This window comes from Besnoitia besnoiti, chromosome II (assembly GCF_002563875.1).
Source record: "Besnoitia besnoiti strain Bb-Ger1 chromosome II, whole genome shotgun sequence".
Lineage (NCBI taxonomy): Eukaryota > Apicomplexa > Conoidasida > Eucoccidiorida > Sarcocystidae > Besnoitia > Besnoitia besnoiti.
In genome coordinates, this window is record NC_042357.1 from 3,683 (window position 1) to 250,321 (window position 246,639).

Consider the following 246,639-nt stretch of genomic DNA (forward strand, 5'->3'; position numbering starts at 1 on the left):
ACTCAGAAAAGTCCCCTCGCTACGGAAGGCCACATGTGTGGTCGCCACGTAGGGCAAGCTTGAGTGTCATGAGGCGCGCCACAAAAGTTTCGGGAATATCGCGCGCTCGACGTCGTCGAGAGTGCAGGAAACAAGGAAAAAGGACTCGTCGGGCACGCGCACGTAGCGTATTTGCTGTTGCAGAATACGCAGTTGTGCTGTCATCGCCGGGCGCCTGCGATGTCAACAAGCTATTGAGACGTCCAGCAGCGCCGGCGTCCACTGCCTAACACTCAAGGTGGCATCTGGCTAAGGTCGCTTCTTGATTCCGTGCTGAACTGGTGCCATACTGCGTGTGGTTTGGCGATTGGACACAGGAAGTAGGGGACACCCCGAGAGAGACGTAGCCGTTAGTCGCGCTTGTCCCGCAGGCGCCGACAACACTGCTGTGCAAAAGGAGCGAAGTGAGCGGGAAGCGTCGTGAGATACTGAATTCGTGTGCAGCTGGGGGGAAGAGCGGAACAACGACACCGGGGTCCGATCGTGGAGCAGCACCCTACCGAGTATTAGGCCACCGGGGGGCAAGGGATCTTGCAGGGGGGTGTCGAGTTTTCTTTTCAAGTACTTCGCCTTCCTCACTCTCACCGTCTCCGGCCTCTTCCTTTCCGCTCGCGTCTTTGTTCCTGGAGTTGCTTACAATCTGAATTGAGGAGTGTCCTGGCGGCCGAAACGGCTCCGGCGTGATGCGCAACACCTACTACTGGCATATTGGCTGTACACTCCGGCGGGGGCACGCTTGCTCCACCCCCGGCAAGGGGGTTTCGCATGATTCATGGTTGTGCTGCATGGACGAGCGGTTGCTAGTCGGGTGCGAGTGAGCCACAGACGAGGACGGTGGGCTCATGCTTTGATGTGTCATATGTGTTCGGCGTGTTCAGGAGAAAGCGGTAAAGAGACAGGATTGGGGATGGGCAGCGGGGCGGACTCACGCCAGAGGCCAGATGCAGTGCAATGTGAGACAGAAGGTGCAGCTGCTTCGGACTGTACGGTGTAGATGTGCTTGACGCGGCCGGCCCACAGGTTTGGCGCTCTCTCCGGGCGCGACCTGCTGTCAGGCATCGTCGCACCCAAGACTCAAGGAGGCTCAGGACCTCGGTAGAAGCCACGTTGTCGCGCAGCTGAGTTCGGACACGTGTTGCGGTTCACCGTATCCTTTGTGAATCCCCAGCGAGAAAGGGTACGCAGGCATCAGGAAGCCGTGAAAAACCACATCCAGGACTTTGTCGTCGCATAGTGGCATGTGTGTGGTAGCCCTCTTGTCTTCGGCAGATTTTCATGGTCGCTCGTGTCTGTGCCGATGCTTATACTTGGAATCGAAGACAGTTCCGCGCTTGCAGAGGCGAGTCGGAACCGTGCCGGGCAGTGGCGTATCGTTGGGGCTGCGTCACGGACGGCGCACGAGCGCGCCGACGAAACGGAGGCGTCGAGGTGGTGTGCTAGGAGGCCAGCGCAGAGGCAGCATTCGTAAAGGCGAACGGCGCCTCTGCAGGTCCAGTGCTGGAGAGGGGTGCGCAGGCCAGGAGCTCAGCAGCTCGCCGCGTCGTAGACGGCTGTGATGCTGAGTTGTCGAAGTCGTCAAGTGGTGCTAACGTACGCCTCGCTTCTCTCTGGGCAGGCAACGCCGCACTGGCTCATGCATGTTTCCTGTCGTCAGCAGTTTCCACTACGGAGCAGTGAAGTCTGCCGGGAGTGAGTCCTTCGTGTGGCTAGAGGCGGAGTAGAACTAACATTTCTAATCGCTACGAAGTCTACTACCGGCCGTTCGCACCAGCACCGGACGGCATGCGAGATCGGGAACGCCTGGCAGCGTACAGCGGTTTAGACAGTGCTGCAGATGTTGGCACATGCCTGTGAGTGGGACATGAAGTTTAACTCGGCGTAGATGGTACGTGGCACGTAGAGGGCTCGTGCACTGGGTGACTGGATGGTGACGAGGCGGTGGAAGGAAGACACTCCTGCTTCATGGTTGTGTTGGCGCGGGCTGCGTCAGGATAAGGCGTGGGAGAGTGCGGCATCCAACCTCGTGGCGAGAGTTGATGTCTACATCTTTGCGTGCGTGGCGGAGCACGAAGTGGCAACACGGCACTTGTGGGACAGCTGGCGACGAGCGGCGCAGAAGGCGACCAAAAATTCCATGCACTCTGCTTGTGACGAATACGTGTTTTCACGTAGGGGGTTCACTGTTTTTGTAACTGACGAAAGGGTCGTCGTCGTGTTGATGAGTCAGACAACGTCGGTGGCAGACGAGTCGCATTGTGCAGAAGCACGGCCATGCTGCGCTGAAGACTGATGGTTGATAATTCTCAGTTTGTGGCGGCGGTTCCACGAGGGGAGCACTCGGAAGGCGGGGTCCTGGTGCAATGTCGTCGCCTCTCATCAGTCGCGCGTCGTTTGGCAAGCGAAGCGATACCGGCACTGGTTCCAGTCGGTGACGAAGAAGTCATCTCCTTGGAACGGCAGTTATTATTGGCTAGTCCCGGACACGAGGTGTGTGTTCGTGTGTGTCCGCGAGTCGATTGATTCATATATAAAATTGCACTGGAAACTGAGTGTGCGGCAGGGACTACTGCCGGGCGCTCCCCTAGTCCCTTTCGGCGCTCGCCGCTTGGCTTTGTCTGTTCGCACGGCTTGAGAGGCTGCAGCGCCGTGACCACGCAACGCCGGACCGGCGAAGCTTGTGTGGCTTTGTTTGCATTCCCACGTCATGGTGCGGTGGTTGACGCAATTCCTTAGCTGAGCAGAGTAAGCGGCAAGGCCACGTAGAACAGGGTGGAGGGCGGGGACAGGAGGGTGGTCGCTGGCGTGCACAGTTTACGGGTGGGGCATGTAGGGGCAGGTGTTGCAGTTCTGCATCCTCAGACTCTGATGGAAGCTTCAGCAAGACACGATCTGCCTCCGCCGTTCCAGTGTCTCACCATGGATTTCACGCGTCCTCTGTGTGTTTCCAAAGAGTGTCGCCAGCGAGGGGTGCTGCGGCACACCAGTCGCCGTGCCACTCCGTATACCTCCAGGCACCAGTGTGTTGCAATTTTGGTCATGCATAGTGCCTTCGGGGTGTGTTGGTTGGGAAGTCTGCCTGCTCCGTGCACCCGGCGCAACAATGAGACAGGAGGCAGATTCGCCTTGTGGGGAGTGTAGGAGTGTCTTCGGTTGCCTTGCCGCTGATCAGCATCAGTTTTTTGCGTTTGTCCGTGCCCAATCTCGTGAGCCTCGCGACCGCTCAGGAAGATGGGCAATTGGAGACTGCACGCAAAGATGGAGGCTTGACAGGTTTCGGTGGGGAGGCCGTAGCGTATGTGGCTACGGCTCACAGAAGGTGGCAGACGTTCTGTGCGTGCGAAGGAGTTCTAGGGAGGTCGAAGGCGGTCGCTACACGGTGGACGTGGTGAAGCGGAATCAAGTCCACGCGGAGTAGCTGCGTGGCATTTATGTGGCACAGCGGGAACCTGGCCATGGCTGGTAGCAAGTATGTCAGGTGTAGGAAGGGGCGGAAAAGGAGAGCGGAAAGGTTTAGGGTGCCGGATGGGCATGCGGGGGTCTGTTGAATGGCGCATCGGAGACCGTGGAGCTTCACGTGCGTGTGTGTGAGTTGTGTGTGTGAGTTGTGTGTGCCAGACGGGGGCGCGGTCCAGCGTGATCACCGCTGGGTGAGTGGTTGACATTGCTTTGTTTTGAATGAACGGTGCCCCACGGCTCGCGAGGTCGGCAACAGCCAGCAGCCCGCTAGAGCCCGCCGTGCCACCTGATGAGGTATTTGGTAGGATCATTTTGTCTATGTGGCAAGGGCAAATGTGTATGATGGGGAAGACTGTGGTGACTGTTGCACCCTCCCGACACTCCCAGCGGCACCATGCACAAATCTGATCATATCTGTAGCCGCGCGTATGTGTATCTGTCTTCTTGTGCTAGGGGCTGTTTGCTCCCGGCTTCACGTCCTGCTTCCTTCTGGTGAGACCGAGGCTAGCGGGATGTTCAACAGACGTGGCAGATATTGTCGCGCGTAACCAAGGTGTGCACCCGGTAACGTCCGGCAGGTGGGAGTATCGTTGACGTGATTGTGCTTAGAATGGGTCTTTGAAATGGTGCCCAGAGCAGGAACGCTGTTCTGTGATGGAACGCACAAGGGTGTGGCGACGACTATCAATGCATGCACGTCAGCACGCGGTGGCTTGTGTCGGTCGTGCGGTGCACGGTCTGAGTGAGTGTGTTGTGGGGCAAACGCTGGCAGCCTTTGAGCATGAGATGTCACAAGGAGGTGTAATGTCGCCGTTGTGGGTGCGCAGGAGAAAGAGGTAAGGAAGGCAGAAATCGCTGACTGAGACTGAAGAACGGGTGCTCCCTAGGGGCGTGGATCGGGCTGGACGTGGTGCGGGGGCATGATAGAACAGGAGCGACCCGGTTGCCAAAGTAGCGCCCATCGAATGGGGGTGTCATGCTGCGGGCCGATTAGGCTTGCAGACGTATCGAGGCCTGGATTTCTAGTCACGCCTCATACGAGTGAAGGTCTCCTCCGCAGGTTGCACATGCCAGTGGGCCCTGTGCGGAGGAGCACGAAGGCATACTGGTGTGGAAATGGCCAGCGAGAAGAGGTACGTCGAAGCCACGGCATCACCGCTACTCCGTCTTGGTTAGGCGGCCCCCGGGAAGTGAACGTATTCTCCCAACATGCTCGGGAAGATCCTGTGTGCGGCGTGCACCTTGCGGCTTATGCTGTGTACTACTTTCAGTGTCTTCTTTTGTGCGAGTGGAGAGGGAGAGAGAGCAAGCTTCTCTCTGGCATTTCGCGTCTCTGGAACCCTGTGCCGGTCACAAGAGGTGGTTGGAGCATGCGTCTGCCGCATGAGGAAGGAGAGAGTGTCCGGGGACCGTAGCGCAGTGCTGTGCCATGCCCAGCTGAACTGGCGGACGGCGCGCAGTTGACACCCAGAATTCGTTCTAGGGTGTCTGACAGAGTACCCTATGCGAGTTCGCTGTTTGGCGACAGCTCGTACGTCGGGTGTTAAAGTCGACTGGCATTGTCGCCGTTCACAGGTCCGGGAGTTGTTGAGGGTGCAAGCTGTACAACGCTTGAGGTATCGGGCAGCGAGTGGGTAGCTGTGGAATAATGGTGGCGAGGTCAGCTACATAGACGGAGGCACCGGTCACTACAGGGAAGATTCGTCTGCATTTCAGAGCACAGCATTGGATTTGTTTCTATGAGACTACGAGTGTGCTCGCGTATGTAGTTTCCAATGGCAACAACCGCTTCCAGTTCCAGTCATTACACCGGAACTCGTGTATCCTGATGGGCACACAGGAGCAAAGGGTACGATGACGTTCAGGAGGGCGCTTCATGAGACAGCGTGTACAACGCAGAGTCCGAACAGCGTGTCTCTTACTGATGGCGGCTACTCAGGATACGCCAGTCGGCGTGATGACGTACTTCGCGTGCCCCCGCGTCTTGTGCATGTGCTTCCTCGCGAGCACAGTACGCAGTCGAGATGGAAGGCGACGTCACAGCGGCCGAGAGACCGTCGAGAGGTGACACCACACGGCCGACTTTATTCAGTTGAAGGGAGTATGGCTGCTCACTGCTTCGCCACTTGAGGATGCCCAAGGATGGTGGGGTGTGCAGGATTCGCTCAGAGTCTCATCCACGCTGAGAGGCAGCCACGCTGCCGGAGCTCATACCTGCGGGTCGACCAAGAGTTTATGCCATCGTATCCGTACGAGTTCCGCAGAGGCCCGAGCAGGACCGACGTGGTCGCAAGGTGTTCCTGGACAGCGGCCATCCTACGCATAGGATATCCGCGTGGATCATTGGCAGTCGTGTCGATGCATCGATGGAGTAACTTCAACCTCGTGCTGTGTTTGTCTCGCCGGCGGAGGTGGCGCGGACTCTGACGAACAACAGCGATGGTAGCTACATATGACCCCAGAAAAAAGAGTATACTGCTGAATCCTAAGATGCAGTACCACTCGCGGCGTTCGCCCCCATGTGGGCTCACTACACACACTTTGGAGCACCTGTATCACGGCTGTCTCGCAGGGGCTGGTTTCCGTATGGTGCATTACCCCCGGAGCTCATACAATCTGTACGCCGTGGTTGATGTGTCGTTTTTCACCTTGTCACACTATCGAGAGTGGTCCGTGGGGGTGGCTGTGTTGCGCAGTCATGCCGAAGGTGGCAGCTGGCTTCAACATCGGCGCCCCGTTGTCATTGGCGCGCTGTGATGTTTCGAATGGAGGCTGTCTCAGGCTTGTGTGCATTAGGTCATCACTGTCATTCATTTGAAGAGTAGGCGAACGTGGTACTTGGATGGATGCGATAGATAATATGCGCGGCATCGTGGCTCCGAAAACTTCAGACCGGTCACACCGTCTGCATGAAGCTGTGAATTGGGAGTCGGGATGTTTGGTGGTGAAGGCATGGCTACGGAACCCGCCGGTTGATTCGTTGGGGGCTGGTTCCGGATGGACAGATATCACTGGTGACGTGTCCGTGTCTGAGGACGAGTGTGGACGGCCCTGCACGCACTCAGAAAAGTCCCCTCGCTACGGAAGGCCACATGTGTGGTCGCCACGTAGGGCAAGCTTGAGTGTCATGAGGCGCGCCACAAAAGTTTCGGGAATATCGCGCGCTCGACGTCGTCGAGAGTGCAGGAAACAAGGAAAAAGGACTCGTCGGGCACGCGCACGTAGCGTATTTGTTGTTGCAGAATACGCGGTTGTGCTGTCGTCGCCGGGCGCCTGCGATGTCAACAAGCTACTGAGACGTCCAGCAGCGCCGGCGTCCACTGCCTAACACTCAAGGTGGCATCTGGCTAAGGTCGCTTCTTGATTCCGTGCTGAACTGGTGCCATACTGCGTGTGGTTTGGCGATTGGACACAGGAAGTAGGGGACACCCCGAGAGAGACGTAGCCGTTAGTCGCGCTTGTCCCGCAGGCGCCGACAACACTGCTGTGCAAAAGGAGCGAAGTGAGCGGGAAGCGTCGTGAGATACTGCATTCGTGTGCAGCTGGGGGGAAGAGCGGAACAACGACACCGGGGTCCGATCGTGGAGCAGCACCCTACCGAGTATTAGGCCACCGGGGGGCAAGGGATCTTGCAGGGGGGTGTCGAGTTTTCTTTTGAAGTACTTCGCCTGCCTCACTCTCACCGTCTCCGGCCTCTTCCCCTCCGCTCGCGTCTTTGTTCCTGGAGTTGCTTACAATCTGAATTGAGGAGTGTCCTGGCGGCCGAAACGGCTCCGGCGTGATGCGCAACACCTACTACTGGCATATTGGCTGTACTCTCCGGCGGGGGGCACGCTTGCTCCACCCCCGGCAAGGGGGTTTCGCATGATTCATGGTTGTGCTGCATGGACGAGCGGTCGCTAGTCCGCGTGCGAGTGAGCCACAGACGAGGACGGTGGGCTCATGCTTTGATGTGTCATATGGGTTCGCCGTGTTCAGAGACTCACGGTAAGGAGACAGGATTGGGGATGGGCAGCGGGGCGGACTCTCACCAGAGGCCAGATGCAGTGCGATGTGAGACAGAAGGTGCAGCTCCTTCGGACTGTACGGTGTAGATGTGCTTGACGCGGCCGGCACACAGGTTCGGCGCTCTCTCCGGGCGCGACCTGCTGTCAGGCATCGTCGCACCCAAGACTCAAGGAGACTCAGGACCTCGGTAGAAGCCACGTTGTCGCGCAGCTGAGTTCGGACACGTGTTGCGGTTCGCCGTATCCTTTGTGAATCCCCAGCGAGAAAGGGTACGCAGGCACCAGGAAGCCGTGAAAAACCAAATCCAGGACTTTGTCGTCGCATAGTGGCGTGTGTGTGGTAGCCCTCTTGTCTTCGGCGGATTTTCATGGTCGCTCGTGTCTGTGCCGATGCTTATACTTGGAATCGAAGACAGTTCCGCGCCTGCAGAAGCAAGTCGGAACCGTGCCGGGCAGTGGCGTATCGTTGGGGCTGCGTCACGGACGGCGCACGAGCGCGCCGACGAAACGGAGGCGTCGAGGTGGTGTGCTAGGAGGCCAGCGCAGAGGCAGCATTCGTAAAGGCGAACGGCGCCTCTGCAGGTCCAGTGCTGGAGAGGGGTGCGCAGGCCAGGAGCTCAGCAGCTCGCCGCGTCGTAGACGGCTGTGATGCTGAGTTGTCGAAGTCGTCAAGTGTTGCTAACGTACGCCTCGCTTCTCTCTGGGCAGGCAGCGCCGCACTGGCTCATGCATGTTTCCTGTCGTCAGCAGTTTCCACTACGGAGCAGTGAAGTCTGCCGGGAGTGAGTCCTTCGTGTGGCTAGAGGCGGAGTAGAACTAACATTTCTAATCGCTACGAAGTCTACTACCGGCCGTTCGCACCAGCACCGGACGGCATGCGAGAGTGGGAACACCTTGCAGCGTACAGCCGTGTAGACAGTGCTGCAGATATTGGCACATGCCTGTGAGTGGGACATGAATTTTAACTCGGCATAGCTGGTACGTGGCACGTAGAGGGCTAGTGCACTGGGTGACTGGATGGTGACGAGGCGGTCGAAGGAAGACACTCCTGCTTCACGGTTGTGTTGGCGCGGGCTGCGTCAGGATAAGGCGTGGGAGAGTGCGGCATCCAACCTCGTGGCGAGAGTTTATGTCTACATCTTTGCGTGCGTGGCGGAGCACGAAGTGGCAACACAGCGCTTGTGGGACAGCTGGCGACGAGCGGCGCAGAAGGCGACCAAAAATTCCATGCACTCTGCTTGTGACGAATACGTGTTTTCACGTAGGGAGTTCACTGTTTTTGTAACTGACGAAAGGGTCGTCGTCGTGCTGATGAGTCAGACAACGTCGGTGGCAGACGAGTCGCATTGTGCAGAAGCACGGCCATGCTGCGCTGAAGACTGATGGTTGATAATTCTCAGTTTGTGGCGGCGGTTCCACGAGGGGAGCACTCGGAAGGCGGGGTCCTGGTGCAATGTCGTCGCCTCTCATCAGTCGCGCGTCGTTTGGCAAGCGAAGCGATACCGGCACTGCTTCCAGCCGGTGACGAAGAAGTCATCTCCTTGGAACGGCAGTTATTATTGGCTAGTCCCGGACACGAGGTGTGTGTTCGTGTGTGTCTGCGGGTTGATTGACTCATATAAAATTGCACTGGAAACTGAGTGTGCGGCAGGGACTACTGCCGGGCGCTCCCCTAGTCCCTTTCGGCGCTCGCCGCTTGGCTTTGTCTGTTCGCACGGCTTGAGAGGCTGCAGCGCCGCGACCACGCAACGCCGGACCGGTGAGGCTTGTGTGGCTCTGTTTGCATTCTCACGTCAAGGTGTGGTGGTGGACGGAATCTTTCAGCGTGAAAAAGTGAGCGGCCGGGCCACGTTGAACAGGGTGGAGGGGGAACGGGCGGCATCGGCAGGGGCTATGTCCGATGGGAGGTCGCTGGCGTGCACAGTTTACGGGTGGGGCATGTAGGGGCAGGTGTTGCAGTTCTGCATCCTCAGACTCTGATGGCAGCTTCAGCAAGACGCGGTCCGCCTCCGCCTTTCCAGTGTCTCACCATGGATTTCACGCGTCCTCTGTGTGTTTCCAAAGAGTGTCGCCAGCGAGGGGTGCTGCGGCACACCAGTCGCCGTGCCACTCCGTATACCTCCAGGCACCAGTGTGTTGCAATTTTGGTCATGCATAGTGCCTTCGGGGTGTGTTGGTTGGGAAGTCTGCCTGCTCCGTGCACCCGGCGCAACAATGAGACAGGAGGCAGATTCGCCTTGTGGGGAGTGTACGAGTGTCTTCGGTTGCCTTGCCGCTGATCAGCATCAGTTTTTTGCGTTTGTCCGTGCCCAATCTCGTGAGCCTCGCGACCGCTCAGGAAGATGGGCAATTGGAGACTGCACGCAAAGATGGAGGCTTGACAGGTTTCGGTGGGGAGGCCGTAGCGTATGTGGCTACGGCTCACAGAAGGTGGCAGACGTTCTGTGCGTGCGAAGGAGTTCTAGGGAGGTCGAAGGCGGTCGCTACACGGCGGACGTGGTGAAGCGGAATCAAGTCCACGCGGAGTAGCTGCGTGGCATTTATGTGGCACAGCGGGAACCTGGCCATGGCTGGCAGCAAGTATGTCAGGTGTAGGAAGGGGCGGAAAAGGAGAGCGGAAAGGTTTAGGGTGCCGGATGGGCATGCGGGGGTCTGTTGAATGGCGCATCGGAGACCGTGGAGCTTCACGTGCGTGTGTGTGAGTTGTGTGTGTGAGTTGTGTGTGCCAGACGGGGGCGCGGTCCAGCGTGATCACCGCTGGGTGAGTGGTTGACATTGCTTTGTTTTGAATGAACGGTGCCCCACGGCTCACAAGGTCGGCAACAGCCAGCAGCCCGCTAGAGTCCGCCGTGCCACCTGATGAGGTATTTGGTAGGATCATTTTGTCTATGTGGCAAGGGCAAATGTGTATGATGGGGAAGACTGTGGTGACTGTTGCACCCTCCCGACACTCCCAGCGGCACCATGCACAAATCTGATCATATCTGTAGCCGCGCGTATGTGTATCTGTCTTCTTGTGCTAGGGGCTGTTTGCTCCCGGCTTCACGTCCTGCTTCCTTCTGGTGAGACCGAGGCTAGCAAGATGTTCAACAGACGTGGCAGATATTGTCGCGCGTAACCAAGGTGTGCACCCGGTAACGTCCGGCAGGTGGGAGTATCGTTGACGTGATTGTGCTTAGAATGGGTCTTTGAAATGGTGCCCAGAGCAGGAACGCTGTTCTGTGATGGAACGCACAAGGGTGTGGCGACGACTATCAATGCATGCACGTCAGCACGCGGTGGCTTGTGTCGGTCGTGCGGTGCACGGTCTGAGTGAGTGTGTTGTGGGGCAAACGCTGGCAGCCTCTGAGAATGAGATGTCACAAGGAGATGTAATGTCGCCGTTGTGGGTGCGCAGGAGAAAGAGGTAAGGAAGGCAGAAATCGCTGAGTGAGACTGAAGGAGGAGTGCTCCCTAGGGGCGTGGATTGGGCTGGACGTGGTGCCGGGGCATGATAGAACAGAAGCGACCCGGTTGCCAAAGTAGCGCCCATCGAATGGGGGTGTCATGCTGCGGGCCGATTAGGCTTGCAGACGTATCGAGGCCTGGATTTCTAGTCACGCCTCATACGAGTGAAGGTTTCTTCCGCAGGCTGCACATGCCAGTGGGCCCTGTGCGGAAGAGCACGAAGGCATAATGGTGTGGAAATGGCCAGCGACAAGCGGTACGTCGACGCCACGGCATCACCGCTACTCCGTCTTGGTTAGGCGGCCCCCGGGAAGTGAACGTATTCTCCCAACATGCTCGGGAAGATCCTGTGTGCGGCGTGCACCTTGCGGCTTGTGATGTGTTCTACTTTCAGTGTCTTCTTTTGTGCGAGTGGAGAGGGAGAGAGAGCAAGCTTCTCTCTGGCATTTCGCGTCTCTGGAACCCTGTGCCGGTCGCAAAGGTAGTTGGAGCATGCGTCTGCCGCATGAGGAAGGAGAGAGTGTCCGGGGACCGTAGCGCAGTGCTGTGCCATGCCCAGCTGAACTGGCGGACGGCGCACCGTTGACACCCAGAATTCGTTCTAGGGTGCCTGACAGAGTACCCTATGCGAGTTCGCTGTTTGGCGACAGCTCGTACGTCGGGTGTTAAAGTCGACTGGCATTGTCGCCGTTCACAGGTCCGGGAGTTGTTGAGGGTGCAAGCTGTACAACGCTTGAGGTATCGTGCAGAGAGTGGGTAGCTGTGGAATAATGGTGGCGAGGTCAGCTAGATAGATGGAGGCACTGGTCACTATAGGGACGATTCGTCTGCATTTCAGAGCACAGCATTGGATTCGTTTCTGTGAGACTACGAGTGTGCCCACGTATGTAGTTTCCAATGGCAGCAACCACTGGGTGTAAAAACCGGAACTCGTGTATTCTGACGGGCACACAGGAGCAAAGGGTACGATGACGTTCAGGAGGGCGCTTGATGAGACAGGGTGTACAACGCAGAGTCCGAACAGCGTGTCTCTTACTGAAGGCCGCTACTCAGGATACACCATTCGGCGTGATGACGTACTTCGCGTGCCCCCGCGTCTTGTGCATGTGCTTCCTCGCGAGCACAGTACGCAGTCGAGATGGAAGGCGACGTCACAGCGGCCGAGAGACCGTCGAGAGGTGACACCACACGGCCGAGTTTATTCAGTTGATGAAAGTACGGCTGCTCACTGCTTCGCCACTTGAGGATGCCCAAGGATGGTGGGGTGTGCAGGACTTGCTCGGAGTCTCATCCACGCTGAGAGGCAGCCACGCTGCCGGAGCTCATACCTGCGGGTCGACCAAGAGTTTATGCCATCGTATCCGTACGAGTTCTGCAGAGGCCCGAGCGGGACCGACGTGGTCGCAAGGTGTTCCTGGACAGCGGCCATCCTACGCATAGGATATCCGCGTGGATCATTGGCAGTCGTGTCGATGCATCGATGGAGTAACTTCAACCTCGTGCTGTGTTTGTCTCGCCGGCGGAGGTGGCGCGGCCTCTGACGAACAACAGCGATGGTAGCTACATATGACCCCAGAAAAAAGAGTATACTGCTGAATCCTAAGATGCAGTACCACTCGCGGCGTTCGCCCCCATGTGGGCTCACTACACACACTTTGGAGCACCTGTATCACGGCTGTCTCCGCGGGGCTGGTTTCCGTATGGTGCATTACCCCCGGAGCTCATACAATCTGTACGCCGTGGTTGATGTGTCGTTTTTCACCTTGTCACACTATCGAGAGTGGTCCGTGGGGGTGGCTGTGTTGCGCAGTCATGCCGAAGGTGGCAGCTGGCTTCGACATCGGCGCCCCGTTGTCATTGGCGCGCTGTGATGTTTCGAATGGAGGCTGTCTCAAGCTTCTGTGCATTAGGTCATCACTGTCATTCATTTGAGGAGTAGGCGAACGTGGTACTTGGATGGGTTTGATAGATGGTACGCGCGGCATCGTGGCTCCGAAAACTTCAGACCGGTCACACCGTCTGCATGAAGCTGTGAATTGGGAGTCGGGATGTTTGGTGGTGAAGGCATGGCTACGGAACCCGCCGGTTGATTCGTTGGGGGCTGGTTCCGGATGGACAGATATCACTCGTGACGTGTCCGTGTCTGAGGACGAGTGTGGACTGCCCTGCACGCACTCAGAAAAGTCCCCTCGCTACGGAAGGCCACATGTGTGGTCGCCACGTAGGGCAAGCTTGAGTGTCATGGGGCGCCACAGATGTTGCCGGGATATCGCGCGCTCGACGTCGTCGAGAGTGCAGGAAACAAGGAAAAAGGACTCGTCGGGCACGCGCACGTAGCGTATTTGATGTTGCAGAATACGCGGTTGTGCTGTCGTCGCCGGGCGCCTGCGATGTCAACAAGCTATTGAGACGTCCAGCAGCGCCGGCGGCCACTGCCTAACACTCAAGGTGGCATCTGGCTAAGGTCGCTTCTTGATTCCGTGCTGAACTGGTGCCATACTGCGTGTGGTTTGGCGATTGGACACAGGAAGTAGGGGACACCCCGAGAGAGACGTAGCCGTTAGTCGCGCTTGTCCCGCAGGCGCCGACAACACTGCTGTGCAAAAGGAGCGAAGGGAGCGGGAAGCGTCGTGAGATACTGAATTCGTGTGCAGCTGGGGGGAAGAGCGGAACAACGACACCGGGGTCCGATCGTGGAGCAGCACCCCACCGAGTATTAGGCCACCGGGGGGCAAGGGATCTTGGAGGGGGGCGTCGAGTTTTCTTTTCAAGTACTTCGCCTGCCTCACTCTCACCGTCTCCGGCCTCTTCCCCTCCGCTCGCGTCTTTGTTCCTGGAGTTGCTTACAATCTGAATTGAGGAGTGTCCTGGCGGCCGAAACGGCTCCGGCGTGATGCGCAACACCTACTACTGGCATATTGGCTGTACACTACGGCCGGGGGCACGCTTGCTCCACCCCCGGCAAGGGGGTTTCGCATGATTCATGGTTGTGCTGCATGGACGAGCGGTCGCTAGTCCGCGTGCGAGTGAGCCACAGACGAGGACGGTGGGCTCATGCTTTGATGTGTCATATGTGTTCGGCGTGTTCAGGAGGAAGCGGTATAGAGACAGGATTGGGAATGGGCAGCGGGGCGGACTCACGCCAGAGGCCGGATGCAGTGCGATGTGAGACAGAAGGTGCAGCTTCTTCGGACTGTACGGTGTAGATGTGCTTGACGCGGCCGGCACACAGGTTTGGCGCTCTCTCCGGGCGCGACCTGCTGTCAGGCATCGTCGCACCCAAGACTCAAGGAGGCTCAGGACCTCGGTAGAAGCCACGTTGTCGCGCAGCTGAGTTCGGACACGTGTTGCGGTTCACCGTATCCTTTGTGAATCCCCAGCGAGAAAGGGTACGCAGGCATCAGGAAGCCGTGAAAAACCAAATCCAGGACTTTGTCGTCGCATAGTGGCGTGTGTGTGGTAGCCCTCTTGTCTTCGGCGGATTTTCATGGTCGCTCGTGTCTGTGCCGATGCTTATACTTGGAATCGAAGACAGTTCCGCGCTTGCAGAGGCAAGTCGGAACCGTGCCGGGCAGTGGCGTATCGTTGGGGCTGCGTCACGGACGGCGCACGAGCGCGCTGACGAAACGGAGGCGTCGAGGTGGTGTGCTAGGAGGCCAGCGCAGAGGCAGCATTCGTAAAGGCGAACGGCGCCTCTGCAGGTCCAGTGCTGGAGAGGGGTGCGCAGGCCAGGAGCTCAGCAGCTCGCCGCGTCGTAGACGGCTGTGATGCTGAGTTGCCGATGTCGTCAAGTGGTGCTAACGTACGCCTCGCTTCTCTCTGGGCAGGCAACGCCGCACTGGCTCATGCATGTTTCCTGTCGTCAGCAGTTTCCACTACGGAGCAGTGAAGTCTGCCGGGAGTGAGTCCTTCGTGTGGCTAGAGGCGGAGTAGAACTAACATTTCTAATCGCTACGAAGTCTACTACCGGCCGTTCGCACCAGCACCGGACGGCATGCGAGATCGGGAACGCCTGGCAGCGTACAGCGGTTTAGACAGTGCTGCAGATATTGGCACATGCCTGTGAGTGGGACATGAATTTTAACTCGGCATAGCTGGTACGTGGCACGTAGAGGGCTAGTGCACTGGGTGACTGGATGGTGACGAGGCGGTCGAAGGAAGACACTCCTGCTTCACGGTTGTGTTGGCGCGGGCTGCGTCAGGATAAGGCGTGGGAGAGTGCGGCATCCAACCTCGTGGCGAGAGTTTGTCTACATCTTTGCGTGCGTGGCGGAGCACGAAGTGGCAACACAGCGCTTGTGGGACAGCTGGCGACGAGCGGCGCAGAAGGCGACCAAAAATTCCATGCACTCTGCTTGCGACGAATACGTGTTTTCACGTAGGGGGTTCACTGTTTTTGTAACTGACGAAAGGGTCGTCGTCGTGTTGATGAGTCAGACGTCGTCGGTGGCAGACGAGTCGCATTGTGCAGAAGCACGGCCATGCTGCGCTGAAGGCTGATGGTTGATAATTCTCAGTTTGTGGCGGCGGTTCCACGAGGGGAGCACTCGGAAGGCGGGGTCCTGGTGCAATGTCGTCGCCTCTCATCAGTCGCGCGTCGTTTGGCAAGCGAAGCGATACCGGCACTGGTTCCAGTCGGTGACGAAGAAGTCATCTCCTTGGAACGGCAGTTATTATTGGCTAGTCCCGGACACGAGGTGTGTGTTCGTGTGTGTCCGCGAGTCGATTGATTCATATATAAAATTGCACTGGAAACTGAGTGTGCGGCAGGGACTACTGCCGGGCGCTCCCCTAGTCCCTTTCGGCGCTCGCCGCTTGGCTTTGTCTGTTCGCACGGCTTGAGAGGCTGCAGCGCCGTGACCACGCAACGCCGGACCGGCGAAGCTTGTGTGGCTTTGTTTGCATTCCCACGTCATGGTGCGGTGGTTGACGGAATCCCTTAGCTGAGCAGCGTAAGCGGCCGGGCCGCGTAGAACAGGGTGGAGGGCGGGGACACGGGGGTGGTCGCTGGCGTGCACAGTGTACGGGTGGGGCCTCTAGGGGCAGGTGTTGCAGTTCTGCATCCTCAGACTCTGATGGAAGCTTCAGCAAGACGCGGTCCGCCTCCGCCTTTCCAGTGTCTCACCGTGGATTTCACGTGTCCTCTGTGTGTTTCCAAAGAGTGTCGCCAGCGAGGGGTGCTGCGGCACACCAGTCGCCGTGCCACTCCGTATACCTCCAGGCGCCAGTGTGTTGCAATTTTGGTCATGCATAGTGCCTTCGGGGTGTGTTGGTTGGGAAGTCTGCCTGCTCCGTGCACCCGGCGCAACAATGAGACAGGAGGCAGATTCGCCTTGTGGGGAGTGTACGAGTGTCTTCGGTTGCCTTGCCGCTGATCCGCATCAGTTTTTTGCGTTTGTCTGTGCCCAATCTCGTGAGCCTCGCGACCGCTCAGGAAGATGGGCAATTGGAGACTGCACGCAGAGATGGAGGCTTGACAGGTTTCGGTGGGGAGGCCGTAGCGTATGTGGCTACGGCTCACAGAAAGCGGCAGACGTTCTGTGCGTGCGAAGGAGTTCTAGGGAGATCGAAGGCGGTCGCCACACGGTGGACGTGGTGAAGCGGAATCAAGTCCACGCGGAGTAGCTGCGTGGCATTTATGTGGCACAGCGGGAACCTGGCCATGGCTGGCAGCAAGTATGTCAGGTGTAGGGAGGGGCGAAAAAAGAGAGCGGAAAGGTTTAGGGTGCCGGATGGGCAGGCGGTGGTCTGTTGAATGGCGCATCGGAGACCGTGGAGCTTCACGTGCGTGTGTGTGAGTTGTGTGCGTGAGTTGTGTGTGCCAGTCGGGGGCGCGGTCCAGCGTGATCACCGCTGGGTGAGTGGTTGACATTGCTTTGTTTTGAATGAACGGTGCCCCACGGCTCACAAGGTCGGCAACAGCCAGCAGCCCGCTAGAGCCCGCCGTGCCACCTGATGAGGTATTTGGTAGGATCATTTTGTCTATGTGGCAAGGGCAAATGCGTATGATGGGGAAGACTGTGGTGACTGTTGCACCCTCCCGACACTCCCAGCGGCACCATGCACAAATCTGATCATATCTGTAGCCGCGCGTATGTGTATCTGTCTTCTTGTGCTAGGGGCTGTTTGCTCCCGGCTTCACGTCCTGCTTCCTTCTGGTGAGACCGAGGCTAGCGGGATGTTCAACAGACGTGGCAGATATTGTCGCGCGTAACCAAGGTGTGCACCCGGTAACGTCCGGCAGGTGGGAGTATCGTTGACGTGATTGTGCTTAGAATGGGTCTTTGAAATGGCGCCCAGAGCAGGAACACTGTTCTGTGATGGAACGCACAAGGGTGTGGCGACGACTATCAATGCATGCACGTCAGCACGCGGTGGCTTGTGTCGGTCGTGCGGTGCACGGTCTGAGTGAGTGTGTTGTGGGGCAAACGCTGGCAGCCTTTGAGCATGAGATGTCACAAGGAGATGTAATGTCGCCGTTGTGGGTGCGCAGGCGAAAGAGGTAAGGAAGGCAGAAATCGCTGAGTGAGACTGAAGAACGGGTGCTCCCTAGGGGCGTGGATCGGGCTGGGCGTGGTGCCGGGGCATGATAGAACAGAAGCGACCCCGTTGCCCGTAGCGCCCATCGAATGGGGAGGTCATGCTGCGGGCCGAGTAGGCTTGCAGACGTATCGAGGCCTGGATTTCTAGTCACGCCTCATACGAGTGAAGGTTTCTTCCGCAGGCTGCACATGCCAGTGGGCCCTGTGCGGAAGAGCACGAAGGCACAATGGTGTGGAAATGGCCAGCGACAAGCGGTACGTCGACGCCACGGCATCACCGCTACTCCGTCTTGGTTAGGCGGCCCCCGGGAAGTGAACGTATTCTCCCAACATGCTCGGGAAGATCCTGTGTGCGGCGTGCACCTTGCGGCTTGTGATGTGTTCTACTTTCAGTGTCTTCTTTTGTGCGAGTGGAGAGGGAGAGAGAGCAAGCTTCTCTCTGGCATTTCGCGTCTCTGGAACCCTGTGCCGGTCGCAAAGGTAGTTGGAGCATGCGTCTGCCGCATGAGGAAGGAGAGAGTGTCCGGGGACCGTAGCGCAGTGCTGTGCCATGCCCAGCTGAACTGGCGGACGGCGCACAGTTGACACCCAGAATTCGTTCTAGGGTGTCTGACAGAGTACCCTATGCGAGTTCGCTGTTTGGCGACAGCTCGTACGTCGGGTGTTAAAGTCGACTGGCATTGTCGCCGTTCACAGGTCCGGGAGTTGTTGAGGGTGCAAGCTGTACAACGCTTGAGGTATCGTGCAGAGAGTGGGTAGCTGTGGAATAATGGTGGCGAGGTCAGCTAGATAGACGGAGGCACTGGTCACTATAGGGACGATTCGTCTGCATTTCAGAGCACACCATTGGATTCGTTTCTGTGAGACTACGAGTGTGCCCACGTATGTAGTTTCCAATGGCAGCAACCACTGGGTGTAAAAACCGGAACTCGTGTATTCTGACGGGCACACAGGAGAAAAGCGTACGATGACGTTCAGGAGGGCGCTTCATGAGACAGAGTGTACAACGCAGAGTCCGAACAGCGTGTCTCTTACTGAAGGCGGCTACTCAGGATACACCAGTCGGCGTGATGACGTACTTCGCGTGCCCCCGCGTCTTGTGCATGTGCTTCCTCGCGAGCACAGTACGCAGTCGAGATGGAAGGCGACGTCACAGCGGCCGAGAGACCGTCGAGAGGTGACACCACACGGCCGAGTTTATTCAGTTGATGAAAGTACGGCTGCTCACTGCTTCGCCACTTGAGGATGCCCAAGGATGGTCGGGTGTGCAGGACTCGCTCGGAGTCTCATCCACGCTGAGAGGCAGCCACGCTGCCGGAGCTCATACCAGCGGGTCGACCAAGTGTTTATGCCATCGTATCCGTACGAGCTCCGCAGAGGCCCGAGCAGGACCGACGTGGTCGCAAGGTGTTCCTGGACAGCGGCCATCCTACGCATAGGATATCCGCGTGGATCATTGGCAACCGTGTCGATGCATCGATGGAGTAACTTCAACCTCGTGCTGTGTTTGTCTCGCCGGCGGAGGTGGCGCAGACTCTGACGAACAACAGCGATGGTAGCTACATGTGACCCCAGAAAAAAGAGTATACTGCTGAATCCTAAGATGCAGTACCACTCGCGGCGTTCGCCCCCATGTGGGCTCACTACACACACTTTGGAGCACCTGTATCACGGCTGTCTCGCAGGGGCTGGTTTCCGTATGGTGCATTACCCCCGGAGCTCATGCAATCTGTACGCCGTGGTTGATGTTTCGTTTTTCACCTTGTCACACTATCGAGAGTGGTCCGTGGGGGTGGCTGTGTTGCGCAGTCATGCCGAAGGTGGCAGCTGGCTTCGACATCGGCGCCCCGTTGTCATTGGCGCGCTGTGATGTTTCGAATGGAGGCTGTCTCAGGCTTGTGTGCATTAGGTCTTCACTGTCATTCATTTGAAGAGTAGGCGAACGTGGTACTTGGATGGGTGCGATATATGGTACGCGCGGCATCGTGGCTCCGAAAACTTCAGACCGGTCACACCGTCTGCATGAAGCTGTGAATTGGGAGTCGGGATGTTTGGTGGTGAAGACATGGCTACGGAACCCGCCGGTTGATTCGTTGTGGGCTGTGATCGGATGGCGAGGCATCATGTGTAGTGCTGTTCATTCCATGTTGTGTAGATCGCCTTAGGTGGGAGCGGTCGAGAGTACACGTCTGCATGCAGATGGGACTGTTTATTACTGACAGATGTGGCTTGCACTACAGTACCAGGCGGGAGGGGGGGGAGGTTTAGAGTGGGCGGGGGGGAGGGAAGGAGTCGGATGCTGAGGCGATGAGGATGGACTCGGCATTACGTTCCCGTGCTTGCAACCGTGCTTGAGGATGGTGCTTGGCTATATGGCTTCCGATGTGATATGCATGCAACAGTCCGAAGTATACCACGTAGTAGGCCTGGGGAAAAAGTATGCGAGGAAAAGTGGGGTCGTAGAAAGCACTTCACCTGCACTGTTGGTGGAGTCGAGTTCCACGTTTCTTGCATCGATTGCGGGGTCAGGGGGAGAGCGTAAGGATCCATCAGCAAACGGCTTCGTTACGTATGTTTCATCATTCACGCACTTGTGACTCGCAAGCAAGGCATGCTTGTTAGTGGGTGCAGTTGCTGTCTGGGCTGTTTCACGGGTGGCAAGCCGATGCCTGTGTCGCCGTATGGCGGTGAGGACGAAAGCATTTCCAACTAGCCAGTCGAGCTAGACAACAGCCATTGCAAAGCGTTGGCAAACAAGCGGAGACCCCAGCCCGCTGCATAATTGCTGCATTCGCGTTTGCGGCGTTTCTCAACAGGCATGTCAGAATCTCGGACCCAGCACAGGCGTGATCCCTGAGACAGGTGGCGGGTGCTGAGGTCACAGCGCGCGTTGACTTGTCTCTACAGCGTTAAAAGGAAGTGCGTTACGCATTATTGCATGGATTATTCATGTCCCGTTCGAATACCAGCAGATTAGACATGTTTCAGCCGACATAGTGTGTTTGTTCGCTACAGGGGACGCGAACCTAATTTTCCAAGTGGCATGGTCATGCCTGCTGAGGGTGCCCACGTCTAGGACCGTGTGCGGATCCGACGTGTGAGACTGGATATAGTATGCAGAACCATGTTTGGCACCTTTCCCGCTCTGCGTTAGGATGCCCTGATTAGCTTTTCCAAGGGAGGCTGAAGAACAATAATAGTTGATAAAGCGCGGGATCATCCACGGTCATTTTGTTATGTTTCGCACTGCATGGTCTGCCTGCTCCACACTATTTCGGAATGGGGCATCTCAAACGGCTATTACAGAAGGCCCAGTGTCCGCAAGATATCCATAACACATCAAAAATCTTCCATTACCGTGCAAACCTTCGCGGACATGCGGTGCCTCCGTGCGCTAGGCACGCAGTACAGGTGTATCCCCGCAACGGCCACACGGGCCGCGTGAAGTTGCGGGCAATAGCTCCAACAATAACATGGCTAAAATGTATACCAGTTAAGATGAAAAGTCCATTACCAAATGCATTATCATTAATAGAAAGAGATAGTCCTAAGTATTGCGTACAGACTAACATTAAGAAGGCGACTACCAAAGTGAATGTCATGATATTCGTACAGCTTGTATACAAATGTTGGTTTACCTTCTCTATATGAGCACCGTGCACACGACGAGCGACAAAGGGCAGTTCTCAAACTCGAGCCTTGCTTCCGGGGCAGTTTAGTATCACCGTTGCTTTGAGTTTAGAATGCCACAGTCCTGAGGCAGGCAGGACCTTTTGGAACAAGCATAGGGACCACGTCGCAACAGTCCGTGCGTACATGCATATTGAACATGCTGTTCCCAAATGCGTCAACAGAGGCAACAAAGTGAAGATATATGGTGCTCTTCATCGCGTCGCTGGTACTCAAAGGGTGCATGGATATCATTTTCTAAAGTATTTCCTGTCTTCACGAGAGTAAATGCATGATGTCCACGAAAGCAAATTTGCTTTATCTTTCCAGACGTCACGTGCAAATGGGTCACTAACTAATAGGAGACGTGGCCGTTGCGAATGAAGGCACCCGCCGGGTACGCCGGGCGAGGCACGGTCCATACCAGAGGGAGTGTGGTGACAGTAACAGAGCGGAGTCTAAAATGGAATCTGTCTGGAAGATGCACGACTGTCCCTGTTGAAAACCCCAATATTTGTATGCGCTCAGTTTTGCCTAGCTGCATTTCGTCTCATCCCGGTATCATCTGATGGAACGCACGCGTTTCTCTCATGAAGGCGGAAGGTAATTGCGTAAGCTTTGTCAGTCTTTGATTGTCTCGTCGTGCTGCGACCCGCTTTTCTGCAACGTGGAACCGCAGCACGGCGGAACAGCTGTGGCGTTGTGTGGTGGAGAGCGAGATGGCTGGCGCAGGTGACTCCAAAGAGGTGAAGGGTGGCCGAGTCGCCGTAGAACATTGCCTTCGCAATCTGACGGAGACAAATACTGACGTATTTGCTAGTTGTCGCTATGCGTACTCCTGTCAGGTGCAAGTAGGCATTTTTGCGTTGCCACTCACGGCCCTCCAAACGCCGGGAATGATTTGTCCAGTGGGCCAACGCATCCCTGCTGTGATACGAATTCAACACAAAATGGCCTCATGCTGTTGAGTGCTCATCGCCTTGGGGATGGCTTCAGCGCAAATGATTGAGGCAAGGCATACAAACGGATGAGTTCCTTTCATAGAGGCACCGAAGGCGAAGCCACGGGTTTGTAGGGTTCCCGGTGTACAAGCCCCGTATTCCACTCTTTTAGTGGGACACCCCGCGCGCCAAATGCACTATGAGATGTTCTGTCGGCTTCAGTCGTCGGACTGAGTACCAGAGGCAGTTCTGCTTACTTACACCTGTGCCCGCTTCAAAGGCTGGATGGATCCCAGTTCTTGTCCAGTGGATGTGTGTGCACTCCAGTGGCTGCTGCCCGACTAACGCTCCGCGATGGAATGTCCTGTTGAGGACTTTCGGTCGACAACAACTGTTGGACCCCGCAGAGAAACTGTTGCCATCTGCAGTGGTCAGCTTTCTGAATCAAACGTATGAGCGAGGAATTTGTAGGTAGCATGTGCAAAACCGGACACTTCAGTCAAGCCCGCCCGCGGAGGAGTAACAGGCCCGAAATTGAGAGTGCGGGATAGTTACCTCTTTGCTTTTCGCTGGTAGAGCAGATCTGCCATGCAGGCTTCTGAGTGTGTATAACGAGCTATGTAGCGGCACGAACTCATCTTCCGTGTTATGTATCCCTTAGGTCAATCGTGTATCCTTCGTGGCGGAACCACTCATGTGTCCACCGCTCCTGAGAGACAACTACACTGCTACCGGCATCACCCAGTGGTCTGTGCCGATGTACTTGTTGCCTGTGGAGTCAGCAGGTTTCAGGTACACACGATGAGACGAAGCCCAGTGTAAGGACCTCAGCGAGGGGTACGACGATTTAACGGATATCATTGACCATGGCACGAAAATGCAATAATCGTAGCGTAGAAACATCAAGGGCAGTTGCGAGGACCTCTGTGTCTCCAAACCTTACTGATGAGCATCGAGGGCTCCCTGTTGTGCAGCGGAGGGAAAAACCTGAATTCGTCAAAGTAATATCCACCAAACGTTTGAACACAGCGTCAAGTGTGTTACTTTCGGTCGCTAGATTTCGACATAAAACAGCGCAGCGGCAGCCCTTCATCCACCGTGCTTTGAGCAGGCCATCACTTACTAGCAGTCCAGCTTGTGTAGTCAACAGCCAGAAAAGCGGACAACTTCACATTAGCAATCGCAGTAGAAAACAGCAAAAGGGACGTACCAGAGGCCGCGTGTTGATGTTTCCAAAGCACATTGACACATCATGCGGCACCGTCGCACGGATTACAAGATGGCGAGATCCGGGAGAACACATATCTCGCCAGACAGATTGTTCGACCTACACGTGAAGACAAACATTATTAGAGGTATTGTCAAGTAGCTCATTAGCAGTTCTCCATCTAGGAGGGCAGACGGTGGACCAAATGCCAGCTGATGACACAAAACGGGGACGGACGTTATGAAAAATTATGGACATAGAGTGGAACTACGCAGGCACCTCCAAGTCCCAGAGGTCGCAGTCTTATGTGAAGCGAGCTGATGTGTGACAGAATTTTGCTGCCACATTTTCTACCCCTCCTGGCTTCATAAAATATCACGAGGTGGGTGTCAGGTGGGACTCAGTGTGGGTTCTACGATGGCCTCCTGACAATGGCCACAGCAGCGGCCGTGGGTCAGTGGCGTAAAACATCCATGTAGCTCCGGAAGCGAACAGTGTCGCTAGACGTTCAGTGATTTCCTCTAATATCTTTTCGCCTCCGGAGAAGTTTTTGACAACCTGCGAGTCGGTCAGGCTACAGGGCAGCGATGGCGTTTTGTTGCTTCGCCCGAAAAGTCTCCGGCGTGCTGCTTATGTGTCTCAGTAAACCTCCTATGTCGTTTTTTGCGGATCAGCCTGTATCTGAGGGTGTGTGTTATCCAGAACAAGCGTGAGCAAGTGTTGAGGAAAGAGAACAGTTGCTCACGCTTGTTCTAGCGTACCGTGTTAGCCCTCTTCAACAAAAGAGCGCGGGTCATGCGTGCGCAGATCGTCGGTCTCATGGTGCCCCCGTGTTTCCGCTAGTATGGTGATAAGTAATGCTTCAGCACTATTGACGGGATATTGTGCAGCTCGTTCGGTCAGGTCATGACCACTGCTCAGTTGACAGCGCCAGGCCGTCCCCCGACCACGCCTTCGGGCTGTGCGCAGACCCACTGCGTGTACCACACTTTGCATGCAACGACAGGGTGAAAGCAAAAGGATTATTGATATCAGAATATGAAGTGAACGGCACGGCGACGGAAAGAAGAGAGTAGGAGTGCGGGCTAGGGTGACAAGGGCGCGTGTAGAAGTAGGACTGAGCGCGAGCCATCTCGGACACCCCAGTGACATGCACGGCAGGGCGCAACATCGCCAAAGGCAAAAAGAAAGAAGTCAAAGAAAATAGACCCTAGTGTGTAATGGAGAAAAACGAAGACGGGCTGAAAAAGATGCAACCTCAGGCAGGAATGCGGGCGCACCCCAATGGCAACTATAATACGTACGAGGCGCATTAGTGTGCCGAGTATGTAAGGGGGGGCTGGGCGGGGTTGAGGGTTGTTTCCCTCGTGGTCTCTCAGTGTGGGGGGAGGCTAGAGAGAGGAGCCAAATGCGCTTTTTTAACCCCTGTGTAAGCCGTCTCCCAGTTTTCCTTAGCCATAGACCACCTGTGGACGCGGACATTCGGAGAGGAACTCTGGGTAACCAGAAGCAGCGACTGGCACGTTCCGCTCCAAGTGGAGACCGACTCCAATAAAAACACAATGCTAGCCCTTGTCACGAGGCATGCCGTGAAAATTAGGAAGCCCAAGAACCCTAATACGCTACGCACGCGAGGCGCATGTAGGGCAGATAAGAAGCCGCATGGTCTAGAAAATACGGGGGCCACTAAACGACCCTGCTTCGCTGCAAATGTACGAAACGCACAGCCATGCACTACATGTGGGAGGCTGCACGCGCTTCTTCCAGTTCTGAAACACCTTCTCTCACGTGATAGGACCTATAATGCAGGCTGGGATACGACCGAAACAAGATTATTTCGGGGCGGCGCCTGTCTTGCGTTCACACACACTTCATGGAATGGGGTACTCTCCTCACTCATCAAAAATGCTTTATGGGTTGCACGGAAAAATGGAAATGTGATTGGTGCCACGGCGCGCTAGTCCGTGAATACTTACATGTGGCGTCCTCATAACCGCGCTCTCATTCTACAGCATCTGTCTCCACAATGCACTCTACACAGCTGAAGAGTAGCCGTATTGCTGACAAGTGACAAGAAACGACGCGTCTGCTGCCAACAGCGATGCCACTAACGAGAGGTGAAGTTAGTGGCCCATCTCACGTCTTGCCACGCTGGAACCAGTGCTACTAACTCTCAGTCGGCATCAAGCTGTGCTTATTCTGACCAAGAGAATTTGATCTGGTTAAGAGCAGAATCAGTATCCTCCTCACAGGTCTGGCCAGGCTTTCACGAGAGACAGCCACACAGTGCAATAGAAATGTGGTGTGGTCAGCTGTTCTATTCCCCCTGTGGCATGTCTTCGGGCCAAACACTCATAATATCTTCCGCGTGCCGGAGCATCCGATGCAGAGCTACAGCTGCCCATCAGAAAACAAGTATGCAAGAGGTCCGAAGTTGAGCGCGATGCGTGCACAGCGGGGTGGCGGCGGACGTCGTGCCGAGCAGTGCGAGTACGCACCGAGTCTTTGCGCCAAAAGAGCCACAATTAGCGCAGAAACGCTGGGTTCCGAAAAACTGTCTACCACTCCCCATGAGCTCCCAAGCGAAACGTCGGCACAAAGACACACACGACGTCTGTTGCACGACCGCCCCCCCCCCCTCCTCCCCCGGCGCAGGGTGTTGAGCGAAGAAGATACGATAGTCTCTACGAAGAGGACGCAGATAAATATTGAAAATACTGTGTTTACATCAATGTCAGGGCTGGTGTAGGCCTTCTCCTATTGTAGTTTCCCAATTACTGTCACCGTGACAATCGTCTCAGCAGCCATTTCACAAAAGCCGTCTCCTGCGAATCGTCCCTAATTCGGACCTTACATGCCACCTTACCATCCCGTTTTTGTTTCTTCCGCGGTCCGGGATCGTCTACAGTGTTCGGGAGATGAAGGTGTTCCCGAGATTATTCGTAGCACCACGTGAAACCTGGCCACCCATATGTGTGGGAGGGTTCTTCATCCAAGGAGGATGCCCCACATGAGCACGCTGGGAACTGTGTCGAGGGGCGAATGGGGCGTTTCTTCTTAAATATTTTTTATTTTCCGCGTCGGACGCAGCGTTGCTGGCTTGGGTGTACGAACGAGGAAGGCTCCGATCCTGTAGGGAAGTGTTAAAACCCACAGTAATAGAATGAAACGTTGGGGTCCCATTTTGGGCGTTTCATGGGGGTGTCGTCGGGGCCTAGGGCTGAGCTCTCTTCAGCGTAACACGTTGCTCCGCCGGAGTCGACCCGAGGAATCGCCTCTCGGTGGCCTCCGAACGACACAAACTCTCCTCAGACGCAGCTCAACATGCCAGAGCGCTCCCCACTGATATCTCGTTGTGAGCGAAAATCTTCGACGCATCCAGAGGAAGGTTAGCGCAGTTGATGTGTTATCGACGGTCGCCGATGGCGTTAATTCGCCATTAAAGGCTCTTTCTCGACTTGCCACACCTCCCTGTACGTATCGTTTATTGGGGATCTGATGCCTCTCATCAGTGTTTTCCGCCTAGGGGAAACACGAGTCATCGTCTGCATTAAAGGCCAAGCTGTTTTGTTTTTGTGTAGCCGCCTTTGATGCCGCCCCACGTCTGTGCAGACGAAGAAGAGTGTGCTGCTCTTGATGTCTTTCCGGAAAAGAACGAGCTTACACACGTTCCCGCACACACTTTTGTTGGCCATGCTCTCGAAGGCCAGGTCAGCCACGATACCATTCAGCTTCTGTAAGGCGACGGCGCTCATACGGAGGCTCTGTTCCAGGCAAGCACCGGCTGTGTCTGAATACGGTTGAAAGTGGCCCCGTTATTTCAGCATTTTCCACTCGACTGCGCGAATCATCTAAGGTATTAGCTGGCTGTCTGCAACTCGTGTCCAATACCCACGCGGGAGGCTTTATCGAAACCTGGCAAGAAGTGCTTCCGCCAACCTCCATGCACACGACCAGCCGTCTGATGCACTTTGCCAGTTTGTTGCATGGAATCGGCCATCCACTCATGTGATGGACACCGTGTGGCTTCACGAAGATTTCTACCGGCCGTGGATTTCTTAGTGTGTGCCCCAATAGTGGTCCGTGTTTAAGTATCGCTCATCGAGCCGCTCCATGTGGTGCATGCAGGTATCCCGGGCTGGCGCGTTAACTTCACACCAAACGATGGTCACCTGTTGGCGGAGGTTTGAAGCACACCCCACTGTCGTCCACGCACCAGTCAAAGTTGTTTTGTGCATCGGTGTGCGTTTGAGGATCGCAGTTTGCTGCGCTGTCGGGAGCAAAGGAGTGTGAGATCCGGCTCTCTTAGAAAAAGCCATTCAGCATATCTCTATAAGTGTGTAAGTGCTAGAAGGTGCCGCACACAACAGGTGGCGACGAGGCGCTATTTCCGCCTCCAGGAACCGGAAATCTCGTGACGATTCCGCTTCTGCATCCCAGCTGCACGCCTACCGACGCGTCAGCAAGAACTGGGGAAACGGAAGCCATGCCAGTAGTCCCACCAAGTCTCTGTACTCCAGAGACTGTTTTCGCCGTCTAGTGCTACCGGAAGCGATTGACACGAGCTGACTCGCACAGTTCCCTTGTTTTTCGGATAGCATCAACGAGGGCGTGATTACCGTTTTCGTGTAGCATGGTTGGTATACAGCGTTGCGGTACGGTTCGAGAGATAGGTTGCGAAGGCATGACGAAGACGCTTCATAGAGCGTAGCAGACAGGGGAAGCCAACACAACAAACAACACTCCAACATACACCCGGTATCACAGGAAGTAATGTCGTTTGTCTCTGCTTCTTCCCTCAGCTTTTCACCTGACGGACTAGCCCGCTCGCTGTAGGTTCTCTCGAGGGCGCTTGATAGCTGTGTACGCGGTGTAGCCTGTCGCAGAAGTGCCGGCGTAGAGTTCGCGCATTCCTCGTCGTTACGGGAGGTGGAAGCTGTGCTTTACTCAGCCGGTACCAGGAGACGTACGTGTTTTCTGGCCGTCGGATGGTGTGCGGAACCGCCCCCTAGCTAGTGGCGCTCCTGTGTCACCGGCTCAACTAGGCCCAAGGATTCAGGAGTCTAAGGTGGGCAATATCTGGGCAAACTTCATTCCCGCCTGCCGCCCCGCTCCCCCCCTGATTCACTGTGTGAACCGGGATCTCTATGGTTCTGACGCCTGACGGCGTTCGAGTCCCCGAGCGGCGTCATTTTCGGGAGTGCCATGGACTTGAGCGGCTGTCGCGTCCTGAATTGCCCTTGAGTGTCAGCTTGCTGGTGTTGTTTTGAAGATCCAGTAGCTCCTCCTGTGACGCGCGACGTAGCTACCCGTCGCCCCAGGGTGATGTGAAGGCGATGGGTATGCCGCGTTACAATTCCATTCGACGCCTCCACGTGAGTCTTGTGTCGCCCTAGGACGCGGGGTGTGTACCATGGGTGCTGTGCTTGTGTGCGTGTGCGCGTGTAAACTGCAGGTAGGGGGACTGCCTCCACGTTCAGGTGCGCAGTTTACGTGAGCCATTCAGTCGTAGACGTGAATGATCGACGCTGAACAGATAGTGTTGGAAGTCAAGCACATGGCAATTTCCGATCTTCCGTGAAGCCTTTGTCGAGGCGGAGGCATACGATGTCTCTCTCTACCGTGGTTGTGCCGGTGTCAAGCTCGCACAGGATTGAACTGGACCTGTGGCAGGGCGGTGGTCTCTGTAGAAAGGCCAACAGCTGCGTTGCTGATCGGATGTCCGGTTGTTGGCAGAGCAGACCGCGGGGTGGGAGTGGCGTCACCGGTCCGTCAGCTCAGCTCAGCCATTTGCATAGCTGTGGGCGCGGTGCAGTTGCCGAAGTGCATTTGCAGCTGTGTCCGTATCACGCCGCACAGCGTTGTGCTTGGATGAGACCGGTCAGTTAGTAGGCCGCGTATGGCAGAGTATGGAGTGGGGCTGTGGACCAACAGGAATTTTGAGATTCGGGACAGTGGTGAAGGGCGGGATGCCGGGGGCAGGAAAGATGAGTGAGTATCGCACAAGTGTGGAGTCCGCGATGAGGTGAGGGGAACGCAGTGTTTTTGAAAAGGAGGGTAGCGAGTGTAGTGCGTCGCTGGCGCGCGCAGAGGAAACTGTTCGTGAGGGGTGGGAGTCGTCGCATCACGTTTTGGTAGAGAGGGATGGTATGGCCACGATATTGGCGCACATCCCGGGAGAGGACTTGTATGGGCTCGGCGACGGCAGTCTGCCGACGGACATTTATGCAGCGTGGGAGATGGCATGGTACGACTCTGGGTTCGTCACAATCAGAGCACAGGGTATCGTTTGTACCGCGAGTTGGGACGCCGACTGTTATGGGGGCATGGGGATCAATGTTCGCTCAGCTGTTCGTTTTACGAATGTAGGGTTGTGGTAGTGGCGGCTGTGGCGCGGATCCAGTGTGGAGCGGAGGAGTTGCAGGTGGGCTGGGCTATTTTCGAGCGAGAAGCCCGATAGGCGGCTTGCATGTTGAGCAGAAGGTTGCCTATCGTGATGTGGTACTAGGGGTGCTCGAACATGGGAACGCACACACTCACACCACCAGAAGCCATCCCAGTTGCCTATTTATTTGTTACTTTATGCTGCCTGAGCCATTGGTGAGGTGATAGTTCAGTTGAAAAAAGTAGGCATCGATAGCGGGTTTTGCCAGCACGAGGTTTCGGCCGGCCCAGTTTCCGGAGTGCCGGGCGCCGGCATGAACCGCTGCGTAGCGAAAATGGCCAGGCGGCGCTTTCTGCAGGGGGGACCAGGTCGTGCGCGCCAGCATTTCTAAGGTCGCCGTGGCTGGCTTGTCGGTCGTTGCCCCCTTTGCAAGGAAAGAGATGAGGAGCGTCCCAGGATATGTGATGACGGCCTATGTGGGCTTGCTGGTGTTGCAGGGGTCATGTGTGTGCTGCTTGGTCTCCTGGTTTTTTTTTCGTTGGCGTGCATCTCGATTTCCGTACTCCCGGGAGAAGACGTCGGTCTGGCTGGGAGCGGCTATCCGTGGGGCATTGGAAGGATGGAGGCGGGTCGGGGGGCTGGCATAGATTGGGTGTGGTGTGCGTAGAGAGGGATGTGCGTCGGTAGGAATCATTTCAGGTAACTTCTGGTGGTGGGGTATGGCGTATCACGATTTTCCGGACAGTGCCCTCTGTGACACACGTTGGCTGACTGAAGTCTCTTGCCACAGCCACGACGGATGTGCAGACTGCGTCTGCCTGAGGCTGTCCCGCCGGTTGCGCGGATGCATGGCACCGGACTGTCTTGTGCGGCGGCATTCCGGTGCCGTGTCCTCTGAAGAATGTTGAAGCAGTGACGGGGCTGTTAAGCTCGAAGTTGTACGTGCTAGCATCCCGCGTGTGTGCGGGATAGTTGGACAAGGTGGTAGTATCTGGTCGGCCGCTAGGCGCCATGTAAGGTCTCTTGATACGAGCGAAGACCCGGTAGAGGGCACGCTTTTCCCGCGATTGCAGGGTGCTAAGACCCAGACTGTGGTTCCGGAGAGCTGGGAGATATTAATTTGTCGAGTGCTGGTGCGGCTGGCTGCGGCGCAGAGGGTGAAGCCCACAGGCTTCTCACGCGGAGAGAAACGGTCTGCGGCTAGTGATGGGTAGGCGTAGAGTTGTGCAAGTGGAAGGTCACCAGCCTGAAGTCAAGTTGAAGACGCTGCTTAACCAGCTTGAGCGAGGTGCTGTCTATTTCTTTGTTCGTGTTGAAACTAAGACAGTGAATCTTGGTGCACTTTGCTAGCGTACTTTTCCTCCAAACCAGCCGAGGCGCGCTGCGTCGAGCCGGTGACACGAGTGCTGAATTTCGCGCGGAACCGCCATGATCATGTTTTATAATCCTGAGTCCTTGCGCGTCGCCGCCTGCAGCAGACGTACACGTTGCAAGCTCTTAGTCTGTTTCGATAGAGTTGTGGATCTTCAGCTTACTGGGTGAGAGTGCGCTCCCCGCCGGCCAATGCCGGGACGCGACTCGTGCAGCTCGGTTATCATTCCGATGTCGGCCGGTGTATGGAACACTCGCTGTCAAGATCCCGGAAAGCTATGCAAGCCACGACGCATCCGAACGCGCCCTGCACAACAAATTGGTCACCGCACACCTTCGGAGGTGGTGGAAGTGCGGCATATAGTTGCTTCCCACTGCGTGCGTCGGCCCCGTGATTGACGAGGGCATCGCGCGGCACAGTTGGCTGTCCTGCCGGCTGCGGTGGCGGCTCAGAATCAGTCTTTTCTCATCTAGGATCAATACATTTCAATGACGGTGGAGGCTCTCTCAACCGCGGAAGGCACGTCAACCCTCCTGGAGCAGTTTCCAAAGCATCCCCACTATTGTGAAAAGAGGCTGGCATTCCACGTTAGTTTTCCTGAAATGCAGGTAGCTAACATCTCGCAGCCAATCCGCCACCCGCTATTGAAAAGCGATTATCATGTTGCCGCCGCGAACCTGTCAGGGCACGCTCAAGAGGCAGAGCCACAATACAAGCATAACTAATTGAGTGCCATGTAAAAAACGCGTAACTAGCTGATGGCAATAAACTCGGCGAATGATCCCGAGAGGCTATGGGGCCACGCAACGAAACCGAGCATAAACCTGGAAGGGACCAAAGGACGCAATCGTATCTCTTAAATGAGTCTAGCACATTGACAGCACAACGCGCGCCAGACAGCCCGACCGCAGTCTGCAGTCAGAGACCCCCTGTAGCACGCACTCTCCTCAGATGTGTTGCTCCAGCATCCTCATTACTAATAACACCTTAACGCTGCCGCGAACGTGTTTGCAAATATTCACAAGGCTACCGACTGCTTGTATTCATAGATAACAGGTGTTCCCGTACTAATTTCAAGTACAGCGGTGCGTGGATATTCACAGGGAGGAATTTGCGTCTGTTGAGGACTAGTGGGGAAAGTAACAAGTCACTATACCTGTGAGGAATGTAGTGGTCATACCACGCTATTGAAAAGGTGTTGTTTGTTCTCTATTGCTTCCTATACATGATCCACTAGCGTCGCAGGCGTCTGCTCTCCTTTGCCTGTAACTGTTCGGCAATACGAAGTTTTCTCTGTAGTCTGCCTTGTATGCTCGGCTCGTTCTTCAATACAAAGAGGGAGGGAGGGCTTGAGGCGTATCCGAGTAGAGAGGAAATGGCTTTTGTGTCACAATGTCATCACGCCCATCTTGAAAGAACTCTTCACACTGTGGCAGTGTCTGCTGTAGTGGGAAAACTATATGGGAAAGTGGGAAGAACACAGAGCTTGGAAGGGAGAAGCCATCAGGGGCTTGCTGATGGGTCCAGCTGGCTTCCGGTGAGCTGGTTTCCCCTGACATTTATCGAAAGACATACGCTGTATTTTTTCTCTCTGCTACGTTTGTACTGCAAACAAGTGAGCTGCTTCACAACGGCGCAGTGTGCTGTCTCATCATGCCGCTTGTAGAATTCAGCTTAGGTGCACCCCCTTATGCTACTTTGCAATTGAATGTGCACTAGACGGGAGAGCTGCCGTTTCTACGAACTGTAGCCCCATATGTGGATGAAAAAAATCTAAGAAAAATATGGGGTTCGTCGGTAAGACGTGTAACCTGGTCCAACAAGGCGACTTAGGTGTTGGCGCTTCTAGTGTCGTCGGCGCTGCCAGCCTCCTACTTTAGTGATCGATTGCATCTAGCCGCCTTCCGCATTCGACCCAACTACAATATTCGTGTTGTGGGCTTTCTTAGTCGCTCTCGCGCGACACCTTGGCTCCACGGCCAGATGCGCAGGATTGTCGTGGCTGACATTAGGGTCTATCTTTCTGCACATCAGAGGCCTTCGACGTCGCCTTGATTCTGACTTCTACTGTACAAATAACCCAGAGCTAGAAAAGCTCTTGAGGGTGGACACGCATCTGCCGCCATCGACTCACAAGTTGATACGCGTGTACTTCCTAAGAATTGGCAGAACACGATCCTACGCCTTTATAACATGGCATTACATGTTCGCTCGAGGTTATGGGCTGCCATGGGAATCTGTTGACTGCTTCGCATGGCTGTTGTAAAAGGCGCAATGATAATCCCGTAACAACTCAGCTGCATCCATCAACAGGAGAACGCGCAGAGAAAAGTGTCTCCTCGCCCCACCAGAGCAGCCATGTCCCCCATCCAGTTGTCTCGGCGACACGGAGTCTCTGGAGTCCTTCCTCGAGGATGTTAAACTAGGTCCATGCCCAACAATATCTCCTCTCCCTCCTCGCTTGCATATCTGCCATCCGCTAAGTAGTCACCGACACGATGATGCATCCAGGAGTGAGCCAGCTGGTCAGTCGTTTTTCGCCCGTAGCTAGCCAGTTGTCGTTTAGCGCCAAGGCCAGGGGAATCTGCACGGAAGACGAATGCCAAATCACACATGTTACCGTGTCGCATGATGCAGCTTCCCTGAGCTGTTCGAACCGAGTGATGTCGTGTCACATGCGCAGCATCAACAGGGCTGTCGGGTTGGTGAGAGGAGCCCTTGCGGTATGAGCGCTGAGGTCCTGAGAAAGACAGCATGCTGCGGTTTAGTAAGCGTAGCTCATGCGGGCACGCTGGTCATCAGAGTGTGCTATGATTGCTATGATTTTCCTTACCACAGGCAGGATAAGGTGCTCAGTTGAAACATGACGGCTGTTCGGTTTATACCTACACGCCGACTCGGAATGCTGTGCCAGCGTTTTGGTGTTATTTTTTCTCCAACGTCATCATCGCTGCGTTTTCTTTCAGGTTCATGTGAGTTATGTAGCCTCTTTTTGGCGTGAGATGCGGGTGGCTTCACTCTGAAAGAGCTATGTATCATTTTGCGCTGGAATGGCCACGCCTACTAACAGACTGGTTGTACTAGTTCGCCAGGTGATGGTCTATGGGTTTTCTCCTTCAGTACGCGACAAAAATTGGTGTGCCTCGTGGAGCCTGTTTTTGCTGATGCATTCGTTCAGCGAGTGGCACTGGCAAGGCGAGCTCCTCGGCGCTTTGTGAGTTCCCGAATGTTCTCGAAACGGTGCTTCTCCGTATCACTTGTAGTTGCTGAGCACAAGAACGTTGACAACCAGGCAACCACCTCGAAGAAGAACGGGCCAGCTACGGTCATAACCACCTCCACACTCGCTGCCATCCAGGCGTCCTCTGCGTTCCTACAACCCGTAAGCTCTAGCAGCAAACGTCTGCTTCCTGGACAGTACTGCTCCTCGTTTCCCTGGGGTAAAATATTCAAGTTACACTCGAAACATTCTAGTTATGCTTTCGTAATGAAAAGGTACTCCCATATTCAGATGAAAGTAGATGACGGTCGTGGCCGGGACACAGACATCAAGCCCATGCCTGGTGTCACCGGCGTACTTTGATGTCTTGGTAGTGTTCTGCATTTGGTTGCTTGCGCCGGTGGAGGAGTTCGCTACCATTGGTGAACTGACGGGCAGCGACCGCGTAGCAGCCCTTGTCCGCGAGGCAACGGCACTAACAGGTTTTGCTTTCCTCCGTTGACTCCCCAGGTGGAGGTTCTTGTATGTGCAGAAGGATCCGCCGCCGACTCCCTCACTGACCAGCTGAGACAGCGACATGGTGTCGCTAAGGTGTTGCGGTGCTCTGGCAACTCTGCCCAGATTTGCCAAGCAGATGCTCTCGCCTTGCTGATAAGTCGGCTTCAGCGCGAACGGGATGTATCGGTCATTTGCGGTGCGGCCGGGAGCGTTTGCAGGGATGTCCTACCTCGGCTGGCAGCTCTCCTAGACGTCCAGCCGATTGCTGATGTGGTGGCAATCAAGACGAGTAGAAGCATGGTAGGCGCAGTCGAGTTGTGGCCGCCCCTCTCAAGAAAAGGGGCAATCTGTGGTCAATGATAGAAACAGAGAGCGGCCGGCTACTAGCAAGTTGGATGCAAGCAGGCGTTAGTGGAATGAAGAGAAAAAAGACTACTGGGCTCCTCAGGACTCCACGGGAACTCTTTCGATAAGCAGCGAAAAAGAAGGGACCCTTGAACGTTTTACGGCGACCCTTGTTGCCCCCTCCACCTGTGTATAAAAAGAGACAGTGGGTGCCACGTTGTGCACAGTTGCCCCACAGCGGACGGCACGAGAGTCGTCACAAGCCTGTTTCTCGTGTATCATGATGGTTCCTTGCAGGACGCGGTTACATTCGTGAGGCCGGTCTACGCAGGCAGCGCACTTTGCTCTTTTGCATCATCCGAAAAGATCAAAGTAAGGACACAACGGGCTGATGCTCCGGACGCGCCTTCCGCTAAATGCATCGTTAGCTTTAGCGGAAGCATTTATACAGCACCGCGTGAGGAATTCTGGCATCCAACAGGGCTTGCTTTACCGGTGTGCCGAAGAAATCACAGTAACAGCGAGTCGCCAACAGGGGCGATGCGCGCTTGCAGTCTGACCCCGTATAGCTCGCTATCGCAGCGGGGGATATTGTATGAGGAATGTGCTCGCACGCTTCTGCAAAGGCATGTTATGGAGTGTATCTCCTGCGCAGATTGTCACAGTTCGTACGGCGGCATTTACTCCTGGAGAGACTGCAGGCACGAGGGCAGCAGGCGACCGCGCCCCCGTTGAAGACTTGTGTGTTACCGCTGCATCCTCTGATCTGGTAAGCTCTAGAGTAGAGCAATATGTACTGCGTAAAAAAGGAAGTGAGGACAGATCGCCGCCGATCACCACCTGAAGCACGAGATACACCGAGGTATAGTGTGCGACTCGATGCAATCTATCCTGTTGTGCGTGGCGGTGTCAGTAACTCTTGCGAACCCGTGGCAAAACAATTATCTTTTTCGTTGATTAGGTAATAGCGTGCGGCGGGAAATCTTTTTTCACTTCACTTTCTCTTGTTAGCAAATTGACGTTCGTCAGTGTTTTGCTGTTCAGGCGTGGCTAACCGAAGACCTCACAGCGACCAATAAGCCGCAGCTTGACGCAGCTGAAGTGGTGCGCACGCGATCAATTTAATCTCGATTTCTGCGCGTGCTGGCAAACAGAGCGTCCGCCACGGAGCAAGGGAGATTTCGTTCTGTTTTCGCAGCATAGTCGTGCGCGAACTGGAATACACGAACGAACTACTTTTGTCAGGAGCGTCTGTCGCAACTAAACGGCAGACGCACCGGAGACGCGTCCGAATGTTTGGGCATGGCCGCGCATAACATTCAGTGTTACGTGTAGATCAAGAAGGATCATATTTTTAAACATTATCCAATCAAACAGAAAAACAATGTTATTAAAAAAATTGATAATTTACTATTTACATCATCCTTCTGCAGGCATTTGAGTGACGCCACAAAGACATAATGATCACCTCAAAAAACATGCTCTGCCCGAGCATAACATGTTCATTCGGTGCAGGTGGTAACTGGGGGCCGCGGCCTGAAGAGCGCATCCAATTTTTCCAATATCTTGGAGCCACTGAGGGCTAAGCTTCGAAACGCGGCAAGTAGGCAGTGACGCAATACGGCGCCAAGGTAGCTTCTGCTGTGTCGCCATCGGGTAGTTCTTTCGTGACTTGGTGTAGGAGCCGCTGTCGCAACAGACAGCGCAGTCAGCCGCTTCCGGTGTACGATGCACAGTTGGACGGACGGGGGGCAACCTTTCTTCTCTTCTAAAGAACCTCACATTGGATATATCTGGAACAGCAATGCGAATCGGACGGATGTGCGTACGTGTTGGCGCTCTCTCTGCCCTTTTTCCGCTCTTCCGGACGTGTCCGTAGCGTGTGGATGATCTGTCGCACAGTAGGAGCATCGCGGGCGGCCGTCGACGCCGGCTACGCTTCGAACGACCTACAGGTAACGCATACATCTTCCGGCGATACATCATTCTGTCGCGCGGCGGCGTGAGTTGTCCTATCTCACGTCATTGTATTGCTCATATAAATTCAGGATGCAGGTGTAGACGCTGGGCACACGTAAGAAGAGGCTTGTACCACGCTCCGCGCATGGAAGTGTATATGCAGCCTTGCATTTTCCCAACAGCCAGACACATTGGCTCAGAGTTCATAAGCAGGCACATATTCCTGAGTCCGAAAGGGAACGCGGCCTTCCTGTGCTTCAGCTCCACATGAACTGCTTGTTTCCAGGGACGTAGTATAGTTTCTCTGTGCCGTTTTTTCCCCAATTAACTTCACGAGCCACCCTTCTCGCTCAAGCCTGCACACAAGCTGTTTGATTCCCGTTTGTAGAAACTCGTGTCGCTGGTACACGTACCGGACGGGGAGGGGCAGTGGAGGCGGGATCCTCAGTTGGTTGATTCCTCCCAAATACTTCCTGGTTGTGCATAGAAATGGGATATGCCTATTTGTTAAGTTTCGTGTATCACTGTCTGAGTTGTACCGCTCAGATTGGGCAAACCGGGAAAGTGGTTGCACCTCGCTTGTACATCGCCGTGGGCGTCAGCGGGGCGAGCCAACATCTTGCAGGAATGAAAGATTCGAAAGTCGTAGTCGCAATCAACAACGATCCTTGTGCGCCTATTTTCCAGGTTAGTGTCTGCTATGACCGCTCTTCGAATACTCAAATGCCTGTCGATCACAAGCGCTTGAAGCTCTCGATGCGTCTCTGATGATCCAACTGGTACCAATCACGAGCCTCAACCAGCCAGCGCACTTCGTCGTACCGCTTCCCCCGTAAGGGGTTTCCTAGTTGCGCAGCCCCCCCTACTGGAGCCGCAGAACCCCGCCAATTACAACAGCACTTGCATTCTTCACTTGGCACGCCTCTCCACATAAAATTCTGTGTCCCCGCTTTTCGTAAGCGGAAAAATCTCGTGACCACCGTGAATGAACCTGGTGGCGGACCGTAGCCGGGATATGTGGAGGCGCTTGTTCGTGCATGCACATGTTGGCCGACGGAGAGGACCGAAATAGTTTTGTTTGGACTCTGACGTGTTTTCTGCCCTCCATATCGTGTGAATTCTCCTCCCATATCGTGTGAATTCTCCTCTCATGTTACGCCCTCAGTCGCTCGGCATAAAATTCGTCGGGCGTCGAAAGCGGGACGTCCTTTAAACCGCCTCACATGCCGTTATCTTTTGTCTGTGAATCGACATGCGCGGACAACAACAGCAAAGATCTTACGTGTAGCTTTCCAGTTTTTGCCGCCTTGCCCTCCACCGCAGCCACTCATTGACCTCTTTGGATCCACTGTGTAATGTGTGCAGGTCTCAGACTACTACTTGGAAGGTGATTTGTTTCAGGCCGTACCGGAACTGACTAGCAAATTACCTGAGCAATAGGGCGATCGACAGCAGACGTCTTGAGCACAGATATATTTCATGCTAGTGGCATGTGTTGAGTTTGTGAGGGGCTCGTGCATGCGAGTGCGAATCGTTTGGGAGGTAGGCAGGTGCGTGGGGTCTGAATGCTTCTTGAGGTCGTACTACATTTGCGCCTTCTGCTGGGAGACCACCTCTTAGTCATGACAGATGGGGGCAGAGGCGGAGAAATGCTCCACATCTAGTCGCACTAGCGTGCTGCGGGAAGCAGAACACGCCCCGTTCACGATAGCTCCAGACTTACAGTGACGAACTCTGGCGAGCGGACGCGTTCCAGCTGCACACCGTGCCTTGCTTTGCATTATAGAGGTCCGCGTCAGTTTGAACTTCGAGGGCTACGGATATGCATTTGGAATCCACACTGTAGTCACTGCTTTCCAACACGCAGAAGAAATAGCCAAAAACGGTTCGCTTCTGCCTGGGAGGACAGCAAAGCAGGGGGCGGGTGTTGTTGGATGTAGTTGCACCGACTTGCTCGGTCACGTGCGACGAAGTAAATAGCGGCAAGGCTCCATGGGATGTGGGAAAGCCGGAACTCTTTTCTGTTAAAATACCTGATTGTCCGTCGCCTGAAGGAGCGGAAACTGGTCCTCACCAACGCATGCTCGAAGCTACTCCGGTTGCATTTTTTTATAGCTATTTTACCGTTAAATCGCTGTTTCTCATTCGCCCTACGCTCCCGTCGGGGCGGTTTGCTTCTTGCCTAGTTCCACTGCTCATGAGAGCAGGTGTCTCTGTGTCCGGGCCGCCAGCCCGCTCGCAAGTTCGCGTTCAGTCCACAATACAGTTGCATAGCCGAAGAATAAGGTTGGGCGGTCTTTGATGATGACGGCCTCCGCACACGGAGCTGCCGCGTCCCCCAAACAAGACTGCAGGTGCCAAAGAAGAAAACCTACAGGCAACGCCGTTTCAGTGTATTTGCGCAACCCAAGGCCGGCCGCCGGAACTAAAGCTACCTGTGTACAGCTACCCATATGCCAGAATCACGGGGCCCTGCGTCGCAGGTTGAAGCTGAGCACGGCGGCTCTGACGTCCGACGCACTGCAGGAATATAGCCTTTCGAAGAGCACACCGCAGCCGTCGGTGAAAGAGGGTATTTGAAGAGCCAGTTTCGAAATACCATTCCTTCTAATAGATGAAACTCTGAACACACAGAGCCAGGAGAGTGAAAGCTCGTAAGCCTCTGGTAACGGGAGCACGGCACCATTCCTTAGTCTCTGCGGCTCTGTTCCTTTTCCCGCCCCGCCAGCTTTCGCTTCCAATATATCCCTGCAGTCTGAATGGAGACCGGTGCGAGACTCAGGCGGGTCCTGGTTCATTGCGCCGTGCCATCTAGCGGTGCTGGCGGTAGCATAATAATTCTGAGGGCCTCGAGCATCGCAGCAACCTGACCCATCTCTGTACGACCCATGCGAATGAACAAAGCCGTAAACGTTCTTTCTTCCAATGCGTACGCGGATTCCTCACACGCCTGCCACACATGCGTCGGCAAAAATCCGGATGCCAGTCCCCTGTCCATGTTTCTTCCTTTTCAGGTACTCGCTAATTCTGGCGAGTGCCTGAGACCCACACCCCGTTGACTCTGCCTCGATGCCACATCACGTAGAACCTTTCGGCACAACAAGCGACCAGGAAACACATGTGCCTGAGCTCCACTTGCACGCCGAACCGGACGCTTTATATGATCTGCAGAATAAACATTTCATAGCGTGTCGTTGAGAGTTCTCTGCCGAAAAAGGGCGTTCTGGAAACGATTGGGCTCCGGCCGCGCATGAACGCTGACCGAAACACATAGAGGCACGCTGCAGACAGCGGTCGTGCATGTTTGTCGTTCTGCGGGTGGACGCGGAAGCCTTCTGATTGAGATCCTCACAGAACCTGAGCTTGCAGCTCAGCAGTGGGCGGACGGATGCCCTTGAAGTCGCATAGACTCATCGGGTCGATCAGAGTGACTTCCTTGCCGTCATTGTGGTAAAAAAGCCGAAGGCGCCAAGCCTCGACACCAAGCCGTTCCGCCAGGAGCAACTTGACGTAGCCCACCTCGGTGCTGCTCTTTACCTGCGAATAAGCAGTGCGCGCACAGGCGGCGAATCGCTGCAGACAAAAAGGGGGACGGCCGCGACGCGGCACTGAGTCGTGCAGATTAACTGTGAATCTACGAGCATCCTCTCGAGATGACCCTGCATGAACGTCGAACAAGCAGATCCCCACCCCGCTGACGCAGGTCGCTGTGTCTGGCTTGGCACGACAGAGTTGTGCACTGTATCTTGACACTCATGCAGCTCTTGGGCGTGCGTCCTACGAAACTGTCACTGTGAAAAAGGAAGAGGTTCTACCCTCCCTCCCATCCTGCCTCCATCTTTTTTCCATTGGTACCTGTCACTGACCGCATGGCTACACAGGGTGGAAACTTCATATATTTGAGTTCGAAGGTATCCTCCGTACCTCAATTTGTACGGGCTCTCTATCGGCGAGCGTGACGGTGAGACGGAGGTCATCGCCCTGGAGTGCGGCGTCCTCTTTCTCCCGGAGTTCGCCGTTCTTCGGTGGTAACGAGAGACCACTGCTGCTATCTGTCGCCATCTTACACCTCTCTCCCTGGGTCCGAACAAGGCAGCGCGGCAACACAGTGCAAGCAACCTACGAGGTTTGATCAGTCGTCACCCAACACTAGCAGCTGTTGGCAATATGGTGCCTCTGCAGTGTTGAGAATTCAGTCCCTTTCAAAATGAACCAAAAAGAACTCTGCTTAACGTTTACTGGACCGTCACACTACTGCTCCGCAGGCAGCCCACGACTTCCCTAGAGGAGGCGCGACACGAGACACGCCGCCTGTCGAAGGCGAAACAAGCGCGAGGGGCGGTAGCGGTTGCGGAAGGACCAGGTCAAAGATTCGGTGCTGCTGCACGCTACAGGGAGCGAAGCCCTGCTTACTCACGAAGGTCAGTGAAAGAGTGCAGTACGCAGTAAGAACGTTACTTCGAGCGAATGTATCTCCATTCACCACTAAGAAACCGAATGTCTACACTTCGTCGGCTTAGAAGGCCGCCTCGCTGCCAGCAATTCGACCACACATCCACGCCAGAGCGTACTGAAAAACGCGCGAAAACTACAACAAGAAGAGAGGGGCGAAGATTTTTGGGTGACTACGCGAGCGAGAAGACGCCGAATTCAGTTGACAGCAGCATGCAAGAAGACACGCAGGAGCAGAAAATCCTCGCAAGGTCACCGATGTCTCAAGCTCGCACAGGCGCGGCCGCCCCTGCTTTGAGAGAGCGCAGCCGGTTGGTTCCTCAGCACGCGCACTCCCGAGAGCGGCCTGCAATCCAGGAGCGCAGGGAGGCGTGGAGTCATCGCGGCGAGCAGATTTGTGACTGTGAATCGCGAAGCGTGCGCTGGCGTGGATGCAGTACTCGGTTGCGCGCTGAAAGGTGTATTGCGAGGCCCCGGTACGTGAACATAACGCGAAGGAGGATTCGCAGAAGGCGAGGCGAAGGTTCAGGCCTTCTGCGAATCCTCCTCCGCATGACAGCTGCTAGCGCGTACGACGCTGTGACAGAGTTATTGCTATCCAAACTGGTGGTGCGCCCAGGGGTGCCAGCAGACGTCATCAGGAGGGCGAAGAGCAACGCACTAAAGGCATCACCGCAGTTGGGCTTGTAAGGTACTTTTAGGTTAGAATACTGAGGAGCTTCCTCCTATTACGGGTGCTGCGACCTGCGCAATACAAATCCAGTGCAGCTACCAAACAGTGCCTTGCGCAGTTTTTTTTCGTTGTTCTGTCTTGTCTTGTATTTCTCTCGCTTGACGAAAGATACCGGCTGAAGAGAAAAGTGGACGTAGCCTATAGGCAGTCGCACTCGCCCCAAGTAAAAAGATTATGGGCGCTTGTTAATGGGGGCGTGAGGCAGGGCGTTCGCGAGCCTGACCGTGGTTCCACCACACCCACCGGAGCTAGGAACGGCGCGGCGACATCATTTGGAAGGTCAAAACTCCCAGGACCACCCCGAGAAGATACTTTTCTTTTGTGGTCCCTGGCGCACTTGGAATTTCCTTGCGACCTGCACAGAAAACCCGCGGCCTGCGCGGCCCTACCCGTCCTATGAGTTACCTGCCCCCCCCCCGCCCTCCCCCATCCGGCCCCCCCGTCCTTCCCGGACACGCCACGTGCAGGACGGGAATTTAGGACGTTGCATGCAACAACTGCCTCCTTCGTCTTAATCCACATGCCTCGAGGTACCCTAAGGAAGTTTGTTTGTGCTCCAGCACCTTGCTCGATCCTAGCTGGCAGTGAACTAATGTCAGTTAGTCATGTATGTGTCTTCTACGCCTTTCACAACGCATCAACTACTGCTAAAAACGAGCATTGCGGCTTCTGGATAGCTGCCGGAAGGAGGGGGGGGGGGGGGGCGTGACAAGTACCCGATTCACTCGGTTACGGTTCCCCTTCCTCGTTGCCAACGATCCAGGCAGTCCAAATCCGTAGGTGCTCCCCACCTGGGTGTTTCTATCTATCTAAGGAGGGGGCCCTGCCGAACCCGTGCTATGGCGAGCAAAGGTCTGCTGCGCCGAGCCGCGTGCATTCGCCTTGCCGTGGAATGGCCTCGCGTGGATATTGGTTTCACCACCTGCTCAAAATGCATTATTACACTGTAACAGTCCGGGGGTGTGCCCAGTAGTTGTAGAAGTCAGCAATGTAGCTTCTCGACGTCCGTACGAGTTCGCGAAACGAGCTTGTGAGGAGAGAGACGGAGACTGCTTCTCATCTATGAAGACAGTTGCAGCTCCCGCCCTTCGCCTGAATCTCTGCGGCGTTGGCGCGTGAAGGGGTTTTTACGCTTTTCAAAATGCCTGGCGACTTCTCGGCGGGTCACATGCCCGCGAGACATTCCATCCTTGTTTCATCGTCTGGCTCGACGGCGAGGTTCTCACTCCCGAGCAGTCTCCTCGCAGAGGACGGACTGCAGTATGGGCCCCCCCCGGAAGTCCACTCTGGGTGTCTAGGGCGCGGCACTCGTCCGCGGGCAGCCTCAAGCGACTCGGAGGAAGTCGATTCCGATGAGGGCGAGGCAGCTCAGCGACGGCAGCCTCTTGCGGCTGGTCGGGCCTGCAGAACAAACGAGGAAGAGACTCCTCCTCTTGCAGCAGCTCCCCATCACCAACGTGCCTGGCGGGCAGATGCGGACGATCGAGTTTCAGAATATGTGCCTGGCGTGGAGGGCGCCGCAAAGTCGGAGGCTCAGCCTACGTCCTCAAGGAATCAAGGCAACTACGGCGGGCGGCACGAGCGCGGATACCTTTTACGGATGCCTGCTCAAACGGAAGGCGTGGCGACTGGATCTGGACGCATTTTCAGTGGAGACTCCTCAGGTCGGGGGCCCGTGGATCTCTTGAGGTTGGTGTCGCTGCGGAGACACGGGAAGTCCTGCTTCCGTCCGACAACGCTCGTCCGACAGTCGCAGTCAGGCGCCCCGAGACCGGATGAAGCAGGTGCGCTGCCAGTGCGACCAGCGCCGGTGGATGCGGAAACCGCTTCAACAGCGCCCTCCCCTCTCCCACCTAGTCGTAGCGGATCGAGGGCAGAGCAGGCGGGTGGCCACGACGAACTCGTTTCCGCTGCAGATGGTCTCCAGCGCAAAGACCTTCACACTAACGGACGCAGTGCAGTTCATACAGCAAGGCAAAAGGGTAATGAACCGGTGCCACCGCGCGGGTGCCCGCTAGTGGCGGCACGAGGAAGCTCGACGGCGACGCCACATCTTGTAGAAGGTAGCTTGCCGGAGGGGAGTTCCTCTGCGGGCATTCGCAGGCCGCGCGACTCCATCGCGTCTTCTCTTGATCGTTCGTCTACGGGAGGCTGGTAAGAACTGCGTGCAACTCATTCTTGTAGCCGCAGCCGAAGTTGACGGCGCTCGGCTCCCTAAGCTTTGCGTATCAAATGGAATTCTCTCGCCCCGCGCCTCGCCGGATTGCGTGTACTAAAAGAGGCGCTGAGCGCCTGCCGGTGTATCTGCTGAGAACTCGAATCCGTTTTTTCCTCCTAGGATTCGAGAGCTCTCTACACAACCGGTATCTGCACCAGCGTGCCCAGACAGAGTAACGGCCGTACGCGGGGCTGCAGTCCACACGCACCCTGCACGTCCTCCTGTCGCACGTGCTTCTGTCGTGCCTTTGCGCAGCCCCACCGCCGATTCAGGACTGCACGACTTCTTGTACGCTGCCGCCGCTTCACCGCATTTCGACGAAGGCGCTCCGAGGGGCGAATGGGGGGAGACAGACGAGCGCCAGGGGGAATCGCCAGTAGGCAGCTTTTTTTCTGCCGGAGCTACGGTTGCTGGACAAGGGTCGCCTCGTTCTTGCGCTGGCCTGGCGAACCGCGCAAGCGAGCACTACGCGCTGGGGCCGGGGACACGCTTTCCAGCGACCGCGTTTGAGGGCCTCACGGTGCCTCTCTCAGAGGCCACGACACGAGCAGCAGAAAGCAGCGGGCGGCTGCGAGAGGCTTCCCGCGGGCACGGGAGACTTGACAAACTCACAGTGAAGCGCGTGCGCGGTCCTGCAGGTGCCAGTAAAGAAACCGGCAAGACGATCCTACGGCGACGCACGCCTTCTGACGAGTCAGCGTGTCCCACCAGCTCCACAGACAGGCGTGAGCCGCTCCGCCCAAGCGGGAAGAGGAATCTCAATTCCAGCTGCTTCGCCCTCGCGGGCAGAGTCGATGGGCAGCGGTCCCTGCGGACCGAAGGCGCGACCGCGACCGAGAAACCGACCAGCAAGGATCGCGCGCGTCAAAAGTGCGCGCGGTATTTCCATCGGTGTGTGTCTGCCGCTCGAAGCGACGCGCTGCTGGAAGTGCGACAATTTCAACGGATGCTGCACGGGGCATGCGTTGCGGGCGAGCAGACACGAGGAGAATTCGACACAGCGCAGGATCGCGCCTGGTTTTGCTCAAATACTGAGCAGCTACCCTCGAAGGAAGCAACGCAATACCCGCTTAGAAACCGCGGTTTTCGACCATTCGGCGTCTCTGATCACGTAGGCAATCTGCCTGATGGCCTATCTGAAGGCCTACCTCTCGCGCTCTTTCGTCCGGCGGAATCCCCACCCGATTCCCGAGGGACTGCAGTCTGTGGAGAAGCGCACTCTCCTCCACGTGCAAGTGGAACTGGCGATGCCTCTGGGGAGGCGTCGTCTCCCGCTGGGTGCTTCGGCCCGGGCGCCTTGCAAAGACAGGAGCGCGAGGGCGCCTTGGCACGATGGTGCAGACGCCTGCTTCTCGTCCAGGTGCTGCGGGCGAAAGAAGCCTTCCGCGGTGGCGGCGTAGTCATCGTCGGACGTTTGGTCAAGGTTTCCCACATGGGTGTAACGCCGTGCACGTCGGGGGACGGCGGGGGAGTCAACGTACAATTTATTATCGAACCGCAGAGGTGGTGCAGCATCTGCAAGGTCGTAGCGGGCTCTTTGGACACGGCGACCGCAGTGGCGGGAGCCCCAGGCGAAGCTCGCCATCAAGAGGGGCAGTTAAAAGGCGCCACTGAACGCGGCATTTCTGAGAGTATGCGTGAAACCTGTTCAGGGACAGAGCCGAGGTGGATTCATCGGCCCCTGTTACTGGGACTCCTGAGACCGCGGATGCTGCGGGTGCAGAGGGGACAACCTGGATGGGGAGGCGTGAGTAGTGAGCCGCGAGGCCGAGCGACCAGCGCAGGGAAGCGCTGGCTGCTGCTTCACGCAGGTGTCATTCCTATAACTGCAGTTTCGTATTCACTGTAGGGCAAACCGTCAGCTTTGCTCTGCCCGAATCCGGCCTGCAGACTCGAAAAGCTTGAGCCCAACTCCTCCGTAGTGAGGCCGTCGACCCATTCTTTTTCACTTCGATCACGCAGGTGTGGCGAAGATCCGTCGCGTGATTCGTCAAAAACAGGCATGTAGCGAGCGTCGAGATGTCTGATTATTGCGCCAACCACCGTGTGGATGGTGCGAACTGGTGTATACAGAGCGTATGGGATCCTGTCTCCTTCCCAGGTTCCTGTCTCTTTACTCTACATAAGGGAAGACCATTGATAAATGGGAACTGGTGCGAACTGTCAGCCATCGTCAATCGGAAGCATCTGTACCGAAGTCACCTTGTGTTACCTACGAGGCTAGCGAGATACCCTCCCGCGTGGAATATTCGCAAGATAGATACTGCCTCTCCCTGGATGTTTTTTCGCGAGGGTTCTGGTGCCGGCTACCACATGTCCCACTTCTCCAGAAACTCCAGTTTAGAAAAGTTGCAAAGTGCTTCTGCGGCACTCTAGCCTCACTGCTGACAGCTGCGTGGTCGGCACAGACGGGACAGGAGCAGGCTGCAACCTCTACCAGTCTATCGCGATGCTGGACAACAGTCGCGCTGTCTCCATACAAGCCGAAGTACCCGAACCACATGCCAGTCAACAACCCGCGCCTTCCTGTCAACGAAGTGCTTACTGCGCGCGGCCACATGCGGTGGGCCGAGAAAATCTTGCTCCCCCGCTTCCTCATCCCCTACTCGACTCGCTCGCTGCGGCAAGTGCAGCTGACAATCTCGTGTCAAGTTGCCCACGGCCCTGTGTATGAACTCTACAGCTGCCTCGGGGCACTCCGGACGAGTCATACTCCGCCTACTGATACAATGCTGAGACTGTCGTGCTGCAATGTGTAGGCTTGCAGCAGATATGACCTTATGTTGGACCACAGCACCACACGGCGCTCCGATACCCGGCACATCCTTTCTTTCTTGTACCGCGAGGAGAGCGATCTAGTCAAGCGGGGGCTCGCATCTGTCAACATGTTATTCCGCGAGGTGTTCGAGCAGAGAGGTGCAATCAGTGGGCGATCATAACGTTGCTCCGTACCGCACGGCGCTGGGACTGCTCCTGTGTCACGATGGCAGATATAACCACATCTGTGGTAACCACGGCCAGTCATCACGCGTCGCGGTTAATCTGGGGTTCAACATCGCTCCAACACTACAAGACACTCCTGAATGCCGTGCTCCACTGGCGCATGCCCCATCACCTGGACGCGCCCAGCCTCTAATTTCTGGACCACACGAAAAAAGAGGGGTGCCCCCAACCAGTGCCAGTGCTCTCCGCTAGACTGCATCGGAGCTTCCCTCGCCCAACCACTCTCAAAGAAGTCACTCGGCACGCGACTCAAGTCGACGGCTTCTTCTTCATGTCTTTCAGCTTTTCTTCGCCTTTCTCATGATGGCAGAAGACCTTCTCCACCTTCCCTTTGAATTCTTCCCACGAACGAGGCTCTTTGTCATAATCTTTCCCCTCGTGATGCATCCATTTCTCCCAAGCACTGAGGGAAAAGTACGTCTTGGCTGAGTTGGCCCACTCCTTCTCCGGTACCTTCTTAATTCTCATGAAGTGCTCGAACGACGCAACCCACGAATGAACTTTCCCTCCGTCGAACTCCGGCGGATGCCGAAGGTGACTGTCCTTCACTGTCGCTTCACTCGAGGCTGCCATTGCATCCCCTGCTTCGGGACACCTTTGTAAGACGTCTGATTTGGAATCGGACCTTGAACACACAACGTTGCCTGCTGGAGTGGACAAGCGGCTGCAACTACAAGGTGCATTTCTAACTTTCGTCTCGACACCCCTGTGAGGACACTTCAACTGTTTTACACCTCACGCAGTACGCCGTAGAGAGCACGCCCGAAGCGGACGGTTTGAGGACAATACGGGAAACTCTCAACCCCTTTGCAGAATGGTCGGCTACTACTCGCGACGGTGGCAATTTGAGCATCTTTTCTTACGCCAACCTTTGTCGCAGCAATTCTCAGCACCACACACGGTCCGAGGAGGCACTCTGAAGTAGCTTTCTCGAGCGAGCCGGATGGAAAAAAACTAACGGCCAACGAAAGTACACCTTCGCATAGAGGGCAATACAATGAGCGGTCCCATCATCGTCGATCCCGTCGGCGTGTGCGGGTTTAGACATGAGGCAAAAGGCGTCGCCGCCAGTAGTTATGGGTGTGTCCGAGGAGTGTCTCGCCGCCTGCGTGACCAGGCCACGCTCGGCTACGTATGGCATGGAAGACGGAGCTCCTCGAGTCGCATTCCCGGTGACGACCCACGTTGGATGTTGCGGTGATCCACTGTCATATCCTCTCGAACTCATACGTGGAGGCAAAACCACCAGTCGTAGCGGGAAGCCCTACGGTATCTAGAAGGTGCTTCATTCATTGATTTACTGCAGCTTTGCGTTATGCACCGAATCCTGAACTCCACGGGGGGAGGGGCAACAGCACACAGCCGTCGGGCGGCTGCTCCAGCTGTCCGAGGAACGTTGGTTTGCGACCCACTGGGGGTACGCACTCACCGACACTTGCGACGTACGCTCAGACTGCTGCTGTTGAAGGCCGGTACACGATTCCATGACCGTGCTGCGCGACTGTGAGTCCGCGGCAAGGCTTTCCAAAAAGTCATTATATTAAACATGAGGAAGTACTGGCTGTCTGGGGCAGGTTCAAGTTGTGCAAACAAGGGGAGACACCGAGCCGGGACTCCTCGGGATAAGCAAGATCTGAGACTCGGGTTTCCGCATCCAACTATTAACCCCAGCGCAAAGGAGAGCTGGTCCGTTGTTTTTGAGATTGAAGTCGGGTGTCCTTCTAAGAGCTTTCGGGGGAGAGAGGCCGTGCTTTCGAGGACGGTTCTGTTTGACACAGCACACGTGCGCACGGGGCGTACGATCGTGAAAGGTGTTTTCTTCGTGAGCAGATACAATCAGCATGGCGGGTCTTCGTGCCGCGTGAGAGAGAGCCCTGCAGTGCAGCGGGAGAGGCTCTACCGGACTCTCCTACCGTGTTGAGCATTCGCAGGAGCGGAAGCTACACACAGAAGAGTATGCGCAAAGCCTGCATGGCCCGTACTACACCGTAGTGGAAGTGGAAGGCAAGGGCCTGCGAGGGCGGAGAGGTGGGGTACGAAGGGGAGTCGGTCGTCAGTCCGAGTGCACGCGGTGAATCTCTGCGGGCGGTCGATAGTCTGAGGCTTCGGTAAGCACGGTTGGACGACGCAGCGAACTAGCGGAGCGCAGTATTTGCGGCTTCGGTGCACCATGCAAACTCGCAGCCACATCCGCCTCTCGGGAGAAACCTCGGCTGGACGGAACTCATAGACACGAGGTTGTGTATACGCAGTAGACCGGCTCTTCCGGGAACCCTTACCAATGCGCTACTGCGCGCATTGCCCGACGATGCACAGAGGTGGGGGGGGGCCATAGTGTGTCCAGCACTCTGCCACAGTGACGCGGTGGGACCTTCCGGGCTTCTCGGAGCTGCACTGCTTCACTGGAGACACTAAGTTTGTGAAGTTGCCTGTTAGGCGGTGTTCCTCTTTCTTCCGGAGACCTGGTCGAACTTCACACTGCTGAAGACAAAGTGTACTAAACGAAAAGTGAACGTGGTCAATATGTAACTCCATGCATGGGCATTCAGTTTGCTTCCCGCAGCGGTATGACGTGGCTTCTATGTAGGACATGGTCGCCGCTGTGTGCGTGCCGTTGTCGCTCCTTCAGCAACCGAGTGCTCTGACAAACGCCTCGCCCCACCCCCGCCCCCCTGCCGGCGGTGTCTCCTTCTCTCACGCAAGCGTTACCGAATGAGGCGTGGACTTCTGTTCCACTGTATAGCACAGCTTTTGTAGGCGGTTCATTATCCCGAATTTAGGCATGTTGGAGATCAAGAAGAGGTTCACCGGCCCATAAGAGCCACACCTAGATAGCGGACGTAAACTCGCCAGAGCGAGCACGCCTACCCTGCGGGATCTCGTACGGAGTGACGAACCCGCACGAACTACGGCAGCTGGTATCCCTTTCGTGAACCCTTCACCAGACGACGGGGATGCCCTTCCGGAAAGTGACACGGACGGCTCAGGCACTGAGAAACCACTGTACAAGCCAATTCAAGGCTTCACGGCATCTTCTCTCGTACTGGAAGACGTGGACGCCGCTTTAGAGTGGCTCGGCAGACGAATAGAGAGACATGACGGACTCACCGCTGTGGAGTGTGTTCTGCTGTCATGACTGACACCAGCTGTGCTGCGAACTGGAAAGAGATGCTCCCATGGGTAGATATGTAGACGCTTGTTGAAGCAGCTGAGCCAATGGTGGCCGCCGTCCGTGACTTATAGGGCGTGAGACGAATCTTCTTGTTGCGCGACCGCCGGGGTCCTCCCTTTCCGCATGCTCGTCTGCTGCTGCAGTCTGCTGATGCACTGGCTTCTTTGTCTCGCACAGTCAGCAGAAGAATGCATGCAGCGAACGACTCGAGAGCAAGGTGGCCCCCGCTTAACAACAGCGAGGTCTCAGTTGTACGTCGCCGTACAACTGAGAAGTTTTATGGAGCGTGCTTTGCTGCTGAATAACGCTGCTGATTCAATTCCTATGGTGTTCGGCGTTACGCACTGACGGTTGCTGAAAAGGGCTTTTTACGGCCGCGCCTGGGGAAGCATGCGGCACGGTTGTTTGCAGCAACTTCGCGCCGCGTTAACAGAGCAGGTCTCCGGCCCTGAGGAGAGACACAGACCATGTCGAACACTCCCCTTTCTTTTCTGTTTCTCGTCTAACTGGAAACTTGAGGTCCTCACCAGCTTCGTCCGGGACCTCGAAGGGGCTGCGCAGGATCTGGGGTCCACAGCGGTCGACAGCAGTGGTGTGCGCTGGCAACGAGTGGGTGCCCACTGCGCATCTCGTCTGCAGTCTCATTTCGGTCCCTCGTGCGGCAGAGTGGAAGCGCAAGACACCCCCTGTGGCCCGTTTTTCCCAGCATGTACCCCGCGGCTCGGCTTTCCTTTCCACGGGGTGGGGCGAAGGCTCACCACTGGAGACCCGGTGGCGGCGGCTCGGAACTGACTCACGACTCCGTCTGTGCCGCGAGCCGCTTCCGCCCGCTGCTGCGCTTCCCACACACAGAGTCGAATCACTATTCGCCGTTTCCAGGAACACAGCGCCAGGCCGCCTCGACATCGGTTTCAGCCTCGGCAGGTCACCTGCCTGCGCAGACACACGATGAGTCCGCGCAACCCCTGTCAACCGGGGACCCTGGGCGGTGCCACCGTTGCCGCTGGCTTCGGGACTGGCTGCAGGACATGCCTCACCTTTCCGCGGCGAACCTCCGCGACGCGGTGAGTGCATCCCACCTACTCGTCGCGACCCCCCCTTCGCCGCGCTTCTTCGAAGCTGGACGCAGGCATCGCCACTTTTCTGCCCTCTCTTCTGCCGCGTCCGTCGCAACCGCTGAGGCCACCGCGTCGTCTCCTGCGCCAACCGGCCGCGCACACTCTCCGTCAGGCGCAGACTCGAGCACAGCCCCAGAGGGACGGACCCGTCTCTCCGTGTCTGCAGGTGGGAACGTGCTCGAGGCGGGCGGCGACCCGCATGCGGCGGGCAGGCCCGCCGAAGAAAGCTTGGGATCTCTTCGGGCGTCTCGACCCGGGTGCGCGGCGGTTGACCAGTTCCACGTTGATGATCCTGAGACGGCTAGAGACCGGGAGACCCTTCCTCGGGCTCGCGACGCCGCGGTGGTCGGGTTTCCCCCTGTGAGTACGGGCTGTGGCAGCAGAGGTTTTATCTCGGAGGCGAAGGCCGAAGAACTCTTGTTGGCGGAAGGTTCACATTTGGATAAGTGCGTTGGAGGCTTTGAAGGGGCCTGGGAGGTCTTGGAGCACGTCTCCAGGCAGCAGGGACCAGCGCACGCCCCGGGTTCGGTGGTCGCGTTGCGTGCTCCAGGGGCGCCCACGCAGACGCGGGCGAACTCTGATGGCAAGGCACAGACGACTCTCGCGGGCGGGCATGAGGGCGCACTGAGCGCCGCGCCAGCTGCGTCTTCCACGGGGGGGCTTCTAGAATCGGCTGTGGGAGAGGCTGTGCAGACCAAGCACCGGTGCTCGCTCGCGGATCGAGAGTTACGTGCCTGCCTCGAAGATATTGCTCAGCACGTGCTTGCTCTGTCTCCGTTTCTTCCTGCCCCCCCCCCGTCGCCGGCACAGAGGCAGGGCGCGAGCGGGTTCCTCAGTGTCCCCCGCAGAGTTTCAAAGACGCGGACGGCGTGGCGGGGCGGCGCGAAGACCCAGGCCCCTCCGGGGGCGCTCTGCGAGGCAAAGCAGGCCACACAGACGCCGACCAAGAGGCGCCGTCGTTTGGGGTCTCCGCGCTGCTTCTTAACTGCTCCCTGGGGCTGCCACGCGGAGAGGTTGTGTTTGATCTCCTCCCCGACGGCGAACCCCTCTGGAAACGACTCGCTAGACTCCCGGAAGGCATCGGCTCTGCCTCCGGCTGCGGGTCCTCCAAGGCAGCCTCCGCTTCACAAGGCTTCCACGCAGACTTTCAACGAGAGCTGGATCGAATTTCCGACACGCGAGGTCCGCCGGGCAACTACGAAAACTTGCTCATGCCGATCTTCTACAGGGGTGTGGCACACTCCAGGACTGCGGAGACTCGCCCGGCTGCTGAAAATGGAGCGAGCGCACACGCCGACGGTCGCTGGCTGGACAGCGACTGTCCTGAGAAGGGTCTCTCAGATACCATCTTGTTTTACCCTATTTTTTCGGCAGGGTCTTCTATCCGAGCGCTCCTCCCTTTCTTGGCGAGCGGCTGCGCTCGTCTCGGCTCCCGGTCAGCAAGACAGTGGCGAGGAGCCGCAGGGGACGCGTCCGCTGCACACTGTCCCTCTCTCAGGCCCCGTTCCGCGCCCCCGTCACCGGCACCGAGCTCATCTCCTTGCGCGAAAGACTTCCTGAGTCCTTTGCTGGGCCGACTAGCGTGTTTGGAGCCCACAGAAAACCTGTTCCTGTTGCTGGCCTTGTCGGCGATCCCGGCGCGCTTCAGCGGCTTGCCGCCGTCTCCGCGGTGGCAACCGAACAGGCGCACCGCGGCGGTGGCGGCACGTGTCGTAGGACAGAAAAGCCCCTGCACTTCAGAGCAGACGGAGAGCGCCGCCGACTCTGCGGGCGTAGAGCGGCTTGGAGACTTCTCCGACGCGTTTCGTCGTATTGTCCGGCGTGGGACGGACAGCCTCCCGAGCCTCCATCCTCACCTAATCCTCGACGTGCTTTCCGTCTGCTTGCGCGTCTCGCGGCTGAGCGGGGCGCTGCAGGTTATGCCCGCGACGGGCAGGCACACGGAGGAGCCGTGGCGCATGCGGCGCCCTGCTCGGTGGGAACAGCAGGTCTCCCCCTCTTCGGAATTCGCCCTCGTTCTGGAGGCGTTGTTTCCCAGAGTGGTGGCGCTCGCCGCGCCGCACCGCGAGGAGAGCGACGCAGAAGCGCCAGAGCTCTGGCGCGATGCAGGGGCCGAGGAACCTTCGACTCCGAGGCCAGACGGGCATCATGTGGGGCCGCAGTCTGCCGAAACAAATGTCTCTCCGTTGGAGTTGCCGATAAGATCTGTCGTGACTTTCATCGCAATTCTTAGGAGTATACGAGGCCACTCTCGTCTGCCAGAGCATTTGGGCGACGCCATGACCCGGCTGACAGACTACTGCTGTAAGCCCGGAGAGCTGCCTTTGCTCGAGCACAGTGCCTCAGCGATTCTAACATGTGCAACAAGCCGCGAGCGAGAGGGGCACCCGGTCCTGCTTTGCCCTCTGCGTGAATGAGGCGGCTGACCAGGCCTGCGCTCGTTCGCTTCTTGACCTGCACACACTCTCACCGCGCTATGCGCGCTCGCTACTGAACCTCTCTTTCTGGCATTTCTAGACTCCAAGCTGGGCTGTGTGAACTTGTGGCTGCAGGCGCGCGGATCCATCAGCTGTCTGCCGCCGACGTCACCAACCTCGTCTCCGCGCTGAGTCCGCGAAGCGAGGACAAACACGTTGCTGGTGGGTTCCGCTCGCTGCCCTCTTGCTTCTTATATAACTCAATATAATCCTATTCTTTTAAAACGAATATTAAAATATTTTTAATATTTTATTAACAGCTTTATTACATGGTAGTTTATTTAATAAATAAATTTAATTAAATAAAATTGTTTTATTATTCAAAAAAACTCCTTTCTGCCGCAGCTCTAGCTTCGGATCTACCGTCTGTATTCACTTGCGTTCCGGGCGCGAGGTCGCCACTGCCTGTCTCTTGAGCGGGCCGTTTTTTGTTTGCATGCGGAACCCGCAGGGGTGTGGAAACACACAGCCGCTGGACACAGATAAATGCTCGGGGACGTGGGTGACGCCACTTTTTATGGCGCCCCTGCGACAGCCGGTGTCAGGGTCACCTAGGAAGACGACAGCGCGTGTATGTCTACGCCGGTGTGCTGCAGCTTCGGATGAGTTCTCCCTGTTTCTGCTCGCAAAGTGCATTCAAGAACGGCCTGAACGGTTGAAGCCTGCTTGGGTGACACTGGTGATCGACGCCTACACTCGCGCAGGGCTGGAGGTAACGCGCACTTACTCCGTGCATGTCTTCGCTGGCACCTTGCGCGTTCCAGGGGGGGGGCAGGGCGGTGGGGACAGGAGTCGGACTGGCCGGCCAGTTGCGCTCTCACGGGTGGCATTCTGTGTGGCTGCTATGCTGGCGGTGGCAGGAGCTTTGGTTTTAGAAGCAAAACTAGGTGAAGGCTATTGTGCTTTCAGCTGCAGGAGTTGCAGTGGCCTCCACTGTGACCGAGCTGCGTTATATCTTTCACAGGATTCTCTGTTCTACGAGTCGCTCAGCGAGCAAGTAAAGTGCCAGTTCGCGGAGTTCACCAGCAACGAGCTGGTGACGATTCTCAGCGGTCTGCAGAGGGTGAGTGGGACTAGAGACTGTGCTACCGAGCAGGCCATCGCCTCTAGCCCTCGGCAGCTCATGGTGGCAGTAGGCTACACAGCTGAGCCTGGGGGCGATCCAGTGGTTCCTTCTGGGAGCAGATCACGCGTTTGAATCGAGTTTGTGACGCACGCCTCCAGGGTAAGTAACCTGGCACTGTGCATGCGCAGATCCGACTGAAGGTCTACCCGGGGACCGATTCATCGAGAACCGCGATCACTACGAGCCTCTCGTGAAAGGGGTTTCGAGCGTGTTTGGGCGGTGGTCCGCAGGTTCGATTCCGAGACGAGGAGCTGCTCACGAAGGTGTTCAGCCGTCTGGAGCGTGACGCGGCAGCGGAGCTGCAGGCGGTGCCAGTATGCTCGGATCTTTCTCGCTGGGCGGCGGCGTGCGGTGCGCCGGCGTGCGGATCGCCGCATCAGCAGTACATGTTCTTCTCTAGGGGTTCAGGCAGGGTGCCTCGACTGCCCTCACGAGCCGTTCTCCAGACAGCCATCAACACCGCAGGTAAAAAGCTGGGGAGTAAGGGGACCGGGGGCGGGGAAGGGGGGGGGGGGGTAGGGACAAGAGGGCGGGCCGGAGCGGCGGGTGTCAGCGTGTCTGTTGTATGGTGCAGGTGGCAGAGGCGCTCCGGGCGAGTGCCCTGAACGTCTCCCTTCTTTGAGCTCTACTCGCGCACAGGTCCCCTTTCTGTCTCGCTCGTCTGTTTTTCGTCGCTGCCGCCAAGACCCCCGGGGGGGGTGGGGGGGGGGCGGGGGGGATGTCACGGGTTCCATACGCCGCGGACCTCAAGAGCAGTAGTCGCGGACGGGGAGTGGAGACACGGCGCCCGCGCTTACGGCGGGTTGCCTGGTTGCTGCTCGTCTCTGACCCCACTGCTGCGAGGCGCCGTGTTGCGCTCGCTAGACCGTCGTAAATTCACCCAAGGCGATGTGTTCTCCCATGTTGGTGTTTCAGGCCTCCTGAACTTTACGCTCTTTCCCCTCCGCCACCTGTGGAGTCTGTACTTGAAGCATCTTCACGAGGAGGTGTCGGAGCTCGAGAGGTGCATCCAGGCGTCTGCTCTGAAGCGCAAGGCCCTTATGCACGATGTCTCCGCCCTGGTGCCGCAGGTCGTGCTCCAGCAACCACTTGAAGCGGCAAGGTTTATCGACCTCTGGCTGCGCTTGTGTGCCCCAGTCCTGGTGGGCGAAATGAAGCAGAGACTCGGCGCGCCTGCACAGTAAGACCTCTCAGGCCTCGCGGCTTCCACTGCGCCGGATATCGCCGTTTGTCTGCACATGTCTCACCTTTAATGGCGCACGTGCGCGGTTCGTCGTGCGGGTAGCGCAGCGCAGCTGTAGACACTCCGTGCTTCTAGACACACAGCGGCCTCGATTTCGGCAGCGTCGTAGATCCCGCCTTTCGGGTGCCTGGAAACGTGCATTTCAGGCGCCACCGACTTCTGTGCGAGGCGTATGCGGCTGGACTGTTGCCGCCGACAATCGACACTGCTGGACGAAGAGAGGGACTGGAGCGAGTTGATGAGGCGGTAAGCGCGTTGACTTGTAGACCTCGTGGTGGGTGGCAGCCTCTTGCTTGCCTGAATCATTTTGCCTTCTCGCGGTGGAAGCCACGTTTCGCCCTACAGTTCTTTCGATGAGCTGCATGGTGAGCAAGGCAGGCGTGAGCGGCTAGGGACCTGTGAGACACCTGTGAGATCTGCAGAGGAGCTGCGGCAGCATTGCGGTTTGCGGCAAGGCAGGTGCGTGCCCTGGCGATGTTTTGCGGCCCTGGCTGTTCGACGTGGACGAGCCGCGCATGGGGGGCATGCGTTCTGTTGGGGTGCCGTCGCAGGCTTTCCGGGTGACCTGGCTGGTTTCTGTCGACGCGGCTCCCGCTGAGAGGGGCTGCTGCAGCGGGCCGCCCTCGATCGTTCTTCTGATGTAGGAGCACCAGGTGCTGCGTTAGAGAGATTCTGGCGACCGCTTGGCTCTCAGCCCACGGTAAACACGGACCCAAAGGCGCCAGTGTACTTCCCGTGGGACGCGCCGCGCGACTAAGGTCAGGCCTGTTTGTTTGCTTCTGCTTTTGGCTGGGCAGCTGCAGCAGGCCACGGCGGGGCATGACCGAGATTCCTGGGCGCCAGAATCCTCGACGTTTCACGTTGACGTCGCCTCTGCGTTACTCTGCCTCAGTGTCCGGTACGAAGCCGAGGTTCGCGTCGCGAGGCTGTTCATCCTCGATCTCATCGTGACGCTTCCTCCGGAACTCGAGCGCGCATTTGCAGCCGAGAAACATGCTCGATACATCGAGGTGACAGGACTTGAAGCTGACTCTGGGCACGAGGCGGAGGCCGGGCGGAGCCACGACGTCACCAGCCTTGACAGCACAAGTTACCTTGATTGCGTAGAAATAAAGTACTCCACAAGCAGCCATGCGGCGGACTCCGAGGGACTTCGGGCGGCAATCGGCGCTCCGATTTATGCGACTGACTTCCCCGAAGTTGAGGGCTTCTCCGCGTCCGACCCCCGCGCCCCACACGAGCCTTTCGCCGACCACGGCCTGGGCTGTGTGCCGATCGATCTCCGCCACCTGGGCAGTAAACGAGGCCTGTCTCCTGGGCGTCAGCCGCCGGTCCGCGAGAAAGCTGCACGCGCCGCCGTCCCAGCGGAGCAAAAACCTTTCGAGGAGTACTGGATGCCACGCCGAGGGCCTGCGCGGCTGAAAACGCTCGTAGCACAGGGGTTGTCTACGCAGGCAGAGGAGCCTCGACAGTCTCTGGAAACGCTGAGTGAGCGTTTACGCATGCCAAGCTGCCCACCGGCTCCGCATGACGCGGCGGGCGCGTTCGCGGCGTGTCCAGGTGGGCGGGGATCTTGGATTCTCCAAGGCGACCACGCAGCCGCAGAAGTCACCAGCCCAAGGACCAGGCAGGACCTGGATGGCGCGCCAGTGCCTGAGCTCCACACGAGCCCGTCGGCGCGAGAGGCCGCACGCCACATCGAGGACCCGTGGAGTGTGAGGGAGAGAAAGAAAAAGGAGTTGCCTTTCGAAAGCCCCGCTGAGTGGTGAAGATACGCCGCAGCCAGTCAGCAGCGACTTACCGACCCCCATCGAGGGCTCGACGACTCTCTGGCTGGCAGCCTTTGCATTCAGAGAGGATCGCGCCCGGAACAGGAAGCAAGCCATGCCGTCTGTCGCGGCTGCGAGCGCGCGTGCTAAGAGGCGACGGGCACCTGGAGCTTCTGTGCGGCACTGACAGGCGGGTCTCTCGTCTGCCATTGGGAAGACATGGCTACCTGGATGTGGCGAGCCGTATGCCATGGACACGCAGCATGAGCCTCTAGCATCTCCCCTCCGCGTCGGTCGGCAGGGCTTGCGGCTCCGCCGTCCGGTACTACTACATGTGCGCAGGCGGCGATTGCCGTCGCCTCGCGTGAAGATGAGAGGCTCCCCACAGCGAACCACATGACCGGGCTTGTGGCGCTGCACAGGCGAGGAGCCGCGGGAGACGGCAAACCCCCACAAACCACAAAGCACCGATGCCGGGCGGCCCACCAGCTGCCTTGCTTGATTGTGTGATGTGCGCCTGGGGGACGGATTCGAGGTTGCGTCCTCTAGGCTTCCTCTATCTCGGTTCAGTGTCTGCTGTCGACTTCTGCTGCTTTTTTGTCGGTGCCGTAGGCGGCGAGGGGCTCTCACCGTGTGCACTTCACTCATGGTGCGCTTTTGTCAAGTTTTTTATATTTTCATGCCAGTCGTTAGCGACTGGCGTGGCCCAGCGTCAGTAATCGCACGTTTGAAACCAAGTGCGACGGTCGAATGCGCACATAATCAAAACTTTCCCAGAGTTTAGATTTTCGCTACAGCCGACGACCAGCGCTGTTCAGAGACACGCAGACACTCAGTCGATGTAGGGTAAAACCGAAGCAGCTCTTTGTCTGCATGTCCAGTAGCACCAGAGCGCCACGCGTCTGCTCCGAATGGAGAAGAACATGGTTCAGCGTGTAGAGTTGTAAGGTACAAGCACTACGGCAGTTCGCCCTCCGTTGTCGCCGCTACCTCACGCTCACAGGACAGTTGGGGAGCCCATTCGCTGCGAAGGCATCCCGCACGCATCTCCTTGAAGCCCATACCGCAACCGCCTCACGCGCAGCGTTCAAGTGCTCGCCTCGTCGCTGTTGCCAACCTCCAGGCCGCCGCTTCTCGCGAGCTCGTCGACGTATTGTTCGAGAAACCCTGCAACGCCGTGGCCTTTGCTTCCCAAAAGCGCTGCATAGGCTCCTCGTTCGCCGCCCAGCATCGCGCCTTGTGCGGCAGCCGCTGCCGCGGCATCGCTACCCGCGAAGCTCTCTGCACCGACGCCCCCAGCAGTCTCGGTCTGCCGAAGTGCGTCGCTTCTCCCGGCGTCATCTCCAGGCAAACTGTTCTGTGCCGAGCTCGCTGAAGAGGCCGCCGCAGCTGCCCGCGTAGCTGCGCGAGAAGCTGCCTGCAGACTGGCCCCCTCAGCCACAGCCGCAGCTGCAGCCCTTGCGGCTGCGGCTACCGCCTCTGTGCTCAGGGCGGCTGCGGGAGGCGGCGTTTCGCGTCGCTGCGCGTGCAGGCGCTGCTGGGTCTCGAGTAGCTCGTAGGCGTGCTGCCCCGTGCGGGGTAGGGCCGCCAGCAGCTCGTTCTCCGCATCCTCTGCGGAAGTCGCTGGATTCGGTGCCGCGTCGCCGCCCCGGAGCTTCAGCTCTTCGAGCAGCGCCTGCTGCTGCCTGCGCTCCTGAACCTCGGGAGGGTCGTCCAGGTGATGGTGACTCCCGCGACCCTGGAAGTAGGGCAGGAAAGCCTCCAACTGGTCCATCGGGGTGACCAGCGACGGGCCAGGCGTGTAGGTGCCGAATCGCGACACCGTCTCTCTGCCCCCGTCCTCGAAACGAGGAGCGTCCCGCGCGGCGTGCGCAGCAGGTTTCGCAGGAGAGCCCGGCGGAGTGTTGACGCCGCTGACGGGCGAGGAGACTTGCAACAGCCCTGCGGCGCCGCCTGGAGCCGCGCCGGTCCTCATGTCCTTGCTGAGCCAGTCGCTCTCGTCTGGGGGCGGCTGCGTTGCGCGCGGGTCAACAGTGCTCTGTCTCAACTGTTGATCTTCTTTCTTGCGCCGATCTGCCCGCGCCAACCACTCTTCCGTGCTGAAGGATACCTTTTCAGCCCGCCATGCGTGTGCTGGGGACTCCGGAGCAGACGCCGAATGCATGCCCTCCGACGGCGGAGCCTTCGCCTCCGACCCGGGCTCACTGGATTGGGGACCGTCAGACGCCCCTTTCTCCACCGAAACTCTGGCACCCTGTGACACAGTTGCAGCGCCCGTCCAAGGAGGCGTGCCCGCGCCGCCCTCGCTGCGCGCAGGGGCGCGTCTCGCCTCGTGTAGCTCTTGCGTCGCGCCTACCGCGTGCCGCCCCTCCTGCGACGCAGCACTCGAAAGTCTCCTTCCTTGCCCAGTGCTTCCAGGACTTGAAAGATGGTAACCCGCGGCATCGCTGGTGCGGCCGACAGCATTGCCTTCAGAACCGGTTCGTGGCTTCGGCGGCGTCGGGTCTGCAGCGTCTGCGTGCCCCGCTCGCCCGCTGTCGCCAGCGCGTTCTTGGTCCATCGCCCCGCCAAGGCCGCTGGTCGGCGCCTGTTCAGGACGTTGAGTAGCCGCGCGCGCGCTTCCGGCGCCTTCCTCTAGCGCCTGCTTTGTCGCCTTTTTGTCCCTCAGTTCCTGCAGAAAGCCTGCAAGTTCCTCCTCCGTGAAGAAAAGGCGCCCCACGCGCTCGAGCTCCGCTTCGTCGAACACCTCCGGCTCCTCGCCAGACTCCCCCAGACCTCCCATCGGGCCTGCCCTCGCTCCGCTGCGGCGGCCACTCGAAAGAGCGGCCTCCTCTGCGCCATCGCCCTCGCGGACAGACGGCAGCAGAGACGCACCCAGCAGTTTGCGTTCGTCCCCAGGCACTACGAGTTTCTGCGCCTCGCCCGAGCCCAGGCTAGCCGCGGTCGGCGGGGCGAAGGGGGCTGCGAGCTGGTCCGGGCGCGCGCCCTGCTCCTTCCTCGCTTGTACGGCTGCAGCAGCCATCGCCGCGAGCGCCTGTGGACTCGGAGGCGCCGCGCCCCTCAACGCAGCAGCAGCGGCCTTCGCCGCTGCTCGCGCGTCGCGCTCTCCCCTAGCGATGGCGGCGGTGGCTGCGGCGGCCGCGGCAGCTGCGGCTTGAGTTGGTGCGGCTGCACTCAGCGCCGCGGCAGGGTCGTTCGGGTCGGCGAGGGTGTAGGCGCCCCCCTCAGCCGCCTTCTGAAGGTGCGCCCGCGCGACAGCGGCGAAGCCCGCGGGGTCGGCGATGGCCGCAGCAGCGGCCGCCGAGCAGGCAGCCGCTGCGCGTGCGGGATCGTTCGGGAACGCCTCTCTGAAGGGTTCCGCGACAGCGTGCGCGTCTTCCTCCGCAGCCACGGCAGCCAGCGGATCGGCGTAGCCTGCCGCGACTGTGGATCCCGGCGGGTCCTCCGCGAGCGGCTCGCGAAGCGCCAGAGGCGGCACGAGCAGAGCGCCCGCGCCCTCTGCCCCCTCGCTGGGGCCGTCGGAGGCAGGGGCAACTCGCGCAAGCCTCTCGTTCCAACGAAACATCGCCAGTTGCTGGTCTCGATGCTCTTCGTGGACCAGGCGCTTCAGCTGCTGCTCGCGCGTGATCTGGCTCAGCAGCTCATGCGTGAACGTGCGCAGAAGCTGCTCCTCGTCGGGACTCGGCTCGCCGGCTTCCGGGGACGCGCCCGGTTTCTGAAGGCCTTTGCGGTGCTCCCTCCGCTCGCTCGCGGAGGCGGACGCGTGCAGCGTAGACAGGTCGTGGAACGGCCCGGTTTTCTGCGCGGGCGCTTCGCCCTGCTCATCAGCGGAAACGTCAACAATCCCCTGCGGCGGAGGAGGGAACGCCGTTTCGCTGGACGCACGGGGCGCCGCTTCGGGAGGAGCCAGCGCGCGAGAACTGATCGGAGACGCAGCCGTGGAGCCTGGGTTGACGCCGTCCGTGCGCGCCCTCGGCGGCGAAGACAGAACGTCGCCGCTCCTGCCACTGTGTGCAGGCGGAGGCGTGCGCGCACAGCCGTCTGCCCCCTGCGCAGATGCATCGACTGCTTTCCCTCTCACCAGCCGCGTGTCGAGAGACACTGAGTGGCGGGGCTGAAAGTTGGGGCCGGACTGTCGCAGCACGCGTTCAGAGAACTCTTCAGCCGAAGCCTCGTCACGGTGGCGCTTCCTGTCTGCCGGTGCAGACGCAGCGCCGCCACGCGGACTCTCCTGAAGCCGCTCAGAACTAGAACTTGCGACGTGCTGGCTGGCGTCTCTCCTGGCCTGTGCCGCTTCTACTCGGCTTCCCTCTGCTCGGCTTCCCTCTGTGCGCGGACGCGGCGTTGAGCTCTGCGGACGCGGGTCGGCGTCGCCTGAGTCCGCAAGGCGGTCGTGGCCTTCGAGACGCCAGCCGCGCTTGGCCTCCTGGTACACTTTCTCCGCAAGATCCAACTCGCCTTCGTCATTGGCGTCGCCCGCACGTTGTCCCTCTGCCACATTCACTCCAGTCGCGGCGGCCGCCCGGCCAAGGCGAGGAGGGCCGCTCGCCGCGCCCGCGTGGGCGGCGCCGTCTTCCAGATCGCCGGCGCGGCCGGTCTCTGTCTCGGACGAGGCAGTGGAGCCTGCTGCTCTGCGGGCCTTTCGCTGCGCCTTCAGCGCCTCCTCCTCCGCCGCGATCGCCGCGGCGGCTTCTTCCACGCCTCGGGCCGCAGCCGCTGCCGCCTGCGGATTTGGAGCAAAGAGGTGCACGAGTTCGCGCGGCGCGCCTCGCCAAGCCTTGATTTCCGCAATCAGATCCAACGCCCCAGGCTGCAAACCGGCAAACACGCCCAAGCACGCACCAGTAAGTTCCGCATAAGCGGTTCGAAAGCCGTGCTTCGTTGACAGGGGAGCGGGACCCGAGAAAAAAGCAGCAACCGAATGCACGACGCGAGTCCACCTCTGAAAAGTGCGCTGCCCCTTAGAAGACGACCTAAGAGACGCCGCGAACGCTGACAGACCGCTGCACCCGCGCGGTTCCGCTATCGTCGCCGAGTCGACCCAGTAGGCGGGACGAACGGACAGTCAGGCGTTTCCCCATGGCGAGACACCCTGCGCGAACTGCCCCCCGACAGATCCGCAGGATGCGCAGCGCGACTGTCCTCAGGTTCATGCTGGCCGCTCTCCAGCTCGCCGCGATCAAGGACCCCCAAATCCCTCTTTCTGGGTCCACACGAGCTGTTCTCGGCAGACGCCCACAGTTTCCGAGGGCGGCGACCCTCACCACCATCTGCTCAGGCGCAGAAGAAGCGATCCCCTACTTTCTAGCACCATTTCGCGAACTCTTTGGTCTGACCCTAAGCACACGCAGGCCTCTCCTGGGTGTCACCGGGCCGACGCGGCGAGGCGCGAGCGGAGCAGGCGACGCGCGTTCACTGAAGGCAGCGGACTCGCACGCAGACGGCCCTAAGGCTGGCGCGGGGTCCGCCAAGCTCGTGCAGGTGTCTTACTCGAGTCAGAGCCTGGCCCAGAACGACTCCATCGAATCCACTCTTTGCACACTTGGTGGCCTCCTCCGTGGAGAAGAGCCCGCCCGCGGCCAGCACGACGACCTCCGGCGAACAGGCGCTCCTTACGCGGAGCGCGTGCTCCGGGAACAGGCGCCCCGTGTAGCGGTCCCACTGATTAACCTGCACACAGACGACGGGCAGGAGACAGTTGACGAGCGCCCACGTGTCGGCTTCCCTTCCTCCACGTGCTGTGAATCTCGCACGGACTGATTCCGCGCCTTGCGCGCCAGAAAAAGCGGCACAGAAGCCCTCGCGAGCGCGCCCGCTCGCGCGCCACATGCAAAAAAAGCCCGCTAGAGAGCGGACCCGGCAACATGCGAAGGAAAGCAGTTGAAACACAGGAAAGCGCCACCGAGAGTGCATGCGCTGCATGTGGAGGAGGACGTGGCACTAGGAAAAGTACAAACCAGATGCTCAAATATGGAGAAGCGTCTGGAGGACGTGGCACTAGGAAAACTACAAACCAGATGCTCAAATATGGAGAAGCGTCTGGAGGACGTGGCACTAAGGAAACTACAAACCAGATGCTCAAATATGGAGAAGCGTCTCTGTACGACTGATCCGCGATCCAGAACTGTATAACTCAAATCGAATAAACAAAGACATTATAGTTCCTAGAATACTAGGTATGAGCAGGAGACACGCAGATGCCCGTCGGTATAGGGGAAGCAGCGAATTCTCGGAAGGCGTCCCCACCGCGACCACTCTCGCACGAGTGGGAAGTCCGTCCCCTACCGCAGGACGCAACCTGAGGGCTAGACGCAAAGCAGCACACTCAAGTGGTGTGGAAACGCGAGAGAGACGACCAGCGCACCGCGCGCGAGCGTCGCGTCTGCGGGACTGCCAAGACACAGTTGACCTGTCCCACTTCTATCGCCTGTTGTCAGTCGTCGTGACAGCGAGGGAAAACTATTATCAGACGCTAGTCTGATCAGGCTCTGTCTGCTCACTACCAGCAGCGTGGCGCCGGCATCTTCCGCTTGCTGCGCCTCAGCTTCGCTGTGCACCTCGACTAGCGCTTGGGTGCCCATCGTTGTGCATGCAAAAAGCAAGTCCTCCAGGTCCTTGCCCGCCACGCTGAAGTGGAGATACACGCCGTCGGCCCGCGCCTCGACAGCCTGTGCTATCTGAGAAGGAAGACAGAAAAGCAGTTTCGCCCGCCCGTTGCAGCTGTCTGGGCACAAGGCCGCGAGTCAGAAGGCGTGACCCGAGCTTCACGCCACCAGTATCGGCAGCGCGAGCCTGATGCTTGAGCACACAGTCCCGCCCTTGGTTGGCATCTTTCAAAAAGGGGGAATTTTCTCGAAAGGCGTATGGTATGAGACACCCCCGCAAGCGTAAAATGGTTTCTACAAAGCGCCTTTGCTGACCGCCCCCCCCCTCCGTTCTCGACGGGCTCGGCAACGCGGAGTGCGAACACAGCGACAAGTGAGATCACACTGATGCCAGTGATAGGTTCTACCGGATGCCTGTCTGAACGCGTGGCGTTGTCAGTGCAAACACGCCTGCTGCTGGCGCTCCGCGAGCATCTGCCCGCACAGATGAAGACTCCACCTTGGAATGCCACGAGCCCGCTGCTGGACAAGCAGGCATTCTTTCCTTCCTTTGGTGCTCAGGATACACTCAAATCGGATACACACAGACAGGGTCGTTCCTAGAGGCCTCAAGAGGCCCCGACAAGACGAGCGTCTCTGGTGCATCACCAGCAGACACGCCTCCTGTCCGTAACGAAAAACCGTCTCGAGCCCGCCTAAATTCTACTTCAGGCGTTGCCGTCGCCATCCTCTGAGACGCCCCGCTGCGCACCTGTATAGGGTGGATGATGATGTCTTTCATCACGACTGCAGGGCGCTCGGCCCAATTGTAGGCGCTGCGAAGAGCCTGAGTGGTCGCTTTCAGGTCCTCGTAGCTGCCGTCCCACCCTTCTTTGTTGGTATTCACCAAGATGATGTCTGCTCCTGCGGGACGCGTCCGGAAGGAAAGACACACAGAGAGAGTGCACGCGGTAGAAAGCCGAGCCGCGATGCGGCGGATAAAGCAAACTGGACCTCGTACGAGAAGACAGCACTTGGAGCAGCTGTGACACCGGCGACGCCGCGGACAGAGCGCACGACCGCAAAGACAACCATGGGACGGCTGGACGTGCAGCATCCTGTAGAGCTGGCGAGAAAGAAGCCTCCAGCAACTCACCCGCGCTTGCGCAGTCGACAGCGATGGCTCCTGGATCGCGGTACGTGAGGCGGCGCGGATCGGCGGCGAGGTTGGTGCAGCTTCGCCGCTTCAAATCGCACGCCACGCTCAGTCGGTGTGGAATTTCGGTCTCCTGAAGCACCTCGTGAACATCGTAGGTTGGCTTTTCGTCGGCCTTGAGACCTTTTCTCGGCGCGTCGTGCGCCTGCCCCACAGCCTCCCTCGCGAGCTCCCCGTGTGTGTATTGTCCCTTGGGCTGCCAGCGGGCAGCATGCATCGCGCGAATCTGCGCGTCGCGCTCCTGGAGGTTGCCGTGGATGCGCATGCGCTCCGTGAGCTTCGAGTTCAGTGTGTGGTGTACGTACGCCTGCCGAAGCGCGAGAGGATCGAGCAAGCTCCCGTGCCTCTCTATGAGCAACTTCACCTAAGCGCAGGTAGCGAACACGCCAGAGAGGCGCGGCACGATGGAGCCGCCCCCAGCAAAGAAAGCGTGGACGAGAACTCGAGAAACGCAGTCAAAATTCATCAGCTGCTCATTGTTCTACATCGCGTTCGGACGTGGCTGTGGCTCCAGGACCATCGTCGCGTCGCAAGCCTCGCCTCGACTGAGGAGACGCTGCTGGCTTGAGAGTCGCGGAAACAGAGTCCAAGTTCACTGCCGCTCGCCAGGAGGCGTCCACGACAGCTTTCCAGGGCTCTTTATTCGCATCCGATCCCCCCCCCCTTCCGTCGGCAAGCCCCTGCTAGATCCAAGGCCTGGCAAGTCAGTTCTGGCCTCAGGCAGGCGCAGAGCCGGGCGCATGCACAACGACGATCCACGGCTGGCGTACCTCGTACTGTTTCGCCTCCAAGAGGCGCTCGAGTTGGTCAAGCGCCCGTCCAGGAAGGCGGCGGTCCCTGACGGTCGCGCGGAGGGCCCGCAGACCCGCGCCGCGGACCGCGGCGAGCCCTCGTCTGTCGCTCGAGAACCCCGCCACCTGGCTGGCGCGCCTGGTGCGCAGAATCAGCGAAGAGGACGGAGCACACGGAGTGCGGGCTGGCGTCGCACGCGAAAAAAGGCGCGAGGGGACTTCCCTCAGCGCCGCTCGCGGATTCGGGGCCTCAGATCGCGCCCTACCACCGTCTCGCTTGGAGACGGACGAAGGCCATCGCGCAGAGGGGCTCACGGGTGACGGCGAAGGGAAAAATGCGGCCGCCGGTGCAGGCGGCGGACAGGAAAAGGATTTCTGGTGGCAGGGCTGCGGGGAACTTGAGAGGCAGAACGCGCTGGCGGGGTGCATGTAGAGAGGGTTGAGTTTCCTCTCGAGAGAGCAAGACAACGCACCCACAAGCAAGAAGAGAAGAGCAGACACCTTCCAGGGAGGCGGCGGGAAGACCAGCATCGTTGACACGCGGGCTTGTGTCGACAGCAGCGACCACCAGTTGCAGCGCAGACTCGCATGCGGGCGACCGAACTCAATCCGTCCGCCCCCGCCGCTTCATTGTTACGAAGACGCCAGCTAGGACAGGCCATACAGCATAGTGTGTGTTTCTCTTGACGAGAACCCAACTTTACAGTCAGCGCGTGGTGTCAGGGGAAACCCGTGCGCGGCCGCCGCGGGGTATATCGACGCGGCCTCGCCGGCCGCAAAGGTCTAACGCCACAGACGGCCCGCTGTGTACCCTTGCCAGGCACTGCATCAGCGAAGCTTATTCATTTGCTGATAAGGGCCGGACGCTGCGCTGCTTGGCGATCGCCATCATGGAGTGCAGACCGCCGAGCTACATAGCTCCGGCATCGGACAGACCCCGACACCAAAGGAGGAGTAGCAAAATCTGCAGAATCTCTACCGACTGGGTGGGATCTGTCACTGCGAGGCATGTACTTCCCGACTAGACACGTAAGCGACTTTGGAGAGGACCGAGTGGAGAAGCATGTGACAGAATCAAGCGCTTGTGTACGTTGTATTTGCAAGACAACCCGTCGACGCATGTGTTGCGGTCGCACAGGGACAGTTGCATGCCGTCGTCGCACACCGGGACAGCAGCGTCTACGTCGGGGCAGGAGCACACCAAACCCATCCAGAATTCCATTAGAGCTTCGCAATACCTGTACGGGGAGCATTGAACCGCGTGTCTCTTACGTTTCTCGCCACTGATCAAGTCGTGCGCAGCGACCGTGTACCTTGCCACGCGGCACGGAGACTCCCAACGACGGTGGGACGGCAAAGAACGGACGGACTTACGAAGGACAGGCGTGTAATCACATTCCATTCAGCATAATGGAAGGAAAGGGTGTGTATGAGAAGCAAAAGGCTGTGAGTTGTTTATCAGCGGCGCCATATGGCGGGGTCTGGGCGGCAAAACCCCGTGCTTTCGCGGGCAGGCAACCACGAGAAAGCTCCGAGGAGCCTTGCGTCGGGCTAGGCATTTCAGAAAAGAGACTGTCACTCGTGACGCAGATACGCTTCAAATCAGCCGTTTGCCAGGGTTAGTGTCCAGCCTTCTCGGAAAAATTCCAGACGCCCTTCTCTTCACAAATCTGCCCCGTATACATCTCGAACAGGAACTCTGCAGCAGCTACACCTGATGTAGGTTTTCCCCTACGTGGCACCCAGTGCACGGCGTTCCTCACCCAAGCAGCTCCTGCAAAGTCTCGAGTTTAAGAGACGCTCAAACGGAGTGCTGCAATTGCTTCACCTTTGAAAACAACTCCCATCAGAGAAACCGGCGCAAATCACCTCTCCCTTCAAATAATGCACGGGAAAACTCGTCGACTGGGGTCGAGGCCGCATCCGGCTAAGGCACTGTCAGCAAATCGGGCTATATCCAGGAGATGCGTGTGTGTGTGGCGTACAGACGGGTCATGTGACCCCGATTCCACACAAGCGGACACTGCTGCCTACAGAACGAGTTCTCTGTTATTACGGTAATTCTTCTTCGTGACTGCGACCCGGAATAGATGGTGGGAATTGAAATCGCGGCCTGGGTGGCACTGACATTTGCGTTTGTTGCTGGTCATGTGTTACGGGTTCTTAAGGCGTCGTTGGGCAACCCTGCCCAAAGTCAGATGATTGCATTTGGAAGCAGGCAGTGTAGGTTCGAGTAAAGGAAAGGTGAGTACACGCCGCAGTTTCGAGCAACAGAATAGACAAAACGTGGGCAGAAAGTCTTGCGCATTTCCATCAGGTGCTGCAAACAGAACGTGTACATCACTTCGGTTTTCGTCGTCTCAGGCTGTCTTCAGAGTAGCGTCCAGTTGGACGCTCAAGCGATTCATCTGACTTCCTCGCACAGCTTTCCCGAATTTTCAGGGCGACTGTAGGAACAGAATACGAGAGTACAAAACCGGACATGTGCTTCTGTTCGGGAGCCTAGGGCGGTACTGAGGAGAAGCCACCTCAGGGCCATGTCGAGACAATAAGCAGTCTCAAGAGCTCAAACCTCCTCGGGGACACTTCAGCACGCAACTGAGTTTATGCAAAGGCATTAACAATTCTCGAGAGCCGAAACAACTCGAAGATATCCCAAGTCGCCACTTTGTCCTGAAAGACGCATGACCTATTCTCGAGAGCCGAATAGCTCGAAGACCTCCGAACACAAAAACGTCTCCTCGATTTTCTGCAACGTGACAGAGGCAAACCTCGTGTGATCTGCTGTAGTCGCGCAACCCTCCAAAAGTCGACCCGCAACACCGGGATCGATTCTTGTCAGGCGTGAACTCCACGTCGAGGCGCCCTTTCGAAAAAACCCTGGAGCCATCGGCGGGGCCACTGGCCGTCTTACGCGCCTCCAGCAGGTCGCAGAGCCCTGAGACGTTCTCGCACCCTCGGGCAAAAGACGGACAGGAGGTTGTCGCAGTGGTGCCCGTATGCAAGCCTGCAGTAGGGAAAGATGACCGTTCGTTGATGACCATTTCGATTAGTCATCTGGCGTGTCGGCGTCCAGCAAATTATGCTTGCGGTTGCTTGCCGGGCGACGGCTTTCCGAACCAACCCGAAAACGCCTCGAAAAGAAGCCAGTTCCTTCACGTGTGGGTTTGCGTTGAACCTCACCTGTACCCACAGTCACTATTCCCCTCTCCTACGTCTCCTCCGCCTCCGCGTTGTGACCCGCCTCGCATTTTTAGAGACAAAACAGCCCTCCAAGGTGTGGCGTAGAAGAGGCTCCAGATTCGCCTGTCTCCGTGAAGGAGAGGCTCCGCCGCAGCGATCCGCTGAGCCGTTTTTAGTGACGGGGTCCGTCCCCCGTGACGAATCCTGAGACCTCGGGTCTCATTTGTCTCTTCAGTCGACTCAGTTCTCTGCTCCTCCAAAGGTGAAAGCCGCTGGTGGCTTGACGCTAGGCGAATCTTTCTAAAAGACGAAACGATCCGTGAAGCCAACGATGTGGGCCGCGGAGCCCCAAAAGTACTATCGTGAGTTAAAGGCGATTCAGGCCGCTCCAGCGCGAGTGACGCAGTTCATCCTAATCCTTTAGCTTCTTCCATCTGTGTTTCATGCGCCGATATGGTTTGCCGTTCGCTGACTCAAAGTCACTCCACGCCCACTCGGCCTGCAGCAAGTGTCCTTCCTTCTACAGTCTCCTGGCTTCTGGTAGCAGATCTTCCAGGGCATTGAGCTTTAGCCTCTCTTTCTCCCTGCCTGAATTCGCCAGCGCAATGCGAGGAACAAGGATCTCTGTTGGCGTTGAAGGCCGCCACTTGTGATCGGGCATATGTCCGTCAATATCGTCGACCGAAACCTCTTAATAGAGTCCACTGTGCGTGAATATAAGATAAGAAGTAAACGAAGTACGCACAGTGGCACTCCTTCCCCGATTAAGGCGGAAAGACTTCTCTGAAAGACGAGAAAGGGCTGACAAGCCCGCCAGTAGCAGAGTTCGCACTCACCAGCGTCATCTTTTCGACTCTTGAGCAAGTCTACGCAAGTCACTGCAGTAACACGCGACCCTGGGAGTCGCCTGTGTCTGTGGCAACGCATCTAGTCCCTCGGACGCTGCTGCTTGACCCGTATCCTCTCATACGTTCTCATAAATACGGGTCGCCACGTATCTTTTATCGTGAAGCTCTTTGTTCTTACAAAGTCTTTTTTGCCTGACCGGAGACCCTTGTATCCGCCCAGAAACTTGCATGTGTCGCCGTCGGCGGTGTCTGGCTGGGGTGACCACTGAGGCTCCCCTTATCGCCGGGGGACAGGCACACCCCACGTACGCGCCGCCCTGTCCGCTGAGTTTCTCGCCCAGGCAGCTCCTGCCAAACCTCAAGTTTAGGAGACGCTGAATCGGAGATCGCTTCGCTTTTGGAAAAAAATCCTAGTAGAGAATCAGGCGCAAGTCACCTCTCTCTTCAAATCATGCACGAACGGCTGCATCGCGGCAGAAGACTCGTCGGCCGGGGTCGCGGCCGCATCCAGCTAAACAGCTGCCGACGGAACATGCCATATCTTAGAACACGCGTGAGTGTGGCATACAAATGGGTAATGTGACCGCTGTTCCACACAAAGCCGGCACTGCTGCTTATAGAAACGAATACCCTCTACTACTGCAGGTACCCTAAACGCTAAACTGGAGGGAACTGAAATCGCGGCCTGGTAACACTGGCATTCGTGTCTGCTGCTGGGCATGCGTTACGGGTTCTTGACTGACGCCGTTGGGCGACACTGCCCAAGTCTGATGACGTCGTCTGGGGACAGTTCGCAGTGTAGGCTCGAGCGAAGGAGAGATTAGTGCACCGTCGCCTGACAGTGTCATCCTGCACAAAGTCCTAAAGTTCTATTGCCTTGCGTTACCCAACGACCAGTCGCGCTTTTGGCTTCCCCTTAGACCGGCGTGCAGCAATGGCAGCACTCGCAGTGTACGGAGTCTATCGTACGCAAAGGAACAGCTATACCGCGGTCGTACCGAACGCAGCTAAGCCCCCCCGGAAGGAGCCAGTTTCCTGGAATTCTGCTGTATGTTACTGAACAGCGAGACATGAAGCGCAGCTGGCAGCAGAAGCGTCGCTGATATCATGGAAATACCCACAGCCGAAAGCCGTGTGGCTTGACGTCGATGAGACTGAAAAGCCCTTGGTCGCCGCGTCACGAAGAAGCAAAGCTTTTGAAGTCTTGAAAATAAGACATTGAAGCGATCGAGCGATGTGCTCGATAGAGATAACACGCCATGTCTCGGAGTCGAGTGCCACACACCTGGCCATTCAAGGCACATGTGTCCTCTTTCAGGCACCCAGCAACGCTTTAATTCCTCATTAGCGCGCCAACGCGTCGAGCCAGGGTAGAAGACGCAAGACAGCTGAGAGCCAATGATGCCTCATTTGGATGGTCTACGCCTTGGAAACCTCCAGCCGTTCGCCTTATCTGTTCCTCCTGAAGTGTCTCGAGACCGAGCTGTTGACCACATGCGGCTAAACGTCGAAGCGAGCCAAGTTTAGGGTTGTAACGATGAGCTTGAAACTTCATATGTGGTATCGTGAACCAAAGGAGATTCCGGCGGCCGATTGTATCTCCGCGACCTCGAAAACATCCGTTTTCCCTGTTCCATGATCTCCACTCTTTCTACCATCCTGCGAAGTCGCATCCCTGCTAGCTTCTGAAAGTCATGCCATATATTTTCTGCCCGTTGCCATCGTCTTTGCTTTTCCAAATACTTGACCTCTTCTTCAAGGGTCACCACAGCCTTAATCTTCAACTTTTGTCTTTGCAGTGGCTTGCGTGCCAGGGCCAGTCGAGGAAGAAGGAACTGTGCCGTAGTCTGCGGCCGCACACGGGCGTTGCTCTCTGGGTGATCACCCCGTTTCCGCTGATGAGACCCAGCCGAAGCACCTTGGACCCACATGATGCACAGCGTGCCCTCAAAGTGGGTGGAAGTGAGTGCTAGAATAAAAAGGAGGCAAGCGTTAATCAACAGGCTTGTCTTGCGAAAATGCAAGAGGGGTTTCCAGTTATAGGTGACTGAATCGCCGACACTACAGCTCTGAAAGCCACAATCCAGACACATCCTGTTGATCTCAGACAAATGCCAAAGCCTGCTGCGGCTGCCGTTGCGCCAGATACGCGCAAGACGCTGCATGTTACTGCCCGACATCGCAAGTAATCTTATTCTGCATGTTGTCCTTTTTGTCCTCCCTGCAGCTTCGCGCTTGGCTTGCCCGTCGCAAAAGGGTACGGCCTAGCACGCCGACTATCGGCCTCGCCAGACTAAAGAACAGTCACGGCCGGAAACGTGCCGTGCCGTGACGCCTTGAGACAGTCAGACTGGAGACCAGATAATCGCTTAACGGCTACGGACCGTCTCCTGGTTCTTCAAGCTCTCAACTGTCGTCCGCCCGCACCTTACAATTCCACCAGCAGTGCAGGCAATTGTGGCCAAGCGTAATCAATCACGAGTGAAGAGGTTGGACGACGGTCCAGGCCCCGCTGAATTCAATAATTTTAGCGACTTGAAAGCGGGAGGATGAACATTGACCCTATCCCCATCTGCATCTTCCCCCGTAAACGTATCATCGAGGGCACTCCGCAGGGACGCGTTGGACTTGTCCCAGCGACGAGGTGGGCCTGAATAAGCGAGAGGAGCCGTTTTGCGGATCCCACGACAACACAACGAACAAGATATTCCTTCGAGCTAGTAGAAGTATCGTGAGCAAAATATAGTTTGGATGGACAAGAGGAACAAGTAGATTGTTCAGGTAGATGTGACCCGACCAACAAGTGCGACATGTCGCAGCAGCTGCAGCAGCTGCACGATGCACCGGATGCCTGCCCATTGTCAAGCGGCGAAACTGGCATCGAACGGTCGAGGAGGGTCCACGCCGTTTGCGCAGCGTTGGCAGCGAGTCTGATCTGTCGCGAGGTGTCCGGCCAAGTGGACATTTGAAAAACTAAAGGGCTTCTTCTTCACAGTCGCCAGTGATAAAAAAGAGCCACAAACTGTAGCAGCGACCGTCCGCTGTTCAGTACTGAGAGACTGTGGCATCGCTACACCAAAAGCAAGCACACGCTACATGGCAGACAAGGAGCTGGAATAAATGTTGTAGCAGCTTTCGTGAACTGAAAAAGTGACGTTTTTGACACCTCTGGAACCCAAGTCATCGCTATGCGCGTAGCCTCTCCATAGCGGAATCAACATATCGTCGCTTGCGTCGAGTAAGCACCAATGAAAAGCGGCATCGCGGTCGGGGTTGGTTGATTATCAGGGCTACGACACCGAGTAAGTGGCCCCGATCGGCAGGAACGTGAATGAGGTCGAGGTGCCCCTTAAGCTGTACACAGAACGGCGAGGTAAAGACGCATTAATGCTTCTCTCGCGCGAACCGTCAGCTGTTTGTGCAGGAGCAATCGCTAGAAGGCTGTCAGCTACAGTCAGCAGACGCCACCGTATATTCCATATTCGAGCATCTTCCCGCCACCAAGCGGCGAGACCGGATCTGCTTGCCATTGGAACTGCCGTCCCTTTGGAGTAGTCCCAACAAGCGACTACTCGGTTTGAGACGGAGATCTGAAAAAGAAGGCGCCAGCCTGCAAGAGGGGGCGAGTGCTAGTACTGAGCCGGAGCGACCTCTTTGCATCCTATCACTTGGGCCTGCTATCCACTGTACATGCGCTGAAGGCAGTTGATACAACTTCAGGACCATCGCCAGTTATGCCAACAGGGCAGGCGCAGCTCGCGTCTCGTCCCAGGCCACGCGGCCTATCGCCTAACCTGTGCGAGGACTGCACTACCACCAAGTTGTGCTATCTGTCCCTCGGAAACAATTCTAATCTCTCGGGAGCCTGTGTTGAGCGCAACCGCAGGATTCAGGCTGTGCGTGCACGCCGCGTGTCCAGTGGCGCCTCAGAAGATCCATCACCGCGGGGGAAGGGCAGGCCGCCGACCGCACATGCGTGAGGCGCCACACCAGCTCACGAAGTGGGCGCCCGCACCCGGCGGTCGGCTGACCCGCAGCTATTCTGGACTTCCTATTCTGTTTAATAGGCGCACCCTTACATACGGCGCCATTGCCAACAGGCTGGGAAGGAAGACGCAGGATTTACAGATGGAAGTTGCAAAAACTCGGAAAATGGGCAGGCCACGCGGTAGAACGTACCGAAGTTTTCACAACTGACTCCAGGAAGCGGGAAGTAAACAAGCCCTCATCATGAAACGTTTCACATCCGTTACTTGGGAAACGCATACGCGTGAAATCGTGTGGGAACTGCTTCAGAAGAATGCTTTCGAGAACATATACAAGGGCCCCACGGCCACGAAGGCCGCCGTCAGCGGGAAGAAGTAGTCAGCCCGCGGGTCAATCTGAAAACACCACAAACAATCAGCAAAGGCACAGCGAAATCCACTGACTCGAGATTCACATGAGTTCACTACGCTGCTGCCCTTGAAGGGCAATGCTCGACCCTCTGCTGCCGTGTATACGTTTCCAAACCGTCCACCACGCTCCCCCCCCTCCCCGCACACCCCGAGCGAAGCTCCACGGGCGTGTCAGCCCCTCTGTTTCGCGGGTTTGTCTGCTTGTGCGGCGCCTGCAAACGTTGCTTTCGGCAACCGGCAAAGCGCGAAGCTCTCAGCGGGAGGGGAACCTACGTATTTGCGGAAGCGCGTGCCCTCAGCTGGGAGGCGGATCGGCATGCGACCCTCCATGCCCGCCATCCTCGGCGTCGCGGGCTCTCGGGGCGCGCGGCGAATGCCTGGGATGTGAGGCGGCGGCAGGAGGGAGCCCTCGAGTTTGCCAGTTTCGGCCGGGAGCTTGCTGCCTTTGCCTAGGACCGCCTGCAGAGCCAACACACGACTCTCACGATGACACGATACACCGCAACGCCCAGCCAGACGCAGCTGCCGCGCGTTTATCCACGATTCCGTTCGAAAGCGTCAGCAGAAGAATTTCCTTCTACAGTTCGTCCCTCTCCGCTTCCGAGTGGAGCGCCACACGCCGCGTCGCCGCAGCATGAACTGCAGACAAAAAAGAGGTTCTGCTTTCGCCTCGCACGAACCTGCGACACTGGATCAGTAGCTAGCATTCATTTGGTTTCCACTGGAAGCTCTCTTCGCCATCCAGGATATAAAGGCAGACGCCAGACTCAACAGCACCACCCGGTTCGCCAAAAGAACGAGTGGACTGGGGACGCGTGAGGCTCACACACGCACGGCCTCGGGAGGCCTCACCGAGCGGAGGAAAAAAGCGTGCGGGTTCACCTGCTCTAATAAGAGCTCACGTCCACGAAAAACGGGAGTTCGTTCTGGGTCGCAACAGAACATTGCGCACTTCATACGCGTGTGTACTAGACACGCACGAATATTTCGAGGTCTGGTCCTGACACTCACCCTTGGGACAGTCTTGGCAACCTCGTCAACTGTGCGGCCGGGAGCAGGGCTCGCTGGAGTTGACGCCTTCGCGAAGAAACGGGACAGACTGCCGGTTTGCTGGCTCAAGGTTGCTGGGGAGCCTGTGAGAGCCTTAATCCCCAGAGCGGCCTGTCGAATGCAACTGCGAGCAGCCATTGTTTCTGAGAAAAAACCTGAACGGAAAAACTTGACCGAAGAATGACGCGGCGTTCGTCGAGATCCGTCGATATCTCTTTTCCTCACTACCGTAGACTGGGTCCCCTCCGCACGGTGCGCCTACCGCGCCGCCCACTCACCAGGTTTGATACGCAGGCTGCCTGGTCTGCAGTTCTTGGCTCTCCTGGGAAACAAACAAAATCGTTGTGCGGTAAAACGCCGAGAGAGGCAGAAAGAACGGGGTTTTTGGATGGTTGCTGACGAGGACGTAAGCCGCTTCATGCGCGCCGCCGCGGCGTCTGGCTCCGCGCAGGCAAGACGGGAAACTCAGGCTACGACGTCGAAACTGCCTGAAGAGCAGCCAAAACGGGGAAATATCAAGACGGATAGGATAAAAATTGCGAGGTAGTCCAGGGAAACCGCGACGGTGTACGTCCCTGCGGCGATGACGCCAACCCTGCGCAATTAACGCACATGCATGCACCAACCCCGGACCGTTTATGAACCGAAAATGCCGAAATCTCTCAGCGATCGTGGCGTTGCTGGTGTTCATGATCGTTCTTCCACGCGGTCGAGATGTACCCCCCAATCAGGAGAGCTGCCTCAAGCATAACGCTGGTAGTAGGGCAACAGACCGCATTCCAAAAGGCATCGGCGAAGCTTGGCAGTATCATCAGTCTGCTTCCTGACGGCTGCACAGATACACCCCGTCGTCGGCCCTTCCAGCTTCGCAGGTGGGGTGGAGACCGGCTCTGTGTGAGCGATGCTTCACCCGTTCTTCCGAGAATCCCTGATGTCTCCTGAAGCAACCCTCTGTGCTCCCAACTGAAGGCACTGATAGGGGGGGGGGGTCCTTTGGAACAGATCGCACTTTTTGCGCAGCTCGATAACGCTACGCATGTGCTCTGCACTTTGTCTGGTCAGATACAACCAGAAGACACCATTCACCAGGAATATCCAACGCTGCACCAGCGACAGCATGATCGTACATGACATGCTGATGCCGCTATATGACGGCAACGTTGGCCTCTGTCCTACCTGACACGCTTCTGGCGGATCCCGTCTTCACCCACGCGGGCAGGACAGCGTCCAGTGATATAGACCGACCGAGTCACAGGCGTAGTTTCTGGGCTTCTTGTCGTTTTGTTGCACCACGATCAGCAAGCAGATAGTGATGGCGTCTCACAAAAGCATATGGCTGCTATCCAGGGTTTGTTCACGCTTTCCTCACAAAAGGGGAGCCGTATACATGTGTTCCACGTCGGCATTCCGCTGGTGTTTGCCCACCTGCGGACAACCTCACATTCACAAAGGAATCATAGGACACTGAGATAGGTTGGCTGTTCCACCTTCTTACATTCTGTGAGATTCATTTGTTTTCGGTCCAAGCCTGAACGCCGCCACAGCCGTGCCAACACGAAAAGAGAGCTCCCGCGATGTTTCTCGAGGTTTCTGCTCCATGGATATGTTGCTGGCTGCCACGTAAAGCCACACCATTTTGTAGTTGCATTTATACGTTCCTGCGTAAGCTTGATTCCGAGACATCTGTTGTGGTGCGTGAGGTGCCGCACAGGCGTGCACCCTTCTCTCCCCCTCTCACGCACGGTTGCAGTCATCTGCCCAAAGAAGTTTTCCCAATTCCGGGAAGCGTCCCGACGACGGTACACCCGTCAAACCGACATCGCGTATAGCTGTTCCGCATGCTTAAAAATCTGCATCCGCGCTCTCGCTAACATCCAGAAGCACGCGCTGGACTTCAGTTCACGGTCAGAGTGATATTGACGTTATCTGAGACTTTTCCGGGCAAGTCTTGCATTCGACTTTGCTGCGTTGTCTTTTTCCGGTACAGTCGTCAAGCATGGACGGCGCCTGTCGCCACGAAACTCCAGGTTGCTACGCGTCTGCTGTGTGCTCATCATACCAGCTGCGGCCTCCCCCTGCCGATGCTTTTGGACTGCGGGGATAGGAGTGGGCCTAAGGGAGAAACTGAGACCAGAAAAGCAAACGTCGGCCTTGAAGCCTGAACCCCTCGCCCCCGCATCAAGACATGCGGTCAGCCAAATCCCGCACCGTGGGGTAGCGACCCTTGTGCTCCTGATGGGGAGCTGTGGGTTTCACTCTGCGCGAGAGCGTCGCGCGACCCGCGCCGCGATCCCCGGTATCGCGCCAAGCGCCACCCAAACTCTTTTCCCGGACCAATTATGGGTTCCCCGTTGTCAGCAGCTCGCATGGTGCTTGTGAGACGCGCCATGTTCGACTTTGGCGGATGTTTCCTCCCTGCACCTTGACGGCGCGACGTTGCTACAGACAGCTGCGGTGCCGCCGATTCACTGTCGCCGTAGGTACGCTCAGCTTCTGTCGGGGCGGTGCTTGGCGCTTTGCGTTTCATCTTTCGCCGTTGTTTCCGGGATCACGACCCGCTTGTTGCGCATTTCGGCCTTGGGAGACGGAAGCTCGGAGCTCGCTAGTCCAATGTGGCGGAGAGCTCCGAACCCCGAGAGGCAGATGAGCGGCTGCGCCTGTCTCGTCCGAGTCAGGCGATCCTTTCGCGCTCCACTAGCTTCCGCGGTTCCCTCGCGTGTATTTGACCTATTTTGCCTGGTTTTTTTCGTCGCCTCCACTGTGGTTTCATATTCCCCCGCGACAGTGTCAGGGTTTCGCAGCGCAACAGATGTCGCTACTTGCCGAGAAGGCAGCGGACCCCTGCTGCTGAGCATCAGGCACCCGGCAGCGACGGTTCAGTTCCGGTGTAGCGAAGGCACGGAACTGCTGCAACTATCGTTCAGAAAGAAGCCATGCGGGAATACGGCTTGCTCCAGGTCAGCTGGTGCTGCGCTGCAATCGGAGGTGTCTAAGGACGAGCACAAAATCGTGACTCTCCACACTGGGCTCTCCCTGCCGAAAAAGCCCACCACGGCGTACTACTTCTGCGGAAGAAACAATCCGGCCCCAGGCGCGAAACTACGACCTTTTCAAGAGGCGCAGAAAACGTGCACAGTCCAAGTCTCCGTCTGGGGGCAAAACCGTGAGACCGTTCCGGAAGGTCGTAAGTCTCGCCGTGCAAGGGACTCGAATTAACGCGAGATTCTTACCAGCAAGGGGACAGAGTATAGTGAAGAGGGGGCACTACCGATGATAGGCTCGCTACTGGAGTCTGCGTGCTAAAGGTGAAGAGGGTCCTGAGACCAAAAGTGAAGCGGCTTTCCTGTGTGGCGACGGTCTGGCCTCCGAGGTCAGACGGCTTGGGGCAGCCTAGAAATATGCAGCTTGTATATTTCTTCTATTTCTCTCTCGATGTGTTGCATTCTTGAGTGCAACGCTGGGCGAGGCTGTTTTGCGAGCTCTGGCGTTTAAGACGACACGGGGTGTTTGTCATGTCCAAGCTGAATGGAAAACTGGAAGGACGTGACGTGGCGCCTCGAACGCACCTAGATCGATACAGGTCGCTCAGTCGAGAGGTGCTCCCCTTGGCTGCATCCAGCGGATGTAGCGCGTCGAGTCTGAAAAGAGGCTGGCCTCAGCGCACCTGCTGACTGGATTTCTGGGGTCGTGCCGCGTGAACTTGTTTTCTCAGTCAAATGATCGGAGACTAGCTAGTGGCTGCCCTGTCCATGGATCGGCAAGCAAGCCGTTTGAGAAACATGCTTCCTCTTGCGAGTTCGTGGTGATTTGCAGACACGTGTGCAGAAGGCAAGATCATCGCTACAGTCATTGGCGCGTCGCGAAAAACGACGTTCCAGTGCGGCGCGAACCAGATCCTGAATCCAGTCCTCTTCGAGAATGTTTTCACTGAAAAGAGGAAAAGTGGGGATACAGTGGAGGAGAAGGAGGTGCCCCTGCCTGCTCTCGTCGAAAGCGCTACCCTTGTCGAGAACGGAACCGCGGGCGGGGCTGACGTTGCCTACACGCTCTCCGTCACCACGCTGCCTCTGTTTCCCCAGACCTTCTTCTACAGATGTGTCCCTAAGCCATCAAGAAAGAGAGCATTGCCGACCACAGGTGAAAGGAACTGCAAAGTCAGTATCTTTGTGGAGCATGCTGACCCTGCATCGGGGCCTCTGCTGAATATCGCGGAAACAGCTGTTCTGAGGGGCGGCAATGTCTGCTTCGTATTCATTGTTGTTGTGGTTACAGCTGCCATTGAGCGGCTTCGATGAAACGTACTGTACTTTGTGCGTCCCCACGACGGAGCTGACGGTAAAAAGCCCGGGAGAGGCACCAGCTGGCGTGTCGCCGGAGTACGTCGCTGACAATTTTTCACCAGCTGCCGTGTTGCTTGATTGTTTTGCTTTCGGCGAGTTCGTTTTGAGCAACACCGCCGCTGAATTCATGCCACCGTCAACTAGATGAGTGCCGGTTTTGTCGTTGCGTGCCGCATCCGTCAGGGATACCGCGCAGTCGCTTGTCAAGGCCCAAAGACAAAGTATTTCCGATTTCTTCCCGCCAAGTGTTTTATGCTGTTAAGGCCACCCCGCTTCCGGTCCAAGGTGCCGAATATCTTAAGTGCGTGCATGCCATTTGATGCGTTTGACCGTTTTGCCGTCAACAGGTACCTCGAGGAGCGCCAAACTGAACGTCCCTCGGTTATAGAAATGTTGCGAATCTTTTTCGAGTGTCTGCTTGCCTGCGGACAGCTTGGGTCGCGGGGTCTCTGCACCGCCCGGAAATGGGATTTTCCAGACAGCCGTAGATCATTCCCTGGAGCTGAGAGCTGTGAGAGTGATCCCGCAAAACCCTCATATCGTGCTGGTGAGCGGGAAGGGGCAGCCCAATCGGGGACTCAGTGTTAGCACATTTTTGATTGCCAAGTACACTTGTGGTTGCACCTTTCACCGAGAAAAAGCTAGTTGTCAGTGTTTTACCTAGTGTAGCCGCGCTCTCTCATGAAAGGGATCCGTTTTCGTTATGCTTGCGCTTCTACGGCTGAACCTTCTCGCGCGGTTCCTTGAGTGGACACTAAAATTCCGGTTGACACACGTGACCACTGCGCTACTGAGGCTCTGGCCTCTTCTGCGGCTTAGCCCGATTTCTCGTCGCTGCCGCATGCTCGTAGCGCTTACGCAGTACGAACAGCACAGCCCGGTACTGTGACCAGTCAGAGACGAAGCCACAGATGATCACCGCTGTTCCTCCTTCCTCGATCGATTACGTGCCTGACAGCCGAGTTCCAAGCAGCGTTTTTGCGTTGAGGAAATGGAATCTCTCCGAACAATCATACACATGACACCCAAGCCCGAACTACTACTATTTCACGAGGGACCGGGGCGGACCCTGACGCCACCGAAGCATACCTTTCTCTTTGAGTCCAAATGACTTCCCTAACCTCCGCGACCTCTGAACCAATATATTCATGCTGTCCGCACACATACTCGAAAAGTCTCTACAAATACACCCTTTGCAACCAGCTCCTCTCCTTGAGAACGGATCTACGTATACTTGACACATACATCGAAAGACCCCAAACAATACCGAAAGGACTCGGCAGAATACCAGCTTCTCGAAAGCCGAATCGGACCAACCAACTTAGAGAGCCTGAAGAATCCGCGGGATAAAGTTCCCACAAACGAAAACACGATAATCTAGGCTCCAGTTACAGTCTAGCAGCCCCCGAGAGGGCAGCCAGAAAACCGAAGGCAACCAAAGAGATCCGGCCAACTCTTTCTCCGCTGCTCGTCACAGAGATGGTGACCTTGCAGTCCTTCACAGCTTCCTGAGTCTGTGTCCTCGACTTCTCCTCTGCCTTGGACGCCACACATTTGTAGAAAAATGTCTGGGGAGCAGCGGGCAGGGTTGCAACGGAGAGGATATACGCGACATCCGTGGTATTTTCGTTGTTTCCTCCGCGAGTGCCGGTGGAAACAGCCACGCCATTTTCGTTGAGAACGGCGGACTCCACGAGACTCTGCAAGGCAACTTCCTTCTCGGTCTGCGATGCGTCCTTTTCCTTCGCATCGACTAACACATTTTCGTAGAGCACTGGCTGGAGGGTCTGCTTCTCACCGCACTGGAAACTCGCAGTGCTCGAGTCAGCGGTGATCTTCGCCGAGATGGGTTTGCCGTTGGTGCACTTGTCTGGGGCAAGCGCAACAGACAGGGGGGAGGGGGGGGGGGTAACATGGCGCTCAAACACTCTGGAAGGGGCCGCATCAGCAAAGAGCTCGACGCTGCCACGAGGCGCGTGTGCGACACAGCCATGTCAGTCACCCCCCCGGCCATTTTCCGGGAATCACCGGTCCCACGCTGACGAATCGACAGAAAGTTGAAGGTGAGTAAAGATCAGCAGATAGTGCTCGCGTTCGGAGGACTGGCATGTATGCTAAGCTGCTGCGTTCTACATGTAAGTTTCCGGCTTCGCGACCCGCCGCAAAACATCGCGCGTACCACGATACTTGCTGCAAAATGAGCATCCACGCTCAATTGTTGTCAAAGCCTGTGCCCTGAAATCTTTATCTACAGATTTGCGTGCGCATGTGACTTACGGTCTGCGGGGACAGTCGCACGGTCTGTGCCCCAGACAGAGACTTGAATTATGCAGGTTTTCTTTGCATCTTGCAGCTCCCTCAGAGTGCTGAAGCCGCGTTCCCCTGATTGCGGACCGCAGAACAAGTAGACAGTGGCGGGGTCCTTCGGGGCAGGACCTTTGACTTTGAGGGTGTAGTAGGGCACTTCTGAATTCCTGCCATTTTTTACTTCTTGCACCTCTAGCGACGAAAAAGTGGCTGGCTTAGTGCAGGCAGTGTTTCCGCAGGCCTGTTGTTTGATTTCTATCGGCAGCAGAACACTGTCGGCGTCACACTTGAACTTGAGAGTTGTGGCCGCATCTTTGAGACGAAGTGACAGATGTCCCGTCCCTTGTAGACATTTGGCGACTTCAGCCGAAGTCTCAGTATCTTGCCCAAAGGAGACAGGCATGTAGCTGCATTGCACAAGCGCAATAAGGAAAGAAAAAAACGTAAACGCTCGGGAGCCGAGTCCCCCCCGCCTGCCACGGCGAGAGCCTCGACACGACGACGTGGGCGCCATTTTTTCAGCGAAGAGTAAAGGGCAATCTTTTCTTTCTTGAACGCTGAAAAAACAACGAACAACAACGAAGACATATGGCAGTGATGCGACACTTCGGGGAGCCGCTGTGAGCAATCGTCCACGCCGCGGTGCGACGAACCAGCCACCGCCCGTGGTCTGGGCGGCGGCGAATCGGAGGGAGAGTGCGCGGCTTACCGAGGCTGCACCCACATTCGAGATTGTGGGACAGTCACGCGGGGGGACCCTGAGGAGCAGAGAATTATCGGGCTGCAGATCTCCACAGAGCCGGAGAAGCCTTCCTCAATGGAGTGGTGCAGCCCACAGGACCTAGTGAAGGCAATTTAAGATTCTCTGTCTTCAGCAGGAATTCCGCGCCTTCGCGTGGGTCGTTGCAGCGAGCGCAGGCATCAGATCCTGCGCCGTGGCGCGGAGACGAGAGACAGCTACGCGAGACAGGGGCCTCGGATCTTGGGGCCGTGACTCGTGCGCCCGCCAGCATGTCTCTTCCGTCCACAGCCACATGTATTTATCCCGCAAAACAGGCACAGAATACTGGTGACTAGTCGTGTTCAGCCCGCAATGTGGGCGGTGTTCCCCGCGTTTCGAACACCCAGAAACAACACGAAAGTCGAGCCGCCTCGCCACCGGGCGCCCCCCTCACGTCCCCCCCCACACAGGCTGTTGCCCGCACACAAAATCATGCATGGAAATATACGAATTCATCAAAGGTTCACTTCTTTCCTTCTGGTCGCTTTCTTCTCTGAGAGGACGGCCCTTCTTCTGCCAGCGGCTGCCGCATCTTTTATCGTGGAAAGCGCTATCTCCGCGACATCGTCCGATATTTGCTGCTTGCAGCGGGGAGTTCCACATATAGAGAGTCGTTGACAGTCACTCACTGAGGAAAGGTCGTGGACACAAGGACTCCGTGAGCTCCTGGGTCCTTGCACGCTTGTGCATGTCCAAGCTTTTGAAGAGGGAGGATAGTCTGCAGCGACTACACGCGAAAACCTGCATATCCTGACTTGCCGCTCGGAAACTGAGAAGCAGGACAGCGGGAGTCGCTTGGAAATCGTCTCTTTACACCACTGTAAAAGGTGAATCTCTAACACCGGAGAGTAGAGGATGTATATATTTTCTTGCGGACCGCACAGACTCGTCCGTGCCTCAATCCCCACAGTGTAGTTGTACGTACACGGCACCTTCGCCTGGGCAAGACCAGATCCCGCAGTCGCGTTTGTCAGGCCTCGGTTGAGATGTCGTTCTCGCTATGCTTTTCAACATTTTCCTGCCTGAACCCAGTTTTTTGTCCTTTCCGCCTTCGCTTGTATGAAGTCCTTTTCGCCTTCTACCCGCCACATTGCAGGAAACGGGCTAGCGGAGTGAAGAGCGAGACTCAGCCCCAGCCGTCTCAGACAGGAGTCCGCCATTCGTAGAACATGGTTTTCGCTTCAAACTGACTCGAATAAACGAAGACAGTATTGTTACTAGAATTGTTATGGTGAATCCGGTTATAGGCTACTTCTAGGGCAATGAGAAAATCGACCTCAGGTGTTTGTAAACTCTCTGACAGGGCTACGCCGAACAAACGTGTGCGTCTCCCACCGTAGCCGCAGCGACAACGTACTCAGAGCAGGCATGTAGGAAAACGTCACACCCGGCTCCATGTCCACCGCGTATCGTTAATACCATATGATAGGCAGCTGTTGTCTCTGTATAGCTCCGGGATCCGGAACTGTATAACTCAAATCGTTCGGGTGGCGACGGAGGCTTCGGGCTTGTGGAATAGCACTACCAATGATAGTCAGGAAGCTCATACTGTATACCCAAATAGCTACCCCCCACTGACTACATTTCGAGTCATAAAATGTTGTCGTATCACCATTCGGGTATTCAAAGCTCAAATTGCAGCTGTCGGAGTCCCTAGCTCACGCTTCGCGTTCTCTCCCATTCCGATCCTCTGGTTGTACACCCGTATGTCGACTCATTACGAATTGTTAGTGAACCACGAAAAAGATTTTGCGCCTGCTCATCTCGCGGCAAGGCCTTTCCGCTGCGTCCGTACATCTACCTCATCCCCTGTTTAGCTGCAGTGCAGCCTACCACTCGGCCGAGACAGGCCGTGGGTCTGTGAGGTCAAAGTGCTCTGCTGGTGAAACGTCCGCCGTCTAGGATTCGAAGACTGCTGCGTCTGTGGCCCTCCAAGGGCCGCTGCGGCTGAAAGCGGCGAGCTCTCTGAGTCGAGGCACCCAGGTTTGGAGCATTTCACTCGAACACGAAGCCAGTCTGTCTACACGCGTCTTGATACGAGTTGCGAAGACACTCTGGAACACCTTCATCGACACCGCAAACTGGTTGGTCACCAAACCCCCAAACGAGCCAAAAAATTGCACCAAGGCCCCGGACGGCGCCTGCGGCATCTGGGGGGCCCCAATACGTACCAAGTTCCCGTGAGGTGTAGACGGTCGCTGCCACTTATTTCTGTCACCAGGCGCGCGCAAAAAGTGGACGCATCTTTCGGCGGGGCCCTGCCGGCGCCTCCGTCGCCAGCCGCCCTCTACTGGAGCGTAGCGCCTCGGCCTGTCTCGGCCAGATCAGCCCGCAGGCGGCCTGGAGTTCGGAGCCTCATCAACGAAGCTGGAGGTGACCCCCTTGCTCTGACCCAGCCCTCCAGGCGTCGCCTTCGCGGAGGGCCCGAAACTCGCGGGCTGCGAACTCGCCGCTGTGGTAGTCATCGCACCACTCAGTCCGCCACTTCCCGCTCCACCTTTCAGCGTATGCCTCTGCAATTTGAAGGCCTTCCGACTCCCGTGTGCCCGGCCCTGATACAGCTTCCTCTGCGGCACTCTGTCTTCCGCGCTCGTCTCGTCGCGCCTCTCTCTCGCCTCGCTCTTCCTCTCTGCCACCTCGCCTTCGCTTCGCCTCTCCGCGATTCTGCAGCTTACGCCGCCGAAACCTCCACTAGCCTCGCCGGGTCTCCTCGGCACGGCTGCCGAGGCCACGACGACGTGCGAGGGCGCCACAGAAAAAGGAGACTGTGCCAGATCGCCATCTGAAGGAGAGGCAAGCCGCCCGTCCACCCTCTCGACCGCTGCGTCTCCTCGCCCCTCTTCTTCCAGCGCCACTGCATGCTTTGAAGAAAGCAGAGAGCCCCGACGACGGAGCGCCGCCGCACCGTTACCGCACGCAGCATCTGCCGTGGAGGCTCGAGCCGCATCGGGGGCGGCCTTTTCTCTTCCATCGAACGACGCGAGGGCAGACGGGAGTGCAGTCAACGTGTCGCCCCTCCACTTCCCAGCGTTCCTGATAGCCCCTGCATGCGGCGCAGCACCCGCCTCTCCCCTCGCTTGCGCACCCTGCGGCAGACTCGGTCCTCGGATCTCTCTCTGTCCGGCTCGCTGAAGGCCTCCAGCGCAAGCGAGCGCAAGCGACGACGACCCGCCACCAGCACTGCGCGACGCAGACGAGGAGCTCCTGACGGTGAACTCGGAGGCGAGACTCTCTGAAGAAGCCGGAAGACACTGCGAGAGATTCAGCGCCATCCGAGGGGCCCTCGCCGCCGCCGGCAGGGCTCGAAGCGCCGCCGTGTGCGGCAGCAGGGCGCCGTTTCTCCTCTCCTCCACTGGAGAAGACAGGCGGCGAGGCACAGCCGCAAGCCTATCCCTCTCTGCCTTGCGGAAGGCGGGCAGGAAAGAAGGAGGCGACGCCGGTAGGACAGGCGAGAGAAGCACGTCGACAGACCTTCTCCTCGGGTCGCCGTTTCGCTTTCTCGACCCTAAGCGCACGCCCTCGCGCTTCAGCGCTGACGACGCAAGCTCAAATCTCTCGTACGCCCCAGAGAGCTTCTCAGCCCCCGGGGTCGGCTGAATCTGCGCGACACAGAGCTCGCATGGCCCTGAAGGTGAGTCCCTCCGTGCCGCGTGCGAAGGAAGGCGCTCGTTTCCTGTCTCTTGGTCTTCTCCTTGCCGTCCTTTAGCAGCACCTCTGCCTCCAGTCCCCTCCGCGGCCGCTCTTCTCTGCGCCGCGACCAGTAAGCCCGTCCTCTTTCGGTCTGCGGCTGCAGCAGACTCCTCGGTGGCCTCCTCGCGCGTCTCCCCGCCAGCGCCAGACTTCCACGCCGCCTCTGCGGCGTTCGCCGTCCCCGCCGGGGTGTCCGCGACTGTCTGCAGCAGCCCAAGTCCCTCCCTGGGAGGAGGCATGCGAAGGAGACGGTCGAGCGATGACCGAAGCTCTTGACACTCGCGGACGGCGGCCGCGGCGCGAGCCGCCGCCTCGCGTGCCTTGCTAGAGAAGAAGCGCAAGATGAGAAGCCCGCACATCGTGTGGAGCAGGAGGACAAGCAGGAGGAGCGACAGCACTCGGGGCCCGTCCTCGGTCCAGAAACCCGAACTCGGAAACACGCCCCACACATGTCTCCAGATCGACCCCGCGTGCGGCACGCTCTGCGCCACCACGGCCGCGAGCCGCTGCTGGACTGCCGCGAGCAGCCCCAGGAGACCCGCCCCTAGCTCGGTCGTGCGGAGACAGAAGAGACGCCCGGGCGATGGAGTCGCCGCCGCAGAGTGCGGCGAAGGGAGCGCGGACGACGAGGCGGCGTCAACAAGAGGGGCGAGAAGAACGAAACACGTCTCTTGCGCCAGGAATCGAAGCGACGACCCCAGCGCCGTGAGGCCCCACGCGGCGAAACCGAAAAGGAACGCCCAGAGCGTAGCTTCGTCTTCCTCCGGAGCGAAGGGACTGCCACCGACGTCCACACACCCGCTCCCGTCGCCTCGTCCTGCATCTTTCTCGAGACTATGCAGTTCGTCCCACGACCTTTTGCCTGCTTGCCCATCTTTTCCTCTTCTGTGAACACCCCACACGCGCCTGCCGCCTTCTCTACCCACCCTGCTCCTGCGTCCCTTCGCGCCCCACGCATGCGCCCCGCCGCTCTGTCCCCGCTGCCTCTGACCCCCGCACGCCCCGCCGTCCTCGCCGCCGCGCCCCTGCAAAGACCCGCTCCCGCCGACGGAGACACGGTCGAAGAACCCGCCGTCGCCGGCGTCCGCCTCCTCTTCGCCCCAAAGAAGCGAACGCGCTGTGTCACGCGCGGGACATTTTTCCGCTTGAAAGAGGCCCAGACCGTCCCGAGCGCAGCTCCGCTCGTGGGCTCCGACCGCCGTCGCAGGCGAGGAGACGCGCTGGAGTGCGGCGCGCTTGGCCGCGAGAGCGGCGGCGGCCGCCGCGCCCGAGTCACAGAAGTCGACGAGGAAAGGCAGTCGCGGGACGATGACGTCGAATTTGCTGAGGCGGATGTAGAGAAAGGCGACGAGTTCCTGAATGAGTTGGAGAAGCACAGCTTGCTGCAGAATCTGCTGCTGATTCGAGTGGATTGACAGCGCTAGCTCACTTATTTTGGCTCGGATCTGCGCCCCTTGGCTCTCCGCAGCCTTCATGCGGTCGACGAGAGTCAACAGCACGTGACCGCTGCCCTTCGTCCCCGAGGCGGAGGGGACGCTCTCCTTCGCCGCAGACGGGGCGCCAGGCTTGTCTCCAGCGTGGGAAGCAGCGGACGCGAGGGCCGCTTTCACCGCGCCGCGCCCTGACCCAGCCGCCGACCCAGAACCGGTCGAAGCCGACTTGGGCGGAGGAGCCGACGGCGAGGCAGCGGGAGCAGAAGCGAGGTCTGCGACGGGACTCTCCGCGACGCCGCGAGCGAGAAGCGGCGCGCCTGCTGGGAACAGCTCTGAAGGCGACAAACGCAGAGCAGACAGCCAAGAGACACGAAGAAATAAGATGTCAAGAAATGCGCACACAGCCAACGGAAGAGGCGAAACGCCAGCCCCAGAGGTAATCGGAACGCTGAAGCGCCTCCAACGCGCTGAGGAGGCGGGGTCACGTGACGAGACGGCAAAACATACACACGCCAGACAACGAGCAGCAGGAGAGAGGAAATACTTTGAAACAGACTAACCTCCCTCGACAGATAGCTTCGGGGGAGCAGCTCCCCTACCCCGGAGGAGAAGCCACGAGCGGCCGAACGCGACGCAGCGAAACATAGAAGCGTAAGACAGTGACTGCCAACGAAGCACGTTCATCTCCTCCCAGACCTACTTGCGCTCGCAGCTGCCGCGGCGGCAGGCAGATTTTGCATGAGAAGGAGAAGAAGATCCTGCTGGCCGTGCTGCACCAGAATGTCGCCGCGGGCCGCCAGCGTGTTTGCCGCGCCGCCCTCGCCTCCGCGTGACCCCTGCGAGGCCTTGCTCCGCGCCACCGCAGAAGGCACGGCCTGCGTCAAAGCCTGCGCGCCTTCCCTCGCATCCTGCGCCGGCAGCCCTTCAGCTGTCTGCCTGCTCCCGCCCCGCCAGGGCAGCGAAGGCAGCGGCGGCGCGCTGTCTGCGCCGGAGGCTGGCGCCGCGTCGCCTTCTCCAGGCGAGAACGGGAGCTCGCGGCGCTCCCGGTCGGTCCAGGCAAGCAAGTCTTCGAAGATCGTGTTGTGAGGCAGAGACGAGGCCGCGAACGAGGCGAACTGCGCCGTCGGAGTGAAGGCGGCAGGCGAGCGGCGAAAAGCTGAAGGGACCCGCGCGTCGCTCGGCGGCCCCACATCGCTCACGGGCGACGCAGGCGCCGAGGGCGAGCCGTGCGAGCCCGCGTGAGCGAGTGAAGGCAAATGCCGCCGAAAGAGGCGCTCGAGGAAGTAGGAGAAGCGCCGCTCCGCTGGGGCGAGGCCGCCCTCGTCCCCCGCTCCCGCCGCTCCCGCCGACGTGGCGCGTGCGTGGAAGGAAGGAAGGAAACTCGGCCTGCGCGTGGAGGGAAGTGCCGACCCAGGCTCGCGCAGCTCACCGGCGGCCTCGCGTCCGCGCGCTTTCTCCTCAGGGCCCTCGCGCTCGACGTCATCTCTCCGTTCGTCCTCTCTCTTCCGCGGCGCATCCTTGAGGCTTCGCAGAGCGGACGCCTCCACAGGCGCAGCTCGCGCGGTGGCACCCTCTTGCCTGCCTGCTTCTCTGCGCAGCGCCTCGCCGGCCTCCTTCGCTGCATTTTCACTCTCTCGACCCTGGACGCCTTCGCCCAGCGCCGGCTCGAGGTCTTCCGTCCGCGCCTGCGACGGAAAGGGCGACGTGAAGACTGCGGGCGCCGGGAAAGCGAGCGCCGGCGGCCCGCGGGCCTCGAACGGGCCTCCGGAGGGGAACAGAAAATTGAAGACTGTGCGCAGGAGAGAGGCATGAGTTGGAACGCCGGGGGCGGCGGCCCCCAGGGACCCGGGCGTCGAGGGCGCAAAGAGGAGCGGAAGCCGCGCGATGTCCCGCCACTGATGCAGCTGCCGCAGCAGCCCTTGGTCGTCCTCGCGCTCGCCCTCGTCTTGCGCAGGCGCAGCTCCCCCGCCCTCCCAAGAGGGCGGCGAACACGACGCAGAGGAGGGCTTCGAGGCGCCCGCAGACGCGGCGGGGGAGGAGCCCTCATCGAGGCCCGGCGCCTCGGGCGCGGCGCGCGTCGCCCGCACGCGGCCGCCGATCTCCACTCCCTCTCCCCGAGACCGAGAGGTCGACGGAGCAGCAGCTGGCGAAACAGGAGCGTGCTGCTTTGCTTTCCCGTCTGGCAGCGGCGCGTAGGGGTCGATGCGGAATCGCGCAGGAGTGGGGCGTCCTTCTCCGTCCTCTCTCCCGGGCTTCTTCCGTTCCTCGCCCTTCTCGTCGTTCGCCTCTCCTGGAAATGTGCCTCCAGCGACAGCCCGCGTGCCAGAGTCCCCCGCCCTGTGCTGCGTGTGGGGATGCGCCGCACACGACGCCTCTGTCTCTTCGCTCTTCCGCCTTGCAGCCCCTCCTTCGACTCGCGCTTGACCCTGACGACCGTCATCTCTTCGGTCGCCTAGCGCCCGCTTCTCGATGGGCAGTGCATCTCCGCTCGCCGTTCGGAGCGCGCCAAGCGCGAGCGCCGGCGCTGCTGCCGCCTCAGCTCGTTCCGCAGTTCTGCCTGAGTCGGTGGCGACGCCTCGCGCCCCTGCGGAGGCCTCGCGCAACGAGGGCGGAAGCCTCGCCTCGCCGGGGGAGTCCTCCCGCGGCCTGCGAGTCTCCGCATGGGACAGCGTCGAGTCAGCGGGCCCGAGCCTCGTTCCTGTCTCAGCCTGTCTCTCCCGTCCTCGCTCCGTCTGCCTCCGCCCTGTCTCTGCGCTCGCGCCTTGATGCCCTTGGCCGTCTTCCTCTCGGCGCGACCCCGTGCCTCTGCATCCCGCTCCCTGCTCGTCGGGGGCCGCCCGCCGAGGCGCAGCGTCACGCGCGCCGAGGGCTCCCCCTCCGGCAGCACTCGAAGCCGCTCTCTCCACACACGCGTCTCCGCCCTCTGAATGGTCGTCGCTGCACACGGAGTGCGCGGCTCCCGTCTCCGGCGCGGCGCGCTCAGACTCTTTTCTGCCCTCAGCAGGATTCCACGCCGCGAGAGAGGGGGCCGCTGGAGCCGACGCATCGACTCGCACGCCCTCCTCGCCTTCCGCACTTGGAGAAGTCGAGCGACCCGCTTTCCCGCGGCTCTGCGGCAGCTGCCCGTCGCTGCCGCGAGACAACTTCTCTCCTCCGGGACCTGAGGAGGCCTCTGCTTCCCCCCCGCCGTCTGGTGTCTCCTGCCGCGCCTCGGGAGAGGAGGGAGGCACACCTCCGCCTCTGGCGCCAGCGGCAGCAGCCGCAGGGGACTGCCCCGGTTGCATGTCGGCTGCGTGCCAACCGGCCTCGCCTTCCCCGCTCTCTTCCCTGCCGTCCGCCTCCCTCGTCTCTTCGGCCTCGCTGTCTCCGCGACCCGCGCGGGCGCCTCCCTCCCCGCCCTGCGCGGCTCTTTCGCCAGATTGCCGCCCTTCGGGGTCTTCTCTGCGGCCCTCTTGCGCTTCCACCTGCTCGCCTTCATCTCCTCCGTCTCCTCCGCCTCCGCCTCCTCCGCCTCGTCGCCCTCCTTTCAGCGCGTTGGCAGTCTGCGCCGTGGAAGCCGGCGCGGCTGCCCGCAGTGCGCGCTCGCCAGCGACCCCCCTCGCCTCCGCGCCGTCCTCGCTGTCTTCCTCGCCTGCCTCTCCGGGTGCGTCGCCCTCCTCGGGGCGCGGCTTCTCGTCGTCGGGCCCCTCCTCGCTGTGGATGTGCGACTCGAGCATCTGGAAGCCGGTGGAGCCGAAGACGTGGAAGGAGGTCAGCGAGCAGTAGTAGTAGGGCGACTCGACGACGTGGTGCGAGAGCAGGCGGACTTTCAAGTACCTGGAAAAAGAAAAAACAAACGCGCTCCAGTCCCCTCAAGGCACAGCACCAGGGCCAGTCTGTCACGAGTAAGACCTCTCTCCCGACTTCACCAGATGACCACCCACCAACCCCCCCCCCCCCCCCCCCCCCGCCGCAGAGCGCGCCCACACGCACACAGTCCTCAGACAGACGACCAGACTCGCCTGGCTCCACAGAGGATCCTGCCGCGCAAAGACACCCCCCTCCGCCCCCGAGCGAGTTCGCGGCGCCTCGTTGCGAGAGGCTCCGCGCCTGGAAGCGTCTTTCTCGAAACGGAGACGACCGACGAGAGAGCCCTGTCACGCGGTGAAAGGGTCGCTTACTTCGCCCAGCAGGCTTGGCCGTCGTGGAGCGTTGCGCAGATTTTCTTCACGTCAAAAATCTCCTGCGCCTCCTCAGGGTTCGTCTCCAAGTTCGCCAGCAACTTCCACTGCTTGGTGGGATACGAGTCGGAGCTGAAAACACACGCAGTGGACGCACACGCCCCGCAGCCTCACGTGACTCGCCTTTCTGGGCTTTCGAGGGCACCCTCGCCTCCTGAGGCTGCGCGCGCGCAACCGAGGGCGCGGAGGAAGACGGAAAGGAGAGAATCCGGAACTTTGGAAAGACCGCCTGACTACACAGCGAGGTGCGGTGGCAAAGCGAAGAGGAGAGACACTCACGCCCGCGCGGAGAACAGGCCGAGAAAGAATGAGAGAGAAAACGGAGTCAGTGGTCGACAGACCGACGCGACAGTCAGAAAAGCTCATCGCCCTCCCCACTGCTTCGCTCGCTGGTCCCTCCTCGCCTCCCGCGGCTTCCTGCCGCCGCGGCCAGCGCGTCTCCCCGGGCGCCTCACTCGCGAGCGGCCCTTTCACTCGAGAAGCATAGCGCAGCAGCTTCTCCTTCTACACGCAAACAGGCAAGACTGTCCTGAAGATATCCGCAAATTCGCTTGCGCGTGAAGCGAGTCTGACCCTTCAGGCGGGGCTCCGCAGAAACTGCCCACGCCTCACCCCAGCAGCTGAATGTGGCGGAAGGCCGAGGCGTAGATCTCCATGCTGGCGAGTGCGACTTGCTCGACGTGGATAGGCTCCGTGAAGGACAGCACGAAGAACTTGGGATGCAGCGAACAGGGCACCAGCATGTAGGAATCCAAGTCGTTCCGCTGCACACACACTCCGCATTCGAGCGCCGACTAACCAAAACGCCCACAGAGTCCCTGCTTCACAGACAGACCTCAAACAGCCTCGCACAGACTCTACACATGAGGCAGAACGCTGCGAGGCCCGAACGCAAGTGGCTACTCACCCAAACGTCGCAGCGGTGTGCAGGCACACCGCGCCGCACACGACAGACAGGCAGGCAAGCAGACGCATGCACCTAGTTGTTTATTGCTTCGGCAGACATTGCAGACAGACGCCGGCCGATGCGCGGCCGAGTGAGCAGCTCCTCTCTTGCAAGAGGCGGCGCCCCCTCACCTGAACCGCCTTGATGTTCGCCACGCCGCGGCTGCTAGCGACGACGCGCGCGCCCGCGTCGAGCGACGCAAAGTCGAACTTGAGTTTCTGCGCCTCCGCCTCGTACGGGCGACCTCTGAGGAAAGGGCGGCCGTTCAGAAACGGCTCCTGGGGCTTCGCGGGCGCGGGGCGCCTCGAAGGCGCAGCGGCTCGCTCCGGTCCCGCAGGCGTTGACGGCGAAGCGGGGAGGCCGCCGGAGCCGCCTGCAGCCTCAGACGCAGCGTCGAGAGACTGGCTGTCTCCCACAGGAGCGCCCGCCGGAACTCCCTGTTCTCCGTCGCCGCCGCGGCTCACAGGCGGAGTCTCCTTTTCGGCGCGCTCGGAGCGCGCGAAAGAGGCGACTCCTCCAGCGTCGTCCGCGACGCCGTCCTCCGCGCCTTCGCTGTGCCTCCTGAGGGCCTCGTCCACACGCGACTGCGCAGCCCGCGGCTCGTCCACCTTCTCGCCCGCGACGGGACGGTCCCCGCCGCCGTCCCTTCGGGCGGCGCGGTCGGCGTCGCTTACTCGCCCACGACGAGAGAGAAAGGCACGTTGCAGCGAGACGGGCAGGAGGTAGCGGAGCGGAAGCGACGGCGTTAGAGTCTCATCACTCTCTCTTGCCCTCCTCACGTGGAGACGCAGTCGCGTCTCCGCTCCCGGCGGAGCCTCAGCTGCTTCCCCGCTCTCCCTCGCCACCTCCTCTCCCGCAAGCGGCGCCCCTTTGCTGACAGCGCTGCTCAGGCCTGCCTGCTGGCTGTGCGCCTCGGCCTCGCCTCCCAGCTGAACGCGCGGCTCCTCCGAAGTGCTGCTGGGGCCAGCGCAAGAGAGAGAAAAAGGGAGAAACAGATCTTCTTCTTCCGGCTGACGCCGAACAACGCACACCTCCTCCGTGTCCTCCGCGTCCGCAGGCTCTGTCTCCCCCGCCGCCCTCAGTCTGTGACCGGTGACGTCGCACTCGCAGGCGGGAGAAAAGAGGGACTGAAGAGTCGCGGCGGCGAAAGGCGACGCAGCACCCGAAGCGTCTCGAAAACGATTTGGACAGCCAGAAGAGAGAGGAGACACCCAGCGGGCCTGGTACCCTCCACGCCTCGACAGCGTGGGACGCGCGGGCGCCTCGCCCTGATGCATCGCTCGACTGCGACGGCCGATGCACCCCGAGGCCAACGCGCAACTGTCCGCGGCGGGCAGACGCTCGCGGACGTCCTCTTCTCCGCTCTGCAGAGAACACGGTCGTAGGGCGCAGCCAGACGGAGCGCCAGCCCCGCCCTCGCTGCCGCGCGAGAAAGCCGACGAAGTCGACAAGACCGCGGCAGACGGCGCGCCAGAGGCGGCGGAAGGCTCTCGAGGGGAAGGACCGCCGAGAGCTCGCGCCGCTGCTGCCCGCCGCGAGGCTGCCCCCGCCTGGCGGGCGCCGTCGGCAGGCGACGGAGGAAGTGGAGAGAGAGAAGCGCTGTGCGCACTCGAAAGAAGAGGAGCGAGCCTGCTGCGCGAAGACGCCCGCGATCGCGAAGGCGGAAGAGACGAGGCAGCGGTTGCGGCTCCAAGCTGCGATGCGCGAGCAGGCGAGGCGGATGCGCGCGGGCGCGCGGAAGGAAGCAGACTGCTCAGGGAGGCAATCAACCCGAACACCCTCGAGAAAAGTCTTCGTTCGCCCCCCGTCGCATCCTCGCGCGCTTCGCTGTCTCCCTCGCTGCCGCCCTCGTCGCCTGAAGCAGCCCGCCCGGGGCCCGCGCCGGCTCGCCCTGGGCGCTTCCGCGGCGCCGCGAGCGCCGCGAGCGAGCGCGCGACCAGTGAAGAGACTGAGCACTCGCTCTCGGCCTCCACAGCGCAGGCGACCCCCGGGGCGGGAGCAGACAAAGAAGAATCGGATTTAGGAGAAGTCGGCTGAGAAGGCCAGGGCGCAGGCGGCGAAAAAGCAGCACAAGGAGAGAGAACTTCGCGCCCGGCGCCTTCGGCTGCGCCGTCTGCGGCCGCCGGAGACGACGGAGGGCTACAAGACGACAGAGCGAGAGGAAACTGCACGGTAACGACAGAAGAAGAGGGAGGCGAGTCGTCAGGAGCCTCTTTCGACCGCCCCGGCGCACTGTTTTGGGAGAGTCCTTCATCGAGCATCTCGCGGCAGCCGGGCGCGCCGCGTTGCTTCTGCTGCCCTGCCGCCTCTCTCCCCCCCGCGTCGTCTGTCTGGCCGCTCGCGCGCACTTGAGCCTGAGGCTCGGCTGAACTGGATGCCGCAGAGCCAGGAGTGAGCGCCCCGCTGCTTTGAACGCGCAGTTCTTCCTGCGGCTTCACCGCCTCGTCGCCCTCGAGGCCCCGCGACGCGCTTCCTTCCATGACCAAGAACGCTCGCGCAGCGGCTGCCTCCGCCTCTCCACTCGCGCCTGCGGTCGAAGGCAGCTCCAGGGACGACGAAGCGTCCTTCCCGCGCTCTCTGCTCTCTGTCTCAGTTCCGCTGGCACTGGTGTTCACCTTCGCGCTCCCGGCGGCGCCGCCCGGTGCCTGCTTCGCGGACTTCTCCCCCCGTTGGCTTTTCTCTCTCTCTGGGCGCTCAGTTTCCCCCGTCTCTCTGCTGACTTCCCTCGGATCGCCTGTTCCGCCCTCCGCGTCTCGCTCCACATCCTCTGCCAGGCCTCCTTCAGTGGCGCCGGTGTCCGCGTCTCGAGCGACTCGCCCGTCCTGCGTGCCACCTTCCTTCTCTTTTCCCGCGCTTTCTTGACCGGAAGCCCGCGGGGCTGCGCCCGCGCCTTCGCCGCTATTGGCCTCCCGCGGCGCCTCCTTCGCGCCTCGCGCAGAGAGGTCTGCAGCCGGCTTGCCTGCATCTCCTTCCGCGCCAAGCTCCCCATTCTCGAGCCTTTCGCAGCTACCGGGAACCCCGGCCTCTTCCTGCGATCCTGTACCGCCTCCCGGTGCTTCGCTTGCGTGTCCCTTTGCCTTACGAGACGCTGCCTCCTCCTCCTCCTCTGTCTTGCTGTCTCCCCCGCCGTCCTCTGTCTGCGCAGGAGACGACTCCGGAGACAAGCTGCTGCCTGGCGCCGGCAGCGGCGCGGTTGGCCCAGAGGCATTCCTGTCTCCCGGCGGGCGCGCCATGCCCGTGGAGCCTCCCTCAGATTTCTGAATTCCCTCTCCGCCTTCCTCGGCACGCGGTCGATCTGCTCTATCGCGCCCCGTCTCGAGGTGTTGCTCTCTCGCGCGGGCAGACGGAGACGCTTCGCTCCGCTCGGCTGCGTCCAGTGGAGCCTCCACGAGGAGACGCGCCCGCGCTGCGGCTCCGGCTCCGCCGCCGGCGGTCTCTTCGACCGCGGTCGGAGGCCCCGGGCTCCTCGTGGCCGCCACCAGCGACAGAGCGTGCGCCGGCGAGCCGCCGGGCGGCGTGTAAACCAGATGCAGAGACGAGGGAAGGCAGAGAAGGGAGAGGAAGAGTAAGTAAATCAACGAAAGACGAGAAAGCAGTGAACGACCACGCGCCTCCGCCTTCGTGCCGAAGCGCCCGGTGAGCTCAGGACGAAAAAGAGAGAAAGAGAGAAAAGCAGAGAGCGGAAGAGGAGAACAAAACGGAGACGACCGAAGCCCGCGGGCGAAGAGACGTTTGCTCACGGCGACAGACGAGGGAGGCAGAGGCGGACGAGAAAGAGCAAGAGGAAGAAGCTGCTGTACCTGCGCAGCAGAGGCGTTCGTTCGAGCCAGGCCCAGGCTCCCGTCTTTCAACTTGAAGGCGGCAGTTGCTTCTTCTGCCTCCCTCCTCTTTGACTCGCTGCCCTCTTTTCTCTTCTTTCGCCTCTTCGCCTTTGGCGTCTCGGCTCCCAGCGCCCCCTGCGGCCGGATTCGGCGCAAACTGCGGGACGCGCAGCGCAGCGACCGACGATTAGCAGACGAGGCGCCCGCCGAAGCGCCTGCAGGCGCGCGAGAAAGACACAACGGCGAAGGCGCAGACGAAAACTCCGAGCGAGTAGACTCAAAAACTGACGACAATGACGAAGAGAGCGAGCGGCGCAGAGGAAGCGAAGAGAAGACCGCGCCCGAGTGGGGAGCAGGATACGACGAGGAACACAGCCGGAAACAACTGCGGCGCGAAGCAGCTGCTGCGTCCTCTTGAGGGGGACCGGCAGGCCTTCGCATCCTCCTGAAGGACTGCAGCCGCAGACGCGGGAGAGACGAAGCGACCGACAGAGGCGACGGTCCACATGCAGACGCCGAGCGCGGCCGCAGGAGTGCAGCCTGCGGAGGCGGCGAGACGAAACCGTCTCCAGAGCCTACGACCGCCGCGCCGGAGAAGACAGCACCAGACAGGCCCCGCCGCCCCCCTCGTCTTGGGCGACGCGCCAGCCGCCAGCGCCCTTCAAAAACGTTTGAAAGCTTCATCGAGCCCGGAGGTGAAAACGAGCCCGCGAGATCGACTGCGGCGCAGGGCGTCGAACAGCTGCGCAGAGCAGCCGTCCCCTTCGCAGAGGAGTGAGGCCGCCCGCGACGACGGAAAGCGGCAGAGGGCGACGAAGCAGAGGAGGAACAGGCAGAGAGAGACTGACGACAAACAGAAGACAGACGAGAGAGAAGGCAGACGGGATCCAACCGCGCGGAAACGAGAGCTGCAGCTTCATAGGAAGACTCGGGAGACACAGGAGGGTACGCCGACGGAGACGCCGCAAACCTCTGCTGCAGACTTCCTCCTCCAGACGGCTCCCTGAGAGAAGGCGAAGCCCCTGAGGGCCTCCACGCAAAGGGGCACCGCGAGCCGCGGAGCCTCATGGACGGCGACGAAGGCGAGAGACAATCTTGCGGCGAGTCCGCAGGCTTCGAGGCGACGGCACACGAGGCGAAGCCCGCGCCACGGTCCTTCTGCACAGAAATCTGGAAAAACGTGGCGGCGACAATGTGCCCACTTCGGCAAAGGGCGCTTGTTTTAACCTCTTCCAAGCGCCTGGTGTGCGCGGACTTCCACGCGGCGCCTTTGCGCGAGATGTGGCACCCGCCCTCCGACCCCGCCGCCCGCATCGCACTGTTTTTCCTCATCTTCACACTGCATCCTTGGCAGACCGATTAGAGTCGAGTAGAACGGTGGGGAGCGATGGAAAATCCCTACCTCTTTCGAAAAAGTGCCTCGCGTTGCCCCAGCCTTCCAGACACACGCCCCCGGGTCCCTCGTCCGTCGGCGCGAGCTCTCTTCTCTCTGATTCCTTCTCCCCTCTCTTCCAGGCTTCTACCCGAAAAGAGACTCCGTCTTCGCGACGGAGACATGCGAGCCGCCGCACGGACGCGGCAGAGCCAGGTCGCAGACCTCACAAAAAAGGAGGGACGCCAGACGACGTGAAAAGCTGCGAGGGATGTGACGACCGCCCCTCCGAGGTGCGGAGGCGGGCAGAGGAGACCTCAAGCGGCTCAAGGAAGACGATTTCCGAACCGAAAAAGGAGGGACGTCCCCGAGACACGCAAAATCTTGTTGAAACGAGGCGCTCAGAATCCCTCCGTGAGCGGCGCTAGTTCATGCTGGGAGAAAAGCGAGCATGCATCTTTCTCCGAGGTGGTGACGGAGAGAGCGAGAAATTCCACTCAGCCCGCCACAGAAAACGGTTTTAAAAAAGGGGAAAACCGGGGCAGTGTTCAGCGGAGAAATTGACGCTAGACAACGCACTCAGGTGACTCGATTTTTCTTCTTCGGCGACACGAGACCTCCAGCTGCCCCAGTTTTTCACTCATTGCACGGCTTTTTGTGAACCCGCGAGCCGACGGAGCCGTCACAGACGCGCCCGGAATTCCGTGGTATTTCTAGGAGAGAAATGTTGACGTGCATGCGCACCGCGAGAATAAAAGAATTTTCCAGAGAGAGCAGAACTGTTCGAGAGGCGTCGACGCTTTTCACGCGAGTTGCGTCTCTGCGTCGACGCAGAAGCGCTCCCGCGACTTCTCTCCCGCGAACGCTCTGCGCCGCCCGCCGTGCGCGGTCACGTGCTCAGTGGCGCGCAGCTGCAGGCGCTGGAGCTTGATTTCGAAGATGCCTCTGCATTCTTTTTTCATGGAAAAACCCGTTTTCGAGCAAAGACCCTGCTTCTCTCCCCGAAGCCAACACTCGCTGCAGCACGCAGCCTGTATGCCGGAAGCGGTTGAGGCCTCGCCGTACACTAGACTTCAAACGCCCGACTGCGGCTCCCGAAACATTACGTAGACTGAGAGTCAGCGTTTCTCATCACTTTGCGGCGGAGGCACTGCGCTCGCATTGCTGCTCGCTACAACGACAAACGCAGACTGTCAGGCATCCAAGCTGCCTTTTCTCGGCGCGCAAGAGGCGCTGGACGGCGACTGGCGCGTGTGCCCTCGGCGGTGGAGCGTCCGAGCTCCACGGAAATCCCAGAATCACAGGTACACCACAGTCTTTCAGAAAGTTTCTGCCAGACACCAGGGGGCTGGGTGCAGGCAGCTTGAGAGGAGCCGCGTGATCCGAGGTGCTTGACGCGACCGACTGATAGGCTCCGCGGGGGTGGCGAGGCGTCGGGGGGTCGGGGGCAACTGCCCGTTCCGCGAACCGTCCTGGGCACTCTCACGAACGAAGCTGAACTCGAGGGAAGCTCTGCCGGCTGGGTCCCGCAGGCTCTCTCCCTTTGGCTATTCAAGAAAGAGAGCTTTTTTATGGGTGTGGTGCAAACAGAAAACTTCCACTGGACCGGTCGCGAACGCCCGCTGCACTCGGCGTGTGACCCTTCGTCCGCGGTCCGCGCGACCCCGCGAGTGAGCTTAGAGCTGCGCGGAACCCATTTGGCAAGGCAGGGGCATTTTGGAGGGAATGCCACGCGCGCCGGCCACGACTTCCTTGCAGATATCCCCTGAGTGCGAAGAAGCCGCTGCGACGTTTCGTGTGCAGATGTAGAAGCAAACCTGAAGCGCGCCGCGTAGCGAGCGCAGAGACGGCTCTATTTGGAGACGCAGTAGGGGGGCGTGTGCAAGCGAGAGCAACTGCATCAAACGTGAGCACTGAGGAAGGACAGACGACGCAGCGAACGGACCTGTAAAAAGGCGACAAGAGCATTTTTCTTCTTCCTCGGCTAGGGCGCTCTTTTTCGGCGCCAGGGCGCTGCCACCGTGGATGGTCACCATCGTGTTTCAGGTGTAGATACGCCGAGTAAGCATGCGCGTTTCCCTGAATTTACGGGTTCAATCTGCCCATGTTTCGGGTTGCACGTGTGCTTCTACACTTTATTTCCAATAGGATCAACGGATATTCACGAACACACGTTTCTTCCTCACCTCTCCTATGGACACGAATTTCTCTAGCAAACCCCCCATCGTCGATGCCCACTTTCTGCAGTTGCTTTGCACACGTCGTATGGCGGGGACGGGACTGCGGGCAGCATCGGCCCATGTCGGTCGGTTTTACTGCGGAATTTGCCTATCCTTTTCTTGTCTTTCCATCCACCCTCAAACTGCGGGCGTGCCCCGACAGCAACCCCCTCGGATGCAGAGCAACCTGTCGTCGTATCTACGTCTTCTACCCATGACCGGCCCCCGGGGGTATTGCTGACGACGAGTTCCCCTTGGGCACATCCTGCAGGATTCCTGCCAACACAAGCCCATGGAAAGCTCGCGCAGCAGCAACTATGTGCAGCTCCACTGCTTCTTCCAGCATTGAAGAAGACATCCCCGTCTGTCTACAGTGCGACAGACGTGATCGCGCCCGGCTCCCGCAGCGCCCGCAACAGGGAAGGCAGCGGACGGCCGAGGTGGAACGAGAGACCAGCGAGCGAAAAGCGGAGGCCGTACTGAAGGGACGAAGAGAAAGTCGAAAAACACCAGTTCGTGTCCTCCCCGCCCTGTGGCAACGGCTTTTGGCCTTTTTTTTCTTTGAGGCGCGAGAAGCGCGACGCACGCGTAGAAAGTGAGCTCAAGGCGGAGGCCAGATTCCAGCGTTTAGCCGATGGTGCTTCCTTCTGCCTGATTCCGGGAAGACTTCTAGGACCTCGCCCGAAAGCCCTTCCCGCCCTCGCCACACGACGGAACGCGAACGTCAAGCAGGAAGAACGTAGTCGCATGCGCGCGCACGCATGCAGCGAGAGATGCTCGAAGCGAGGAGGGAGGCGCGGCTGCCCTTCAGGTGGTGAACACTGGGTCAGAATGGAGAGGCCATACAACGTCAGAGAGCGCGCGGACGGAGAGCGGAGGAGGCGGGGCGAGCGTCCTGAGTCGAGAGGACGCGGCGACAAAGAGCCTCGGCTAGATGCAGGCCGCAGGAGTGCCGCGTCCAGCAGCACAGACAGACAGAGAGGGAAGCAGGCGAAAACCGCTACGGAGGGGGAAGGACGGGGAGACACACAAGGCAGAACCACTCCACAGAATCAGGTGGAGAAAACCCACCGGAGGCCAACGGCGGACGCTGCGCCTCTCTCACTGGCCCCGCGGCACACGCGCGCCTCGCGACGCATCTCCGAGCGCCGCTTCCTGCACGGCCTGCAAGCGGCTCGATCGCCCTCCAGCCCTCTGGAGTTCCTTTCGCCTCGTTCCTCTCCCGAGGCCGAATTGAGTCTCCTCGCGCGGCAAACAGGTGCTCCGTCGTCGGTTTCCTCATCCGAAGGCCCGCTCGCCCGCAGACAGCGAAGTGGGGTCGCCTGCATACTGAGGGCGAGTCCCGCACGATCCGCCAGCGCAGCCGCTAAGGCGAGACAAGACGCCGAAGTTGCGCAGCTTGCGTCGGCGGCGTCAGGCGCCGCGCGGGGCTGCGGCTTGCGCGAGAGGGGAGGCTGTGGCGCACAACCGAGGCAGGGCCGCGTAGAGCCGCCCCGCCGACAAGAGGAAGTCGGCAGCCTGGCAGTGGCAGGAGGACAGGGGGGAGGCGGCGCGACCGGCGCTGGCGTGCGAGACGAGAAGGCCCTCACGGCGCGACGCAGCAGCACAGCTACGGGGAGACAGAAAACGCCTAATGGGGGGCTGGGGAGACGCGCGCCCGCGTGGCAAGAGGGTGAGTGCGGCCTGCGCGACCCGCGCCGGAGTCGGGAGCCCAAGACTGCGTCTGAGGAGCTCTGCGTGAAGGAGGAGCAAGCCGAGGCAGCGGTCAAGCGAGCGAAACGCCGCGCGGAAGGGGCGAGCCTGTGCGACGTCTCGACGCCCGCGGAGAGCGGCACCCTTCTGCGTCCTCCGCGCGCCAGCGGGTCGCCGACAAGAGGCGGCAGCGCACCTTCTGGGAGGACAGCGACCCACTCGCAGCGTCCCGCTGCCGGAGTCGATAGAGGAAAGGCGACTCTGCGCGCGACAGCCACGCGCAGCGCGCGGGCCTCCTCTGCGTCCCCTCTCTCGTCGTCTGCGCCTCTCTCGGGCGCCGCGGAGCCACTCAGCCTCAGCGCCGCTCGACGAGCCTGCACGAAGGCACCCGAGAAGGGCCGCGTGTCCGCGGCGGAAGCGGGCCCCACTGAGGTTGCAGGCGTTCCACTCGAAGCTTTCGAGCGCTTCCAGAAACCCTTCCGAAGAGTCGAACTTACGGAGCTCTCGGCGCCGAATCGCTGGAAGAAGTCGGCGACCTACGAGGTACGGCGGCGGAGGGGGGCGGCAGAGCGGGTGATGTGGAGGAGCCGTTCCGGGCTGTCTCCCCTTGCCACTCCCCTGCTCTGTCCTCTCTCTCTCTCAGACGTCGATCTGCGTCCGCAGTGATGGGGCTTTAGCGAGGAAATGAGAGATAGAACGTGATGTGGATGATCGTCTACATGGTTTCCACAAAGTGTAGAGATAAAACGGTGAAACTGTTCTGTCAATATCGCGCGTAATGTACCTTCATATATGCTCAACATGACTGTAGAGCGAGGCCCGTGCGTTTCGTCTCCTTTTGGCTCTCAGCCCGTGGTAATTCAGAGATGCCTGTTTTTGAAGAACTCCTCTGTATATGTGTGATGGTGAGCTGCCTGTCTGCGCCGCTCACAGGAGAAGATCCAGTCGCTTCTGCAGGAAGGAGTCGCGAGGTCGACCTGCTTCCGGCGTGAGGCTCCGTCGTCGCTGACCATTTGCAAGCAGTACGACTGGAAAAATCACCAGGTACTCCCGGCAAGAAAGGAACTTCTCTTTTGCTCTTCCTCGTTACGTGTATCCATGTATATACTTACGTACGTATCTATGTATATATTTACGAATGTATGTATTTGTCTGTGTGAATGGTATACATGCCCCTCGACACGCGAGTGTCAAGCGCCTCTCTGTGGGTGAAGGGGCGTGGGGAGCGCGAGCTCACCTTTGTAAATATATATATATATATATATTTGTATGTACGTATGCATGCATGCATTTGCTTGCATATATTTGTATACGTGTATTTGTATGTATGCGTATGCATATACATACATACATACATACATACATACATACATACATACATACATACATATCTGCTCAGGCCGGTGGCTGAGCGGGACTGCTTAGGGAGGCGCGCCCTTCGTGAGCTCATTCTCCGCGACGGGTGGCACACCGAGAGGTTTTTCTTCCCGTTTTCCTCTGTCCCGCGCCAGAGAGGGGTTAGGTCTATCTGTATCTATTTTTCCTTTCGGTGTGTCGACTGCAGGCGATGTTTGAAGACGAAGACCGCACGATGTACTATCGGAAGGCGATCTGCTGGCGGGGTTGGGAGCGCCACGAGGCGGCGCGCGCCAAGAGCGAGGGCCCTGCGGCTTCGCCTCTGCAGCGCCGCCGCCTGAGTGGAGACAGCGGAGCGATTTGCGCGAAACGAGACATCGGAAGTGAAGAGGAAACGGCCGAGACCGAGGCGAGCGGGAGCGCGCCGCGTTTGCATCTCGCGGCGCGCCCAGGAGCTAGGGGCACTCGCGCTGAGTCCTCGCCGGCAGGGACAGACGGGCTAGAGTCGCCGGTGGATGCCGCGGCCCAGACTGCCGGTTATCAGAGCGAGAAGTACGACGGCGACGGGGAGACAGGGGAGGAGGAAGCGATGCACGCAGCGCTGGGCGCGCCTCAGACAGAGGAGCCCGCCAGCGGGAAAGCCGCGCGGAAGAAAGAGGACCCGCGACGGCCTCGCGCTGCGGCTGCGCCGGCGAGCGCGGGGCCTGCAGAGGACCCCGAAGCGGAGTTCAGCGACGAAGCGAGGGAGGAAGTCGATGATGGCGTCGTTGACGTGAAGACCTACAGACTCCCTCGAGCCGAGCTGAGTGAAGACCAAGACGCAGGCGACGGAAAACGCCCGCGCAGATCCAACACTTACGTCCAGGGGAAGCGCATCTTGGAAATCGGCACCGGTCCGATTGCGCTTCTCGCCGTCCTCGCGGTCAAGGCGGGGGCGGACTACGTCGACGCGCTCGAGGTGAGGAGTCTGACGCAGAAGCGAAAGACGCGCCCTTCGAGAAACCCGTGCTGCGATACGCAGACGCCCATTCCGCCATCCGCATGCATGCGCATGAATGCCTACATGCGTGTGGGTTTTCCTGTTTCCTTTTTGTAAACCGCTTCGTGTAAACGCTCTGTTTTTTCCCTGCCCCGGTTGGTATGTTCGTAAAAGATGCGGGTATGCGTGCGCAGCGACCGAGGCGGCCTCTGGGGTCGCCGCGACGGCGTCTGCCTGACGATCTTTGAGGCAGCTCAAGCGCCGAGCGAGTCACTGCTCCTGGAGACGTCATCTGTAGAGCCGCACGAGTGCAGCAGCCTAGCTGCGATCTTCATGTTCCTAATACCTTTTTTAACGAAGGACATGGTAACTTCTTTTTCACCAATATATATATATATATATGATAGGGAGGTTTTAGGGAGTGAGGGCAGCCAGGCCGCGCTGGCGGTATGAAGACCGGGTTTAGCGCCTCCCCCTGCGCGGCCCTTTCGCTCAGGTCAGCAGGACGTCAGCGTCTCTTGCGACGGCCTTCATCCGGCAGTTCGGTCTCAACGCAAGCGCGAGCCGCTACCGCCGCTCGTCGCTCTCGCTCTCCTCTCTGGCGTGCAACGGAGAGCCGCAACGCGGCTATTACGCAGGATCGCGCCGCGGCGCGGCGGCCTCTGCGGCGTCGCTTGCGTCGCCTGCGTCGCCCGCCTCGTCGTCGCCCGTCTCCACAGCCGCGTCTGCGCCTTTCAGCGACGCGTCGCCGCCACCCACGCCCCCCCCGGCCGTGTCTGCGGCCTCGTCCCTTCCTTCTCCGTCGGAAGCTCTGCCGCCCGCGGTCTCTTGCGCAGCCTCTGCGCTGCCTCTGGAGCCGCTGCAGACGTCGGACTCGCCCGCTGCGGCCTCCATCTGCCCCTCGCGCTCGCTGCGCTCGTCGTTCGCGGCTCTCGCCGCAGGCTCCCGCGCGCTGCCGGGGCGAGGGTCTCCGTCTGGCGACGGGGGGTCGGCTGCCGCCAAGGCAGCGGCAGCCGACCCCCCGTCGCCTCTGTCGTCGCTCGACTGTGCCCGCGCGGGCGTGACGCCCCTGCCCTCTCCGCCGCTGCTGGAGTCCTTTTCGCCCCTGCCTTCGCCGGTCGTCCCCCTGTCGCCGTTGCCCTCCTCACTCGCCTCCGCTTCGCCCGGCGCGCTCCGCGCGGCCGCTGGCGCCTGCGAGGCTCCGCCGGTAGGCGTGGCGAGTCCTCAGCGCGGTTAGGGCGACGGCATGTGGGGAGAGCGAGGGACTGCTGCAGCGTCTCGGCGTCTCTTCGTTCTGCGATGCTCATTTCCTGTGTCTGGGTTCGGCTTTTCTGCGCGCAGCCTCCGCCTACCTCGGCCGCGGCACCGCGCAGCTGCTGCCTGCGGACCCGTCCGCGGTCGTCGACGTCCCGCCGCCGCCGCCGGTCGCCGTCGCCCGCGGCGTCGCGGGCGGCTCCCGCGGGGCCGCTAGTCATCCACAGCTGCTACAGCAAGCTTTTTCCCCTGCCGCCGCCGCACCTCGCCCCGAAGCCTTGGGGCGAGGCGGCGGCCTTCCCCCTCGCCTCCACGGCGCCCGCGCTGTCGCAGGGCGGCGCTCGGACCCCCCCCGCCGCGGGTGCAGCGCCGCGCCGCGCCGCGCGGCGGCTTGCGTCTCCGCCGTCGGCGCCTCTGTCCGCGACGCCTGCGCGTCCCCCGGCCTGTTACTACGAGATGATTATCCACGAGATTCTGGGCGACTTCGCCTCGCAGGAGGGCGCCGCGGACGTTTATCTGGACATCCAGCGCCGCCTCGGGTACTGCCCGCGCTCGATCCCCACCGCGGCGACGACCTGCGTTGCGCCGTGCACCTTTCCGACCCGCGAAAACGTCCCGTACCAGGTGAGAAAAAAAGAAAAGGTGCCGAGAAAAGGCCAGCAGCAGCAGCGGACACAAGGCTGGCAGCTGGCGAGCAAGAAGCGGAAAAGCGCGGGAGACCGCGGCAGCACAGGCAAGAGGCGGGACACGCGAGAGAGAATCCGAGGCAGGAGAAGGAGAGGCAGGAACATCAAGCGAACGCGCGAGAGGGAGGCACGTGCGCGTCCCCAGAGAGGACGGCGAGAGGCACTCTCTAGCGAGAAGGGCGGGCTGTGCAAGTGGCAGGCGACGGAGGCAAACAAGGCGGCCTAAACCGTAAAGCCCTGCCTGGAGACAAAAACCGTCTTTGTTCAGTGCGATGTGACTCGATTGAGCGCTCCGGAGTGACACAGGGGTGCGCCACACTCGCGTCGGTTTGCTTGTTCGGAGCCTTAGAAATCAGACACAAGAATGACCGGCCGCGAGCGCCGTTGCATCTGAGAGAGAGGGTTTAGGGTGTGTGGAAACTATTGCGAGGGCAGTCGCGGGATCCCCAGGGAACGAGACGAAGCAGCTCCGGCTTTCCCCGACTTTCGTATTCTGCGGTGTATGCCCCTGTGCCTCAGGCCAGCGAACATCCGGAGAGGACGATCTTCTCACCCAGAAGGAGACTTTTTCAGAGTGTGAGTTGAGCTGTCTTGCGTCTTCAAGTCTGCGCTCTCCTCTGCTTTCCGCGCGCTCGCGCTAAAGCTCTTTGTCCTGTTCCTATCTGCCGGGCGTGGCTGCTCCTCTGCTCCCTGCAGCTCTGCTGTCTTGCTTCGCACTCTGAGGCTTGCACTTATTCTCGCTTCGTTTCGTGTCCTTCTCGGTCGCCGCCTACTGTTTTGTTTCATAACGGAGTCTGTGGTGCGGGGATCTGGCTGTCGAGGCTGCTGTTTGTGTGCGAGGTGGCAGACGGTGACATTCGTTTTGCTGGGCGTGCATTTCGCAAGTTGATGGAGCTGCCTTTTTCCTCTGACTTCTCCGTCACGCGTGCGGGTCTGTCGGCCGCTCTCCGCTCAGGTCGGGCTTCAATTCTCTTCGCTTCTCCTGTGCGACGCACTTCTTCCCATGGAGCAGCTGCGCTTCGAAGAGCCGATGGAGCGCCAGATGCTTCAGGTGAGTCTCTCCCCCGCGCGCGTCTTTATATTCGCGAGCGCGTCTCACGCCCCTTCGCCGGCTTAGTTGAAGCACGTTTTTCACCTGCTTTAGACTGCTGCGCGTCTGCGTCCTGCTTCAGCTGGTGCGGGCATATCGGGAAGGGCCGCAGTCGTCAGACGCCGCAAGCACGATCTTGCATGCATACATGCGTGTGTCGACTCCAATCTGTCTGCAGTCGAGTACGTGCACGTATCACGCGTCTCAGCCATACCATACACGTCTCGACACATATCGCTGCGCCTGGAGTTCTCGTCGTCTGCCTACCCGCTTTCGTCTACCTATCTATCTACCTACCTATCTCCCCCTCTTTCTTTCCATCTGTCTATTCATATACGCCAGTTTGTCTGTCTACCTGTATCTCCTGTTCTATCTATCTGCGTTGCTAGCTATCACTATGTAAACGTGCGTGCGTGCCTGACGATTTCGAGCGGATAGAGTTGTCTTTTTGCGTCGTCTTTTTTGCAGCGGCGTCGACTGGAGTTCACGGTGACGCGCGCAGGGAAGTTTGCGGGTTTCGTCGCGGGCATTGACGTGGAAATTCGTCCGGTAGGTCTCACGCAGGTGGGAGGGGAAGGTTTTTGCTTTTCTTTATTTCGGCTGTCAAGCGTTTGAGGTTGTGCCTGTCTGCTGTCAATCGTGTCCCTGTATCCGAGCTTGTCTCATCACTTTTTGCCTGTGTTCCGACCCGACCTTCTCTGCGCACATCTCCGCTGCGGCTTGTCGCGGCATATGCGGCGTGGCTGCAGTTCGCGCGTAAGACTCCTGAGAGACTTCTATCATCAAGGCACACGCGTTCCGCCTCTTTCCGCGTGGATCGATCTCGTTAAATTTAATTGAAAGTTTTTTTTGTTTTTCATTTATTTTTGTTATTAACGCCTGCGAGGCTGTCATCATCGTGGCACACGCATTCGGCCTCTTTCCGCGTCGTTCCATATCGTTCTCCCCCTCATGCTCGCGCGCGCATTGTGATGCGAGACGCAGCGAACAGGTTGCATACGGCGCTGCGCAGCTCAGGCGCGCCGTCTCCGCGTTTCCTTCAACCTGACTCGCCCGACAAAACATTTCCCGAGGGGGCTGGTCGGTGGCACGTGGGTGCTTGCCTCGGGAGAGGCGCGCGGCTCTGTCTGAACGGCTGTCTTGTCCGCGCCGCGCGCGTGTCTCCTTCAGGGTCGGCACTTCGGCACCGTCTTCGAGCGGCAGTGCGACAGCTGGTACACGAACATCGTGCTCCTGGGGAAAGAAATCGACGTCCGCCGCCGAGATCGCATCACGCTCTTCACCGTCGCAGACCTGAAGAACTACCAACTAGACACCGTGTCGCATGGAGTCGTGAGTCACAGCGCGCGCGCAGAGACGCGCGCATGTGGGGAGGGAGGGGGGACAGCGGCGTGCGGCGCGCGATGTCTCAGGCGACGCATGCGCGCCTCGCGGCGCGGCGTGGCGACGGTGTGCGTGGGTCGTCCTGAGCCTTGCAAACGAGTTCAGAGTTTTGCGACTCGTCGGCATCGTCAGCGCGCGCCGTATGCCGCAGCCGCGGTCGGTCCGCGCGTCTGGTGCGCCTCCGTCCGCTGACTCAGACCCAATGTCCGCTGCTCGCGCGTGCGCGCATCTGCCTGCAGTGTGTGCGTCTGCTTTGTCTGCGTCGCGCCCAGAGTCGTCAGACGTGACTGGTGGTTCGCGAGTTCGGTGGAAATGCGTGTGCGCCTGTGCGGCAGGGCAAGAAGAAGCAGGCGGTGCAGCTCGAAGTCTCGCGGCCGACTTACACTTTCCAGGGCTTCGTGGAGCGGAAGGACGAGGGCGTCATCGCCGAGTTTGGCCCGGTCCTCATCGACTACGACGAACAGGCCTCCTGCGTCCGCGCCGAGTGAGCCGCTCGTCAGAGGAGCTGCAGCAGCCTGCGGCTCAGTCCGTGTGTCTCTCTCGGCTTCTCGCTCTCCCTGTTTCCATGTGTATGCCTACACATGCGCACGTGTGTAGATGGCCTCCCCTTTCAGGGGGGTGAACTTGGGCTGGCGGCAGCCGCCAGGGGCTTCTGGAGCTTCGCGCGCTGTGCGTAGCCGCAAACAGGACTTCGGCGCGGACTCGCGCGTGTGCGGAGAACGGGTCCGTGCCTGGCGGCCCCATTGTACCTGACGCAAGCATTTTCCTTCTCTAGCTACATACATATGTAAATCGATATGCTTAGACACATACGATCAGGTCTGCGTTGATTTGGATGCGTGTGTGACGTCGCCTTGGGCACTGCATGGACTCCTGCTGGCGCGCGCCCCAGCCTGAGTTTTGCGGGCACGCTGATTTCACGATTTCCCACGAACTGATTTTGTTCAGCGCCGATAGTGGCCTGGGATGCTTGATGGCGACCCTCAACCCCATGGGAGCATATCTATTTCACCGCGCCGCGCGGGCGACTGCAAAGGCCCGAAGGCCTGCGGGCTCTGAACCCTAAACCCTGCTCGATGTCTTCTGCTTCGCAGCCAGTCCGTAGAAACCTGAAGGCCGCTGCGCACCTGCCTGACCGTCTATTCAGCTGCCGCTCTCGCCCTTTACATGTGCACAGCTTTGAATATAAGCCTGCATCTGCATACGTGTGTAAATACATACATGTATAATATCGGAACCTATCTCAGAAGGATGCCGATCCGTCGACACGCGCCCGAATTTAGAGTGCACGATGTCTGCAGCAGCCTCGAAGCGCAATGCACAACTGAGAGGACGCGCCAGCGGGCGGGTTCGTAAGTTCGGAAATAAAACTGGAATTTATCACCGGAGTCCCAAGCAGTCTCCTGAACGGGGGAGGCCTCCACTCGCCCCAAAAAAGAAGGAAGCCACGGAGAGGAACCCGCCCGCGAAGAGAAACAGGCCGATACAGCCACGAGCACGCGACGCCAGAGAAGCGCGAGACGCCCTGCGGACTGAGGCAGCACAGAAGGAAGACGAGAAAGGAACCGACGGAGAAGGCGAGCGAAAACAAAGACGCGCGGACGCAGACAACCGAGAAGGGAAAGGCCGTAGGAGGCCAGGAACAGCCACTCCCGCGAGGTCACGAAGCAGAGACTTGCGATATTGACACACGCAACAGGGGGAGGCGTACGCGCATCTCTCCCTCCACGCACGTCCTCGTGAACTTATTTTTCTCACATGAAGCCCTCTCTTTTCTCCTCTTTTCTGTCGTCACCATTTCCTCTCCCCTTCCCATCCCCCGTCCCCCCCCCGTAGTTGGCCTGCTCAGGTAGGGAATATGAAACACACACGGTCTTTTTTCCCGCAAAAACACAGCTCGTTGCTCTCCCTCACGGAACAAATCGAAGCGCTGCTTCAGCCGCGGCGCGCTGCGCTCGCCCGCGCTGGGGAGTCGGGAAGACGGAGCGGAAAACACTTGAAAAGAATGCGGCTGAGCCAACCTCAGGCCGGTGAACCGACAATGCGAAGCGACAGGCACTCCGAGGCTACGCAGACCTGCATATGAATCTACACATTATAAATTAAAGGCGTATACAAACAGATGCACGAACAGGGAGAGGACTACGGGCTGCCGTTTTCGCAGCAGCCTCACGCCGCTGGCGGCCTTGACAGACATGAAGCATCCAAGACAAAAACTCAACATCGGCGCCTCTGCTCACCTAGCTGCCGGCTCAAAGGGCTGCGCACTCGCCGATGCCGAGCAACCGCACGCTCATACCTCAACGCCCCCATGAAGAAAGACACACACATACCTATGCATATATGTATACACATGCTTATATGTGCATAAATATATATGTAAATATATGCATACGCATATGCGAGTGCATATATACATGTACATATATATAGATACATATACGTATGTATATGCATTTGCGCTTATATGGGACGCTGATGCGATAGTTTGCTTCTCCGTGGCTTTCCAGCCTTGTCCACGAACCCAGTCGTATCGCGAGACATTATCTCTCCATTCTCCCATTTTCTAGCGCCCTCTTAGGGAGCATCACGTCTCTCTCTCAGCACCTTCCTTTCGCTTCACGCGGCCGCTTGCCTGTCGTTTCGCGTTTTCAGACGAAAAGGCGTCCTCCTTTCTTGGCTCTCCGTGCCGGGAGAGGCCTCTCGGTTTCGCTTTCGCTCTGCGTGTGCCTGCCGGCGGTGAGGCCTTCCCGGTTGTTTCGCCTTGTAGCATTTCCTTCGAAGGCGTCAGCGTCCGTCTTTCTCCAGGGCTCATCCGGGCTCTCGCGCTGCGGCCGCCTTCCCTATGCGGCCTTCTCGCGCGCGCCTCGCGCTTCGTCTACGTTGTTTTCTGCGATTCTTCAGATCGCGCCTCCCAGGTTTCGCAGCGCAGAGTTGAGGCCTAGTCGTCGTCCGGGCGCGGGCGCGGCAGAGCCTCGCGGGCGGCTGGCGGCGTCCGGTGGTAAGCGACGAAGCGCAGGTGCTCGCCATGGACCAACACGCCCGCGGAGCCCGCCTCTCTGAGACAGTCCACAATTCACAAAGGTCACAAGACCTTCAACACACACCTGACTCTCAACGCAGAACTCCCACGCCGTAAACAAATGGTCTCTCTCGGTAGACCGGATTAGCTGCAGGAGCCTACGCGGCCGAGGCGCATGCACGGGGCCCAGCAGCCGCGCGGAAGATCCGTCGATGCTCGGGAGCGATCGACTTGCGCATGCCGACGCGAAACTCTGAACAGAGGCCCCAAGGCGTCCAGCGCAGCCACGGGCGGGGAGGCCTGCACTCCTTTCTAGACCTGCGGAATCGGCGCGTTTTCGCGTCTTTGCAAACGCGATGCTCACTCCCAGAGCGCCGTTTAACTATTCCCTCTCACAAGGAAGGCCCCTCTTGACGCAAGTCTCTTGCCGGCCTCGTAGACAGAAAACACGATATCACGAGCGGCGGCGCGCAGCTTCCAACGACCTCCTGGCGAGGCTGGACGTCGCCGATTTGCTCTTCCTGCCACGTACTTGAGGCGTGCCTTGACGAGTTCGGGGTGCAGAAGAAGCAGATGGTGGCCCTGGACGTATCTGTAGAAACCCGCGACGCACAGAAAAAAATCAAAAAAGGGTTTCTCCTCGTTGAGGGACCTGCCTGTCTCTTGGCTCGCTGCCGTTTTCCCTTCCGCAGAGGAGACCTCCATCTTTCGCTTCGTCCGCCTGCTGCTCGCTTCTTTGCTCTCGATGCGGATATTTGGCAACACCCCCCTCCCACTCCCGCGCCTGCCTCACCTGAGGACGCCGATTTCCTCCAGTGTGCGCTGAATGTCTTCCTCGCGGACGGCCGTGCTCCGCACCAAGTCCTGCATATCGAGAGAAACGCGCAGACCAACGATTTCAGGGGAAGCTCCTGGCTCCGCGCTTCAAGCCGCAGCCGCGCCGCAGGCCCTCACAGGCCTCTCACTCTCCCTCGCATGCCTCCCGTTTGACAGGTACTGTGCGCGACATCCAAGTCGCAGGACGGAAGACACCGCGCGCCTGCGAGAGAGAGACATCGCGCTTTCGCTTCTCTGTCTCTCTCTCTGCACAGTCATGAGCGCCCCGCAGAGGCAGAGAGAGAGAGTGACACCGGCAGAGATAGGTCGCATGCATGCATGCGGCTGGCTGTTTCGTTTCGCGTGCGCGTCACAGCAGCGGCTGGTGCCGAGCGGCGGCCTGTTCCCTCTCGCTGCGGCGTGCCTCTCCAAAAAGCGCGCATTTCACAACTCTTCTCTTCTCTATTCCTTCGTCTCGCCGCGAGCTGGCGCACCTCGATGGAGATTTTCCGCTTTTTCTTCTGCGCGTCGCTCTCGAGGTGGGTGAGAAGACACCACGTCCACCAACCGAGGTAGCTGAGCCTGCCCAGGTCGCTCAGCGGCCGCTCTGGACCGCCCTTCTTCTTCTCGCGCAGCGAAAGCAGGTAGGAGAACGATATGAGAAAGCGCCCGTAGCCCTTCCGCTGGTGCTGCGGAAGCGTCAAGATGCATGCGAGGTTGTATGCCTGCAAAGAAATCTTCTCCTGAAGACAAAAGGACCTCAGCATTCACACCTTCAGTCTCGGGCGGGCGCGGGGGGGTGGGGATTGGGGCGCAAGCACATTCCAACTGCCTTTAGAGACTGTCTCCTCCGGGAGAGACGCGGACCAAGGCGCCAGGTGGCGCGACACGCATCAGACGGGAAACGTGCAGACAGCGAAAAGTGTTGGATTTCAGTATCACCATAATCACGTGTGCTTCGAAGCCGAAATTGACTCATGGACATTCGGTGCACTCCGGAAACCGTGCTGCGCAGTTGAGTGCGACCGAATTCTGAAATTCTTCGAAGACCAACGAAGAGACGCGAGCCCGACAAGCAGCCGAAATGCGAGGGACTACGCACCTTGGAAAAGTAGCCGATCAAATGACAGCCCGCCTCGTCAGCCTGCAGAAAGCGACGCCCACACGAGAAAGCTCATGCACGAGTCGCGTCGCACTGCGCGCCACCCTCAGCCCTAAATCCTAGACAGCGCGACTACACAGTAGTGACGAATACGCGTTTGTTCCCCCACATGGATCTCCGAGAGGCGAACGCCTCCGCGGGGCGGAGCCAAGAGCTGGACAAACAGATATATGCGTGTATAGTCAGATGTATATATTCTGATTTATGGATAAAGATATGTCTGTCCTTTTGAGGAGAAAAGATGAACCTGCGAGAGCTGCAGGCAGTCGCGCGCCCGCGGGTCGCACCTCGGTGAGGACGTAGAAGAGAAAGGGCTCGACGTCGTACTGCAGCGTCTTGTGATCAAGAAAGAGCTTCGCGAGGAAGCACAGGTTCTCGCTATACACGCGCGAGACGCTGCCGTCGACTTCGAACACGGAAAGCCTGAAAAACAAAAAAGAAAAACGCGCACAGGCGTGGTGCCGTCTGCCGCGGGGCACAGGCGTGCGACGGTGCGACCCCCTCACGCCCAGCACGAACTTGCAGCCTTTTGTGTCGCGGCCTCGTTAGGACAGTCCCCTTCCCCGTCGTAAAAGCACCGATACATGTAGCGCGGCGCGCGGGAGCGAAATGACTTGCCTTCCAGCGCGGTAGATTTCGTCTCCGGGCGGGTGCCTGAGGACGCAGCGGGTGGCGTGGGTCGCGAGCTCCGAGTCGTAGCGGAAGAAGGAAAGACAGAACTCGCAGACGTGGAGGACCTCCGCGTCCTGAACGTGAGCAGGGTACGGAGAGAAGTACCAAGTCTGCAGCAGGAATCGCCCAAAGTGAATCTGTCGAATGGTCTTGATCTTGGTTGCCTCCTCGTGCGCCTGCAGAGTCGCCAGGTCCATGCCTTCGTGCTCCTCCGCGGCTTCTTCGTCGTGCTGCGCGCAAGCAGAAAAGCGGCGGCCTCGCACCAACGTGGCAGTCGCCCGCCTGCAGGGCTCATTGACCTTCCTGGGAGATAGGGTTTAGGGCCGCATACGAGACAGTCCCCGCCCGCACGCGAGCGGCTCAGCACAAAATGAGGTTCCTAAACCCTTTAAAAAAAGAGCGAAAAACGCCTCGGCTTGGTAAGCGGCGAGTCCCTCTCCTCGCGAAGGCTGATGACGGCCTCGCGACAGAAGTCGCCGGAAAGGATTGCTGCACTGTAACGCCGTAAAACACACAACCCTGAAAGAAGGGACACGAAACCCGCTCCACGATCCCCACCTGCACACAAGCCTCGCGCCTGCCAAGAGGCCCCGGGCCGGCGAGACGGGCTAGTTGACCCCGGGGTTCTTGACTTACGTCTGAGAAGTGGACGGAGGGGTGGAACTTTGCGAGTTTTTCCATCTGCTCCTCCCAGGTGTCGCCTTCGTCCTCGGAACTTTCGTCTTCGTTTGACCACTCCTCTGCGGAGCTGCTCCCCGAGAAGAGCTCGCCCCACGAGTCGCTGTCTCTGCGCCGCTTCCTGCGGCGTCCGGCAGCGCCGCCCTCTCGGCTCTTCAGGCGCGCGCGCCTCTCGGCGTCGCCCTCCTCGAAGTCAAGGATTTCCCCGCTCTGCGTGACTGGTCGCAAATCGCTGAACCTCAACCAGATATCCAGGCGCCGGTTCGTGTGCCGGTAGTGGATGTAGTACTCATACTGGTCTGGCGCGTCGGTCTCCGGCACCAGGGTGACGTAGTTGCCTTTGTGCGAGGCCTTCTCCTTCTCTTCCTCGCGCGCCGGCCCCCGGCCCCTGCCCTGCGTCTTCTCCTTCTCGCGTTCGCCTGTCTCCCCCGGCGCCTCTGCTGTCCCCTGGGCTCCGACCGCGGTCGCGCCCCCGTCGGGCCCAGCGCCCTCGCCCAGCGACTTGCCCCGACCGCCCGGCCGCGCATCGAGAGACTCCGACCGCCGCGGCGCCGCCGCGCCCGCGGGGACCGAGCTCGTCGCCCCACAGTGCCGGCAGGTGAAGGACGAAGCCGTGGAGGAGTCGCGCGAGATGAACTTGGAGCAGGAGGGACAGGTTCGCCCGCCGCTCTGGTGCCGTCTCCGCAGCGCGGGCGAACTCGGCGTGTAGAACGAGGCCGCCGACGAGTGCAGGGCGCGAATGCTGATAATCTGCAGCAGACACGGGGCCGCGGGAAGGCTGCTTTGAGGGAAGGCGACGCGAAGAGACGCGCAAACGAGCCGTCAACGCAACCCGCCAACAAGAGACTCGCAGAGACACAGAGCGGCAGGTCAAAGCACAACAAAGAAAACCGCCCCGTCCCCTCCCCACAGAGGCCGAGGAACAAGCGCCGCGGGAGGCCCGAAGACGCGTCGGTCGCGCGCGAGACGCACCCGACAGCGCATCCCAGCCACAGAGGGAAGCGCAGACAGAGAGGAGTAGAAAGAGACGATACGCGTGCGCCGCGGGAGCAAATCCACATTCTGGTCTGCGGGGCCATGCAGAAGAAAGAAGGAAGCAAGCACACGAGAGAGAATGAAGGCGGGGTACGGAAAACAAGACTGAGGACGGGCGCCGAACGCGCGACCGCAAATGAGACAGCGGAAGACGGAGAGAACTGTAAACAGGCAAAGAAATAGAGGCCGGGGTAAGAGCCGAGGGCGGAGTGAGGGAGAGGGGACAAGCGAGGTAAATTCACAGCAGAAGACCTCAAACAAGGAATGAAGAGGAAGTACGAAGGCCTACCTTGCCGATGACAAACGCGCTGCCGAGCCGCGCCCCGATCCACTGGTTGACCGCCAGCGCCTTGGGCTCCTTCGACTCCACCGCGGAGAGAGCTGGGCGGCCGCGTTCGTCTTTCTCTTTCTCCGTCTTCCTCTTTTTCATTGTGACCGTGTCACTCGCGCTGCTGCTGGCCTCATCCCTCGTCGGTTCGCCTCGCGCCTCTTCCGCGGTACCTCCTGACGTCGCTCCTAGCGCCGGCTCGTCGATTTTCGCGTCACCTTTAAGTTCACCTTTGGCGTCGCCTTTCGCTTCTTCAGCGCCTTCCGCGGCGGGTGCCGCCGCTTCCTGCCCGCTTTCGCGCGCCGCGTCTCCGCCCGCGCTTCTTCTGTCGTCTTTTTCGTTCTCTCCCTCTCTGCGACGCCGGTCGCCTCGAGGCTCTTCGTCTCGTCGCCGGCTGTCCCGGTCCCCCTGCCGTTTCTTCTCTCGCTCCTCTTCCCGCCGTCGGCGCTCGCTGCGTTCGCTTGGCTCGCGGCGCCGCTTGCCGCCTTCCTCTCCTCTGCGTCCATCTTCGCACCGCTCAGCTGCCCACAGCGGGGCGTCGGCACGCGGCGGGGACTCCGCCTTCCTGCCTCTTTCGCGCTCCCGTCGCGACGCCGGGCTCCCCGCGGGCGACGCCTGCAAGACCGACCGCGAAGCGGACGCGGAACCCGCGGAGGCGGCAGGCGGCCGCTGCGACGAGGAGAAGCCCGGGGGGGCGGTGGAGGCCGCGTGGTGCAGACTCGCTCCCGAGGAAGAGGCGACAGGCTTCGCAGGCGACGAGGCCTGAGAGTCACGGCTCCCAGCCCGCAGGCCGCCCCCTGGCGACTGCGCCGGGGAGGGCGACAAGCCCCGCCGAACCGCAGGATGCGGCAGAGGCGACGCGCGAGAAGAGGCGAATCCCCCAGACCGAGACGCGGCGCCGCTGGAAGATGAGGAAGGAGAGGAGGAAGAAGAGGACGAAGAAGATGGAGAGGAAGAAGATGAAGAGGAGGAAGGTGGCCGCGATGAAAACGACGAACTCGACCGGGAAGAAGAGTGTGAAGACGAGTGGCGCGTGGAGGAGAAGGAAGACGTCCGCGAGAAGCTCCCCGACGGCGACGACCGGGAGGAACTCGACGAAGAAGAACCTGGGTAGGAGCTCGACGGCAGCCAGGGGTCGCGGTCGATGGCCGTTCCTGCCTTTCGGCCGCCTTCGCCCTTCTTCTCCCCGCCGCCCCCCCCCTCCTCGCGCCCTCCGCCACCAGAGGGAGCGGACAAAGTCCGTCCCTTTTCGCTGCGCCAGTGCATCGCCCTCACCGCAACTGGTGCGCCGAAGACCGCAAACACGCACAAAGTCCGGCGAACCCAGAGTCCGTGTCAGAGAAAAACGAAGGCAACCAAAGGTGAGAAGATCCAGAGAGCGAGTGGGGACTGCGAAACGAGACGAGAGGAGGAAAAAGAGAACGCATACGCGACGAAGAGACCAAGCAGACGGCGCCAGAGACGGAGACGCCTCGATCGGGAAAAGGCACACGGCACACTGAGCGAGGGCCCTTTCTACCGCGCGCCACGCCCAGCGATTCCTGGGACTCCAAACCGCTGAAACTGCCCTGCTACTCCGCTTCCGTAGCCGCCTGCTGATGCCGGCAGCGCGATGATTTCTGTGCTGCCGAAGAAAAGCAGCTGTATCCTGTCCCTCTATTCAGGCGCTGGAGGTGCACGTCTCCGCGGGCCTCCCCAGGCCTCGAAGCCCATACTCACCCCTCCCCAGGAAGGTCTCCCTCCCGCCCTGGCTGTCTCCTGTCTCCCCCGCCGAGGACCTGTCCTTTTTGGTCTGCCGTTATGGCGGAAGAAGCGAGGCAGCAACCGCGAGAAGCCCTGTGAAGACAATGCGAACGAACACCTGTCCCCGCCCCGCAGCGGGTGCCGAAACAGTCTGCAAGCCTGAGCCACACCCGACTCCCGTGTCTCTCTCTCGCCCCCTCGGGCCTGGTATCTCCTCGGGCTGACGGCGCAGCCCGGATTGAGCCCAAGGCGCCTGGGTCTCCTCAAGCGGGCAGCGGTTCTGCGGGACGGGCGCGCGACACGTCGCGGGGGACACTCCGCTACTCCAGTCCAAGGAAGTTTCCGTCTTTCAAAGCAGGTCCCGTGGAACCCTCCGCTCACTCAAACCTTGTTGGGCAGAGTGAGCGTCTGCAGCGTACACAGCATGCTGAAAAAAAGTCGCGACAGCCACCTGCGGAGAACATTGATTCGCTCCGCGCGTCCGTCACGCCTCCTGGCTTGAAAAAAAGGCCGCGTCGCTACGCGCAGCAGAGGCGCCTGCCTTCGACAATGAACTGGGAGCGAGGCGAAAGAGAAAATATTCCTCTCGTCATCCAGGCGCAGTTTAGGGAGAAAAACGAAAGGGCCGGGAGGGGCTCGACGGCCCTGGATGCGACACCCCCCAACCCCTGAGGAGGCCTTCCTGCTCACGAAAACTTTGACACCGACAACGAGGAGAAGGGGAAGACATGAAACGCAGCGAAGACCGGAAACAACGCGGAAGAATCAGCTCCAAATGGGCTCTCCTGTGTGCGGCGAAGAGAGAGGGAGGAAGGAAACGAGCGTGAGGCAGGGGAAGCAGGAAGATGCACGCAGAGAGAAGGAAAGTGAAGGGCGCGCAGATGAAGCCTCGGCCAGGACCGGCACAGTGCGGACCCAGAAAAAGACCAAAGGTGTTCATGAAGGATGCGCAGAGGCTGGGGACGAAACAAAAGACAGCCAAGGAACGCTGCGGAGAGCAAGACAGAGAGGCGGTCAGGGCAGCTACCCGCCGCCGCCATGCAGCTCGGGCGACGACGCGAAGAAGAAGTAGAACGAGAAACTGCCAACGAAAACCAAAGGCCAGAGGAAAGACGGTCGCGGAGTCAGTAGACGAGAAGAGAGGAGAAGGATCCGCGTCTACAATGTGTTCTTCCGACCCGAAGCCAAGACGAGAGCAGTTGAAGGAAAAGCCGCGCGAGCCCAGACACTGGGCTCCTTCACATTGAATAAGAAGAGGAAAAAGAGAGAAAAACGTATCTCTGTCTTGAAGTTAGCCCTTTTTTTTTTTTTCGGCAGCATCTTCGCCGCCTCTCATCGCTCAGAGCGTGCCGCCGACCCCCCTGCCGCCGCCCTCGCGGTGCATGCCGGCTGCGAGGCGCTTTTCTTTTTCTTTCACTGCCCTTTTCTCTGCCTTTCTCCGCGCCTCCTCCTTTCCGACCTCGTCAGCCGACCTGCGCTCTGCGGAGGTCTGTTGCGTCTTCGCTCTCAACCCTGCTTCCCGATGCATCTGCCGAGAAATTCACATCTATGCACTGCAGCCCAAAAGTAAAGACCGGAAGCGAGACTCGCTTTCTTTGCCGCGCATGCACCCGAGACTGGCGACTTCGCGAAGGCCGGCGTGTGCTGAACGCCAGTCGTGTCTCGCCTCGCGGAGGCCCTTTCAACCTGAATTTCTCTTTTTGCCTGTCTTCCGCGACATTGCGCTCACGAAGCGGTCTTCAACGGGCCTACGGCGGATTTTGCAAAGGCGACTGAAAGCAGACGCGCATGCAGCGCGGCCGACTGGCCAGGCCTCGGCTGGGCAGACAAAGCCGTTTCCTGGCGAATCTGCGGCCTCCCGCGCGCCTGCCTGTGCTGCACACTGACGGCGGAAAGAAGGAGACGCTCGAGACGCGCCTGGCGCAACCTCAACGAGAGCGAGGCTCGCGCCGCGGGCGCCTGCGGACAGCGGCGGTGAGTCGAAGGCCGCCTGGCGGGTTCAGAGGCAGAGGGCGCTTGGCTAGTGGATGTTCCGACATGACAGACATCCTACACGGAGACAGAGGATCGCATGGAGCAGACAGCCTACAGAGAAGACAGAAGAGCGACGACTTTCTGATGCGCGAGAGAGAGGGAGGCCAAAGATCGGAAGAGCCCCGGAGAGGCCACGGAAGCGAGAGGGGACGCGATAGCTAGAGGGAGAAGATGCGGGAATGAAAAACAGGAGAGAAGAAGAAGGAGAGGGGAACGTTTGACGGGTCGCGCGGCCAACATGCTGCCTTCTTCTCCTCTCTTGAGTCTCTCCTTTGCCGCGCTTCCTCCGGTCCCCTTCCTCGTTGCATGCGCATCTGCGGCACTGTTCCGCTCTGCGTTCGCCTCTTTGCCGCTTGATTTCTTGTTCTTCCGCCTGCCTTCTTCTGCGCACGCGCCGCCCCTGCAAGAGGAGGCTGGGCGACCGCGCGGCAGCGCTGCGGTTTCCACACTCGCTTCGTCTTTCGTGCTCTCCTTTGTCTTCATCTTCTCGCTCTGCTGCTGCCTGCGCCTCGCCCAGTGGATCTCTAGTAGGGTGACCCTCCAGAAGCGGGAAGCCCTGCCCGAAGGTCCGGCCTCGAGGCGCGGGGCCAGACGTCGAGAAGGCACTCGCCCCGAAGAAGAAGAGAAAGAAAAGGAAGGAAGGGAGGAGAGCGCCGCCGCGGACATCCCCCTGCGGGTTGTCGTCGTTCTCGGATCGGGTGAGGAGGCGAGACGGGGGGAAATCGATTTTCGAGAGAGCCGCTGTTTCCTTGCGGCGCCTCCAGGCTTGTGGCGCCGGCGGAGGCAGCGGAGCTTCTCCTACGTTTTCACGTGGGAACCCGCATGCTGACGGCGAAGTGGTTCGCACTCTTGAGGCTCTGCTGCTGCGTGGACCTAACCTGGGCCTTACGCGCGTCACAGACGCCACACCCCGGAAACAGCTCAGGCGGGGCCAAAAACACGCGTGGACGTGAAGGCTGATTCGCCTATATTTCGTTTGTATGTATAGCTATCCATTTATCTATGTGTCACTGTCTGTAGCTATATAAATAAACATATAGATAAATATACAGATGTGTATATTTCCTAGCCATATAAATATATATAGATAGGTAACTACATGTGTATATTTCTACGCATGCTGCGTGCCTCGCGTTGGAAAAACGTGCGCGCACCCGCGCATACGGTGTCGTTTCGTGGAGTCTTTATTCGCGCCCATCATATCTTCTCTATCTCGTCGCTGCAGGCGGACACACTGCGGAGATGCTGCATCTGGTTCGCGGCTTCAACCCTCGTTTTTTCAAACTCCATTTCCTCGTCGCGGACTCCGACACAAACAGTCTGCGGCAGCTGACCGCGACCCAGTGGGGTCTCCCCGAGGTGAGGGGCGAGCCGCATCGACTTTCGCAAAATCATCTCCGCGATCGACATCGAGTGAGTAACGTCAATCCCTCATCGCACGCAGATGCGAAACGCCTTCGAGCAAACCTGAAGGCCGACTTGAGCAAGACAGCGCTGCCGCAATGAGACAGCTAAGGTAGTAAGCGGCTCGCCGCGAGTCCTCCGTGTGCTGCTTTCTACGTTCCTACAGACAGAGGCGCGGAGCGAAGGGGAGAGAAGAAACGCTCCCGACACGAGCGGCGAGGGCAACGAGGCGAGGGCCCTGAAGGAGCTGATGGAGCAGCGCGGGTTTGGGGTGTTTCGGATTCCGAGGAGTCGCGACGTTGGTCAGCCCTTTTTCACTTCGATTTTCTCTTCGTTGCACGCCCTGGGCGTCTCCTTGCGCCTTGTGTGGACTCTAAACCCGCAGCTGGTAGGCCGGCTCGCCGTGGCGCTGCCCGGGAGAGACCTCGTGTCTCTCGCGTGTCTCTGCGGCTCTTCCCGCGTTTCGCGGTCCATTCGCGCGCTGCATCCTCTCTCTTTTGCGTCTGATCCGGAGGGAGCTGAGTGTATCTGGCAGCGCGTCTCTGTCTTCTCCTCAGTCTTGAGGTCGATATGTTTCTTTTCTCTGCCCTCCAGGTGCTGGTTAACGGTCCGGGCACGTGTGTCCCCGTGGCCTTCGCCGCCCTCGTCCGCGAGGTACTCGACGCAGAAGAGCTTCTGGCTGGCACTCTTGGGGAACTGCGGACCCTCTGCGCGACGGCGCTTCGCAGCAGGCTGCCAGGAGCTCTGCGCCGCTGGCGCCCAGCCTCCTCGCTGAGCCCGCGGAAGGGAGTTGCCGTCACCGTCTCCGCGTGTAGACGCTTCCAGGCAACTACACGCCTCCGCGGGAGGGGGAGGCAGGGGGGGAGGGGGGAGGGGGGGGTTGCGCGGGTTTTTCTCGCCGACTGATTTCTTGATGTGCGCGGGTCGTGTGTGTGGCTGGCTGTGCGCAGTTCGTCACGGGCACGCGGTTCTCGCTTATTTTCGTCGAGAGCGCCTGCCGCGTCGAGTCCCTCTCCCTCTCGGGGCGGCTCCTGTACCCCTTCGCCGACCGTGTCTTCGTGCAGTGGGAGTCGCTCGCCAAGAAGTTCCCCAAGAGCGAATTCCTCGGCTCGCCGCTGTACTGACGGTCTGTAGCAAGGTAGAATCTGGGAAGCGACAGAGTTCGCGCGTCGTGCCACTACGGAGCGCCTCTGCAGTCAGCGTCTTCAAATCGAGGGGAGGGGGGGGGGGCGTTGCGGGAGGGGGGGGAGTGGCAAGAGAGAAGCAAAGAACACGGAGGAAAGACCGTGAGGCGGTCGCTGCGCCTGCGCGTGCCCTTGGCGGACTCCGCGCAGGCTCCATCCGAGCGATGGTAAAAGGGAGTTTGCATGCTGCCTTGCATGTTGGGAAGGGGCGGAGAGGCACGGAGTTCCTCGAGGGGAAGAGGGGGGGAGCGCAGGCAAGGCGCAGCTCAGAGGGGTGGTCCTCATGAGCTCTGGACGCCAGTACGTGTGTATGGACAAACCAGAGATCACTGAAAAGCCAACTCACGGGAAAGGGTTCGGACAAGGCATGCGTTGTTTGCTGTATTGACTCAAACTCTTTCCACCCTCGTTGAGCGCATTTTGTTTTATCCTTGGCAGCCGTCTCAACGGAAGGAAATCTTGGATTTCTGGGTGATAGTAAATATGGTGTGAAATCCCATAGGGTGTCGCGACTGCATCTACTGGGCGTCAGCCTGCCTGCGGCACTGCAAGGACAAAGCGGAGACTTGTTGCAAGCGCGACTTCGTAAAACCGTGTTTCTCTTTGACTCAAAATAGACATTAGTCCATAGGTATGACGCTGTTCACACATATATCGCTGGGTGATGCCGTTCAGACTACCTTTTACTCGCTGTACCCCCAGTCTGGACAACGTTTCTTAGCGTCTCGCTGCACCTGATAGATATGGTATATCTACTATCTGCACCGATTTCTTTGGATACTCGCGAGTGTTTCCCTGCATATTCCTTCTTTTGTTGCGTTCGGAAACGTAGGGACGCGTACTTTATCTACGCTTTGCATCTAACCAGTCAGTTTGAGCCACATTTCACTGAGAAGATCGACTGCAGGCAGCCGGAGGAAGGCAGCCTCTCGTCTGTTCGCCTCGAGCAGCTGAAGTCGAGTGACAACCTTGCATCACTCAGATAGTGTGGAACCTCAGCTTTCCAGTGCTCGCGGGACAACCTCATTCTGAAAATAGAGTCAAGAGACCCTTTTTTCAGGGAGTTGGACGCCGGAAAAGACAGTGAGGGGTGCGTTAGTGCCTTCCAACACTTTGGGCTTCTGCGTCGCCAATGAAGACGCAGACTAAGAAGTATGCGTTTTCACTGTCAATCGAAAATTGCTCATCGTACGCATCTACGCATCTGAGTAGAGCGTACTCCGCTGCACCAGGTACTCTGAGACGCAGTTGTGGTATATGAAGCTATGAGCCCTGTGAATCTGTGATCCACGCGTTTCTGCTACACGTATGAGGCACCTCTGTATGTAGCAAAAACCGACGCGGGCAAGCACAATTATAAAGCTTCCTCGACTGCGGGCATCGCCACGCACTTCCGTCCGCGATGTGGGGGTGCAACGGAAACAGGAGTCACACACCATCACGTCGAGCTTGAGGACCCTAAGCCCCCCAGGGGACCTGAGTCAGGAGACGCCGAACGGAGAAAGTGTATGGCTCACACTCTAAAGCCTTGAAACGTGTCCGGAACACAGACACGTTGTAGCCAAAGACATTTAACGAAGCTGAGCAGAAAGTGTCGGTGCCTCGCGAGACGTTTCCAACGCGCTTCACACCTTGTTCGCCGGTCACACACCCAGCGTGTTGAAGCTAGGCGTGCGCCACGGGGCAGAGTTTCCTCTACGCTCTTATATACTGTCGCCTTTAAATGCGTGAATACTAGGCCTCTGTATACACGGCGAACAGACACGTGAGCCAAAGTTCCCCCGGAGACAAGCGTCTCGCGAGTGCAGCTTAGCAAACCCGTGTCTCTGCAAAGAAGGGAGGTTGCACGCTGAGTGCGACGTTGCGTCTCTTGTCCTCGCCAGCCTGCAAAGGCACCATACCTTTGCTAATTTCTGAGTTCTAAAACGAGATTTCTTTCAATCTACTTCCAGAGTGGAGCTCCGTGCCCGCGCAGTCGGCAGCTGGTTCACGCTGACTGATCAGACTGATAGCGCGGACTAAGACAGCGTTGTTCTGTGCGTTTCCCGAGGCTCGAAAACACGCCTCCTCGTTCCACTAGCATGGTGATTCTCGGGTGTACATACACTCGCGGCCGACCCGGAGTTAACCCCACGGGCTTTCACGGTCCGCTAAAGCTGTTTTCGGTTAGTTTTTCGGTTTTTTCGCCACAGAGGCTCGCGGGACGAGCCCACGATTTTTACTCTGCGCACTCTGGAGGTCAAAGCAAGCGGCCGTTTGCCCAGCTTGCACCGTCTCTATAGCGTCAGTCGACAACCGCACACCTGCTACGAGCGGCCGCCCCCCTTCCCCGTTCGGTGTGTTGCCGCCGTCTGCATCGCGACCCCCTAGTCTTGAGGCAGGCGCTATCGCGGGAAGACAGACACATCAGAATTGTTCCTGTGTGGTTCGGACCCCCCCCCAGCACACTTCTCTGCGGTTTCCTTCGGTTTTCCTGACGAATTCACTTCGCAACCGGCAAAGTCTCTCTCGTGTGGTGACTTTGCATTTTTTCGCCGAGTGTCCTGCAGTTGACGTCTTTCGCTCGACTCTCGTGACAGGTGGTGCTCCCTCCCGGCTCTCCTCGCCGGATCGACCGACACGTTCCCGTTGACTCGAGTTCCAGGTTTTTCGTCTGTCGCATCCTTTTTCTCGCGCTTCACTCCTCCCTGGCCCGTCCACCTTCTTTCGTGTCTTCGCGCCGCGCGCTCGCTTCCCAGCGTCTCAGCCCTACCTGACAGCACACCCGCATGCCAGTCAGGAAACATGGCGCCCACGAACCTCTCTCCGTGTCTTCTCAGCTCGCCCGAAGTGACGAGCCTCGGCTCTGCAGGCGACAAATCCACTGCCTGGCTGACCAGCCAGGAGGTACTAAATGCCGCGACCGACCCCAAGCTCCTCTCCACCATCGTGCAGAAGCACCGCACGCCTGAGCAGAAGCAGCTCAGCGAAGAAGTCAAGGAAGCGGAAAAAAGCGAACCCCTACTCACGCCGAACAAGCACCGCTGGGTGAGAACTCGAGGACGAACCATGTTCCGTCTATGCAGACGCGGCTGCGCCCTGCGACTCGCGAAGGCGAAAGACCGTGCACCGTGAAGAGACACGTCTACTGCCGCTTTCTAGAGACACACCTACGGCACATTTATCTATTTGCATTCAAATATACGTTCTGCACGCATGTGCGTCGCGCTCGTGCGGCACGATACGCAGATCCTTTCCATGTGCTTGGCACACCTAAATAGGTTTTTTCTCGCACATCTACACACCTATATAAATATATATGTGTACACCTATGTATATATGGATATATATATATATATATACATCTACATATGTTTATACATGTGTATGTACATATGTCTGTCATTTGTGTGGCTCGGTTTTTTTCTGGAGTGGAACCGCGTGTGCGCTGGGCTGTTTTCTGCAGGTCATGCTTCCGATTCACCACCACGCGATCTGGGAGATGTATAAGAAGCAAGAAGCTTCCTTCTGGACTGCCGAGGAGATCGACTTGGCGCAGGACATGACTCATTGGGAGTCGCTCAACAAGAACGAAAAGCACTTTATCAAATACGTGCTCGCTTTCTTCGCTGCCAGGTGCGCCAGACAGTCCGACGGGCACCAGCTGAGTGGAACGTGCTTGGCTCGCTGACTGCTGGTTCCTTCTCCGAACCGTTTATATATATATATATATATATATGTCTGTATATGCAAGTATTTGTCTACGTGTATATATATATATATATATATACATTTTGTTTACCTGTAGATATTCACATATCTTTGTAGAGGTGTTCCTGCCAAGGGTCAACTGCATATGTAAAACACCTAGGCAAATACGTATGTATGCATATATTTATGACGTACGTGGCGCATACACAGCCTGGCGGCTGTACGATGTAGACACCCAGGCACTGCTGTTGCCTGACGCAGCGAGAGCGCGTTTTTGCAATTTTCTTTTTCAGCGGATGACAAAAGGCGTGACCTGCAGTCTCCATGGAGTGGCCGCGTGCGCACGGGCCTTCTCGGCCTAGCTGGACTTCCGCGGCTTTTCTCTCTTTTTACGTCTCTCTGTTCTGTCTGATCTTGGGCGTCCAGCGACGGAATCGTCCTCGAGAACTTGGCAGAAAAGTTCATGGCGGAGGTTCAGATCCCGGAGGCGCGCGCCTTCTACGGCTTCCAGATCGCTATGGAAAACATCCACTCCGAGACCTACAGGTACGGAAAGAAACGTTCGAAGCACGCACAAAATATCTCCCTTTTCCCGTCAGACTCTCCTTCGTCGTTCGAGAATGACACTTGAATGCGCATCACGCGGATGTGGACTGCTGGTCTCAGTAAACGGTGTGTATACATCTACACATACGGAGAATATGCACATCTATCCTTCTACCTAGCTGTCTATCTAATCTACCTACATGTATATCTATATGTATTCATATGTATATCCATCCATGTTTGTTTATACGACTACGTGCAGGTGAGAGCGTGTGTGTCTACCGCATTCTCTCTCACCCCCACTAGGGCGAAGCGACTTCTGGGTTCCCCCTTTGAGGGCTGTCGTGGATGCCTCTGTCGTTTCGTTTTCTGCGCCGTTCGCCTTCGCTTCCGCTGCCCGCGCGGCTGGCGAGCAGAGGGGGAGAGAAGACTTGCGTTCGCTGTAAGGCGATTTTTACGCTGAGTTTTTGCGCGTGTGCTTGGCTTCAGCTTGCTGATTGATCAGTACATTCGCGACGAGAAGGAGAAGCTCCAGCTCTTCGACGCCATCCACAACGTGAAGGCCGTCGCAGTCAAGGCGGCCTGGGCGGCGATGTGGATCAACGACCGCAACAGCTTCGCCGAACGATTGGTACGCCGCGCGCGGCTTCCACGAACGCAAGAAAAAAGAAGCACTTTGCGAGGTTTTCGTATCTGTCTTTCAAGTTACGCCTACTAAATAACTAGATACATGTGTAGACGGAGGCAGATATGTGGATGAACTACATTTGGTGAAGACGCACAGGCGGCCGCGCAGGTGTTGAGGGGCTCGGCCTGGGGGTCGCTGCGTCGGCATGTGGCGGGGCGGAAATCCTCATAAAGAAAGCGTCTGCCTATCCAATATCTGTATGTCCGTATGTGTTCGAATACATGCGGATGCGCATTTGATGTATTTGTCGATGTGCGGAGTTTTGTTGGCGTCTCTGAGCTGTCGGAGCGACTCATGCGTGTATGAGGCTTGCCTGTTTTTGGTTTTTTCTTTCAGGTTGGCTTTGCGTGCGTGGAAGGCATTCTCTTTAGCGGCAGTTTTTGCGCGATTTTCTGGCTGAAGAAGCGCGGCCTGATGCCGGGTTTGACATTTTCGAACGAGTTGATTTCCCGTGACGAGGGTCTGCACGCAGACTTCGCCTGCCTGCTCTACTCGCAGCTGAAGCGGAAGCTACCCGACAAGGTCGTTCAGGACATGGTGCGCGAGGCCGTCACTGTCGAGCGCGCCTTCATCTGCGAAGCACTCCCCGTTGACCTCATCGGCATGAACAACCGTGAGCGAGCAGAGAGGCAAACAAGAGAAAAACGGACCGAAAAGGCAACAAAACGGCAGGGGGAGGGGGGAGGGGGGGGGGAAAGGAAGAGGGGGGGTCCTGGGGCGGTTGAGCGACCGCGGGAGGAAGGAGGGTCCGCGAGAGCTCCGTCCCTGCGGTTAGCGCCCGCGCACGGATGCTGGGAGCCCTTTGCTTTTTTGAGAGATTGTGCGGTGTATCGGCGTGTCGAGACGCGCACGTTTCGTGAACTGTCGCGTCTTCTCCTCGGTGTGGGCTTTGTCTACGCGCGTAGGCTCTATGGCGCAGTACATTGAGTTCGTGGCGGACCGGCTACTGACCTCTCTGGGCGTGCCGAAGATTTTCTTCGCGACGAACCCGTTCGACTGGATGGAGCTGATCTCGCTGCAAGGCAAGACGAACTTCTTCGAGAAGCGCGTGGGTGACTACCAGAAGGCCGGCGTCATGGCGGATAAGGAGCAGCAAAAGTTCGTCCTCGACGCGGACTTCTAAGCGCCTAACTCAGACGACTCAGAGAAAAGTCAGCGCCGCGCGTCCGAGGGCGAGGGGGAGGGGGAGGGGGGGGGGGGGGTTGGGGGATTCAGAAGGAGAGAAAAAAAGGTCTTGCGCGTCAAGAGGAGAGAGAGTGTAGGGTTTCTGTGCAGTCGCAGACCCGCGAGCAATTTTGTTGAACGTGCGATTAGGTTCAGCGAGATGGAGGTCGTCAAACTAATGCCTGCGTACCGGCGGACGTGTGGCGTGAATGTGCTGGGGAGGGCGGCGTTTTCTTTAGGCGAGGCGGCCGTGCCTCAGTTCGCGTTTTGAATCGCTTCGCGCGGAGTTGTCTTTAGTCGAAAAGTCCTTTCTCGCAAGGTCGCAGGGCCTCGAGCCGACAGTTTCCAGTCGGCGTGCATGTTCGCAGGCTTTGCCTAGATTTCTCACGCACAGGTGTGTTTTCACCATCAACCGATATTTGCGATTTTTAGGGAAATGTATCCTTTCCTGGAAAAAAAGGATTGTGTTTTTGGCCGTCTCCATGGATCTCGTGAACAAGTGAGGGGGAGAGAAAACAGCGAGAGATAAAAAAGAGAGGTGAAGGCGCATGAACGAACGGGCTACGCGCGTTGCAGGGTGTGTGCCGCCTCGGCATTTTTTTCTTTTTTTCTCCCCAACGAGGAACTGTCTTCTTGTCTTTGACCTGCCGCCGGTTTTTTCAACGCATAGTCCCCGTTCTTGCGGGGCGTGTACATGGATGCAGCTGCAGGCACGCTGCGCGCCAGCTGTCATCTGTGCGCCAGCTACGTGCGCGTTGTCTATTTCCGCGGGGTCTGCGCATAACGCGTGCGCGACACATCGTGTGAGATCATAGAGAACTTAGTTGTCTGTACATCGTGCTCTGGGGTCAAGCAGAACCTGCTTGGTCGACTTCGCGTGAGTGACCCTAACAAAATGCTTCTCGCCACCGAGAAATGAAAGCGCAAGCCGATCGCGCACCAACGCACACGCCACACAAGCTGCAAAGACGCTCTTGAATAGAAATATATATAGATAAAACTATGTAAAATAGAAATTTATATTTGTATTTCTCTTCATATGGATATACTACGTGTAGACGTTCGTAGGAGCCGATACAGAGTGGCATGTTCGCGTGCAGAGAGCGAGTCAAGCGCGGACGCATCCTGCCTCCGCATCTTGCGCCCGTGGACTGACGATTCGAGCCCCTGGAAAGGTTTCACCAAGTCGAGACCAAAGACGGCGAGGAACGCGTGGAATGAACAACTGCGACGGACAGACATTCGCTCACGCGTGCGCAGCGCAAGGCCTCACGCCGCGCCATAGTCCGCGTATCCCACGATCCAGACACGGGCATCACACGCGCTGCACACACGTCTGTGAACATATTCAAATGCATGCAAAGGTCGAGCCACTGCGCCTCTGCCCAGGCCTGGACGTGTCCGTGCTGGGCGCCCCAAAACGTGTGGCTCTACGCATTCACGCGCACATGCAGGTATGTGTATCGAACGTTTTGGAGGGCAGACAAAGACGGTGATTCGAAAAACAAAGACTCAGCCCGCACTCGACAGCTCTCTCGGCGAGCGACACGTTCGCCCCGGCCGCAGGGTTTGGCTCCCGCTCTCGGAGTCTCTCGAGGAGACCGCCGCGCGACCTCGACTCCGCTTGCCGCGTTTTTCGAGGCTTCCTGCCACGACTCGTTCTTTGTGCCCTGCACACGGCGTCTCCAGTCTGAAAGGCGCGCGCTCCCTCTCTCGCTTCGGAGGCCTTCGAGCGCCTTGCGCTCCAAAAAGCCCACGAAGCCTGCGAGTTCCACAGAGCCCGCCCGGCGCCAGGACGAGGAGGCACTCGGGCAGGCGTCCGCGCCTGCCACACGGGGTGAAAACTAAAACAAACCACGACATGCGCGTCTCTCGGCTTCTAGTCTTCGTCCCTGCCGGGTTTGTTTGCAGGCGCGTCTCCTTTTTCGGCCTCTCTCCAGGGCGAGGACGCACGCGGGTTAGCGGGCATGAGACGCGAGAACGAAGCGGTGAGTCTGCGTGCGGCCTCGACCTCCTCCTGAGGGAGAAGAGGCGACGTCAGCGAGGCGCCGTTTGCGTCGGCGTTGCCTGTCTCGGCGTTGCCTGTCTCGTCGTTGCCTCTCTCGCTGCTGCCGGGGTTCTCAGGCTCATGCCATCGCCCACCTCTCCGTAGTCTCCCTCTCGTCGCGTCTCCCGCGCCTCCGGTGCCCTCACCGTTCTCTCTCTGCCGCCGGCGCCCCAGGATCTCGTTGGCGAACGCCGAGAGAGAGAATCGCCCCCTGAACGAGGCAGCTGCGTCTGGGTCTGGCGCCGCGGGCGCCTGCGTCTCTCCGTCTTCCTCGTCGCTTTCGAATTTCTCTTGAAGTTTCGCCTCTTCACTTGGATCCTCTCGCGGAGCCGTCTCGTCCTTTGGCGACGGCGGTCGCGCGTCTGTGAGGGCGAGGGCGCGTCCCGGCGACGGCTGCGCCTGGGCACTCTCGTTCTCTTCGCTGTCTCCGAGTCCCCCGGGTTCTGCGAGCTCGTGCAGTTCGCAGAACGACCCCAGAGGCGACAGCGAGCTAGCCTGGGGGACACGAGCAGCGGGAGAGATGAAAAGGCGCTGTCGGGATCGGCTGAGATGCGTGCAGACGCGGAAGACGACCCTGTCGGATACGCCGCCCCCGGGCGCGAGGGCGCAGCGAGAAGCGGAGAGGAAGACGAGAGAGAAGGAGGCGAAGCGGATAGCGGAGACACGCCTTCCGCAGCAGCTTGACAAGAGTCCTGCTCCGCGTAAACCGTCAGGGGCAGAGAGGACGCGGGCGCAGGCTCGAGCGCCGGCACCCAAACAGACTCAGCGGAGTCTTCAGCGCCCGCAGACGCCGCGGACAAGGCCACAGGGAAAACGAAAACCTCCGCGGCTTGAGCCGAAATATCAGAGGAAACAGGCGCGGAGAGCGAGGCGCCTGGAGACGATGGAGACGAAGTCACGGGTAAGTTCGCTTGCGACGGCTCACTGGAGCAAGCGGGCGAATGCCGCGAAGCACGAGCGGAGGGGGGGACGTCTTCGTTCGCCGAGTTAAGTAGCGCGAGCACGCGTTCAAGGCTCTCCCTCTCTGTGAAAAAAATGTGGAGGAAAGATGAAAAAACCGATACAAAAGAGGGAAAAGCCACGCATCAAAATGCGGCGCACGCCGCCGAAGGGAATGGAAAGGTGAGAAAATATATCTCATAGAGGCAACGTAAAACTCAGCAAGCCCTGCCGGAAAGGCGGCTGCGAATGCACTCAGCGGAGGACTGGAGAGACAGTTGGCAGCGACACAGATGAAAGAAATAGTACCACCCAAGCTCACAAATAAACCCTAAACCGCTTTCTACTCAAGTGAAATGGAAAATTCTTCTCTTTTCGAAAGGCGCTCACCGATCCCCACGGTTGCGCCTCCTGCGCTGTCGCCTGCGGCTGCTAGTGCCTGTTGAAGCCGCTTGCGGAGCTCGTCTTTGTCTGCTTCAACGTTCGGGTTTTCACCCGTCTCGTCCCCGTTTTCGCCTTTCTCGCCTCCCGGCGCCTGTGGCTCGCTCGCTGGCGACGCGCCCTCCTGCGCGGGCTCTGCAGGCGCAGACGCGCCTTCCTCCGCCGCCGCCTTGCCGCCTCCGAGCCTGCGCGACGCACAAGGACGAACAGATGCAGAAACCGCGTAAGAGACGACGCACGCAAACACCAGGTAGACCGCAACACACGGGAGCCACTGTGAGACAAACCGACCCAAAAGGAACCGAGAAGGAATCGAGGACCCAAGTCATGCGGAACAGAAAAAGCCAGCGCACGGGGAGAGAAGCGGATAGACCGGCACGCGAGACGGCGCGCAGGGAAGCGAAACCGACAGGCTTGCACAGCGCCTGCTGCTTCGAAGGCGATCGGAGGATGATAAGAAGAACGAAGCAATCTGAGTTTAAAGCGGTGAATTCAAAGATACGTTAAATAAGAATTAGGATTTCTCCATATTGATTACGCTCGACTAGGATTGAGCGCTGAGACTCGCCGACGCAGAGACAGCGGAAAACGCGGCTGTGTCTCCGCACGTGCGGCGTGAGTCCGCGGCTCACCAGCGCGGCTGCATGAAGCCTTTGAGAACCTTCCAGAGGAAATCCGAGACAAAATTCTGGACCGTCGCGTCTCCCAGAACCTGCAGCAGATGCAGCCAAGACCGACGACGTACAGACGCTGCTTTCCACTGCCAACATACACTCGCACGCCAGGTCCTCGAGTAAGTTAGGGCGAAGTTGGATCGTACTCCAGCTTTACTTCTACTTTTTGATGTCAACCAAATAGACAGGGGCAAGAAACCGATTCACTGGCATGGAGAGTCAAGCGCCCGCGACCGCGAGGACTTTGCATGCGCGCGACCTCCCTGAAGTCCGCCTGTGCGTCTCAGAGGCTGGCGGCGGTCCAGTTTAGATCGCGCAGGAGGACGGCGAGAGAGAAAAAAGATCGATGACGCGAAGGCGCATCCCCAGGACGTCGCTCCGGAGACCGAGACGAGGAAACTACGCGGCGAATTCACCGATATGCGGCACGCGGGTAACAAAGAGAGGAAACGGCAGCGATACGTCGCGCGAGATGAAGAGGACGACCAAACGCAGACGAAAGAGACCAATGGATTTTCACGACCCAGTGCAGAGAGTGGAGCAGCCGCATACAGAGGACAGAGTCGTAGCAGAAGATTGAGTTTTTCGTTTGTTGACTTCCTCACTTGCAGAGCGTGGTCGCGCGTGGCGTCGACTGTGGTGGTGTCGTTGATGACGCGCGTACTGCACCACTGCGCCTAAAAAAAGGAAAAAAGAAAGCAGTCGGAAAAAATCAAAAACCCGAAGAACACCAGGGCTGTCCTAGGAAAAACAAACTGTGCAGCATCCTAGGGCCCGTACAGCATGCGACAAGCCACATTCGTGGTTCCAGCTACGGCGCCCATGAAGATAGAAAACCCTCACTGCTCATTGAGAGCATCCGTGGATGAGCACAGAATCGTCTGCACGCGACTGCAGCCGTGCAGCGGGAGGAAGAGCGGAGGCAGACTCGAGTCAGGCTGTGGAATACGGTCAAATGGAAGCCCGCGCTAGAGAGGACGCTTTGCGCTTCGAATATAACCTCCCACGACGAGGCGAGCGCCAGGGACTGCAGAAACTTACCAGCTCAGCCGCTTGAGCGCGGACACTCGGCTCACTAAGTATCGCGTCGTTCCTGGGACGGCGCAGCGGATGACAGAAACAGGCGAAATTCTTTCTCACAATCTAGAAAGACGGCTCTCGGCTGAAGCGCTGCCGTCGCGCGGAGCGGAGTTGCGTCGAGCGAACGTGGAGGGCATTCAGACGTATTCAGTGTGTACTGCGACGTGCTTCTCTGCAGTCAGCGTCTGGAGACGCTGCCTCACCCTTTGAATCTTGCATCTTCTGCGGACTTACACGAAGGTCTGTGCGGCTTGCTGAACGTCTGGGCGCTGCAAGAGGTCGCCGCACCAGGCGCCCGCGGTGTCGCGCGCGACCGGTCTGGATAGAAGGAGAATTAAAAAATAAAGCTGGAATATTCACGATGTAGCCCCGCAACCGAAGGACCATGCAGAGTGACAGAGCGCCAAGAGAACATGGGAGCAAAAACTAATAAGTGAAAATGAAGATCCAAAGCTTCCCCGACGACGCGCAAGACGAAGTAAGAAGAAGAGCCGCCACAGATCCCTATCGATGAAACGGGAATCAATCCAACGCAGAGCCAACATAGCCAAGACGAAGACAATAAGAAGGGACGGAAATAAACGCGCAGGGGGAAGTGAGGCAGAGACCTACAAGGTGATGGCGTAGCTGAGCAGTTCAGCGACCTGCTGCTGCACTCGGGGATTCTGACACAAGTACCTGAAAACCGACGAAAAGACGCGCACGGGATCGCTTCACAGATTAGCGAACGCATGGTGCTCACTGAAGGCAGTCGCACGATCGTTTGATCCTATGTCTGCCTTTTCTCTTGCTCGCGCGCGACAGAGTTGCTCTCCCATCCACCGACCCTCCACGGCGCAGCAGACAGAAATGACAGCTCTCTCGAACATGTTGCGCCCTCGCGCCGTCTCTGGAGCACGACGACAGACGTCTCACAGACTCCTCAAAACACAGTGCAACTTCCGCTTCTGTCGCTCTGGCACAATGCCTCGCGCGTGTGCGACCAGGCTGCCGCTGCCCGCTGACCGCCTGCGATGCCTCGCGCCACCCAAGCTCTCCACGTGCTTGTTGCGGTAAAGACGCGCTCGACTTCTAGCCTAAAGCCTTTTTCGGTTGCTCTCATTTTCTCACTGGATGAGGTCGTCGAGGAGGCGCTTGACGGCGCTCTGTACCGGCTCCGCGTTCAGCACGCGCACCGCGAGCGCCGCTGCCTCTTGGTCGCTGGCATTCAGCAACTCCTGCACCCAGCGCTGCGCGCCTGCCTGGAGCTGAAAAAGAAAAAACAAATCGTCGCGAGGCTGTGCAGATAACGCCCTAGCGAGCACGCGAGAAATCGACGAAGCGACGACTGATTCTCGCGAAAAACAGAAGGCAGACGTGCGCCCAGCGAGGAGGAGGAAGGCACAGAGACGAGGGAGGACAAGCGGAGACTGCCCTTGAAAATCGTCTTTTATGAGATGTAGATCCCACAGGCGAAGCAAGTGAAGAGGCGAGAGCGAGCCACGGCCGCAGCGGAAGCAGAAAAGCAGCTTATTCGTCATTTCCAAAAGACGAGAAGAAAACAAACTCCCAGTCGCCAGCGGCGGGAGGCAGGAGACTCACCCGCTGGTCCTGAAGCAAGTCGTCGATGAGCTGCTTGGAGAATTCGCGCGCTGCAGAAGAGACACGCAGAGGGTCCGAGAGACTGCAAGCCATCCACGCGCCCGGAGCGGAACTGACGAAGCAGAGAGAAAGAAAAAACCAAACTGCCTGCGAGGAGGCGCGCAGAAGACAGAGGAGCCACCGCACGACCCGCGCCGAGACGCGCGAGCAGACGAGATGCCACCCGCTTGGACAGAGCCCAAACAAAACGCACACAGGACGCGGAGAGCACTCTCATGCCTGCGTCAAGCCCTGAGAAAGTGCAGAACCTGTTTTGCGCTTACCTGTGAACTGCAGCTCCTGCGAACGCATGCCCTCGTGGAGCACTGCGGCGCCCTCGAGTCCCAGCCGCCGCCGCACGTCTTCCCAATTGTACGCAACCCAACACAGCCCGAAAACTGAGCAACAACAGAACACAGGTAGAGACAGGAGATGTGCGGAGGCCTCACCCGCATGTCTACGGGCGAGAGACGAACAACCGAGGAGACGAAGCGACGTGCAGCAAGCGGACGACGGCGCCACACCGCAGTCCGGCGCGAGATAGACAGAGACGCGCCGCGGAGACAGACATATGTGGAGAGGAGAGAGGACCTCCAAAGCGAGGATGCGTCAAAAGATAGACTGTGGCAGCAGAAACAAGCGCTTCGGAGTCAGCAGGCCGCAAGAGTGAGTGAGAAGAACGGCTCGACACGCCAACAGAGAGGCAAACACAAAACGCGTGCGTAGACCGACATCGACGGCACAGGCGTGAAAGCAGACGAACAACCGCCACAAAAGAGCAAATTCGTGGCGGAAAAGAGAGAAAGGGAGAGAGAGGAAAGGCACATCAAAGGGTCATTAGCCCGAGGCAGAGAGCGTGAGAGCGGAAACGAAAAGACTCTCGCCGCCCGCAGCTGCTGGCGGCAGAGCAAGAAGACTCCAGTCGCTGCTCCACTAGGCAGAAGAACAGCAACACGACAGAAAGCCGATCAACGAGATGCCGGCGCATCGGCTGCGCGCCTGGGCGCGGCAGGAGATGTGCGGAGGCCTCACCGCTCAGGGCGATGAGCGCGCGGACGCGCCTGCTTTGCTTGAGGATTCTGTCTTTCAGAAGCGCAAAGTCTTCGTACACGATGGAGAGCGACGACAGGAGAAGCGGGTAATGGAGGTGGTGCTGCGAAGAGATCTTCCCCCGTTGCCCTCCTCGTAGGCGTCTGCCCTTTCTGTCTCGCAAGACGCGCCCGCGAATGTCGCTGCGAGCTCGCTCGCTGCCGTCGGACTCCCGCCGGTCTGGCGTCTCCTCCGCGATGAGTGCCTCTGCGCGAGGTGTCTCCGGCTCGGGGGCCGCCGGATGGATTTCGCGCCGCAGCCGCCGGCTGGTGTCTCTGTCTCGCTTTCCCCTCCGCGCCTTCTCCATGCGCTCGCGAACGCGCCGGTGGAGTTCCTCGGGTACCGCGGAGGAGAGCGAGGCGAAGACAAAAGGAAAGCGCTCGAATTTGTTCCTGCGAATCGCCTCCAGTTTCTCGCGCGTCGGCTCTGCTCCCAAGTGAGACACCTGCGACACCGCGAGCGACGCGGCGTCGGTCGCCCGCACAGCCTCTACGGCGGAGGCGTCTGCCGCCTCCGTGGCGCGCCGCGCAGCCTCCTCCGCGAACGACAAGCTGCCTGGCGACGGGGAAAAGCGAGGATCCCGCGGAGCCGCAAAGACAGGCGACGAGGGAGCCGCGAGCGTCATATGCGCGGGAGAGTCCGCTGCGGGTGAGGCGGGCTCGGCGTTTGAAGAAGAAGGCGAGGCAGAGGCAGCCCCCGCGCCGGATGCAGAGGTCGCCTTCTTTCGAAAAAGCGAGAAGAACGAGCGACAAGAGAGGAAATGGCGAGGATGCGAGAAGGTATCAGAGTTCGCAACGAGGGGGTGCGGCGAAAGGCCATGCAGAGACGCGGACGGCGGAGACAGGAATGAAGAGCCCAACGAAAGAGGGACACAGGAGACAGATGGTGCGGCCGAGACGACGCTCAGGCAGGAAGCTGCACGCAGCGCAGAAGGCGCACTTGAAGAAAGAGAGCTCGAGCTGGAGAAGACTGCTCCGCGGTCAGGAGACCGGCGCCGAGAGACTCGCGCGCCGTCGGCGCCCCGGGGTTCGAACCCGCGCGAGCCGGCGGCGGCCGGCGTGGGGATAGGCGCCTGTGTGTGCCGACGGACTCCAGCGAAACGAGAGGAGGAAGACGCGCAGGAGAGACGCAAGGAGTTGAGAAGAGAAGGTGGAGACTGGAAGGCAATTTGCGGGGAAAAAGGGGGCTCCGAGACGAGTTGCAACTGACGAGAACGACGAGATGCGCCAGCAGACTGCCGGCGCTCCGCGCTTCCCGGCTGCGGCGACAAGACACCCCGCCGGGAGGCGAGGAGGGCTCGGCCTGCGTGTAGGTTCGCCGGCGTCGCAGGCGTCATTTTTTGGAGAGAAGGAGGAGGTAGTTTCCAGCGGACTGCGGGAAGAGCCCGGACTGGACTGCGCCCGCGCACCTTCCAATCGTTCAGCCTCGATCTCTTTCTCCTTTTCGCGGCGTAAAGGAGAAGCAGGGCGAGCGACAGCGCCTACAAACGTCGGCGAAAAACTTGCGCTGCCACGTCCTCCATGGCGTTGCCCTTCAGCGCGCGGACGTGCGGGCACCCCTGGAGCAGAAGAGAAATGCGGCGCTGGCTCAGTGGAGCGAGGTGGCGGACAGACGCGAGTATGACTGCAAAAAAACCACAGGATGAAGGATAAAACGAGGAAAGACGAGGAAATAGGCACGCGGGAATTGCCGCGGCGCAGTCTGTCGGTTTTCCTTCTCTAGCCTCTACGCAGATACGCAGATGCTTAGTCGGCGTCGATGACAGTCTCCCGCGGGTTTTTCACCTTTTTCCCGAGAGCGACACAATCGACCACGTGACACGGGCCGCGGCGGGGTCTCCTTCATCGCTGAAAATTTGCGAAACTTAGAAAAATCAACTATCTCCGCGAGTCGTGGAAGGCGAGACGAGACAAGTGCGCATGCGAGTCGCGCCAGATGCAAGCGGAAGGCACTCTTTGCCGCGGGCGCGCTGCGCCGTTTCTCGTGCGTTTTTCAGGTTCACTCCCCCGTTCTCTCTCTCTCCCTCTTTGCCATTCTTCGGCGCCTGTCTCCTTCTCTCTCTTCTTTCTCAGAGATCATCCTGACGTGGAGCTGAGACAGGCTTTTTTCGATCCGGTCGCCTGGAGTCCCTCCTCCCCAGGCCGCGGGGCGTCGTCTCTGCGCACGCTGTAGTGTCACATGCTTGACGTCTTGGCATGATTCAACTCCTCCCGGCTTTTCACCGTTTGCCGTTTGTTTTTTCAGTTTTGGAGGAGTCCACTGAAGCGCGTTTTGTCCCGCCTTCTTGCACACAGAGACTCTACATTTTGGCGTACGGGTTCCGAGCCTGTCTGCGGATCTCCGCATGTGCTGACCGCTGCCTCTGGCGCGTCGTTTACAGTCTCTCGCTTCTTTGCGTTACCTCGTTTTCCTCTTCTTCGTCTCCGTCCGTCGCCTGAGTCACTCCATGCTGCGAGGTTGCAGCGTCGCTTCTAAACCTTTCAACAACTTCTCTCGCTTTTCTCTTTTCGCGCCTTGTTCCACCGCCATTTGCTCCATGCCACCATGTGCCCTCGCCAACTCGCATGAGATGCGACGATTGGAGCTTGTCTGATTCACCTACTCCTCAGCAGCTTTCAACATCGTATACCAGTCTGTGCTTATATATGCATTTATATGTATATGTGAATGTACGTGCGTATGCATGAGCACCTGTATGCACATTTGCACGAAAAGCTGTAGCGTACTTCTCTGCGCGGCTGCGGCACTTAGACGTGGGATATGAATGCAAGAGGAGGATGGTAGGAGAGCGCGTTTTCGCTTGTCCGTCCTTGTTGCTTCGCTCGCATTTTTTCGCTCTCACGATCAAGGAAGGCACTGCATAAGTGGAGGGTTGCGCTGCTTTTCAGAACCCGATCAGACTGCGCAGTGGAGTCAGACCTCCCAGGCGAAGAGAGGCCATGACTACCAACATTTTGGTGCTGCTCTCCACACCTTCGGTGTTCTTCACTCGCATTTTTTTGATTCTCCGTGGCGCTCGGCGCCTGTCGTCTTTCGCGGCTGTCTCCGGCGAACACGAGGCGCGCGGTACACCTGCGGCATCGCCTCGCTGAACGTTTCTGTCGGGCTGGAGCGCCTTGGCAAAGATGCGGAATGCGATTTTCCCGCGCGTGGATTTTCTGCGCTACTTGAAGAAAATCCACGTGAGCTACTGTCCGGCGCGGTCGCAGACGGAAGTCGCCAAGTAAGCTTTGAGCGAGCGACGACACAGCCGGGAGCGGCTTCAGACAACGGGGGCGCGGCCGCGGAGCCCGACGCGGAGGGCGGGGACTGCTGTTTCAGCGCCTCCGTGCCAAACTGCCTTCCGCTTTTTTTTGCACTCCGCCGCAGTGAGGAAACAAGAGAGGCCGCTGGAGGGAGAGACGCAGGCGACGACTTAGAGCGACGAGCCACGCGCGGTCAGCGCGTGGGGGAAGGAGGAAGGTCATCAGCGGCCTTCTGAGAGCCAAGTGCTTCGTGACTGCTTTTGCCGCGCCTCGCACTGCATACATGTCCATGGCGTTGCTTCAAAAACCGTGCTGCATGCTGAAAGATCCATTCAGATCCAGACACTTGGGCCTGCTCTCCTGCGCGTGCACCGAATTCGGGACTCGCTTCGGTTTTCAAGATGGGAGCTTTTCGAGTCCGTTGGTTTTCTTTTGCAGGCAGCTGATCATGCGCGTGACGTCGGAGTCGGTCAAGAAGAAGTTTCCGCACCTCCAGACCTCGTGGGAAATGCTGGCGTGAGTCGCTTCTGTCAGGGCGCTGCCGTCGGGTGCGCTCGCGCGTGCGAGTCTCTTGGCTCCGCCTCCGCGACTGCAGAGCGAGCCAGAAAGAGGCGCCTGCGTGCCTTTGTCCCCCTCCCGTCCCGTTTAGGGCCTGGGGGATAGGGATTGAGGGGTTAGGATCTTACGGCGAAGAGGAGGTGCTGATCCAAGGCATCCTCCTTCGTGTTTCGTGGTGTAGGTCGCAGAGGGCGTGGTTTTGCCGTCGATCCAGACAGTTCTTCAGCGTTTGGCGGTGATTTCGTCTCCGTATTCCACTCTGGCGATTGCGGCGATTGTGTTGACGCTGACGTATGCAGGTACGACGCCCCAGCCACGGTCGAGGTGGAGCTGCTTGACGGCCGCAGGATCCGGTAGGCATTCCGACTCCTCTTTTCAAGCCTTCTGCGCTTCTTCTCAAAGCTCACTGTTCGGGAGTCCCCCAGATTTCGGCATTTTTCCACTCGTCTGTGTGAGCGCTTTTTCCTTGAGCGTGGCTGGAGAAGAAAAGCGTCTCGTCTGACCGGCGGTCTCAGGGCCTGGTCTCCACATCGAGCCCGACAGAGCTTGCCGCTGCTGTCGGGTCTCTGGGCGGGAGGGGAAGGGGTACGTAGGAGGGGAAAACGTAGAGTTTGCTTAGCGGTGTGCCGCGGCGTAGAGTGGGTTTACGCGCAGGAGGATTATTGACGGATACAGCAAACCGGAGAAGAAGAAGATCATAGACGACTGGCGATTCGCAGGTGAGCTACTCCTCGACTAGGAGAGCGGTGAGGTGGGAGGGGGGGGGGGAGGACTCAGTTCAGTGACAACTGGAGCGGTTGGCAGTTTGTTTTAGTTTTTCTGGTGTGTGTGTGTGTGTGCATGGTCCTGGACCTGGTGTCTCTGGCTGAGTGCGGCTAGCGGACTCCTCACTCGCTGAGAGCAGCGTTCGTCCCTAAACCCCAAACCCTGTCTAATCCCGGCTGCCTCACTCACTTCGCCTTCGGTCGGTGTCGCGTCACGTCTCGTCTGTCTCGTCTCAGTACTGCTTCTTCAGTCCCTGTCCCCGACGCTGTCTCTGACTGTTTTTTCTTCAGCCAACATGGAGCCTTGGCCTGAGGTCCTCGCGCCGCAGCCGCGCGGGGCGCCGAGCGGCGGAGCCGCACCGCGGCCTGAAGCGTCTGCTGTGGACGCCAAAGCCCAGGAGGGCACTAAGTGAGGCTCCACAACAGCGTTTTTCTTGCTTCGTTTTGATGCCTTGTTCCCTCTTCTCGATTCTGTGTCTTGCTCTGGCGGACCGGGGGCCGTTGCGGCATCGAGTCGCCCTCCGACTTTCCTTTCCGCTTCCCTTTCGGTCTTAATATCGGTTTCCTGTTTCGTAGTTGTTGAGTCTTTTGTCGTCAAACGCTTTGCAATTCTACAAACTGAGAGTGCTCACCTCTGCCTGGCGCTGTTTTCTTCGTATCTCCGCTTGTCGCGCGTCAGGGCCTCTCTGCCTTCACTGCTTTTCAAATGATAGCAGCGCGGCAGGCGGACGCTTGCGACAATTTCCGCCGCCTGTCTCTTGATTTCTCTCGAATCGACCATGCTTCGGCAGCATCCTCCCGTCGCGGTCTCTGCAGCCCCGCGGGGGACCAGCGGAAACGTGATGTTCCCCGAGCCGAGTACTTGAGCTCCTATGTGTTTGAGCGAAGACACATGATAATACAAGGCAGGGCTTACCTGTCCCGTAGCTGTAGATGAATCCCAAATCTAGAGGCCGCCTCCAGTCGGGATGCGGCAGCTATTAGTTTCCGTTTCCGCGTGCTGCTCATCCAAGACTTTCTGTTAGCTTGTGTCTGACACGCACCACACGTTTTCTGCGCCTGGGGCAGCATGCCACGCTTCCTATGCGTCATGGAGCAGCTGCGTTTGTCCGTGCACGCTTCACTACCGAACGCTCTCAGATTGATGGCAGAAAAACGCAGGTACTTTAGAGGTTTACCTCTACTCGCCCGGACACTAGCCGGTACAATTTTTGAAAAATGCCAAGAACACCGGTAGCTCTCGGGGGCTCTCCGGTCGAAAACGGGGGCGGACCGTGGTGTGCGATGCATAGATCAATTCCGACATTAAGGACGGTTCCGGCAGATAGGTTCTACGCTTCGGTAGGATACAAATACAAAACAGGAAAGGGCAGTGCAATGGCAACTTCACGTACCGCTGAGCAACAGAGGCCGCCAAGTCACTAAATACTCTATCACAAGAAAGGGAACTAAGGCAAGCGCTGGAGCTAAGACCGTGAGACGCGCGCGCACGCGAGGTGTCGCGTGAGAATGTGTCCGCTTTGGGGTACGTGGGGAGGCAGCCGTTGCGTAGGAGCGAGAACTAGATCTCGGCAGCCTCATGAAGAGCGGCAACGCTTAACAATCGCTATGCGGAAGTCAGCGCATGTGGGAGAGCGTCCTGCCTTTTCCAAAGTTTGAGGAGCTCGCGCGAGCGCAAATCTGTACGGAAACAAGACAGCAGCAGTTACAGATCCTCCAGTCGCCTGGGGTTCCGGTAGACGTAAATGGGGTGAGACGTGAAGGTCGTACGCGCGTCGAGACTAATCCGCCACTAAGAATAGGTGGACTGAGTACTAATATGCGAGCAGTAAGGCTGATGAATGATAACCCAGATGCACAGAATATAGAGATGGTCTGTGGGTGCGGCTCAGAGGACGCGTCCCACCTACTCTAGGCTGCTCTGACGGTCTTCGAACAGTGACTGCGGGCGTTCAGCATCGCTCGACAGCGTTGCCTTGCACAGGTAGAGCCTCTGGTGCGAAGTACCTTTTCAGAATTTGACGCAAGGATCGGCCTCCGACGGATGGTGTCGTCGGTGGACCTCCGTTAGGGCTGAGACCAGCCACCTGTCCAACAACAGGGGACCTCCTAAATGGATCGCTGTGTGAGCTGCACGCACGCACTCCACTAGAGTGCAGGAGGGCACCGCGTCGAGGAGGAACGTATGCCTGCGTCGGTGGATGAGCAGGTGGCTCTGGAGCTGCTCGGCGGGTCTCGCGATGGGGACACCCGTGTGGGGTCGGATCCAAATGGCGTTTCCAGTTTCTGCCGGGACCTGCTAGACTCTCCGCAGCACAAAACACAAAGCTGTGCGTGGAAGGGCTCGTCATGTCCAAATTCCTGACTCGAAGTTAGAAGTCTTCGCAATGGTCGGACGCGCAAGGAGTAACACCCGGGCGCCCCGCGGGCGTACCACACTTTTGGCAGACACAGCGAGACCCAGCCGGGTCCCGTCCCCTTGTCCCCCCCCCAAAACGCATCCCCCGTTGCCACGCCGCTGCGAATCACCGACTGCAAAACGCACTATAGTCGGGCGCTCATGTCTCGGAGCACACCGCCACCATCTTGGCCACGGGTAGTCAAAGGTGCAGGGCGGATCTCGCGAATCGCTGCGATTTCCGCAGCTCAGCTGAAGGCTTCAGGCGCGAAGTGATTCGGTGGGAGCTGTCATCTCAGATCGTTTTCGCGAAGACTTCAGAAACACGTAGCTCTATAAACCTGTGAAACGACTGCGGTAGGCCGCCGTACGCCACTGAGGACAACCCGATCTCCAACATTCACCAGTCATACATATTACGACAGTGGCAACGCCTAACATAAGAAGTTGCGTCCCGTCCAGCTCTGTTGCGGAGTTGCACATCATCACGCTCCAGAGCTCGCGTCCCGGTTTGCCTGCTCCAACTCGACGCAGCGCTTCACGTCTGCGAGTCTGTGTGGAACCGGACGCGGTCTTTGACCGTGGTCCGCTGCGTAACGCTTCACTTCTGACGAGTCCAGAGTCGAGGACCCCCGCTGCGCCGCAAGCTTGGGGAGGCGCCGCCCGCGCCCACCCTCCCGTCCCCCTGCGGCCGCTCCCACTGGGGCGGGAGGCACGGAGGAGTCGTCAGCCCAGCACGACCTTCACGCGATTGGCAGCTGGAGTATGGCCTGGCGCCTTAGAACTTGTGAATACTTTCTGCAGGCTCTGGCAGAGCTGCAGCATAAAGAATTGTGAGGAATGGTGCTTGCTGGATATTTCCTGAGTGTTTTACTCGCCTCACACAAATGCTTAAGATGTGTCAGTGTGCGACAGAGAGAGTTGTGACGCCCACGTGATATGACATGAACGCTTAGTATCACTACACTACGTCCGTCAAATGCTGAGGGCGCTCGCTCTACGCACGTAGAATATCCCGCCCCATCTTCGTGAAAGTGCAGAGTTGGAGAGGCCTTTTTTGCAGTACCTCACCTTTGCCGCTTGCCTGGCGTGTTTGGTCAAGTGCGCAGAGAGAATGTTCCTGAATACCCCTCCTGCAATAGCAACGTCAAACTGCTTTCCTCTGCCATTGTCTACGAAAGGACGACCGCACAGTTCAAGTGTGAGGGCGCAGACGGCTTGCAGCCGGGCAACGACGGAAAGAAATTCTGCATGGACACGGCCTGCAGTACGACACCCTCGCTGGGTGAAGATTTCGAGCTCGATTACCAGTCCAGCCACGAGTACACGCTCAAAGTTGAAAAACAGCCACAGGACTCCAGGACGTTGTATTTTTTCTGCAAGAATATCTCTGGGAGAGCTACTCTTCGACAAAGCAGGGCAGAGGCCGTGTCTGAACGGGAGGCCACTTGCACTATTCAAATTCTGGCGGTTGGCTCCACACCACTGGACAAGAAGACGGACCGAAACTCAGATCATGCACCTCGACGGCAACACCATCGGTATGACTCTCTGCTTTTTTTTTCATTTCTTTTTGCATAACGCTCTCTCTGCATGAGCAACGACGCGGCGCGGCCATGTGCGGGAGAAACTGAGCAGATTTCACTACGGGGATGTTTCTTTGCAAGCAGACAATCCAGCGTAGAATATGCTTGAGCGCGCCTTCACACACGGTCATGATCGTGTTATCGCAGCCGCACCGTTACGGTCCTGTTCGTCCCGCTCGTTTCTATCCTCGACATGCACTCGCAGGAACTTCCCCTCGGGAGCTTCCGCGCGTTTGGACCTTCTGCACTGTCATACTCACCGCAGTCAGCTGCGTCGCACTCAGGTAAAAACCGTCGTGTTTGATGTTTTGTGTAGCCTGCGCGTGCTCGACCACCTATAATTTTCAGAGAAGTGCAAAAACGGCAAGGACCTCTTCCTCAGCGTTACGCCGAACAAGAACAAGGTCGCATTCTCGAGCCACACAGGAGCGTCTGCGTCACCAGATAGCATGGAGAACGCCTTTCAAGATAGAGACGTTCAAACGGAAAAGCGTCTCACGGAGTTGGAGGTGAGTGGCACTCGGCTACTGAGGCAGGCCGACACCACTGCACATAATGGAGACAAAGGACTCACTAGCTACATCCTGGAGATTTCAAAGTTTCCGCAGAGCGACGCGCCCGTAAACCTGTACTGCGAGTGGAGGCCAAGGGAGAAAAGCGGAACTTCGCATGCCAGAGGCTGCAACGTGCTTAGCACCTCCAAGAATGGGAGTACAAAGGTAATTGCAACTAAGAAACCAAAGTTATAAGGTGAATTTAGATGGAGAGCACACCGATAAAAGACATTCCGTCCAGCTACGTGTTTTCCCAGACCAGCGCGACAGTTGGAGCGACTCTGTTTTCGGCTGTGCTGACTACGGGATTCGGGCTTTGACGCGTATATGCCCAATTGCCAATCTGCTTTTGCGGCAGACGTGCATCGCCGATCGGTTGACGCATGTCTACATTGCTTCAGCACTGGCAGTCCCCAACCGTGCCCATGGCAAGATTGTTTCTTGGTGACACCGTTTCTACATTAGAAGCGCCGGCGTGACGCGACCTGGCATTTCCCACTAGCAATGCGAGAACGCGGTTTTTCTCATGCAGCATTCCAGGTTGCTATGACCAGCGGAGACGACCAATGTGCGCGACGACGGGGTGGAGCGTGAAATATTTGGAGCACGTTTGCTATGTGCGTCTTTTCGTATGCATTTGGTACTCTCTGCGGCCGCCCAAATGCTCGCCCTTGGAACGGGATATGAGATGACTAACATGCACAATAGCACCGCGACACTTCCCCAAGAGTTGTCTTCATCCTTGCGTACGCGCACGCTGCCAGTTCTGTTCGTGGCTGGTGCATTTTTTGGAGCTTCCTGGTGTCGGCGTCCGCTTCCCCGCTTGCCGCGGAACGGTCTATCAGGTCCCCTGTGTGAGACCCTACTCTGGATGGCAGGCATGAACATACGCTCCCCACTCTTGGTGGAAGCCTCTACTCGATACTGCAGTGTAGGAGATTGTCTGTTAGAGACGCTCCAGCGCGTTTCAGGGTGTCTCGAATATTGAGAGCTTGCACCTAACGTGAGGCGGAGCCGTTAGAGTTGTGTTCAAGCGCGAGCGCCGGTCGCTAAACCTGCGACACTGAACCCATCTCAGCACGACCGCTGAAACATCAAGCACCACTGAGCACCTGTGCCTGCACGCGCCGCTACTGCAGGCCCTTCTGCGTTTTGGCCGGTCTGGGCGGTGTTGTGAACGAATCTGTATGGGAGCGAGGGTTCATTCTTTCGGCAGCACAACTTATCCGCAAACATTTTTTAAGGCACAGGGCCCGCCAAATGAAAATGCCTCGTAAAAGAGCGCACAGCTACACCTGTAGAGGCAGTTTCTGTCGGGTCTTCGTGGCTTTCCCGCTAGGCTTCGTTACAGAAGAACTTCGAGAACGCCTCCGAAGGCAGCGGGTGCCGGAAAGAAAGCGTATCGCTGAGTTTGAGTTCCCCGGCACTCTACTACAGTGGAAGGCCAATACAAACGGTGGGACCAAACAGCATGGAGATTCCCTGGCGGTGTCCAGCTTTCCAGAGAGCGACAAACCAGCTGAGCGTCACCACAAGAGTATGCCCGCTGCGCCGCCTGCACCTCCGGAGGCGGAAACGCTGCGCGCTTCACCGTGTGTAAGAATTCGCTAGAACGCGGTATATCACACCAGTGTTACTGCTGCAGTGTTGATCATCTCCTCTCTGGCGATGGGTTGTGCTTTACGGGCCGACAGTCGTTCAGTCCTTCCGCACTCTCACCTTGGAGACTGATTGCCCGTGGAGATGATACACTTGAAGCAATTTCCACTTATGCACCGATCACCACTGATGCGTTGTCTGAAACTCAGGGGAGAGATGGATACACGGCTGTCAGGAAGGCGCTGTATACGCCCGCAAAGAAGGCGGCATACCGCCGTCCCAGGCCCCTCACTATCTTCCAAACTGCTACAGCATTCCCGAAGGAAAGTCAGTGCCGCCGAATCGGAGTGTGGCTTTGGCACATGCTTCACGCAGAGCGTTGCGTAGTCAGGCCGATGCCGGGACTCGTGCCATTCAACTCCGTCGCCCTCCTGCTGCGGGGTAGCCGCCCGAATCGGTTGCGCGGGTGTGTAACCGATTCGGGCGGCTCGGCGCCACGAGGCCGTTCGGCCGTCCCGAACTTTGCGCTGGAAAGCCTGCGAATTTATCAAGGTATTGTATCAAGAGAAATACGAAAACAGATGCAAACGTGGCATAATCTTATCCAGCCTTCGACAATGACTCTGCATTCGTTACTTCAAGCAGATAGCGTCCTTGTCGCCAGCGACACATCGGCTGTGGAGCGCCGCGGAAGCCAACTCTCTGTGGTGTCTTGCATCTTGTGCGGACGTGTTGCGGCTCAGCCAACATTTGCTCTATCTCGCCGGCGCTGTTACATGTTGCTGCAGGCCGTCGTGGAGCACATATTCCCACTACGGGAGACGCCCGGCGTTTGAACCACCCACATTGGTTGACCATTGAATGAACCACAGAATGCTACACATGTTACAGCAATGTGAGAAGCAATTTCAGAAGAGCGACTATTGGCGACTATTTTACTTGCCATCTGTAGATCTCTGAGACCGGATTATTTATCAGTTTTTTCTGGGGAGTATATACGACGAGTTGGACTACTGGTTTAGATGTTGAAGGTGCCTGGAGCGGTTTCTGCAATCGCGGCTGTGTTTGTTCGAACCCCTGAGGTTTGCGGTAGATCCGCGGACCTAGATGTAGTAGATGAGCCTTTGCCCGAGGTGGCTTTACGTGACGATTGGCTGCTCTGTCGTAATTCTAGGGAATCACATGGACGACATGCAATCTATTCAACGCGCTTTTGCGCAGTGCCGCTCTTGCCATTGCAACCCGCAAAACCCCTATCGTACAGTGTGCCTCACAGGCGACGACGTACACTACTTGCATGAAGAATGCCAAAATAATTCCGTTTATGTCACTGAAAGCAGCCAGCATGCGGAGTTCAAATGTGAAAAAGATGATGGGCTGGTTTCACCTTCTGTTAAACCTGCAAACCGCAAAACCCAGAAGTTCTGCTCGAAGTCGACGTGCACCGATACGGCCGCACTGAGACCCTTGTTCACCCTCAGGGAGAGAGACGAACACGTAATAAACTCTCGTACTAAACGGCCAGCCGAACGAGCCCAAAACGCTCTACTTAGCCTGCAAGAAGGAAGCGGCGGTTGCGCCGCCAGTTGTGGCGAACGACTCCGGGGCCGTTGACTCAATAGACATCAACTGCGCGATTCAAATTGCGGTATTTGGTTCAAAGCTGAACACGTACACCCAAAAGTGAGCCTGAGAAAACCGAGGCTGGCATTTGTCACCCAGGTTGCTTCAGGCGCCAGCAGCAGAATGCGGGCACCGGAGCATATGCGTCGCCTTCAACATGCCTTATACACCATGGAAAATTCTCGAGTAAGACATCTCTGTTTCTGCCTCGCTTGCTCGCCGCTAGGGAGATCAAGCAAGCCCTCCATTGACACGCCGATGGCTGAAAAAAACGGACACCGGCGTAGGACGTACTTGCCGCGCAAGTAAAAACGAGACACGCGTAGTAACTCGTCGAAACAAAGGCAAAACCGGTGATGTGGTTCCAGGGTTTCATCCCTGCCTGTCGGTGGCGTTACCAAACCAAACGAAGGCGAGCCTAGCGGGCTTCTGCTGTGGGGTGAGGGTGCTCACTCCTCCTCGTCTGGCTTGACTGTGTCCCCTCCGACAGTAGACGCCAGCCTGGCGTCGTTTCCCTTCGCCTTCACCTATGCGGGGATACCGTGCCATCGTTCGTTTGTGGGCATCTGCATTTGCTGGTGATGGTTTCGCGTGCGCTGCGATTTTCCGATGCATGCCACGACGGCAAGCAGCTCTCAATCGGCTCAGTCCCACGGAAAGCGAAGTCATATTCCGATGCGACGACTACGCACTGTTGTCTCCAGATGATTTCAGGAACGCCTTCTAAGACAGTGGATGCACGAAGGAAAAGAGTCTGGCTGACTTTGGGCTCGCAGGCACTCTCCTACTGTCGTGGCACAGTACAAAAGGTGACGTCAAACAGCTGGGAATTTGTGACGTTAAACAAGCAAGATATTCCCTGACGGTGTCTAGTTTTCCAGCGGGCGACAAACCAGTTCAGCTCCATACAAGTGTAAGCCCGTTCCTCCATGTGCTCCTGCAGGAGCCAAAGGCTGCGTCATGTCACGACGGTTTCCACGGAGACGGTGCTCTCCAGCAACGCGCTACATCACACCAGTGTTACTGCTGCAGTGTTCATCATCTCCTCTCTGGCGCTGGGTTATGGTTTCTGAGCGGAAAGGAGTAATGTTCTCCTCTCTTGCACCGTGGAGGCTTGCCGCGCGTGAGGCTGAGACGTGTGGATGAATTCACGCTTCTTCAGCAACCGCGACTGTTTTGATGAACCGTCTGCGGCTCATCGAAGTACTGGAGATACGACGAGCACGCAGGCACTATAAATGTCACCTGCAAATGCTGCGTGCCACATCCCACTATTCTGAGTTGTTTTAAGAATCTTTATAAATTCATACGAATAGCGCTGTTAGCGGCAACCTGTGGATTGTGGGACGGTCAAAGGTTCTTTTTGCGAGGAGAAATAATCTGCACTCCCTCATAGAAGCTTGCAGGCGCAGACGGAGATATACGCGAGGGGGGGACTGCCCCTGGAGGTAAACGGTGGATTCCACGAACCGTGTAGTTGAATCATCTCGCTGACAATATCAGTCGCTGTCAAATGCCATGGAACCAGGAAGTTGCGCATACCGGACAGCCTCAGATTCAAAAAAAGGTGGCGGAGCGAGTACTGGTCCGTCGCCGGCGAAGGGACTTGCGCGCGAGTATCCGTGCCTCGTCCCGTGTAGCACTCCGTCCACGGGAGGCTTCGGCTACGGCTAGCCTCACTCTTTCCCTTCCCAAGTCCGAACCGGTATGTCTCGTGAACGACAACCTTTCCACACCGCCAGTTCTGTCTTGGTGCTCGACAGACATTCTTCAGTGCTGGCGAAATATTGAGGTGCGCACTATGAAGCTTGAGAGACGCATCCAGTACCGAGCCTAGCCCACACACCGGCACTCACCGGCGCGCAGCTCACCGAAGACGCCTGAGTGACCTCCGGAGCCGCAAGACGCGACTAACCGTGACGCGGCACCCATACAAAGCAGATTCTTACTGTGATTTTTGAGTACCCGTGAACAGGGATGCCACCGCTACACTGTAGACTCCTATCCACCATTTCCTGTTCTTTCGTGGGCGAGCAGCTGTTTTCAACTCCAGTGGCGGAGCGTCAGTGGCGAGATTCCGATACTCCCCACAATTGACAATATTCTTCAGGTATATCAGCATGGCAGGAAGATCATCCGACTTCGCAAATATTTCGCGGCCCCTCCGGCGTGCGCTGGCTGCTGCAGTTTTCGCGGCATTTATATACTCAGCCCAAGCCGATTCGGGACAGGAGAAGCATTACGTCACATGTGCGAACAGCACCACCCTGATTTCTCTCCCGCTCACCAAGACCAGTGATTCAGTGAACTTCAAGTGCCCCGCAAACTACACGTTGTCACCGGAGGTCTCCGCCAAACAGCAATTCTGCAAAGACGCGAAGTGCAACGTAACGGCAGACTTGGATGACGCCTATAAGCTTCAGGCCGCAAACAAAAATGAAGGATACTCGCTCACAATGGTGAAACAACCTGCCGCATCAACTAACCTCTATTTCGTGTGTAAGGAAACCACCGGACCGGATCTCGTCCGCCGCGTTCTGGAAAGAACGCAGTCAGCTGCCAACGCGTCGACGTGCACGATTCAAGTCCCGGTCCACGGCTCATCTGTGTTTCCTGCATCTGCAGAAAGTAAGTCTGCTTCAAGGTTCCGCTGCCTCACCTTCGATTGTACCTTATTCCTTTTATTTCACCACCTCCGTGGTCGATTTCCCGAGTAACTCGACAAATCGTTTACTGCATATGCGAACCCCAGACGGAAGCCGTTTCGAGGCGTCCCTCCGGTGACACACCAGAGCGGAGCTTCCCTTTGTTCTTATGCAGCGCGTCACTAGCCGTGTCCCGCTTCGTATCTCTGAAAATTCATACTGAGAAAGAGATCCACTTCCAGGCTTCACATGTCTGGCGGAATCCTGCTGCCTTTGGGGAAAGAATCTAGAGCCCGAGGGTCTGACATATGTGGTGCCCTCTGCCTCTCTCTCAGGCGTAGATACTCCCTTTCGGCGCTGTTTTTTTCCGTTTTTCAGCTGTGTGTGAAAAGGATCCTCTCTCTATCAGCTTGTCGCCTGAGAAGAGTACTGTCATCTTTCGGTGCGGGAAAGACGCAGCGCTGTCGCCGACGAACTTGGAGAACGCATTTTCGGGAAGCGCTTGCACGACAGAGAAGACCCTGAAGGAACTCGGCGTCAGTGGCTCTCTCGTGGAAGGGAGCTCGGGAGAGGCCAGCGCAGACGCTCAAACTGCCTACTCCCTCACTGTTTCGAGCTTCCCGACAGAATCGCCGGCGCAGCTGTGCTACAAGTGCACAACGAAGAGCCAGCCAAGCGATGGCAAGACGACTGCAAGCGAATGCAGAGTGGTGATTGACGTTGCCCAGGTAAGCAGCTCGGCTGGCAGCCTGACAGCAGAGAGCAGCATTCTCGCTGCTCTGGCTCTATGCTCTGCCTTCACCGGCCGCCAACTCCTCTAATCACAGCAGATATATTGGCACATCGAAGCGGCCATGCAAACGCGATGAGGGCCTTCCAAGGCTGTTTCCATTTGCAAGCATGTGATAGAGGCTGTTTGCGGCAGGCCGCGATGTTGCGAGGGAGAATACAAACAACTGTTGGCGCACTACAGTTGCGTCAGTCTTTCATGGGGGAGTTGTGGTCCCACAAACATCTTTGACGTAGCGTTTTTACGCAACGCTGAAAGCGGGCTCCAATCGGTGACAAGGCTTTCGCAGCCTTCCACAGTGCGTCTCTGCGCTGAAGGTTTGCGAAGCAGCCTTTACAGAGCGGCGTCAACGTGCAGCATGCAGTGAGTTATAATCAGCGTACATTTGAAACAGGAATTGTGGTAGTAGGTCCCTTCTCTTTTGCGATTACTGCATGGCTTACCCTATAACGAACATTGCTCATGGACAGAGGTTCCCAGGCAGACGGCTACTGAGGATGAGGTGCAGCCTTTGAAAATCCACCCGGAAACATAAAAGTGCGAGCCAATATCCAAAGGCATGTCAATTCACCGTCTTGGCGGTCTGCACCGTAATATGACTGGAGGTGCCCGGTAGCGTGCCGCAGACTTTTGAGCTGTATTTGTCAGACTCCACGGCAACAGCGCGCAAGACTATACGTAGGACTAAAGACTCAGCGTGCTTGCATTTGAAACACTAGATAATCTTTCAGTTACAAGGAGCACAGAATCAGTTGTGTGACCAAGAAACTGGAAAAAGACAAGACGTTCGCCGCGAGCTGGAGGCCTTCTGCGCCACTCCCTGTTGGCGCCGTTGTCGTTGTGCCCGTTTCACCATTGCCACCGGAAGGTGCATCTTGGTTGCTATCGGGGGGGAGCGCTGATGGAGGGACGACAGGGATGTTGACCCGCATTTTGCATTCCGTGTCCGTGTTGCTAATTTGCAATTCGGGTTTCGCTTTCTTGCATTTGTAGCAAAGCGACACCGAGGTGCTTTTAGGAAAGGTTTCGACTGTGAATGTGTATGCGGGTTCTCCGTCTTGCGAGGACTTCCCTTCCACTAAAGACGCTTTGAGGTCGAGTTGGTCTAGACGCCTTTTTTCACAGTTTTTCCCTTCAAACGTCTCCTCGAATTCACTCGGATTCCAGGTGCTGCCTTTGGCGCACTTGAAGGTCACTGTTTTTGCTTCGGGTGAAAGAGTGACCGTGTTCTCTTCTTCTGCTCCTTTGCACTCATCTGTAATAACGAAATCAAACCGCATCCGGCCAGATCGCACATCCGAGGGGTTGAGGCAATCTATTTGATTGGTAGCGCGCCCGCTACGAACGCAGTATGAGTCCCGGAGCAAGCTAGTCTCGTTTCAGAGAGCACGTGGAACATGTACGCGACTTTTGCACGCACGTGCGAGGGACGTTTCAGCATGAGCTGGGGCTGAGTAGAGGCTCCAGCGGGCAGCAACAGACGCGAAGGGGTGCAAACCCCCGACTCACGCTCTTGCTTGGCCGGATCTGTGCCCCACGCCGCGATCTGGAAAGTGCATGTGGTTGCAGCCTTGCCAAGGTCCTCATTTGATACGACTTGTCTGCCTGGCGCCTTGCCGCTCTTCTTGCAGAGGAAGTACAAGGTACTGGGCGTCCTCTGAGGCGCTACTAGCTTGAGGCTGTGTTCAGCAGCGGAAGGCGGGTCTTGGGTGAGAAGGAGAAATTTCGTGTCTAATTTTGTTGTTGCATTGCAGGCCGAGTCGTTACAAAACATACTGGACGCCAGTTCGGGATAGAGTACGGAACCATCCGGGCACTTCAACTTTACGCTCTTCGAGGCCTCTGCAAGGGACGCTGTTTTTACAACGGGGTTGTCGTCGCAAGTTAGTGTAAGGGGAGACACGGAGGCAACGGTTTCAGCGCTGTATAACACGCCAGATAGGGCAGTGGACAGGGCGAACACGAACCAGTCCAGTCTGAAGTGTTGGGCACTGCGAATTCCCGGACGCCCTTTCCATGGGGAGCGAAGAATATCTGCCGCCTCCATGTTTACTTCAGTGACGACGAGGCTCTAGAGAGCGGTGGATTCTGCAAACCAATAAATGACTGAATAATGGCAATCGTTTTCCAAGCCAGCATGCCACAAAGTCCACATTCGTTTGATAGAATCAGTCACGCAGTTGACATCGCCGACGATCCAAATTCTTACCACGTCCTCAAGGTTGCGGGGGTGTTTTACTAAACTCACGGCGAAAATGGAACGTGAGCCTTGGAGAACTGACGGCAGGCCCTGACTTATTCTCTTCACCGAGCTCTGAATGCAGCATTGAACAAGGAAATCAGCGCTCTGAAGACTGATCCGGGATATTTCCGAGTCGGCCCCGCCAGCAGAGCAGCTGGAAGAAATTTCATCACACAATGTGCATCCTGTGTCAGCTGCGTCTGATACGGTAACGCATCCAAGCCTTTTGATTCCTGGAGCAAAACGTACTGCATGACTGTCTTTTAGATTTACTCAACCGCAACTGATCAGTTTCCGGTGCATGCGGGCTGCAACTGTCCGCAAAAGACCGGCTCGCCTTGGCAGGGGCACGGAGGCAGCTGCGTCTCCTTTCAGCTCGTCCGAGACACCGCAATCTAGGTAGCGGGGACCGCAGCTCTACTATGACTTACACCAGTAGCCACACGGCACTTAGACGTGGCTGAATACGCAGTATGACGACCGATGAAAGGATTCTGTCTATATCATCGACAGCCGGCAAGGGTATTGAGGACTCTTCTAGGGCTGCTGTGCAGCCAGCGGTGTCGCGCAGACGTGAAAAACCCATGGGACAGTCTAGGCACCGGTGTCTTTACTTTTAGTTGGGAAGAGGTGAGAAGGGGAGGCCGGGGGCGCAGTGTGCCCTCGTGGCTTTAGCGCGGCCTGTTTTGTGTTGAGCCAATCACGAAAAAGATACGAGGCGTGATGCATTAGTGTTTTGTTGTGTGACCAAGCAAGAAACGAAATTCTGCTTGCCGTGATGCCGGTAGGAACAACTGTGCATGTTTCTTTTGGGCGTGCGTTGGTCGACGCAAGAGGGACGATGGCTGAAAGAGTCTCGAGCGGCCCCGAGAAATGATCCGCGGCCCCCATGTGTTTGTTTTAAACGGGTGACCGACTCTGTAATACTCAAACACCAAGTGATTATGAGTATTCCAACGAGAGTTCCTTTCAAAACGACAAAGAGGGGACGAAACTCATAATGTTGTGTCGAACCATCGACGCGGCCTCCGAACGCTTTTCCGGCTTACGCAAACCGGGTCGCCGTACATTGATCAGCGCGACTGCACTGACATAGCTGACGTTGTGTTGGGCGACCCAACACGGATTGAAAGGACCTAGTTACTTTTCGTGTGATTATGCTCTTCCTGAGCGACAGCCTTAGGATTATGCACAATAGTACTCTCATCAAGGGCTTACCCAGCCAATGAGATATATCTGAGCCATAGCGCGGAACGCAAAAACGACAGCGACCCTGTGTCTTTGGCCACGCAGAATGCTCTGGCAGCCCTCATCGCGGAGAATCCCGATAACGGGCGGAATAACATACGCTCCACATTCCAGCGTCCCTTGCTTTCCAGATCCGTGTTCCGAGACGCCGGTGGAACACACTGTAACTCTACAATGCGCCGCCCTGAAGGGGCTTACATGCATACTCGGACATGGCACCTCATTTTCCGAAGTCAGTGCCATGTATGCGTTTCTAATCAGCATTCATCCAGGTTGCGGCAGGCCTACTGGCTACTCTATCCGTACACCTTTGGTTGCACACCTCAAAACGCCCAATATCATTCGCGAATTCGTACAGCTGATAGGACGGAACAAAACATCAGCTGTTATTTCTGATGTTGCCCCGGTTGGTAACAACATCGTGACATTAATTTTGAGGCTTGTCGATTGTATACCAGCACGTCACGATGCGCTACCGCTTGCCCGCCTGCAGTCTCCTCCAGCTGGAGTCCCATACACGAGCTGTTTATATGAGGTACCTAGATACTAGTATATATTGACACATGAAGTGGCCTATGGTGTATGGCTACCCTGTCAGGAAGATTTTTACTAGCTACCTGTTTCATCATCAGTTTTGCTAGGGCATCGGCACACAGCACCTTTTTCGCCGGCTTCGTTCGCCGTACAGCGGATACCTATGCCCGATAGCATTTATCGCACCTCCAAAGACTGCACCTGCAGGTGGAACTGCGTTGCACGCCTTACGTGCGCCGGGGAACGGCCGCGACCAAGGAAGGTGGTGAGACGGGCCGCAGATGGGACATATTTGATGAACGGAAGCGCACGTGGAGGCATCAATTGCTGCTTTCGCACAAGGCACTCGTCAGTTGAAAGGAGTGCCCTCACTTTCACATCAAGGCGCGGATGAGGGTTTGCCACTCACAGTCAAGTGCACGCAATTCAGACTTTCAGAGGCTGTGAGTATCCGGCTGCCGCCGCATACTTGTTGCGCTACCAGCCAGCAGCGGACACGAAGCGAATGACAAGACAACCAGCGGCAGAAAACGAACGTGTGCTTTCAGTTGAGGAGAACTGCAACACCGTCCATAAAGAAGAACACAAGATGAATACAGCGCTTATTGCGCTGCTCCTTCGATGTCCACTACTTGTGTTTGTCTCTGCAGTCGTTGTGCCTGATCCCCGATATCCGTCCGAAGGGCCATGCTCCCCTCCGTCTGGAGCGGGCGTGGACTGTTGGAGAAATCGGTGACCGTGAGTGTGTACGAAGGCACACCCGGTTTCGAGGACTGCGCTCCCATGAGCGAAGCTAGGAGCCCTCCAGTAAGTTTTGCGCTCCTCTGCATTCGTATCCTTTGAAAGCCTTTTCAAACTTGCTAGGCAGGAACGTGCTATTTTCAGCGCACCTCATTGTCACCGAGTTATTTCTTCGCGTGACATCCGCGGGAGTTGCGTCTCCATTGTCATTGCACTTGCCTGAACTCAACACATGCGTGACGGAGAAAAGGAAACCCCGCACATAACTTTGCGAATCCCGTCGGTTAAGTCGTCAGGTCTAAGAAGCCGGTGCAAGCTTCAATGTTATTTCACCTTTGGCTCAGTACCTCAATGTCATGAGCATGCTCTGGGGGGATTAAGGCCAGGCCGATGCGTGTCACGGAATTATGTTGTCCTTAGTCACCCGGCGAACACACACGTTCTAGAAAAAATACACTGCTGTGGGGCTCACGTTCATCTGACGCTTTCGAAGCCTCCGACCCCAGGCCGCGGTCTGAAACATGCATTTGATATCTGCGGCACGCAGGTCTTCCGGTAGAGAGTTACCCGCCTTGGCCTTGCGGAGGAAAAATACCGTGCTCGGTTTGTCTTGGGAGTCGCGATCTCGACTGTGTGTTCAGATACAGAAGACTCCGGACTGACGGTCAGAAAACTGCCTTGAATGCTCGTCTGCGTGTCACAAAGAGAGTCTTTACAGAACGTTTTAGATTTCGGCTGTGGGAAAAGTTCCAAACCACCAGAACACTTGAGTTTGATTGTTTCACGAGCTTTCTTGAGCGACCCTGTTTTAGTGCCGCCAGCCTTGCAATCCAGAGTAGTCGGCGAGGACGATGGATACACTCGAGCGCAAACAGAGCAGGGAACATACCGCGATGATGAGTCCATCTCCAGAGAGTCGGACGCGACTCCGACTGCTGGAAACTACGAAAAGGTTTACTTTCGGGTGTGTGACGCCGTTACGCGCAGTCGTCATCTTATTGAATGGACTAACACTCCCCGCAATGTTACAACCAATTCGCTACCGGACCTGGGCGTCCTCTACCAAGGTACACCGCAAAAAAGAGATGTTCACAGTGAATCGTGATGCAAGTGGTTTCCCATTGCTTGCTGCGCGGAAGTGGGAGTTGCCTTACTCGTGTATCGTGGTTAGGACAAAGGAGAAAGAGGAGAGTTAAAGATAATTATGCGCCCTCGGCGGCTCAACTGCACACTTTCGTGCAGAGCAGACCACTCGGCAAAGTGCGACGAGGCGCCGCAACTTTTAGAGATTGGCAATCATGCAGTTCTCGTAGAGAATAAGGCCCGCCTTTAATCTGAAATACAGAAATCATCTTTGCGTGCCACGTCACAAGGCTATATCCATCGAACGAGGGGAGAGTAGGCTGTGAGCTTTCCGAGGACTCACATTGTGGGCCTACCGTTGGTCAGCGGATTCTCGCGGTGCCGGAAACCCGGGCGTGCAGGGGACGGCGCGCAAGGGAGCCGGCAATTAGAGGCGCGCTTGCAGCCCGCCCATGGGCTGGCTGACTGTAAGGGGACTTTGTGCCCCGTATCCCAGTGACAATCCTGCGTCGACAATAGAAACAACCCAGATAAAGTGAATCTGAATGTCCTCTTGTGGCGAAGACACGCGGTACACGCAGGGGTCTCACTCTCAAACAAGGGGGGCACACCTGAGAGCTAGGGGATGTTGCTTGTACGGCCACGCTCGTGAATGCGGTGCGGTACAGGCAGTACCAGATCAAACTGTCCCAGAAGTAGTGAGACTCAAGCAGCAAGAGGCAAAATACAGGCAAGCCGCCATGGTATGCTCTTCAGGGCGATGGCACAGAAGCGGTCGCAAGGACGAGTGTCACCACCCCGCCAGGCTTTAAGGGCTGTTCAGTATAATATGTAAGTGTGTGTGTACCAGAGCGCTACTGTTGAGCACTCTACGGGCTACGCGACAAGAAGGTTGTGCAATGGCCACATGGTGCCGTGGAGATTTTCACTTTGTGAGACCCCAACAGAGGTCGTTGCCGACTAAACAGCTCGTCGAGCCCTTGCGTTCGTATAGCAACATGCAGCTCCGCACCGTCACTATTGGTTTCTAATGATGATTTCAAATGTTTGATTCTCGTGTTATGGAATATGGTTCCAGGCGAGTACCATGAATTCAACAAAAGCCATACATCAATCTGGTAGCATCCAGCATACAGCGCTTCATAAAAGCTCATTCGCCACCCTTTTCCGTCAAAACACACGCGAGGCGAGGAGACTAAGAGAGCACGCTGACAGAATACCTGAAGCTAGACTGAGCTTGCCACGTACCCCGTCGCTTGTTGATGTTTGGATAGTCGACGTTTGTGTGGCGCCGGGCTTTTCTGAAGGCGGAACATTCTCACCACTTGGGTCCGGTTCAACAGCTTTGGCAGCCTCAACGGTGATTTGCATTCTGCATTCGGTGTATGAAGGTGAGGGACTCAACTTCGGGGTTTTCGGGTTGCATTTATACCAGAGATAAATGGGGTTGGTTTGAGGGAACCTGGCAACTGTAAATGTGTATGCGGGCGCCTTCGGATCAGACGATTGCCCTTCGACAAGAGACGATCCTTCAAGGAGAAGCCCTGCCAACCTGGTTTCGCTTTCGGCGTTGCAGTCGGCTGCTATAAACGCTTTCCCAAAGTCGGCTGGCGCGAAATCACTATCGTTGCCGCATGTGAGAGTTACCGACTTGTTCTTAGGATTCAGGGTGACGGGCTGGCCGTCCTCGAAAGTTACAGTCGCCTGAACACACAGAATACTCCCACGAGTCACACAGTCGCCTCATTTAATAGAAGAAGCAAGCTCGGAGGAGCCAGTCCATCCACGCGCAGGGCACTGTCAGCTCATACGCATTCACAAATGGCACTGAAACGTTGACTGACATTTTCAAAGAATCGCTTGATGGAGATCGCGCAACTCTAGCATTATTTATTCGAAGCGTTCACGCCGTGGAACCACCACCTTGTTCCAAGGCTCAAGTCAAGCAACTCACGTTCGTCTTCTGCCGCAGACGGATCTGTTCCCCACGCCGCAATCTGGAATGTACAGGTCGGTGTCGTGGCGTCCAACGCATCGTCGGCGTTCACATGCGTTCGTAACCCCTTTCCTATCGACCGGCGACATTGGAAGTAGAGAGTGGCGGACTTTCCTTGAGGCTTCGCGAGTGTGATTGTGTATTCAGGACCTTCACTCCTCCCGTTTTGAATGGTCACGAACGATGCAGGTATCTCATGCGTTTGACTGCACTCTGAATCGATACAGTAGTGATTCGAGCTTTGCAGTGGATAGATTTGGGATTTTGGGGGGCACCTCAATTGGATGGTATCTGCGCCAGACTTAACTTTGGCAGTTACGAACTTTGTGTCAGCGAGATCCTGGGCGGACAACGTGGGAGTCTCCGGCCAATGAATAACCTGGGGTGGTGATGCGGCGCATGAAAGCATGCAGAGCAAGAAGGCGAAAGTAAGAGCAACGCCGGGCGCCGCGTAGCCGACTAGCCACGTCGCAGATTACCCACCGCTGTTCTTGTTTGAGGGCAGCCTGTACGGATGAGCCTCGGTGCCATTTTCGGAGAACCTATACGGGTAGGAGTAAGAAAGCACAGTCCGCGGTGCTCCGTGTTCTGACATACTCAGCCAACGAGAATCTCAGTGGCGGTCCAGTCCAGGAAAGCGCTCGAATCTTAATGCATGAATGTTTTCCTGTCCAAGCAAACGGCTCACAAACCTCCGTCCGTCGTGAAATCGGCACGAACAAATATATCCTTATGAGCCTGCCGGGCTCGCTGCAAGAGGGGCGATTGAAAGAGTCTGGAGCGGCTCTCAGAAGTAACCAGCCGTTCGCATATTGCTGAGATTAATTGATGGCGCTGCGGTGAACAAGGAACAAATGGGTAACGGCTCTCCAAAGAGACTCGCTTTCGAAACGTGACGAGGGACGAGGCTTCTGATGCGTTGAAGCATCGACACAACCCCCAACCCCTTCTGTCCGGCTGAGCGAACCAGTTCGTGTGGGGCCCAGGATGCGTGGGGCTGGGGCTCCAGATTAATGTAGCTCAAGCAATGTCAGGAGGTCCGACACGAATTGCAAGGAAGCCGTTTTCCTGCAGCCTCATTGTCACGGCTCCAACGACGCTCGAATTTAACGGCAATCTGCCAAACGTCTCCAGAAGAAAATCGAACCGCTCTACGTGACTATTTTGTCTCTCATAGACACTTCTGTTCTGGACGAAACACTTCCCATGAAAAGATGACCCCGTCCAGGGAATGCATGTCTACCCTAAACGGATCGAACAGCGTGGAGCCTCTGCCTTGTGCAGAGCGCTCAGGCAGCTCTCGGTGGGGAGTATCCCTATAACAGACGGAACGTCTCACATCTCGCGTTCCGGGCTCTCTGGTATCCTAGCTGTTACAGCCTTAATGAACACATGTACAACACGCCATAACCCTATGCGACACTGCGCCATTTAAACTAGCCTGCCTGCCTAAGTGTGCATGACACCTCACATGCAACGTGTTTGCCTACGTGTGCCTCTAATGAGAATTCGTCCCGGCTGCGTCACGCCAAAGAAACCTGTGTAAGGGATTGAAAGGGGAAACTGAGAAGTCGACGAACTGCTATGTTGTCGAAGCAACCTCTCCTGGCACTATTTTTTCTCGCATAGTCGGTGACTTTTCGCACCTTGCAGATAACTCGTCGAGCGCACACCCCCAAGACCATTTTATGTGACACCAAAGAATGGCAGAATGCTCAGCATTCACTAGTATGAGAGTGCAGACAACCGGTGGTATCGCGCCACCTGTAGGGACGTGAGAGAAGATGTTGAGAAACAACTGAGCATTCATTTGCTTTTACATCAGGAGACTCCCTTAACTTGTCACGTAATTTGGTAAGTAATCTGTGTACACTAGTGCCTCATTCTCCGGTGCACGCTGCGCATCTGATCCGCGCCGTGCTAGTCTCTGAGGGGATCAGGCCTGTTCCTCAGTTGGACGGGCCACCCCCGTCCTATTCACCAGGCATGTGAGCGACGCCATCACACCAATGTGACGGATGAACGTTGTACTCCAGTATTTGTCGCAGATCACGCGAGGCAACAGATGGCAGGGAGTGAGACAATGGCTGAGCCCAGGTATAGCTATACTCATGATACCCGTGTGATCGCAGTGAGGCCTAGAACTTATGAATGTGTCATGTATCGCTGATGCCTACGGGGGCAGACAACAGGACTGGAACCCGTGTACGGGGCTTGCTTTCCGCAACTCAACCTTTCCTGTCGTTCTCAGAAATTGAGAAGCCTTGGCACAGGAAAAACCAGTGGCAAAAAGGGGGGACGAATGTTTTTTTCTTTCACGCTGTCGCGGCAACAGGACACCTATTCAACTGCAATCATAATGACGCTACAGCAGCTACTCCACTGCTGCAGCCGAGAAAAGGGTTGAACGCCGAAGTGTACTCCAGCCACATGCCACGATTTCTCGGTGGCCCGTCTGTGGGGTTCTGCGACTACCGGCATCATTTGTAGGCAGCTTGGCCTGTTGGTTAGGGTCGGGCTCAGTGTCTGGGACGGGAACGAATACCTCTCTGGCTTGCGTACGGCTAGAGTTTCTGGAGAGTCTTTGACGGCTTCGAACTTGCAGCAGACCGACACAGCGTTTGCTTTCGAAAACGGTCGGAATAGAAATGCGTGTGCTGTGGCATCTGTCTCTTTTGTCTCGCAGTGCGGGACAACGTTAAGGACGCTACGAACCATGTATTCGTTTAACACGCACTACTGATTCTATTCTTTTCGTTTCCGATGTGGGGCGCTTTCTGGCCGGATCAGTATCATCGGAGGTGACACAAAAGAAGATGTTGACTTTCTGAGGGAAACCCCAAGCTCTCGAGCTCCAGTACATGCGGTCAGCAATACGTTTGCTAGAAGTGGAGTTCGGCTGCACTGCCAGTTCGACAACACGATGTTCACGCGCATCGAGAATAAAGTGCTCTTCGTCCTTGCTCAGCCTTCGTGTCCGCTAAACTACACGCAAAGCGAAATGACTCAGAAAGCACGCTGACAAAATGGCTGAACCGAGACTGGGCTTCTCCTCTACAGCGCCGCTCGTTGGTGTTTGGCTCGTTGAAGTATGCGTACTCCCGGAATCCTCGGAAGGAGGAGCTTCATCACTGTTGGGTAGTTCGGGATCGACGCGTTGGTCAGCCTCAACAGTGATTCGCATAATGCATGCAGGTTCTGCCTCACGCCTCATAAGATCCAGTTGTGCCTGGTTGCACCTGTAGCAGAGCTTGATGGGCCCGTCTTGAGGCAACTTCGCGACTGTCAATGTGTATGCAGGAGTCTTCCCATCAGACGATGGCCCTTGGACCAGAGTGGATCCCGTAAGTTGCAGACTGGCCAAAGTGCGTTCGTTGTTGCAATCGCCTTCTTCGAAAGCGTTCTCAAAATTTACTGGCGCGAAGGAGGTGCCGCTGTCACATTTGAGCGTTACCGACTGGTTCGCCTGGCTGAGGGTGACGACGTTGTTGTCGTTGAACTTTGTGCAGTTGTCTGGATACACAGGATAACTCAGCAGGCTTCGCATGTTCTGCATCTGATGGTGGAAGTAAACCTGCAGCAGCCGTTCCATGCACCCTGAAGAACACTGTAAGCGCATACGCATTAAAGAATGAAGGTGGAACTTTGTTTTACATCTTCAACTGAATCTGCTTAATACGGGTTAAATGCACGATCGGTGCTTCGAACTCTCGTAGCGCTGGCACGCGTGGAGCCACCGCCTGGTTCGAAGAGACAAGTCAAGCAACTCACGCTCATTCTCTTCGTCGGACTGAGTTGTTCCCCACGCCGCAATCTGGAATGTACAGGTTGTTTTCGTGGAGTCCAGAGCATCGTTGGCCTTCAGATGCGTTCTTAATCCCCTTCCTATCGACTGGCGGCATTGGAAGTAGAGAGTGGCGGACTTTTCTTGAGGCGTAGCGAGTGTGATTGTGTATTGAGAACCACCACTTAACGTTTTTTGAATGGTCACGAACGATGCAGGTATCTCATGCGTTTGACTGCATTTTGAATCGATACAGTAATGATTAGTGCTTTCCAGTGGAAAGAGTTCAGAATCTTCAAGGCACTTCAGCTGGATGGTCTCTGCGCCAGTCTTGACTTCAGCGGTTACGAAGTTCGATGGTTCGAGACCGGGGGATGCGAGCGTGTGAGCCGGCGGGCACTGAATGGGTAAGGATGCGGCGCATGGATGCGTGAGGAGTAAGACGCCTATGGTAACAGTGACAACTGTTGCCAAACGGTGCGCTGAACGAGCGTCCCGCATTGTTCTCGCTCGGGCGTAGTCGAAGCAATTAAACACGAGCGTCATTTTTAGAGAATTCCTGAGTGTAAGGTGGTACACGGGTATTGTATGGTCCCACTACGCCTAGACGGGGTCGCGTTCCTCAGTTCATGGCAGCACTCGTATGCACTGGTTGTATCTGATGCAGACGGAGACACCGTACACTTCCACTTGCCGAGAGGCCGGTGGTAACGACTCTGTATCTTCCCGATGAGCGCGCAGGTAGGCACGTAGAGGGACGATACCAAAGCTCGACAACGCCGGTGAATAAATCACTCAACTATTTAGCGTAGCGCTTGACGTTGAGGCCGCTAAAAAACAGAGCGGAACGCGTGGAAGCGGATCAACAAAACTGACTCTCGAATCATCCGTGACAAGGGCCGAAGCGCGTGTAGAGGTTCGAGACGACCTAAGTGCTTCTATCCCACAGATGAGGACCCCAGAAAAGGTGGGACCTCATCTGTGGGACCCCACAGCGACGTTGTTGAAGTAGTGTGGGGACGTCGACCACGAATTCCAGGGGAATGCTATTCATGTAGCCTTCTGAAGGGCCATCAACCGCGCTCGAATCGATCTATTACCATTCTGCGTGAAAGTGTTTATCCCTGAGTGGCAACCGGTAATTGGGGGAGGAGGCGGGCGGCGAGGGGGACCCGCTCGGCCACATGTGTGACCCAAGGTGAACTAGCTGCACCAGAGTGCTGCGAGTAAAACGAGCAAACGGTTGGGACTATTGGTCCGACAGGAATGTTTTGGCAATGCGAAATGTGGAGGAGCACATGAGTATACAGAATGGCTTGCATCGCGCTCCCCCCCCCGCTCTAATATTCTAACCTTACGTATACTCCCTGACTCTGGACGCGTGTGCACTTTCGTAATGCCAGTGCGTTCGAGAATAGAACCTACATTCTGGAAAGGCAACTGTGTACTACAAGCAACACGGAAAAAACGCTCGCCCTACGAAATGGCTGGGTAACGCGAGACTCCCTTCGACCGAAGCTTGAGCCGCAGAGTGATAACGACTCAACACGTTAATCAAAGACCTCAGTCACCGATTCGTCACAGTCGTCTAGATTTATCGTCAATGCAGGGGGTTACCATGGGGAGCACCCAGATAGCTGCCTTCTTTGCAACCCCACTGAGGCAATGTTCTCTCTCACGCATGCTATCGGCGGCACAAGCAAGGAGTGAAGCAGTGCTGACAGAGCTCCACGCGACTGATTCCTCTCTGCCTCGTTTGTCCTATTATCACAACTCGCCCAGATAGAGAAGTTAGCCTGTCTTCAGCGCATATCGCCAATCCATGCCGCGCGTGCACTAGTCACGCATGTAATACAGCAGAACATTCTGTCGTGTTGCACCATCACAACGCATGAAAATCGCTCGAGCCTGCCACAAGGCATGTCTTGGTGAAGCCTGATTCTGTCGGACACCGCGAAGTCTGAGCATTTGCTCCACTTGATGGTTTTCAGTCGCCAGCAAGACACACCATGGATAGGACACGAGGCGACGAAGTCGGCTGATCTCCTATGCGTTTCAACTAACTGCCAGAAAGCGCCTGTCTCTCATGTGCAGCCCCTGCAGCATATCATCACTCTTCAACGTAGATGTCTGTATCTTTTAGGACTTCCTCTGGATGCCATCCCCATCTTTGGCGGCGTTGCCAGAAGGCTATTCGCGCTACACCACAACAGATCAACGCGTAGCAATAGGGGGAGTCAAGTGGCTACTGTGATTATCGCGGCATCGACGAAAAAAGCACGATAGCATGGGTCTCTTACGGACAGAACTGTGAGATCCGGCGCCTCTCACCCAAAATTGGACCTGCTTGGTCCAGTTGCCGGTCGCCAGTACTTCCAAGGGTAGGAGAGGCTGGCTAGGCGGCTCGCAGAACGGACGCGTCCCCATCTCTGTCTCGGGGGGGCACCCCCGAACAGGGCAGGTTGCACTCAAATATTCTCGTAGAAAGTGGGCGCGGAAGAAGTACATGCCGAAAGGCTTCTGTGATCAGTTATTTTGGTGGCTCATCGACTCATGACAGGCTGCTGAGGATGAACCGTCAACGCAAAATACCAATAATAAAGAAGACCATACTGTATATCCAAATAATTACCCATTCACTGACCCCATTTCGAGCCATAAAATGTTGACGTATGAGCACTCGGGTATTCAAAGCTCGAATTTCAGATAAAAGAGCTAGGTTAATGGGAGAGGACATAAATACTAACATACCATCGGTTTTGGGTGGGATCACTGTTAACACCGCTCGTCACGTAACAAATCTAAAATCGTACTGTAGATTCTATATATGTACCGTAACTATAACCATGGTGACATCCAATGTTCACGATCATGGATTCAGTGTCCAGGCAGAAGTGGTGGGCGAAGACGTGACAGAGTTGACATAACCGCGCGAGACGCCCGCAGCTGCTCTTTTTGTATCAGGGAGCCGGCCTCAGGGAACTGTAGCGTCTCACATATAACCTGAAGCAAGTTTGGCGCGTGAGGAGAGGTGGAGTATTGGAAAAGAGTCCAGTTTTCACTACAGCCCTCGGTACGGTCTTTCTCTTTGGCAATTTTCGGAATGTTGATCGATAACACTGCGTCACTCACTTCTGTACACTGCGTCTCATAATCACGCCGCCGGATTCCGGGCCTGGGAACCGTAAAACAGTCGCCAGCGTGTGTAAGGCTACGTGAGGCCTTCAAGATGTCTGCATTTGCCAAAACTCCCCCGACATTTCGGTTTTGTCTCAACGTGGAAGGCCAAGGGCAGATGATGCAGGCGCACGCATCCATTTCCGCTTCACGGACGCTGCAGCTCCTGACGTGCAATGGTGTCGTGACGTCATGACACACTAAAGCAAACAAGCAATGCTGCATCCGGGAAGGATGCAGATTTACACAAATCGGCGTTCGGGAATCCGCTTACCCTGCTGGGCCTGCTACTGCTGACAAGAGTATTCCATGGGTGACCGGCGTGCGACACCGCTGTATATCCGTGCCAGCAATTAGGAGGGAAGCCACTGCAGTTGCAGAATAAGGCGGCTCTGGGATGTGCAAGCACAGGAGGATCTGAAGGCTTCACGGTGTCAGGAGCCCTCTTCCCTCTCATTCATTCGGGGCGCCCCTCTCTGATCGAGCCGTGGAGCTGATCGCTTCTGGACGCATGGGAACGCGTTCAGGGCCTGCACAGATAACTGTCACCAACAAAAGAGGCATACCTTTTGAGGATGCGGCGCATGGCAACATGCAGAGCGAGAAGCCAAATGTAGCAGCACCAGTTGGCGTGCAAAACCCCACTTCACGACGCCACGGGAGTATCGAGAGCTGTTTTCGCGGGGTAGTAGCGTATACGGTTACACCCTAGTGCCATTTTCGCACATGAATGAGCATGAACAAAGCATGGTGCTCAGCGTTCCAATATACTGAGCGAACGAGAGTGTCTGTGGATAGACAGTTCAGGAAAGGAGACGAACCTTGGTGCAGGATTTCCTCGCTGTGCAAGCATTCACGAGGTATACTTTCTCGCGCCGGGAGGGCGGGTGGAACTTTCGTGCATGCTACTTTATGGTGTCCCGATATATATGCAACGAGGACGGTAGCCAAAGAGTCTAGAGCGGCTTTGAGAAAAAAAAAAATCCGCCCGCATACACTTGTATTCAAGGGGTGCTGCTACGATAAGCCGGCACTTTGCGCATAAGAGTTTTCCGCGACTACTGTCTTCAAAACAGTAAAGGCTGACAAAGGTACTTATGCTGTCTCGAAGCATCGTCACAAACCCCAAACGTCTCCAGCTGGCTTGCGCGCGAACATAGTCCTGGTGGGTTGATGGGTGGCGCTGCGCAGCATGCGTGTCGTGTCGACCCGTCCCACGCGGGTTAGAAGGAAAAGGGTTTTCAGCCCGAAAAAAGTCCCGCGCCACCAACGGCGTTTGCAACCAACGGAAATCTGGCACAAGTTTCGAGGCATGATTCATACCACTCCACGTGACCATGTCGCCTCTGTTCTGCAGCCTGGGGCTCTGCTATATAATAATTACCAAAAGTCGACTCAACGAAAGGAATATATGGCCCGCGCGGAATATTCTCGCATCTCTCAACGTGTAATATACTCATCAAACTGAACAGCACACGCCTGGCTTTCTAGCTATTCCAGTGCTACTAGACGCCCGTACGACGCTCCCTCACCCTACAGCACACTGCGCAATTTAACCAAGCCTTCTCTGCCTGAACGGGCTTGGCACCTCACCCGAAAGACCAGCGCAGTTCTCACGTCAGCATTACCTCAGGCAGCGTCGGGCGAACACAACCTGTATGAGGGATTTTAACGAGAGAAGTCACCATTTCGTCTTTGCTGTCGAAGCAGCTCATTCTGCCATTAGTTTTGCCTTAGTCACCCAGCTGGCGTCTGCTCTAACCCATGCAACGTGGCTCACACATCGCGCATACACCTCATGCGTTTAATGTGGTACCAAGCAAAGGGCTCCACAGGTCAAAGGAAATCCATTACCCTTTGCCAAATTATACTGTAGTCAATCAGAAGGAGCCTGTCTCACGTAGGGACGAGGCAGCGTGTGCTGGTACACAATCTAACTCTCTTCATTGCTTGCAACGAAATAACGCTCTCGCGCTTTCATCAAGTATACAGACCCCGTAGTGTGGGAAGTAACTTCTCTCACTAGTACGTCACTCAAGGCTGCATGCAGCACAACTCGTGCTCGCAGTGCTGCGCCGTGGTGGGTTCTGCTTTCTTCGTCAACGATGTCCGCTCTACCAGCATCCTAAGCGCGCGGCATGTTACGGAGACCATCGCAGACATGGGGTGCGAGAACACATTGTTCCCATAAGTATGGGATACCAAGTGACGCGGCAGTTGCTGATGCATTACCCAATGAATAGGATCAGGTGAGCTATCCTCGTGGTACGTGCACCAGATGTGAACAGTGCGGCGTGTGCTGTTGACGTCCATGAGAACAGAACGCAGGGGTGGAAACCCTGTTCTGGGCTCGCTTCCCGCATTTCATTTCCCGTGATAGTCAGAGTGTGGCGGCCCTTGGCGCCGAAAGCGCTAGTAGCTAGAACAGGGGAGAGGGTCTGTTTCCGACCTCACAACAACTGGACACGCATTCAACTGCATTCAGAATAACGCTGGTGCAGCTGCAACAACGCTGCAAACGATAAACATGGAGAATGTTGGTTGAGACCCTCACGAGTGCCACCACTTGCCGGGGCCCGTGTCAGGGATCTTGCGAGTCGCCAGCACCATTTGACAGAGGCTTCTCCTGTTTTTCGGGGCCGGGCTCGGGATCTGGACCTCGCTAGACAATGACCCGCGCGGTGCAGACGGTACTCCAGTTTTTTTCCACTTATAGCAGAGGCTGACACCGTTTTCCTTCGGAAGTTGTCCGACTGTGAAAACGAACGCAGGTGTGTTGCCAATGCTTGATGTCCCCCGAGTGAGTAAGGCGTCGGCGAGACCTAGACTTGCGAGGCTTTCTGCCTCGTCGCACGCTTCTCCTCGGGAGGCCTCTCCGAAGTCTGCCGGTAACAAATCTCCAGTGACGTTGCATATGAACGCCGTCAAGGCCTTGCTCGTGCTCAGCTCAATTGGCACAACGCCGCTGGCGGTCTTGCACTACTCTGGAGTAGCAAAGGACAACGGAGACACCAACTCATTTTAGCTACAGCCTAGAGCCAGCCCTCGCCGTGATTGGTCTTTGCACTGCATGGGGAAGTAGTACAAAACATTCCAGAGTTATGCGCCGGGTATATGTTTGATTTCCCATCACTCAAGTGTTACACATGCTTGCGTCTTTTCGACAATCGCGGTCGTCAGGCTGGGACCTTTCGCGCACTGGAGTGGTTCAGATTGGGCTGAGCAAGTCAGCACGAACACCAGGCTACACAAAAGACCCGCAACTCTTGCCGCACAATGCAAACGGGTTCTGCCGGTGAAATGAAATGTCGTGGCCGCCATAGGGCCGGTGACGTGTGCGCAGACGCACACGTTCTCATGCATGGGAGTCGCACTACGAACCAATAACTTGATTGCTCTCCCAACGTCACGATCTGGTATCCATATGGTGGAGAAATCAGGATGTTTTGCATGATTCAGGTTATAATACTCTATCGACTGAAATTCTCTCCGGATTTCCGTGGTTGTTATGGGTAATATCAGACCTCCCTCCGCCCCCACGGGGTTAATTTCCTCCGCGCGGGTTAGTGAACCCCGGATTGAACCCAGCCCGGGAGTGAATAACCCGTTTTGGACCCGAGGGAGGAGATGAGCCTCGTAGGTGACCCGTGGCACAATGACCACCGAAATTCACCCTTTTTCCAGGTTCCCCGCAACTCTTTGTATAAACCTCAACGGTGGCACTTTCCTGCGATCCGCTTTCCTGTTTCTGTGCCGTTCACTGAGGGGTTTCTGACTTGCCCGCCACCATGAGCGTCTTGGGGCATTAGACAGACAAGATGTAGCACAGTGTTATGCGTTCTTGTCAGTTACTGTCAGAGCAGGGAAGTAGAGCGATGGGCTTCGCATAGGCTTCGGGAGTCGTCTTCAATGAAACTGTGACTGTCGGCGAAGGTTCTCCCCCTGTGTGTACCGACAAGCATATTCCCGTAGAGGTGGCGCTCGCGTTGTCACCAGCATTCGAAGTGTTTTTTCTGCTGCACGAGTGTGCGCCAAACAGAACTTTGCCTCGTCTGTTGCCTTCACGCGTCTTTGCCATGTTTCTTCCTTTCACGAGGCGAGACATAGAATCTCCCGTCATCCTTCAACGCAAATTCTATTTGGCGCCGACAACGTTGCCGTTGGTCACTACTGCGCACAGCTGCTGCAGAGCCGTGGGCACTCTATCATGGCAGTTCCCCACCTGTCACACAGCGCTGCTCCTGACCGTTCCGCCTAGAGGGGCGCAGAACAGAGTATAAGCCACTGCAATAGCCCGAGCGTCGAACGACAGGAGTGCTGTCACATCCACCCACGGCTGCCAAATGCGCTTAATGCATGTGAACACCTAGGCACCTGAAATCGTGGGTCATCAGGCGCATCATATCATGACCCACGAGGAGAGACCCATGTGTAGTGATTCTTGCAGGCAAGTCAAAGAAAATTTGTGGAGTGGGGGGTTACCAGCCTTCCGGAGACGCTGTAGCCTGCAAGGTCAGACTGGCTGCCGCTACGATACTGTTCGTGGACTACGGCACCAACCCCCCGATGCTGTACTGTGGATAGCCCCCTTGTTGTGGCACGCAAGGTTCAGAACGCTCAAGTTTCCCCTTCGATTTCCAGCAACCGGATGACTGCGAGACGGACGACACATCTTTTTCAACTTATGACAGTGCTACCAAGAAGTAAACGCGGTTCGGACTGGAGTCTTTTGGTACGAACCGTGTACGTCCCACTCTCTCGCCGCATATTCAGACGTGAATGCGTTGTAGCTGGCCGTGTGTGCTCAAGATTAGTTCTTGCGAATAGCCGAAGAGGCAGCCGGTGCTAGATGTGACCTTGCCGTGCCCTGCAGTCTCAGAACGCAGTGTGTCGCAGCGCTTTCTATGCAGCAGTGCAGATATACAGAGTATACGACGCGAGAAGCGCCGGCGAGGATGCCTTCGAGGAGCTGCAGAGACCGCAACGAACAGACTAGAGGAGCAGCACAGAGATGTGGCTTTTCTACTTTAGCGTACTTCCAAGGACGACTTTATCATCAGTGGGCCGCCGAGGCGCCGGTGTATTGCTTGAATACCATGTAGGGTACAGGGTGCGATCTTCCGCAGTGCTTTTCCCTCAAACGCACCGACGTCTGCTTTCGCCGAGATCAGCTCCACAAAGCTGCGTAATCGGCGTGAAAGGAAACATCTCCAAGCCCGCTTCTCAGCAGACTTTCTACAGCGAGTCAGCTGTAAAACTCCCCGCTAGGGGGTCGGGCCGTGTACCCTCACGAGTGACTTCCTGCCTCGCGAACTAAATTTACTTTACTGTAAATCAAAGAAGGCCACACCGGACAGAGGCTCGTATATTCCTCACATGCGGTCGACCATCTTGCTGTCTTCAATGGCATACACAGCTCCCCTTCCGGCGCGGAATGCATTTGCATGTGGAGGACGGCAGCCACGTGGCAACGACAAAAGCCGACTACTTCCTCCAGGGGGTCGGCAGGAACACGCGAAATGGAATGGTGTGTAGACAAAGACAAGAGAGACAAAGATGTTTGTGCAAATGGACTATGTGACGCGAACCGAGTCTGAATTGCTCCCTGCCGCCTTGCACACGCTGGGTGGAGAATGCATGCAAGGCAACCCGTCTGGTGTCCCTCAGGCGAGCGGGCATGTAAATTTTCTGAGGACTCTGTGAAGAAAAAACCTGTCACGGAGAGGGACGGAAGCCACAATCGCGTGCCAGCAGCTCTTCCGTGTTCTCGCTTCCATTTTGTGTCTTTTGAGGTGCACGAAGGCCCTCTGTTTCGTTGCATGCTCCTGTCCCTTCCGTTCCGCGACTGCGACGGTAAACAGAAAATGCCCAGGCACTGTATCTGACCTCTGTGGCAACGAACAGCGTCAGAAGGTCTCATCATGTTTTAGAGAGGCCGAATCTCCAAGCTGAGGCTCCTCCGTGGCTTCTCTTCCGAGCCGTAGTTGCCCCCTTTTCCCGGCGCAATACTGCGTTCCTTTGTCAGGTCCTCTGCCTCATCTCTCCTCCGCGGCTCTCCCGAACTCGAAGGGTGGCGCTTCCTCCTTCGCATCTTGTTTCACTTCTCTCCGAGCACCATAGCCGGTGGCTTACCTCAACGTATCTGGACAGTCGTTGTCTTTTTTCTCTCTCCTCATCTCCGTGTCCGCTGAGCGCCTCCGCCGCGCGGTCTCAGTTACCCTCGGGTCCCCCTTGACGACACACGCTGCTCCGAGGAAGCTTGCCCTGGCTCAGTTCCACTGGAGACCCTTCTCCCTCTCCTTTGTGTCGCCTTTGCTACCTAGGAAGGCGGCTCACCATCAGAGCTTGCTTCTGCCTCCGTTCGCTCGCTCGCGCGCTCAAAGATGGAGGACCCTGTCTGCCTGCCGCGTAGCCTCGAGGCACGCCGTCAGAAGTAGCGGCGGGCGCCTCCGCCTGTTTGTTTCGAGAGGACTTTCCACAGCCAAACAAGTCTATCTGGGGCTCCCGATGCAGCGAAGGCACTCCGCCCGCAGCCTCATCACTCACAAGGCCGTTCGGAGATTTGCATAAAATACTGATGCATGCGCACACCAGCGTTAAAGCGTTACGTCCACCATGGCGCCTTTGCTCCCCGTCCCAGGGCCTCTTCGGGCTTGCCCGGGCGTCGCAGATCTTCTGTCCCCCTCTCCCTGCGGCCCTGCGTCTTCGGCGTCCGCGGCGCCTCGTCTTGCTGCCGCGGCAGCCGCGTCTCCGTCACCCTCGCCTGCTCGCGGGCATGAGCCGGTCGAGGACAGCGCCTCGGATATTGCCATCCTTCGACAGTACATCGACCTGTTTGAGCGCACAAACAGCTTGTCGCTTCCGGCAGACAAGCCCCCGACGTTTGCGTTTCTTCTCGCCGACGGCAGCTGCCTCGTGCCGCCCGCAGACGCCCGGGGCGCCGTGGGACTCTTGTCGGGCGCGGGCTTGGCGGGCTCCGGGTCTGAAGGCTCGGCGAAGGAGACTGGAGCCCAGGGCGACGGTGCGGGCGCGGCGCGCGGCGCCCGAGTCCCCGTGCCTGGCGGCGCGGGCCCGGATGCCTCTCGAGCGCTTCAAGACACGCTCCGGTTTCGACTGCGGAGTACGCTGCAGCTGCTGCTTCTGCTCAGGCAGTCCGAAGTCCTCGGATCGCGCTTGCACAGGTTTCTTTGTGCGCAGAGGGCGGCAAAGCAGCGGCGGCGAGCAAGCGGCGGAGAGACCCACGAGGGAGAGACAGACGCCTCCACAGAGGCAAAGGACTTCGAAAGTGCCGCGGTCGCAGAGGCTGCTAGCGGATGGGCGGCAACTAGCGAACTCTCGGAGGGACAGGTACGCACGCATGCGCGTAGATCAACGTAGGCAGATGTGTGTGCACGTAAGCTTACAAAGGCACGTGTGCGTCTTTCCGCAGGCAGGGGCTTGTTGTTTCGCGTGGCTAGAACTGGATCGCCTGGGGCAACTCACCTGTCCCGGGGACCAAGCAGACGTGCTTGATCACGGAGTACAAGGAGGTTGCCTGCAGGTTGCTACGCACCGTTCTCGTCCCCGTCGCTCGCCGTTCTGTAGTCCAGTGTGCGTGCGTGGCTGCGCATCCACTGATATTCGCTTTTTTCCCGCATCGGCTCGGAGTTTTCGAGTTTTTCACCGCTCCGGGCTGTGTTCGGCGCGCTGCGCATGCAGGCTCTTCGGTGGATCTTTGCGCGCTACCGCTCGGTGCAAGTTCTCGTCGCCCTTGAGGCCTGGTTGCAGTGGGAGGCGCGCTATCAGGCGGCGGCACGCGGGCCCGCGGCGGCGGCTCCGCTGGAGAGCTGCCTACGCTCAGGCAGCGCGCAAACGGGCTTCAGAGATTCCGCTGAGAGGCACCTGCAGGCCGCGGAGATCGGCGCGGCGCTGCAGGAAAAAGGTGTGTCCAGAGGAGACAAGCGCACGAGACTGAGCGAGAAAGTCGAACGACGAAGAGGCCGCACGCGCCGGAAGGCAGATCGCTGCCGCTTGGAGCAGTAGAATGAGAACTGCTTTCGTGTGCGGGCTGGCGCGTTGCCTCTCCGAGGCAATTCGGGCGCCATCGGGGTATCCGCTGGTGACGGCTGCGCGGACGCCCCAGACTCAGATCCGAAATCGCCCGTTCAATAATACAGATGTTGGCATGCAGAGGAGTGTGTCTGTACGTAAGTATGTATAGATGTATTTCTACGTGTAGAAGCGCGAAGGCTGGGTTGGAAGCGGCAGCTCTGCTGGTCTATCGATCGCGCTGCGTCTCGATTTGACTTCCTTGCTCGGTGCAGGCTCGCGGCCTCCCGCACACCTCCGCGGGCCTTCCGCCTTCTACCATGCGGACTGGCCGTATATGCTTCCGCTCTCGCCGAGCAGCCCCGCGGGCGCCTTGGGCTCCTGCGCGCCGCCGCTAGTCTCTGCGCGCGACGAGGCGGAGACGCGCGAGTTCTTCGCCGCAGTGTGGAGTCTGCTTCGCATGGGACTGCCGCTCGAGGCCGAGAAGCTCGCCGTCGAGCGAGGCGCCGCGTGGCTGATCGAGGTGATTCGAGGTACGCAGGCGCGGGAAGAAAGGGAGTCTCAACTCGTCGCGAGACTAAGGGCGAGTAGGCGTGTGAAGGACCCCGATAGCGCAGTTGCGGTCGTCTCGAAGTCGTGCGTCACGTGGAACGCGTCCTCATCTGGCGTGTGTGTCTGCCGTCCTCCACCCCCCTCTAGCTGTCTCGCGTGATGGCTTTTCTTCAGGTGATGAGTCTTGGATGGAGCCCTACGTAGCCGATGACGTCGACATGTCTGTGCGTATCGCCGACGTCTTCACCGACCAGGAGCTGCGCCTCCTTTCAGACGCCAGCCCCATTCTCAAGGTTCGAGACTCTTCTGCTCGCGTCCGTTCCCCTGCCTCGGTTGCATCACGTTGCGCGAATGTAGCTGTTCATCCGGTGAATTCCGTTTTCCGTGTACCGCCTGTGGTGCTCTGCATTCCGTCGACACTTGGCGCCGCAGTCTGTCGCGCGTCATCCGCCTCGTCGCGCTGGAAGGTCACCTTTCCCCAGGGTTTAGGGTTTAGGCTGAACCCTCCCGCAGTACACGCACTTCCGTCCACACGTCTGCTCTTCAAGGTGTTCTCTTTCCCGTCTTACTGAGATTCTCTGCAGGCCTGCATGTGGTCGAGCGGCTACTCGCTGCAACACGTCGCCCTGGCAGCGCGCGCGGGCGAGGACTCGCGCGCGGCTCTGCTGAGAGCAGAAGGCGCAGAAGGCGAAGCTGCGCGAGAACGCGACGACGACTCCTCCCTGTCGGCGCCGACTTCCTTCAAGGATGCGGGTCTCGCTTCCGCGCTGGAGAAGCAGCAGCTGGGCTGGTATGGCGAAGGCAAAAAGGGCAGGAGCCTTCTTATTCATGTCTGCCAGAAGATCCTCGCCAAGCAGCAAGGTGAGCTCCTAGGTTGTTGCTGGAGCGCTGGACGCCACAGTGGCACGCGTCCGAGATAGGCACCCTTTATCACCGCCTCGGCCTCGCTTTCTCTCCAGGCTCGATGTTCCGCGTCTGGGTCTTCCGCCTCGGAGACGTGTTGTGACCTGGCTTGCCTCGTCTCTGCGCACCGGCTCTCTAGCACTCTCTACGGTGGAGGCAGCGCAGAACGATAGATACAGCTATACATATATATATCTATAAGCACATCTGGACAATTATGTATGTAACCCGTCTCTGTCGTGTAAAGTGTTCGATCCCGTCTTCCTCTGTCTCCCAGATGTTTATTTCCCGCAACCAAAACCTTACGCCCTTCTCCATACTCACGCGCTAGTTCCTCTCAATGGCCCTTTGAATCGTGTGTTTTATGGGGACATCGCACGGCTCCTTTCTTTGTCGTCCTTACCTCGGGTCTAGCCATTCACGCTTCCTGACTTGCTTGTGCCTTACTGTTTTTCAGAGTCCGCCGCCTCGTCTTCGTGTGCATTTCCGGCGTCGCCAGCCAGCCAGCCTGCGTCGGGGCTCGAAGGCGCCGCGGGCAAAGGCGCGGTTGGAGTCGCTGGCGGCCTCGGCGTCGGCGAGAGCCTGGCGTTGCGGGCGAAAGGCGGTTTCGTCATGGAGGGCTTCGAACAGGCGATTTATGGCTACCTCTCTGGTTCTCTTGAGGCCATGGAGAGCGTCTGTGGCGGCTGGGGAGACTGTCTCTTTGCGCTTGTCCGCGCCATCAAGGTGCGGAAACCGCGCCCCACAGGAGAAAAAAAAAACAAAGAAAAACCAGAGACTCAAGCGAGAAAGCAAGACAGAGAGAGAGGGAGAAAGCGGTCGAATTCGAGTGTATGAAAGGAATAAAGGAACCCGCGCGTGTGGAAGGGCGTCGCGAGTGGAAAAAACGCCTTTGGTTCAGTTCTCCACGGAAGTGAAGTCTGCGTGTGGTCGCAGGTTTCAACTCCCTGTGAGGCCTCGTGCGTGCGGTTGTCGCTGTTGTCTTAGCAATTCTTCTTTAGGCGGCCCCCCCACTCCCCTCACTATATTGGCTGTCTTTTTTTTCGCCCCTTCCATTCCATTCACGGTGTCCTCCCCGTCCCCGCATTTTTATCTCGATTTCCGGGTTTTCTTCATTTTTCCGGCTTCTTCAGGCCAGCCTCATCGATGGGACTCTGCGGTGCCTGCGGTCGCACGAGCCGCACGGGCGCTTCGCGGGCGAGCCTCGCCGCGGCGGGTTTCTGCCACCCTCTACGTTCCGGAAGGGCCGTCTCTCGACTTTTTCGGCATTTTCCGCTCCCTGCACCGCGCGGACGTCTGCCGCCCGCAGCGAAGGCCGCCTTTCCTCTCTCTCACCTCGAAAGAAGCGTCGCACGGGCGACGACCTGCTCGCGGCGTCCCTGTCACTGTCTCCCGATCTTTTCTCCGCCTCCTGTGACGTCTCCAGGCAGGCCTCGCCCCTCAGCGCGGGGCCCGGGCGCGCCTCCGCCGGCGGGAAGGCGGCGGGCGGCGCCGCGACCGCGGACGGCGAGTCGACGCGCCGGCGGAAGCGAAAGAGCCTGCGGGATCCTCTCCGCGCGCTCCTGACTGAGTTCCTGACGCCGCAGGGCGCGCAGTCGTCCGACCCCCTCCTCGAGAGTCGAGGAGGAGCCGAGCACAAGTCTGGCGAGGGCGGGCGAGGGCCTAGCGGCTATGGGCTCCCGGACTGCGCAGAGGGCAGAGTCTGCTGCTGCGGGCGCGCGTGGAGCGAAGAAGAAGCGCGAGAAGGAGCCGCCAAGGGCGTGGCGCATGCAGACTGCCTTCAGCAGCTGCGTGCGGACGGCCGAGTGGCTGGCGAGGACTCGGAAGGGGATCGCGAGCTGGAGGTAGACATGGAGGAGGCGCCAGACGACGACGCGTTCGCGCTGTGCGGCGAAGAAAAGTGCGCGCGACAAGTCGATGAAGGCGTCCTCACGCTGCTCTTCAACATCATGAATGTACGTACACAACGCAAGGCTGTCGCAGAGGGTTTGTTTCAAAGAATGAAACGTTCGCGTATGACGATGAAGGGGTCATGGCACTATACGATATTCACGTTGTCTCCTTGAGGCTTTCTGCTCTAGAAGATAGAGTCTCAAAGAGGAGCTAACCCTGCACCATGGTTTTACTAGATGAGCTGCATGATAGTATGACATGTGTAGGGCAGGTTTCCTACCTCGTTGGAGATTGTGTATGAGATGCCTTGGTCGCAAAGCCTATACGGATCACCTGAGACGCCTGCAGACTGCGAGGCTGCGGCGCTCTCTCTTCTTTTGGTCGCTTGGCAGTTTGCGCGCCCTTCTCCATTCATCCTTTCTGTTCTTCTCGTGGAAAGCTGTTTGCGAGTCCTATGTCCTCGTTGGGTTCTACGCTCTCTGTCGATCCCGTTTTCTTCTTCCCTGTGGGTGTCTCCTAGGCGCCGCGCCTCGCTTGGTCTATTTCTCTCTCGCCTCTGTGTCTTTGTTTTTGTTTTTTCAGGATCTACCTCTCTTTCTGCGTCGCTTCGTGCCCTCGGCGCACAGCCGGTCCCAGGTTGTTACGGAGGGCGCGGACGAGCTGCGTCTTCTGCAGCTGTTCCTTGTTTTCCACTTTCTGCAGCACTCTCCACGACCGCATGAGGCACCCATACTCTCCTCTCCTGGCCTCGCAGATGCCGGCGAAGACGAGGAAGAAAAGAGTCTCTACGTCCAGTGCATTCGAAAGCTCCTGCGGAAGACCTTCGGGCAAGGCATCCGACTCGTGCTACCGCGGGCCGCGGACGAGCAACAAGGCGGGGACTGCGTCACTGTGTAAGTCGCCGAAATACAAAAGTACCTCTGCGGCGCTGTGTGAACATTACTCGTTCACCTTTATTTTCTTAAACATCCGTATAGATGCGCGTGCAAACGTGTCTGCCTTGCAGTGTGCATCTGTAGCTCGCGGATCAGTATGCTTTTCCGCGTGTCGGAACGGATGCCAGCGTCTTCCATGGTGCAGGCCCTCAGCTCTGTCCCTTCTCTCGAGGCGAATGAGTTTTTTCTTTTCTCTTTCCCACAGGTCGTGTCAGCCCTCCCTTCCGTTCCAAGAGTTCGTCGCCTTCTTCGTGGTTCTCCAGGCGGATCTTCGGCGTCCTTTCCTCGCGTTTCCTTCGGCACGCGATTCTCTCGAGGCGCCTCTGCTGACGCAGGGCCTCACGGTGAAAGACGTCAGCGCCCTCGTCGGGTACGAGCGGAGTGTTTCGTTAAGAAACACCTAAAAACGCCTCTGCGCCCGCAGCGAATGTGAATATGGTTTTCCAGTTTCCCACGGGGCTGCGGGTAGCCGCGCAGCTTCACGTGGACGCCACTCTCCACGGTTGTGCGAAATCCCGTATCACGATGAATATATGATTTCTTGCATACAGACGCTCAACGAATGTGTCGGGGTCATGTATGTGTGCCGACAGCGCGGAGATATATGTGTGTGCGCCGGCGTGCATGATTGTGAAGAGGGTATCTGTGTAGAAATGCTCTCTTCGTTCTGCGTCGCGCTCGGAGTGACCTGCAAGATGGACATACAGAGAGAGGGGCCTTCACCTAGCTCTGTGAGTCTGCTTTTGTCTTTTATGTCGCGTTCAGGGGCTTCGTGTCGCAGCTGTTTCAGCAACTGGAGGTCGCGGACGTCCTGCGCCAAGCGAAAATCGTGGAGCTCCTTCGCTACGTCTCCACGGGGTGCCGCGTAAGCTGAAGCGCCTTTGGGCATCGTTACGAGACGACGAACTCGACTAAAATCACCCACATCCACTGTACTTCGTAGCCAGCAGTGCTTCTGGCCTACTGCTCACACATCCTTGTGCCAAGGTCCTAGAACAAATTAGGGTTTCGGTTTTTCGGATCGCAAAGTGCCGCTCACGGGCGCAGACACGTCGAGCCCCCTCTGTCGCACGCAGTGAGCAATGGCTGTGGCAGTGCTCGCCTGCTTCCGGCGCAGACGCCGCGCCAGGGTCACTTCTGTGCGAGTGTCTGTGACACTTTCCTTATTTGTCACTTCTCAGATAAAGCTCCTGTCAGACTGGCTGTGGCAGCGATTTGCGGCGCGCGCCTGGGAGTCACCAGATGGTCGAGAGCGCCTCGGCGCCTGCGTGGCCTGGACTGCCTCTCACTTCCCGCAGGTGCGTTCTCCTTTGTGTCGAGGTGTTTTCTCCTCTGTGTCTCTCCTGTGGAGCTCTCGCGCGCTCCTCAGGCAGTTGAATCAGTCGCTCTGCCGCGCGCGTACATGGCGCTTCCGCTGTGCATCGACCGTGCGGGGCGGGCGGCGCGCCGCTGCTGCGCGCCGGTTTCTCGGTCTCTCTGAGCGTTGGGCCCTCACTTCTGGAATGTGTGCGTGTCTTGTCGCGGGTCGAGAGCTGCGCGAGCGAACGGCAGTCGTCTTCGGTGCGGCCTGCGGCTGGCTGTAACGCCCAGAAACTCCGTCGTTCTGCTGACTGTGTGTCAGGAGGTGCTGCGCGTGGCGCTTCGCTGCGCCGAGCGCAGCTGGCGGAGTGCAGGCCCGCGGGTTCTCGCAGCGCCTGCCTTCGGGCGCGACTGCGGCAGGGACTCTTGGTCGGAGGCGGTGCGAGTCGAGCGAGAGGAAGAAGACTCGGGCGCAGAGGAGGAAGCCTCGTTCAAAGACAGACTCGAAGACGAGGAGAGCGGAGCCGACGAGGCCCGCCTGGCTCTCGACGATTCGCGCGCGTAAGCAAGAGCGGGCGCAAAGGGAGGACGAGGCTGCGCGCTCTGAGGGCAAGAGTTTACATGAGCCTCATAGAGCGTGAGCGGGGCGCCTATACACCCAAATACATATACATGATGTGTTCTCACTCTGAAACATGTAAGCCAGACGCTGTCGCGGGCGACAAGAAGGGAGGCCGTCTGCGGGATGTCTCCTGCGCCGTGGCTCTTGTATGACTCGCGGTCTTCCAGAGTTTGTGTCTTTTGTCGCAGGGAGGGGGCCCGCGAGCGTCTTCAGTTCTCGGTTTTCCTTCTTCTCTCCGTTTTCTCTCTCTTTTACCTGGACGCGCACTTCGAACGCCAAGCAAGCGAGCCACTCAAGCCCCTCCTCAGGAATCCGCACGACTCCTCCTCGCTTCTGGCGCCTCTCTCTTCTGCCACTTCCTCGAATCCTTCTTCAATTTCGCGCACGCGTCCGCTGCTGCTTCTCGGTCTGTACTGCTTGTCCGTTATCTGTCACCTGGGCCTCCTCGGTCTCTGCCTCGACTTCCGCAGTCTCCTCCGCCTCGCCCGCAACCTGCTGCGCGCCCCAGACGCCGGCGTCGGCGGGTCGGAGACACCTGGGCGCGCGGAGCTGAGCGCGCCCGCAGCTTCATCGGCGGCGCCAGGCGACGAGAGCAACGGCGAAACGGTGGAGCAGAGAGAGAAGGAGGCAAGAAGAAAGTCGAGGCGAGTCGCTGGCGTCGGCGACTGGGTCAGGTTCGCTGTCGAGCCAGGCCTCGTGTCTCCTCTCCTCGATCTGCTTATTCACGAGTTGGAGGAGCACGGGGCATCCGACGACGCGGGGGAAAAGAGCTCAAACAAGAGACAAGAAGGCGCGGAGGACAGGCCGCGTGGATCCGAGGCGAGAGAGGAGGACACCACGCGTCTGCGTGCAGGAAGTGCACGAGACGCCGCCCTTTCAGCAGAAAAAGAAAATCTCGAAAAAGCGCCTGAAGTGGACCAGCAGGATAGCCTCGACGGCCGAAGCAGGCCGAGCACAGTCAGCTTCGTCTCCTGCGATGAGCCGGCTGTGGCCTCGTCACGAGCGTCTTCTCTGCTTCCGAGCGTAGATCCGATAGAGAGAATGCGCAGCGCCTTGGTCGGTGGTGCGCCTGTGCTCCGATTGAGGTGAGGAATGCGTGACGACGAGAATGCAAACGCAGGCACAAAACAGCGGGGCGGGGACTGGAACTTCATCTGCCGCGCCGAGTAGTCGCACGTCTTGGGTATTCCGTCACCGTGCTTGTATCCAGACAAGCGATGCATGTAAGTTGACGTAAGCAGTTGCACGCTGTACACATGAGTATGGCCTGCTTTAGAGATTGAAGCAGGCTATTTGGTTCTGGCGCAGCCTTCAGCGGTTTTGTTTAGGCGTTTTCCATCCATTCTCTTGTGTCGCTTGTTTTCTCTCTCTCAGAGACAGCGCGCTGATGCCGACAGCGCCTCTGCTTCAGTTCCACGATCTGCTAAACGCGGCGTCTTTACACTGCGCCTTGAACAGGCGCTTCGGCGCTCTCTCTGCTGCCGCGGACGGGTCTCCCGAGAGAAGCGCCAGCCGGTTGGCTGCAGCGGGCCTCGGTCGCTCTGAGGACTCCAGTCCGTCTGTGCTGCAGGCCGCCGCCCGGCTCTTTGGCACTTCAGCGCTTGTCTCGCAGGCGTTCAGCGCGTCGTCGCTCGCACATGTCTCGTCCAGCTCCCCCGCGGCCGCTCCTGCGGGCGCCGGCGACGTGTCCGCGTCGTTCGCGTTCTCTGCGGAGGGCTGCAAGCGTTTTTTTCCGCTCTTGGCTGACCGCCGCGGCGCCGAGGAGGCTGCGGCGCAGGGGGCTGTCGAGCTTGAGGCGCGGCTGCAGTTCGAGCAGCTTTCGCGGCGCATTTCGGTGCTACGTGACCAGGCGGACGAGGCGCGGCTCCTCTCCGTCGCGGAGAAGGCTGGGCGCGTGCGGGCGCGGGTTGGCATGCTGGCGAACCTGGAGGCGGAGCGACGGCAGCTGCAGAGGCACGCCGCCGTCGCCTCGCTCTTCAACGTCCCCGTCTTCCTCGAGGCTGCCCAAGACGCCGAAGAGACGCTGGAGTCTGCGCTCGCGTTCTCCTCCTGTCGGCGCTCGCCCTGTGCGCGCGAAGGGCGTGGCTGCGGAGAGCCTGGAGCTGCCGGCGCGCGCGGCGGCGGCGAAGAGGACGCCGCGTCGCGCGAGAGCCGCGGACCATGTGCTGAGCGCTGGAGGGCGGCGGCGCGCGAAGAGAAGAAAGCGGAAAGACGCGCGCGCGAGACGCGCGTCCTCCTTCTGCTTCGCGAAGAGCTGCTGGGTCAGGCGCAGCAGCTCGTCCTCCTCGCAGATCGCCTTCTCAAGAGGGAGGGGGCGGATGCGCAGTTCAACGAAGAACTAGCGAGCGAGACAGGCCGCGAAAGACGCGTCGCCGGAGCGAGCGAACAGGCCGGAGGCGAAGAGACAGGCGCGGCGGACGAGGGCGGCCTCCAGGGCAACGAGGAGAGACGCGAGCAGCTCAGCAACTCCGCTGGCGTTGCGGTCTTCGCCTCAGAGGTCCTCAGCACCGCCGCGAGTCTTCCTCAAAGGGCGGAGGCGATGCTCGAGGCGGCGCTGTCTCTAGGAGATTTCCCAGTTTCAAACTAAGCTCCCCGCAGCTAGTCACGCTCGCGCGAGCATATATATATATATATATATAGGGTTTAGGGTATATATATATATATATATCTTCTTTGGCGTATACCTCGGAGTCTGGCTTTACCTAGGTCGATGTCTCAGCAGGCATTCTGCTTTTGTATTCATTTATGGACGCACCTGTGTTTGTCTTTGTGCCTACATGTCTGTGTGTGTGCCTGGAGGAAGCATCGCGCGCGTCCGGTCCCATTTTTTGATTTCTCGCAGTCCTAGCACTGTCGAAAGACTCTGCGTCGCCTGGCTGTTCTCTACACTTCAAGAGCGTCCTTCCTGACCGGCCCTGCCTGTCTCGCCTCCAGGCTGTCTCGTTTTGCGACACTTGGCCCAGCAGTGTACAGGCCCTCCGCTTGGGTGCGGCTCGCAGCGTCTCCTCTCCTGCGGACGAAGCGTCGCATCTCTCGTTCCTTCACGTGAGACAGACTGCACACGCAGCGTGAGGCTTCCGCAGCCAGCCGCGTCTCCTAGCCCTCAACCGCGTCTCCGTCGCTGGCTTGAGAGCGCAAGGCGCCTCGGTGCGCCGACGCGCAGGAGGCGTGACCTCAGAAGCGAGTTTCCTGCCACACGATTCGAGGGCTCTCGAGCCCCGTTACCTTCTCACAAAAGCGGGTCTTCGTGCGCACAACGTGCACTCTATGGTGTCGAGCGATCGCTCCAAATCTGAGTTTCGCTGGGGTAGACCGGCGCGACTCGGCGCGTGAAAACACCCGCAGTAGAGTCCACTAAAGTCTCCACGGGCGTTTGTGAAGACAGCCACGAGTGCGCTCGAGGCGGCGGGGCTGTAGCGCAGGACGCCTAAAACGAGAAAGATCTGCAAAGTCTGAAGATCAGAAGCAAGCCCGGTGTGTTTAGGAGTGGGGAAAGAAGAGGATAGAAACGGCTCCGCAGCTCTACTCTCCGGCTCAGTTGGAGTCGACTTTGTGCGGAATAACGCACATGTAGAGACACCAGTAAGCAGTGATTCGCTGTCTATTAAATACCGGAGCTCGACGTCAACTCAGACGCGCCTCGGGTGATATATATTCGCGGTCTGTCAACGACGTCGCGAGAGCCTCGCCGCGCATGTGCTGAACGCGCAGCCTCTTTGCGTTCTCCCCAACCGGGCGCTCTGCTTCCTTCAAAAACGGCGTGCAGGCTAGAACACCAGAATGGCATACACTCCCGATTCGACGGGTAAATCGCACTCGCTGCACAGGTCCAACTGCTCAAAATCCAGTGTACTAGAAGGCATATACATAGTTTCATACATGCTATGTATATAGCTCTCAGTTTCTGCTCGCCTCTACAAACAATTTTCCACAGTTTTACTCCTCTCTGCACCTTCAAAAGCGTTGCTGTGACTCCTTTAGAAGAAATTAGTCATCTTCGATCTCCACTCGGGTTCGCTGAGAGCCTGCTTGTCGCCTCGGTATTTCCTCCGCGAAGCAGGCGAGCACGAGATACCACAGTGTAGAACGAAGGCAAACGAGGCCCGGAAAGCGGCGGGACACTCCTCAGCAGTGACTGGTAGCAGGCTTTCCCGAAAAAAAAATTATTGGAACAATGGCGAGCGAAGGAAAACTGTTTCGCGCGGGAGATCACGCGACAGCCGTGAGAGACGAGAGAGTGTCGGGGCTCGTTATTTTTCTGCATGCTCGCCGAAACGGCAAAGCTGCGATGCGAGGCAGAGACCTGAAGAAAGAAGAACCAGAGAACGCCCTTCTTCACCTTTTCGTCTTTTTTTCTTCCCCGTTATTTCCCTTCTTGGCTTTCTCTCTCCTCTCTCAGCAGCTGCTGATTGTTTCCTCCTCCCTCCTTATCGCTTGTAGCATCCACGCGGGGGGGCTCGGTGTACGCTTTCTCTCTTCTCTAGTCCGATCTTTCTTTTCGTGTTTTTCTTTGCTCTGCGAAGTTTTCGTCTGATTTGATTTCAACTCCTCGCGTCCTCGTCGCGCTGGGGACGCGCCTCGCCCCGCCAGCTGCTCTCTGTTCTCTCATGTCGGGTTCCTCCTCTCCCGCGAGGGAGAAGGAAAACGGATTCCCGGTCTCTACAAATCGCGTCGTTTCTCCTCCGTCGCTCTATAGTTTTTCTCCCAGTGTTCCTTTCATTCAGGGCGTTGTCCTGTGGGTTGGAGTGTCTTTTCTCCTCGGGTAAAGAAGACCTCGCTTTCTGTCCGTCTCCGTCTCCCTCTGTCGTCGCACAGCAGTCTTTTCCTTCCTCATCGTTCGTTCTCTCTTTTCTGTCGCTGTCCTCTCTCTAGTCGCTTTATTCTTCCTGTTCCGTCTTCTTCCTTCCGTCTCAACGTCTTGTTTCTCACTGTCCTTCATCAGTGCGGAGGCTGCGGCTTTCTGCTCGCCTCCGCGCGATCTCTGTCTCTCTGTCTTTCTCTTTCTTCCTCTCTCTCTCCCTGTCTCTTTCTCTGCGTCGCTGGCGTCAGCTGTTCCGCCGCGTATCCTCGTGTTCGAGTCTGGCCCTGCCATAGTTTAGCTCGGCTCTCGGCGTCTTGATTTTCCCCCCTTTTTTCTCATTTAATTCGTCACAATGGTGCGCATCTTCGTGAAGGGAGGCGTGTGGAAGAACAGCGAGGACGAAGTCCTCAAGGCTGCGGTGATGAAATATGGGATCAACAACTGGTCGCGAGTCGCCTCGCTCCTCGTCCGCAAGTCTGCGAAGCAGTGCAAAGCCAGGTGGTGAGTGCGCTTTTCCTCGGCGCGCGATCTTTTTTTCTCTCGACTTTTTTCTGACCCCCCTGACGAACTTATCTTCTCGCGTAGATGGCGGACGGCGCGTGAGAGCCGGAGCGAGGCCTCGAATTGTCTCCGGTGAAGAAGTCTGCAGAGGACGAGAGACTTCTTTTCTGTTCGACGCGGCAACGAAGGAGAGCGAGCGACCTCCTGTCGCGGACAGGACCTGCGCTCCTCGCTCGCGTCGAGTGGCGCGATGAATCTTCATCGTCCCACCGGCTGTACAGAGAGCTGGAGTCGCCGCAGTTCGATGACTCACCTTCCACTCTCTGCTCGTCTGTCCTCTTTCTTTTTGGGGCCTCTGATTTTGCGGTTCGAGGCCCTCAGTCGTCTTCACCTGCCTTCCCGCGCGCTCTCAGTCTGGCGTGCTGGGGTCGCGGCTCCCCCGTTTCTCCCTGCGTGTTGCTGCCGCTCCTCTCTCCCCTCGCCGGCGGCGTAACGTCCGGAGGCTCAACGGCACTCTGCACCACGCGCTGTCCATGTTCCTTCGCGTTGCCCGTGTCTTCTGGCGCCCCCGCGGCTCGCTGAGGGGTGGGGAGCGCCTTCTCGTTTGACGTCCTCGCCGGCTGCGCGAGCTGGTTCTTTCCTAAGAAAGCTGCGATGTCCTGCGCACTGTGCAGGTACGAGTGGCTGGACCCGAGCGTGAAGAAGACTGAGTGGACGCGCGACGAAGAAGAGAAGCTTCTGCATCTCGCGAAGCTCTTCCCCACGCAGTGGCGGACCATCGCGCCGATAGTCGGCCGCACGGCGCACCAGTGTCTGGAGCACTACGAGAAGCTGCTTGACCAGGCGCAAGGTAACGCGCCTCCGTCCTCGCTAGGCTCTTGCTGCGCCCGCGAACTCAAAGGCTCTCTCCCTAGCCGTGTGTGGGGAAGTCTGTCTGCGGCTGGAGCTCGCTGTAGCCCGGCTCTCTGCTTTTTTGAGGCGCAGCGAGCGCCTCGCTCCTTCGCGCAGAAACGTCCCTTTTTGTGTCGCCGCGAAGGGACGGCCAGCGCGTCACCCTCACATCATGGAGTCTCGTTCGCGGCGCGGCGCAGGATTGTCTCTCTTCTGGCGTCTGTGTCGTGTGAGTTCCTCCTTCTCTGCCGGCTCTGTTTCGCGCCTGTTTTCGAATGCGTGTGTGTACTTTCGCTTCCTCCTCGGGGGGAGCTTTCTGTCTCTGCTCTGTTTTCTGTGAAGGCGTGTCTGTGCGTAGAGGCTGGTGTTTTTTTGAGGTTTTTTTTTTTCGTGCGTTTCGCGCAGGAAACGATGAAGAAGACGACGGGAAACCGAAGAAGTCCCTCGTCCCAGGGTCTGTTCGCCAGACCGGAAACGCGGGGGTAAGACAAGAAAAGTTTTCCTTCGTAGTGCAGATATCAATCCAGGTTGCCGGGAACATGCACCGAACACGCATAGATTCATATATATATATATATATATATATATATATATACACGCATGTATATGTATATATGCGTATGTGTTCCTATATGCCTACATATTTATGGAGATATTTATATTCATGTAAATGTATTTCACTGGTAACGGGAGCGCATGCGAGCAGGCTGCTTCTCTTCCTTCCCGGGGGAGCACAGAGTGCATCTGTTGATTTTTTTCAGTCGAATTGCAGAGACTTGAGATGCTGAGGAGCTGCCTTCGGGCGAGAGACACCGCGGTCCCGAGGTCTGCCTGACAGAGGGTTTTCACTCGTGGCGAAAGCTCGTGGTGTTGAGCCGAATCTTGGTCGCTTGTTGGCTTGGCATTCCTATATATATATATATATATATATCACTTTTATAAATATATATTTATGTATCGTGAAATATGTATATCTATATTTGGGCTTGTCCCTTCTGTTGTTAATTATTTCGGTGTTCTTCTCAGTCCGCTCAGGCTCGTGGGCGCCTGGACGATCCGCGCCGCCTGCGCCCGGGAGAAATTGATCCTCATCCGGAGACGAAGCCGTCGCGAGCAGGTTAGACCGGAAGGCCCAGGCGGAAAATTCCAGACATGCAGGCGCACCGAGGTTGATCTGCGTGTCTTCCTCTGCCCCTGTTTTCCTGTGTGGCGTCTGTGCGGTGCATTTTTTTGTCGTCTTTCTGCTGTTCTGTGTCTTCACGCAGACACGATTGACATGCAGGACGATGAGAAGGAGATGTTGCAGGAGGCTCGCGCGCGTCTGGCGAACACGCGAGGCAAAAAAGCGAAGAGAAAGGTGAGGAAAAAGCAAGCAGTTCAGGGGCGACAGAACGGCACGCAGAGGAGACAGAGGGCGGGGCGTACTCAACGCACGCAAGAGAACAGAGATCTAAGGCGTGTCCATTTTTTCTACTTTTCTTCTGAACAGGCGCGCGAGAAACAGCTGGAGGAGGCGCGCCGCCTGGCGTCTCTTCAAAAAAGACGAGAGATGAAGGCTGCCGGTAAGACTTGTTCTCTTCTTCCTGCTTTTTCGTTCTCTGGTGTCCCAGCGACTTCTTCAGCCGTCATTGTTTTTTTGTCTTTTGGGTACGTATAGCTGCTAGCGCGAGAGAGGGCTCTACTGATGCGTGCAGACCTTTTACTGCTTCTTTCGCGAGTTTTTCTCTTTCCCCGCTTCTTTTCCTGCGGCGCTTGCGACCCTCACGTTGGCGCTTCCGGCTGAGGCTGCTTAAACGCATAAAGACGTTAGAATTTGCGTATTCCATTTTTCGGCTCTCCACGCTCTTCACTTTCGCGTGCTTTGCGCGTGCGCAGGCCTGATTACATCGCTCCGTCCGCACAAGCGCCGCCGCGAAATGGATTACGGCGTCGATGTGCCCTTCGAAGAGAAGCCGCCTCCAGGATTCCACGCGGTCGGCGCGGACGAGACTCCAGAAGGCAATCTGAACTTTGCCAACATCAGGTGCGACGTCAACGAGTCGAGTCTCGCGCAGATTGGTTGCCTCTCCTTTGGGCTCAGGTGTCTTTCCGCGCGCGTTGGGGGTCGTGTTTTGTCGCATTTGAATTCTTTCGTATTTTTTTTGAAATTTTTTTGGTTTTTTTTCAGCCTCCAGCAGCTGGAGGGCACAATGCGTGCCCAGGAGGAGATGAAGCTGCGCCGCGAAGACGCGCGAAAACTGAAGCGCCTTCAAGAGGAGAATCTGCCGCAGTACCTGCAGCAGCTCGAAGAGAAAAACAAACTCGACATGATGCGAAAAAAGCAAAAACTCAGCCTTCCCGCTCCCGCGCTGCAGGAACACGAGCTCGTGAGTCCTCTCTCTTGCCTGCGGCCTCCGGTCTTCACAGCTTGGCGACCTGATGGCGCTGTTGCGGGGCTTTGTGCGCAGCTCGACTCACAGGCGCCTACGACATATATGCCTTCACATAATTTTGTAAAATCAGACGTGTCTGTGGATAGGTAAAACTTAAACGCGCTTGCGGACAGAGGTGTACGCGAATTGAAAGCGTGTTCACGTATACGATGAATGTGCACATGTAGACTCCCGCGCGTGTCTCTGCTTGCATTTTTTGTTGGCGCGTTTATTGGCCCTGCATCCTGGAGCTGTCACGAAGTCTTTTTCTCCTGATGCTTTTTTTTTTTTTTTTGCAGGAAGAGATCGTTCGTTTGGGCAGCGAGGCTTCAGCCCTCTCCGGAGCGGGAAGCGAACTGCCGACCAACCGGCTCCTGGCGTCTGGCGCGAGCCTGGCTGCAGGTAAAGAGTCTTTTTCTCATTTTCTCTGGAGAGAGCAGATTTCTCTCTCATTTGTGTTTGTTTTTCTCTCTCTCATTCGTTAACGGCGGCTTCGTCTTGGATTTGTTCAGGCGCAAAGCCGCAGGGAAACATGTATATATATATATATATATATATATATATATATATATATATGCATGCATTTGTTGGGAAAGGAAGAGATTGAGTTGTGCACCTGTGTAGCTATTCAAAGCTGAGCGAAAGTTCTGGGAGCAGGTTGGCGTATGCGATTTTTTTTCAAATTTTGTGATTTTTAGGAACTCCCGTGACAGGAGCGACGTCTTCAGTGGCCCGTACGCCTCGACGGGAGGAGGTCATCCTCATGGAAGCCGCCAACGCAGTCATGACGATCAACCAGTCGACGCCTCTCGAGGTGCGTTTTTTCATATTTTTTAAAACGTCTAACTGATCTCCTGTGTCTGGTTATGCGCATTTTTTTTTTCGCCGAAAGAGTGCGTGTGTCTACGTACGGCCGTGAATGGGTTCTTTCCTCTTTCGCGCACCTCTCTCCCCGCAGTGCATCCGCGCCTTTTTCCTTCTTGCCTGGGGCCCGGTCAGGAGTGAGGATCTCCTCTTAAGTGAAAATGGTTCACCTCGTAGGAAGTGCTGTCCCACGCGGCGCGGAGGATACGCGGCTTTTGTTGATGTTTCCTCACTCCAGTCTTGGGGTTCGTTCTTCTCACTGTGTGACTATTTTCGCTTTTTTTCCAGGGCGGAGAGAACCTGCAGCTCCACCAGACCGGCCTGAGCGGAAAGATCTCCTTCGGCGGCGCGACGCCCGCGAGCGTCGCAGGGCAGCGCACGCCAAATTACCTCGCCGAAGCCTACAAGCAGAGACGCGCCATCGACGCAGCGTCATCACTGGCGACGCCCAGAACACTCGGTGAGCTCGCAGTCCGCTCTCCTAGCTTTTTCCTCGCACGCATGCTTCCTTCAGACTAACAGAGCTTCACAGGCCTGCTCATGTCAGCGATATTTTTTGGCACGGCGTACATATATAAAGTATAGTGTATGTTTGCAATATTTATATATATATATATATATATATATGTCTGTGTCTGAGAGGGGGGACCAATTTCCTCGGGCCGCCTGCCTGATCGCTCCATGCGTTGTTTTTCAGTTGAGCTGCATGCGTATGGCGTGTGTGTATTCAAGCAATTATCGATGTGTTCATGATCGTGTGTCCAGTTCGATGGATGTCGTGGTGTTCGTTATAGGACGTCAGATGACGCCTGTGTGTTATTCGCTCTATATATGTCAACGTGATGGATATGTTCACGTGCGTGAGCGGGGTGTGACGCGAAAAAAAAAAGAGAAAAGGTAACTCTTTTCAAAAGAACGAAACGCCGAGTCTTTCTCTATCCAGGTGGACAGAGCGAGTTCGGCGCGACTTCTCGAGGCGACGCCGACGATTCTGTGGCGGAGAGCGGCGGCATGGGAGCAAAGTACGTTCTCATTTTGAAACTGAATTATTTTTTTTTTATGTCTGAAAATCTCAGTAGGCAGGCAGGAAAAAGCCTGTGTAACACATGAGCGCCCGTGTATTTGCGTCTAAATTTTTGTATTTTTATTTCTAAAAAAAGTATGTGGAGGTAGAAGATATCCCAGAAAAGACAGGAGGGGTAGCTGCAAATGTCTAACGCTTGCTAGACGACAGTGCGTTTCCGCGTTTCGACGCTTCCAAACGTGTGAACGCTGCGATTTTTCGTTTGCGGCCCAGATCCGCTGTCGTTGCGCTAAACTGCATGCTTCTGCAGCCTTTCTTTTTTCTTCTCGCTTAGGGCTCGCCTGTCGCTCGCGCAGCTGCATGTGCGCTCGTCGCTCTCCTCGCTGCCGCAGCCGCAAAACGAAATTGAATCTGCGCTGCCCACTGCAGAGGAGCTGGCGGCGACGGCGGAGGAGGATACGCGCTACGAGGTTAGAAACTGCGAAAAACCGGAAAAGTCTCTACGGTTTCGCCGCCGCCCTATGGTTTGCACCTCGTGTGTGAACAGTGGAGTCCCATCGCGGACCTCACCCCAGGGCCTTCGGTCGGCGGATGCGTGCTGGTCGCGGCGGGCGGCATAGAGAGGGAAGAGTTTCTTCAGTGAAATCTTGAGTAGTTCTGTGTAAAATACTCAGTATACCACGGGTTTTAACAAATGATTATAGCGAGGCCACGGCGCGAGGGCAACGCATTTTCCAAAGAGGCCCTTTTCCGGTTGCTCAAGTCGAGAATCTTCAGTGCCGGCGGCGCTCGTTCCCGCCAGCTGCGGTTTAACGCGCGCGTAGAGATTCCTTTCGTGGTGTGTTTGCTCTGTAGCCAAACATCTCGACATGGTCTGCGAGAGAGACTTGTTTGCGCAGACTCGCCCGTGTTGCATCTGGGTGCCCTTCTGCGGAGCGGCGCGGCAATCACATATATACAAATGTATACATACCTTTATATGCATATATACATATATGTAGGTATATATACACACACATATATGTATATACACATTCATATGTATATATATGTATGTGTATATCTGTGTGTATGTATGAGGGTATAGTTGGCTGGGTCTGTGGGCGTTTCTTCAGGAAGAGGACACGGAAGAAGTTTTGAGGCGCGAGCGACTTGAAGCGGAGGTGGCGCGCGAGGCGGAGTGGCGGCGGCAGTCTCAGGCTGTGCAGCGGTACTTGCCACGCCCGTATCTTCTCCCCGAGGCGAATTTCGGCGCGGGCAGCGCGAGCGCCGGCGTGTTTCCGCTCTTTTTCGGCGACGAAAAACAGACGCAGACGCTCATTCTGCAACGCGAAGGCGAGGAAGACGAAACCATGTTCAAAAAGGGCGGCGACCGCGCCGACAGGAAACGCGAGAAAGCCGCCGAAGTCGCACGCGGCATGAAAGAAGCCGAAAAACTGATTAATCACGAAGTTGTAAGCGTCAACGCCCGCCAAATCAAACAGCGCGTACAGACGTGTATAAGTATACTTGTATACTTCTGTAAAGTTGCTTGGATTTGCTTCGGATCACCTCTCTGTTTCTGCAGATTTGGCAATTACATTTACAAACATATATATATATATATATATATATGTCGGCATTACTCAGGCACTTCCAATGAAAATACGAGGTCTGTATCTAGGCTTGTGTTTAGGTTTTCTGGTGTGTATATTTTTAATTTTTTGCGTCTTCGGAAGCATTTCCCCTGAGATGAGGGTTCTGTTTCCTCTGCAGATGGCTCTGCTGACCAACGACGCGCTGAAGCACCCCTTCAAAGGAAGCAAAGTAAGGAAGCCCGGGCTTTCTGCTATTGAAAAACATATAAATATATCTATAAATTTTTTTTTTGACACTCTCGTGGACAGTCAAAAAGCTGGCTAGCGCAGGTTTTTTTTTCTATTTTTCCTTTTTTTTCACACAAGGCGAAGCGTGTGCAGCTGGCCGCGGGTATGCTGCATTCACAGGACGGCGACGAGAATCGCAGAGAGCCTCTTCAGATATGCATTTGTTTTTGTGTGTGAATGCCGCCGTAAAAACTCCTCTCGCATGCTAGGCGGGATATGTGCAGAGTTTGCGGATTTTTTTTTCTCAGGCTCCGTCTGCGGCGGCAGATCTTGAGAAGCTGGACGACGCGCTGCTCTACGTAAGCGTCGCCTTTTATTTTTTCTTTTCTCTTCGTCTCGCCTCTTCCAGGGCCGGTTCTCGCCCCGCGAGAAGGCAGCAGCATAGCGCGCACATATCTCTGTTTAGCTTTTCACTTTTCACTCAAGACGTTTTTTTCCGGTTGTTTTGTAAGGCCCCTGGCGTGTGTCTCTTGTGGCGCATGTGAATGTGGCTCTGGCGTCGTCGCTGGAAAAAGCAGCTCAAGCGGCTTCTTCGCCTTCCTTCTTCGTCTATCTCTGTGGATGTGCCATTTTTCTGGTTGTGAACATCACGGTATGAAAACATGCGTTGAGTCGTTTTCTGCTTGTTTCGCGTGGTTTTTCTATTCGTGTTCTCTTTTGGATGTGATTGATGTGTTTTTAGGAGGCGCGCGAGATGCTGCGCTGCGAAGCGGAGCTGCTGCAGCACCAGAGCGAAATCGCGGAGAACGGGATGCTCGACGAGGAGCGAGTGACGCGCATTTTTGAAGACGCACAGGACACCTTCATCTTCTCTCCTGTGGCAAAAAGGTGAGGCAATTAAACACGCGGAAGGTGGACGTGGCGCAGCCCGCGCGAAAGGCCCGATACAGCTCATCTCCACGGGTGCGCAAAACCCCGTGCGAGTGCATGCACATATTTTTTTGATGTAGTATACATATGTGCATATTTCCGCATTGCTTTGTGGCCTGTCGCGACCAGCAAATCCAGCGGAACCGGAGTCCACGAGTCGATGCATGCATTAGCATATGCGTATGTAAATATATATAAACGCATATATATATATATATATATATATATGTTTGCACGCGCCCTGGCGCAGTTGTTGGCGATTGTTTTTTTTCAGGTACGTTTTGTATCAAACTCTCTCGGGCTCTGAGCGCGCGGACGCGCTGAAGCGACAGTTTGAAGACCTGAAGAAGCAGCTGGAGGCGACGGCGAACCGCTTGAAGAAGGCGGAGAAGAAGTACGCCGTGCTGACCAAGGGCTACGAGACGAAAGCTGCAAATCTACTGGAAAGACTCGGTGAGGCTCGCGGAGCGCGGAAACTACTCGAGAGAAGGGGGTCTTCTGTAAAGAAATGAGGGTTATTTCCGGTTATGTCGTCTTTCACCGTAGGCGCTGGGGGGGGATGCGCATGCAAAAGGCGCACCATGCCGAACACGTGGAAAGGAAGAGAGCAGGGAGGGCTTGCGTAAAACGCCGCGCGCGCGTCTCGCTAGCGAAACTCGCTGCGCCGCTCCACGAGACAGCCTCCAGGCCTCGCTGATTTTGCCATCGTTAACTCGGTGAAGTTCTGTGTCTTTTCTGCGGGAGTTTGGCGGCGAAAGGGCACGCTGAAAACGAGGATGAAAACGCGCCGGCAGACCACGTCTTCGTTAAAATGCGGGCGCCCTTTTTTTAGAAAACAGGAATAAATGCAGTCAAGATTTTGGGCATGGCTTCCACTAAGCTGAGGTATTTTCGTGTATCTCGGCGCGCTTATGGGTATCCGCCGTCTTGAGTTTCACGATCTACGTGCGTCTTCACGTTTGTGTTTTAGAGGAAACTTACAAAGAGCTGGAACTCCAGAGTGCGAATCTGGCGGCCTTCCACGCGCTGCGGGACTGCGAACTGTCGGCAATTGAGAAGCGAAAGGCAGAACAGCAGGCCTTGGTGCTACGCGAGCGAGAAAAACATTTGTGGTTGCAGGTAAATGGATGCCGACTTTTGCGGAACAGAACGTCGAGAGAAGGACGGGTTCAAGAGGGCGCAGCGGCAAGGGGGGCACAGAAGATGCAGAGGCGTCGCGGGCCGCAGGGCGCTGTCAGCCGTTGTCTGCGGAGTTTTTTCAGCTGCTTTCGCTCCGCTGGTGTGTGACAATCCTTCACCGTCAGCCGTGGGGTCTTTGCGCTTGGTTGGTTTTCCGTTATGCATTGTGACGTCCTTTATTGCAGCCTTTTCTGTGTGACGCGTTCACGGTGTCGCGGCATGCGCGCGCGGCTTTGTGTGTGTCTTTCCGCAGCGACGCTACGCCGCGCTCCAGCGCCAGAAGGAAGATCTTCAATCGCGGCTCGCCTCCGCCCCGACGGCCTCAGCCGCGCCCAACGCGGCGGCTGTCTCCGCGACCGCGTAAAGGCAAGGCCGCAGGCCGCCCTGGAACGCGAGCCTCTGAGATTCGAGAGCGAAGGGACTTTCGGGTTTGTTTACTGCGTAGCCGCTTCCGCGTATGAGGACATGTGGGCGAGCAGGCAGCGCGTGCGTGTGTAAGGACCATTTTAAACGCATCTTTTGAGGCACGTGAAGATCGCCTAGGCGTGTAGAGATAGCTGAGGCAGGCGCCTCCTGTGTGACGTGCTGATCGAAGGTACAGCTGCGTGTGAGCAAAGAACCGAAAGCGCTGCGAACAGCTCAGCTCGACTGCGGCTTTCGGCTCAGAGTCTCGCCCATGCATGAGCATTTTCGCGCCGGAAACGCGCACGTTACTTCACAGAAGAAAATGTGGTTCAGTCGCTCTTGGCCTTGCCCCTGTGGATGCGTCTGTGTAAGGGCGAGTGGCTGCGCGGCGGGCAACCGCAAAGAGCCGCTGTAGCTAGCGCCTTCCGTCACCGAAAGGAGGCAAGATCTATCGCTGCTGTGTCCGTGTAGGTTTCACTTGGGGGGGCGTTGGCAAAGAGGGTTTCTTTGGGAAGTGCGCAGTGGGCATTTTGCCGAATCGCTGACGCCGTGCGACGGTAGACACGCTCTCCCTGCTCTGCGCGGCCGTCGCGTAGACCCGAGGCGTAGGGCCGGTACTGCGTAGTTGGAGATCGATAACCACATGTAGACAAACGATGCTGGGGTCGTCCACGGGCAGACCTGTTCGCCAGAGACGGGCGCGAGACTGGATGGTGTCCTCCGGCAGGCTCGAATGCGGCCGCTGCGAAATCCGCGGCGCCACGCATGTGTGTTTTGGAAGCCGCCAGTGGACACTCTGGATGCCCGCGAAACGCAGCATTCACAACAGTGGCCGCACCCTCGCCACATGCGGTTTTCTTGAGGAACGTACCTACGTGGGGGTGAGCAGGAACCACACAACAGCGCTTCGAGAAAGTCGCTGAGTACACCAACACTAGGCAGAATACCAGGCCTGGCGTTGCATACGGTCTATAGGATTCAGGCCCCAAAACCCTTCGCAACTACACAAAAATCCAAAACTCCGGTCACACCGGACACTGGCGCTCGATTGCACGACTTGTGAAACAAACAAACCAGCGCAACCAACTGAGACATCCTATCTGCCTCGTCCCCCGCGATACAGGCGGGCAGGGGCATGGAGCCGCGGAAAAATCCTAAAACGTAATGGAAGTATGACACACCGCTCATAGAGCAGTAGCGGCTGTCGCCCCTGGCGGCGACTCACTCGAAATGGCTCTCTTCAGGAGTACGAAGCTGCCCAGGGAGGCTGGAGCCACGGTGTGTCCGGGGGGACGGCCCACGTGTAGACGAATTTACTCGCGCACGTGGGATGCGCGTCACTGGTATAGACGATGCCTGACGTCGCTGGTCTCCACCTTGCCCCTCGCTGTTTGAATCCTGCGGTACTTTTTCCGAACCTGGGGCATCAGATACGCTTGATCGCTCCAAATGGGCAGGTATCGGTAATTTTGAAGGACGCGGTGTCGGTACCTGTCGACGCAGGTCGGAGCTATGGCTCAACGTCTCTCGAGGGGAGGGTGACGACGCTGGCGCGTTTGTAGGCGGCGACGACGCTGGCGCGTTTGTAGGCGGCGAAGACGACCCTGAGGTATACAGGTCTGCGAGAGTGGAATGGAAAGATGTCTCTTCTGGTTGCGACTGCGGCGGAGCTAATGGCGCCCCAGAAGGCAAGAATCCGAGAGGATCAAGAGATGAGAAGGGATCAGACGTCTCCGTCTGGCTGTTGTCTGGGCTCGAGCCTCTCGCAGTGTTTCCTGTCGACCTAGCGTCATTTCCGGTTTGAGAAACGAGTGGACCCGCTAGCGGAACCGCAGACGAAATCGGGAGCTGTTGTCCAGGATGCTGCATCAACTGCGTCGAAAGCGCTTTCTCCATCCACGCCAGGGTTTCCTCTGGCCCGAGAACGGAAGGCGCTGACGCCACAGGCGAGGTCTCTTGTTGCGGCAGCGGAAGCTGCATGCTATCCTGCCCACCGTCGAGCAGGCCGGACTGTAACGTTCGCGGCAGGTTGTCAGCCGCAGGCAGGGAGCTATGCTGCACGGGGGGGATAGAACTTCCTGAGCTCGCGGCTGGCGGCCTTGCTGATGGTAGTGCTTCTGGACTGGGACTCGGTGACTGCTGAACAACGACAATGTTCCTCTCGGGTGTCGTTGGACTGGGTGTCGAACTACTTGCTACGTCAGGAGGCGTCGAATGCAAAACGGTAGGAACAACGGAGAGCATAGACATCCCTCTCAGAGTATTCGGCGGCGGTGCAGCTGGTGACAGTTCTGACTGGGGAACAATTTCAGGTGTTGTCTGCAGGGGAGGATGCGTTGGCAATAGCGTTACAGCTCCAGATGGGCCACCAGTTTCGCTGTCAGAGAAGGACAGTCGTGTCGTAGGTGAAACTCCCGGAGTCTTCAGTGGCAACGGCGTGCCTGTGAGACTTTCCTCAGGCGTTTGTAGCGTTGCAAAACGAGTTGCAGGTATAGAGAGTGTAGACGTAGCCGTCTCCCATGTCACAGGCGGAAACGGGATCATTCCAGGATGAGGACGCATCTCTGCAGAGGGAGAAGAGCCTGACACTCGACCGTTTCCACTGAGGAAAAAGAGACTCATGCTTATGTTATTGTACGGTGACGGGTATCCCGTTGAAGAGCTGCTGGAAGCGGAACCAATTCTGTTCGATGCCGAAATTTTCACTGTCGGCGGAGAGCGCGACCGAACGTTGCTCGGTGGACCACTGCCTTCGTCACTAGTACTTGAATTCGAGTCTTCAGGTCTTCTCCGAGACATGCGTGAACGGCTCCGGCTTGCCGGTCCGGGTACAGGCAGCGGTGCGTACAAAGGAGGGCTTTCCGGTGCGCCTTGCGTTTCCAGTTGAAAATGCTCGACCTCTCCGCTACTCAACCCATCGGAGAGGAGACTCGGACGGCGGGAAACAAGTGGCGATTGCTCCACAGCTGGTGTCGGACCACTGTCAGTCATAGCACTCAGCGCTCCCTCACCACGTTCCTCTCCTTGAACTGACTGCGACCGAAACCGTGCTCGCCGCGCCAGATACGCTCCAGCCAATGCTAGGCCGACTAACATAACGGTGGCCAACAAGTATCCAGTATCAATGATGAATTTCCGCTTTGGGGCCGAGCTTGTCCGGCTTCCATCTCGCCTATCCCGCAGCTGCTTCCTCCTCCGGCTGGGCCGCTCCCTGGTCACCGACTCTGACTCCGTATCGGGCATGTCGGCAAGGGCACCTCAGGCGGCACAGTAATAAAAGCGACAGGTTCAACCGTTTTCGGAGATGGACTCGTGCCTGACGAAAAGGGCGCTCGCCGCCAATTTGCATCAAGTCATACACCCCCTCTAAGACATACACCTCCACTCCACCTCGTAAATTCGAGCTTGAATAACTGCATGTACAGAGCCCAGATCGCAGCCCTCCGTGGCCACGTGTCGCAGGTTGGCAAATGCGTCTCTGCGTCCAGGAGTGCGAAAGAGCACCTTTCCGGTCAGAGTTCTGCAAGAGGGAAGCTTTCTGGTGCGGCCGGAATGTCAAGATACTTCTTAAGAGTTTTATGTAGGTGACCCCACAAGCTGCCATGCAAATTGGAGACGCCACTCGGCCCCCAAGGTGGCGCGCATGTCTGGAACCAGTAGAGAGACGCGCATGGGGAAGGGGGGATCTGCCGGAGACATCTGAACGGCCTCTACCAGTTTGTTACCTGAGCTACACACGAGTTGCTTCCAAAACTTTTGGGGAGGCCAAAGCTTCGCCCCTGCCGCCGATGGTGTCTAGTGTGCGTTCCTTGAGCTAGTCGTCGACATTCAACACACCGCAGGCATGCTGTGTCCCTGTGCCTAAAATATGCGCTAACTACAGAAAGCACCAAGGTTCTAAGCGACACAGTGGGGCTGTGCAATTTGACGTTCGCCGTATTCAACTGCACACAAACCACGATGTGGTGCACGCTGGGCGCACACCGGTTATTCTCTTCAACAATACATAAACACGGCGCTTTGACTCTTGCCGCCACGAGGTCTTTCATTCCTGGGGCAGACCCTGCACTCCCTCTCCGACAAGTACATTGTTTTTTCTCTTCACGGACTATATGAAACAGCAGTACGCCGCTACACCAACCTGCGGGAAGAGGGTCATGACAGCCTGCCCGATTCTTGGAGCAAAGGACACAGATGAACCCTCCCGGCTTCATGCGGGCAGGATTCTTGCATCGTTTCAGGTCCGCAATCGAGCCATCAAACTCATCCGTTGAAAAAATGATTTGATGACTCCACTCGACTTCCAACGAAACCAGCCGTCTTTCCGGAGGCGGAAAAACAGGTAATTCCGGTTGCGTGGTATTGATACATGTGATGGCATGACACTCTTCTAATCTGTATCCTCTCATATTCGTGTGTCTTGGAGACGAAGTCTGTTACAGCCAGCACGGCTCGGAAGACACACTGTCCGAGGAAAGCATTTTCAAGTGGCAAGGGATTTGAGCGCAGAGGATGCCACTGAAAATGAACATATAGCGTATGTGCTTGATCCCGATTATCAGGCAACAACAACTATGTTTTCGTGTTAACCAGCTGGCACCTGCAGTGGAGCCTCACGAAGACGCTGCTCTCCCAAACCCGTTTCCCGTCAGAGTACGGGTTCACCGTGTATGTTCTTGTGGAAACCAAAATGGTCAGCCGAGTTCGAGATTTCTAAACTTCCTTTAGGTAACAATTTCTGTCTGTGATCGTTGTCATGAGCCCTCAAAATTCCTCCGTACCGGCCCGGGGGCGCTACAGGTGGTGTTGGACACAGTCTAATAAAATGAAGAAGAAAAACATCGGCGCTGTGTTTGTGCTGCGTTGGAACGGATGGTACAGCTGCAGCAGAACAAAGCTTGATTGCGAAAACGGTGGTAAGGACGGCCAGCGGGGCGCACCTGCTCTCTATCCTGTCTGCAGAGGTGGCGGATTCTGTGTAAGATGCACCGGATCCATGCGCGATGCATTCATGGCCTTCGAACCGCTCCCACGCACCTGACGAGAATCAGTTTTGTTAGAGAGTTCGGAGCGGTAGGTTCCGAGCTCTAATCCCCTATTCCTACATGATAACTGGCAACAACACAGACATCGTGTCTACTATCACGGGGACGCTTCCGGCACCATATTGAGAACAAATACTGTGTGTAACTAACGATAGTAATAGTACTAGGAAGTACGAGATGGCTGACTTCTTGAAAAAACGACCAATGTATATTGCTACAAAGAAATTAACCATATCCTACGTATAAAGCAGGGATAACCACATCAAGATGTTTTTGAAGACTGCTACATTTCGCTTTTCCAGGTGATCGCCGAACAACACCGCTGACACGGTTTAATAGTTGTACCATTGTTGAACGGGGCAGAGGTACGCGTCTGAACATCATTGCCCACGGTCCTCTTCTAGTGTGTGTGGCGGTGCGGACTTCATCGAGCCTCTTGGGTTGGCCGATGGCCACTCCTGCGAATGCATCCTCATCCGACCTGGTATCTCAAGATTGAGTTGGCATTACACATATCACTGCCACAGGCCCTCCTACCGTTTGATATCGGCCGTCTTCCTTTGAGTACGCACATGTACATGTTACCGAACGATGTTCTCAGGTTGCGTTACCAAGCACGGGTATACAGCAATTCTATATGTCGAGAAAAAAGGGTTCGTTCAAAGGCCTAGGCGGCGACGACAATCAACATGGCTTCCACGAAATAAAAGCATTAATCATCCCTCGTAGGATCCCTAAAGTGTATACACTTTGTGTGACAAACAGAGCCGACGTCGTTTATGAAGTGTGCTTGACATTTGGTCATTTTCAAGCACTTGTCCCAACGTAGTCTGCCGTGGAGACTACAGCCGCTGCGCGGCCACGCGACCATTGGATCACTAAGCAGCTGGCCACGAACAACAGCAGGACCGCTTTTACAATTCAAAGCTCGAGCAACCTAGAGGAGGTCCACGTATAGACACTTCGCTCTACGCCCACTCAAGGCACACTCGCTGTTCGTACAAAAGTACGCTTCCCGGCGGGCGGTTCGCTGAGAGGCCGCAGGGTAGCTAACTCTGCTGTAGCAGACTGCACAGTAGAGCTTCCGCGCTCGATTAGCGTTGAGGACTGTGTCTGCAGAAGGGCTGGCGTGTAAGATGGCAAAGGAATTCCGCCTGTCTGTGGAAAGAATGTTGGGGTCGGACTAGAGACTCCAGGACTCGAAACGAAAGGTGACATCGGTTCCACTGAAGCGAAGGGAGACGGACCGGAAGGAGCAGCAGGGTCAATGCCTCCTCGCAAGTGGATGAAGTACCTTAGACTCGTTCGCCCTCCCAGCATCAGAAGAAGAAAGGCCCAAAACGGGAGGGGCTTATTGACGCCGCAGCGCAGGCGCCCTCTGCATCGTGGAGGTGCTCCAGCGAGCGGAAGGGACAGCTCTTCTATGTTTTCCTTTTCACGAGGGAGTCGCTGATCGTCAGCATGCGTCTGTAGCTCTGGCCTTAGAATATCTGTAGCGGCATCAGCGTCTCTGGGGTCCCAGTCTCGGACTTGACGCATTGTCTGCTCCAAGACTTCTTTGGCATTCAGGCTATGGAGCGGGTGGACAGACTCCTCGAGAGCCAACGGTTCAGGCGTCGAAACCTGTTCCGGCACGGTACTCTCGTCACCTGAGTGATGCTTGTCGAGCGCTGGGTCTCGACCTCCCAAAACCACAGACCGCACTAGGCGGTGCAGAGCCACATGGCGGCGATAATCATGCATAAGCCGCCCGTGGTGCTTGTACGCGAGCTGCTTCTTCAAGTTTTCTTGAGCCAGCAGAAACCTCCTCGTACCCCACCAGGCAACGACGCCCACGAGCAGTGCAGCCGCAGCCAGTGGAAGTAACGGTCGCCTTCCTTGGCCTCGCTCTTCTGGGAAAAAGTACCTAGATGTATCTTGCGAAGCCCTGCTCCCCGCAGCGGCGTCAGCCCACCGACCATTGGAACCAGCCATATTCTGAGATGTTTGTGAGGTTGCACAGACACGAATGTACAGCGGCAAAAGATATGATGCACATACCGTCTAGCCGTGCTCGTTGTTTCGAAAGATCAGGGCCCGACGCCGCCGCGCCGACGTTCCAGATCACGCAGGCGGTAGATGGTGTTGCGCACACCAGACACAGCGAAACTTCCTAGTCGTCTCTTGGGGTATCTGACGTCTCTTGGGGTATCTGGCAGAAGGTGCACCGCCGACACGATGGAAGTTCTCGACGAGCAGCAGAAGCAGGACAGCAACCTTCCGTCGCTATTAGGGGCTTTAAATGGCCGACTAGCCGAGAACCGGTGAGGAGGTGCTCAACCACGTAACATGAAGTCGAAGCAACACGAAGCCACGTCGCCGGACCGAAGAGTCTCTTCGCCTGCTTCGACCAATGGCCTGAGAATGACCAATGATAACCGTTGAAAACGCGCAGATTTCCCACAAAATCCCCCTGCACAACGCGGAGGAAATTGTTCAAGGTTCACAAGCCCGTAAAGCCACGTCCTAGCAGCAAAGACTACACAAAACGTGGCTTCGATGAACGGGGAAACCGTGGAAACTCTCGAGCAAGCACTGTTTGCAAGAGCGGATCCTCATTCAAAAGTGCGTCTCGAGTGACTTGGGCACGCGGCAAACGGTCTGAAATCACAAGCTGCGAGTGCAGTAAGAGACGCGACCGTTCTCCCGTCGTGTCTCTGCCGACAAAGAGGCAGACGTCAATGGTATTACGGTATCGGCAGCGTTCCTTACCGACCGCGCTGTTCTGTGTGAATTAAGCAATAGAGTGCATACCGTTCATGTACACGAGACATAGAGGAAAAGAGCTTTTCATTATTCGTGCAGGGCGTGCGCCACGGGAGGAGCACCGAGTACATCGATGCACTGAGGATTCTTGACCGCTTCAACGCAGAGCCGTGGGACCGTTTCACGCGGATCATGATTTCATATGTCAGCGTGTCTTACGCGTTTGTGGACACTTTGGTTAGGCAAGTAGCTCTCGGGTGTCTTCTAAAATGCGTGGAACCAATCTACTAGACAGACGGCTGTAGCGGAGGCGCTGGACGCCGCAGGCGACACCAGGCGCCTCGGTAAAGCGCCGGAGAACCGTATGAAGTTGGGGCAGAGACTGAGGCCTCTTCACTAGAAAAACCGGACACCGATTACAATTCAACACAATTCATGGCCAGGCAGAACTACTGACCACCCTGACACGGCAAAGCCGGGCGCAGTTCTCGGAGCTTGCGCCCGCAGAGCTGAAGTCCTCCCCGTGCAGAACTACGGAGGAGCGATTTCCCAACGCCGCCGACGCCACATCCGTCGACGCGACGCTCCACCAGATCCTGTCTAAAGGCAGTACCTCCGGTACTTGCTTGCGGCCGCGAGAGACGTTTCCAAGGAGGCAGTGCAGTTACCTGCGAGCTGCAGTCTCTCATGTTTATCTGGATAACGGAACAGAATAATGCAGCATAGTACCTCGATTTCGCCTGCAGCGACACAGCCAGGCCTCGTATAGACTCGCCAGTTTGGCATGCTTTCTGCTGGACCTCTCGATCCCACCGCTTTCCCTGTCATGCGCAAGTGGCCTGCTTGCCGCACACACAACCGCGGCATCCACAACACAGCTGCTCCACCAGGGAAGGAGAAATCTCGCTGAGATACTGACTGCCTGGAGAGTTTCCCCATGTGGCGAGCAATATTGGTCAGGGCGACGTCGTTCCTGCAGCGATTTCGACTCGGGACACTGCCGCGCCGAACAAATGCCCCCGTTGCTCCGATCCGAATCCTAAATGCGTCTGCAGTCGAATCAGTGGTGTCACTGCAGGAAAGGCCTCTGGTGAGCAGCGGCACTAGGCAACTGAGTTCTGACATGCTGTTAGTGCAGAAGTGGACCCCACGGAGAGCTGCTGGGACAGCATCCCAGAGGACGGCTGCAGTCTCAACGCGGTAGATTTCAACGCGTTCTCCACTAACAAGCATACGACTTGCATTCCTCTGTGCAGCGCCCACGTTCCCGTTTCCTGGTGCGAGAAAAGCCTGACTGTATGAAATGGCGCGGCGCACACGGCTCCGCCGCTCCTCGCTCCGTGTGGTGCTCGCTGACGGCGACCAGCCTCAACTGAATTGCGGAAATGATGACGGTACGAATGGAACCGTGCGTTGTTTGAGTCGTCTCGCTCACGTTTCTGACGCGGTTGGGCTATGTGGGGATGGGCACACGCCGCCTAGGCACCACCGGTTCTCACTCTCCGCGGTGCGTAGTCACTCGTGAACGAACTTCACGCCCGTGGATCAGTCACGTGGCGCTTTGCCGAGTCGGCCTCGCTGCCGTTTCAGGCATTGGCCCGATGGTGTCTACAAGGACAGTCTAACCGTGGTTCGGCGTAGCCACGTCCATGGAAACGCCAGCGGCGGATGCAGAAAACGCAAGCGGGAGCCGCCCTTTCGCCGGAGTTTTTATTCGGGCTGTCTCGTGCTCGTCGCGAGGAGTGTCTGACACATGCGAGACCGCGCTTCTCGTGCTGGCGTCGCCTGGCCCGGTTTGTCTTCGGTCGGCTGTTTGTCTAACGCGGCGGCGAAAGCCACGTCTCGCTTGGCGCGGTCGATTCATCCCTTCCCCTCCTCCTTCCCTGCCGGAAGACGGTCGCGCGCGGCTTTTTCTTCGAAAGTGAAGCGTTTCTGTATTTGCCTTTCTAACGGAAGATGCCTCTAGGAGGACCTCACTCTTTTCGTGCGAGAGTGTCCGTTCGCCCTTATCCCATATCTGGTTTTCCCCGTCCGCCTACAGGAAGGCCGATCGCCGTACTCCATACGCTTGCCTGGTGGGTGCTGGGGACGAGAGGGAGCCAGCCACCCAGCCTGCCGGTGTTTCCGTCCGTTTCTTTGAACGTCGAAACCCAGAGAGTTTTTGCTGTCGACTGTCTTGTTGCGAAGCTCCTCAGGGGCGACACATTCGCTTTTTCCCGGCGTTTTCTGCGAGTTTCTCCCCCGGGTCATGCCACGCTGGCCTCGCAAAGTCGCACCGAGCGACGCTGACTGAGCGCGTGAGGGGTGTGGTGTTTGCGGAATTTTTCGTGCTGATTCCGTTTGTTTTCGGTCCCAGGCCCCTCCAAGGATTGTTTTCTGTCTTTTTCGCGTCTGCGTCGTTCCTGATCCCCCGCGATGCTCCACTAGGCGCCCCTGGCCGCTCGTCCACCTCCCCATCCACCCCGGCCGCGTGTGTGGCCTTCTTGCCTTCGTCGCCTCTTCTCGTGTGCACTTTTCACTTTCCAGCCATGGCAAGGCCTCTCTCTCGTGAGTGTCCCGCGGCTCGAGTTGCGAGTTTCGCACGGAACAGGGAATCGCAGGCTTCTCGCGCGTGCTCTGTTGCGTGGCCTGAGTCGGTCTTCGTCTGCCGCCAGCTCTTCCGCCATGCCGATCATCTTGAGACTCTTCTCTTCTTCCCTGTCGGTTCAGCGGCGCTGTGCCCTTCCCCCACTACTGAGAAAGACTTGTAATCACCCGTCCGCGCCTCTGAGGGCTCCTTGACAATGCTGTAGCTACAGAGCGCTTGCATCATTGCGGCGAAAGGGACACTGTGAGGGATTGGGGTGGGCGGCCCGAGCATACCTTGAATCCGTTGAAAAGAAAGCTGAAAGACGCGGCCGGACTCATAACAGACGAACCGAGACGACGTGCTTCCTATTCGAAAGGATGGCTCGCCCCTTTGATGCGGAGTGTTGAGAAAGCACCAAAAAGGCAACCTTGGGCCCCCGCTCTTCGAGGCCCGCACAAGTTCTCTCGTGTCCTGTCGCCGTTCTCGAACTCAGTTGGTGTGTACATACACCTTCTGCGCTCCACTCTTCGTCCCGCTCCTGCGTCTTTTCCTACCGAGCCATCGACACCGAGAAAGGAGACCTCAGAGATGCTATATGGCCTGTGATGCCTCGCCCGAACTGTCGGCGAATACTCGAGCTAGTTCTGTGTCTCTCACGGAACGGGAGTGTTATGTCTCTTCCTAATTTTGCAAACGTCAACATGAGTGTCAGGCTATCGCGTGTTGAGATTTCTCGTGACAGTTTCATCTGGCTTCGTCGCAAACAGACAGGGAAGAACCGAACGCTGCGTGCTTCAGTTTGCATCAGCACTCGCCCAGCGTTGGTTTGGTCCTCCTTGCGAGAATTGCTTGTGATCCGATGTTCCATCGCATATTTTTTGACTATCTCACCGAGAGCCGTGGCAGTGTATGTACACCTCTCGTGACGAGGCGCAGAGGGGCTTGCACCTGTGTTTACGACCCGTTAGCTGTCTCGTCTCCACTGCATTCATTTTGTGTCTGGCCTTCGCGAGGAGCTTAACCTGCCTCGAACAGGCGTCGTTTCTTCTTTTCTATTGTCCTCCTTTCGCGTGTGCTGTTTGCGGCGGTTGTTTTCGGCGGCGTCGCCGCCCCGTAGGCAGCCGCAGCGAGCCGGAGGCGCGTGCGGTTGCATTCTCCGTGACGCTGTTCCCATTTGAGTCGTCTCGCACGTGTGCCATCTTTGCTTTCGCAGGATCTGTTTGATTTCCGCGCGAGTTGCCCCGTCCCCGTCTGTTGTCGCGTTGTGGATGTGTCGACCTTGTTTCTCCGTCTTCCGCTGTTGTCAGCGACCCTTTTGAAGTGGTTTGACGCGCCGCCATTCCACGCTTTTCAAGTGTACATATATTTCCGTGCAGTCCAAACGTATGCCGGCGCGCAGATGTGTATAGTCCGTGCGTCTTCGAAGCGATCTTGAGGCGACAAACGTGGTTCTCTCTCGCTGAGGAAGAGGAGAGAAGGAGAGCTCTTGATGTGCGTAGCCGGCACGCTCTCTGGCGCAGAGGCCTGTTTCCGTCTGCCTTTTGCGATTTGGCATCCATCCGCGTGTTTCACGAGCCGAGTGATTTGCTTAGAACGGATGGAGATTATTTGCGCATATGTGCATTGTTGTTAAGATCAAGGGTCCATGGAGGAAAACGCTTCTCATGTCCGCAGTGACGCAGGTCTGCTGTGAAACGCCTCTTCTTCTCGCGCGCGCCGAGCTTTTCCGTCGCCTCGCTTGGCGCGAATCCTGCAGTTCTAAATTCTAGCCTCTACAGGGAGGGCTGGAAGTAAGCTCGAGATCCGTTTCTCCTGTCGCACGCCGAAAATCCAGCGGCCTGCCTCGCGTCTCCTCCTCTCTGGCGCAGGCGACTAGCAGAGCGCGTGGAGCTCTCCGTCCGTCCGCTAAAAAAGAGGGAGAAAGGAGGAAGGAACCCACGTCCTCAAGAAGAGGTGGGAGCGCGCGACCTCAGGAAGAGGAAGGTGACCGCGCCCTAGGTTTCCTCTCCGTTTTTGCTGTGATGGCCGCCGCGGGTGCCAGGAGGAAGGAACCCACGTCCTCAAGAAGAGGTGGGAGCGCGCGACCTCAGGAAGAGGAAGGTGACCGCGCCCTAGGTTTCCTCTCCGTTTTTGCTGTGATGGCCGCGCGCGCGGAGCTGGCACCCGCGGCGGCGGTGGAGGGCTGGGACGGCGATTTTTGCGCGATGAAGAAGAGTGCTTCTTCTGTGGATCCGGCGCAGACGCACGTCCCTCACCACTCGCGGTCGACGTCGTCTCCGATTCCTGGTTCGACGTGCTCAGACTCCCCGTTGCCTCCGCTGCCTGCTGCGCTGCCGGCCTATGCGCGAGCCGCATCGGGCGGGCAGACCGTCGCCGGCTCGCTGCGGCCCGCGTCCTGCGATGCACCTGCGCACGCGTCCCCCGCGCTGCCGCTGGCGGAGGCGTCGCTCCCCTGCGAGGCCGGGCGCGTCTCGCCGCCCTCGACTTCGCTGAAGAACGCCTCTGCGCGTCTCTCGGCTGCCCTCCCCAGTGTGACCCACGGCGACCCCTGGCGGACGGAGGAAGGCTGGCGAGCGCCGGAGGCGGCCGGGGGCCCGCCGGAGCGATGTGGGCGCGCGCGAGACAGGACAGGACTCGGCGCGCAGACGCGCGTCTGCTCGTGCCCTCGTTTTCGCGTCGGTGGCGCGGCCGCAGACCTGCGGCCGCGCGTGGGTGCGCACCGGTCCTCGTCGTGTGTGGGTCTTCCGCCCCGCTGCGCGCCGCTCACTCCAGCCTCCTCATCTTTTCCATCTCCGCCGGTCGCGCCGCCGCCCGACGCCTCACTGTCGACGACGTCGGCTTCTTCGCCTACCTCGTCGTCGGGCTCTCCGCGCGCCTCGACCTTCTCCACGGCCTCGCAGGTGGGCGGACACGAGGAGGGCGGGCCGTACATTCTGTACCTGGAGCCCTCGCCGGCGTCTTCGCTTCACCGGCTGCTGAACGACCACGCGCGAATGATCGCAGAGGTCTGGGGTCCCGACCCCGCGCTCTGCTACCCGCCGCACTGCTCCCTCTCGGGCTTTTTCAAATGCGCCGACATCGAGGCCGTCAAGGCGTCCCTGGTCGCGCTTTTCCACGCCGAGGGCGACGCGCAGGCGCCGGCCTCGCCCCGCGCCGACGCACGCACCGCGGAGACCGGCACAAGGGAGGAGCGCGGAGAAAGAAGGGCAGGCGCCGAGCGGAGAGGGAACGAGAAGCGAGAAAGCGCAGGCGGCGAAAGCGAAGAGGGAGTCCTCCTGGGCACAGGAGCTCGCGAGGGAGAGGAGGCAGAGGGTGGTGCGAGCAGGCCACCCAGCCGCGCCTTCCGGGTAGCGGATCCTGAGGCGGTGCCACCGGGTTGCACAGGAGGAGGAGAGCGAGAAATAGGATCCCCATGTGGGACAGCTGAAAAGAACAACGCGGAGTCGGAGGAAAAACCACCCAAGGAGGGCGATCACCACGCGCAGGCCACGGTGTTCCATCGACGCGTCAGAGCTGAACGGAGCCTCCACCTCGTTCGAAGCTCCACGCCGCTGATCCCGAGTGTATGTACACCACATATGAAGCTTCCAGGAGTACTTACACCCGCAGAGTCGGACACGGCCGCTTGCTCTCCTGCGGCGGACGGCCGCAGGGAAGGAGTGTGCGTGGGCAGGGGCCTCGCGCACCCTCCCTCGCTGCCTTCCTTTTGCTCTTTTTCTTCTTCCACGCCGTCCTGCACGACGCCGTCGTCCTCGGCTCCGCCGCCATCATCGTCTTCGGCGTCTCTGTTTGCGCCGTCTTCGCCGGCGTCGTGTGGATCCTGCTCGTCGCCCGCGCGGCGCCAGAGCGCAGAGGCCATTTCGCGGTCTTTCGCAGCCGCCAGTTTGTCGAGGCCCTGCACACTGGTGACGCAGGTCTCCGGGGGGCCTACCGCGCGCGGCGCCGAAGAAGATGTAGCCTGCGGCGAAGCAAAGTCGGACAACCCTTCCGCCGGCGCACCGCAGCCGCACGAAACCGGGACTCTTGGTCAAGGAGGAACAGGGGGCCGAGAATCCAGCAGGCTCCGCGCAGGTGGCGGGTCCGCCCCGCCGGCTGAAGGCGAGAGGGAAGAGACGCAAGGCAGCGAAGCGCTCACAGAGGAAGAAAGCATCATCATGAGCACGGACGACGGGTACGTCGTCCTCTGTCTGTCCAGCGCGTGCCTGGGGCAGTCTCTCATGCGGCTGAAGCGGCAGCTCCGCGACACCGCGAAAGTGCAATTTAGGTTGAAGGCCGGAGACCACATCACGCTCGCGTCCCACCGAACCGAGCCGCGGACTCTGGAAGCCATCAAACGCTTCTACCAAAAAGTAAGACACCACTCGTCTACCGGACACAGTAAAGGCAACCAGAGTCATTTTTCCGCTTTGCAACATGCATGTCTCTCTCTCTCTCTCTCTCTCTATATATATATATATATATATATATATATATATATATATATATATATATATATATATATATATATATATATAGGGTTTAGGGTATATATATATATATATATATATATATATATATATGTAGGTGTATATAAATTTCATAGATTCGTGTGAGATTGGCGATCTGATTGCGGCGAGCGTGGTTGTGTATCGCATAGCGTTGGTTAACGCCGGCCCTAGTAACGAAATTTACAACGAAACTTGTCTCAGAATACATGTGGAGTGTGCACTTCTTGGAGGGAACGCTCCAGGCGCGAGCTGAGTCTCCCGAGACCATCGTGTGGCGTCGTGGCCAGCTGCATGTCGTCTTTCTAGCCTCCCTTTTGGGTTTAGGGTTTAGGGTTGCTCTGCCTTTGCATATGTGTGTGGCGCTCGGGTGTAGGAGTTAAGGCGCAGCGTTCGCTTTCTTTTTGCGCAGGTTTTCCACGGTCGTCGCGAGTTGTTGCTTCAAAGCACGTGGGACATCGTACTCTTCCAGCTCGAGAAAAAGGCGTCTGACTACCGCACCGAGGGCAGGCATCGCTTTGCAGAGATCCTCCGCTTCCCTGCGTTTCTGCGCGTGTGCCCCACTTCGCCCTGTTCGGCTCCTTCGGCCTCGCCGCCCTCTGCGGACTGCGCGCCCGCGTACAGCTAGAAGAGACCCCTCGGCGGCGGCCAGTGGGGGGGGTGGGGGGGGAAGGGGAGGTTGCCGCGGCGTCTCGAGGGCGCGGAGATCCAGGGAAGTCCCATATCGGATTCTGCGGGGAAAACTCGCGCATGAACTTGTGGGAGGACGCATGCGCTCGCGCGCCAGAGACCGCAAGAGGCATTTTGTGAAAGTCGGGGGCGCGGGCAGTCGGCCCCCCCCCGGGGGGCGTCCTCCCCTCGCCTGCGAGGAGAAAGGAGGGACGGCCTGTGAGAGGAGGGAAGACGCGGCGAGGGAGAGAGGGAAGGCCTAGGGGAGAAGCGGCGTGAAGGCGCGGTGCGCATGCATTGCCGGGCGGTTGCTACGCGGCAAGCCGAGGGGACGCGACGGGGTTGTGACGTGGGAAGCGTGCTCGGGAGGAGAGTGGCTCTCCTGTTGTCCATTCGCGAGGGAGCTCTTCGTGGAGGGTCGTTTTTGCATTTCTTCCAGCGGTTTCAGTCTTTTCTGCGGTGCGAAAACGCGTCAGCCAACGACGGCAGACGTGTAGTGGGCCTGTGTTGTTCGTTCTCCCGCTGTCGCTCGCTGTCTGCACACCCGCCTCCAGTCGGAGTGGGGCGACAGAGGGACAGCCTGCGGCTGTGTCTCTAGACATATCGGGCGTCTATCACGCCATAGAAGAATGCATGAGCAAAAACCTGTCTAAATGGACACGCCTCTTGTGCACGCACCTGCAATGTGAATGAAACTTGTCCCGCAGCGGGAGTAGCGCCAGTCGGCTACGGAAACGTTCGAAAACACGAAGCCTCGGTGCCACCAATGTACCCACGCTCTGTCAGTCTCTCAGCTTTCTTATCCTCACTCTTCTCTGACATCTCTCCACGAGGCGACGGAGAGCCGCTTTCTCAACGACCATCTGCGTCCGCAGCAGGTGATTGATTCGCAAGCACGGACGCGAGCTGTGCGCGCCCCCGTTTATAGGGCTCGGCGTCTGTCGCTGAGTAGCCGCCCGTGTCGGTGAAACCTGCGCAGCTCGAAGGACCAATGACGGATAGCGCGTTAGCATCTGCAGCGCCAGGCCCGTGGAAACCGGTGCTCGAAAACTCCGTTGTCTGTCTGTCTACCGGTATTGGAGAGGAGACGGAGACTGCGCCGCGCGCTCCTAAGCAGCTAGACGAGGCACGGGTGCGGCCTTGAACAATTTGCAGAGCGACGGCTTTTCCGCTGGGCTCGCCAGTGTGGCGCCCGCCGTCGTTTAGCCTCTCTGGGAAGAGCCCATCTCACAGTTTCCTTTTTCACACGGGCGCGCCCCACGGTTGATGTACGTCGTGGAGGACTGCCTCCAGCACACAGATGACCTCTCTGACGCCAGTATGAGCTGTGCGTGTGGAAGGACTCCGCAAGCGAGGGACTTGATTTCCTACGCGGCGGCCACGTGTTTGTTGTTGACCTCCTCGCCCCCGCCGGGACACACTGCGTCTCGCAACTCATCGCGGCAACTCGATAAATCGTAACTCTGTGACAGGCTGTTTCGTGCTGCGGACGTACGCTGCGGCGACGGCACCCCTCTCCGGGTCGCTCAGCGGAAATCTACGGGACGACGGAAATCCACCATTTGATGCTGTTCGATTTGAGTGAACACATACGACCATCGAATTTAATGGTATGCTCCTGAAAGTAATGTCTTTTCGCCGCGGTACTTGGTGTCTCCTCGGTGGCGTCTCTTTTTTTCCCAGCACTCTGTCCCGGTGTAGTGTGCGTCGCGCAAGCACCTCCGCGCGTGAGCGCCTCACACGTGGACAACCAGCGCCGGCGCCCGCGTCTCTGTTGCACACGGGTTGTTCTCCCGGCTTTCTTGAAAACATGAATTCCCGCTGTGTGGGTAGACTTTCGCCGGTGCGTTTCCTTTCGCTCGTCTCACCTGAGCGTGTAGAACCCTGTTGTGGTGTTGTCGTGGCGAATGTCCGCGTCCATGCGGTCGTGCGGTCTCGTCTTGTAGACGTCTTGCGTTTCCTTTCAGCTGTCAATTTTATTGATTACGATACTTTGTTCATGCCTGTTTAAGCAATGTTGCATCCTGGAGCTGGGCCGCCGCCCGCCCGCCGGGCGCGGCATGCGCCGCTGCACCGTAGGCCAGGCGCGCTCTGCTGCGGAGGCCTCCTGGTCCTGATGGTGGTACTCCCGAGCGCGTTTGCAGGCGTCTCCGCCGCCGAGACTGAGGTCGCGCCGACCGCAACCCACGCAACGCATTCACGTCACACAAGTGACGCAGGAGCCGGCGCATCGCCAGCTCAGGCTGAGGAGGCGGCAGGACGTCAGCATGAAGACGCGGCGGGGGAAGGCCGCGCGACAGGCGATGGGGGAATCTCGAACGACGCAGCAAATTTGGAGGGGTTGTACGACAGTCCCCCGCCAGCTGAGGAAGAGCCGCGGGACGCTGGGCCGCCTCCGTCCAATCGACACGCTCGGGGCGTGGTGCCGTCAAAGTCCGCGTCTGCGGGCACTCGTCGGCGTCACAGGCTAATCGGCTACGGCGTGCTTGTTGGCACAGCGTTGCTGACGCTTGCAATTCTCATGTCGCGACGCCTCGGAGGAGCCGCACGACCTCAAAGAGAATCTGGCCAAGAGGAGGGACCGTCGCGCATTCACGAGGAACGGCCTGCCGGCACGAGTTCACGCCAGGAGAGTTATCCGCAGGGCGCTGCTTCGGAGTAGAAGGGGAGGGAGCTTCGCTGAGGGCGACGGCTGAGAAAAAAAGGCGCCGGGCCACGCAGAGGTCTCCGGCAGCCGGTGTAGAGGCCGTGTAGCGTTTCAGCGCGAGTGAGAGGGGGGCGGTATCTGCGGCTTGTGATGACGACGGGAGTACCATTAAGAAGTCTTGTGGGGTCAAGTCCACAGGGTATGGTGCTGCTGTTCGCCAGCTGCCAAGCTGGCAAACTGCAGCCGCTCGACGCTCGCGCAGCAGCGGAGGAGGGGGTCCACGTCCGGAAGGGATAAAGGGACGCCGGAAGACGATAGCCGCCTCAGGAGCGCTCCTCGCGGTTGTCGCGGGCGCAAACAGCGTAGATGCATTGCGATTCCACAAAGGCGAACGCTCGCCAGGGACGCTGGATCAGAGTGGGGTGCTGCGTTTTCCTATGATCCCCCTCGTGGCCAAATATGTCCCAAAGATAAACTACGCCAGGGGGAACGAGAGCTAACCTTCCACAGACAGCTCCACACCATCGCTGACGCTGGAATCGGACAGGCGCTGCTGAACACGAGGGTTTTTCTGACGACGCCGGAGCCGCGAGTCTGCCCATGGAAGAAGCGGGCGTCCGGTGGCACAGTACACAACCAAATAGGCAGAGCGCCACGGCGTTTCGTCAAGCTGACTCCGCCTCGCGGCATACGTTTACACATCTCTCCACACTCGCAGCACCGAGGTACCCCCGCACGCACAACAGGGACGAGAAACGCCGGCCTCCTTGCGCGGATCGGCTGAATGCAAGCCGTGGCGCGACGGGCGTCTCTTCGACAAAGCTGCGGTTGCTTTCGAGGCCCACATGCCGTGTGTTTGGCTTGTAAGAATGCGACGAAAGCGGCCACGCCAACCGCACCTGAGAAAACCCGTCGAGCTACGACGCGCGAGGTTTACAGTTGTAAATATAATCGTGAGGACCTCGGTAATTCAGTGCAACAGACTCGACAGACGTGTAACGTGTCCCGGCTTTCAAAGGAGAGACACGACGCTGCGGTACACACATGCCCTCCTCTCCTCCCCCCTCTTCAGTGCGTGTCGATGCTCGTCGGGCGTAGCGGGAACTAACACCGTCTGTCTGAACTGGGGAGCCCATGTGAAGCGGCATCAAGCCCCGAGAACGGGGGGGAGTCGGCGACCTGCGGAGGTCAGCTCCGCATTTGCTATGGTGGGATTGTGGACGCGGCTGTGGCGGCTCGATGGCAGTTGGTTCCATCAAATGTGTGACTTTTTTCGAATGCTAAGCAAGGAGGAGTGGGACTGTGGACTGGACACCCGTAGTGGAGTACATATTCTGTCGCGACGCCGCTAAAAACTAGCGATGCAGAAACAGAAAATAAACCATGTAGGCAGAAAGAGCTGGTGAGAGTGCCGAAGTGTAAAGAGAGCCTACAGAGATCTGACATCCGGGCCGCCGTCATACCAGAGGCGAGAGGTTTTGTTCTCAGCGACTGTGACAAATAAACCAAAGACACTTCATTCCCAGCCTTCAAACACAGTCAGCGGACAAACGGACAGGCGCGTAGCGACCCCGCACACACCTACACATGCGCACGTGCACCCCCTGACATAGATGTATGCACTGATGTAGACACGTGAAGGGACGGGGATAGACGCTCGACGTGCTTAGAGGTATAGAGCAGGGGAGCATGCAGCGCAAGGATAGCAGGTAAGCAGACACGCAGGAGACCCTTTAGAGCAAGAGAAGAGGGGACTGGATCCTCTTTGGCTCTGCCCGCCACACTACGCAGAATCGCAAGTAGCAACAGAGAGCCGCCTGCGTAGATGTGCAACCACTAAAACACAGTTGACTGCCGTACGCCAAGAAACGACAAAGAAACAGACATGGAAGCGAAACCGAGAACTACTCGGACATGTGTGAGAGACCTGTCACAAATCCGACCCGATTCTTGCAGGCGACAGCTGGTAAGATCTTGTTCACTGAGACGCAGCGGAAAAACAAGAACCCCTACAGGCGCCGTCCGCGGAACTCCCGGGCTTTTGTGGACTGTGTGCCGTCGAGGTGCGCCGCTCTGCGCGCCGTCTTTTCGCTTCGCTCGCCTTCCGGACGTACGCATCCTCCTCATACCTTTCTTTCTTCATCTCGCGCGCGCAGACGCGACCCAGCGCAACGCCTCCTACAGGGCTAGATCTGCAGGATCGCACAGGCACGACATAAAGACGCACGTTGATGCATCGACCTCGAAGCGCCCTACTGCCGCTGGCCGGCGCCTCCACACACTGGCGAATCTAGAGCATACCACCGTCAAACTCTTGCAGCCAGCTGAAGCGCCGCCTTGGGGGGCAACGCGACGTTTCTCCTCACTTCCTTTAGTTCAGCAAAGGTGCTTTCCAGGCCACGCATGAGACGCTTGACTCTGTCGATGTCTTCTTCTTGCGAGGCGCCCTCTGCCGCGAAGTCGTCGCGCCCTTCTGCTCGGTCGCGCTTCCTCCGGCCCTCGGCTTCGCCGTTTCCGCTTGGCGCCACCGGAGCCGCAGGCGCCCGACCGCGGCGCGTGTTCTCAAGGGACTGGAGATCGTCGATGATGGAAAGCAACTCGTTTTCGCCGTTGCCCCCGTCCGCCCGCGTACCCCTGCTTCGACCGCGGTCGGAAGGCCCACTTGCCTCCTTTGTCCCCAACTGTCTCCGGCGGGTGTCTCCGTGCGCGCCCTGGGGCGTCTCCTCCTCGCCCTCGCTCCCGACCGCATCCCAGGCGTCAAACAGCGAGCCCTCGGCGTCGTCCTCCGACAGACTGTTGTCGGAGACCGGTAAAAACATTTTGTAGTCTTCTTCGTCGAGCTCTGAGTGCCCTTCTTCGCCGGGCGCCTCCGCAGCAGACGCAGCCTGCGGGGAAGCGGCGGTGTCCGCTGATTCAGGCACGAGGTCAAAGTCGTCGTCTTGGTCGTTCTCGTCCTCGCGTGCGTCGCGGTCATTCTCGGATTCCTCCTCACCGTGTCGCTTGTTCTGCGCCGGCTTTTCTGCACCGTCCTCCTCTTGGTCGGACCCTGCGCCGGGGTCCTCCATATCGGCCTCTGCGGCGTCGCTGCGTCGCGCCTCGCTGCACCTTCTCGGCTCTTCCTCCTCTTCTTCCTCTTCTGCGCGTTCGTCTTCGCTGCGTCGCCGCATTTCCTCCTCTTCTTTTCTGCGCCGGAGTTTGTCTTCCTCGCGCTCCATGGCTTCCTTGATGAGGCGGAGTTCGACCTGCACACCCGCGGCAGTTTGCATCTGTGGATTCAGAAGGACGAGCTCGAGAATGCGCAGCTGCTTTCGCAGCCACGAGGAGGGCAGCGCGGTCTCCTCCGCGCGCCAGACGAACTCGCGGTTCTCCGATGCCTCAACAGGCTTGCCACCCAGCGCCGCGCACACCCAGAGACCGGCCGCGACGCTCGGCAGCACGCCGTGCACCACTCGGAAGCGGACGCCGCCCGCCTCGTTCTCTTCGCCCCGCGTCCGGTCCCCTCCCCCTTCTGCGCCGTCTTCTTCGGTCTCCGCGGGATCGGCGACGGCCCCAGGATCCCGCTCCTCTTCGCGCCCGCTCGCGGCGCTGAGCACGAGGTGTGGGACTTGCCGCTGCGTGAGGATCTCTGCCTCGTCGGCGCTGTCCTCTGCCGCGGCGGCAGCCTCCGCAACGACGGCCTCGCGCTCCGCGTTCCAGCGCCGCAGACTCGCCAGCAGGCGCTGCAGCGGACGGTCGCCCTGGAGCAGGTCGCGGTGAACAGGGTCGCTCTCCAGGAACTCGCGCCAGACAAGCAGCTTCGCAGCCAGCAGGTATCTGTGCCGCGTCGTCGGGCGCCTCGGCAGCGGCGCCGCACTCCGCATGAGGCTCGCTAGCGTGCGCACGACGGGATGATCTGCCGCGCGCTCCTTCCGACGCCGCGAAGGCGAGCCGCCTCCCCCTCCCAAGCGCTTCGCGCGGTCACGCTGCCGCCTGCGGTGCTTCTTCTTTCGCGAGAAGCCTTCGCGGGCCTCCTCTTCGTCCGCGCCGCCCCACACGCGCTCGCCTTCCTCCTCCTCCGCCTCGCGGCTCGCAGGCGCCCGGTCGCCGCGAATGCCCTGAATCAGCACGTCAAGCTCCTGAACGCAAGAAAACGACGCACAGATGGCAGTCAAGCTCGCCGAAACAGAGACAGAACCCGCAAACCCACTACGTGCCTACACGGAGACAGGCCTGCATGCAACCATGCAGACGCATACACACATAGAAATAAGTACATGTATGCATATATATATATATATATATATATATATGCATACATGTGCGGGAGGAGACATGGTGACCGCTACGCCCGCGCTGAATAGCAGAGAAAGAGAACGTACACTGGTAGGCATGCGTGCGTGTATATATATATATATATATATATATATGTACTGACGTATTTATGAAGGTGAGTCCTACATATATATATATATATATATATATATATATATATATATATATATATATATATATATATATATGCGAGCCGCGGGGCGGAGAAGCTGCAAGCGAAGAGGACCGAAATGAAGCCGTAAGGGTCAGGCAAAGCGCACTTACGTCGATATCCTTGCTAGCAAAGTTCCGAAGGGCTTCCACGCGATCCTCGAAGATTTCCGCGTCGACGTCAAGAGGCAGCTGCCACAGGAGCGGCGCGCCTTCTTCTGTTTCACCTGAGAAAACACAGCGCCTCGACAAAAAAGTCCACATGGCCAGAAGGCCGCTTCGCCTGCTGAACGGCAGCCTGTCTCTTTGAATCGCTTTGTCACCCTTCTTGCCGCGAGCGCTGGCCTTCGCGCCCGCGGCCCTCCACCGCTCTACGCCTTTGCCTCGAATTTTGGCTTCTTTCCTATGCGACAGCAGCGGCACGGCCGCCTTAGCTCTCGCTTCAGGTACCCGTGTGTCAAGCGTCCTGCCTGGCTTTCGTTTGCTCTGTTTTCCGCTCACCTTCGTCGCCCCGAGAGAAGTCCCTGAAGCAGCCCATGGCGGACAGCGTCTTGCGCAGGTCCCTGCCCTCGCCGATCGCCTCGAAGCCAAACCAAGCGAACTGCTCGACTCGCAGCTCGAGGGAGCCTTCTGGATCGCGCTCCGCGGCCTCTTCGCGCGCGGCTAGCTGCTCAGAAACGGCCTGGAAGACTCCGAGGAGATCGGCGACAACTGCGTCTGCGGAGCGCGCACCAAAGAGTGCGTAGAAGGGCGACCCAGCCGCGGCGGACGCGGCGGCCTGCGAGGCCGCGTCGGCTGTCTCCGCGGTCGCGCCGGAGACGAAGAGACTCCCGTGGACGCCCGCTTCGCTGCCGGAGGCGGTCTCGCGGCGTTCCTCCTCGCGCTCCTTCTCCTCCGCCTCGAGCCGCTGGAGGTGGAGACGGAGACTCAAGAGGGCCTCGGCAAGCGCCGCAGAGTTGAAGATGAACGGGCGCCGCCTGACGCGCCGGCTCTGCAGCGTCGCCCGCGCCTCCTCCCGCTGCAGAATCTCCGCCGCGCGCCCCTCCACAGCCTGAGCACGCAGAGACACAACAACGGCCGCGGATGGCACAAGAGAGGAAAAAACGCACACCGGAAGCGGGGAACCCGCAAGCATACGAGACAAGAGACACGGACATACAGCCGCACACACACACACACACACACACGCTGAGCCAGTCAATCAGTCAATTACAAACAGGAAAACAAAGAGACAAACACACAGACGCAGGGAGAATCCAGCGCGTATGATTCCGGCCGCAAGCCAACGGCGCAGGGGTCGGGCGCAGCGCAAGCGGTCCCGGCGACGTCGAGGGCCGCAGAGGGACTTGCGGCCTCTTACCTCGCGGTTCAGGTCGACGAGCTCTTTGAGCTTCTTCACAGCGGCTTCGAGGACTTCCTGCGGGTGCTGCGGCGGAATCTTCCAGACGCCTTCGTCTTCCGCGTCTGCGCGCCCAGGCGCGCTGCGCTTCTCGGCGCCCATCGCCTGCATAAGGCCAGCGAACTCGGCGCTGGCGAGCACCGCGACGGCGGCGACGCCCCCCTCCATCGGCTCCTCAACGGTCACGTCGTCGAGGAGGAAGTTGTCGCGCGCAGCACCGGCGGCAGCGTCCATGCGGAGGACCTCGCGCAGGCGGCAGGCGTCTGCGAAGTTGCTCGCGAGGCCCTTGAGCAGCTGCGCAAACTCCATTTCCGCCTTCTCGCTACCGCTCTCCGGCAGCGTCTCGAAGAGATCCCAGACCGACAGCACCGACCCCAGCAGCGGCGGCAGCCCTGCGCGCGCCGCGGACGCGGCCGGCACGTCGGCGGCGTCGCGCGGAGAGGCGGGCTCCTCCTCGTGGTCTGGGCAGAAGTCCGAGGGGAGCAGCTCCGGATTCGACAAGTAGAGCTGCTGCAGCCGCTTGCGCACCGCCCGCGCCGTCTTCCCCAGCGTCGTCGCGATGTACTTGTCCCAGTCGTTGATCTGGGGAAAAAACAGCCAGCAGACAACCGAGATCAAACACGAAAAAAAAACCGAGTACAAAAATGGGCGAATATCTACATGTGTGCGGATATTTCTGTGTATATATATGTATGCATATATATATGTGTCTATGGTTGTGGGTCTGTATGCAAGGCCGTGGGCTCTCTTTGTTGGGCGCTCTCGAGTTCGTTTGCGCTGGCCTCACGTCTCGGTAGGTCATGTATTCGCGAATGAGCATTTCGTCTTCGTGTTTGTCGAATTTGTTTGCGGCGCCGCGGCCGCCGACACAGCCTGCCTCGTCCACAAGGTTTCGCCTGCACTCCGCGGCGGCGTCGAGAGGCGCGAAGAAGCCCTGCTCGGATTTCTGTTTCGCGAGGGCTTCAAGCAGCAGCGCATCGGAGCCCGCCGCGTAGTTGGAGGCAATCGAGGCGAAGGTGCCGTCCGATGTCGGACAGAAAAGCTCGAGCGCCGGCGACTCGCCGAAGCCTCCGCGACCCGCGGACTTCTTCTTCGAAAAAAGCAACTCCAGAGGCAGGAACGCGTTGTTTCCCTTCGCGCCCTCCTCGCCCTCCGAGGCGCCGCCAAAGAGCTTCTCAGCCGCGTCCGCAGAGGCCACCTCCGCCCCCTCGAGCGCGGCCTCGGAGCCGCAGCCCCATAGGAGGAAGAAGCGCTCGACGACGCCCTCGGCGAAGGCCGCGATCCACGAGATGCGGGGATCGGAGTGCGCGCGCGAGTCGTTCAGAATCGCGCGGAAAACCAGGAAGAAGGAGACGTCAAAGAAGAAAACAAAGTTCTCAGGACGCGATCCTTTGTACGCCAACACGAGCTCGAAAAACGACACGATCGCAGAGTTCACAGCCACCGCGTTCGTCGAGTAGTGCGAGAGCTGCAAGAAGACAGAAAGAAGTAAAGCGGGAGACACAACAACAATTTACAGAAGGAAACGAAGGCATAGTGGAGGCGTCCGCGCCTCACCAACCCCTTCAGCAGCTCCGGCGCCACGCGCCTACACCGCAGACGCCTCGCTGCCTGCACGTAACTGCCATCCGCAAAAGAAAATATGTTTATATGCGGCGAACGCGCATCTCGTGAGCGTCTCTACCTTCCTTGCACGCGAACCCTCTCCTGTTCGCGTCAGGCCTTCTGCGCCTCGTTGCGGGATCCTGCGGCCTCCGCGGGCGCCTGCCCGATCTAGCAGGCCTGGAGGCTCCTGCGTACCAGCGTCATGGCTTGGGAGATGATTTCGCCGCGGAGGAACTCTTGCACGACGTCGTCGACGGTCACGTTGCGCACGCCGCTACCAACACCGGGTTCTTCGGCGCCGCCCAGGAAGGCCTCCGAGCCCTTGAGCTCGTCGGCATCCTCTCCGAACAGGCCCGCAGTCGCCCTGCCGCACGCGGCCTTTCGAGGCGCGCCGAGTCCGCGGGCGGGGAGCCCGACGACCTCGATCGCGCCGCCGATCGCCTGGAGGAGAGAGACGAAGATGAGGACGATTTCGAGCGCGTAGAGGAAGACATCGGACTCGAACGAAGAGAATTTGAAGTTCTTCATCACGTGTGCAAGCGTGCCCAGCACGCCGCGCTTGATCCACAGTGCCAGCTGCGTTTTCACCGCCTCCACGATCTCCTCCTTCCTCGAGTGGACGTGGACTTGCAGCAAACGGAGCAGCTGACGCAGGCACTGGAGACAGGAGACCAGCAGCGGCCGCGAGCCGCGCGCAAGCGACAAAACAAAAACCGCGCGGTGCAACAGACTTGTCAGAAAGTCCTGAATCAGCGCCGTCTCGTAGCCCTGCAGGCAGAAAATCAAGTCGATGCGATCCAACAGCGCCGCCGACCCACTCGGCCGCGCGCGCGCGAGCCTCAGCCGGTTCACCGTCTTGAAGTACGTCACCTCGTAAGCGAACACCCAAGAGATTAGGTTCAGCAGCAGCTGCAGAAAATTGAGAGAAAACGGGACAAAACGGAATAATAAAGACGGGACTCGGGAGTCCGGGACGCGGCACGCGAGACGCAGAAACCTGCAGAAAAGAAGCAGCACGAAGAGAAGGCGACAGCGACAGGGCCGCGAGGAACTTGTCTGGCTGCTCCGTCGGCGCCCGTCCCGCCCCTCGCCATCCTGTCACCATTTTTTGCATTATCTCTTTTACCTCGGCGTCCCAGGGGCAGTGGTAGTCGGTATCGACCTCGCGGAGCAGTTCCTTGATGCCTGCTTCGACGAGGAAGGCGAGGGAGTAGAAGCGGCCGCAGTAGAGGTCGTTCTCGTGGGTATCTGGGTTGACAGGCGCCGTGAACAGCTCGTCGATGCCGAGGAAGCCGCAGACCAACTTTTGCAGCGAAAGCACCTCCTCCTTCGAGAACACCGTCCGCATCCACGCGGCCTTCGAGGCCAGCGCGGCGAGCGGCGCCTTGGGCTTCTCCTCGCGTGCGGCGGGGGCGGCGTCCGCGCCTGTTTCTGCATCGGGGTTGGCCTCCTCCCGGTTCTCCTCTTCGAGATCGAACGGCCGTAGGGCGAGCGCGCGGAAGGCGAAGAGGCGCTCGTAGTTCACGAAGCGCCGCTGGTCGCGGAAGACGCACGTCTGGGCTGCGCGGCGATTGCGCTGCTCCGCCGCGACAGCCCGCGCCGAAAGGAGGAACTTCCGCGCCTTCAGAGGATCCAAACGCGATAGAAACTGAATGTATGCTCGCTGCGAACGCTTCTGCGCGCGATCCTGCAGCGTCGCCAGCCGATATCGCCGAGACGACAGAGACGAAGAAGACGGCGCACCGGCGGACGAGCTCGAGGGCGCCGACGACGAGGAGGCAGAGGGAAGATCGGAGGAGGACACGACGCCAGTGACGATCTGGAAAAGGGAACCACGCACCGGCCGCGTACAGCGCACCGCCACTCTCGCACCACAGAGCCCCGCAGCACAATAGACACCCAAGATCCCGATGTACGCAGATACCTCTCTGTCGGTCTATGTATCTACCTGTCTACCTGTGCATCCGTATCGACCAATCTATCTTTCTATCTGTTTCTATCTGTCTGTGCACCAGTTCGCTACATTTATCAACCAATCTGACTCTTAGCCAATCTGCACCTCTACCTAAACTTTCGTGCGCAGCAGAGGCCTCGGCGCTGCGGCGGCCGTGCCCCCCAGACCGTCGACGGCCGCTCTCTCCGCGGGAAACAGCGGACGAAGAAAGTATGGAGAAGGCGAGCACAACCCCTTGAGCTGGACACGCGTCCGCAGCTGTCTGCTTACCTCTGCGACAAGCTCTGCGAAGGCGAGCGGCGGAATCGCCGCGAGAAGGCCGTGGACGGTGCGCAAGACCATCCAAACGCGCTCCATCAGCTCGGCGTGCACGTGCGTGACCGCCCACTGCCCAAGGCCTCCCGTCATCTTTTCCAAGTCGTAAAATTCGTTTTCTAGAAAGAAGAGACAAAACAGAGACACGAAGTGATCTGTCTACACACGGCGTGATAGCAGTTGGACACCGGTCGGACTGGCGCTCGACAGCGCGAGAGAAAGAGAGGCCTTCGCGAGGGGGGGTTCACGATGTGTGACTCGCCGAGAGCTCCGCCTTCTCCGCAAAACGTTTTGAGATCCACGAAAAAAACAGGCCAGGTGCAGGCACATACGCGCCCCGCAAAGCAAAGGAAACACACAGGAAAACAGATACAGAGAGAGGGCAGCGCCAGTGCAAAGCCTCTAGGCGCTGGATATCGGTTGATACCCGAACTGCTTGCCTCTCTGAAGCATATGCATACACACAGACATGCATGGTCATACACATATACATATAAATACAACTAAATATACACACACATATATATAAATACATGTATAGATGTATGCATATATATGTATATATGCATATCGTGGTACCTTGGGGAGAGGAGGAGGAAGCGAGCTCGACGAGCGAGAAGGCCTTTTGCATCTTGGCGAAGAGGTCGGACTGCGTGTCGCGCAGCAGGAGGTGGAGCAGACTGACGCCGCCGAGGGGATGCAGAGACGAGGAAAGCGCCTGAAAGGAAACGGCCGTGATGAGACAGGAGGCGTCAGACTCATACTGTACAGAGAGGGAAGACCGCCGGAGGACGAGTGCCGAAAAAGAAACAGACGCGGCGAGCACAGACCGAACGGGTCGCCAGCTCGGCAGGTGGCACAAATCTCGCCCTGTGCGTCGCCTATGGCCCCCTCCATGCCGCGTCCTCATTTTTTCCGTTTTCTGGTCTTCTGCGGTGGCGCACCTTATCCCTCTTCTGCTGAAGCATGGCGGCGACGAGGGAGAGCTGTGTGCCAGGCGTCACTGCGAGAGAATTTGGCAGCGACGGCGGAATGAGCAGCACCGCGCAGACGAGGATTCGCAGATTCTGAAGAAGCGTCTCGGCCTTCTCGAGGTCCTCGCGGTTGCTAAAGACAAACACAACACCAACAACGCCGGCGCGGGATGCTGCTCGGGCTCTGTGGTTCCACAAGTTTTCCAAAAAAAGAAATTCAATACACACTGCATACACCAGAGAGCTCGTCTCCCTTCTCGCTGTCTGGCAGCGGCCGATGACAGGCGACACTCTCAGGCGCACCAAGTCACACACGCACACACGGTCTTGGCTTCTGTCTCTTCGGAGTAGCAGACGGTTCGCTGTGGAGTCGCAGAGCCTTATCGACAGCGAAAACGCGTCACAGTCCCGGCTGGCTATAAGGGCGTTCTGAAGATACGCAAATACTCTGATATTTTTAACAGGGACGCCGATGTTTGCCGAGGTTTGGAAATCAGGATACGCACAGGCATTCCATCGCAACGAGTCACAAGAGGTTCGGATGAAGACCGAAACCCCGCTTGGCTGCGAGAAGCGGAGACAAGCGAGCCGCAGCGCGAGTGTTCGAAGCAGCGGCATCGCAGAACTGTAGAACGCTGCAGTGAGGAAGGCAAAACCCTGAGGGAGGCACCCAACGCCTCTGAGGCGGCTTACGAGCGATTCAAGTCGTGCAGCGTCTCGGTGACTTGGAAAATCCGCTCGCGAACGTCCTCCAACTCGCTCATCGTCTCGCGCGCCTCCTCCGCCAGCGCCGCCCTCGAGCCCCCCTGAAAACCAGAAGGGAACGTCAAAGAGAGCGAACACGTTCACGTCTTCATCCTCGAGATGCCTGCTTGGGCCTATCCTCTCGAATCGCTTCATTTACTTGTGCTCCAAACACCGCGCGAGGCTGGCTGTGATTCAGGCTTCGCGGCTTCGGCGCTTGCCCTAAACTGAACCTCGCAGAGGCTCACGCTTCGCTCTGTCTCTATATTGGAATGGCGCTCGCGCGCGCTGTCTTCCCACACGCCTCCGCCACGCCTCCACGACACATCGGGACTTCCTTCGTTCTCTCTGGAGTCGCGCGCATACGCGACTGGGGCCTTACCGACGCGCGCCTGAGGCGGTGCGTGAGGAGACTCTCTTGGTCGTCGCCCTGCGCCTGGACCTCCTGATCCTGCAGCTCCTTGAGGCGCGCCTTGAGCTCGCGCTCGCGCCTGTAGAGCGCCTCGCGCTCCTCCACGAAGGCGTCGAGACGCCTCTGCTGCTCCGCAGTCCTGCAAGCGAGAGAAAAAGCGGAGCAACGCCTGCGCTGACGCTGAAGACGCGCGAACAGACGACCCTGCCGCACTCGCGTAAGAAAAGAAGATGAATTCGTGAAGCCTCGCAAAGCCTGCGCGCTTCAGACCGAAGCGGATCCCGCTCTAGTGCAAGGAACGAAGAGAGGGCGCCAGCGGCGAGCCTCCCTCGAGTTACTTTCTTCAGCGTGCGACGGAATCGTCATGGAAGGCTGTAGAAATGCCGACGTGAACGGGGCACTCGGCTGCAGGGCTCACGCCTCGCGTCACAGCTGCTGCCGACGTCTATCAGGCTTTCGCGTTTCCGTCATTCTCACCTCCCGCCTCGATCCAGAAAATCCTGCTTATCCATGAAGACCGAGGAGAGCAGCTGCCACAGACTGGCGCAGCAGAGCGCCTTCTTCGCGTCCTGAGAGAGATAAAAGCTCGAAAGTTGAAGATTTAGAGTTTACTCGGTCCGTGGTCGAAGGGATTAAGGCGACTCTGGTGCTGATGCAGCGGCGCATTGCCCCCCCTCGCCTGCTCCGTGCGGTTGGTCGTATGGCTGAGTTTCCGCAGGCGAGTCTTCTCGTTACGATTACCTGCATGCCTCGGTAGTACTTCATGATGATGCGGCTGCGTTGGCGGCGCTCCTGCTTGACTTGTTCGTCTTGGTACAGCGTCTCGTCGTCGTAGAAGGCCTTCTCTGCGAGTTTTTCGGCCTCAGGCTGCTCAAGGCCCAGGCGCCGGCGCCGCGCGCGGAGCTCCTCGTAGCGCTTCTTCTCCTTCTTCCGCGTCTCGTCGACGCGCTTCAACTCGTCCAGCCACGGCGCAAACTTTGTCCAGTACTGCGAACAAGCGAGACACGCAAACACACGAGTCGCCCCGCGCCTGCGTTCATTCTGAGCTGCCCTCAAGCTCCCCGGACGCGGCACGCGACCCGCGCCTCCTGGCAGTCTTTCTAACTTTTTCTGTGATTTTTCTGCATTTTCACCTGAATCCAGTCGAGCGGCGGAGGGCCAGCGAGGAAGGTGAGGCAGCGGAGCAGCTGCACCAGCAGGTGCTGCTGGTGCGCAATCTGCTGGGCGTCGTCCGATCCCTCCACGGCGTCGTAGCGCGCGGCGATGGCCGCCCAGAGCGGCGCCAGGCGCCGCGCGACGAGATTCTCCCTCTGCGCAAGCACCGCGGAGAGACGGCACACATGCGAAGGCGAAGGAAGTGAGAAGTCTGAGAGGGCGACACACAGGCGCACCTGCGCAGCACAGACCACACCGGCGACGCGGAAGGAGAAGACTGACGCCGCCCAGCCCGCGCCCCGGGCAGCCCGCAGAGAAGGACTGAAGAAAAAAACGCGCGTAGATCCCTGCAGAGCCGCCGAGAGACAGCTGCGGGAAGGCGGGAAGTCTTACGAAGATTGCCGTCGCACAGAATCGCGGGTGCTGGTAGAGCATATGACCGTCTTCGAAGTCGTAGAGCTCCTGCGCACGCGGGCGTCGCAAGCTGGTAGAGCAGCCTTCGCGCTTCAACAGCAAGTTGATGTCCTTCAACTGCCTCAGCGCCTCGTCTGTGACCGTCACAGAAACCTGCGAGCCGGCGCCGCGGCCCCCCGCGGAGGACGCAAGGGGGCCAGCCGCGTCGCCGGCCTGCTTCGCGTCGCCGTTCGGCTGCGCCTGGGCGGCCTGCGCCGCCGCTGGCGTCGCCGCAGCAGCCTGCTTCCCGCCGCTCTTCTGTGCGTACGCCCCGAAGCGCCCGACCGGCTTGCGCGTCCCGAAGATCTCCTTCATCACCTTCACCATCTTGGGAGCCAAGGTGCCAGTTGCGCTCGGCGCGGCGGCCGCGCTCGAGGCGCCAGGCCGCCGCGCATAGCTCGCGCCAGCAGTGGGCGCCGGCGGGGGCCCGGCGGCGGCGAACGCCAACGAGCCGCCTCGCGCCCCTTGGGCGAGTGCAGGCTTATCCACGGCGGAGCGCTGCGAACCCCAGGAATGCCGCGCCGAAGAAGAGCTCGACAGACGCAGCGGCGGCGCAGACGCGGGTTGACTCAGCAGCCGCGCGCGGTTGCTCGGACGACGCGATAGACCGTCGCTGGACGCGCCCTCGCTGCCACTCGGCGCCGCCGTGGCCGCAGGTGTAGGTACACCCTCCGCTGGCGCGGTGAAGGGGTTCGCGCTGGGGGCGGTGTCGGCGGAGGCTGCGTGCGCGTGGACGACTTCGGTGTGAGTGAGGGAGTTGAACGCGGCGAGGAGAAGTTTTTCCTTCCGGCTGCGCGCCTCGGAGTCCTTTAGCAGCACGCGCGGCGCGTAAGGGACTTCCTCGTCGTAGGTCTCCGCCTCGCCGTCGTCCGCGGCCCCCGCGGGCGCGCTCGAAGTCGTGCGGTTCGCGGCTGAGGACGCCGAGCCCTGGATGTAGTCTTCGGCGTCCAGCAAATCGTTCTCCTCTTCGTCCTCTACCTCTCCCTCTGAGGCGCCCCAGAGGAACTTCTCCGCCTCCTCCTTTTCATTGCGGGATGCGCCCTCTGCGTCGCTTTCGCCATCTGCATGCGCGGAGCCAGTTCGCCGCCGCCCGGCCTCCGAAATATCATCGTCATCCAACGTATCCGATGAGGACGCCGAAGCACGCGAGAACGAGCGCGACGCGGAGCGCTCCTCGTTGCTCTCCATCGCGTCCGCGCGCGGAGTCGGCGAGCCGAAGAGAGACATCGTGTGCCGGAGAGACTCGGGGGACGAGGCGCGCGCGAGGACGCTGAGAACTATAAGCGAGAAGATGGAGAAGAGGGAGACAGGAAAGACAACTGAGACCGACACCGGAGCAGAGCAAGAGAAGAGGACGGGAAGTGAGGCTTTTGCGACAACTGTCGGCGCTTCCCCCCTCGGTGTTCCGCGGTGTGCGAAAGACGACGGGAAAGTGTGGGCTACTTCATCTTAAACGGGCTTCGCTATCCCCTCAGAAAATCCTTTCAAATGTGAAGACACGATCTTAGTTGTCTGTTTGTCGAGAGCAGGAGGAAAAGCGAGGGAAGACAACAGAGACTCGCATGCGTGTCTCGCACCCTCCATGCGCGGGCGGAGCGACCAACAAGACAAGGGCGCCGAAGAGCGCGAAAGGCGAAGGAACGAAGGTCGCGAAGGCACCAACTGAACAAATGTCAGAGGAGAACAACGTTCGGCAACACAGAGCTGCTTACTCGCTCTCGGACGGCCGCCTCTTTCGGCTTTTCGAGCCGGTGTCCGAGGCTTCTGAAGTTGCGCGAGACTCCGCGGGCGAAACTGCACACAGTGAAGTGTACGTACATCTGAACCCGTGGACACAAGTGGACTCTTGCATCGACGCGATTGCATTTTCAGGTAGAATGCGACACTTCAAGCACACTTCACCGCAGTTGAAGACTATTCAGCAGCCCAGAGGCGATTCCTGCTTCTTGCTCGCTCGGATATTCAGCACCCGTTCCGATCTGTCTCCTCGCTGCGAGAGTCGCGTAGGCAGCTGCCGCGCTGTGAAAAGACGCGGGCGGGAAAAGCGAGACAGCAGCGAATGAGCAGAGACTCTGGAGCCTCGGTCCCGAGTTCCGCCGCTCCCGTTGTCTCGCTCTTTGCCTGCCGGCTCCGTCTAGCCCTTTCTTTCTGAGTCACTTCCTGTGTGGCTTCGGATTTATGTTGCACTCGCACTGTTCCTTCTTTTTTGAACGCTGCCAAAGGCCGGGTCATAAGACACCCCAGTGACGAGCTCGTGCGGCAGCGAGGCGCCTACCTCTTCCATCTGTCTCTCCAGCAGAGCGGGAGAACCCTGTCAGGTGGACTGAGACGGTGCGACGGAAGAACTGAATTGGAGCGCACCTGGGGTCGCAGACGTTCCAAGTGCGATTTGAGTTGTTAATTTTGTGTCTTTGCGTCGGGGCTTGCACGCCGTTGTCTCCTTCTTGAGGGCGAAGGGCAATGCGCCTCGTGCTGGGCACCTAGCGCGAAAAGGAAATGCAGCTGTTGCCGATGCGTGATTTCGCGCGACCGCGTTTTCTCAACCAAAAAGTTGCCGCCTTCCTGAAGAAGTGGGAAGCGTTTTAGAAGCCTGTGGCGCTCCCGTCAACTCGACCGGTCGATGCGTTTCGCTCCTCTTTTCCTCGGTTTTGTTCCTTCCCTCCTTTCTGCCGGTCTGTCGTCCACCTCAGCACACCTGAGAAGGCCGGAGACAAACGGCTCAAATGTCATTCTCTGTTCTCTTTCGGCTGCGAAAGCCATTCCCGCGGCGCGGTTGCCGAGCGAACAGCGCCAGGGCCGTGCTCTCCGTGGCCTTTCTCAGGCGTGGATCGCTCAGCGTACCCTTGCTGCACGTCTCACTCTCTTTGACACGTGCGCCTGGGCACTAGTCAACGCACCGACGTTGATGGGCGGCTATCCTCGCGACCCTTCCACGACCCTTCCAGGTCTCGGCACACGACACTATGTGCACCGTAACGCGTGCGTCTTCTCGCTTCGAGACGCTTCTAGAGGTCGATGCGTGTGCAGACTGCGGGTGTTTCTGAGATTCGCGCCAAATGCGCGGGAGGAAGCCGCGCCTGCACTCCTCTCGGAGAATGCAGAAGGCGTTTTTGGTAGGATGGTTCGCTCGCCAGGTGCGAGACTGAGGTGTATGGACTCCCGGGAGCTTCCCGGCGAAACGCAGTTTTTCGCGGGCTTGAATGAAGGGGTGGAGCTGGCGTCTTTTGCCGTTCTTCCCAGCAACGCACCTCCCCACTGTCGCGGCGCACCGCTCTCCGCCCGCTCTTGCGCTCAATGAAGACCGAAACGTCTGCTACCCTACTGGCGCAAGAGGGGAATAATCCCGCGGAAACCCATTTTGTCTCCGAGACAGGCCGCCGGCTCTTCCCGAACTCCACACGTTGTTTGCAGGTGCCTGTTGCCTGTCAAGGTCGGGGCGTCCCACCGGGCGTCCTCCTGTCGTTCCCTCGTCGCGCCTAGGTCGGCTGCAACTGGCGACGCCTCCAAGGCTTCTTGGCGTAGCACATCTTGGCGACCGCGCAGGCGCCTTCGGCCTCTGCCGCCGCGAGCTGCCGCCTCTGCATCTCTCGCCTCTCCACGTCTCCCGACAGCGCCGCCGCTCGCGCTCCCCTTCCCCTCGTCGCCCTTCCACTCGTCTTCGTTTGGGCTTCTTGCTTGGGTCTTGTGCGCCTGCCTGTCTCTTTTTCGCTCGGCTGTGGGGCTGCCCGCGCGGCCGCTCGCCGTTCGACCCCGTGTGTCTCTCCACGCGACTCCAATGGCGCCTGCGTACCGGCCGCCGACCCAGAGTCCCTACACGCCCGTCTACGCCTCGCCGTTCCTCCCCGCGCCCGCGCCCGCCCTCCCTCCCGGCGCTCGACCACTTCCCAACTTCGCGACAACCTTCCCGCTGCCGTTCGCGCCGCCCCCCGCGGCCTTCTACTTCGTGCAGGACGCCCGCGGCGCCGTCGGCTTCGGCGGCCCCGGGGCTCCCAGCCCGGCGCCGCCCTTCGCGCCGCCCACGCCGTCCCACGTCTGTGCAGCTCCGGGCTTCGCCCCCGCAGCGGCCGCTTCGCCGGCGCAGCCGCGTCCTGCCGGGGGCGACGCCGAGAGGCGAGCGGAGAGGCCGCCGACGCCGCGCGCGTCGCAGGTCCTCGGCGCGCGGGCGCGGGTGCGGGTGCGGGCGCGGGAGGAGGATCGCCGGCGCGACGCCGCGCGTGGCGGCTGCGGCGGCCGCCGCAGCCGCCACGCGCCGCCTCGCAGTCCGCCGCGCTTCGCGCCCAGCCGCCACGGCGGCGAGGCGCCCTGCGGGGGCGGCCTGCTGCCGCTGCGGGGGCCGCCCGCCCGCAGCGAGGGGCGCCGCGAGTCCGACGAGCGACGTGGCGCGCGTGAGGAGGCGGTTGGGCGTGGCGAGCGAGGAGCAGGCCGCTGGTCGCCGAAGCGGACTGCGAGAGGGCCCGGCGGTGCAGACCGTCTGCATGCGCTCCGCTCGTTTTCCGCAGCGTCGTTGCGGCGTTCGCCTGCACGGCGTTGTCGGCAGCGAGCCTCGCCGCATCCGCGTGATGTTTCGACAGGCGTCTGGCGGGGGCGCGAGAGGCAGCCGTCTGTTTCGGCGCACCCGGAGGGGTCGCTGCAAGCGTCGTTCTCTTGCTGTCTTCTTCAGCCGCGCCCGGAGTCCTTGGCGTCGTCCGGCGAGTGGGTCGGCGCGCCGAGGCCGCCATTCCCCGGCGAGCACCCGGCGGTGCCTCGCGAACGCTTCGAGGTGGCGCCGGGGCTTTCGGCGTCCTCCACGCGGCTCGCCTCCCCGCTGGCGGCCGCGCCGTCCTGTCCATGGAGCGACCGCAGCCCCGGCGCGGAGAGTCTAGCCCAGGCGCTGTCGCCGACTGTGGCCGCGCGCGACGGCGCAGGGGGGCTGGGGCGTACCTGCGCCGCGTCGCTGCGGAGCCTCTCGTCGCTCTCCTCCTCGGTGATCTCCGAGGACGCCGCTGCTGCGGACGGCGGCGAGGCTCCGGACGAGATTGGGCTCCGCCTGCTGGGCGCCTCTCCCCTGCGATCGCCCGTCACGTCTTCCGCCTCGTCACGCGCGTCTTCGCCGCGCTCTTCGCCGTCCGCCTCCGTCGCCGAGGCGCCTGCCTATGCCTTTTCGACTCTCGCGTTCTCCGCTCCCTGCCTGGAGTCCTCGCCGTCGCCTGAAGGCCCTTCCGCCGCGTCGTCGCTCGTGCCGCCAGCCGAAGTGATTGTGTTGTCCGATGGCGAGGAGGGTCCTGCGGCTGCGGCGGAGAAGGACGCGCCCGCCCCGCCCTCGAGCCAGGGCGGAGAAGCAGACGACAAAGCCTCCCCCGCGGAGCCGCGGGGCGGTCCAGCGCCACGTGCCGCTGCGAGTCTGGAGAGGCGCACGCGCGCGCGCGACGACGACGCGGGCGCGCACTCGTCAGCCGAACGCCGGATCAGCCGCCGCGGCGGCGGCAGAGGATGCGAGAGAGAGTCGGCGACGTCGCTGTCCTCCCTGTCGCCCTCCGTGGAGACCGACTCTAGGCCGCCACGCAGGTCGCTCCGCGCCCTCCGTTCCTCCTCCTTCTCCTCCCGAAAGGCCCGCGAGGACGCCGTAGCACTGCCCACCGCGCCCGCGCCTTCCCCATCGTCGCCGTCGCCTCCTTTGCCGCGCTTTCCTGCGGCGTTTCTGGCGCGGGCGCTGCCGGCCGTCTCGCCGCTCGCTGAGGCGTCGCCGCCCCCGCGCGTGGGGTCGTTCGGGGCGCCTTCGCTGCCGCGCCTGGAGTCGTGGCAGACGTTTCGCGCGCTGCACGTCTCGAGGCCAGTGGAGGCGAAGCGCCGGCAGACGTTCTTCCGCGGCCGGCGCCCGCGCGACCTGAAGGTGGCGATCCTCGGCGCAGGCATGTCAGGCATCAGCGCCGCGCGCGAACTGCGCGACGCAGGGGTGAAGTCCGTCGTCGTCTACGAGGCGCGCAGCCGCGTCGGCGGCCGCTGCTGCAGCGCCTCCGTGGCGGCCGAGGCGCCCGCGCAGGGCCCCCCGGCGGAGACCCGAGTGGAACCCGGCGGCTGGGGCGGCGGCGGCGGGGGCGGCGACCGCCCCGAGGCGGGCCTGGCGGTGCAGGCTCCCCCCGCTCGACCACAGACTGCAGGCGCGCTGAAGGGCGAGCTGACCGTGGAAAGCGAAGAGCTAGACGCAGACAACGCAAGCGGAGCCGGCGCGGCCGCTGCCGCCGCGGCCTCGGCGGCGTCTGCGCCGGCGCGCGCGTCGTGGTCGCCCGCAGGAGCGGCGGCTGCGAGTTCGGCGGGCGCTCCAGCGGCGGCGCCCGTCGCGGCCGAGTCGGTCATCCCTGGTATTGATCTCGGCGCGTCCTGGATCCACGGAATCGACGGTAACCCGGTCTACGCGATCTGTCTGTCCCACGGGCTCCATCCCTTCGGCGCCGCGCGGGGCGGCGGCCTCGAGGAGCTGCCGCCGCCCCGCGCGGCGGGGACGGAGGCGGAGGCTGCGTCGCTCGCGCCGGCAGGCGCGGAGGCCCGCGCGGACGAGGAGGAGGAGGCGGAGGAAGTCCTCTTCGATGAGGCGACCGGCGAGCGCGTCGACGTCTGCGTCGACGCGTGGGCCTACGCAACCCACCAGCGCCACCAGAAGGAAGCAGATCTCTCGATGCGGCGCGAGGAAGAGCCACGCGGCGGCCGCGTGCTTCGCGGGGGGGCGCCGGACGCTTCGCACGCCGAGCAGCGCCGCCTCCTTCGTCTCTCTCTCGGCGAAGTCCTCAACGCCAAGATGCGGCAGGCCGTCCGCGAGCGCAGAGCCGCTCAGACAGCCCGCCAGAAGCGCGACGACTGTGCGGTGGAGGCGGGCGCGCCTAACAAAGAGGAAAGGGCCTTGCAGAAAGAGGACGAATCGGCCACTCAGAACGAAGAGGAAGGCGTCGCGCAGGAGGGCGACTCCGTCGAGAGCCGGCTGCTTCTCTGGCACTTGAACAACTTGGAGTACTCCGCCGGCGCTGACGTCGAAGACCTCTCCATGGTCTGCTGGGACCAGGTGCGAGCCAAACAAAAATCGGAGAGCTGTTTCCGCGGGCGCGAGGCGGACTGCAACGCGGGGGGGCGCCGTGCCCCTGACGCCGACTTCAGCCGCTGGGTCCCCAAACTCGTGCAGAGGCTGCTTTTTCGCTTCTGTTCAGTGCCCGTTGCACTCCGCTGCGGTGCCGGAGAGGAGGCGCCGTCGTTTCGTGTGTAGTGTCTGTAGAGGCGTGTGCGGGCTCCACTGGCGCGTCGGGAGGAGTGTGGTGTGGATGCGTTTCAAAGTTTTGGCGTCGGTTGTCTCGTGCTGTTCAGGACGATCTCACGGCCTTTCAGGGGCATCACGTGCTAATCTGGGAAGGCTACAAGGCCGCGGTAGAGGTTCTGACGCGAGACTTGGACATTCGCTTCCGACATGTCATTTCGAAGATATCCTACGACGACACCGGCGTCGTGCTGGCCTTCGAGAACGGCGATGTCTCTCCCCGATTCGATTTTTGCATCATCACGCTGCCTCTAGGTGCGCAGAGGCAAAACACGACGCGAGGAGACGCGCCCACGGAGCTGCAGAAGGCGCAGCACACAGAAGCAGAAGGCGCGCTCTTGATCGTTAGGGACGGGGTCGTTGCTGGGCTGCCCGTCCTTTCTTCCAGCCGCGGTCGTTGCGGGCGACTCTTCTTCTCGGGCGCCTTCTGGCGTGTGCGGTAGTCTCCCGTGTCGACTCGCCCCGCAGGGGCTGCTCCCCACGCGCCTTATCTGCTCTTTGGACAGCATCGCTAATGACTTTCGTCCCTTTCTTTCGACTGCGCAGGCGTCCTGAAGGCGTCGGTCCGCGCCTACGAGGAGAGCCTCGAGGCGCAGCCCTCGGCGGGCGCAGAGGCGCAGGCCGGCGCGGGGACTGGCGCCGCTGAAGAGGGACACTCTACCGAGGCGGAGACCGACGAATATAGCCGAGGCGCTGTGGAGCGCGGACGTGATGGAGCGATGGCTGCGGAGTCCGCCGAGGCGACAACGGCAGGTACGTGAAAACAGAAGGCCAAGGCGCAGAAAGGACCCGTTTGAAGCGAGGGTGATTTCGCTGGACTGGTGTCCTGCGAAATCGTGGTGCGTGCAGCGAGCCAGATGCGTTTGTGCTGCGCGGAAGACGACGCTCCCCCTCTTATTCCCTGCGCTGCGTATACGTTGCGGCGCGTTTTTTCTCAGACTCGAGGCGCGGCAACACACAGGCCGCGCCCGTGGCGTCAGCGGACCCGGCGCCCAACTCCTCCGCGCGTCCAGAGAGCCTCTCGCCGAGCGTCGCCTCCCCGACCGACTCTGCGGAGCGCCAGTTCTCCGACGACCCGGACGAAGGCCTCTCCTCTCCTCCCTCGGCTGCAATCTCAACTGCTGCATCGCCCGCGGCTGCATCGCCCGATGCTGCGTCGCGCGATGCAGCGTCTGCTTCCTCTGCTGCGTCGCCCTCTTCGATCAGGTCCGAGGCGGGCGCGGGCTGCGAGCAGGAAGTGGAAGACGGTGAGGCGCTCGAGGGGAGCCGCGAGACTGTGGGGAAGCAGAATGTGGGGTCCTGGCGGCCTCAGTGTCCGGAGGGGTCTCCACCCGACTCGGCGTCGTCCGTCTCGACTTCTGGCTCGCCTCCCGCGGCTTCGCTTTCGCCTCCTTACGCGCACTCCTCGGTTGGCTCGCTCTCGCCGCTGGCGGCTCACCCGACGGCCGAGGCCGCGCCCTCAGGGCTGCCTTTGGGTGCGGAGACGACGGGCGCAGAGGCGAGGGGCGCCGCCGAGCCGCGGAAGGCCGCAGGCGACGAAGGGCTCTACGACGCGCTGCACGACGTGCCAGTGAACTTCAAGCTGCCCGCCGATATTCTGCCGTTCCTCCTGCCCGCGGGCGCGCGCAGGAAAAAGAGGAAGAATGCGAGCTGCGAGGAAGGCCGCGTCGGACTGATGCCTGAGCGCGGCAGCGATGGCGGAGAAGAAGGAAGCAGAGCGATCTCGGCGGCCGACCAGACGCTCATGTGCGACGGAAAGAGCCTCGGCAAAGAGTTGAAGGCGGAGGCAATCGAGACACGGAAGAGCGGTGCCCATGGCAACGCGTTGCCTGGTCAGAGCGACGGCGACGCACACGAGTGTGAAAGGGTCACGTGCAGAGGAATCAAAACGGAGGACGCTGCAGAATCGGCGGAGCCACGGAGCGTGGCGAGTGCGTCTTCGTCTGCTGCATCGCGTCGTGGTTCCTCCTCGCCTTCGCCTTGCGTGCCTCCCCGCGCCACCTCGTCGCGCTCCGTCTGTGGGCCCAACTCGCCCGACTCGCCCGCCGCACCCCCCTGCACCGCGCCATCACCTTCATCTTTTTCTCCGTCGTCTTCGCCTTGCTCCCGTGCTTCGTCTGCTTCTGGCTGTTCGTCTGCTGTTTCGTATTCTACTTCTGCGGTCGCGGCTCTGTCGGGAGCGGCGCGGTGGCGCTGCCTGTCGGAGGCGCGCTGCGCGAGTTCGCGGGGTCTTGTGGCTTTCGAGCCGCCGCTGCCTGAGTGGAAGCGGGAGGCCGTGAAGCTGGTAGGCATGGGCAACATGAACAAAATCGCTCTCGTCTTTCGCACGCCCTTCTGGATTTACGAAGACGAAGAGGACTCCGAATCCGACGCAGCGACGCCAGAAGGCCCGCCGGCGGACGCGGGCGGCGACGCGCAGGCGGCGAGCCTCCCGCAGCGCGCCTGCGTAGAGCCAGCGGTCGAGCCCGCAGCGAGCGTGGGGGGGAACAGAGAGACGGCCACAGCGAGAGCCGACGCGGGCGGAGAGCGTGAGGGACGCGAGGCCGCAGAGGACGAGGCAGGCGGGGCGGCGGAGGTCGACGCCAGACCCTGCGCCGGCAGAGACTCGCCAGAGGCCAGCCAGCAGACGCCAATCCCAAGCGCGCCTGCAGCGGGAGCACGGAGCAATGGAATCGAGAAGTGCGAGGAAGAGGACGACAAAAAGTCCCTAGACGATCCCACAGAGGCGTGCACACTTCTTCTGAATGCGAAGGAAGATCGTGGGGAAGGCAGCCGCGCCGAAAACCAGACACAATCAAACGGCGAGCCGGAAGGCGTCGACCATGCCCGGGGCGACTCGGGTGGAGGGCCGGACTCCACTGCCTCGTCTCTCCACGCGCCCCTGCCTGCAGCTTCGACGGGTGTCTGTCCTGCGTTGACCTCGGCGTCGCCGCCTTCGCCCTGTCACGCTTCTTCGCCTTCGCTGTTTTCGATTTACTCTCAGTCAGGCTCGGATGCGTCGGGCGTGCCTCCGCCGCTGTCGCCGCACTCGCCCACGGCCTCGCCGCCGCAGGCAGAGACCTCCACTCTCTTTTTCTCGGCTTCCTCGTCTGCCTTGCAGGCGCCGGCGTGCCCAGCCCTCGCCGCAGATCCTCCCCCCGCCCTGCCGGTGCCCTCTTCCTCGCTCGCTGCAGAGGCCGCCCCTCGCGCCGCCGCAGCTGCCTCTGCGGCGGACTGTGGAGCCTCGTCTGCAGGCGCCTTTTCGCCGACCTTTTCGGTTTCCTCTTCGTGCCTGAGGCCGCAGACACGCCTCGCCCTGAGGCGGTCGGAGCACCTCAAGAGCGGCATCGGCGGTGGCGGGCGCGGCGCCGAGCGCGGCGGCGGCCGCAGCGGCCGGGGCCGCCGCGAGGAGCGCGCAGAGAGCGCGCGGGAGAAGTCGGGAAAAGTCGAAAAAAATGCGCAGACACTCGCCGACGGAGGCGGCGACCGCGGCAGCAGTGCGGCGAAGGAAAAGGGGAGAAAGATGCGCGGGCGAGGCACAGCGGCGGGCGCCGCAGCGACCTTTAGAGAGGGTTCATGTCTGGACGCAAGTCGCGACGGAAATGTGGAAAGCGGGAAGAAGAAAAGGAGAGCACCCATCCCCAGACAGAGAGGATGGGCCTCGAAGGAAAAAGGGCGCTACGCGCAACTCGTCTACCTCCACCCGAAGCCGATCATCCTCGTGCTGGTGAGCCAGCCAACACATGCGGAAGAAAACATGCTGAGACCGGCGTGCGAGGAGGCCTTCGGCGGCCCGCAGGCGTCATCAGGAGTCCGCTATACGACTGATCGCTCGCCCATAGAGGCCGCTGGGTAACCGGGCGTATATCTATCTATCTATCTATATCTATCTATCTATATATATATATATATGAATATTTATATTATATGTTCAAAAATATATTGGTTTATATGCGTATAGATATACGGATCTTCTTATACAGGGCTTGTGCAGTCTGGGCGGTCCTGCGAGCGCAGCGTCATGAGTACGTGCCTACCGATACCTATTCCTTGTTTATATACGTATGTATTGTGCATGTATGTATGTATGTACTTGTAGTCTACAGAGTAAATATATATATATATATATATATATATATGCATCTGTTTTTTGTCTTTTTGGGTTTAGGTTCCTGGCGCCTTTTCGTTTCTGTCGGAGAAGCAGCCGAAGGAGGCGCTAGTTGCCGAGGCGCTGCGCGTGTTGATAAAAATTCATCGCGGCCGTATCGAGGCGCCAGTCAAGGCCTTCGTCTCGCGGTGGGGGAGCGACCCCTTCGCCAGAGGCAGCTACTCCTACCTGCCGCCGGGCACGACGGGTGAGGAAATAAAATAATAAGGAAGCAGAAAAAATCCAGCGGGACGCCACCACACCTCCGAGCAACTACGGACGCGGGGAGGCGAATAAGAGTCTCAAGGAACAGCGCGGAACGTGCGGACATTTGCTTTGCGAGAGAGCGAGCGCCGCACCGGACAAGCCGAGAGTCCCTCGGCATCCTGGCAGCTCTTGTGTCTGCGTTAGTCGATCTGGGCTGCGGGCTGCGTGGCGCATGCGGCAGGCCGGCCGCCACGAAACGCGAGATAGCGAGCTAGCGCAGAGATGAAAAACACGTGATCCGTCTGCGAAAAGGCAAGCGGCAGCTGTTCTGAGGAGCAGAATGAGCGAGAGAGGCAGAGCGAGCAAGAGGGAGGGAATCATCAAACCCACACACGACGTTGCTTCTGTGTTTGTTTCAGGACGCGATTTTGACCTTCTCTCGTACCCTGTGCATCACCGGCTTCTCTTTGCCGGCGAGCACACCATCCGACCCTATCCGAGCACCGTCCACGGTGAGCTTTTCTTCCGCGCCTTCATGTTCGTGTCTCTTTTGCACCTCCTCGGGCTGCGTCCCTCGTCTTTGAGTTTGTTATCTCGCTCCTGTGGCGGGCGCCAGCCCCTCGTCCTGCGCTCGTCTTCGCTTTCTGGGGCGGCTCGTCGGCTTGGAGGAGGGATGGCGAGTGAGCACAGTCGGCTTGTCTGACCAGCGCGCCGGTCTTCGTGTGTCGCGCGTTCAACTCTTTGTCCTGCTCCACCGATAGCAAGGAGCCTTTGAGTCGTAGGATTCGCCGGACGACGATTCGCGGGATTGCCGCAGGGGGACGGGGAGGACGGAATTTCAGGAGTGCTTTTCTAATTATATTTCTTTGATGTGGGTCTGCAGGCGCGTGTCTGAGTGGGCGGCGCGAAGCCACGCGCATCTTGGACTGGGTGACCGGCTTGGCGGAGAAGCACGCACTCCTCAAGGTGAGCGCGAGCAAGGCACAAACGAAACGGCCGAAAACGCAAAGAGTCAAAGCCGTCAACGAAGCACACTCCAACATACTGGTGAAAACCCGTCGCCCTCCGCCTTGGCGTTTGTCGCTTCATTCCGGTTTTCTGGCTCTTTCGCCCGCGGTCGCCTTTGGCTGTTTCGCTGCGCGTCCGTGCTTGTGGGTATCCACAGTCATGCGCGGCCTCAGCCCCTTTGTTTGTGGGCGACTTGATCCATGCTTCGCTTCGCCCTTGCGCTGTGCTGGCCTCGACTGCTTAAGACAGCTAAACATGTTGGGTGCCCCGTGGGGTTGAGGGTTTAGGGTTAGCTGCCGGAGGGCTTGCGGCTTCCGCCTCGATGATTTGCGCCCTTCTTGCGCGCGTGTGTTCTTCCGCAGTGGTTTCAAAACGTCGAAGAAGGCCTATGGTTCTCGGTCGACCTGAACGAGATGGACGCCGCCGCCGGCTACTTCGAGGACTGCCTCGAGGGCCCCACTGCCGGGTGAGCCTCTAACGCCCACCCCTCTTCCTCCCTTATCTAACAGGGGCGCGAAGAGCAGACAACGACGCACAGAAGGCGCCCGCTTGAAAAGGAAAGTTAAACCCCCTCTATTTCTGTTGCCGTCTGCTGGCTGCGTAGGGTTGCGCTGCCATCTCCCTTCGCGGTCGTTGCTGCCTGGAGCGGTTTCGTCTCGCGCCCGACTTGCCCGACTTTCTCGCGTCTTCACCCTCTCTGCCCCTGCACTGCTGTGCATCCAGAGACACAAGTAACACGCGCAACCACCTATATACGTCCCTATATATGTGTATATATTCATACATATACAACTGCATACACCCAATATATGTATATATATGTACATATATGTGGATATACATGTATGTATATATATATATATATATATATATATATATATATATATATATATATATATATATATATATATATATATATATGTATATGTGGTGCGGTTCCTTGCAGCGAGAGAGACCAGTGGTTCGCTGCCGGGGTGCGCTGCGCGTTTTGCGGGGAGCCACAGACTTTCCAGCGGCCGTTCATCGGCTGCGTGTCGCTGCCAGTGCCTCGCGGCGCGCCGGCGTCTGGGGAGGGGCGAACTGGGGGGGCGGAGCTCGCGTTGCGCTTCGCCGCGCACGAAGACTGCTGTTACCACACGCCAGGCGTCGTGAGCGACAACGAAGGCAGCCGCTGGTTCAACGTGGGGCGCGCCCTCCTCGTCGCCGGCGCGCGGCTCTGCGCCTGCTGCCGCCAACCGGGCGCCAACATCCCCTGCGCCGCGCACGACTGCGACCGCGCCGTCCACCTGCCCTGTGCCCAGCGATGCCTCAACTGGCCTCGGTACAGCCAGTGAGTCCTCGAACGTGAACTAGAGTGTACGCATATATATGTGTATGTATATGCGTTTGTGTATTAACATACGTTTTTCTACCTATATATCATCATATATATGTGTATACGTTTGCTTGTATCCATACATTGCTGAAGGGAGATATATATATCTATATGTACATGTATATATGTCTTTCGGCGCATCCGCGCGGTCAGGCAAGGGGCCGCTCGCGCGGGAGCGACCTCGAGATGCAGACCTGCTGCGAGCGCCGACAGGTCGTCAGAGGCCTCCTCCCAGGGCGCGTGAGCCGCGTTGGGCCTCTTGCGCGCATTTGTGCGTGCAGAGTCGAGCCGGTCTACCCGCTCTTCTGCCCAGCGCACCAGCATCTGCTTCCGCGACGGCGGGCGGCGAAGCAGAGGCGCGTCTTGCCCTCCTGTGCTGGAGCGGCTGCGGCTCTCGCAGCGACCGCCTGTGACGGCGAGGCGGAGGAGCGACCCAGGCAGAGCGTCACAGCCGCGGGTGCGCGCGCGTCAACCCCCCTGGCCGCGGCTGCGGCGGTCGTGTCGCCCCGCGGGGACCCGGCGCGGAAGAAGGAGGATCGCCGCGCGGCGGAGGCGCGGCGCAGCGAGGACGAACGTCGGCAGGCTGAGGCGCGCAGGACCCGGGAGCGCGTCGAGATCGCGACGAGCTCGTCCGTGTCGCTGGCGGCGTCGCTCTCGCTGGCCTCGGGGCTCCGCTCCCTCTGGACGCTGCCGCCGCGTGCCAGCCAAGAGCGCGGGCGGAAGGCGCAGCCCCCGGTGCCCCGGGAGACGCCCCCCGCGGGAGCGCAGGACGACGTGCTCATCATCATCTCCGACGACGACGACGACACATCGGAGAACGTCAAGTGGCTCATGCGCGCACCTCACCGAAAGGAGTCCAGTGACCGCTCGCTTGGCTTCCGCGAGTTCGACTGCGCGGCCGCGCTGTCGTCCTCTTCGCTCTCCTCGGCCTCGCTGCTGTCCTCTCTCTCTGCCTCGCTGGCCTCGTTCGCGTCTTCGAGGAAGCGCGTGCGCTCGCTGTCGCCGCCGGTCGGCGCCTTCGGCACCAAAGGGGCGACGCTGCCTGCCGCGAGTCCCCCCGCGGCGCGGTCCGCCCCTGCGCGGCCCTTCCCGCTGATGCCTCTCGAGGGGCGGGACCCGCGGAGCCTGTCGGTCTTGGAGGCGCGGAAGAACTTCACCTTCGAGCTGCACAGACTCTTCGGGCGCCTGCAGCGCGCGGCTGGCGCCCTACGCGAGCCGAGCGGGGTCGCGCGGAAGCGCCCGCGAAGCGGCTGCGAGGAGACAAACGACAAAGAAAAGACGGCGACTGGGCACTAGAGCGGGCTGCACATAGCGAGCGGATTATGGCGACAATCAACGCGCCTCCCTACGGCGGCCTCACTGTGCGTCAAGACGCGAAAAAGATGTTTATGAGGAGCGCGAAGGGGAGGCGGAGGGTGGCCTGAGCTCGTCTCAGACGTGCGCTGGAGTGTCCGTCCCACGCGGCTGGGGGGGCAGTTGACCGTGCTGCGTGCCTCAGGCGCTGGCAGCTGTCTGAATTCTTCAACAAGATATTTGATGGAAGCGAAGACGCGTGCGCCTCTCATTCAGCATGCGTCTGGACATGTGCGTGTCTGTGTAAGAGCTATCATTCCTTCGCTCACCTAGTCGCAGCCGCGTACGAGGGCTGTGGGCAGATGCAGTCCACAGGTGCGGCGCCGCGTGTTTTTTTTGTCTCCCTTGGGCTGTTTTTTTTCTCTGAGGCAGAGTCCGCAACGGCGGAGCTCGGGGCCGCAGGAACACCCTCGAGGGACAGGGGAGGAGAGTTGTTTTTTGGGTGCAAGGTGCAGGCCTCAGAGAGGTCCACAGGCGAGGAGAGCTTTTTTTTGTTCTGCGTGAAGGGGAGAGCGCTGCGCGCCCGTCGCTGGACGGCTGCCCCTCCCCCTGGGCTCTCGCAGGCGCCCAGCCAGCAACCAGACTCAAGCAGAAGCGAACCACAGAGACAGCGAATGTGTGACTTAGACAGAGACACGCCGTGAGGCTCTGGCAGCGCCTGCACGCCCCCCCTACCCCCTACCCCCTACCCCCCGCCTCCTGCTCCGTGCGCTCTCCTCGGTCCAGCTGCGCTGGGAGACTTTTGTCTGGCGCTCGCGGCCGGCGCGTGTTCCGCCGCAGGATTGTCTCTTCTGAAAGCGCGCCCCCCCCTCTCCCCCCCCCCGCATCTGCTTCAGTTCTTCCTGACCTCCGCTCATTTCTCGAGGCTGCATCTGTACAGAAACTGGTCCCAGCTCTCCGTCTAGGTGCGGCGCCGAATGTGCCGCGATGCAGGGACCTGTGTGTATTCATTTATCGCGGAGAGGTACTGCCGCGTGTATGCACCCTAGAATATATGTACCTTTTCATACACATATATATGTATTTAAATATAGGTGCTCCGGCCCTGCACAAAACCGCGCTCAGCCTGCATGCGGCGCGCCACTCCACAGGCAGAGATGCGCCTCGCCTTCGGATTCGTCCTGCATAGCGCCTTCGCCAGGGAATGATGCGCATGCGCTTGCATTTCTGGGGCCTCTGTGCTGCCGTCTCTCCCTCATTGTCAAAACCCGTCTGCAGCCTTTTTCTGCTGCCGCGTCCGATTTCTCGCGCGTGGCAGTCGGCACGGAGGTCGATGGCAGTTTTTGAGACAGATGTCGCCTAGCTGTGATTGTCAGATCCTCTCTCACCTCACCATTCTGCCTTCAATCATCGCGGAGCGCGGGCTTCTCTAGGGTCGCACAGCACGCTGGGAGGCATAGCTACTACACACAGAGGGAGCTGCGACGACCTTGTCGCCGCCATGACTCGATACCAGTCGAAATGACACTCGGGCCTTTGCCCACTTCATTACAGGCATGCAGTGGCTGACAGATCACATCTTAAACTAGACTCCAAGTCACAAGAAGCTTCAGGTGGAAGAGCTAGCTCACCGAGAGATGAAAGCGTGATGCGCAGCGCAGACGCGAGTCTGTCTACAGGGCGGGAGTGAAGCAGCCATGTGGATCGGCTCAAATGTGCAAGGCCGCCGTCTCCGAAGATACAGCAGCCTGACACCCCACGGCAGAAATAACAGGCCGCGGTCGTCACGTAATACGACTATGTTAGTCTCTCGACGCTATTCTTCACCTCATCGCTTCGAAATACATCTGCGCATGTCAACCTGTGTTCTGCTTTGCCTGTATCGCTTCTCGGATGCGTAAATGTACATATCTATGCGCATCCGTACAGACCGTAACGACGCAACTCTGCAATCGCCGTGACTGCCTTAAGGAAGTTGTCGTTCGCAAGTGTGCTCAATCTGCGTCCTGGGTAGTTCA

At 58.4% G+C, this 246,639-nt stretch overlaps 29 protein-coding genes across 29 annotated transcripts; 15 read left to right on the forward strand and 14 right to left on the reverse strand.

Annotated features, from left to right (window-relative positions):
• Window positions 1-34,291: 34,291 nt before the first annotated feature.
• Window positions 34,292-38,527, forward strand: BESB_033360 (electron-transfer-flavoprotein, alpha polypeptide; the record flags this gene model as incomplete). Its single annotated transcript, XM_029361922.1, has 9 exons — window positions 34,292-34,447; window positions 34,796-35,083; window positions 35,426-35,500; window positions 35,784-35,897; window positions 36,173-36,232; window positions 36,644-36,731; window positions 37,031-37,083; window positions 37,634-37,774; window positions 38,453-38,527. 9 exons carry the CDS (start codon window positions 34,292-34,294, stop codon window positions 38,525-38,527), a joined length of 1,050 nt encoding a protein of 349 aa, XP_029220887.1.
• Window positions 38,528-40,435: 1,908 nt separating this feature from the next.
• Window positions 40,436-41,149, reverse strand: BESB_033370 (uncharacterized protein; the record flags this gene model as incomplete). Its single annotated transcript, XM_029361923.1, has 2 exons — window positions 40,436-40,624; window positions 41,012-41,149. The coding sequence occupies 2 exons, from the start codon at window positions 41,147-41,149 to the stop codon at window positions 40,436-40,438; spliced, it is 327 nt and encodes a 108-aa protein (XP_029220888.1).
• A 2,264-nt stretch (window positions 41,150-43,413) lies between these two features.
• Window positions 43,414-46,339, forward strand: BESB_033380 (uncharacterized protein; the record flags this gene model as incomplete). Its single annotated transcript, XM_029361924.1, has 2 exons — window positions 43,414-44,426; window positions 44,746-46,339. The coding sequence occupies 2 exons, from the start codon at window positions 43,414-43,416 to the stop codon at window positions 46,337-46,339; spliced, it is 2,607 nt and encodes an 868-aa protein (XP_029220889.1).
• A 1,403-nt stretch (window positions 46,340-47,742) lies between these two features.
• BESB_033390 (uncharacterized protein) lies at window positions 47,743-48,066 on the reverse strand (the record flags this gene model as incomplete). Its single annotated transcript, XM_029361925.1, has 1 exon — window positions 47,743-48,066. The coding sequence occupies one exon, from the start codon at window positions 48,064-48,066 to the stop codon at window positions 47,743-47,745; it is 324 nt and encodes a 107-aa protein (XP_029220890.1).
• A 3,306-nt stretch (window positions 48,067-51,372) lies between these two features.
• Window positions 51,373-58,398, forward strand: BESB_033400 (uncharacterized protein; the record flags this gene model as incomplete). Its single annotated transcript, XM_029361926.1, has 9 exons — window positions 51,373-52,542; window positions 52,632-54,087; window positions 54,336-54,422; window positions 54,857-54,972; window positions 55,225-55,323; window positions 55,617-55,851; window positions 56,302-56,566; window positions 56,776-56,875; window positions 57,427-58,398. 9 exons carry the CDS (start codon window positions 51,373-51,375, stop codon window positions 58,396-58,398), a joined length of 4,500 nt encoding a protein of 1,499 aa, XP_029220891.1.
• Window positions 58,399-59,485: 1,087 nt separating this feature from the next.
• Window positions 59,486-67,520, reverse strand: BESB_033410 (indole-3-glycerol phosphate synthase domain-containing protein; the record flags this gene model as incomplete). Its single annotated transcript, XM_029361927.1, has 6 exons — window positions 59,486-63,208; window positions 63,889-64,068; window positions 64,899-65,075; window positions 65,755-65,906; window positions 66,139-66,562; window positions 66,969-67,520. 6 exons carry the CDS (start codon window positions 67,518-67,520, stop codon window positions 59,486-59,488), a joined length of 5,208 nt encoding a protein of 1,735 aa, XP_029220892.1.
• A 7,792-nt stretch (window positions 67,521-75,312) lies between these two features.
• On the reverse strand, window positions 75,313-78,150 carry BESB_033420 (uncharacterized protein; the record flags this gene model as incomplete). The annotated part of the gene is made up of 6 exons (XM_029361928.1): window positions 75,313-75,402; window positions 75,691-75,876; window positions 76,429-76,591; window positions 76,746-76,955; window positions 77,477-77,521; window positions 77,963-78,150. The coding sequence occupies 6 exons, from the start codon at window positions 78,148-78,150 to the stop codon at window positions 75,313-75,315; spliced, it is 882 nt and encodes a 293-aa protein (XP_029220893.1).
• Window positions 78,151-79,077: 927 nt separating this feature from the next.
• On the forward strand, window positions 79,078-80,762 carry BESB_033430 (SAG-related sequence; the record flags this gene model as incomplete). The annotated part of the gene is made up of 2 exons (XM_029361929.1): window positions 79,078-79,651; window positions 80,281-80,762. The coding sequence occupies 2 exons, from the start codon at window positions 79,078-79,080 to the stop codon at window positions 80,760-80,762; spliced, it is 1,056 nt and encodes a 351-aa protein (XP_029220894.1).
• A 1,433-nt stretch (window positions 80,763-82,195) lies between these two features.
• Window positions 82,196-83,628, reverse strand: BESB_033440 (SAG-related sequence SRS49B; the record flags this gene model as incomplete). The annotated part of the gene is made up of 2 exons (XM_029361930.1): window positions 82,196-82,677; window positions 83,085-83,628. The coding sequence occupies 2 exons, from the start codon at window positions 83,626-83,628 to the stop codon at window positions 82,196-82,198; spliced, it is 1,026 nt and encodes a 341-aa protein (XP_029220895.1).
• A 2,591-nt stretch (window positions 83,629-86,219) lies between these two features.
• On the reverse strand, window positions 86,220-99,319 carry BESB_033450 (Sad1/UNC family protein; the record flags this gene model as incomplete). The annotated part of the gene is made up of 5 exons (XM_029361931.1): window positions 86,220-89,350; window positions 89,719-92,834; window positions 93,179-93,310; window positions 93,851-94,002; window positions 94,316-99,319. The coding sequence occupies 5 exons, from the start codon at window positions 99,317-99,319 to the stop codon at window positions 86,220-86,222; spliced, it is 11,535 nt and encodes a 3,844-aa protein (XP_029220896.1).
• Window positions 99,320-102,427: 3,108 nt separating this feature from the next.
• On the forward strand, window positions 102,428-111,102 carry BESB_033460 (uncharacterized protein; the record flags this gene model as incomplete). The annotated part of the gene is made up of 11 exons (XM_029361932.1): window positions 102,428-103,831; window positions 104,222-104,332; window positions 104,853-105,602; window positions 106,120-106,830; window positions 106,965-107,501; window positions 108,083-108,139; window positions 108,519-108,614; window positions 109,122-109,202; window positions 109,824-109,985; window positions 110,372-110,520; window positions 110,985-111,102. The coding sequence occupies 11 exons, from the start codon at window positions 102,428-102,430 to the stop codon at window positions 111,100-111,102; spliced, it is 4,176 nt and encodes a 1,391-aa protein (XP_029220897.1).
• A 1,875-nt stretch (window positions 111,103-112,977) lies between these two features.
• Window positions 112,978-119,015, reverse strand: BESB_033470 (histone lysine acetyltransferase MYST-B; the record flags this gene model as incomplete). Its single annotated transcript, XM_029361933.1, has 9 exons — window positions 112,978-113,095; window positions 113,591-113,650; window positions 113,852-113,922; window positions 114,369-114,617; window positions 114,977-115,018; window positions 115,324-115,459; window positions 115,655-115,938; window positions 116,345-117,136; window positions 117,711-119,015. The coding sequence occupies 9 exons, from the start codon at window positions 119,013-119,015 to the stop codon at window positions 112,978-112,980; spliced, it is 3,057 nt and encodes a 1,018-aa protein (XP_029220898.1).
• Window positions 119,016-121,764: 2,749 nt separating this feature from the next.
• On the forward strand, window positions 121,765-124,054 carry BESB_033480 (putative glycosyl transferase; the record flags this gene model as incomplete). The annotated part of the gene is made up of 5 exons (XM_029361934.1): window positions 121,765-122,224; window positions 122,752-122,885; window positions 123,097-123,318; window positions 123,525-123,584; window positions 123,881-124,054. The coding sequence occupies 5 exons, from the start codon at window positions 121,765-121,767 to the stop codon at window positions 124,052-124,054; spliced, it is 1,050 nt and encodes a 349-aa protein (XP_029220899.1).
• Window positions 124,055-126,898: 2,844 nt separating this feature from the next.
• BESB_033490 (ribonucleoside-diphosphate reductase small subunit) lies at window positions 126,899-130,161 on the forward strand (the record flags this gene model as incomplete). The annotated part of the gene is made up of 6 exons (XM_029361935.1): window positions 126,899-127,141; window positions 127,560-127,729; window positions 128,231-128,350; window positions 128,840-128,981; window positions 129,375-129,651; window positions 129,944-130,161. The coding sequence occupies 6 exons, from the start codon at window positions 126,899-126,901 to the stop codon at window positions 130,159-130,161; spliced, it is 1,170 nt and encodes a 389-aa protein (XP_029220900.1).
• A 1,920-nt stretch (window positions 130,162-132,081) lies between these two features.
• Window positions 132,082-139,428, reverse strand: BESB_033500 (uncharacterized protein; the record flags this gene model as incomplete). The annotated part of the gene is made up of 12 exons (XM_029361936.1): window positions 132,082-132,739; window positions 132,823-133,273; window positions 133,579-133,814; window positions 134,262-134,341; window positions 134,909-134,980; window positions 135,345-135,396; window positions 135,618-135,701; window positions 135,996-136,061; window positions 136,494-136,630; window positions 136,965-137,014; window positions 137,288-137,401; window positions 138,036-139,428. 12 exons carry the CDS (start codon window positions 139,426-139,428, stop codon window positions 132,082-132,084), a joined length of 3,393 nt encoding a protein of 1,130 aa, XP_029220901.1.
• Window positions 139,429-141,217: 1,789 nt separating this feature from the next.
• BESB_033510 (uncharacterized protein) lies at window positions 141,218-143,072 on the forward strand (the record flags this gene model as incomplete). Its single annotated transcript, XM_029361937.1, has 5 exons — window positions 141,218-141,315; window positions 141,776-141,853; window positions 142,195-142,248; window positions 142,550-142,614; window positions 142,951-143,072. The coding sequence occupies 5 exons, from the start codon at window positions 141,218-141,220 to the stop codon at window positions 143,070-143,072; spliced, it is 417 nt and encodes a 138-aa protein (XP_029220902.1).
• Window positions 143,073-144,611: 1,539 nt separating this feature from the next.
• BESB_033520 (uncharacterized protein) lies at window positions 144,612-145,010 on the reverse strand (the record flags this gene model as incomplete). Its single annotated transcript, XM_029361938.1, has 1 exon — window positions 144,612-145,010. One exon carries the CDS (start codon window positions 145,008-145,010, stop codon window positions 144,612-144,614), a length of 399 nt encoding a protein of 132 aa, XP_029220903.1.
• Window positions 145,011-145,822: 812 nt separating this feature from the next.
• On the forward strand, window positions 145,823-147,645 carry BESB_033530 (uncharacterized protein; the record flags this gene model as incomplete). The annotated part of the gene is made up of 5 exons (XM_029361939.1): window positions 145,823-145,890; window positions 146,167-146,598; window positions 146,791-146,927; window positions 146,992-147,152; window positions 147,556-147,645. 5 exons carry the CDS (start codon window positions 145,823-145,825, stop codon window positions 147,643-147,645), a joined length of 888 nt encoding a protein of 295 aa, XP_029220904.1.
• A 4,894-nt stretch (window positions 147,646-152,539) lies between these two features.
• BESB_033540 (SAG-related sequence SRS48K) lies at window positions 152,540-153,885 on the forward strand (the record flags this gene model as incomplete). The annotated part of the gene is made up of 2 exons (XM_029361940.1): window positions 152,540-153,047; window positions 153,443-153,885. The coding sequence occupies 2 exons, from the start codon at window positions 152,540-152,542 to the stop codon at window positions 153,883-153,885; spliced, it is 951 nt and encodes a 316-aa protein (XP_029220905.1).
• A 700-nt stretch (window positions 153,886-154,585) lies between these two features.
• BESB_033550 (SAG-related sequence) lies at window positions 154,586-155,901 on the reverse strand (the record flags this gene model as incomplete). Its single annotated transcript, XM_029361941.1, has 2 exons — window positions 154,586-155,109; window positions 155,364-155,901. 2 exons carry the CDS (start codon window positions 155,899-155,901, stop codon window positions 154,586-154,588), a joined length of 1,062 nt encoding a protein of 353 aa, XP_029220906.1.
• Window positions 155,902-164,678: 8,777 nt separating this feature from the next.
• Window positions 164,679-165,254, reverse strand: BESB_033560 (SAG-related sequence; the record flags this gene model as incomplete). Its single annotated transcript, XM_029361942.1, has 1 exon — window positions 164,679-165,254. The coding sequence occupies one exon, from the start codon at window positions 165,252-165,254 to the stop codon at window positions 164,679-164,681; it is 576 nt and encodes a 191-aa protein (XP_029220907.1).
• A 10,020-nt stretch (window positions 165,255-175,274) lies between these two features.
• On the forward strand, window positions 175,275-185,478 carry BESB_033570 (uncharacterized protein; the record flags this gene model as incomplete). Its single annotated transcript, XM_029361943.1, has 14 exons — window positions 175,275-176,006; window positions 176,358-176,580; window positions 176,963-177,220; window positions 177,414-177,532; window positions 177,824-178,112; window positions 178,600-178,868; window positions 179,276-180,097; window positions 180,618-180,928; window positions 181,176-181,340; window positions 181,736-181,835; window positions 182,152-182,268; window positions 182,592-182,830; window positions 183,080-183,976; window positions 184,266-185,478. 14 exons carry the CDS (start codon window positions 175,275-175,277, stop codon window positions 185,476-185,478), a joined length of 5,754 nt encoding a protein of 1,917 aa, XP_029220908.1.
• A 2,566-nt stretch (window positions 185,479-188,044) lies between these two features.
• On the forward strand, window positions 188,045-197,661 carry BESB_033580 (Myb family DNA-binding domain-containing protein; the record flags this gene model as incomplete). The annotated part of the gene is made up of 20 exons (XM_029361944.1): window positions 188,045-188,193; window positions 188,868-189,043; window positions 189,490-189,566; window positions 190,111-190,201; window positions 190,350-190,441; window positions 190,574-190,646; window positions 190,960-191,107; window positions 191,252-191,450; window positions 191,795-191,975; window positions 192,194-192,309; window positions 192,648-192,819; window positions 193,303-193,381; window positions 193,718-193,853; window positions 194,499-194,837; window positions 195,139-195,189; window positions 195,497-195,547; window positions 195,931-196,076; window positions 196,393-196,571; window positions 197,089-197,237; window positions 197,551-197,661. The coding sequence occupies 20 exons, from the start codon at window positions 188,045-188,047 to the stop codon at window positions 197,659-197,661; spliced, it is 2,715 nt and encodes a 904-aa protein (XP_029220909.1).
• Window positions 197,662-198,923: 1,262 nt separating this feature from the next.
• On the reverse strand, window positions 198,924-200,945 carry BESB_033590 (uncharacterized protein; the record flags this gene model as incomplete). Its single annotated transcript, XM_029361945.1, has 1 exon — window positions 198,924-200,945. The coding sequence occupies one exon, from the start codon at window positions 200,943-200,945 to the stop codon at window positions 198,924-198,926; it is 2,022 nt and encodes a 673-aa protein (XP_029220910.1).
• Window positions 200,946-203,725: 2,780 nt separating this feature from the next.
• On the reverse strand, window positions 203,726-204,721 carry BESB_033600 (uncharacterized protein; the record flags this gene model as incomplete). The annotated part of the gene is made up of 1 exon (XM_029361946.1): window positions 203,726-204,721. One exon carries the CDS (start codon window positions 204,719-204,721, stop codon window positions 203,726-203,728), a length of 996 nt encoding a protein of 331 aa, XP_029220911.1.
• A 5,361-nt stretch (window positions 204,722-210,082) lies between these two features.
• BESB_033610 (uncharacterized protein) lies at window positions 210,083-213,173 on the forward strand (the record flags this gene model as incomplete). The annotated part of the gene is made up of 2 exons (XM_029361947.1): window positions 210,083-212,410; window positions 212,958-213,173. The coding sequence occupies 2 exons, from the start codon at window positions 210,083-210,085 to the stop codon at window positions 213,171-213,173; spliced, it is 2,544 nt and encodes an 847-aa protein (XP_029220912.1).
• Window positions 213,174-215,228: 2,055 nt separating this feature from the next.
• Window positions 215,229-215,876, forward strand: BESB_033620 (uncharacterized protein; the record flags this gene model as incomplete). The annotated part of the gene is made up of 1 exon (XM_029361948.1): window positions 215,229-215,876. The coding sequence occupies one exon, from the start codon at window positions 215,229-215,231 to the stop codon at window positions 215,874-215,876; it is 648 nt and encodes a 215-aa protein (XP_029220913.1).
• Window positions 215,877-218,167: 2,291 nt separating this feature from the next.
• On the reverse strand, window positions 218,168-230,560 carry BESB_033630 (uncharacterized protein; the record flags this gene model as incomplete). The annotated part of the gene is made up of 16 exons (XM_029361949.1): window positions 218,168-219,976; window positions 220,437-220,549; window positions 220,824-221,373; window positions 221,683-222,303; window positions 222,509-223,189; window positions 223,522-224,235; window positions 224,453-225,145; window positions 225,551-225,714; window positions 226,175-226,313; window positions 226,540-226,702; window positions 227,263-227,375; window positions 227,696-227,864; window positions 228,203-228,294; window positions 228,467-228,712; window positions 228,859-229,035; window positions 229,274-230,560. The coding sequence occupies 16 exons, from the start codon at window positions 230,558-230,560 to the stop codon at window positions 218,168-218,170; spliced, it is 7,731 nt and encodes a 2,576-aa protein (XP_029220914.1).
• A 2,548-nt stretch (window positions 230,561-233,108) lies between these two features.
• Window positions 233,109-244,624, forward strand: BESB_033640 (uncharacterized protein; the record flags this gene model as incomplete). The annotated part of the gene is made up of 10 exons (XM_029361950.1): window positions 233,109-236,366; window positions 236,663-236,867; window positions 237,159-237,365; window positions 237,551-240,318; window positions 240,760-240,946; window positions 241,365-241,457; window positions 241,829-241,911; window positions 242,316-242,419; window positions 242,900-243,283; window positions 243,610-244,624. 10 exons carry the CDS (start codon window positions 233,109-233,111, stop codon window positions 244,622-244,624), a joined length of 8,304 nt encoding a protein of 2,767 aa, XP_029220915.1.
• Between the last annotated feature and the right edge of the window lie 2,015 nt (window positions 244,625-246,639).